The 288,358-nt window shown below is 46.6% G+C and overlaps 1 protein-coding gene across 1 annotated transcript; it reads right to left on the bottom strand.

Annotated features, from left to right (window-relative positions):
- Positions 1-70,493: 70,493 nt before the first annotated feature.
- On the bottom strand, positions 70,494-217,904 carry BCL3 (BCL3 transcription coactivator). Its single transcript, XM_069640993.1, has 9 exons — positions 216,086-217,904; positions 195,413-195,590; positions 127,222-127,330; positions 86,988-87,189; positions 86,235-86,323; positions 84,652-84,729; positions 81,851-82,018; positions 80,583-80,727; positions 70,494-73,806 (listed from the first exon to the last, which is right to left on the bottom strand). Exons 1-9 carry the CDS (start codon positions 217,071-217,073, stop codon positions 73,070-73,072), a joined length of 2,694 nt encoding a protein of 897 aa, XP_069497094.1. The 5' UTR covers positions 217,074-217,904; the 3' UTR covers positions 70,494-73,069.
- Positions 217,905-288,358: the final 70,454 nt, after the last annotated feature.

Below are 288,358 nucleotides of genomic sequence, written 5' to 3'. Positions count from 1 at the left end.
AGATACTGAGCAAGGTCACAACCCCACCAATGATACCAATCACCACCTCCACAGGGGACAGTGCCTACCCTCTCAGCCCCCACATGATGATGCCAATTCGGAACCCCACCACGCCACCCCAGGTAAGATATAACGCAGCCCACATTACAACCCGGGGCATAGTGGAGCGCACATTCGGAGTGCTGAAGTCATGCTTTCGCTCCCTTGACCGTTCTGGTGGGCAGCTGTTGTACGCTCCCCAGTAGTGTGCAGGATCATAGTGGCAGCATGTGTCCTGCACAACGTTGCAACACGCCGGGGCCTGGCCGTGGACATGGTGGTGCCCCCACATCCCCAACCACATGCACAGCCGCTGCGCATGGGAGGGGAAAGGGCACGGGGGGATGCAGCCCGTACACAGCTAGTGGCTAATTACTTCACATAGAAATCACACCCCTGTGGAGTGCACACTGCCCTGGCACATTCCATCTGACAATCAATGATGACTCAACCTGACACTGATCCTGAATGTCTGGAGAAAGAACCGTGAAAACCATATCAGCCTGAGATTGTTCACCTGGAAGTGTCACAATGTGTGCATCCCTACCCACACAGACACCACCAATGCAGTTTTGTGAAGTTACACATTCAAGCAGCTAAAATGAATACCCACTTGCAAAATGCAACAAGAGGACAGTGCCATGTCAGCCAACCCAACCCCAGCACCGCCACACCACACACCGTGCCATGTCATGCTATTTGCAGGTAAACAAAGTAATCCCCACAACATGACACTAGTGTCACAATGTACAGTGTCCCTATTAGAAACTTGCAACACCTGAAATGCTCACAGTAATGCCGGACCAACAACAAACTTGAGCACGTACTACCATTAACATGACATCACTAATGTTAAATATTAGTAGTCTCACCACCTGGAAATGCCTGCACTCCCACCACTACCAACTGTGCAGTGTTGGCGCCATGTAGAGTTGTAGGTGCACTGCTGCCAACATGGACCACATCTCCAGACTAGAGGCCCTTGTGTAGACATGAGGAAGGGACCTGCAAATTGGGAGGTAGACACAGAAGATGAGTTACACATCAATGCAACATGCAGTGTACAACACAACAGCAATATGCACTAGGAATGTATACACAGTATTGACTACAGACTGCCCACACAGCTCATGGGAGTCCAACGTCACTGTGTAATTCACTGTCACTTGGGCACACCCTTTGCAAGCCCATGGAAACGGGAAGCAGGAAGGGTGTTTGTGACTCAAACCCAAGCATCTGAACCAAATACATTACAAGCCTGCATGTGCCCAGCCACAATGCAGCGTATGCCCACAGGAACCACGGAAGCCAACAAATCGTCCCAAAAAAATTGGGAATAAAATAAATAAAAATAAAAAAAAATAAAAAATGGCCATTGAAGGGCCCGGGGGGGTTGGGGAGGCCACCCAGGAGGTCTGAGGACAGGATGCACACCAGAACCCACCTGCGTGGATCCTGGGGAAAAAAAACACCTCCATGGGCTCATGGCCCACACGGCTACCCTATTGTGGGAGTATCACTGCTGTCGCTATTATCACCCTGTGCAGCTGCATCCGGAGGTGGTTGCACTATGGGAGGCAGCCCACGCAAGGCCCTAGTCTGCTCCTCCATGGCTGCAAGCATGCGGGTGTGGTAGGTCTGGTTCTGGAGGATGAGTGTGCAGAGGTCCCCATGCAACAACTCACGGGATGCCCGGACCTCCGCCCTCGTTGCCTGCATCTCAGCTGAGAGCGTACGGGTGAGACGCTCCAGCTGCTGTTCTGTCCTTTGGTGTGTTGAAGCCTCAAGCTCAACAAGAGTCGTCCTGAGGTGAAGGAGCTCCTGCCTCAGGGCTTCCCTGTGGCCCTGGGACTCAATGGAGATGGCCTCCTGCAGAGTCGCCAGTGCCGCCCGCCTGTCCCTGTTGGACCCCAACATGTCCTCCCTGTGTGACTGGCAGATGGAGTCGGTTGCCTGCTCTAGTCGCTCCATCAGCCTTTCAGGGGGGACAATGGAAGTGGCCACCCTATCCATGGCCTGAGCCATCATCTCGGATGATGCTGCCTGTTGGGTTGCCATACCGTAAATGGATTGCTCCCATGCGGTATTGCCAGGTGGCGTACGGCCACCACGTCGGCGGGCACCACACCTGTCTGGGGCAAGGTGAACTGCGCCTTGCTGTGCCGGCACTGCCTGAGGCTGCAGGACTGCATTCCCCCTCTGATCTGCTGGCCCAGGAACAGGATCAGATGTCGCGGAGTGTGACCCTGCATCCGTAACCACCAAAGGCGTAGCTGCCAACACTGACATCCCCATTGAGGGTTCTGACCCTGGTGCAGGTGGGTGAGACAGAACAGAATCCCTCCCTGGAACACTCACCTGCGACGGCACGTAGGTCTCATCCGAATCAACACCTGAGTACAGCTCGGGGGAGGTGCAGCCAGAGACACCCCTTGAGAGCAGGACCTGCAGCACTTGTGGGTTCTCACCCACCACCACACCACGTCCCTCACTGGTGGTTGGTCGGCCCTCGGACCCCTCCTGGGTCTGCACCATCTCCACAACCCCAGCAGTATCAGGTGCGTCTTCCCCTGCAAAGACATAAAAACAAAGAAATGGAAACAGGAATTAGCACCATGGCACACAATGAGGGCTGAGAAGCAAGAGAACCAGTACTTGTTTGACACATGTCCCACATGACTAAAACCCTCCCATGCATGCACCCTCACTGCGTATGAAGGGCAGGCAAATGGCACACACTGATGACACCAAGATGGAAGATGAACACATTTTCTGCATGCTGCCTGGCAGTGGCATCACACATTGGCCTGTGATTGGCAGGTGAAACACACATGCCATCACACAGATGGCATGTACCATTGCTATTGAGTGAAGATGGAGAGGAGGGCAGCACCTATTCATTCAGTCCAGTTCCCGCATGTAATAGCTTTTCTGATTCAAACAGGTCAGATTCTTCACCTGGAGCTGCCAGTCCGAAATGGTGCAATTGCACAGGGACATGCTTGAACAAATGATATCCAGGTAACAAAGTCACTCCACTTTACCATAGCCATGTCAGACATGTGACTAGAGGACTGCGACATGCCTAGTAAAAGTGGTGGAATGCAAACAATCTGACTAAATGAACAGTGAAAAATCAAGCAACAATGTTGTGGCAAGGTGACACTTCAAGGGCAACTGGCGTGCAGTTGGGCTAGATGTCTACTGTTGGCAGAAGGGATACTGCTATGGCCAAATGCAGCTGTGCAGGACGTATTGCATGAAGCACATGGCTGACCCATACGACTCAGGTGCACACACTCTCACCTGTCACACAAACAGAAGCCCTCACACACACCATGCACATGGATGACACACACATGCATGTGCACTCACCGGACAATGCCTCGTAATCAGCCAAATCTCCCACGCCTTGGATCTGTTCCTCCGTGACGTAGGTCCCAGCGACTGACTCATGTGGAGTGAGTTCCATGTCTACTACTGGAGACCCACCTCCAGTCACTAGAGTTGCGGCATGACTTGAGGCCAGCTTACTCTTTGCCCTGCGCTTTAGGTCATTCCAGCGCTTATAGCAATCATTCGCTGTGCGCGTCACGATTCCAAGGGCACTTACGATGTCCGCAACGGTCTGCCAGTGTGCCTGGCGTTGTGCAGGTGTGGTCTTGGATCCTGCAACAATGACCATCTCGTTGTCATGTGCGGACACATACTCGACAAGTGCATTCAGTTCGTCATCCGTGAAGCTGGGCTTCCTGGATGGGCCGGACTGTGTAGCCGTGTCTGGGGCATCAGCCTGTGCCGGACGAGCACTCTTCCTCTTCCGCTTGGAAGGTGGTGGTGATCCTGAGTGTCCTGCGCCGCTCTGGACACTAGGGGCAGGAGCCCTGGTGGACTCTGTATCAGGAGTGTGGGGTTGCACACTCAGCATGGGAGTTGGTGCAGGCATTGGCTCTAGTGCGATGGTGTCAGGGGGAATGTCAGCAGCATGGACTAGGACCGACACTGTCCGGGCTGGGTGTGTGAGGGCTGGGGTTGATGGAGCCGCAGCTGCCCCTGCAGCCTCTCCGCCCTGCCTACTTGGTGCAGCAGATGACCTTGCTGCCCCAGATGCACGTGGCATGGTGACATCAACGTGCACCAGCGCACGTGTCATAGGCCTGCTGACCTGGAAGTCAGCCATGGAGTCAGCCAGGTCTGGTGCCACAATGGGCTGGTCCAACAAGGGCTGAGCATGGATGGTGTCAGCCACATCAGCCTCAACGGGAGGGGGGGGGGGGATTATGGGTGCCCTTGACTGGTCCTCCACACATGGGGGGACAGGCTCACCCTGCAAGTAACGACCACGTCCCCTACCGGATCCACCACGGCCACCACTTGTGGCTCTTCCACCTTTGCCACCCTTCGGAATCCTCGCCTCCCAGCCATGGCACTGATGTTAATGTGCGTATGGGAGTGGGTGTAAAATATTGTCCTGGGCAATTGGGGGTCAAAGGGGTTGGGTACCAGATGGTAATTGTACCCTAGTGCTCTTGCAAGGCTGATTGTAACCCCTGGGGAAAGATGACGGGTCACGCTACGCACAGGAGCCCCAAAAAAGGGAGATGACGTGCACGCAACCCCTCCTAGACCACGTGTGCAGAAAAAAAAACCTGCACTACGCTGTGGCACCCAGTAACACAAGAATGAACGTATGCGTGTCACACGCAGCCTAGAATGACCTCTGAAGGGGTAGGCTACACACGGGGCAAGCACAGATGTTAGATACGTGCGTGACTCACCGTCTGCCAGGTAAAAGAGCGTGAAAAAGGAGCGCGTTTGGTTGGCAGCACCCCCGCCAAAAGAAGATTTGTACGCTGTCTGAGGAGACAGGACAACAGTAGTAGGGAACACTGTTTGAGGGAACAGGCCCAGGTAAACCAGTAAAAGTGAAAAAAGAGAAAAAGCTGTCAGAGGTAACAGGGAATACGAACTTGAAACGCCGTGAAGTAAATCGCGTGTGAAACGACAAGAAGTACAGAATTCACCCACTCGCTCTCCACGAAAAGCACGTACAAGGAAATGGTGTTCTACGCGTACCTTTTATACAGGCCCACACGTCCAGCGTCACTTACGTGGCGTGTACGCGCTAGGGCCATTTCCACCAATTACACGCTTTGTCACTTCTGCGTGTAGGGCCATTTCCACCAATCACACGCGATGACACACTGACGTGCAGTCTTCCCACGTGTGCTCTGTCATCACGTGCTGTGTGGGAAAATCCCGTGCGTGTCACGTCACAGGCGCGCTTACGCGCTGAGGGCCTTTGGTCCAATAGAATCGCGTATGCGTGCTGACGCGCTTACGCGCTAAGGGCCTTTCCTCGGTTTTCACGCTGACGTGCAGGATTTTCACGTGCCAAATCACTCCGTACCAAGCTGGCCACGCGTAAGCACACAGAAGACCACGCTCCTGCCCAGAAGGCCGAACTACTGCCCCCCAGAGCCCCGAGCACGCTCCCACCTGCCATCTGCTGCTGCCTGACTGCCTGCTGCCCACGTGCACTGCCATTTGCTGCCTGCACATCAGCCAGGGGTGCTGTTGCTGTGACCACCCCTGCTGGAACCGAAGACTCCCGACTGGAATTCCATCGCTCCACAGCCCAGCCCCAGGACCCAGTTGCCCACCCACTCCTGCCTCTGGGGTTGTCATGTCGGGGCAAACACCATCTGTGACCACTGGCAACCCCCGGCCAGAGAGGCAGAGGGGCACCAGCTTCAGTGCCACCGAAGTTGGTGTCCTGGTGGAGCAAGTCCTGGGGCAGTATGATGCCCTCTTCGGAAGTTCCCGCGCCGACAGGGAAGGACGGACTCGGATCTGGACTGACATCGTGACTGCCATCAACGCGGAGGGGGTGGCAGTCCGGGACTTACAACATGTCAGGAAGCGCTGGGAGGACTTCAGGTCCAGGACCCTGAACAAGGCCCGGCGCCTCTTGAAGGCAGCGGATGCCAAGGGGCGCCGGGGCCACTTGTCGGAAGAACAGATGGGGGTCCTGGAACGCATATCCCCAGCGCTCCGCGTCCAGGTCCTAGAGAAGCAGACCCGTCTGGAGTCGAGCGGTGAGTGTACATGCATCCTGATTGTGAGCAGTGCGTGTGGTGATTATTCGGCATTGTGCCGGTTGCACATCTGTTTGTATGGGGTCGAGTATGGGTGGGGGTGTACAGGGCCGTGGGTCTGACACATGCGAGGGCTGTAATGTGTGAGACATGGATGGTGCTTGTGTGTGTGGGCTTGCATGGCAAATGCAGTTGTGCGTGCACACATGTTTGGATGAATGTGTATGTAAGTAGACATGTCCGTGATGTCAGGCATGTATGTTGTTTTCGGCTGCATGTATGAGCACTGTGTACATGTGCATGTGTGTGTATTTGTCAAGGGTGCAACAGTGATGCAACATGGATGCATGTGACAGCGGTATGTGGAAGCCTGATTGGCAGATGTGACATGGATGCCCGTCTGAACAGTGCGACACTTGGCAGAGGTGTAGACATGCATGCAAGTGTGGTGGTGTGTGTACATGTGTGGTGCACTTCCTGTGTTGCATGTGATGTCTGGCTCCCCTTTGGCTGCTGATGCTGTTGTATGTGTAGGGATGGTGGTGGCAGTTGCGATATGGCTGTGGTATGGCTCATGTGTGCGAGTTGCAATGACATGTGTGTTGGGGATTGTGATGACATGTCTGAGGTTTGCCAATGCCACTCATGTGCAACTGTCATGCGTGTATGTGTCCATTGTACAGTGCCCTGATGCCTGTGTTTTGTTTCTCCCTGTCTGCAGCGTCAACTGATGAAGAGGGCGGAGAAGGTGCTGTGGAGCACAGCGGCGGGGATCCGACCGCCAGCCGGAGACGCAAGGCCCGGCTCCCCTCCCGTGTTGTCATCTCGTCGGGGAGTGAGGAGTCCGGTGCCGCGACCCAGGCCGCAGCTGCCGGGGGGAGGTCCAAGAGGCGGAGGTTGCAGTTGGACTCCTCGGCAGCAGAAGGGGCAGCTGGGACCCCACAGGGCCCAACAGGGGAAGATGGCACGGAGTAATCCAGGTTGGTGGGGGGTTTGGTGGAGGAGGAGGCCGTGCAAGCACCAGAGACGGGGTCTGGAGGTGGGGATCCCACTGGTGCTAGTGGTGCAGTCCAGGACCAGGGACAGGAGGCAGCACAGGCGGCCGCAGAGGTGCCCGTGTGCAATCCTGTCCCCGATCCTGTCCCTGCATCATCTTGCACCAGCAGGGATGCCTACGTCCAGACCCGTTTTCAGGCAGGGGATGAGCTGACGTCAACTGGCCTTCCTCTGCCTGCGGACGTGGCCATCCAGGTCCGGGTTGAGCCTCTCCTGGCTGGTGTGGCGTTGCGTCAACGGGCCATGCGAGGTGACCTGCAGTCTTTTCATGGAGAGACTGCACGTCATCTCGAATGGCTCGTTGACCACGTCAGCCTGCTGGGACAGGTCACCCAGGCCGGATTCCGCTGTCTGATGGGGCTTGCTTCGACCCCCTCCTCAACTGGACCCCCTACGCGCCAGTCGTCCTCTGTGCCATCTTCCCACCCATCAGTCACCTGGGTGCCCTGTGGAGCTGCCTCTGACGGTGCGGCCAGGCTGGTGGAGGAGGCATCCCTGCCACAGTCGGGAGTCGGAGGTCCAGCAGGGGTGGCCACATCAACAAGTGCACCCCAGCCGGCGGAGGATGTGCAGGCAGCAGGAGGCAGTGCACGGGCAGAGGCAGAGCAGCAGCAGCAGCAACATGGTGGGAGACATGAAGGCTCGGGGCTTTCGACATCGGAGGGGCAGGCATCGGCCGGAGGGCAGGGGGACCCAGGACAGAGAGTGTCTTCCGTGTGGCAGCGGTTGGGCCACGCCATAGGTGCGGAGCGGCGGCGGGCGGAAGAGGCGCAGCTCACAATGGTCAGGGCGGAGAACTCCATGCGGAGGGCCCTGAGGCGGGCCGAGTGCCTCGAGGCAATCCGCAGGGGGTTGGAGGAGGACACGGCGTCGTCCCTGCGGACCCTCGGGGCCATGGAACTGGACCGCCTCCGGGACATCGAACAGGAGTTCGATGATGCCCTGGCCCGGGACACCACGGAGTGAGCCGCTGGACTTGCCCGCCGCCTTTGTATATAGTTCTTTAGTTTTAGGTTTCCTTTCTTTCTTATTATGATTTGGAGTCGACGGACACTGCTCCACTTTTTGTATATAGTTGATTTTTAGGTAGGTTTTTTAGTAGGTTTCCTTTGTTCAGTTGGGCTCATGGACCCTTGTTAGTTTTGTACATAGTTCTTTTTTGCATGGAGATTTTTTTACATTTGACTTTGGACATAATTTTTTTGGATTCTGATTTGCAGTTTTGTGTTTTTATACGGACATGCAGCTTTTTTTCTCACATTCACATTATAGTTTGTTTTCTTTCTTTAGCATTCTTTATTTTTTTCAATACAATTTTGTTAGCATACTTCACTGTGTGGTATCATCTCATTGGTTTCATGCATGTCATGTTGTGTGTTTTCCCATTCAATTGCAACCATTGTGTGTGACGGACATGGGTTCATTAGCTTAATGAACATTGGGGGTGTAACATGTGATTTCCATTTCCATGTGGGTGAATGGGTTACTTGGTAGGGCTTTTTGGCTGTGGAGGCTGACCATTACGCACATGATTGGGGATTGTGAGGACCTGGTGGGGGCTGCCCATGGTGGCAGGGGGGTGGGGGTGGTGGGAGACATGAGTGGGGGCCTGGTGGAGTCTGCCCATGGTGGCAGGGGGGTGGGGGTGGTGGGAGACATGAGTGGGGGCCTGGTGGAGTCTGCCCATGGTGGCAGGGGGGTGGGGGTGGTGGGAGACATGAGTGGGGGCCTGGTGGAGGCTGCCCCTGGTGGCTGGGGGGTGGGGGTGGTGGGATACATGAGTGGGTGCCTGGTGGAGGGTGACCCTGGATGCTGGGGGGTGGGGGTGGTGGGAACATGAGTGGGGGCCTGGTGGAGGCTGCCCCTGCACTGCTGGGGGGTGGGGGTGGTGGGAGACATGAGTGGGGGCCTGGTGGAGGGTGACCCTGGATGCTGGGGGGTGGGGGTGCAGGGGGACATGAGTGGGGGCCTCGTGGAGGCTGCCCCTGCACTGCTGGGGGGTGGGGGGGTGGGAGACATGAGTGGGTGCCTGGTGGAGGCTGCCCATGGTGGCAGGTGGGTGGGGGTGGTGGGAGACATGAGTGGGGGCCTGGTGGAGGGTGACCCTGGATGCTGGGGGGTGGGGGTGGTGGTAGACATGAGTGGGGGCCTGGTGGAGGCTGCCCCTGCACTGCTGGTGGGTGGGGGTGGTGGGAGACATGAGTGGGGGCTTGGTGGAGGATGCCCATGGTGGCAGGGGGGTGGGGGTGCAGGGGGACATGAGTGGGGGCCTGCTGGAGGCTGCCCCTGCACTGCTGGGGTGTGGGGGTGGTGGGAGACATGAGTGGGGGCCTGGTGGAGTCTGCCCATGGTGGCAGGGGGGTGGGGGTGGTGGGAGACATGAGTGGGGGCCTGGTGGAGGCTGCCCCTGGTGGCTGGGGGGTGGGGGTGGTGGGAGACATGGGTGGTGGCCTGGTGGAGGGTGACCCTGGATGCTGGAGGGTGGGGGTGCTGGGAGACATGAGTGGGGGCCTGGTGGAGGATGCCCATGGTGGCAGGGGGGTGGGGGTGCAGGGGGACATGAGTGGGGGCCTGCTGGAGGCTGCCCCTGCACTGCTGGGGTGTGGGGGTGGTGGGAGACATGAGTGGGGGCCTGGTGGAGTCTGCCCATGGTGGCAGGGGGGTGGGGGTGGTGGGAGACATGAGTGGGGGCCTGGTGGAGGCTGCCCCTGGTGGCTGGGGGGTGGGGGTGGTGGGAGACATGGGTGGGGGCCTGGTGGAGGGTGACCCTGGATGCTGGGGGGTGGGGGTGGTGGGAGACATGAGTGGGGGCCTGGTGGAGGATGCCCATGGTGGCAGGGGGTTGGGGGTGCAGGGGGACATGAGTGGGGGCCTGCTGGAGGCTGCCCCTGCACTGCTGGGGTGTGGGGGTGGTGGGAGACATGAGTGGGGGCCTGGTGGAGTCTGCCCATGGTGGCAGGGGGGTGGGGGTGGTGGTGGTGGGAGACATGAGTGGGGGCCTGGTGGAGGCTGCCCCTGGTGGCTGGGGGGTGGGGGTGGTGGGAGACATGGGTGGGGGCCTGGTGGAGGGTGACCCTGGATGCTGGGGGGTGGGGGTGGTGGGAGACATGAGTGGGGGCCTGGTGGAGGATGCCCATGGTGGCAGGGGGGTGGGGGTGGTGGTAGACATGCATTGTTGATCAGTAGTGCAAGGTGACATGTGGGTTGGCTGGGGGCATGCCCATGGTGGATGGGCTGCCTGCGGGACATGAGCATGGGTGCAGGGTAGTCCCCCGTGGTGTGGGCTGCCTGCAGGGTCCGTGGAGGTTGTGGAGCGTACACCTGGGAGGGCCCACACGGCCAATTCACGTGTGGTACTCCCCAGAACCCCTGAAATACACGTACCCTGCTGAAATCGCGTGTGGAACTTCCCGCGCACCCCTGAAATACACATACCTTGCTCGCACTGGGCCAATCGCGTGTGGAACTTCCCGCGCACCCCTGAAATACACATACCTTGCTCGCACTGGGCCAATCGCGTGTGGAACTTCCCGCGCACCCCTGAAATACACGTACCCTGCTGTAATCGCGTGTGGAACTTCCCACGCACCCCTGAAATACACGTACCCTGCTCGCACTGGGCCAATCGCGTGTGGAACTTCCCGCGCACCCCTGAAATACACATACCTTGCTGAAATCGCGTGTGGAACTTCCCGCGCACCCCTGAAATACACGTACCCTGCTCGCACTGGGCCAATCGCATGTGGAACTTCCCGCTCACCCCTGAAATACACGTACCCTGCTGAAATCGCGTGTGGAACTTCCCGCGCACCCCTGAAATACACGTAACCTGCTGAAATCACGTGTGGAACTTCCCGAGCACCCCTGAAATACACGTACCATGCTCGCACTGGGCCAATCGCGTGTGGAACTTCCCGCGCACCCCTGAAATACACGTACCCTGCTCGCACTGGGCCAATCGCGTGTGGAACTTCCCGCGCACCCCTGAAATACACGTACCCTGCTCGCACTGGGCCAATCGCGTGTGGAACTTCCCGCGCACCCCTGAAATACACGTACCCTGCTGAAATCGCATGAGGAACTTCCCGCGCACCACTGAAATACACGTAACCTGCTGAAATCGCGTGTGGAACTTCCCGCGCACCCCTGAAATACACGTACCCTGCTCGCACTGGGCCAATCGCGTGTGGAACTTCCCGCGCACCCCTGAAATACACGTACCCTGCTGAAATCGCGTGTGGAACTTCCCGCGCACCCCTGAAATACACATACCCTGCTCGCACTGGGCCAATCGCGTGTGGAACTTCCCGCGCACCCCTGAAATACACGTACCCTGCTCGCACTGGGCCAATCGCGTGTGGAACTTCCCGCGCACCCCTGAAATACACGTACCCTGCTGAAATCACGTGTGGAAATTCCCGCGCACCCCTGAAATACACGTACCCTGCTCGCACTGGGCCAATCGCGTGTGGAACTTCCCGCGCACCCCTGAAATACATGTACCCTGCTCGCACTGGGCCAATCACGTGTGGAACTTCCCACGCACCCCTGAAATACACGTACCCTGCTGAAATCGCGTGTGGAAATTCCCGCGCACCCCTGAAATACACGTACCCTGCTGAAATCGCATGTGGAACTTCCCGCGCACCCTTGAAATACACGTGCCATGCTGAAATCGCGTGTGGAACTTCCCGCGCACCCCTGAAATACACGTACCATGCTGAAATCGCGTGTGGAAATTCCCGCGCACCCCGGTATACACGCACACGTATTTTTTGTCAGCGGGTGTCCGTGTTTGTGGGTACCCCTTTGCACGTCATTTGTCCTGGAGGGCCACAGTACAGGACATTCATCATGGCAGTATATAGGTGCTATTTGTTGGCGGACCTTTTGGCGCACATTTCTTACAGCCGCAGAGACGCTACCGCCTGCTTTCTTTTGGCGGTCGTGTTTGTACCTGTGCGCTGGTTTGAGCGTGCGCTTTTTTGCCCTATTCTATTCCATGAATACGTGTTGTAGGTGAGCGTGTGGGCGTTCCGCGCACTTGTGCCCTGTACTTCCCCCGTGATGCCCACGTTTTGGCAAGTTGTTCCCCATTCCGAGTGTTACGCCCGTGTTCCGCCTACTTTTGTTGCGTGCGCCGCGCTATGTGCGAATTTCGCTGTGGCCTGTGCGATTTTTTGCTGTGACCTGGCGCACGCTGTTAGATGGCCTGTGCGCCAACGTGCGCCGCGCTCTTTTTTATCGCACATCCGCTGGTTTTCTCGCGCACGGACTCCCATGAATCGATGTGCGCTGCTTTTCGTGCGATTTTCGCACTTGCACTGCGATTTTCGCTATTCCACTGCGATTCGCACGTTTTTGCCCACTTGCGCCGCGCTAATTATTCCATGAATCGGCCTCTAAGTGTGTGACGAATCAACCTCTGGAGTACCAATCGTCCAGCGATAAAAATCTGTTTCAAAACCATCAATCATCTCCACACTTCTAATGCACTTCAAGAGGTCCGAACAGATTGTAATAACAAGCAAACGTCACCTTCATTGGTTAGCCATCTGCGATGATCTCCTTTTTTTCGACAGAATGCCCTTTGGACTTCAGGTCAAATTACATCTTTTTGTGCAGTACGCAAGTGATCTAAATCTTCACTCTAATTCTCGCAATAATATGAAAATGAAAATCTCATCTTTTAACTGGTCTATAGATAGACTGCCGATTGAACGTGCAGCTTCTATTCGATATCTGGGTTATAACTTATGCAACATAAAATCAGTCTCAATGTGGAGACACACGCTCAACCGCAAAGCTAATTCTTTAATCTCCCAGATGAAACTAATCTACAGAAAATACTGTACATTTTCTATGAACCCAGTGGTTGATTTTTATATTTTAAAAGAAGAAGATATTATCCTGTATGAACTAGATATGTGCCTTGCTACTATAGAATCCTTTTGTGACCAACTTCAAGGGTGCATATGGTAGCAGACATTAAGATTAGCTAGTCACTCACCAACTCAATATTGCGTCATGAATTGGGGATGCTGTGTCTTTCAGCAAGATATAAGTGAAGTTTGAACAACTTTGCATAAATAATTCCCCCCCCAATTCTCTATACGAGGACCTGTCCAGTATGCTTAAAGAAGCCCATCCAGTGTCCATTACTATATATGATGAGAAAATCAAAACTCTGCTGAAAGCAATTGCCTCTAATATTGATGATCGTCTCTTAAAACCAGCGTATGTGAAAAAGAAATGGTTTGAATTTGATTCGTGTTGTACTACGGAGACCCTAAGCACATATTCCAGCTTCAAAGAAAGTGCCGTTTTCGTAACTGAAAGAGTACCTCGGCAGTCATACCTTATTTGCTTTCCTAGTGAGAATGCACAAGATATATACTTAAGATTTAAACTTAACCAATTCCTGACTAATGAAAAAATCAAATATTGGTGCTCTAACAAAGAAGGCACCGTAGTGGGTGCTTGTTGTTTTTGCACATGCACGAATCAAATAGAAACCTTAAAACATTTGGTCATTTTCTGCGAGTACTTTGAAGCAGCTAGAATTTTGAATCTTGGTATAGATAAAATTGGGAGCACTGTACTCTCAAGGGAATGGCTCTGGATTAGATATATGTGGGGAACTAACAATGCTCTTGTTCGCTCTCTAACTCGACTAGTGGCTATCATTAATGAGGGACTCTCAGATAAACTGAATTTACTACAGATGACAAAGGCGTAAGACTTTTAGCGTGTGTTCCTAGCTAGTTTATTTGCATGATGTTTTTAATGTTCCCCCAAATTTTGTAATTGTGCAGTGTATTTTGTTGATGCTGGGGAAATAGATCTAATTAGTGCTTATGCATTTATTTGCAGTATCCTCGTATACTGTAATGGTGCAGTATAATATGTTCATACTGGGTTAGCAGACCTAATCAGTGTTATGCTGTCATGTTTAGTAGCTTCTTTCGATGCAACCTATACAATTGTCATATATTTTTTTTTTTATTTACTTGCTTTTAATCGAAAAATGTTAACGATTTTTACAAGAACCTTTCTTCTTCTTCAGATGCGCCAAGGCGCTTTTCATGGTCGTATTTGCGATGACAATTCTCAGGTCAAAGAAATGTGTGTGGTGAACGCTCACAACCTTCCTTTGTTAGATAACTCTCATGGTTAAAACACTACTAATTTGGAATGTAAAGAAGGGTGCAAACCCGCTGGAAAAGGTGCCTCCGTGGAACGGCACACAACGAAAACAGGGGGTAAGGACCAAGGCCGTTAAGCCAGCGGTGCGGGCTGCACTCCCAAACACCACTCGTGGTGTATAGATTCAATGTGGTTCAAAGCACAAAATAATTAACTTCTGTCAGCTTACTGCAAAAAATGATAGTTTAATACTTGATTTTCGTCATCAATTTAAGTAATTGTACATCTTAGAAAAAGCAGATGTGCAGGGCGAGCTCAAACAATTGGCCAATGCATTTCGGAACACTGTTCCTTCGTCAGGGCCAGCTCATTCACAAACTAATCAGATTCGAGTGCTAAAAATTGAGCAAACGAATCTGTTGGATAACCCACAATATGTCAGCAACATTAATTAATTGAACATACAGTAATTATAAAGCAAATCCACAGGGATCATAACATAGCAAGAAAATAAAGTCATCAATGTATACATCAACATCATCATGATTTAGGAGTTTTTCAAGCATGCCGGGTGTGGATACATTATGCCCAAAGTGGCCATATGGATGCACATGTTCAATGACAATAACCGCAATGAACAACACGATTTCAACACATACCAGGAGAAAGGTTACATGTAATAAAGAGTCCATACATGTCATGAACGATAAGATTACCAACGGATACCAATAGTAAAAAAGTAAAAATAATGTAAAAAATACATACGTGAAATCCCATTTTATGTGTGTGATGATAAACCGTGGAATTACAGCAAAGAAGGAAGAAAAGAAAAAGGTAGAAAAATGACCACCAAAATGCCATATATCGTTTTATCTAATAGGCATCAAGTAATGACATGACTATTTCAACACTGACCTTGTCAAAGATACAGCATGGACTTGAATTTCACACCAACACTTCCAAAGTAAACGTGCTTGACTGGCGTTTCTATGTGTGTGTCGGTGTGCAGACTCTTGCCTGGAAGAGACATGCAACGCGATTAGCAGTGTGTCAGAGTTACCATTTAACTAAAGACGCACGGACGCCTACGAGCATAGTCGCTCATAAGAGAGCCATGCAGCGCGGCACCCGGCGTGTCATTATTTCATCTTATAACAAAGGCTCTAAAGTTGACATGTAGCGTGAGACGCGCCGTGTCAGAGTTCCATTCCATTAGAAGGGTTCAGATGCCTACGAGCACCATAACGCTCAATCTTGCTTCTTACCTGACAGTAGAAAGAAGGCGAGCCATGCAAAGACGCCACTAGGACACGTTCGCGGTAGCCATAGTGCAGAATGTTGTGTTCGTGTCACGTTGCCAAGCAACACATGGAGCCGCAAGTACTGAGAAACGCCAGCGACCATGTTGGAAAGTCTGCTGGTGTGTATCCCGAGTATTACATGTCTGATAAGGTGTACACTCTACGTGAGCTCGTAGTAATAATGGTTGAGTTCACATTGCGAAATAAAATAGGAGCGTAATTACATAACATTTCTACATGGATGAAAATAATGACAAAATAATAATATAGAATCATAAAAAAATCAAACTGGGAAATGTGAAACCAAGCATAATGAGGGAGAGAAAAATTAAAGAATAAAAAATAAATGAAATCAACACCATTTCTATAGTTAAAAATACGCCTACCTTGTCTTGAAACCTATCGCCACAGTGTGCACTGGCACAGGCGAGAGTAGTTTAAGCTGTAAGCTCCCCTGTAAATATCCTTAGTTAGAGGTAAAAGAGGTAAAAAGAGAGTAAAGAGCAGATCAACGTTGCAAATGCCCCGGGTACTATATCTAAGATTATCATCAGGTGAAATAATCCTATGAAAGTAAGAAGGAAGAAAAGAAGAAACTTAAGACAAAATTCTCCGACAGTATGGAGATGGTAGCCTGGATGTATCCAAAGCGAGTATACAGTACCTTATTGGTCATAAAGGCCATGTTGTATATCTTTAGAAATACGTACATTCTTGACCACACCCCTGTTGGAATATCCTAAGTGAGCCTAGGATTGGCTCAATGTCATGGTAAATTCTGACATATCATACATTATCAACTCCACAGTATATCATAATACAGTTACTCAAGCATCAAAGGAAACAACTGAGATCCAGTTCCTCGTTCATTCCATTCGGTGACAGCGAGTCGAGTTTGTTGATCCAAAAAGCCTCCTTCTGTGCTCGCCACTGTTTGATGTCTCGAGATTGTCCTTTGGGAAACATAACTTCTAGCACGAGAAATCTCAATTGGCTCACCGTGTGCCCATTGTCATTGAAGTGTCTGGCTACAGCTGACATCCTGTTGTTATTCCTGATGTTTGATTTATGCTCGTTTATCCTGATTTTGCGTGAGGTCTCTCCCACGTAATACTTTCCACAGGGACACTTTATCGCGTAAATGACATTCTCAGAAAGGCATGTAGCATGTTGTCTTAGTGCGAACCTTTTGCCAGTTTTTGGATGTGTAACTGTGCTACCTTTGATGATGCTGTTACAATTCCCACAGCTCATGCAAGGATGAGTCCCAGGGAATTTGTCTGGTCTCTTGGCGGGTATTTTCTCTTTGGTTTGTACTAATAAGTTCCGCAGGTTACTGCTCTTCTGATAAGCAAATGTTGGTGGAGTAGGAAACAGGTCAGCAGTCCGTTTGTCGCTTGTGAGAACATTCCATCTGTTGTGTATTATTGCCTTAATTTGCTTACTTTGTATTGAATATTTGGTAACGAAAACTAATTCAGGACTGTCTTTCACCGGTTTCTTCACTAACAGTTGCTGCCGTTCTTGTGCATCGGTTTTGTCACGGGCAATAGCTAAATCAGTCTCTGGATATCCTCTTGCTTGCAATTTCTCTTGTAGTTTCTGTAATTGCAAGCAGCAGTCCTCAGGGTCACTTACAATCCTTTTAACCCTTAACATCTGCCCATAAGGCAGATTCTGAAGAGTTTTGGGCGGGTGAAAGCTGAGCCGTTGGAGCAGATTATTACGGTCTGTAGGCTTTGTGTACAGCGTAGTGGTAATTCTATTGGCTTGGATGACTGTTTGTACGTCAAGATAATGTACATTAGGATTACCTATCTCAATAGTAAACTGGATACGTTGATCGATTCCATTAAGGAATATCAGAAACTCTTGAAGATCTTGTCTACTACATGACCAAATGCCAAAAATGTCATCTATGAATCTGAACCATGTCTTCAACTGGTGTTGCCATCTTGGATTGGATAGCACATGCGTGGTTTCAAAATGGTGCATAAAGCTGTTAGCATAGACTGGTGCCATAGTTGCTCCCATTGCTGTCCCCGATATTTGATTGTAAAACTTCCCATCATACCTAAAGCAGGAATTCTTGGAAATGAAGTCAAGCAAAATCATTAAGAATTCTTTGTTAGCTCCAATTTCTGTTGTACTAAGCAATAGAGATTCTACTGCTTGTTGTCCAAGATCATGCGGAATGCTCGTATAGAGGCTGACTACGTCAATCGTAAATAGGATGTCTTCCGGGGCCAAAGAGATGGTGTCTAGTATTTGGAGAAAGTGTGTTGTATCTTTCACATATGTACTTGTGGCTTGAACGATTGGCTGCAAAAAGAAGTCTATATATGTTCCAAGCGGTTGTAGCAAGCTCTTTGTGGCCGCTACTATGGGCCTTCCAGGTGGGTTAATCAAGCTCTTGTGGATCTTAGGCAAGGTATACAGATGAGGCATTACTGGAAATGTGGTTGATAAGTACGCCCTAGTTTTCATACTGATCCATTCTTCTTCTACAGCGTTGTCAAGAATTTCATCTAGTTTCTTCTTGATCTCTACAGTAGGATCTTGCGGTAGCAATTTATAGGTGTTGGTGTCTGAGAGCTGCCGTAGACATTCTGAATGATATTGTGATACATCTTGGATCACCATTGCTCTGCCCTTGTCGGCGGGACGGATAGCTATAGTGTCATCGCTAAACAAGGCCCGTATCTGTGAAAGTTCTCCTCTGTTGAGGTTAGTTCTTTTTGGTGCTTGGAACTGAACCTTCTTGAGGTCACTCAGTACCATTTTTTGAAAAATGTCTATCGCCGGTACTTGTGTTGGTGGACAAAAAGTACTGTTCGGTTTGAACTCAACATACTCTGACTCCATTGTTGCAGCAGATGGTGCACTTTCAGCAAAAAATGCTTTCAACTTGAGCTTCCGATTCAGTTTGAATAGTTCAATATCCGTCTGAAATTTATTGGTACTATTAGTGGGTACAAACTTCAGCCCTTTCTCTAGGGTTTGTATCTCTCGAGAGGAAAGTGCTTGCTTAGATAGGTTAACCACTAATTGCGATTCGCTTGAAACCTTGTTTGCATCCTTTGATTTCCTCTTTCTCCCCCTCCTTGTCCTCTTCCTCTTTCTAACAAACCAGTGTTAGTAGTACGTTTGGGTTGCGCTGGCCTCGTTTCTTGGGCTGATGTACTGGCTGGTTGAGGATCTGTCGCTGCTCTGTCTTCCTGCTCAGGGATATCCGAATCGGAGCTGCTATTGCCACTTGTGGTCTTGTTCGGGCGTGTGCTTTGCTGCTGATACTTGTCAGCCCACGTATAAACCTCGTTATTGAGGTAATCGAAGGTATCTCGACGAAATTTACGTATTTTCCGAGCCTCCAGTCAAAGTCATTTTACGCCTTCTCTTTCAGGATTACCCTGTTATTTAATTGTTCCTCGTATTTAGATTACAATAGGCGATTTTACTGGCCCGGCCACCTCTGCTGTTTTCATATGGGCCTGTGTGTTGGAAATCATTTCGAAAGCTAGATCTATCAATTTTACTGCCGCTATGGTCCATCTCGTTGTTTCTCCTGAGATTAGCCTATTCCAGACCGCCTCTTCATCTAGCGTTGTCGACCCTTGCAGACATGATTGTAAATATCTGTCTCTGTTTGTACTGGTTTTTGGGCATCTTAGGACTAGATGTTGCAATGTTTCCACTTCTTCTTTATTTTTACATAGGTGGCAGCTGTTATCCATTTTCGATGATCTAATGGCTAGAATTTGGTGGGTCATTAGCAGGTTTAATCTTGCCTTCAAAAATGTGCTCCTCATCATTCGGAAAATGTTTGCAGTAATTCAGTGGCTTTTTCACCCTATTAAATGTCGGTGGAAGGTGGGTGAGTAGCTTATTTACTCTCGCTGTGTCTACAGTATGGATCCAATCCATGAGTTCAATTTTTATCTTTACTCGGTCTGGAGTTGTTTTGAGATCTTCTTCTGTGCATGATATTTCATTTAGCGTTTCTTGTATTGTTGCTGCCCAATTGTTGAGCGCTTTACAGGTGCCCATTTTCGATTCTTCTGATATCACTGCAAATATTGGTAAGGAATAGGCCATTATGATTTTTCTATATAGTCTCAGCTTGCTTTGTTTCACTGATGAGGCCAAAGAGACCAGGCCCAATTCCCTTCTAATTGCGGGCATGGAGGTTGATTTGGGTAGGCCTAATACTGCCTTCCACACGTGACCTTCCAGTTTTTGCCATATTGAGTTCGGTAAGTTGAAGGCGGCTTCCATACCATAGATGATAGAGGGCAAAACCTTTGCCTTGTAAAATTTTATCGCTGGGACAATGGAAAATTTCCCAAATTTTTTGTCAACCAGTCTAGTTTGTGCTGTAAGTCTTTTAACTTTGTCCCATAACTGATCTTGTATTGCTTTGTCGCCTGATGATCCATCTAAGGTTACCCCTAGGTATTTAAACTTGTCGACTACTTCCAATTTGGCGTTCTACAAATGCCAATTCAGCTGCTTCGTATTTTTGTTTGCGTTTTTTTCGAAGACCATCACTTTAGTTTTTGTTGTGTTGATTTCCAAATTATTTGTTGACATATAGTTTGCCAGATTGTTCAATTTTCGTTGCAGCCCAATTGGAGTTGGTCGATAATGATGGCATCGTCTGCGTACAATAGTCGTGGGATGATTTCATTTCCAATTTTTGGTGGGAAAGCTTGTATTTTTTCCTCTTCGATCTGATAGTCACCCAAAAAAGCAATGAACAGGGCTGGAGCTAGTGGGCAGCCCTGTTTTACACCTCGCTGGATTGCAATCTCTTCCGACAAGAAGCCTTGTTTGCTCAATTTTACTCTAATTTTTGTATTTTCATGAAGCGCTTTTATTGGGGCCATGATGGACGTTGGGCATTTCCACTTGCTCAGTTTTAGCCATAGTTTTTCTCGGTCGATTTTATCAAAAGCTTTTGATAGATCTACGAACGCTAGGTAGATTCTTGGGGCTCCTTCTTTTACTTTCGCTTTCAGGATCTGTAGGATCAGTATATTTATTGTCGTGCCTCCCTTCTTCTGAAATCCTGTCTGAAAAATGTCGAAGCAGGGTGCAGTATTTGCCCATGTTCTGAAATGGATCAACAGCTGGGTTGCATAGATTTTGCCCACAATGTCTAACCGCGCTATGGGCCTGTAGCTTTCCGGGTCTTCTCTTTCGCCTTTTTTATACACTGGCACAATTATGGCCTTTAGCCATGTTTCCGGGACCATTTTTGTCTGGGCACAATGTGAGAAGATTTTGCTTATTATCACTGCCCAAGCGTTCGCCGATTGCTTTAGGTCGACATTTGACAACCCGTCGGGTCCGGGGGCCCTTGATGTTTTTAAGTTTTTGATAGTCCTTTCAATGTCTGTAGCGTTTGCCACGTTCACCCAAGTGGCTGTCGGGTCCGATAATCCTTTAGTTGTTTGTGTTTTCGGTCGCTCAAATTGTGCCGTTAGATATGCTTTCCAACTTGACTCAGGGACTTGATTTGTCAGTTCCGGTGGCTTCGAGGGATTTGTTGCTTTGATTATTCTCCAGAAATCGACAAATTGACATATGTTTTAAGTGGTTGCAGTACTGTCAACATGCTTATTTTTATATTACTGTGAATTGGATTTGCACTTTTGCTATTTGCACAAGAAGCAAGATGATAGTGTGGTGTATCTTTTAAGTTCAAGGTGAAAATAGATATGTAATGTATGTATGTATGCATATATGTAATCTTTTGTTTGCTTTGATGATTTTATACATGCTGTATAACTTGGTGGAATTTAAGGTTGTAAAAGTGTGTTTACAAACTAAACACAGTTTTAAAAAAAAGAAGAAAAAAAAAGAAAAATAACAAGCAAATTATTAACCTCCTTGTCCAATTTTGGTAATGTGGACCGAACGACAGCCTTATTTCAGAAAGGTTGTGGATCGTTGGCTAGTTGCAACACAGCAAAACTAAAATTATTACTCAATGATAAAAGGGACTGTCCAGTCAAGGTTGTATCAAAAATATCTACTTCATTTATATCACAACCTACAGTTCCAGCAGCACTAGGAAATACAACCCACCCTGTAAAGGAATGCGAAGGACAGACAATTTACAAAGAAGAAAAAACGATGCACTCTGGATACTGACAGGAGGGTTGTCAGTATGGTTAATAACCACAACAGTTTAAGGTTTCTTGGCTTCAGCCTAAAGGAAGCAACGGGTCTCTATATGTCTCTGGGGGCCTTCTGGGAAGGACCAGTGGGACAAAACCACAATGTACCGTGTGCTATAGGTGTCCTTGGTGCTCAACAGGGTCGAGTTGGCTTCAGGGTGCTTTGCAGGCTTCTGTGACAGAGTTCAAGATAGGAGTCATCTGCGGGTATCAGTCGGGTAGACGGTTTGTGAGCGAAGCTGGACGAACGGCTGCAGGCTGGCCTACATGGGGGATCGGGGTTAGGAATCATTGTCTCAGTGCTGTTCGGCAGTTTTGAAGCACTGGTCGAGACGTCTTGGATGTCTTAAAGGAACTGCTGCTGAACAACGGTCAGTGTTGCAGTCGGTTGCAGCTCAAGGAACCTGACTGGTTTAAAATATATTCTTTAAAGCGGACGTCGGTAGATGCTAGTCGAGGCACTTCTCCCAGCTTCTTCAATGGGCTTGTGTAGTCCTTTAAGGTGGATGGCACACAGCTGAGGAGTGTTTGTTTGTTTGTTTGTTTGTTTGTTTATTGATTTGTATAGCGCACCAAACCCAAGGGTAACTGGGAGCAACAGAGAACAGAATACATGGATACTTAAGCTTAGTTACAAAAGAAAGACACAAGGTACATGAGGAAGAAGAAAACATTTGCAAATAAATAGAAGAGCAAATCTGGTGAGGCAATATACATAAGTACAATCATAAATGTTAGTGTCAGGGCAAGGTTCAGGGCTAAAGGTAGGTCGCAGTGAATCTTAGGAGTCATTTGAGTGTAGCCATCTGAGAATATTCCATCTGAAGCTGCAATAGGATTGGTCTATTCTGATGTCAAGTGGGAGAGAGTTCCCATGCTGAGCTGCCTTAACCGGGAAGCTACCGCCACCTGTTTTTTGTAGCCTGAATCTTGGTGTCAGTAGGCACTAGGAATTGGAAGCTCTGGTAGGACGGGCAGACGTTCTTCTCACTATCCTCTCTGCAAGGTAGGGAGGAGCTGCATTATTAAGGCATTTATATGTTAGTGAGGCTATTTTTAGAGAAATCCTGTCGCTAATTTTTAGCCACTGTTGTTCTCTTCTTACCTTAGAGGTGTGTTCTCTAGTAGGTAGATTGAGGGCAGTTCTCAGGGTGTTATTTTGCAAAGTTTGCAGTTTGTCAATGATGTATTTGTTGGCTTCTGAATACAATGCATTGCAGTAGTCAAGTTTAGAGAGTATTAAGGCATTAGCAAGGATAATGCAGCTTGCTTGAGTAAGGAAAGCTCGGCATACCCTGATGAGCTTGCAGGTGTAGGAGGTAGAGGATGCTAGGGAATTTACCCATTCTTTCAGCGTAAGGGTAGAGTCGAGGTGAAAACCTAATGTTTTCACTACTTTAGCAACTGGGATTATGTTGCCGTCAATGTTGAATGCAGAGTAGTTGGGTCCGAGTTTCTTAAGGTTAGTAGCAGAACCGAGGAGTAAGATTTCAGTTTTGTCATCGTTCAGGCAGAGGCCATGATTTGCCATCCAAGCCTGAATGATGAGGTATATTTCATTTACCAAGGCCGTATCAGAGACAAAATTGCCCGAAAGGGGAATGAGGATCTGGGTGTCAGCTGCATAGTTAGTTTAGGTGACTCCGAGTCTGTCCAATTTGTCAAATAAGTGCTTGGTAAATATATTGTACATAGTCGGCGAGACGCAAGAGTCTTGGGGTACACCACAGGCTATTTTACTGGGGTCTGCTGATGCCGATGTGGCAAAGACTCTCATAATTCGGTTGTCCAAAAAAGATTGGACCCAAGCTATAGCCTCACTTGAGAAATGGGCCGCCGATGCCAGGTGTTTGCACAATACTGTGTGGTCCACCAGGTCAGAGGCTGCCGATAGGTCAAAGAGGAGAAGCATGGCAGTGATTCCCTTGTCGTTAAGCTTGTCAATTTGGGTTTTATGGTCAATCAAGGCTGTTTCAGTGCCATGTTGTGGCCTAAACCCAGATTGGCGGACACCAAGGAGTTGGTTAGATTCAAGATAGCACTGGATTTGCAGGTAGGCTACTCTGTCTATTATCTTGAGAAGGAACGGTACTGTGGTGATGGGCCTATAGATAGTCTAGATGGAGGGGTCTAGAGTTTGTTTTTTAAGGAGAGGTAAAACCCAAGACTCTTTTAGGTTTCTTGGTATAGTGTTAGTAGAGAAGGAGGCGTTGATCAATTTAGTTATGATGGGGGCTAAGTCTCTTGCTGCATCCTTAATTAGCTGGGCTGGGCAGTTGTCATCTTTGCAATTTGAAGGCTTAAGGGATGCAATATTTTTTCTGTTTCCTGGATGGAAACTTTGCTGAATTTAAAAGGAGCTAAACTGGGGGTGTTAGTGGTTGGGCTAGTAGATGGCGTCTCATTAGTGGTGGGGCTAGTAGATGGTGTCTCGTTATGAGGCAGGTCAGCTTTTTTTGGGAAATTTTGGTATGAAGTGTTGAAATTTTATTGGCTAGTGCGTGTTGGATGCTGGTGCACCATTGTTTATCTTTAGGTGTATTGTCAGGCGGGGGTACAGGGGATTCCAGTTCCCTTAAAATAGAAAATAGCTCCTTGGTGTTGGAGCTTGCGTTAGATATTCATTCGTTGAAAAGGTTCTTTTTGGTGAGTAGGATTTCTTTTTTGTAGTTGTTAGCGAAGTGTTTGAGTAGCAATTTGTTTTCTTCAGAAGGGGTATGTCACCATTGGGATTCTAATTTCCTTTTTTGTAATCTTAGTTCTTTTAGATGAGGGGTGAACCAGGCATTAAGGTGGGCTTGATGTTTGCTTTTGCGTGACTTCATTGGTGCAATGGCATCTAGGGCTTTATTCATAGCGTTATTGTAACTCTCCACAAGGTGTTCGGGATCTAGGTTATTGGGAAGAGCATTGATGGTAGGGAGTAGGAGTGGCAGGAGGTTCTCCAGGGTGATTTTTTTTTGGATCTGGTAGGAAGTGGGGGAGCCATGGTTTTGGCTTTGGTGATTAGTTTATCAAGGGTTAAGGAAAAGTCAATAAGGTAATGATCTGTCCACTGTTGAGGGATAACTTTATTAATAGTGATATCGCAGTTCAAGGTGGTAACCCAGTCAAGGGTCCTTCCTTTGTTATGCGTTGGGGTAAGAACTTTCTGGGTTAGGCCATGTTCAGCTAGCATGGTGCTATAGATTGTGCTGGTTTGTCTTCAGGGTCATTACATTCTAGGTTAAGGTCTCCTACTAGGAGTTGGGAGGAATCGTTAGTAGTATTTCAATAAGGCTAGATAGGGCCTCTTTGAATGTGCCGGTGGGGCCAGGTGGCCTGTATATTAGGTAAATAGTTATGGTGCAACAGTTTGAAATGGTCAGTTTGGCTGAGAGTAGTTCGAATGATTGAAAGGGAGCTTGAGCAAGTGACCTTAGATCCAGGTTACTTTTAGCTATAATGGCTAGACCGCCTCCTCTACTGTTGGGTCTGTCCATTCTAATTAACTGGTAGTTTTCTGGAATGGCTAGAGATAGTGCTGGGCCTGCTGCTTCATGCAGCCAGGATTCCGTGACTGCCGGGAGGTCAAGGTTGTCTGAAGAAAGGATGTCAGCTATTTCGGTGGCATGTGCCACCAAGGATCTGGCGTTGATCAGGGCTCCACATGCTATAGTTGGATTAGGTGTATTCTGGAGTTTTATAGGAACGGGTTTAGGGCTGGGGGTAGCTCAGTGTGTGCTAAATTGGTTTAGTGAAAGGCAATGGGGACCTTGTTATTATAGGCAATGGGTTTGTAGATGTGAGGTAATCTAGCTCGGAGTCTAGCATTTCTGTCCATGGTGGGGCATGGTACCTGTTTAGAGAGGGACATGATTATGCAGATTAGAGGTAAGGTAAGGCAGAACAGATGAGTCGCTTGAGTATTTCTAAGGTACATAGTTGTAGTTTCAACTCAGAGCAGGGTGCAATAGGCGGTTTCAACTCAGAGCAGGGCAGAATAGGTAGTTTCAACTCAGAGCAGGACGCAATAGGCAGTTTCAACTCAGAGCAGGGCACAAATAGGCAGTTTCAACTCAGAGCAGGGCGCAATAGGCAGTTTCAACTCAGAGCAGGGCACAAATAGGCAGTTTCAACTCAGAGCAGGGCACAAATAGGCAGTTTCAACTCAGAGCAGGGCACAAATAAAACAGGCAATTGTAATGGTGTGAGAATTGTTATAAATTGCAATATATTCAAACAGTACATGCCAAACAGGTTGTGATGGTGCTTCCTAGATGCAATGCACAAGCATGAAATTAGTGAATGAGTAGCACGCTTAGGAGACTAAGTAATGACATCATACAGTGCAGCTAACAGGAGTGGTTATAGGCAGGTAGAGAGCATTTTGTCGGGCATGTTTAACACTGCGCAGTACTCGCTTGCATGGGTAGGCAGATGCAGGTTACTGGGGGGTCTGCTTACACGATTTTCAGGATTACCATGGGTTCATTGATAAGCACATACACTTGTTGAAGGAGCAGGGTGCAAAGTCATTGTCTAGGTTCTGGATAAAAGGTGTGGGCACGGCCCTCCCGGCTCTGACAGGCTCGGGACAGGATGAGAGCCTTTGTGTTTGTGCCTTCGTGTTGTGGGCTGGCTTAGACCCTGCCGGCTCACAATTGGTGCAGAAAAAGCAATGGTCAGCCAATCACGGAGCTGGCAGGAAGGAGTCAGGAAGGAGGTGCAGCTCGGATCACTGGAGCGGCCATCTTAGAAGTTGTTTGCCTCGTGTTGCACAATGGAAGATTAGTGAAGGCTGTGCAGACAAGTGTGAGCCCAGCTGATATGGGATTTTGGCAAGTAGATTGTGCGTCAAGGCAGTTAAATGCACTGCAATTGTAGCGCATTCCGCCGCGGTATTAAAAATAATTCTGGAGTTGGCGGCAATTCGTAAGATTAAGCCCAGAGGCTTACCTTGCAACGGGCTGTTGTATTGAGGATCTCTGGCGTCCTGGGACACTGCTCAAGCAGTGTTAGGAGCTCCAGCTCCTACAATGAGGGGCACGTTCTGCTAATCCAGGCAGTTGTAGGCAGCTGCCTTGTCCTTGGTTGGAGGTTCAGAGACTTTCTAGCATTTCCTATCCAGGAAGCGTGCTGCAGAGCCTAGCAGGGAATGCAGTGTGCTGGCTGGGTACCAGTTCTGGAGAGGCTGAAGGATCCTCTGAGTTCAGTATCTCCCTCTGTTGCCTGGGAGAGGTGTAGGGGAGGGACCTTGATTCCCTCTTTGGATATCCTGGTTTTCCTTCAATGGCAGAGGATGTAAGTCAGACTGTACCTTTAGCCAGGGTCCAAGGTTGATTTCTTCTTTCTTACGTCAAATGAAGTCTTCAGATGATCTGCCAAAAGAGGGGTGCAGCCCTCTTTCAAAGCCAAGTGGCCCACAGTGATTGGTGTAGGCTAAGTCTCCCTTGGGACCAATCCTATGACCAATCCTGGGATCCCTACCAACAATCTGCTGTATGCATGAGGGCATACCCATAGCACCTTGCAACAGGAAAAGTAAAGGGATGAAAACAGGGACAAGGTGTACCTCAGAACTAAAACTGCAGAATCCTTCTTTCAGCAGAAAGAAATCTGTGTTCCCTCTCTTGTGACACTAAGTCCCACCCATCTTCCTGTCTGTTGTTTTCAAAGAGTCTCTCTGGTTAATCGTTCTCCCTCTGTGGTCCCTGTTAAAACAGCAGGTCGCCCTTGAAGCTGCTGCGATACCAGACTCTCTTGCTCCTGCAAACCACATTCTCATACTTTATGAATGGAGTCCCCCTAGCGGGGTGGCCTACTGTAAACAACAGTCATAGACATGACAGCTCACTGTCATTGATACTGAGGGTGTGAGCTGGCTTCAGGTTGACACTGTCACAAATGAAAGGTTGTTGGGTTTCCTGTCTCCTTTATTAACCTCTTCATCCAGGCACCATGCGGGCCTGTTTGAACTACCTTCACTTGGTATGTTAATCACTGCTACCAGCTGCAGGGCCTAACAAAAGAGCAGGACGGATCCATGGAGCCTTTGTTAGTTAATCAGGGTGGCCATGGCAGGGGGAATGTTGGCCCTCCACCTTCTTGGAGATGACAAGGTGCACTTCTGGCTGTCACATTCCTACTAATTATGACAGGGCAGTTCCATTTAATACAATGTTTTAAAAAGCTCAGGAGAACGTACACACTCCCCCTGGTTTGATGTGAAACGGCTTAAAATACAGTGACTATAATTATGAAGTAGCTTGATATGACAAGTCTGCATTGAGACTGACTTTCACATTCTGTGAAATTTCAATCAATGAGCTGCCCTAGATCCACAAAGACATAGCTGCCAATTGGGCTGGGTTTCAGTGGTCTGCTTCCCAGCTGAGCAAGAAACAAATTACAGAAGCGCAAACTGCCCTACTGAAACCCACGCCGCAGAATTGCTGCTTGGTAGATTTTAGTCAGTGATCGAGAACATGTTTACTTCCAGATCTGATGGTCTCAGTGCAACTCGCAAAAGTCCTCGGTCTGAATGTGCACAAAGCAGAGGGCCAATACACAATGGGTGAAACACCCCCATCTGAAATTGGGCATGTTGTGGCAACATGTGTCTCTTCTAAGCATTTCTCCTCACCTAGGAGCTATTTTTATTTTATTTTTTTATTTTATTTAACAAGTTTTATTTATTCAGTTCAAGAACTCAACATGGTTACAACAGTTACAGTATCTTCTTGCCACTTACTGTGCACATATTTCTGACACCTCTGACCTCATCGTACTCCTGAGATTTCTTAGAGTACTTCCCCAACAGGTACCACTTTACCGTTTCACCGTTTCAACCCCCCCCAACTTGTCGAGTCTCGTCTTCCTTCTCCATGTTTAGATATTCCCATCCATTCTCCCGGGAGTAGTCCTATGCCCACTTTTCTGTAGCTCAACATGTATGTACATTTTTAAGTATCAACGGCTTCTGAAAGCATTTTTCACTGTCTTTTACGTGTTCCTTAGAGGGGTTCCATACCGCCCAAAATGTCAGATACTGTCCCGCTTTCACGACACATATTTTCTGCATGGCCATAAACCCCCAGATCTTAACCCACCACCAAGCTATTATTGGACCCATTTCAGTTTTCCACCCTTGTGCCAGAGTAATTCTCTCTGCCATCAGCAGCTGTGTGATGAGGGTGGCCTTATTCCCGGTTGCCACGTATATACCTTCTATCCCTGCTCCTAGCAGGACCACCTTTGGTGTCATTGGAAGGTTCACCCCCGTTATCGCTTTAATATGCCCCAGGATCTCATTCCAATACATTATTGCTTTTGGGCATGTCCACCACATGTGATACAGGTCCCCTCTCCCTCCACATTATCTCCAACACTCTGGGGGTATTTTGCATTTATTCTATGTAGACAGTAGGGGAATATGTACCATCTACAATAGAGTTTATAGGCTGTCTCTTTGATAGCTGCGCATTTAGATATTATATGCGCCCTCCTCCAGATCTGTCCCCATTCCTCTTCCGTGATTGGTTCTCCCAAGTCTTTCTCCCAGTTATCCTTATACGTGAGCTTGTCTCCCAATTGCGTGCTGTTCGATAGTCTATATAGCCTCGACACCCCTCTGGTAGTTGAACCTTCCTGCATAGTCAGCTCAAGCCCCACCGGGGTTCTAGTGCCTGCTACCTTCACTGTCTTTTGGGAGGTCCAGTGTCTAATTTGTATATATTTATATCTTTCTTTCTTCCCGAGGCCAAATTTTTGTTTACATTCCTCAAACAGAAGGGGGTGATAGATATGTTTTAGGGTTAATGTGTCTGCTCCCGTCCACTCCTCCCAGAATTTCTTTTGTAGGCCTGGGGTGAAGTCAACATTGTGTGCCATTGGGAGAAGAGACCTAATCCCTGCCATATTTTTTTCTTTCTGAGTGCCCTATCCCAACTCTGCAGAGACACCCGAGTGGCTTCCAACAGTTGGCCCCCTGCTAGGCAGGCTCCCGTGCCGAGGGTGGGTAATGACTTCAGTGGAATGGATGTAACCGCTTGCTCTAGCCCGCAGCAGCCATTTGATGTATTTTGCCCAGCCCATTTCAACATTGATGCTATGTGTGCCGGTAAGACGTATCTCTTCACCTCTGGGACTCCAAGCCCCTCAAGGAGGGTTGGGCGCAACAGGGTTTTCTTTTCTTTTATCCTCTGTTTCTTACCTTGCCATATAAATGTGAGTATTGCCATTTGTAATTCTTTAACCATTTGGGGGTAATTTCTACGGGCAGGAAACCCACTAGGTATAGCATACAGGGAAGGAGAGTAATTTTGACTGCCGCAATTCTTGCGAACTAGTAGAGTTCCTGGGCGTCCAATCTGTGCATGTCATCCTGTAATTGCTTCCAGAGGAGTTTTATGTTTGCTCCGTACAGGCCTCTCATTTCCCTTGTTAAGTTTGTCCCCAGATATTCTAGATTCTCACCCCGGACCACCGCCTTCCCTGCACCCCACACAATCCTCCAGTCTGTTTCCCCATTGTCATTATCTTTAAAGTAGTTGTTTATTGTTTCCTCCATATGTGCTGTAAGTGGAATGTCCCGTAGTAAAATTTCCCTCAGTCTCCAGTGGTTCTGGCTTTTCCCCTTGTCCTTACCCACTTCCTTTTTTATGATCACTGGTGTGCGGTCAGAGAGCTTTTTCACCCCGATTTCTACTTTCGTCACTAGGGAGATCAATGACGCTGACACTAGGATCATGTAAATCCTTGAGGAGCCCTTTTGTACTGGCGAGTAGCGCGTATATTCCCTATTTTGTTCCTGAAAGAATCTCAATTTTTCTATTACCTCCAGATCTCTAAAGAATTTCCCAAGTGCCTGCCTATTCTTCCCATCTGCTGAGGAGGCTGGTATTGTTTTATCTAATGCTGGGTCCATCACACAGTTAAAGTCCCCACCTATTACCACTTGTCCTTCACACCATCCTCCCAATTTCTGCAATATCTCCCTTATGTAGGTATCCTGTTTCTTGTTGGGGACATAAAGTACAATTATTGTGTAGGTTTGATCTCGTATTGTATCCTTGAGCACCAAATATCTACCTTCTTGCTTAAAACCCAGGTCTTAGGAGATAATTTTAATAGAGCTCGTAATTTTAGCACTTCAATGGAAATGACTCCCCACCGCCAAATTTTCATAATTTGCATTGAGGAGTGCAAAAGGGGAAATGCAGACAAAGTAAATACTGCCTACCATATACGCATGGCAGTTAGTATTTACAATAGATCCCTACGGGCTCCCCTGCTTTTTGCTGGTGCATAACATATGCAGTGCAAATGCTGGAGGATTTGTAAGTCGGAGAGGATGGGAGCGGCAATGTCATGCACAACAAATCAGTTACACAACTACGCACCACACTGCCTGATACCCTGGCACACACTGCTAGACTCCCCGGGTCACAGTCCGCCTCCCAAGCCATCCCTTCAGCTATGGTGCGAGGGAGTCGTCATCACTGGCGGATTCGGGCCGTGCGCAGAGGCCGGCCCGGTTTGTTGCCTCGTTTCCATTGGCAACTCCCGTGGAGACTGCATTCGGGCTTGAGCACCCGATCGCGGTTACTTCCTGGTTCCACGACGGCTTCCCGATCACGTGTTCAAGGTTCCGCTCACGTGACTGGGAGCCGGCGCACGTAAAAGCCGGGAAGTTCGAGTTGCTCACCGCTTCACAGCAGTTTCACAACTCTGTTTAGCGCTTTCAGGATTTACGTTGTTTGCTGCATCGGATTTTCGACTCAGGTTTACGAACCATGGATTGGCTTTCTTGCTCAACGAATACTGTGACTCGGAACGCTGCACGGACATTGGTACTCTGGACTCTTTTGCTACGCTCAACGGATTGCTTTCGGATTTCCCCTTCTGGCTTTTGATCTTCCGACCGTAGACTTCGTGATCAGTTTCAAGTTCCCTTCGGCTATGGAAGGGCTACAGGTATCAGCCGTTACCTACCATCTGGGACACAGCTGCCCAGATCTTTGACGCTCCCTCGCATCTGACCTCAGGCACCCTAGCTCCATCCCGCTAGAGTAGGTAAGAAAGTTTTGCACGCTCTTTCATATCAAAGTACTGTGTTTTCCTGTGCTAACCCTAACTTCCTTTTAACAGCCTCTGGGGTCCTCGGCGTCATCAGATCCGGCGAATCATCAAACCACCTGTGGCCTCAAAGCTCGCACAGGGAGTTCCTTTACTCTCTCCCTGTGGGTGATTTCTGGACAGAGGCTCATTTACTCTTCACTATGCGGCAAGTCACGACAGACTGTGAAGCCGTTGCGTTGTGATGAGTATGGAGCCTGCAGCTGAGGATCCCGTGGCTGCCTTGGTACAGGCACTCACATTGCTAAGGGCGGATATGGGTGCAGCCACGGCTGCGATACACCAGAGGCTAGATTTGATCCAAAGTACACAACACCCTCTGCCCGCCTATGCTGAGTTCGGGGAGGCCGCTGCCACGGCACAACCCCCAGCTGTCCAGCCTATTGTTCCTCAGCCTCCTATTGCCCCTACAGCACTTCAGTTGCCAGTACTCATGCCCACGTCTTTTCCCTTGGCTGCTCCAGAAAGGTTCCATGGCGACCCTAGAAAGTTTCGCACCTTTATAAACCAGTGCAAACTACACTTCCTCTGCAGACCTCAGGCTTTTCCCGACGCCACCACAAAAGCAGCGTTCACTCTGTCTCATATGGCCGGCACCGCTGCAGCATGGGCTAACCCTATGTTGGAAAATGACAACCCTGTTCTATACAACTTTGAGCTATTGATCACAGAAATGTCTCATGTGTTCGACACATGTCACAAGGCCCAGTCCCGTGACCTCGAGTTGTTAGATCTGACTCAAGGAAAGGGATCCCTCATAGAATACATTGCTCGTTTCAATCAGCTAGTCGCTGAAACGTCCTGGCCTGAACAAAAAAAGGCAGTTGTCTTCTATAGAGGGCTCAACAACACCATGAAAGACGCTATGGCTGTCGTCCCTTCCTTGCCCACGACCCACACCGATTTAGTGGACCTCGCGTTACAAATTGACGCAAGGCGTTCCGAACGTTGGTTTGAAACAGGAGTCCCAAATACCAATTTGCCTTCCTTTTCCTCTGATACAGGCGTCGAGCCCAAGCAGATAGGTGGTATTCGCAGCCCCATCACACAAGTAGAGAGGGACCGCAGAAGAACTGACCATGCTTGTTTATATTGCGGCCTGAATGGCCATTTTGTAAAGTCATGTCCTAGACGCCCTAAGCTCAAGAATCCGGTTTTTCGGAATGCTCGACCCTAGATCCGGGGGCCAGCTCGAGCAGTACTTCCATTTCCCCGGACAGGTACCCCAACTTTGGCAGGATTAGGCCAGTGTTAGTACAGGCCACGTTAAAACCAACACCCAATATTGTTCACGCTGTCTCGATTTACTTAGACTCAGGCGCCACGGGCAACTATATTGACATTAAACTGGCTGGGTCCTTAAATCTACCTCTGATTTCCAAGGAACATCCAGAGCCGGTACAGGCGGTGGATGGCACAGCACTGATTTCAGGTCCAATCAAGCAACAGACTGCCCCGGTCACCCTAACTATTCAGAACACGCATCAGGAAGTTATCTCATTCGACCTGATTACAATGCCACAGTTTGGGATCATATTGGGTCTCCCTTGGTTGCATCAACACAACCCTTTGATTGACTGGAAGTCTGGGAAGGTTCATTTCGAATCTGAAACGTGTCAGAACTATTGTCTCACCGCACCTGACGACACTGAATCACCCCCACGAGCCCTAGGGGCCATAGCGCAACTCACACTACACGAAGACGTTCCTATGGCCCTGGAGCCTCATGTGGTGGGGGCTGTTGCCACTGGTTTCCCTACAGAATACGGGGATTTCCATGAGGTCTTTGATAAGGGTTCCTCGGAGGTGCTCCCGCCACATCGTTCCTACGACTGCCCCATCGACCTGCTTCCTGACTCTGTGATTCCCTCAGGTCGCATCTATTCCTTGTCTCCCTCGGAAGAACAAGCATTAAAGGAGTACATACAGGTAGCCTTGAAGGTCGGTCATATATGTCCCTCCACTTCACCGGCGGCTAGCCCTATTTTCTTTGTCCCCAAAAAGGAGGGCGATCAGCGTCCTTGTGTGGAATACCGCCAACTAAATTCTATTACCATCAAGAATCGATACCCGATTCCTTTGATTACCCCATTATTGGACAGGTTAAGCCATGCCACCATCTTCACAAAACTTGATCTCCGCGGGGCCTATAACCTAGTCAGAATCCGCTCCGGAGATGAGTGGAAGACGGCCTTCTGTACTCGCTACGGATTGTTTGAATATGTGGTCATGCCCTTCGGGCTTTGTAACGCCCCTGCTACCTTCCAACATTTCATGAATGAGATCTTGCATGACTTGTTGGATGTGTGTAGCAGTATACCTCGATGACATCTTGATATACTCACAGAACATGAAGGACCACATATCACATTTCCGTGAGGTACTGTCCCGTCCCCGCCGACACTCACTCTATGCCAAACCTGAGAAATGTCAGTTCCACACTGAAAGCGTGGAATTTCTGGGTTTCCATATCACCCCTGGGGGTTTGGCAATGAACCAGTCCAAGGTCCGTGCGGTTTTGGACTGGCCGAAGCCCTGTAACATTTAGGCCCTGCAATCATTCCTTGGGTTCTCGAATTTCTACAGGCGCTTCATTCAGGATTTCTCGTCCCTTGTAGCCCCCCTTACTGCCCTGACCAGTCCCAAGTCACCTTTTGTCTGGTTGGATAAACACCAAGCTGCTTTTGACGCCCTGAAATTAGCCTTTACTACGGCCCCTGTCCTGAAGCACCCTGACCCATAACTCCCGTTCATCGTGGAGGCTGATGCTTCCTCCTTCGCCCTTGGTGCGGTCTTGTCCCAACGCTGTCCTTCTTCGGGTCAGTTACACCCGGTTGCGTTTCATTCTCGGAAGTTCTCTGCTACGGAGTTGCACTACACCGTCACGGAGAAGGAGCTGTTGGCCATCAAGGATGCCTTCCAGGTCTGGCGGCATCATCTGTTGGGGGCAAGGCACGCTGTCACTGTGTTCACCGACCACCGTAACCTCCAGAACTTGGCCTTGCTAAAGTGTATTAACAGTCGGCAGGTGCGGTGGCACTTGTTCTTCGCGGCCTTTGACTTCCAGATCAAACATTGGTCCGGTCTGTCCCATGGGAAGTCGGACGCGTTGTCTCGCTCTCCGGGTGGGGTATCCTTGCCTGTTTTCCCGGAAAATCTATTAGACCAACATGTTATTTGTATTTGCACCCCTCCTCTGCCTTTGTTGGATTCCATTCGCAAATGGGTCTCACTACATCCTGATCAGGTTACCGAGTGGGATCCGGTGTTTCATGACGGGCTACCATATATCCAAAACAGATTGTGGTTACCAACAACCGATGCTCGCCGCAATCTTGCTCTGGAATGGTCCCACGATAGCGCCATCAATGGCCATCCCGGACAAAAACGCACGTTGGACCTCCTCAGACGTTGGTGTTGGTGGCCCTCCATGAAACACGATGTAGAAGGATACGTTAACACCTGTGCAATATGTGCCCAGTGTAAGCACTGCAGAGGGCGTCCGGTGGGGCTCCTGCTTCCTTTACCCATACCCCCCAGGCCCTGGCACACGGTATCCATGGATTTCATAACAGACCTACCCCAAACCAAGGGATTCAATACCATTTGGGTGGTGGTCGATTCCTTTTCCAAAATGGCTCGTTTTATTCCCTGTTCTGGCACCCCTTCAGCCCTGGCCTTGGCCGATCTTTTCTTTAGATCGGTCTTTTGCCTCTTTGGGTTACCCACGGTTATCATCTCAGATAGGGGTCCCCAGTTCACTTCCCGTTTCTGGCGAGCACTCACGATCCTCCTGGGTATCGATTCCCGTTTTTCCTCTGCATATCATTCGGAGACGGATGGCCAGACTGAGAGGGTGAACCAAGCCATGGAGCAGTATTTGCGTTGTCTAGTGTTGCAACACCAGCAGTCCTGGCTGAGTTTGCTGCACCTCGCTGAGTTCTCCTACAACAACGCCACGCATTACTCCACTGGCTCTTCTCCCTTTTATGTTTTGTATGGTCAACACCCTAGCACCTTGCCTATCCCAGACCTTGCACCTTCTGATAATCCTACTGCTGCCTGTGCTCGCGACTTGTCGGCCGTTCAGGCCCAAACCCTTACTCACCTTCGGGAGGCCCAGGAGTCTACGAAGGCTGCAGCGGATCGGAGGAGGACAGTGACACCTTCCTATGTTGTGGGGGGCAGGGCTTGGCTCTCTTCTCGCCATCTCAGGCTTCCTGGTTGTCGCAAATTACTCCCTCGTTTTGTGGGCCCTTATAGGATTTCCGCTGTGATCAACCCTGTGGCCTATCGCCTCTCGGTCCCTGCCTCCTGGCGCATACACCCTGTTTTCCACACCTCTTTGTTGAAACCTTCTCCGGCCCCTACCCGTCTCCGGTCTACGCCTGGTCCTGTTTCAGTGGGTGACTTGATGGAGCATGAGGTCTCGGGTATATTGGGTTCTCGTATGGTTCGGGGTGGTCTCCAGTACCTTGTGGACTGGGCGGGTTTTGGCCCCGAGGAGCGCTGTTGGGTCCCCGCGTGTGATGTCCATGCCCCGAGGCTTGTTTCACGTTTTCACCGGGTACCCCCTTCTTGCCCACGTGGTCGTGGGCCATTGAGGGGGGGCTCTGTCATGCACAACAAATCAGTTACACAACTACGCACCACACTGCCTGATACCCCGACACACACTGCTAGACTCCCCGGGTCACAGTCTGCCTCCCAAGCCATCCCTTCACCTATGGTGCGAGGGAGTCGTCATCACCGGCGGATTCGGGCCGTGCACAGAGGCCGGCCCGGTTTGTTGCCTCGTTTCCATTGGCAACTCCCGTGGAGACTGCGTTCGGGCTTGAGCACCCGATCGCGGTTACTTCCTGGTTCCGCGACGGCTTCCCGATCACCTGTTCAAGGTTCCGCTCACGTGACTGGGAGCCGGCGCACGTAAAAGCCGGGAAGTTCGAGTTGCTCACCGCTTCACAGCTGTTTCACAACTCTGTTTGGCGCTTTCAGGATTTACGTTGTTTGCTGCATCGGATTTTGGACTCAGGCTTATGAACCACGGATTGGCTTTCTTGCTCCACGGATACTGTCACTCGGAACTCTGCACGGACATTGGTACTCTGGACTCTTTTGCTACGCTCAATGGATTGCTTTCGGATTTCCCCTTCTGGCTTTTGATCTTCCGACCATAGAATTTGTGATCAGTTTCAAGTTCCCTTCGGCTACGGAAGGGCTACAGATATCAGCCGGTACCTACCATCTGGGACACAGCTGCCCGGATCTTTGACGCTCCCTCGCATCTGACCTCAGGCACCCTAGCTCCATCCCGCTAGAGTAGGTAAGAATGTTTTGCACGCTCTTTCATATCTAAGTACTGTGTTTGCCTGTGCTAACCCTAACTTCCTTTTAACAGCCTCTGGGGTCCTCGGCGTCATCAGATCCGGCGAATCATCAAACCACCTGTGGCCTCAAAGCTCGCACAGGGAGTTCCTTTACTCTCTGCCTGTGGGTGATTTGTGGACAGAGGCTCACTTACTCTTCACTACGCGGCAAGTCACGACAGGCAAGTTGTCTTCCAGTCTTCCTCTATGCCATTCAAAATGATAAAAATGGGGCATGATGTGAATGGAAGGCATAAAAGCCTTATGCAAGACTTGTATGCCTTCCATTTATGTTACACTTCAATCTAAAATGAGCTCCTTAGTCTTTCCCAAGCTCCATCTTTGTCTCCAGATTTCCGAGCAGCAAGCCCGGCACATTGGAATGTGGGGTCGGGCCAGCGGGAAGGTATTTTGGGGTCCGGGCCCTCCATCTCCTCTGCTCCATGCCCTTTACGGGGCTTCCAGGTGATGTGGGTTACTGGATCGATGCAGCGGCAGAGTCAGGGGTGGGGCTCAGGAAAGGAGCAGAAGTTTGGCGGCTTGTGTTCTGCGATAGTGGCGGCACAGCGGCAGTAACTAGTACCATAAAAAGGTCACTTGTGGGAGAGAAGGGCATCATTTACTTCTCCCACCAAGGCGCCGCCACCTTCCCCCTCAACCGCTGACAGATTGAACCCAGCAGAGGGAATTTTGCCAGCTAGAGGGATTGACCACTGCTTTCCACCGCTTCCTCGACCAATCTTTTCTCCTGTTGCCTGCTTGTTCACTACTGTGGCTTCCTTCCTGCTCCTGCTCACCACACCTGCTGTGCTCACTCCTGCTTGCTACGCCTTTGGCCCCCAGGGTGGGTGGAAGAGTTTGGATACCTTTGTTTCCTACTCAGAAGCCCGTATTTTATGGAGCTTTCCAAAGTGGGTGCAAGGGGAGTGCTGTTGAGCAGGTGGGAATGGTGCGGTTGAGGTATATGGGCGGGGGTAGAAGGACACCCTTGATTTTACATGGAAGAGAGGTGTTGACCCCCAAAGTGAGGTCAGTGCGGAGGTGATGGTGCATGGGTGAACCACTGGCGGAATGAGGAAAGGAGAGCATGCAGATCAGGCATTTTAGCTTGGAGGTTACCAGTGTTTAGTTTGCAGGTTCATGTGCACTCAGTTATTGCAAATAATCAACAAACACACAAAAAACATCTTTTTTTGTGCGTTTGGTGCCTTGAGGGTGGGTGTTGCTGTTCGTGGGGCCCATACCGGTTCTTAGTAGTTCAGGTAATGACAGAGGCTGCACCATCTCGATGGATATCTCAATCCAAATGAATACACATTTGACCCTGGTATAGGAGAGAGGCATGGGAGGCGTTTTACCACAGCTACGGCATCCTCAAGAGGAACATGATGCGGGGGTAGTGATTTTATGTGAGCAAGTCCCTGAAGAGAGCACAGCCTCCAAACCTATATATCCCTCCAAGGAAGGCATTTCCCTTATTCGCAAAGAGAAGCAGGGTAGCTAAGAATGGGATCAGTACCCGAACAATGAGGAACATAGGAAGGCGAGGGAGTCAAGTGAATTTCAAAGGGGCCACTTGCTTTCCGTGAGATCAGGTTCTGGTCTATCGGACATGTTGGCTGGGCAAAGGCTGTAGAGTAGTCACACCAAGTCAGAGTTCTCTGGGGTCTGCACAGGGCCATACACAGGTTTAAACCACGACCCTGGTGGTGCACGGGCAGATAGAGGTAACCCACGAATGGCCTGTTGGCTTCATCCAAAATGCAGCGAGGGGCATGCTGCAATCTGGCGGGCCTAAACAGCCTGGGTGTGGACGAGGGGCAGGCTATCTGTGGGGGCCACAAGAAAGGCCCCCCATGGTAGCCGGGTGCGTTCAGAATGGTGGATGCACAGTGGATTTGGGTAAGGTTACTAGCCCGCACTACCATGGGTTTCCCCTTGGGGGCAGTGGATGTTGCTCGCTGGGCAGTCGCCAGCAGGCAGAGATATACCATCAGGAATGCCGAGCAATTCCAGTCAAGTGGTGTCGCCTTCATTGGCAAGCCAAGCATGGACAGCATACAGGGGGCCTACTGTCCGTTACCAGGGGTTTCAACAGTAGGCGCTGATTGAAAGGCACTACAGGCAAAAGTAGGGTACACTGCCAAGGCTCCCGCTCCAGCAAGGGGTGCCGTCCCAGCCGGGGCTGGCATAGTTGAGGTAATCGAAGAGATCTTGGAAAGTGGTGAAACCAATGGGCCTCTCGCTTTGGCTCAGGGGGGGGGGGGCTGCTTCTGTTCCTATCCCCAGCAAGACTGGTGTGTTAGCTCGTTATATTTCGCAAGAAGTCAAAGACAACATTTTAAAGGAGAATATTGTGGATTTGTTTTCATTACTGGAAAGGTGTTACTAGTGAGGACAACGATGTCAAAAGGGGCCGAGGGGGGGAAGGAAAAGAAAGCCCCTGTTGCGAAAGCCCCTTTTGCGAAGTCACCTGTGAATTGGAACTTGGGACGTTCTGTTTACATGGCTGCCATGCTGGAAATGTTAGCTGATTTCGGTCCAAATTTTGTCACGTAGCAGAAGCTGATACTTTTGACATACCTGTAGTGCCTTCATGGAGCTTGGATTGCTTATAACTAAAGGTTTAGAGGGGTCAACGCAGGTGTTAGGAAAGATTTCGTAATTGTAGGGAATTTTCCTTCCATGTGGCAACCCCTAAACTTTTTGCTATTGTTTTTAACCTTGTTCTTGACTTTGCCAGAGAAGTACAGCCTTCTGCCGCACTTCTCTGGGCTTTCGCTCCTTTCTTACAGGGAAACTGACATGCCCTTAAGACAGTCAGTACCGGGGAACGTGGTTTCCCGTAGTTTCTTCTATCGTGTCGCAGCTTTAGTGCAACACGACACAAGAGGGCACGGTAAGCTAAGTTACAGCTCTCTTGGGTCTCTAGCCTTCTACAGGCCCTAGATACTCTTTTAGGAATGTATTTGATCGGTGCAAGTCATTCAGGGACTCGAATGGTGGCAGCGATCGTATTGTTTATTTTGAGCTCCTTTTGGCGTTCTGAGCACGTTTTTGCACTGAACCCAAAATGGTGGCCTGGCTCCCAAAATGGCCAGGCCGCGAGGCTCCTTTGTCTTGTCCACTGACCGTCTTGCTCCCTTCACCTTCCCCAGGTCCGGTGACCCGGGGCCTTCCTTATTTGGGCATGTACTTTCCCGCGAAACGTGGTTGCTTTCGCGGGCTTCTACATGTCGTTTGTGTGCCTCCAGGGTGTGGGCTGGGATGTCTGGTCCCAATACACATCCTGGGTGCCAGAGAGTCTAGGGTGGTGTGAATGCCTGGGACCACCGTGGTCCGTGATTGGTCCACGTATGGTATGTGTTTTGATGAGCGGATCTCCCATTGGCTCCCCTCCGTTTTGGCGCGAAGGGAACCGTGGATAAGAGGGGGCTGGAAACACCACTACCATGTCGATCTCCTGAGTTCTCACGAACGAAGGAATACAGGAGCCAAGTATCCTGCAACTACGAGGCTGGACCGAGGAATCGCTGGTGACCCGCTGAAGGAATCCTCCTTTGCACTGCTGTCGTCCGGAGAGCCCCTGTCCTCCTTTGATCGAACCAGAAGGCCTGTACTGGTGCTTCGACCTTTGGAATAGCAGGAACAGCTATTCCCGGCATCTTCAACCATCTCCCGCCAAGTAAGCCTTCGGAAGCGTCTCTGGGCCATCCAGTTGACTGACCAGCTTACAAAGGAGTTTGGCTCTGCAACCGCCGCCAGGTTGTGTTGTATTGCGAGTCCTTGACCCTCTCCCACGCTTCGTACGCTTGGCGTTCCCAGGTCTGAAGGGAGGAGGGTTCCTTTGGCTCGAATACACACGGCCGCTCCGTTGTCCTGTGCGGCAACAAAACTGTGCTGGTTTCGTCGATTGGGACGTCTTTTTGCTCTACACGACTACAAAGCGTCTCCTGCTCTTCTGAACCTGCCAGCTGCTGAAACTATCGTGGAGAAGCCTGGGTCTGCTTGCTTCGGGGACCGGTGAGTAGTATATCTAGGATCTGGTCGCCCTCCTGCAGTATCCCATTGCTTTTCCCTGCTGTGTAAAAACAGCACCCTTTTGCCGCGCTCGCGCTCTGCTTCTGCCCGCTGTGGAGGCTGCGCTTGAGTTGCGGAACCTGTTCTTCTTCTGCTGTGCACTAACGTGAACCGCCTGACTTCCTCCGAAGAGCTTCCCCTTGTGTCCGTCGGCACCGGCGTGGCAGGTACTTTGAGCACAAGGCTCCACTCTTCGCAGGGCTCGGACTTCCATCTAGTTAGGTGCCTATGAAGGCGAACTGAGTCGAAAGCATTATCGCACTGCCTGTTTTCCTTCCCTGGCAGGTGGACTACATATTTCGTGCTTTAAACGCTTGCGACTGTGTATTTGTATATATATTGTGTTGATATGGTATATGTTGGTTTAATATTGTGATATTGTGATTTTCTCGCTACGGTCATTATTTTAAAGGCCTTAAAATAAATGTGTATCTATTTTTGATATAACAACTGTTTGGAGTAGTTTGTTAGCGCTCTTGCTTTGTGTGCTCATTGCGGGCTTTCAGTCACCCTCACCCCTCTTGAGACCTAGTCTTGACCGCCGCGATCGCTACCTTGATTGGTCTGGCTTGTCCAGAGGTTACCCTGTTCCAAGTAATTAGGTTGGCCTTCTGAACTTCTGCGCCACCAGGACAGAGTTCAGAAATCCGTCTTAACAAATTGGTGTACAGCGGTGGGATACGACTGAAGGTATCCAGTGTTGCGCTCGAACTAAGGCATTTCAGGTTATTCCAAACAGTACACGTAGTGAATTGTTATAGTATAACTTTAAAAAGGCCATAGTCCTATCAAACAGTATGGAAACAAGTACGTTGTTAACTTTAAATGCTTCCAAATCAGAAACGCTGAAAAAGATGTGTGCGGAGAGAGGTGTTTCCTCTCAAGGCACGAAATTGGAAATGATCCAAAGAATCGTGGCGTGGCAAGAAGCGCAGCTTGACGCTATTACTTCTGAGGACAGTGCGGAAGGTGGTGGGGCTGCTCTCACTGGTAGAACCGACGGTTCTGCCGCCGCACTGTTCCACCGCGACCACGAGGACAGGGAGGACGAGCTGTCTAATGTTTCCTCTGCCAGTGCTGATGGGGAGGCTATGCTTGAATTCAAGAAGCAAGAGCTGCGGTTTAGGCAGCAGGAGCTTGAATTCAGCATAGCCAAACTAAAAATCGAACAGGCAGAAAAACAAAAAGACAGGGATCACCAGTTGGAACTGGCCAAGCTTCAGGTTGCAAATGGATCCAAGGGTCCTGGACATGGGTCTGGGGCCTCCTCTCATCCACGGTTTCCAAAAGATCTGCTCAGTGTGTATGAGGAGAGGAATGACATAATGGACTGGCTGAATGCGTTTGAGTATGCATGCGAGGTCCAGGAAGTTGACAATGCTGATAAGATTGCGTGGTTGCTCAGTAGACTGCCCCATTCTGGCTGTAGTGCCATTATGGAAATGTCGAAGGCTGAGCGGGCTGATTTCGCAAGGTTAAAGCAGACTCTCATTTTAAAGTTTGGGAAGACTCCGGCCCAATATTTAAAGCGTTTTCGAGAGTATAAGAAAAAGGAAGGTGGTACTTGGGTATCTTATGTCGCTGAATCTTTGAAAAACTTAACTGGCTGGGTCGAAGGCTATAAGGTTTCTACCTTCGACGGCATGATAAATCTTGTCATGCTGGAACACATTTTTGCTTCTTCTTCCCCGGAGCTTAAGCAGCATTTGGCCGATTCGAAGGAGATAGATCCTAAGAAGCTGGCCATTGCAGCAGACTTATGGGTGTCACATCGAGTGTCCCATAAGGACAAAACTCATCCTGGTAAGCAGGAGGAGGGGAAAAAGTCCAAAGATATGGAGGGTGGGGAATCTGCCAAATCTTCTTCCCAAAAGGGCCACAAACAGAAAAACAAGGGTAAGACACAAGAGAACTCACAGGGTAGTGGAGGTGCGCCTCCGAAACAGAACTCTGGTTACCATAAGCCTCCCTACGTAAACAAACCCACTGGGGCTTGTTTTTCTTGTGGAGCAACTGACCATGTGAAGGGGGATCCCCGTTGTAAGGTTAGACCTTTGGGGGTCCACTCCGCTAATCTGGCCTTCTCCTCCTACGAGGAAGAAGAGATCACAGGAGCATCCTTCTCCTCGGACTCATTTCCCAGCGGAATAGAGGCCGAGGTAGTTTTAGTGTCCCTGGGTTCCTGGGAGCCTAAAGTCGCAGAGGCGTATGCTAGGATTCCGGATAATACCAAGCACTACTTTAAAGACAGTGTGCTGATCAATGGAGTGGATACTCCAGCTCTTAGGGATAGTGGGTGCAGTCGAACTGTAGTGGATTCTACCTTGGTAGACTCAGAGGAAGTTGCCAGAGCTACTCTGATGCCCACTAAGTTGGCTGACGGCCCCCTCCGTATGTTTCCCGTGATCCCTGTTAATCTAACTTTAAATGGTACAGCAGTCAGGATTCCAGTGAGCATTCAGAGAAACGTCCCGGGAAAGGTCTTATTAGGTAATGATCTCAGAGCTTTAGGGCTCGTAGGAGACACTGCCGAACGACCCTACACACGGTCTCAAGCACGGGCAGCATTGGCCAAGTCCAATACGCCGCCCCAGCCAAAGGGGAAACCCAAGGCGAAAGGAGTCTACAAGTCAAGACGGGGGAAAGAGAATATTCCCCCGAGCTCGCCTACCACTGCGGTGGAGGAAGTTGGTCAATCGCCCGAGCCTGACGAGGAGGTGGCGATGCCTGAAGTATTCGACCCCAACGACCATCCGGAACTAAAAGACTTGTTAGTTGAAGGAGGTCCTGATAAGGACGAATTCAGTAAAGGCCAACGTGAGTGCCCATCTCTGGAAGGCCTAAGGAGACAGGCCTGCTCCCAGCTTGAGGGTGAACCTCCTGGGAAGCATAGGATTTATTGGGAAGGTGGACTCCTGTATAGTGAGCCCACAGAGTCTACAGAAGGAGACCATAGGAGGTTGGTGGTTCCCCTTGCTGTTAGACCCTTCCTCCTGCAGTTGGCGCATGAAGTTCCCCTTGCTGGTCACCTTGGTATGAAGAGGACCAAGCAAAGGTTATCCATGCACTTCTACTGGCCCAAGATGGGGGTGCAAGTAGAAAGTCACTGCAGGAGTTGCGCCTCCTGCCAGTTGTCTGGTAAGGTTGGCGCGACAATCCAAGCTCCGTTGGTACCGCTCCCAGTTGTGGGGGTACCATTTGAAAGGGTAGGGATCGACATCGTTGGTCCCCTTGACCCGCAAACATCCTCAGGCAATAGGTTTATCCTGGTGCTGGTCGACCATGCAACCAGGTATCCTGAGGCCATCCCATTGAAAACTGTAACTGCCAAGTCAGTTGCAAAAGCTTTACTCGGCATATTTACTAGGGTTGGCTTCCCTAAAGAAGGTGTGTCAGATCGTGGCAGCAACTTTATGTCGAAGTATATGCAGGCTATGTGGAAAGAATGTGGGGTCACCTACAAGTTCTCTTCTGCATACCACCCCCAGACCAATGGTCTGGTGGAACGTTTCAACAGGACGTTAAAGAGCATGATTGGGGCTCTGGAGGAGCCCCAGAGAAGAAAATGGGATCTTCTTTTACCATGCTTGCTGTTTGCCTACCGAGAGGTACCACAGGAGGGTGTTGGCTTCAGCCCCTTCGAACTTCTGTTCGGTCATCCCGTACGGGGACCCTTAGCCATTGTCAAGGAGGGATGGGAGATGCCCACTCCCCCTGTTACTACCAATGTAGTTGACTATGTGCTAGGGCTCAGAAAACGGATGGTACTTCTGTTGGGCTTGGCTAGTGATAAATTGAAGGCAGGGCAAGCGCTGGTGAAACATTGGTACGACCAGAAAGCTTCCCTCATCAACTTTACACCTGGTCAGCAAGTCCTGATCATGAATCCAATAAGGCCTCGCGCTTTACAGGACAAATGGTCAGGCCCTTACACAGTGGTGGAGCCCCTGGGTGAGGTGAACTATTTAGTGGACCTTGGAAGGCCTGGACAGGCTCCAAAAGTGTTCCACGTAAATAGGCTGAAGGCTTTCGTCCCAAGAGTCGAAATCGCAGCACTGCTACTGGCATCAGACGTTGAGGAAGAGGAGTCTGAACCTCTCCCCGACCTGTTCCAAAGCGGTCCTTCAGATAGCTCCGTTGAGGGTGTCCGAGTGGCCCCTCACCTGACTTCTGATCAGCAGGCTGAGGTGAAAAGTTTGCTTCGGCAGTTTTCCCCCCTGTTTTCACAGTCCTCTGGTTTGACACCTTGGTGCAAACATAACATTGACACAGGAGACAGTGTACCTACCAAAAGTAGGGGATACAGGATGTCGGATAAAGTACGGTCTTATATTAAGACCGAGGTCAACAAAATGTTAGACCTTGGGGTGATTGAACCCTCTAGTAGTCCTTGGTCCAGTCCTGTGGTTCTGGTTCCAAAGGCAGGCACTTCTGAATTGAGGTTCTGCGTGGATTACAGGGCTCTGAATGCTGTCACCAAGACAGATGCCCACCCCTTGCCTCGAACAGATGAGCTGGTGGATACTTTGGGTGCCTCCAAGTACCTCAGCACGTTTGACCTTACTGCTGGCTATTGGCAAATAGCTTTAGCAGAACATGCCAGGGAGAAGACAGCATTTTCGACGCCAGACGGCCTTTACCAATTCCGGGTAATGCCGTTCGGGTTGAAGAATGCACCTGCCACTTTCCAGAGGCTTGTGAATCATGTGTTGAATGGGTTGGACGAATTCTGCCTTGCATATCTGGACGATATAGCAGTTTTCAGTGCCACCTGGGAAGACCATGTGAAACACCTCGGGATTGTGCTCCAGGCTCTTCAGAAAGCCCACTTGACCATAAAGGCTAGTAAATGCCAGATTGGACAAGGCTCAGTGGTTTACCTTGGACATGAAGTAGGTGGAGGGAGGATACAGCCTCTACCCAGTAAAGTACAAGCAGTACAAGACTGGCCTACCCCCACTACGCAAACCCAAGTGAGAGCCTTCTTAGGACTCACGGGGTATTATCGCAATTTTGTGGCAGACTATGGCTTCTCCTTAGCTGCTCCTCTGACTGCCCTCACAACTCCGAAGAAACCCAAGAAGGTAACTTGGACCGACGAGTGTGAGAAGGCCTTCAATGGCTTAAAAGACTCCTTGTGCCAGGCCCCTGTGCTCAGGGCCCCTGATTATCAAAGACCTTTTATCGTGCAGACGGATGCCTCTGACACTGGGATAGGAGCTGTACTATCACAAGTAGATGAGAAGGGTAAGGAACACCCTATCGGTTTTATTAGTCGCCAGCTTAAGGACAGAGAGCTCAGGTGGTCCACGGTAGAGAAAGAATGTTTCTCTGTTGTGTGGGCCCTAAGGAAGCTGAGGCCCTACCTCTATGGGACCCACTTCACTGTGCAGACTGACCATAAGCCGTTAAAGTGGCTAATGAACATGAAGGGGGAGAATCCAAAGTTGCTTAGGTGGTCCATAAGTCTTCAAGGCTTCGACTTCACTATTGAGCATAGGCCAGGTGTCCAACATAGCAATGCTGATGGGTTGTCCAGAATGTTTAACCGACCTGAACAAGAGACTCATCCAGGGGTGGATTAGTTCCCCCTGTCCATAGTCTGGGAGGGGCGAGTGTTAGGAAAGATTTCGTAATTGTAGGGAATTTTCCTTCCATGTGGCAACCCCTAAACTTTTTGCTATTGTTTTTAACCTTGTTCTTGACTTTGCCAGAGAAGTACAGCCTTCTGCCGCACTTCTCTGGGCTTTCGCTCCTTTCTTACGGGGAAACTGACATGCCCTTAAGACAGTCAGTACCGGGGAACGTGGTTTCCCGTAGTTTCTTCTATCGTGTCGCAGCTTTAGTGCAACACGACACAAGAGGGCACGGTAAGCTAAGTTACAGCTCTCTTGGGTCTCTAGCCTTCTACAGGCCCTAGATACTCTTTTAGGAATGTATTTGATCGGTGCAAGTCATTCAGGGACTCGAATGGTGGCAGCGATCGTATTGTTTATTTTGAGCTCCTTTTGGCGTTCTGAGCACGTTTTTGCACTGAACCCAAAATGGTGGCCTGGCTCCCAAAATGGCCAGGCCGCGAGGCTCCTTTGTCTTGTCCACTGACCGTCTTGCTCCCTTCACCTTCCCCAGGTCCGGCGACCCGGGGCCTTCCTTATTTGGGCATGTACTTTCCCGCGAAACGTGGTTGCTTTCGCGGGCTTCTACATGTCGTTTGTGTGCCTCCAGGGTGTGGGCTGGGATGTCTGGTCCCAATACACATCCTGGGTGCCAGAGAGTCTAGGGTGGTGTGAATGCCTGGGACCACCGTGGTCCGTGATTGGTCCACGTATGGTATGTGTTTTGATGAGCGGATCTCCCATTGGCTCCCCTCCGTTTTGGCGCGAAGGGAACCGTGGATAAGAGGGGGCTGGAAACACCACTACCATGTCGATCTCCTGAGTTCTCACGAACGAAGGAATACAGGAGCCAAGTATCCTGCAACTACGAGGCTGGACCGAGGAATCGCTGGTGACCCGCTGAAGGAATCCTCCTTTGCACTGCTGTCGTCCGGAGAGCCCCTGTCCTCCTTTGATCGAACCAGAAGGCCTGTACTGGTGCTTCGACCTTTGGAATAGCAGGAACAGCTATTCCCGGCATCTTCAACCATCTCCCGCCAAGTAAGCCTTCGGAAGCGTCTCTGGGCCATCCAGTTGACTGACCAGCTTACAAAGGAGTTTGGCTCTGCAACCGCCGCCAGGTTGTGTTGTATTGCGAGTCCTTGACCCTCTCCCACGCTTCGTACGCTTGGCGTTCCCAGGTCTGAAGGGAGGAGGGTTCCTTTGGCTCGAATACACACGGCCGCTCCGTTGTCCTGTGCGGCAACAAAACTGTGCTGGTTTCGTCGATTGGGACGTCTTTTTGCTCTACACGACTACAAAGCGTCTCCTGCTCTTCTGAACCTGCCAGCTGCTGAAACTATCATGGAGAAGCCTGGGTCTGCTTGCTTCGGGGACCGGTGAGTAGTATATCTAGGATCTGGTCGCCCTCCTGCAGTATCCCATTGCTTTTCCCTGCTGTGTAAAAACAGCACCCTTTTGCCGCGCTCGCGCTCTGCTTCTGCCCGCTGTGGAGGCTGCGCTTGAGTTGCGGAACCTGTTCTTCTTCTGCTGTGCACTAACGTGAACCGCCTGACTTCCTCCGAAGAGCTTCCCCTTGTGTCCGTCGGCACCGGCGTGGCAGGTACTTTGAGCACAAGGCTCCACTCTTCGCAGGGCTCGGACTTCCATCTAGTTAGGTGCCTATGAAGGCGAACTGAGTCGAAAGCATTATCGCACTGCCTGTTTTCCTTCCCTGGCAGGTGGACTACATATTTCGTGCTTTAAACGCTTGCGACTGTGTATTTGTATATATATTGTGTTGATATGGTATGTGTTGGTTTAATATTGTGATATTGTGATTTTCTCGCTACGGTCATTATTTTAAAGGCCTTAAAATAAATGTGTATCTATTTTTGATATAACAACTGTTTGGAGTAGTTTGTTAGCGCTCTTGCTTTGTGTGCTCATTGCGGGCTTTCAGTCACCCTCACCCCTCTTGAGACCTAGTCTTGACCGCCGCGATCGCTACCCTGATTGGTCTGGCTTGTCCAGAGGTTACCCTGTTCCAAGTAATTAGGTTGGCCTTCTGAACTTCTGCGCCACCAGGACAGAGTTCAGAAATCCATCTTAACAGCAGGGAGTGCGGATCTGGGCTGGGGGAAAAATACATTTGGTTAAACTATGTGGCCATTAGGCAAGCTATGGAGTGCACTTCGGGACAAGGACTGTCCAGGCCAGGGCAGTCCTTTCTGAGTGGCAACCAATCCATCGATAAAATGGGGGCATGTTCGGCGTTCAATAAGAAGGCCGCTCCAAGGTTGGTGCTTGTCGATGCACTCCTCCTAGCTTCTTCACTGGGCTTGTGTCATCCTTTAAGGTGGATGGCCCAAAGCTGAGGAGAGTGTTGCACGCAACAGCCTTGTCCTTGTTTTGGTTCAGAGACTATCTGGCACATCCCACCTAGGAAGCTTGCTTGCAGGGTACGCTGTGTGCTGGCTGGGTACCAGTTCTGGAGCTGCTGGAGGGTCCTCTGGATTCAGTATCTCACTCTGCTCCCTGGGAGATGTTTAGGGACGGGGTTGTGCTTCCCTCTTGGAGTTCCTGACCTTCCTTCACTGGTGGAATATGTAAGGCAGACTGTACCTTCAGCCAGCATCCCAATGAGTTGTTCTTGCTACCCCTTGCAAAGTCTTCAGATGATCTGCTAAAAGAGGGGCTCAGCCCTCTTTTAAAGCCGAATGGGCCCCAGTGATTGCTGTAGGCTAAGCTTACCTTAATAAACCAATTCTGGGTCCCCACCAACAATCTTCTGTTATGCGTGAGGTCATAACCAGACTGCTTTCCAACACGAAAGTTAAAGAGGTGAAAACATGTACTACTAAGTTACACTCATCTTTCTGTCTGTTGTGGATCAAAGGGTCTCTCTGGTTAATTGAGCTCTCTGTGGTTCCTGATTAAAGGCAGGTCTCCCTTGAAGTTGTGGTGAGAACAGACTTTCAGTCTCCATCAAATCACATGCTCCTAGCCTCGGAATGGAGTCCCCCCCCCGGGGGTTGCATACTGTAAACACATATACCAGACATGACAGGTCACTTCCCTTGATACCAAGGGGGGGGGCTGGCTTTAGGTTGATACAGTGCTTATCAAAGGTGTTGGGGGCTTCCATGTCTTTTGTTAGCCTCTGTACTAGGCTCCATGTTAGACTGTTTGATGTATATTCTATTAGTATGCTAATTATGTGATTTGCTGCCAACAGTATGCCGAGCCAAAAAAGGATAGGGCAGATGCATGGAGCCTTTGTTATTTAAATAGGCTGGCCATGGCAGCAGAAAGGTTTTGCCCTCCCTCTTTTGAGATGCCTTGATGTACTCCCAGGTGTCCCATTCCAACTAAATGTGACATGGAGGACTGTGCCTGTAGGTACACAGGTCTATGTGTATGTCATGCGGTGAGCATAGCAAAATGTGTGCATATTAGCCCTACGCATTTTCCGGAGGTTGACCTACCCTCATTCCATTTCATATAAAATTTCAAATAAAGCCCAGGCGAGGGCACACCACCGTGTGGATGGTCGAATTCCTCACAAAAGTAACTTGTAAATTTGAACATGTGTCTTGATTTTGTGGGTTCGGGCACACCTAGTAATTCAGTGCATCAAATGAGCTAGGGAAAAGACCAGAAATAATATGGTTTGGGTAAGGGATGGTGCCCTGACAGGAGCCTGCAGTGTGGTGCCAGAGACAGGTTTGGGGGAGGATTGCCCATGCCAGTGAAAGTGGCTGTGTTGTTACAATGGCTGAACGTGTATGCAAGGATAGATGAATGGTTAATACTAATAGAGGGCTTTGAGTGTCGTTTTTGCATACCTGCGGTGGGGGTGTCCCTACCAGGAGTGGACTGGGAAACAAATGAGGCCATGGATTTGTTGTTTTGCATTGTGACCGCATTTTGCAATGTGCACTCTAAAATAGCATCTATTATGGGCGTGCTGCATGAACTTGAAGCAATACAAAATAATCCTGCGTGCTCTCAGAAAGGAGGCCCATTAAGCAGAGGCTCGCTGGGAAATCTCCAGACTTCCCTGTAGGCCGGTCCGGCCCTGGTCATCTCGATTGCCAGGAGTCAGGGCTCAGCTCTGAGTAACCGGTAAGTGGTTCACAACAAGATGGCAAGATGGTGATTAGGGAGGGTGCCTGGTCCATTTCTGGGCCCACATCTCCAGGAATGTGTCTGTTCACCATTGGTGTAGGAAAAGGGGCAACCTCAGCTCATTTACAATGTATCATTTCCCAGAGGAGCATCAGTCAATGGCACTATTGATGAAAGGCTGTGCACAGTACATTATGCATCTTTTGATAAGGCCTTGGGGCAGTTACAGGAGTTGGACCGGGGGAGGGGGGGCTTTGATGACAAAGGCTCACATAAAGTCCACATTTGACCTGGTGCCTGTGCAACCCGACGATTTCCGATTCTTGGTCTTACAGGTGGATTGCCAGTACTACTCTCTCAGATGCATGCCAATGGGGTGTTCAGTGGCCTGCAATTATTTTGAGAAATGTAACACGTACCTGGAGTGGCTAACAAGAGATTGGTACGCTTCTGCATTGGTCTTGTGTTATTTGGATGAATTTTTGTTTCTGGGTCCAGCAAAAGTGTTCGTTCTCAGAATTCCTTCCAGCAGGTCGCAAACAATCTGGGGTTACCCTTAGCGAAGGACAAAACCAAGGGACCTGCGACCAGGTTAATTTTTGTAGGTATAGAGATCGACTCGCAGGAGGGGTGTGCTGGCTACTGGGCAACAGGGTGTTGGCATTTCAGGCCTCTGTGCAGCAGTGCCTTGTGGCCCGGAAGGTAATGCAGGGTTGGTTGCAGTTGATGTGTGAATGTGTGGCAGGAGAACTTGGGAAGCGAAGCACAGGTGGGGTCTAAGGTCAAGGCAGTCTATTACTCACTGCGGATGCTACGGAATGTGCTGCCATTCATACCTGTCAAAGATCACGTGGCGGTAGTGGGAGCCATGACAAATACCCACCTGGACTACTGCAATAGTCTGCTGATGGGCATTCCAGCTAAGCAACTGTACAGGCTTCAGAAGACTCGGAACTCTGCGGTTAAGCTGTTAGGCCGGCTTGGGAGAAGGGATCAGGCCCACCCCTGCGCATAACCTTGCATTGGTTGGTGGTGGAGGATCGGATCAACTTTAAAGTGGCCTGCCTAATTTTGAAGTGTTTAAACGGGCTGTTCCTGGAATATCTCAGATCTAAAATGTGCTGCTAAAGGTAAGGTTGCTGCACAGAAGGGACCAGCTATTGCTGAGCGTTCTGCACACAATGTGTGTCGCCAGAGCTGATAGGAGCTTTGGGGTCTACAGGTCCAGACTGTGGAACGGACTACCCTTGGACATTGTTTCAGTTCCGGAAGGTGCTTAAAACCTTCCTGTTAAAGTAAAATGTGGCCTGCTTAGGGAGGCTCTATCTACTTTGGGTGTCTGCACTTCTTCCTTGTAGTTCTTTATCATCTGCACCTTTATACAGTTAAGTCTGTCCAGAGTGCAATATAAATGTTCAAAATGAAATCTCTGGTAGGATACTTGAATTTCACCTTATGGGCCATTCACTTGGCAATGCTGTTCTTTAGGTCTATTGCAGGGGAAATGAAGGGGTTGAGGGAAAAGCACTACAGTATATGGTTGTCAGGAGACGTGAGGAGGACGTGAAGTTGTGGGCCTTTTTTTCACTGGCTTTAATGGATCACTGGTGTGGCCACCATCTGAAGAATCAAAAAGTGTGATTGATTTATTCACGGATGTGACCGAGAGTGTGGTCCTTGGGGCTATTCTTGGGGCAAAATGGTGCTGGCAGTAGGGCCGGAGAAGAGTGGTCCTGATCGGGCCTGGTGCAGAATGTCACTTAACTCAAACTTTTTCCCATCGTGGTGGCTATGGCAGTATGGCAGACAGAGATTCAGGATACAAAAGAGGATGACAGCCTTCCGGGAGACAATGTGGAAGCTTGGTGCCCATCAGTCTCAAACCTGACTGTCAGGTCCCTGTTGACAAGAACAAAATTGGCACGTGAGGGGGCCTTCAGAGATTTTCTTTTTCGTCCAGGTGTGATCTCACTCTACTGTCTAGGGAAGAATTGTTGATTTACCCCAGACACTTCTATTACAAATAGATTTCCATGGATTATGCTAAAAGACAAGTCTCAGCAGTGCGATTGGTGCCAGGAGTTTTTCAGTTCAGAAGGCATTGGCAGTTTGGCGTAGGTTGCAAGGCATTAGGCATGATGTTAGAAGACCCCTGGATCAAGGAACACTGGCAAGAACAGTAAGGGCATTGAGAGGCATTCACCCGGATAAATATGAATTTGGACTTTCGAGGCAGCCTTCTATGGGGCATTCCACATTAGCAAACTTTTCCTGGGCAGCAAGTGCGACATAACAGACAGAATTTCAAGAGGGCATATAGAAATAGCGTGTGGCATAATGGGGCATGTGTGTGTGAGGAGATCTAAAAACCACCAAGGCATGGAAAGGAACCCGTATATCGTTTGGGTTAGCAGGGGACCCAGAGGTTTGCCCAGTTAGAGTGATGAGGAGATGTACTAGCCTCTGTCAGTTTCAGTTCAAGAGAGTGTTTCATCTCGCTTTGCCTAGGGCGGGGTTGGATGGCACCGGTTACTCTTCCCACTCATTCATGATCGGTTCTGCCACAATGGCAGCTGGCCTCGGCTTGATTGATTGCCAGATGATGAGGTTGGGGAGGTGGAAATCCACTGCATCTGGTGGAGTTGGAGTCATCCAAAGCAAAAAGGGGTAGAGGGGACTAGGGTTAGGAACTCCAATGTTTGATGCTTGATCAACAAGGGTGGTTGGTATTAGGGCTCAGTGACAATTCTGTTTCTCTCGCCACACACAGCATGTCGATTCAAAGGGTGGTTTGTATTTTGGGACATTCTATCATCAGGAGGGCGTCATGGCTGGTTCAGGAACAAGGCCTCAGAGACTTCTGTTTTAAGGAGGAAGTGTCTCTAAGGTGGTTTGCAATCAGGGGCCCTCAGATGCATCATCTGAGAGCAGCTGTGTCTGTGGAAAGAGGCAGGCAGTGCTTGCCGCCTCCAGACTTGATGATCCTGCATATCGGGGGCATCTGAAACACCAGGAAATGTTCACTCCTTTTCTCACCAGGTTTGTAAACGCCTACTTTAGGGAAGGAAGGGTACTCAAGTTCATTAAAACAGTTGAAGTGACACCATTTCCAAAAAAAACTACCTTGACCCCAATGATCCGAATAACCTTAGGCCAATTACTAACTGCAACGTACTTTTCAAAGTCCTGGATAAAGCAGCTTACATGCAGTTCCAGTGTTTCGTTAAAGCGAATAACATTCTTCACCCCAAGCAGTCAGGCTTTCAGCCTAATCACAGTACTGAGACTGCTCTAGTAGATCTCCAGTCACACATGCTGCAAATCACAGAAGAGGACAAAGTGGGAATACTGACCTTATTGGATTTATCCGCGGCCTTTGATCTAGTGGACCAGGGTATTCTTAAACAAACACTGGTCTATCTGGGACACTTCTCAGACAAAGCGTTGGACTGGTTCCTTTCCTTTCTATCTGATAGGGAGGCAAGAATCCATTGGGGGCAGGCTCACTCACCTACAGCTCCCATTTGGTGTGGTGTCCCATGGGGGGCAAGTCTGTCGCCATTACTTTTCATATTAGACCTCTTTGTTCCCTCATGGACGATATGGATGTGTTCTTTATTAACTGCACTGATGACACCCAGTTAGTCATTGAAATAACAGGAGTGTATGCCACTGATGCCACAGCACTATCAACCATATGTCATCTAATCGAAGACTGGATGTCAACCAATTGGTTATGAATAAATGGCGATAAAACAGAGCTGATGATCTTCGGCTCAACAGCCAGACGGGCTAAGCTTAGCACCAATTACATCAGCTTCAAAATAGGCACAAGTTGCATCTCTGTCCTTGACAAGGTGAAGACTCCTTGCATTCAACTGGAGGCCTCTCTTAACTCCAATGCATATTTCAATCAGATGACAAAAAGCTGCAACTACTCCCTCCACCTTTTGAAAAATATCCGACCATATATCACCAAAGACAATTCAGCAACTATTGCCCGAGCCACCGTCTTGTCTAAATTGGATTATTGCAACTCTTTACTGATTGGTGCCTCAATCAACAATGTAAAGAAGTGTCAGTTACTAAAATATAACACGGTTTGCATTGTCAACAAACTCAGAAGACGAGAGCACATCACACATCACAGGAGGAACTTACACTGGTCACCCATAAAAGAACAAATCAACTTTAAAGTAGGGTGCATTGTTCACAAATACGTGTATGGGGCAGTGCCAACCTACCGGAAAACTAGAGCATTGCGGTCGCAGACAAAAAGCAGATCAAATGCCCTAAATACAAGCGTGACAATGGCCTGGGAAGATCGTTCCCTGTCAAGGCGGCAACATTCTGGAACTCTCTTCCCGTTGCAGTTACAAGGGATGATAATATGAGAACCTTCAAGAAAGTCCTAAAACTTTGCTTCTTTCTCCCGTATTAGTCCTTCTGGCCCCCGTCCCATCTTTGATGGATTCCTCTTATGTGTATTTGTTTCGCATCCTGATGCTTGTGAGCTTTCTGCGCAGTACAAATAAAAAATAAAATGAATAAATAACTTGAATACCACTAGAATGGCAAGGACCTGGCGGTGTGTTGTCATGGGTCGGCCAGACTTGTCCTGGGGCTATTGTTTCTTGGTCACAGATCTTACTGCGGAAGGTATGGGGAAAAGGTGTATGGTTCCACCCGCTCAAAATTGCAGCCAAAAAACAGAACATTGTACTGGTCCGTTTGGAATCCAGCCAAAGGCACTTTAGAGTGGTGGCCCAGGGACTTTTGAGGGACCCGGACATATTTCGAAGGACAGGGTCCACTTATCACAGCAAGGAAAGAGATTGTTCTTGTAGGATTTGATGGAGTTCATAATCATGGCTTGCGTCGGAGGGAGTGTCCCAGACCGGCAGCACCGTGTCCCAGTGGCAGCTGGGGGCAGACTGTTGAGAAACAGCTTTGTCCCGGTGGTGTGGTCAAACTGGCACTGAACCGGATCACTCTGGGCCGGTAGGGGCTGGGGGAGTGGGATCAGGAGGCAGTGGGTACAGGGTATCCGGCCTCCTAGTATCACTCCCGTAGGTGTGGTGAGGGTGCAGACCAGTGCCCCTGCCACCCGTGTTTAGGGACAGTTATGCATTTGCCTTCTGAAAGAAATGTTGAATTGTTAACAAATGTGGAATGTTTTTACTCTTGTTGCACTTTGGTTGATTAAATGCGATCTAATATGACCAAAGAATCTGTGTTATGTGTCTTTCTTGTGGTTCCTGGCCCATTTGCAACTCATGTATTTTTTCCGACAGACAGCTAAAGCCAACGTGTGTTTTCAGTTTTGGGATGAAAAGCACTTTTAGAATTGATAAATAGAGGATGTTTACTCTGCCCAAGAATTCCCGCTCATCGTATTTGCCGCCCCATGTTTTGCAGGGCTGTATAGGTTGTGTCCTGTGTCCTGCACATACGCTGTCTGCGACGGGAAAAAAGTCCCAACTTTGCTTCCTTTGCTTCGCATCAGAGCGCTTCTCAAAGGGGTCTTTGAAACACTTTATCGCGTTGCACTGTGTCAACAGAGCGTTATAATGGTTGGAATTAGGCAATGATGGCTGGCACAGCAGGGAGAGGGCCTTTGGCAGTGACTGTTCTCCCTTAAGAAGTGCCAATCGTGGGTGATGAGAAACGGGAAGGGTGCATAATGCTACATGATATGTAAAACATAAAACTGTCTCTGTCTACTGTCCAATCTTGGATGTCATCTCATTTTCTCCATCTTAATCCCTCAAAAACAGAGGTTGTTTTCTTGCCCGCTCCCACCATTGCCCTCTCCTCGCTCCTACCATTGCCCTCTCCTCGCTCCCACCATTGCCCTCTCCTCCCTCTCACCATTGCCCTCTCCTCGCTCCCACCATTGCCCTCTCCTCCCTCTCACCATTGCCCTCTCCTCCCTCTCACAATTGCCCTCTCCTCGCTCCCACCATTGCCCTCTCCTCGCTCCCACCATTGCCCTCTCCTCGATCCCACCATTGCCCTCTCCTCGCTCCCTTTCTCCCCATCTGCCCGGATTCCCTCTCGTTCTCCTCCACATTTCTTCTATTGTTCACTCCTGCCGTCATGCACTCTTCAACATCCGAAGCGCCCGTCCTTACCTCTCTTTTCACTCTGCTAAGCTTCTTCTTTCCGTCTGGCCTTTTCTCACACTGACCATTGTTCTGCTCTTTATCTTGGCCTTCCTGCTTCTCGCCATACCCCTTTCTTCGATCTGTGTATAATTCATCCGTTCATCTTCTCCTACCCCTCCTGATGGTTCGTCTATCTCTTCCTCTCTACGTTCCTCATCTCTTCTTCCCTTTGAATCTCATCTTATTTTCCATTTACTTTCCATTGTTTTCATGAGCATCCATGGTCTCGCCCCTCTCTAACCCTCTTCATTAATCTCCCTCTACCTCTACTCCTCTGCCCATGCATTACGCTCCCAAAACCAATTCCTCTTCTGTATCCCCAACCTCCTCTGTGCGTCTTTGCGTTTTCGCTCTTTGGCTTGCTTGCTCGCAAGCATGGGAGCCCCCTTCCGCCATTAGTTCTTTTACCTCTCTCTGCATCTTTCACACTAATCTGAGCACCCCCTAGCTCCGCTCCCCGTTTAACTGTTTTCACCTGGAATGTATTCCCCGTTTTAATGTACCCCTTTTCTCCTTTTTATTTCTGTTCTGCGCTTTGGCGTAAAGCGCTATACAAATAAATAAATACAATATGATACAATATAATAGGCGATGTTGGTATAGGCTGCAGCACTTTGCATGGTGCCACAATACCTTTCTATTCCGGATGGGGAACACAATAAAGCTAAAGTCATAGGGCCTCATTACGACCCTGGCGGTACGGGGTTAACGGCGCCGTAAAAGGTGCCGGTGCCATTTACCCTGTACCGCCTCATTACGAGGTCCCCTCGCGGGACCCAGGAAGTAACGCCTGGTCAAACCAGGTGTGCTTACCGGGTCCCGCGAGGGGAAGAGGGAGCAAACAACGGGCCAACTCGTAGTGGCCCGTTGTTTGCACCCTCTCCCATTCCCATTCAGCCCTATGGGGGCTGAAATGGGAATGGGGAAGGACCGGGTCCGGGTCCTTGGAGGGAGGAATTACCGGGCCTTCCGAATTCGGAATGGGCCGGTAATTCCTCATTCTGTGGACCAGGACCCGGACGCGATTTCGGCGGCAGCCATGCCGGCAATAGTGGCATGGCTACCGCCGAGGTCGTAATGAGGCCCATAGTGTTTCTGTTCAACATGACGACTAATAGTTAGTCCCATAGTTTGGGTGGCGGGCAGTTACCGGCTGGGTTGGCCCACCCTTGAGGGTTATATTGCCTGATTCGTAAATGTCATACTGCAAAGTTACTTATCTCAACTTAGTCATGGCCACTTCTTGTAATGTCACTCCCCATGCGGAATTAAGTATCAAAGTCAGATGAAGTTCCGTTGAGTGCCCTTTTATGTGGTGTTACTTCTGGTGGTGTCAATACATAGACTTATTAGGTGGTTTGAATGTCTTGTAAAATGCCATCTGCTACTAATATTACCAAAAATGTTAAAGGGGGGATTTGGGGGGGATGGTTGTGAATGACACTGTACGGAAAAAAGCACATGGCACACTGCTTCTGATGCATTGCTAAACCTTCTGTAAAAATGGCCAACCTACAAATCTGTTCTGCCTATCTGCTTTCCCTGAGCCCTTTCCCATAGTCATTTTCCCAGATTCGCCTGCTCCCCCAAGTCCCCTCTCTCTGCCACTTGTCCCTTAATGGGTGCTCTGCCCAATGCCCTCTTTCCTCCACCACCGTCACACCCACCCTCCACACCGTCTTACCATCGTCGCCACCATACCCCCTTCCTGTGGCATAACCGGGCCCCTGCAGCTTCCTGTTGCTCTCTCCCTCTTAACCCCCTGCATTGCCGTACACTTGCCAAACATCCACCAACTGCCCCACCATGCTGCTGTTCTGTCTACCGGTCTGTCCCTCACCCATTGGCCCACCCCTCATCCCACCCGGAAATGCTACTGTTAGTGTACTTCCTTCCATGGAAAAACAAGGCGATTGGTGTTCAGAATCTTCGGACGCATAGCTTCTTTGTCAAAATGGATTCGGCGAGTTAGAAATCGAGTAAGATGGATACCTTGGAAAGAAACCTGAGATGGCCTTCTAAATGAATGTGTAATGTCCATGTAATCCATCTGTCCCTCTGCCATTTCTGAGGTAGGTATTGGAGGTATACAGATGGATTTTCGGTGGTTTTACATCCTTCACGTACATCATGGTGTCCAAGGGCTGGTGCCATTGTCATTGTGGATGAGCTGGTGCATTCAGCATCACAGAGGACCAGAGGAAATCCCTTTACTTGTGTATGAGAAAGCAAACAGCCTGACAGGCAGGCAGTTGCAGAGGAAGGAATAGGCTGGATACACCTTACTCGGCCTGAAGAGTAGATTGCGGCCAAGTGGGTTGTTGTGTGCTTGAGAGGACATTTGCATAGATCTAGTACATGAGTGCATGTGCCCTGATGAGTGCACCTCAGTGGGAGTTTGCGGTCCGGAGAAGTGACCTTTGGCGTGGTACCCCTTCTGACAATGTGTGCCCTATGCATGCTTGTGTTCACATGGATGTCTCCACTGTGAAGCCTAGGTCTCTGAGACAGAGGCTAGCCTGCATGCCGCAAGTTCAATTCCTGAGGATTCAGCCCTTTGACCTTCCGAGGTTAGTAGAATTGAGTACCATTACATTGGTTACAAAAGCTATTATCATGTAACTTATAAGAAGGAGCATTGTGGCATGAGGCACTACATAAAATATGATGTTATTTGTGACTATGTCTGAGGGCCCTCATGTTTGCGTGCAAGTCGTTTAAATTATGAGCAAGTGCACTGCTGCACTGTTGTGAGTAGCCAAAACCCCCATCTTGACATGTGTGGGAAGAGATCCACCAGGGACTGGGGTGGTCCGGCCGCTACCCGATGTAGCTCTCAGACGGTGTTTGAGAAGGGATGCTACGGCTTATTGTCCCTGCAAAGACTCAGTAACTTACTCTCAGACCTCACAAGTAGCCCTGTGCAAGCTTTCACTCGGGATCTACATCTACCAGAATACATGAAAAGGGAGCAGACAAATCCATGGACAGAGATACAGTGCATGGGACAGTCAGATAAAGTCTGTCACAGACCATTGGAATTCGCAAACCGCATTGGGTTGAGACACCCAAACAAAAGCATGAAACATAATGCTCAACGGCCACGCAGTCCAGTGCTGCACCAAATGGAGGAGGCCACATAACACTGTAATGCTGCTAAACATGATTAAATGAATTCCACGATGACACTGCATGAACCTATAAACCCAATAGGAGCCATTACACAACACACCACTCCCTGAATGTGTCACTAAGGATCACAGAAATGGGAAATTAACACCCCTGAGAGGAATAACCATTCCCAGGACACAATAAAACAACATATAAGGAATAATCAATCAGTCAGTCAGTCTTAGAAAGTACTCCATAGCCTCATGTGCATATAAGGGGCTGGGAAAGTTCATTCAGGATCTCCCTTCTGGAGGAAGGAAATTAACCTTCTGTGGCTCCCTTGATACAAGGAAAGATTGCTGAAGAGATCAGCACTGGATGTATTGCTGCCTGGACAGGCTGGGCAGAGATAGGGGGTTATGTGGATACCTAGAAGCCCTGGGAAGAAAGGCTGACCAGAGGGCTAAAAGACCACCTCTCCAAACATCAAGGAAAATATCAAGCAAGAGCCTGAAGCCTTTCCCAAGCGATGCCTGGGTAAGGAGTGTAGAGGAGCCAGGCCAGTGGCAGGAGCACAAGAGAATATCAGCTGTCTGAAAAAAGACCCTGAATGGAGTGAGGAGAAATATCCATTAAACTCTGAAAGCCCAAAGTCTAGGAGATGGACCTCTGGCAAATCAGCCAAGGGGGAACCCATTATGCATAATTAGAAACCCAAGGTCCACGAGTGACATATTGCACATTGAGGGAAATGCAAGGACACAGATGGAACTGTTGTGAATCCTAAGACACCTAAGGTCTATGAGGGACATACTGCTAAACCCTATGTTTAGGGTTGCTAGGCTGATGGACATAAGGCCAGATAATGGTAAAGCCTGAAACTTGGGCTAGGCATGAGATAACAGGTGAAAGACAAGAAGTCACAAAAAGAAACCAGACTTAGTAACAAATGCACAAACATCTCCAGAGGAACACTTGTTTTCTTAGAATAGGGTTGGACTTCTGAAGAGTAGGTTTGTGGACCTTTGCTTTGAGACAAATCCCTGGAACTTCTCTTATATTGATTTGTGTCAGGCAAAAGGCTAAAAAACCTGTTAAGATTAGGTATTGGATCTTTTCGTTCGCCATCGATTTTGAGACCTTACTTTGGGCCTCATTACGACCCAGGCGGTAAGTTACCGCCTGGGCCGTGACTTTACCACCATGGCGTAAACTACGTTTACGCCATGGTGGTTGGCGGATTTACCGCCCCATTCCAACCTTGGCGGGGCGGTAAATCCCCATTTTCCCATTTACCCTTCCCCATTCCCATTTTGCCCCATAGGGCTTAATGGGAGTGGGGAAGGCGTTAATTACGCCACCGTAACTCCATGGTCCCTTAGCGCCATGGATTTTAACACCTGCTAAAAGCAGGTGTTAAGACCTCCATGGCGCTAAGGGACCTCGTACTCAGGCGGTAAGGGTCGGCGCTGTTTACGCCGCCGTAAAACCCTTACTGCCTGAGTTGTAATGAGGCCCTTTGTATAGTATAGTGCCACATGGAGAGACCAGGTCTTGTAAGAGTAGGTAACACATGTGCAAACTGAGCCAATTAAGGTGCCAGTCCTCTATGGGAAAGGTCACTTTGTGTTGCTATGTCACCCGCACTGTTTCCTTGAAGACTAACTTTATTATGTACTGTTCTTCCTATACAACCCATGGGTGTCATCCAATCTCACTAATCTCCAAGGTACTAATAAAACCATTGCTGTTCAACCACCAAATGTCTGTGTCACGCGTGCCATTGCTCGGCCTCACCAAAAGCACACAACTTCATTATTTAATTTCTGACAGATTTGAAATGCAAAAAAATAACTAGTCCAGCAGAAGGTTTCTTGCAAGATTACAGAATGCCAGGTTTGAAGGCCCAGCACCAATCAGACGTCCCAGCATGAATGTCACGTTGGATACGTTTCCCACAGATTGCGAGCTGTGCCCTTTAGATGAGCTGCAAAGAAAGGGGTATAAACAGCAGAAGAAGAGGCTGAAACCTTAGCAGAAGTGCATTATTGGACCTGTGTGTTCATATAATTGGTGCGGGTCGCACTTCGGGTAAGGTCTAAACTAAGTAGCAATGACTCCGCGACTGGAATATTTTGTCCAGTCACAATGAGCTCTCATGATACATGGTGAGACGTGTGGCCTCATCTGGAGTATTTTATCTGTTCACTGATGATCCATTACTGGACTTTTGGTGTTCCATCATATCTGATCTCTCATAATGAGGCAACCTAGAAGGTATTGTGATCACGCCATCATGAGGTCTCACCTAGAGTATTATAGTTATTCATTAACGAAGCATCACATGAGGCAATAGTCCAGCTGAGGCACAACATCGAATGCCCGTGTAGTCAAAAGTCTTTGACCGACAAACTGTTGAGAAAAGGTGAGAAGTGAATCCCACATCAAGAGAAAGCATAACAAAATACAAAGTGGCAAGAGGGAACCCGAAGGAGGGATGTCAATAAAGAGGGGCGATGTCTTAAGTCCCAAGAAACCGTGAGTTGACAAATGTGAACCCGGCAGAGGGAGGTCCATGAGAAACTGTTTAAAAAGACATTAAGATTTTGTGAATGCCAAGGAGATTTTTTTGTGCAAATGCTGGATGGTACCCAACAGAGGGAAGCAAGCAGTTGAGAGGAGACCTGACATAGGGGGACCCAGGGGTGAAGGCATCACCCAGTGTACATTTAAAAAGGCATTGAGGGTGTTTGAGAAATATCATCATGAAGCCGATAAAGGGAGGCCAACAGTCGAGACGTATCTGAGCCCGAAAGAGGGAGATCATGGGGTGAAAAGCCATCAGCCAAAGACTGATGAATATATCTATTTATTTATATATTTATTAGCATTTATAAAGCTCGCATCAGCACTGAGGCATCGTGGCGCTGTTATAAGGATGATGGCTGGTTACACAAAAAACATACTTAGTTACAGGAAACACATTTACTGGAAACACAATGGCAAGCAGATAGGAGGAAACAAGTTTAGAGGAGGTAGGGGGGTATGGGAGGAAGGAAGGAAAAGAGTTAGTTGAACAGTGTAGTTTTGAGGGTTTTGCGGAAGGCTGTAAGGGAGGTTTCAGCTCTGAGAGCATTGGGTAGGGCATTCCATAGTTTAGGTGCTATATGAAGCAGATACTTCGTACATTTGCTCTTTTAATGGCTGGTGTGCGTAGTTGGTTGGCGTAATGGCTTCTTCTTGGACACAGGGAGGTGTCCCTAGTGATAGTTTCAGATAGGTGGGTGGGCAGTGAGGCTGAGGCTCTTGTGTGTCAGGGTGAGGGTCTTAAAGCTTATCCTCTCTTTAACTGGGAGCACTTGGGTGGCCCACCTAGCCTGTGTGACGTGGTCTCTCTTAGGGATACTAAGGGCTGCTCGGAGCTTGTTTTTCTGGGCAGCTTGGAGCCTGTTAAGATTTTTGGCTGAGGTACCTGCAAGAGGAGCATTGCAATAGTCCAGTTTAAATCCAATGGTGACTCGTGCGATGGAAAGGCAGTTTTGGCTAGTTAGAAAAGGTTTTATTACATTTATAAGTTTAGTGGTGTGTGCGGATGAGGAAGCAATGGCACTGACCTGCGGCGTCATTGAGAGGGTGGAGTCAGGGTAGACCCAAAGAGTCTTAACGGAGGAGGAGACAGAGATGATGGTGTTGTCCATGGTAAAGTTGCCATATTTTTGGTCGAGTTTGGGTAGTATTTCTTTGGGGCCTAGGAGGACGATCTCTGTTTTGTCTCAGTTTAAGCAGAGTCCATTAGCTGCCACCCAGGCTTGGTGGTGGCGTAAATTTGAAGGAGGGCTGCTGCTATATAAGAAAGCGCATGGTGAACCCGGCAGAGGGAGGCTGATATTCTAGAGGGGTCTGCGCCCGGAAGAGGAGGACCCAGGAGTGAAGAATCATCACCACAAATGCAGTGCAAAAGGAACTTTTTTTTGTAACCTTTGAGTCTATCAGGCCCTCGGATGCAAGAAAGGTAACCACCGAAGGTCCTGATAGCGATAAGAACTTGTCCAGGATCTAAGATCCAGAAGAGGGTGATCCAAGGGGTGAAAAGCAATCGCCAACCACCCATTTAGAAGGAACTTTTTGTTTGTTTATTATTTTGCATCAGGTCCTCAAAGGCAAGGGACTTATAGGAGAAAGAGACTTGACCATCAAAGATCCTGGCACTTGATGCTAGAACTGTCGTCTCGTGCTGGGAAAGCTAGGGAGAGTGCTGTGCTGAGGTGTTCCACCTTTTCCCGTGCTCAAAACATGGGTATGGGAGACCTCGACTAACACATTCTGACTTATTATTTGTGAACACTTCTTTCTTTCTTGTGAATCTTATCCCACACTCTTTTTGGTATTTAGTTGTAAGGACTGGCAATATATTTTTTTAGTATAGACCCTTTTTATTTTGACAACACGCCACTGGGACTGCCTTATTTTGATTTGATGGTCATAGATTGATCTTAGATTTAAGTTTAGATTAGGTGTTTTTCCACCCTACCTATACAGTTTAATGAACATCCTTGAACTGTGATCACTTGTGTCTGTCTATTCTTGATACTGTGCCTTCCTTCCACATGGAATTGAATATTTTTCCAAACACACAAATATTTTTATAAATTAGAGCAGTGTTGATTAGATACACGACGAAATGCCTAAATTGCAAACTGCTCTTACATCCAAAGTCCAACTATGAACCAAAGTGTGTGAACATGGACAAATCATTTAATTTCACTGTCTTCTCCACCAACATTTGGAATACCTATGAGTGAATCATTATGAAACGTATGCAATTAATATTTTACAAAAAGAACACATATGGTTTACTAGACTGAAGTGTTACTCCACCCATATATAGTAGAGGCCATTATTATATTACCCTCCACAAAGTTACTTGCCTCTTATCTTACTCAGATGGGATTATTTTATTAACATGTATGTTTTTTGGGGGGTTTTCTGGACCTGCAATGAGAGAGTCATTTTAATTCTAATGGTTATTTTATAACGCGAGTCCGGGATTTGAACCTGTGTTGCTATGCATTGTCTTGCTTCCAAGACAAACGTGTTGCCCCTGAGCTATCCTCCCGGCTACAAGGATGGAGCTCACTGCTCTTGAAAATATGGCGGGGGGATGCTGAAGTTTGCAGAGCGCTCTGGATGTTGGAGTTGGGCTAGGGAAAGGAGATGCATGGAAAAGGGGATGGAGCTGCATACGGGCGGGGTCAGTATTTTTATTGGGTGGGAGTGGAGCGTGAGGTGTCTCAGGGAGAATTTAGGGGATGTCTGCTCTTAAACTAGGGTCCAGTGCCAGATTTATGTAAAGGTGATAGGTGGAACACTGTTGTCTTTGGCACTTCCCTGGGTAGCTACATTTTCCAAAGACACCACCAGTTCACTCACCACTCCTCTACTAGATGCCAATGAAAGCAGGAAGTGATTATACTTCCTTTTCTGCCCCAGCCAATCAATGAATCATCCAGGGGTAGGACAGGACCCCGGGCAGCAGTGCTCCTGTAGGTACGTTGGTCACAGTAGCCAGTTATAATATTGAGAAAAAAAAGTCGAATGTAAAAATATCAAAAAAAATTAGAATGTGTTTTTTTTTTATTTGTATGTTTTTTTGGGGTTTAGGTAGTAAAAATAAAGAGGGGGTTAGAGGTGGAACCCCCCCATTTAAAAAAAAAATGAATTCACATTTTTTCGACATTTTTTTTTGTTGACATTTTTGCAGTCGACTTTTTCATTATAAACCGTTGATCACATCTGGAAACAGCAAAGAACTAATAAAAAAAAAATGTTGGGCATCAAACCTCTTTTCAGAGGGAGGCTGGTAGCAGGTCGCTCTTGTGGTCGGCTCCCGATTTGGTCAGGCACTGATCCCAAATTAGAGTTGGCCTAGAGCTCCTGTTTTGACATTGCAGGCCCAAGCCTGTCTGGCTCGTCCAGCTCTCGTAGAGGGTACAGGCTAAAAAGAGTGTGTGTTACCAGGGGCGAGGCAACCTCTATCTGAAGTGCAAAACATATGGGGGTTAGGAGGACGACAAGAACAATGGTTTGTGAAATAGGAGTCGAGGCTGACTCATGGATCTGGGTAATTTGCATACTCATTGTCAGCGAGGATCCATGAATGCACTTTTGTCACCAGCGAGACCAGCATTTTTTGCATGCATGCCACGAATTAACCTCATTCTTGAGTCGGGGTGTGTACGGTTCATGCTCTGCATTACTAACTCCTAAGGCTCTTTTAGGTAACTGTAGCAATCATGATCCTTTTGCTACATTCATTATTTACAGACAGCATGTTAGAGTTCTTCAATTTTTTTCTTCCTAAGTCCTTTCGCTATCTCCTTTTTTTTAATTCCACATTTTAGTCCGTTTATATTTGTAACTCCTAATAATTCACTTTCTTCTCTGTGTAGCAACACAAAGTGACACCATACCTTCTGGACAACCTCGAAACCCTACATCTGACACAACTAGTATCAGGACCTACACAGTCCACAGGCCATACCCTAGATGCAATTTTCAGCTCTCCTGAACTCATCACCCCTTTTCCACCTCCCCCACTAGTCTGGACGGACCACACAGCCATCTTCACTCGTTCGACCGTTGACCAGCCACCCCCGCGACCGCCGCAGAGCCAAGCACCCGCTCCCCTCTATGGAAGAATGTCAAAGTAAATCCATACCTGGCAGATTCCCTACTTGCTTCCCTGTCCTCCCTACCAGTGCAATCGGGTCAGCTCTGCATCCGCCACTTTAACTGATGACTCGCAGAAGCTCTTAGCCCACTCATCCCTATCATACCCTTCTCTAACAGACAGGGACTTTCCCCCAGATGTTTCACCCCAGCTCTCCAATCCCAGAAACACATAGTAGAGTGCAGATGTCGGGAAGACCCTTCGCCGCAGAATTGAATAAATTACGCACAGTAGCTCAAAGCCTACATAAGCAGAAATATGTAAAGCCTAAAAATCATATTACTGTAATAGAATCTCCCCAAAAACCTGTAGGGAACTCCACAAGATTATCTCAGAATGCCAGGCCCCTTATGCACCGCCTCCTGCCCCACCCACACCCACTCACGCTGTGACTCCCTCTGCCACTTCCACAATATAGCCCGATCACGACCAGGTTTTCAGACCTGCACTCCACTCGTTTACTCTTCTCTTCCTTCTCTGCCAGGTACCACTCTGATCTTCTAAAGCTACTATCTTACATCCGCCCTTCAGGATCCCCTGGAGTCTCCTGTCCTCCTATTCTTTTAAAAGAAATCCTGTCCTCAACCTATGCCGGCAACATCGCAAGATCCATTATTAACTAATCTCTCACCTCATGCACCTTCCCAGCAAAATTCAAGACGTTGTACATCAAACCCCTGCTAAAAGAAAACACCCTCAACACCCTTCTACTGACAAACTACAGACCTATTTCAAACAACCTATTCATAGCCAAACTAAGCAACTGAACAGCCTACACCCAGCTATGACTTTTCACAGAAACCAACCTCCTCCTCAACTCCGACCAATCCGGCTTCAAACCCCTACAAGGAACTGAATCATGCCTAGTCTCCATCTCGGATGCTTTGAAAAGAACCTCAAACTCAGTAGGTTGTGCCACACTAATTCTTCTAAACCTATTGGCAGCCTTCAACACCATTGACTACCACACACTCATGGACAGATCCCACTCTCTCTGCATCAGGGACGCAGCTCTTAAGTGGATTTCCCCCTTCCTCTCCAACTGATCCCAAATAACACAGACCTCCCTTCTCCTCGCTCCTCTCTGCTCTTTAACCTCTACCTGGGCCCCCTCCTGCTCTTGTCCGCTCACACGGCCTACCTTGCTACAACTATGCATATGACACCTAAATCGTCTTCAAGATCCCAAAGGGCCCTTCCTCCACCTCCCCTGACCTTGCATCATGCCTCACAAAAATCAACCACTGAATGATTGCTAACCACCTCCTTCTCCACCCTGGTAAAACTGAGATCATGATCTGTGGGAAGACTGCACTCTTCCCCCAACCTACTCCATGGCCACACTCACTAGGCCCACCCCGCTCCACCTCCAATACAGTAACAAACGTTGGATGCACCATGGACTCAGACCTGACGCTATTACACCAGATTAACTCAGTGACAATCCTCCTACCTACACATATGCATTCTCCAATGCATCTTCCCCTACCTGAGCTTCCCACATAGTCGCCTCAATAGTGGCTATCGTCCTCTCACACTTAGATTATGCTAACACCCTACACCTGGGAGCCCCTGCATTACAACTTAGAAAACTCCAATGGATACAAAACACTGCAGCAAGGCTCCTTCTTGTGCTAGGCTCTAGACAAAACATCACAGCCACCCTTGTTGTCCTTCATTGGCTGCAGATCGAGCAACTATCCACCTTCAAAGCAATGGGCATCACCCACGGAGCACTCCACAACACAGGACCAGAATATCTGCAACACAAACTCACACCCTACAGACCCACCAGAAGCATGAGATCTGACACAGCTCTCCGGCTTGTCATCCGATTCACAGAATCAGCCAGAATAGGGGGATCTTCTTTCTCAGTCCAAGCTCCCAGTATCTGGAACTAAATTCCATTTAGCATCCACCACGTTGCTTTCCAGAAGGCGCTCAAGACCTGGCTCTTTCCTTCTTCATCCTGACTGCCCTATTCCACCTCTTGGGTGAACTACACCCCCGCCCCCAGGCAGGAAGGCAGGGGCACCCAATGTGTCACCTGAGGGGACAACTAGACGGTACCTAGCCCACACAAAAGGATTTCAGTCAAACCTTATGATATGATCTGCACAACCTGGTGGTAACCAGACATCAGCCTTGATTCACTGGTACATATATAACTCCATCACAATGGAACATAGCTGTATCCCTCCCGGCACAGCCACCAACCTGCATACATCTGCAATAATCACTACTCAACTTCACAACACACATCACCACTGCCAATAGAATGCAGCTGAGTCTCACGAACAGATTTGGTCCAGCTGTGCACATACACAGTCTCATTGATTCTCCTGCTCACCTGCCAGCCTATAACAGCACCCACCCACTATCCAGTTCTATACTGGTCACTATCAGGTACTTAGCCATCCCTTATTTGGATTCATGCTGGCTAAACATTCACACATGCAGTTTAGAATCTTCCTTCAAATCTCACATCTCGGTCCTCCAAGTGTGTTCACCTCACAATGCTTTGAGGCCATAGCAATGGCAGTAGGCACTATACAAATGTCATATCACATAACTACTAGTGTGTATCGATGACTGTAGCTACAAGTGCTTGTTTTTCTTGCAGTGTGGCAAGTAAAGCGATAGCTCATGTTACAGGGATGTAAAAAGTGTACATATACCCATGGTATTTTTGGAACTTGTGTTTCAGAAAAGTACGGTTTACAAGAACTATTTTACTGAGGGTTTTGCCTAATTGCAAGTATTTGCATTCTGTGTGAACACTGCCAGACCGCCAGTTCTAAAGTGGAGCTGCCGGGACCAAGAATGGCCTGCCACCCATGCAGTTCATTGTGAAACGTGGACACACCCATTTTAACTTGGTCGATGGTTAGAGGGTATGCACTGGTGTGCAAGACAAACGAGGGACGTCTGCCGTGATTTGCCTGCAGAATAGTACGCAATATCTGGGCTGTTTCACTCAGGGCCTGCTGAAGGTGATTAGCCAACCCAAGTGGACGACACAGATAATCGCATCTTCTGGGGTCTAGTCTTGTCAGGATGCAGGCAGAACGTCAGTGATCTTGTGCACACATCACTCCTAGTGTAGGATTCTATTCTCCTGTTCGTGCCAGTGCACGCTCATGACTTGCCACTTTGAGTAACATGACCAGAGCGACCTCTGCATTTGCGAGTTTTGCTTGTCCTGGTGAGTTTGGACACTTTTACTGCGCCAATGGAAGCCTACTAACCTAAAGGCTCTGGCGTACACAGTACAGCCGCGCAAATCCCTGTATTCCAGATACTTGCACGCCATTCCCACACAGGCAAACCCACCCACACACACACACACACCAACTTTCAAGTAAAACACAGATTAAAATACAAAAATATTTTATTAAATGTTTATAAAAGCAATAATAATTTACATTGTATAAAAAGAACTGACGTCTACCTGAGCAGCCCAAGGCAGGTAGGGAGTCATGATAGGAGAAGGTGTGTAGAGGGGCCTGCAAGGGCCTGAAGGTCAGGTGCCACACCTCCTAAGTGCTCCTATTCATGCATGAGGCACAAGAAGGTTGTGTTCAAGTATTAGAGGATGTGCACAGGGCATCACTCACAGCACATTCACCAGTAATCATAAACGTATCGTGGGATATTCCACATATACTCAAAGGGGCCAGAGTCTCAAAAATGAGCGCAACTGAAAAAAGCGCAGATGCAGCGCCTTCTTCATTTGCATGCGCTGCTAGAATGTGCAGAGCTCCATATTCTCAAAGGCGACCCAAGCATGTGGGAAAGATGTGCTGTCCAGCCCCATTGCATACATTAGTGTCGAGAGCGCACTCCAGACACTAACGTACGACACGCTCCAGGCATCCATTTGGCAGTGCATTTCATGGAGATGGGCCGTTAAAGGGCACGTCTCGTTGAAATGCTTGAGAAAAAGAAAAACACATTTCCATCACTGTTTGGGGGATGGAAATGCAAGTGTGACATTTACATTTAAAAGAAAATCCGGTCATGATTTACACCTAATTTCTGGGCCACCTGTGAATTCGGGATGGGCTTTTAAAGGCCCTGAAATGCCCCTTTATTTGTGCTGCTTCAGATGGCCTTTCAGAATGGGCCTACTATTTATTTTGCGCAAGCACATCTCATCACTTGCACCAAACAAATGTTGAAAACTGTCATCTCACATGATCAGGATGTGTGATATCACACCATAATGCTACCATAATGCTGTGTTTCAGGTGCCCCAATACCCATGATTTAAACTTGAAGTGATTGCAACACAGAGTTTTGTCATTCCGCAATGAGAATCTCACATTTCAACATCAGCTCTTGAAATGTCACCCTGGAGATACTAATTTGAATTTTAGGGCGACTCAGCTGATTTTTTAAGCAATTCTTTTATGCATCAGTGGGAATTCTCATTATATTATGGTATGGAATCTTGCTTTATTGCAGTGGAGGAACCCATCTACGGGCAAGATAGCTACTGGTTTCCAGGGAAGAAAGTCTCACTAATTCAATAATCCATTGGATTGGTTCTCAGTTAGTAATCTCACCAAATTTTAATGGATTCTGCATCTTGTCCAAAGTCAGTTGTGGGTCACTGTTCTCTGTCAAAGGACAATTCCTTTCTATGAGCTACTAACTGCATACTATCTAACTTTGGAAGCGACCATCACTCAATTATGCATTCTAACCAGACTTTAGCTGAAATCTGCCGACCGACCCCCCTCGACTCCCCAGCAGGCCACCTTCACCCTGTGTCCACCCGCAGGTCAGAGAGCAGGGTGCACTGCTCAATGCCAGAGGACAAAACCCTCATATGTCGTAGGGTGGGATTCTCTGTCAACGTTGGACGTGACCCTTCTCCGACTTCAGAAGCAATGAGATTCCCATCAGTAGTCAGATCAGACCCTTGCCCAGTATGAGTTGCATTTAATATCAGTGCAGATTTTTGGAAAAGACCATCCATATGCTCCTTTGGTCATAACTCACAAGTGCTCAGATTTGTCTCAGTAGACCCTACTGCGACGACCCCAGAAAAACCTCCATATGATTTCCTGGATTACCACTCTTAAACCACACAGCAAAGTGTCGGGAATGTTAAAAGTGCAAGTCTCTACACATTAGAACCTCTGCGCTGACGTAAATGTGAAGGAGAACCGGCTGGGTTTTCCTGTTGCAGAAGGTGGGTGTGTTGCTCGGCTGGATGCAGTGAGCGAGGCGCCATGCTGTCACGCCACCACACAAACCCTGCAAAGAGCAGCTTTCTCCTGGAATGCTTTTGTCGCAGGCTGAGGTTACTTGAGGTATATCAAGGGGGGGTCCCTTACAGTGTCTGCTGCAAGGGATAGGCCTCTTTCTGCAGTGGAATGGATGGGAAGGGATGCTGCTCTTCAGAACTCTATGTACACGCAAGAGGTTGGTCCTACAGCAGTCAGTATTATCATCAATGAGCAGGCAGACGCAGACAGCAGAAGCGCGTCTATCTAGAGCTGCCACAGGGAGGCCAGCACACCTGGAAAGTCACAGAGGTGAACCTTAGGGCAATCAGGCAGCAGCCGGGCGGCTTGGTGTTTGGCAGAGCGAGCCAAAATGCAGGCCATCAGAGCAGAAATAAACAGTCTTACGCCGTTGCCGACCATTCCGCAGTCATATTGCTGCCACTCTCACAGAATGTCAGCATGAGGACAGAAAATAGCCACCTCAAGGCGTTTGCGTTCAACAAACATGCAGCCATGGCTGTGACACGCATATCGGGGCGCCCTAAACTCAACCACACTGGGGTCCTCAAAACCGACCTACTTTTTCTTGAGGCTCTGCCCTCAACCCCACAGAGAGTCCCACATTTGCAGTCCACTGCCCTTGGAAGAGTAAGAAGTGCACAGCAATGTGTGCAGACATCAAGCGCTTGCGATCCCCACGCCTCGCCACTGGTCACCTTAGAACTTTCTGTGCAGAGTGGGCGGCCTGATCGTTGTCTTTTGTCCTGTGCAGTCCCAGGGTTGTAGGTGACTGGCAGCTCACTACAGCACTGTGCACCTTCGTCTTTAACATATCCACTTCTAAGGTCCTGATGGCAGCAGCCTGTCCAACGCTGTTCTCGTTGATGGCACTGATGGGTGAATCTGGCATGTGTGTAATGATTGCGGGTGACGAGAAGGGCACAGGAGCGAGTGGCAGTCCACGAGTGGTTACATGTTCTGAGCTGGGGAACACGGCAGAGGTAGTGAGTGGGGAGTAGCGAGCAGGAGGTTTGACGTCCATGACACCATTTCCTAAAGGAAGTAGGAGGTAAGGGGTTTCAGTGAATCTCACAGGATGTCCCAGACCTGGGAGGCTCGTGTCACTGGACCTAGAGCTCACGGCGAGCAGACCCCCCTCCACTTTCATAGATCGGAGGTAGGGTGAAGTGTAAGTCACTGTCGGATAGATGTCACTCTGGCCATTCGTAAACTGGGTGCACACCAGTCCCAGAGACCCCACGCCACCGAACTTCTCTTCTGGCCCATGCCTGGCCTGTGACGTAGGCATATGAGAATCCTGAGTGGGCGTAGACTCACAGGATTGGCTGGATGTTGATCGTGGTGTCTTGCAAGGACTAGCCGGTGGCATGAGCTGAGGGTTCACAGGACAGGAGGGAGAAGCAGTGATGGGCAGTTGACCATTGCAATCTGAGGAAATTGAAAGAAAGACAAGTGTCAGAATTGAAGAATAACAGAGACAGCGCACGCACAATATCTAAGGGGGAACAGTAAAGAAACCAGTAACCAACAGCAGATGACCAGAACAGCAGATGACCAGAACAGCAGATGGGAAGGAAACCCGAGCAAGGGATGCATATAGGGTGCTGGGTCATCAAATCATATCATTCGTTTCCTCGGATTATTATTTACTGCAAGATTTTTTAAGAGTCGATACAGGGGTCTTCCACATGAAGAGAAACAAAAAAGAGCCAGTGAAGTCGACACATAAGGGACAAAGGGCAGTAGGCATAGTCGGCAGAGAGGCGACGAGGAAAAGAGGAAAACCAAAAAAACACAATCTCTAAGAAAATCACTCAATAATAGCGTGACACCATGTAAAAGCACCTTCTGAAAATCCCAGTGACCCCAGGCCAATCTCAGCAACGTGAGGATATAGAGTTCAAATCATGCCGTTACTCCTGGGCATGCGGGATTCCAGCAAAAAGCAAACCTATGGCGTGATCTCAAGAGTAAAACACCAGGTCATAGTGAGATACAAGTGATGGTACGCCAAGTTATAGAGTGATACCATCAGTACTGAGCCACAACCGGAAAAGGGGAGGGCAGGGGGGAACGCGAAACGTTTTCTCTCGGGGTTGTTTAGGGCGCTGCACAGGCCGGCAAGCTGGCCTGCGCATAGGGCGTCCCCAGGGGTAGTTAAGGGGGCAGGGAAGTTTCGGGAGCAGGCAACGGTTGAGGAGGAGCTTTTGTCCTGTTGCCTGCTCCCGAGCCTTCCCTGCGTGGGCCGTAGTTGGTAGCTAGTAGCCGGAGGTGAGGCAGATACTTTGTTCTAGTGGGTTCAGTTGTAGTGCGGGGGAATGGTAGGTATAGCTAAGGTTTATTTTTTATAAAAAATAAAAAAAAAATATATATCCAAGATTTGTTTTCTTATTTTGGGTCTACCGTAAATAAAGTACACCCCCTTCTTACCTTACGAGTTGCGGGGCGCTTCTCTGGGTTTTCGGCGTTGTTACGTGGAGTGTAGCGGGTGGTTCTGCAGCATGCTGCCGGGCTGCAGTGCGGAGCTGTTTAGACTTAGGGCGTGCTATCACTATATCGGCGTTAGTGGGCGGGGGGCCCAGCACGTCTTCCAGTGGCTGCCCGTGGGTTTTGGGGCCTGGTGTGGGCTTCGCTTTGACGAGCGTTCCCATGGGGCGTGCCAGTTTTCTCCCGTGGGGGTTGCAGGCTGGGTGGGCATAGCCTTTTTGCCCATTAATACAGGCTAAGGGGACGTTTGGCTTTGGAAGCTGTGGACTCCTTGGGCTGCAACGTGTTACCAGGCGGCTGAGCACGCAGTGACACGCTGAGGCTGCCAGGGGGCATTACAGATCCCTTAAAGGGGACACGCCCCTTTTAGTTGGGTATAGAGATTCGTGCACGCCAATAGGAGTTTACCTGTGGGTGTGGGGCTCAGTCAAAAAAAATAATAAATACATAAAAAATAATAATAAGGAAATTGTTATGCAAAGTGGATATAGCAGATTGTAGGATTCAGCGGTATCATTGGGCTAATCAGCCTTTTCATCTGCTTCCACCTTGGGGCTGGTTCTGGGTTTACGGGCATTTGCCTAATTTACCACCCCTTCCTTATTTAGGGCAGGCCATGCAAGGAAACATTTATTTGGCTCGAGGGTCCCTGTGGGAAGAAGTACGTTAAGTATAAGCGTGGTAGCATTTGCTGCTGTATCAGGGTGGTGGGACAAGGCACAAAGAAAGAGGGGTGTGGTAGATGCACAGGCCCTAAGGGAAGCGCTGGAAATTATGAGCAGGGCATTGTGGGCCCAGTTTGAAGGGGATGTGGGGGAGGTTACGGGTGATGGGGTAAACAGTGGTGAAAGGCCACAGCGGAGAGCGGCAGCCGATGGGGCTCTCGCTGCAGTGGTGGCATGTAGCCCTGCGGCCGGCAAAGGGGAGGCCTGGGAGACAAGGGGCAGGAGGAGCAGTAGGGAGACTCCCAGGAGCGTGTCAAGGGGGCAGGGGAAGCGGGAGAAAGGTCAGGGAGGGTTTTGGGGGTGATGGTACGGGGGAGGAAGCATGTGAGGGCAATTCGCAAATGGGTGCTGGTCAGGTAGGAGAGAAGGGTAGGGGTGCTGGGGTGCAGAAAGGGTTGGCAGTGCAGAGAGGTAAGGGGGGTAAATATCTACAGAAGAGTGCGAGGGGTAGAAGGAGGGAGCGGTCACCAGAGAGTAGTGAGGAGAGGGAGAGGTGCGGAATGGCCTCCCTGGATAGGAGAGCGTCAGATGGAGGACACAGGGCAGCCCCCGTGGTTCTGGCGGAGCGGTCAGGGGAGGGCTTAAGAATGGCCCCTCTTCAGGAGTTTCGTGTGCAGCCTAGAGGGCGCAGCACGGCCACTAGCGTGGAGGTCCAAAAGGTGGAGGTGAGGACCCCTCGCCCGAGAAGAGAGGAGCAGGCAGGTGTTTCCATGGCCCTGCCAAGAAGACGCCGATGGAGCGGCGGGGCGGACTCCCTGAGTTCACCGGAAGAGGAGCTGCTCGGCCCGAGCATATGCTCACAACAGCCATGGTATTGCATCGGGAATGATGAAGGGGTGGAAGAGTATGTGGGGCAGTGGGAGGACGAGGGGTACAGTGTGGCGAGGAGGAGGGATAGGGTGAGAAGGGAGTTAAGGTGGGTGGGAAGGCAAAAGTCAGGAGCAAAGGGTACGGGGTGCAGCAGGTCAGGGGGAAAACTGGTTGGGTGAGACTGACATGTTTTATACCCGCAGCAGGAGCCCATTGACGAAGGAATTAACGAGCGTTGGAGTGGAGGCCATACTGCAGACAGGCGACGGCAGGGCAGAAAGAGGTGAGCAGGAAGGGGAATGGTCAGCGGCATGGCATAGGGTAGACACAACGTCGGGGGCAAGAAAGGAAGGGGTAGGGGTGCAAGGGGCGAGGAGAGAAATTGGCCTGAAGGCTGTAGGCACATTGGAGGTCGAGAAGGTTTCTTCGGTGGACGTGCAGACAGACAGGGGGATTGAGCCCAGGGCAACTGAGGTACAGGTGCCAAAGGAGAAGGATGCAGAGGGTAAGGGAAAGGAGAAGAAGTTGCCATGTATGGGCATCACAAAACCATTGGGAGCGCACTTGAGGACATCAACAAAGGATAAGATTGTGGATGTGTTTAAGCTATTACATAGGGAGGTCAGAGCCAAGGAGGGTTCTAAGGAGGAGGAGAGGAAGTTGGCTTCGCGTCCAAAGGTACCGGTGATGATCGAGAATTGGATGTTGGCTTTTATCATCTATGCAAGTGTTTATTGCGAAAAATTCCCAGAGAGCAGTCTGGCTCTTTTGAAGTATATGGACGTGATTAGAAAGGCTTTCACGAGTTTTGGTGGTTTCGCGTGGGTACATTACGATGAGGAGTTTAGAGCAAGGTTGGCGGAGGACAGCCAGGCGGTTTGGTGGGAGATAGACATGGATCTCTGGTTGCAATGGATGGCGCCGACGAGGCCTGCTTCGACGGTACACACAGCGAGTGGCTTACCTGTGCCTTACCGGCCCTTTCTTGGTCGCCCCGCTCCCGAGGGGTTGGGGGAGGAGGCAGGGGTCAGCAATCTGCAGCGTGTTGGCCTTTCAATAAGGAAGGCTACACGAGGACAATGTGCAAATTTAAACATGAGTGCAGCAGATGAGCAGGGCGGCATCCAGTTACGCATTGTTTTCAGGCAGGGGACAGAGGAAAAGGGAGAGGAACGGGGCAATGAGGCGGGAGGCCGTATGCCAGCTAAAGTGGGGGTTTCTGGAGGTGGGCCTCAGTTTATCGGAGCAGGTGTGTGGGTGCAAAGGTTGGGGAAAGGTTTGCGGGAGTTCTAAGCAAGTCATTAAGGGATGGGGGAACAGGATTAGGAGGAGGTGACGGGGCAGATGTTAAGGTAGGGCGGGGAGGACCACGGGGGTATAGCTGGAAAACCAATAGGGGGTAGCGCCATCATAGGGAAGATTGTAGAAGACCGTGGCAGGGCCCTCACACTTGCCGCACGACGAGGTGAGTAGGATTGGGGGGCTGGAGAGGGTGATGGTGGCACAGAGTGAATGCAGAGAGACTAACAGAGGTTAAGTGGTTATCGCATTTTCAAGTGTACGGCTGTAGCCCCGGTTCGCTAAGGGGCTGATGACAGGGTGCGAGCTAGGGCGGGGTTTTTGGTACGCACATCAAAGGTTGAAATTGGCAGAGGAGGTCAAAGGAGTTGCAAGTTCAGCTTGAGTAGTGGAAGTATTTGCAGGGCAGCAAATAAGGGATTATATTAGAGTTGGTGCTCGAGTTGGAGATGAAGGTGAGAGGCACTCAAGAGGATTAAGGGTGCTGGGAAGCTACATGAGGGGCAGGTTACGGACTGCATGGACGGGGGTGCTTGTTTCGCCCTTGGTGCAGTTGGGGAAAGGGATGAGAGATGACTGCATGGACAGTGGTGCGAGAGGGCCCCTGGTGCAGTGGGAGGAAGTGATGAGAGCTGACTGCATGGACGGGGGTGCCGGAGGGCCCCTGGTGCAGTTGGGAAACATGGTGTAATGGAGGCAAGGTGCTGCAGGGGCAGTTTAAGTGGATTGGACTGCATGGACGGGGGCACAGGTTTGGCCCCTGGTGCAGAAGCGGGGGGAGAAATGAGGAGATGGGCCTGCATGGACGGGGTACACGTGGGCCCCCGGTGCAGTGTGGGAAGCATGGTGCAATAGTAGTAAAGTGATGGAGCGGGGAGGGGAAGTGAGGCAGGAGGGTAATAGGATAGCGGAGGCAGGAGGTCTGAGGGGGGTAGGTGCATTTAGTGGAAGAAGGGGGTTAAAGGCACAAATTAAAGGTGGGCCTGCAGGGTAAGGGCCGGGGGTGTTTCTGTGATGGGTGTAAGGATTTGGCAAGGTGAGGATGTGTTGCCTGGGGAAGATGGATGGGGAAAAAGAGGGATGGTTTTAAAGAGATAGGATGGGGTGGCAGAGCGGGCAGCACATGTATTGGGGGGCAGGAGGACAGTGGAGGCAGTGGGGGAGTGAGTCGAGGTGGGGTATGTTGCCTGGAGGATGTTTGGCGGGAGGAATCTGGAAAGTAGTTGGAGGGGGACTAGCAGAGAAGGGGGAGAATGGGGGGTTGCGGGGTTAAAGGAAGTACAAAGGTTTATAAGTAGATATTTCCTGGATTTGGGCCAGATTGGGAATGAGGGCAGGAGCAAGAGAGAGTTGGTTTGGGGGGGGGGGTTTGGGCAGTGATGAAGAGAGACTCATTACTATTTACTTTTGCAGATGGCGGCATGGAGGAGAGGCGAGTTCCTGCAGATATGGAATTGCGGCCAGCAAATTGTTATTGGGCAGGGAATGTGGGGAGAGATCAGATTGTTTGGACAGAACTGAGGATGCAGTCATAACTGTCATAACTATCATAACTGTGTTTTATTTGAGTTAATGGGCTTAGGTGGGTTATGTGCTGCCCATGTTAGCTGGAGGAAGGGGCCGTTTTGGGGTTTTGGAGGCATTAATAGTACACGCAGGGGTTATGGCTTAGTAAATTAATGAGGAGTAGTTTTGCTACATGAAATAACTGGTGATCTAGCTGGTTTTCTGGAGATGGGGCTCAGGGTAAGGTGGTGGGACAAAGTTGCCATGAGGAGGGTTTGCAGGCGGATAGTGATTGAAGTAGCAGTGTGTAGGTCTAGGAAGAAGTTTAACGGGTGGTTGGGGATGTTGTTAGGGCAGTGGGGGCACAAGTGCCGGTGCTCAGGGACACAGCTATTAGGATTTTTGTTTCAAGAGGAGGGAGTGCATCTATCGGTTCATGGGGAATAGTTAGTGAGTTAGGGAGTGACGTGGGCTGTCTTGGACATAATACAAATTTGTGGTAGAGGTAATTTTAGGTTAGGTGGGGCAGAAAGAACACCTCAGTGAAGGGTTTTTATGTTGCCGGGGGCATGGCCCCTTTAGATGAGGGGGGAGTGAAACACAATGGGGGAATAGCACGGGAAATGAGGGGGGTGGTGGTGTTTGCACAAACGGGCTACCCCAGGGGAACAGGTATTGAAGATGGGGGGGCATGGCCCCAGGGAGAAAGCGGGAAGCCTTGAGAAGATCGTAAGGAGACGGTAGGGAGCAAGGGATAGGTAGGGAGGAAGTTGAACGATATAATTATTTAATTGTTGGGGGAATTGAAAGTGTTTAATTATTACATTTGTTTGGCAGGTTGTTAAAACAGTTGTGTTAGTCACTAAGCTCAGGGAGCCAGGTAGCGGTTATTTGTGAGCTTTGGCCTGTCACATTAAAGCAACCTATTCCACTACAAGCGCGTCTGGGTGTTTTTGTGCAGTAAGCCCAAAGGTCAGGCATTAGAAATATCCCAGAAGGACCAAGCCATTCCATGGGGAGTAAGATAAGCAGCAGTGAACGCTCATCTGCACACAAGCCATGGCAAGGTCAGGGTGGTCCTAAGGCAAGCTATGTACACATCACAGCAGGATGGAGAGATGCAACTGGAGCAATCCACCAGTAAGGAACCAAGTCATGGAGAGGTGCCAGCACTCCAAAACCTACATTTGGAAAGGCCAGCAGAACTAAGCGAGCTCCTGCAGGCATCAGACCTAATGGGCAAGGTCATGGAGCGACTCTAAGGCAGGCCATGCGTTTATCAGAGGAAGTTAAGCTATAGAACCCGTCAGCAGTGCTAAGCCGAACTTATCAGGATTCCAACGAGAAAAGCCAAGGGGGTGTGTTAAAATGTCTCACCAGTAGAGCTCATCTGGCAGCTGGGGGAGCTGTTGCAGCTACTCCCGGGAGGCGACATCTCCTTGACTCTCTCTGCAGTTGATTTTGGCGTGCCGCCCTGATGAGGCAAGGACCGCGATGCCTTTCCACGTAGGATATCCGTCACCTAGGTATAAAGAGGATGGATGAGAGAGTGAGCCACGAGAAAATAATGGAAAAAGCAGAGGAAGGGAAGATGACAAGTGTGAGTGATAAATGGGTAGAGAAAGAGACGAAATGGGAATTAGACCCACAAAGGGGAGTTTTTACGGGGATCAGATCTGAAAATGGAAAGCAAAAAAAGACACTTTAAGGCAGTGAGAGAATAGGAAGCAGGAAAGGAAACACGCAGGACAAGAATGGAAACATGATTGAGTGGAAGCAAGGGAGAGGGAATGAATGAGACCAGCAGAGAAATACAATGGAGTACAAGGAGAGAGAGAGAGTGGGGACGGGTGTATAAAGATACATGGAGAGTGGATGAACACCATGGAGACTGGAAATTGAAAGGGGGAAGTGTGGCAAAGGAGTATGGGAGAGTTACACTTTAAATGAGATGGGGTGGGGAAGACGGGGACAGAAATGGAGAAAACAGAACAGAGAATGAGAATAATGGAGGTATGGAAAGGAGACTAGTGCGCAGGATACTCGCTAATGTGGGAAAAGTGATGCATTGGCAGAAGAGGTGTCCCTCATGGGTCTCCATAGCCAAGATTGCATTTTCTGTTGACCATCAAGAGAATACCCATCACTGATCCTGCATCTGCCTATCCCGACTCTTGTTCCTGAATCCAACTAGCCCAACCTGGCCTCAATGCCTTCACGGATTCCCCGCTCAACTCTCCGCAAACCGTAGGTGATCAGCGTTGTATACCTCCTACTCTCTCCCCACCAAGCTCTACCTCCGTTCCTGCATCCAGAATGCTACTCACAGCTCTTTGCCTCATGCAACCCACCTCCTACCCTGCCACTGCATCCACCCCTATCGCCACTCTCTTCTTGCAGTATCCTCCCCTTTCCTATTGCAATGTCCCCCAGGTAGCTGCCTTCACTTGCTTGTTACTGGCTACCACCTGAGGTGTACTGCTCCTATGTTTCCTGATGCTACTGCCCTTAAATTAGCCTCCCCCGTCCGCGACTACTAGATCCTCGCTCTAGGTCCATTGGTTTCATTTGTTTCCCAGGGATCGAAAGGCATCTCCTCTCTCGTTCACTGACCCTTTTCAGTACCTCGGGACTCTTGGACATACCTTCTTATTGCTGGCCACCATCAGCGAGGTGTCATTGTGGTAATTCTTGATGCTGCTGTCGGCTCCGTGCTTCACCAGGATGCGCACTATGTCTAGCAGTCCACGTCCACTGGCAGAGTGGAGGGCCGTATTCCCTGAGTAGGTCTGCGAGTTCACATTTGCTCCATTCTACGAGAGAGGCAAAGCTGGGAATTAGGACTCCCTGCCATGTGCACTTCTACAATCAGTTTTAACCTTCAGTCTCAAGAGTTAGTGACCTTACACAGTGAGGGTTAACATGGCTGTTGCGGGTAGAAAATTGCACACAAAATCAGCAGGATATCAGAGACCATGCTCTCATCAGGCTTACAATATACTTACTGAGTTACTCCATGCATATCCATCAACCCACCAGCGGCATGATAATCCAAGACCATTTTCCTTTCTATAGCGTCTATGCGGCAGGACATTCCTTTCGGAACCTCCATGCAGGCCACCGGGGATAAGATCATGGGAACCGTCATATTCTATAAATCGGCCCTTGCCGCCAGAGGCACCAGGGTTGGACGGGCCTATTGGGAACTCTGGAGATTTCCCGTTAGTCCTCTGCACTCTGGGCCTCTTTTGTGTGGTATTTCCAAATGTTATCGTAGGAAAAAGGTTGGGCTTGCTGGAAATGTGTAATATGGGGCCTCTTTTGGTTCCCAGTCCACCCCTGAGAGGTACAGCAGGCATGGATGGATTTCAAGAGAGAGAACATTTGTATCCAGACTGCAGAGCACGACCCCTCTGGAGTTGGACTTTTTCTGGTGTCCAGCACCATTGGCTAGCTTATCACGGGCAACGACCACTGGCAGTAAGAGGTGGGGATTGATTCAGATGGAGGTAGAGTCCAGCACTTAAGGCATGCTCTAAAGGCGGCTGAAGATTACTATTTTGTGGTGAGTCTGGGATGGATCTAGGTTTCGATGATGCACAAAAACTAGATAAGAGCAGTCATGATCATCCTGTCCGAAAAACAATAAATTCATCACGAAAAGGTGCCAGCCACGGAGTTTAGCGAAGTAATGGGTCCATGTTATAGAGAAAGAAAAAACTGTTTTCGACTCACGCTCAATAGCATTCAAAACGTACTATCCTGTCATAATAGTATATATTTGTCAAATTATGTTCCAGGTAACACAAACAAATATTATGTTACCACACAACCTATTCTTTATCAGAAAGGGAAGACTGTATGGCACTCGGCCGGCACGTGATTCCCGCCAACAAGTGCGTTTTCAAGGCTGTCAATATTAAGAGTCATACGTTTCAATAGAAAACCCGCAGAAAGAGAACCAAGAAATGCGTGTTCGACATCTATGCCAAAAATCAAATATAAATCAGAACACATTTCCCAAAAATCATAGCAACCAAAAAACTAGCTGTTCCCTCAGATTACTAATTACACTCTTCAATGTGTTTGTGTTAGTGGCAACTTAATTTGAAAAAAAGATACTAATACAGCGTTGTATTAAGTTTTTTACATGTTATAAAACACGAGTGCAAGGGATGCTCAGTTAATTATTCCATGAAATTGGAGGCGTGTTGGCTAATGGTGGCCTTGCAGCATTCACCCATCAATTCATCCGCTCGAGAAGAGACTCTTGCCACAGATGCCAATGGCTCCATTGATCCACATGGGTGTGCGGTGGTTGGACCACAATTAAAAAAGAAAAAAATGTTCAGCCTCGGTGACTAAAATATAGTGGAAGGGATTGACGATCTGGAGCCAAGAACGAGTCCTGAAACAATCCGGTCAAAGGTTTGGTAAGCAGTGATGGAAGAAAGACAACACGCAATGTCCTTAGTCCTCGTCTGGGGAATGGGAATGACACCAAGCGCTTTCTTTTAGGCGAAGAATCAATCGTTTAAAACTAGAAGAAGGGTCGGTTTGTATAGGGGAGACAAGTTTTCCATCCATCGGAGCAGTCCCTTCCTGAAATGACCTTCCTTGTGTAGCAGCTGTAAGGTAATTACCAAAACAAATAGTTGTGAAGCATTAGCCATGTTCATGCAGCAATGTTTCCTGCAGAGCTGCAGGTGGTCGGGCAGAGGAGGCTGCTGCTCTAGGAGGCTGAAGCCACCATGCTAGCATGATGGTACCTCCTTGCGCACTCATCCACACAGGTGCGGCTCCGCAGCACTGGGGATGTCTTGGGGTGCAGGCTTCCACTGATCTGCGAACTCCAGACGACTGTGGCGCGAAATGGCACGACAACTGACATTGCCTACATATAACAAGAGGGCTTTGGTACACCTGCGCAGTACTGTGGTAGCGAGGCCATACATGTGTGTGGGCTGACTGCTCAGGTAGCTAGTTTTGGATCCATGTGCCCCAGTGCCGTTGGCCAGCTCTGTGGCAGGCTGCATGGTGCCGAGGCTAACATGGCAATGTGATTGGTAAATTGAGGCAGCGAGGCCCAAGGAGAACTCATGTACGCTAGCCATACACACCAGGGATGGACTGCCCAACCAGGAAACAGCAAATTATTCAGGGGGATTGCTTATTTTGAGGGCCTGTGCACTGCTGACCAAATGATGACAAAGAGAACCAGACGACTCTGTTTTGCTATAGTGTTGTGCGCCCTCCACAATCACCTCTTGAATTGCGATAGTCCTCAGAACCCTGCCAGTATTCAGGACAGCAGGGATGTGATGTGGGCCCTCTCAGCAGCAGGCCATGCAAGGGGTTACTCTGTATGCGCTTATAAAATATAAACACGTCAACATCACCAAAAGGCCCGAATTCGGGTCTCTGCACCTGGAATTTAATTATTCACCTTAATAAGCAAGGATACCATTTCCACAGAGTTATTCTCCACTGCGTGGATTAATGGAGAACGCCCACTCTTAATGTCCTGTAGAAGAAAGAAGAGAAGAGGCTTCATTTAGGGAGTGTGCCTTCCCTGCTGCTGCATTTGTAAACAGAGGAACAGGGTTACAAACAATGCATATTAAAGCAGGGGAAAAACTGTATACCCGCCACTCTGTTTCAGCCCAGAGACTAACCTACCAAACTCCTGGTCTACTGTAACACAGGCATTACTATGGCGTTAATCCCCCGTTCCAAGGTCAGAAACAGGAGGTAACGGCTCAGCAACCCAAGTTATCGCTCTGAGAGAAGTGAGGGCCTATAAGGAGGGCACCGGGCCGTTACGCCCGTTCCAGGCCTTGGAGTGATGGATTAAAGCCATTAGCACCCCGGGTTACCAAAGCAGTAAACTGTGGTGCTAAAAATTGACGATGCATGTGTCCCATTAAATGAAGGAAAATAGTTCACCAAAATTGCTGCTATGGTTATAGAAGGCAGGGCTCAGTACGGAGCCCAAATTCTATGACCATGGTGACCAGAAAAGGGAAGCTGCTGCTGCAGCGGCAATGGGCAGCGCTGCTGCTTCAACAGACAGGCAAGTGGGGAGGGGGTTTGGGATTTAAAAAAATTATAATAAGTTATGGGAGGTTGGGGAGAAAGATGGCGGCCGGTGGTGTGGGAGGCAGACTGCAGGTTCCGTGGAACGTGGGCTGAGATTACAGGTTTCAGCCCGCGATCTGTAGAACCTGCTTGGCTGTGCCCCCGCCCTGGGAGCTAATGAATGTTACAGCACACAAGCATGGCTGCACTATTATAGCACAGATATGCCTGGAAAGGTGTATAGTATGTAACAGCACAGAGCCAACCCTGCACACCTCAGCTATTCTACAGCAAAGAGATAGGAATACGTCCCCCTCTTCCTTGTACCCCAGCAGCATACCTGCCCTGTTACAGCACCACTCAGAAATGACAAGGCCCCCACTCCGGTGTTCAACCCTACAGCTATGTGGTGTACCAATCACCCTGACTCCCTAAAAACAGGCAAGTATTCACACAAAAAAGAAGAAAACAATAAGTACAAATATTCCCAATGACACATTGGAGCCAACTGGCACAAAGGATCCCCCCACAACCCTGCCGGCGCCCCACAGGAAGCTTCACATAAATGTCCTGCTCAGTGCTACCAGCAGAGCAGTGCCACAGCAAGGAGCTATGATGCTGTCACTCTCGGATCTGAAAAGGAACTTTGAGGTGAAAAGGCTTCTTTGAGTTTGCAGGAACAGATAGGTGCATAAACTCGCAAAAAAGCGTGTGAATAGGTATTAGTGCATGCCCTAATTAATCATTTTACACCCATCGTGAAAAATAGGGAGTACAAACTGCCAATTCACATTTGTATTCGGTGTCAGTGTGAGGTTCCAGGCCAGACACATTGGGCACCAGCTCTTCATATTACCGGTTCACATGCTGTGCATTAGGGGGTGGCCCGGACCCCGCGCCCACACAAAGTTTCAATCTATAAAGCTCCCCAAGTCCCGGTGGTGCACTTACCACGGCGTCGATGTCGGACCCGTGGTTCAGCAGGAATGACACAATGTCAGGGTCCGAGGTAGACACAGCCACATGGAGAGGCGTAAAACCTGAGGAAGATAACCGGGGCGAGAAGGGTTTCATCAGGCCAGAGAAGCACAGAATCGAACTAAGATGGCCGCGTGACGAAGTGACAGGTGTGTGCTGTTCAAGTGTTCGAGCTGTTTATTCTGTGTTTAGCTTCTTCTTACCTTTGTAAAATGTTGTTCGTGCCAGAAAACTCGATTATACAGATGTACGTGCAGGTAGATGTGTTGCTTTCCCTATGTGAGAATTCAGGGTGCGTGTGTGGAGTTTGTGTGGGGGTGGAGTAACTAATGTATGGCTTGTGGTGGCCACTACTTGTAGATGCCAGAAGGGGGGAGTGTGTGTCTGTCTGGACAAATGTGGAGCAGGTGTTTGTAAGGAACCAAGGTGGGGTATAGACATTGGAGTTGCCCCTCAACACCTCTGGAGAGTTGTGAGCAGTGGTGGAGGCGGCTAAAGGGTCCGTGGGAGTGGTGTTTGTGTGTGAGGGTGGAGATTCCTGTCTCCCTTTACTGAGAAGGAAATTGACATGGTTGAATTATAGGGGGTGCCATTACAAGAATATGCCGGTGTTTGTAGAGTGTGGGGGGCTGTTTGGGGATGCATTCGAGAGGGGGGGCAAGCATAATAGAACCAATATGGATGGGTGGGAGTGTGTGCTGGGCCCCTCTTTTAGGCCACCCTTACCTTCGTAATTCCTGGTTTCGAGATCGATGGCCTCCTGTGATTGGTCCAGGAGTTCTTGGAGACAGGGGATGCTGCTGTGTTCACAGGCCAGGTGGATGGACGTCTGCCCGTTACGGTCCAGAGCCATTGCGGATGCCTGGTTCTTGACAAGCATTCGGACCACTTCAGGCTGCTTTGTGATCACAGCAAGGTGCAGAGGAGTCTGGGAAATGTACAATAACGACATTGAGATAAGACAACAGTGAAGGGAGGAAGTCCGCACAGCCAGGCACTATAAAACAGTGACAGGATACTCAGTAAGGGCACTGCTCAAGGAACAGCAGCCTCCTGCTACCCACATCTCCCTGCGCTCACACAAATCCACCGGACCACATCATCTCATTGATATGGATTTTGGGGGGTAACCCTTGAAATTCACAGTGTTCCATAACTTGTTTTTAAAATATGATAACATGAAATATTGCACAAATAGAAGCAAAAACAGGAAAGAAAGGAGTAGCACAGGTTACACCAAATGAAAGCACCTTAACGTGACATTGCTCTTTCCAAGCGGGTTTCCTTACAGGCATGTGATGGGTTGGGGTTGTGCATGTCTGGAGTGCCTCTATGTCACAGCATCTGTGTGTGTGTTAGATGGGATCTGTGTGCCTGCAATGTCTACATACAAGGATGGTCTGCGTGCCCGGTGTGGCTGTGCATGTGGTCTATGTCTGTTAGGCGGGGGAAAGGGACACCAAAAGATGCCCTACAAATGTTTTCCAAAGTGGCCTCATATTGCATTGTGCCAGCGAATGCAGTGAGCACGCCTAACCCCTCCAAGCAGGATTTCGGCCAGTATTCACGTTATTGTTTTTTAAATGTATGCCAGTGGTCAATTTGCAGTACATCTGTTGCTTCATAAGGAATAGAAACTAGTTACGCATTAACACACACACAAAAACGGACATATAAGATTGTTTGAGAATGTGGAATAATAAGCATGGTTGCTAAAAACATTATATTGAGCTCCTGGAAGTCAAGCCTTTCTTTTAATATTGATGAATGGGTGGAGGAGCTTCTAACTGTCTCGACGTATGAGAAAGCCATTTACAAGTACAAGGATGAAATTGAACACTTTTGGGACATTTGGAGCTGTTTTCTTGACGTCTATGGATGAACTTGAACTTTCATTCAGAGTCGATGTGCCCCTGGCTTTGTAGATTACTGTCCTATGTCAGTACTTATGGTTTTATACAATGTTTTTGTGATATTCTTGTATCTGCTGCATGAATTTTTGCTTTTGTGATTTGTATTCTTTGGCTTTTATGTTCTCTTACTTTTTCCTTTCTTCCTTTTCTTCTTCTTTTCTTTTCTTTATGTACCTCTATTCTTTTTCTTATACAGGATATTTAGTGATAGTTTATGATGAACTGATTAATATGCTTTGACTTTGATTGACGAGAAGTGTGATTTAAGATTAATGCCATATTTTGTTGTTATTTTCTGTTGTGAAAATATATATATTTTTTTAACCGAAGACAACAAGCATACACACAGATTTGCTTGTGCAGTGTAAATGCAATGCACCACATTGCTGTGATGGTGTAACCACAATACAGATTTGTGGTCTAAGTGCATGTACCACATTTTTGGCTCCTCCTAAAATATATCATTTTGTGCCTGTCAATCTTGAATCAATAAAATTATAAACAGGGAGAATGAGGAACAACATACGTGAAGCTTTGTAACAAACACCTTACTTCAAATGGATGTGGGGGAGGAGGGCCGCTGGAAGGGGGAGGGTGGTGTGGATGGGTGACAGGGTAAGAGGAGCAGACAACATGGCCCGCCACTGCAAAGTGTCCCATGGGAATCTCCCGCGTTCCATGTGTAGGCCAGTGCACCCGATGAGTTCAGGCAGTGCACCCGTCTTTGTGTGTCTGGGCTTCTGTGCGCGAGTATGGGTGCGTTTCAGTGGGCGTTTTTCGGGGGTTCGTCAGGCAACGCAGTGGACCACTCTTAGGCATACTTGCTGATGCTGCACCTGCAGGGTTTGACCCACCTCTTCTATGCTGCACTCCATATTCATATTGCCACAGGGCAGTGCACCCCACAAACACACTGGCCTTCTGGCTCTGCCTGTACCGGGCCCATTTCTGGGAAGCAGGCAAATGAGATTGTGTTTTGACTGAAATTCAACGCACCCCAGCACCCCTCGCCTCCCCCAGCACCCCTGCTGCCGCATTCCCAAACACAGGCAGAGAGAGTGCAGGGTTCAAACCATGTCCTATATGAATGCTTCTGTGTTGGGGCACCCTTGGATTTCGGTCCTACAGATCTCCTGAAAATGCACTGTAATTAAGTTACTAATGATTAGCTTGACCGGGCCAGTTGTGGTCATGGGGCAGGGAGGTAGGAAGAAGACTCAAAAAGATACAGTGAGGGGAAGAAAAAAGGAGAGACGGAAAGAAGAAAAGAAAGAGACGGATTAAAAAGATAGGGAGAAAGTGAGAAAGGTTAGAGAAAGGACGACAGAGGTCGCAGGTAACAGACAGTGGAAAAGGATACAATGAAGGGGAAGAAGAGGAAGAAAGAAGCACGAGAATGAAAGAAAGCCAAGGACAGAACATGAACAAGAATGTGTGCGAAGAAAACGGGGAAACAACGAGAGATGGAAATTAAAAGAAAAGCAGATGGAAAGGGAAGAATAGATAAGGGAAAAGAGAAAGAAAATGAAACAAAGCGAGGTGAGAGCAGACCATGGGCAGGGGTGTAGCAACGAATGGGAGAGACCGAAGGGAGTTTGAAGCAGATGAAGCAATGAAAGCAGATATAGAGAGAGATGTACATGTGATGAAGCCAGAGGTTATGGTTTGAGGGAGAAATGACACACATGACGGTGAGATAGCTCGGCAAGTACTGTGTCTGCTTTGGCAAAGGATGAGCAACCTGCAGTCACATGTTGGAATCCCATCCAGGCCAAATGGGAAATTACCAACTTCGTGAGAGAGAAGGCAAGATACTAAGAACACTGGGCGGAGGTAGAGAGAGGGGATAATATGGAGTGCTGCACGGCACCTTTTTGTGAGCAAAGCTTGCATTGTTGCTGCCTGGGCTGTACCTTTTTAGTTTTGGCTATTAGGTGACGCCAGTCTCCACCTGTTCACACCCCATTCCTCGCACACTTAAGTTCTGAGCCTCTCCTCCCTGCGCAAGTGCTTTGCATTTAATACACCCAGGAAGATCCATCATGCACTTGACCTTTAAAGGGGCAGTGCGGGCATTTACAGGGAGGTTTGCACTGCTGCTGTGCCAGGTGGTATCTGAAGCGGATAAAGCCTGTGGCACGCCTGCCCATGCTGGATCTGCTAAACCCAAGAGAAGCGTGCCCTTCTGCTGCCCAGGCTGCACCTGTTGTGTGTGTCCGAGGGTTTGGTCAATGAAATGGGCCCTGCTCCTGCCTCTGCTATCATTGTTGTACTACAGGAAGCGTGTACTTCCCACACTGAGTGTGTGGAGTGTTTGGTTGGAAGCTTGCCTGGCTGATGTTTGTGTTGCACCTGCACACCTGGTGTGAATGCATCGCTACATGCCTGTGGTGCCCTGTTGTACGTCTATCAGCTGGTCCTCGTGCCACCTATAATGCTCCTGTTCTGTTTGTGTGGAGGGTTTGGTTGGAACGGTTCCATGTCATTTCGTCTACCCCCTTTTTTCCGACGGGTGTTTTTCCGTGGGAGTTTTGCCGAAAAAGTTAGTTGAAGTGGTTGTTAAACTATTTTTGGGGGGCTCCCCTCCAAAAGATCCTTAATTTCATTATGATTTTATTTCCCTTTCCCCCAACCCTTTATTTACCCTTTCCCACCCCTCCACCATAAAAGATTTCAATGGAAATGTTCAGCAAAACTCTCCATGCCGGGAGACATCTATACAGGGCCCCAGTACTCAAATAGCAGGCATGCTCTATGTCAGGATAAAAATGCAGGAACAGATGTCTGTGCAGATGTGTAGCATGGTGCAGCATGGGCAGCGCTCCGCGCGGTTCCCTTTACTAGTCTAGCAGCATTGATGCCATATCTGATAGAGGTAAATTGGCACAGCCTTTGGTGGGTTCCAATAGCAGCAGTAGAGGTTCCTGTGCGCTAGGCGTGTTCACTGGCAGAGCTAAGGGTCGTGAAGCGCTGACATAATGGGGTGCTGACTGTCAAGCATGAGGTACTGTGATTTCTCATTGGCTCCCCTAGGCTGTTGATCTGTGGTGGCTAGCATGTCCATGGGAAGGTCTAACCTCGGCCAAGGTGCAGGTTGCAGCAAGCAGTGGGTGCATGCTGACTGTAGGTACTGAGCCACGGACGTAAGGTGGAAGTGTGGGCCATGGCCAACCTCCCAACCACGAGAGAGGGATTCAAGAAAGCAGAAAGGAAGTGTCAGGCAGGGAAAGAAGGGATGAGTGAATAGTGAGAGTTTAATTTGTACAAAGTATGTCGAACTGTCCGTACTCTAGTTAGTCATTTATAAAAGAATGGTCTTATTACAGTCAGAAGCATTTAAAATCCGGAAAAATCAACACTTGTCCTCTTGCCGTAAACCCTGATGCGAGATTCCCGGCCTCCACACGGCTGCATGAAGGCCAAGCACACTAACCATGTGGTGCCGGGCAAGTCCTGAAAGCATAGGAGTGTGGGGGATGGATGGTTACTAATTATCATACAGAATGTGCAACAGCATCGGAAGTGATGTTCGAGGATGTGAAGTCACAGCAAGATAAATGTGGGTGTACCTGACCTCGTGGGCTAAATTCACTTGATTGCCGGTATATGGTATGATATGATATGGCATTTATAATGCGCCTATACACAAGTGATTCAAGGCGCAACAAGGCCAGGGAGGGGAACAAAGGGAAGACAGACAACGATCTTACTAGGCCAGGTGACATTGAGATCGCGCAAGTGCAGAGGAGGGGGGAAGGGGACAAAGTGCATGGGGAAAGGGGCAGTGAAGTACATGGGAACGACAATAAATAGATAAATAAAGCAAAAGTAAAAGGGCGGCCAGCTGGTGGCAAGTGCTGGTAGGGGGCTGTAGGGATACAGAAACAGTCCCCAAGTGCGGGGGGAAACCAGGGAGGCAGTGCAGGGGTTCAACTGGCGGGAGTAGGGACCTGTGCCCAGATCAGAGGGAAGCCAGGTGACCAGTGCAGTTTCAGTTTCAACCAGGAATTCAGCAGGGGAAAGGAGGAGAGAAAGCAGAAGCAAAGAGCAAGGTTTTGAGGTGCTTCCAGAACCGGAGAGGGTTCTTCTCAAGTTTCAGGGAGGCTGGGATGCTGTTCCAGAGGGAAGCCTCTAGAAGGAAGAATGTTGAAGGTATTGAGGCGCCAGAAGGCCTTGTGGACAATGCAGAGAGTTTTGAACTTAATCCTCGCAGCCACTTGGAGCCAGTGCGGAGATCTCAGTCCTGCAGAGATGCGATCCCTGAGCTTGAGGCAAAGGACACGTGTATAACGTCTATTCTTTTCAGCCACATAGTAGTAATCAGCATGGGATGTGACAGCTGAGGAGGAAATGCCAAATTCCAATGCGTCTAATTAATGTTAACACACGACTGCCAACTTTTCCAACAGAAGTCACTCCTTGATCATTTGCACTCAGTAATGTCTATGTTGAGCCGGAATGACACCAAAAGACCACAGCCCATCACTGCAAAGCCCAAAACACTGATTTTCTAGAGCCCCCATTTCACCATACATATTTGTAGCGGTGTGGGTTAAGTTAATAAAATAGGTGGAGGGCAATGGGGGGGGTGCTCTCGGGAGGGTCTCTCCCCACTTAGATATGTAGTGAAATGGGGCACAGAAAGGACATCAGTAATTTGGGCTTCGAGATGTTATGCTTGAAGTGGTCACCTAGGCCCTGTTGAGCCTATGCGTGACGTTCTGGAGTTCTTGGCGTTCAGCTGGTTGTCTCCAGTCTCGCCTGCTACTCTTTAGGCGAATGGACCCATGAGTGCTCACATGGAATCTTCCCTGTGTGTTCTTTCCCCTCTCCTCCCTGTCATGTCAATTATCTCCACGTGGTATGTGGATCGTTACATGTGTTCTTACTGAACATGTATTCACTGCATTTATTTTACCGCCATTTTTTATGTGTTTTCCCCCACACAAAATGCTGGGGTATTTGAGGGAAAAAAACATCCCCACCATGCCACCATATCCTCCTCCACTACCCACTCACTCCCCATCCCATAGTGCCTCGCCGAAAAATATACCCCCTCCATATTGCAGGGGAAAATACAGTAAAAAATACGTGGTACGAAAATAGCAGCTGAACATTCTGCAGTGCAAACACTGGACAGCAGTGTGGATGCACGGTGTCTTTGTCCTGTTTCTGTCTTCTCCCTGCCTCTGCCTGACTTCCTGGTGACTACTTACCGTAACCTGCAGCAGAATAAAGTCACCTACCATGGACTCCTGCCATCGTTAGCACCCCCACTTCGGTTATTACACGTGTGTCAGTTTGAATTGTACTAATGCACTTGTTTTGTTATTGTTCCTTTATGCAAGTAGGACTTCAAGTACCACAATGCAAAGTAATGTGGGTTTTATTGAGCGGACTTGCTGAACACATCTGACCAGCGGCAACTTCAGATTGCCAAAGGAGCCTGGGCAATAGCCCCTGCTTTTAGCCATTTTTGACACAGGTATGCAGTTTGCGTTAATGCATGATGAGATCAATGCACGGGAGCACATACGTTGTTAACATGGCAAACACAGAATCGTCATTGAATGCAAGTGACAGCTATGGAAATCTTAATAGTAGTTGTTCATTTTTTGAATTCATGTGAATATCGAGCAATCAACTGTCGGTAGTGTACTAGGTTTTGCATTTGAGATACAGCTGTGCAAACAAATACAACCGAAACACACGCATACACAGGATAATAGCAAGTATTTGCAGCCCAGCATGGCACACTGCTGGGTTGCACTGCTCTCGCAGGGCCGCGCTTAAATGGGACAACGCGCACCCTCAGGTAGCCTACGGGGCAGCGCCCACCTCTCGACATAGTGTGTGTGTGTGGGGGGGGGGTGTCTCTGCCCACCCACGTTCCTTCTCAACGTGTCCCCCGCTTTCTGTTGGTCTGGAAAGGTGTAGGGGGGTTCTCTTCTTGGGGTTCCCGTCAGTGGCGTCTCTCTCAGAGGCTGGGGATCGGCTGGAAAGTGCTGCCTGTCTTTCTGCGCGCATGCTGATTTCGGTTGGGTGCCCTGCTCTCGCTCGCTGTGCGCTTCGCCTCGGTCTCGGGAGGCGCAGTGGTCTTAACCACATCTGCCACCATCTCCTGCTGACGCAGAGCGCAGCCGCTCTCAGCTCACACCCGGGGTTATCAGGTGCTCGGCTGACGGGAAGCCAGGGCGCCACCTTCAGCGCGGGAACCGCCGAAAACATCCGAATGGGTCCCGCGCCCAGGAACAGGCGAAACTCGACAGCAAACATTCTGCAATGCCGGTAAACACAAGCAGGGAGAGGAGCGGAGGAGGGGCCTGGGGGCGGGCAGGGTGTTTCACACGCACACACCTGTGCGTCTATCACTGATCAGCGAACCAACAGTCTACCTGTACAACACTGCACTGTGGCCCTCATTCCGAGGTTGGTGCTAGCCATGGCGCCATGACTAGCACCAACACCGGTACCGCCACCGACTTGGTGGTATGGGGATTTACCGGTCTATTCCGACCATTGCGGGACCGCTGAGTCCCCATTTGAAAAGCCATTCCCCATTCCCATTTGAGCCCCCAAAGGGCTCAATGGGAAGGGGGAAGGCGTCAATAACGGTACCACAAATTGCAGTACCGTTATTGACTCGGTATCCCTTTGCGGGTCCCGTCCATAATGCCTGGTAAAAGGGAGGTACCCGCAAAGGGACCTCGGAATAGGGCGCAAAGAGATTACTGGCATCGGTGTCATTACCGGTGCCCGGTATCCCTTTGTGCCCAGGTCGTAATAACCCCCTATATGTCTAATCCAGGTGCTTCTCTATGTCCCTATGCATATCGCATACACAAAGACGCCTGTGTGATCCAGTCAGTGCAGCATAACATGCCCCCCTACAAAGCTGTCTGTGCAGATCACCTCTATTGGCCAGACCCTTGTGCACACTCTGCATGTGTCAGGCTGATTACAGTGATTCCTCACCCACCTGGGGCCAGTGAAAGAATGGGAAGGCCTCTATCAGGCCACACCCTTGGTCTATCTGGTACTACTGGGACCTGTGCCGTGTTGTACTCCCTAAGCCGGTGAGGTATTAAGAAAATATTGGTCCTTTCCCCACCCCAAGCCTGCATCGTGCTGGGCCGCACCCAAAGCCTCCCCAGCTTTGTCTTGTGAGGTCATGATTATCCCTCCCCCCAACCCTCCGCCCTGGGATGGCCTAGGCAGGCCGTATCCGCTCACTTGCCATAGCTACTTGGAGTATATTGCTTAGCAGGCACTAGTCTCTAGCACTAAATTAAACTCAGGGATCCGTTGTACACGCTGCCTGACAGGCTGGGGTGGCAGGCAGCATGTATAATTACAATTAAATGCTGCCCAACATGCACAAGTGTCAGAAAGAGTTTTCTTTTAATTGTGAGTGCTGCTTATAAGGCTCACATGGCAAGCAGTGCTTACAATTACAATTAAACGAGCGAGAATGACACAACTAAAAGTAAATTCTGCCCAACATGCATTCATGCCAGGAAGCTTTTACTCACTTTGCATGGCAGAGTGCAGAGGTGCAGGGCAAAAGGCAGCATACGCATGTGTACGCCGTGCAAATGACGAAAATTTGGCACCGGAAAACCACCTACGTGCATGTCAACCCATAATGGCTCCCTGCTACCAGATTACACTTTTGGAGAAAATGAGCTCCATGGTGGGGTGATGTGCTGAGCAGGGTGTGTCCCACTCTCACCCGGGGCTAGTTCTTCTCACGCTTGCCCCCCTCGCTGCTGGGCAGGTCTGACTTCACAGCACTACTGTTGCCAGGACTTGAGCTTTGATCCCAACAGCAACTCACACTAACAGCTGATGCCACCCAAGCATGACTCAGTGCTTGTCAAATCCGTCTCCAGCAGTGATTCACTCTTCTGAGCGCTCTAACCGGGCGACATTGGGAGTCGTTGTGCAGAGACCACCTCTGGCATGACAGTGACTCACCCAATGTCTGTCACACTAGATCTCGACTCTTGGTGAAAGGCCTCGGTGGGTGTGCGTTGGGTGCGCACGTACATGTGCTGTTTGCAGAGTGGTGTACAGGGTCAGACTGGGGCCTAAAATTGTTTTATTAGCCCTACTGCCGGATCACGAGTTCGGCGGTCATGTAATTCCCCATTCCCCATTGAGCCCATTCAGGAATGCCCCATTCCCCAATGGGCTCAATGGGGAAAATTCGCGTTCTTATCGCCGGCGGATTTCTCGCTGGCGGTAATAGCGCAAATTTTCCGCAGATTTCCCCCAGCTAAAAGCTGGAGCCAAATCCGCCAAAGTCCTGATTTGGCGGACCCTTAAATCCGGCGGTATTAGCGATACCACCGGATTTAAGGGATACCGCCAGAGTCGTGATCAGGCCCTAAGTGTCCTTTCTACATGTACTTATGCCAAGCCGGTCCCAAATTCAGTGATTAGTGTAGATGCATGTTAAAGTAGGCCGGCAGGCCAGAAGTCCAGGAGCCGCAAGTACAAAACTAGGAAAGTTCTTTATTCTCTTAGTTGCAGGTAACAGGTAAATCGGGCCCCCGCAGTTAGGCAAGAAACCTGAAACTAAGAGAACAAAGACATTTCCATTTTGCACACGCGGCTCTGGGACATCTTGCCTGATGGCCTACCCTAACAATGTTTCGCACACCTTTCCAAAATATATTTGTATAACCTGGGGTGTTGCTAGGTCTGAAAAAGATTGGGGGCTATGCTTATGTTGGGACTGTTGGGACTCAGACATAGCTAGCCTTTTGGTTGTAGCGGCTGAGCTTCTATCTGGGGCTACAACCAAAATACCCGGGCTACAGCACCTTCAGCCCCCTCCTAGCAACGCCTCTGTGCATAACAAGTGTGCTGTTTCTGCAAAGCAGTGGTTTGTAACTAGGCGGCCCGCTCCTCGTTTGTTGCCGCTGAGATAATGCCAGCCTTCATGGTGAGCTGCACTCATTCTCTGGTGGGTTCCCCTCATGTAACGCTCGCTGTGATCCTCTTGTCTTTGGTGGGCTCATTTTTAATGGATGACAATGGGTGCCAGACTACCCGTCTCAGCCCAAACCACCCTCCCAGCAGCGGCTCAGAGAAAATGCATCCTCATCCTAGGCTTGTACTCTCTCTTCACAGCTGGAGGCTTGGATTGGCCTACAGATGGGGGCGGAGGCATTGGACGCAGGGATTAAAGTATAGGTCAGTTTAGTTATGTCATGTTAATGACATGTTTACCGCGCACTGCTGCCAGTTGCATGGTCTACAAGGACTCAGAGGGATCTGAAAAGGAAGGCGTGGGTTTGTTCCCGAGAGGCGAGGGAGAGGGCCCACATGCTTTTGCTCTTGTGTTGGTACTTTCACTTCTGAAAAACCTTCACTATGAATGGGTTTCATTCTGGGTGGTAAGGGCTGGTGGCAGTATGGGAGCTTAAGCCTTTGTCTGCCCGTGGCATAGAGGTGCAATGACCGTGCTGCGATTGTGTGCATTATTGAAGGTGGTGTGGAGTGTTGCTGTTTGGTGTCAGTGTGGGAGCAGGGGGTTGTGGTTGCTCTGTGTGCCATAGTTTGTCGGTGTGTGGTTTATGTGTGAAAGAGTATGGAGAGTTTTAGTAGGGTTAGTGAGGATGAAGAAGGTAATCCTTGTATAGCGTTGAGTCATTGTTGTACAGGTTGTTTGTTGATTAAACTAAAGCTCACTGTGCAGTGGTTAACAATGTTAGGTTCCTCTTTCACTGGTAGGCCAATATACCTGGATCATGTGACCCAGGAAGCCTGAGCCAACACGTGATATTTTGTTCTGTGCCACTTTGCATTAAAGCTGCATTCTTCTCTTTGAACCTGGGCAATGGTTTGGCTAGTTAGGTCGGCAAATGAGAGCCATGTTTTTAGTGTTTTCCGGAAGGTCAGGTGCTCCTCTATTGTGCATGTTCCCTTGGACAGGGAATCGCAGAGTTGTGTTGAAATATTTGAAAAGGCTGATCTGGCATATTCAATTTACAGATATTGTTTTGGTTTTGGTGGGTGGAGGCACCACATTTTTCCTTTTGGTGGTGGGAGAAGGCATGCTTTTATGCTTTTGAAATTAAATGTGCTCACAGGAGCAGGTGCATTTAACAACAATAGTGTGCTGCACGACCCTATTGAGATGATTACTTCCAGACTCCCGCGGGATCTTTAGTTTTAGTTTTCTGGGTAGGGAATTCTCCTAAAGTTAGGGATAGAAAAGTTCATTCAACCTTTTTGTTTTAATACAAGACGACTGATAATGAAAATATCACAACTTTGTGTCCTCCTGTCATTTCTGACCCCTCACAAAGTAAAAGAATGGGTACTGTATTTACATAGGTTATACAAAGATGTCCTGATCCAGTTATGCCATTCCTATCCTCCTCATTCCCCTTATTTACAAGCTTTCATCATCCCTGCTTCCTGTCATGTCATCTCTTTCGGCAGTGCTTCCTAATTGTGCAGCCACTCTACGTCTTCCCAACCACTTAAAGTAATCTAGCTCACCCCACCCACAAATTCGAGAATCCCAATCCAGAGGGAAAACAGAAGCTCCAAGGTCTCAATCCTCCCACCATTACCCCTGCCATAATGCTCCATGCAGCATATGATATGGTCGGGGCAGGGAGTTAGTTACTGCAATAGGCCTCTGCATCAGCGTCCTATTCTAATGAAAACTTCCCCGCTCCTGCGTTGGAGTGGGGAGGTAATTAACTCATTAGGGTGCCGGAGCACCCTATTGTTGTTAAATGCTCCCGCGAGCACATTTAATTTAAAAAGGGCGCCTTCTACTCCCAAAGCAGCTTGCGGTATCCATTGAAAGGCTCCCCGAGCTGGCGCTCTGGGGGGGCTAATGGTGCCACAGCGGTCGCCCCGGCGGACCACCCCTAAGGCCAGCCCTGACCCCAGGGTTTTTTTTGGTCTGTAGATGGAGATTGTTTCTTGCAGGAATTATGTTTCTTGGACATGAATTGCTCTGACACAATGCAAAGTGTTTTGAAATAGAGCCTTTTCCTGACTGGGATATTAGTGCTGATGTGATGTGTTCTACATTGCTGAGTCTTAGGAGGAGTCCTGCTGAGTTCTGGATGTGTTGCAGTTTTTGTCAGGCATCCCAAGGTAAATACTGTTGGTGTTGTCTATTCTTGACATAAGAGAAATGAAGGAAAGTGTTCATGTGGGAAGGTTCGAAAGGTAATTGACCAACCTGGTTTGGACTACAGGGCAATGGAGTTAGTGCACTGGGTAGCTTGTAGTTTTGAGCAATTTTACTGGCCCAAAGTGCTTTAAAATACATACTTAGCTCTAAACACTACCAAGTGTCTTCCTTTGCATACTGCTTAAACGGTCATAATAAGTAGCAAAGTGTTACTCGAGATTAGGGGTTCCCTTTTTATCTGTATTTGGCAAATTTTCTTGTCTCAGTCTGTCCCTGATACTTCTCCCAATGGCATCTGACTTTTGCCAGAATGAAGCAGCTGCTGGTTCTAAAACTAAATAACTGTTGCCTACACTGACTCCCAAAGACTTCTTCCCCTTTGTGTACAGTCTTATCTTCCATTATATCTACATTCACCACAAGGGGCAAACACTTTCTGCCAGGTTTTTAAACATACAGCCTTGACCTCACTTCTGCTATCTGTCTCCTTTTACTAGACTTGCAGTCTCTCATGCACTTCTCTCTACCCTTCATATATACAGTGCTTTAAGTGAGGGGGGGCTCTAACATGGAGGTGTGGCCTAAGTGTGGAGTGGGGGGTAAAGCGATAGAAGAGATAGCGGGAGCCATGTAGGAAGGGTGGGCACATTGGTTTACCCTCTCCTTTTGTTTCTTAATCATCGGCTCTGACCAACACAGGTAGGTAAAGGTGGGGGTCGGAGCCCATGATTAAGAAACAAAAGGAGAGGGCACACCAATAGTATTGATAGCAGTTGTGGGGTGCATTTAAAGGGCCTAAACAGAAGTCCCTTTCACATGAATAGCAAGATTTTAAACACTGAAACAAAAACGGCCTGGCCTTTGTTGTTATTTTTCAAGTAAAATTAAAGAGCCATGTGGAAAGGGGCCTACCTGTCATTACCAATGGACAAGCCGCATTTTAATGTTCAAAAGAAGGAGGAATCAAAGATCCCCGTCTCATGGAAAACAGGATTTTTACACATTGAAAACAAAAAACATCCTGCACTGGTGTATGCAATTAAAAACGGTTTTAAAAAGTAAAAGTTAAAAGAATATCACTGCTCACAGAAAAATGTCAGGAAACAAAACATGATGTGTGGGTAGACCAAAAGCAATGTATATTATGTTTCACCTACAAACTTTTAGTCACAATTGAAGAGCCACTTTGTCTTCATGGATAATGTCAGCCCCAGGCAGACCCTTTTGTTGGCTGTGGGCAAAAACTTCACAAGGAAATATCACACTCCCAGCCTGGATGTCATATCTCCCATCTAATGAGAAACCACAATAAAATGTCCTGCTAAAGCTGTCAAAATGCAGTGTTCTGCAGACCTACTGGCTCTGACAGCATTGACTTCAAGAAAAGTTACCCCTTGGCTGGGGCATGAATAATATGTGTGAAAATGGGGCACCCTCTTCAAAGAGCAAGCTACCGACACAAAGGAGATTGATTAAAAAAAATGGTGGGCAGAGGGTGACACAGTCAAAACAAATGCCCGGAAGCAGGATCAGGATCATTTGTCTGACGTGAAGATTCACAATTCATGTAAAAGGGCTATTATCATTTTAGGCCTTTTTTTGCAGAAATCATAAGGCGGATTGATTTCATTTTTGTACCAATTTTATGTAATTTCTATTTGATTTTGAGGATATAAAATCCATCTACCTGTGACTCTGGGAACAGTAATAGCCAGGTTTCCGGCTGATCTGAACATGTTACAAATGTGAGAGTTGGTGAGCGGGTGGAAAATGAAATTGGGATATGCTTAATAACCTACATATTCATAAGTGTTGTGCTTTTTATGTAGACACCAGAAAAGGTGCCACATAGCCATGCTGCATGGTCCAGTGATTTCCTCATTGGCTTATCGAATTCTCCATGATTAGATGAATCAGAAAATATGTTTAACATGACAGTTGCTAGTAAAATATGAAGTTGTGATACATAACTAGTTTTTGCTAGTGGAGTGGACGAAGAGTGGCAGTCTTGCAGGAGAGTCTGTTGCCCAGTTCTACTCTTTTCAGCGTGGGGGAGGACCCTCACATATAAACCCTTTCTATCCGCGGAGCGGACGCGGAGTGGACGAAGAGTGGCAGTCTTGCAGGAGAGTCTGTTGCCCAGTTCTACTCTTTTCAGCGTGGGGGAGGACCCTCACATATAAACCCTTTCTATCCGCGGAGCGGACGCGGAGTGGACGAAGAGTGGCAGTCTTGCAGGAGAGTCTGTTGCCCAGTTCTACTCTTTTCAGCGTGGGGGAGGACCCTCACATATAAACCCTTTCTATCCGCGGAGCGGACGCGGAGTGGACGAAGAGTGGCAGTCTTGCAGGAGAGTCTGTTGCCCAGTTCTACTCTTTTCAGCGTGGGGGAGGACCCTCACATATAAACCCTTTCTATCCGCGGAGCGGACGCGGAGTGGACGAAGAGTGGCAGTCTTGCAGGAGAGTCTGTTGCCCAGTTCTACTCTTTTCAGCGTGGGGGAGGACCCTCACATATAAACCCTTTCTATCCGCGGAGCGGACGCGGAGTGGACGAAGAGTGGCAGTCTTGCAGGAGAGTCTGTTGCCCAGTTCTACTCTTTTCAGCGTGGGGGAGGACCCTCACATATAAACCCTTTCTATCCGCGGAGCGGACGCGGAGTGGACGAAGAGTGGCAGTCTTGCAGTCATGTCAGCCAGGGCTGCAAGGGCAAACAGAGAAATGCGGGAAACTGCCATGAACCCAGAGCAAAATGAGCCTCCAAGAGAGCCTCCAAGAGAGGAAGAAATGGAAGAAGAGGGCAGACGCCTGAGGAGCGCCAAACTAAACCAGAAACAGCTGAGTCATAAACAACAACAACAAACACCAACATTCATGGATTCCCCAGAGACATTACCTCAAATGGGCTCCCCAAAACCGACGCCCCAGCAAGCGCCAGCGTACACCATAAAGGTATATCCAACCAAAAGCAAAGTCTTCCGGCCTCCAGTCTCAGAAGATCCCAAAGCAGCCCAGCATGACCCCCAGGAACGATCAGCCTTAACTGGAGGAGCAACTGATGACAAATGGGCAAAGAGCCTGGAAATCAAGACAGCTGAGGCCATGGCTGGCCGGAAAGACACCCGGCCGCCACTCCTAGCCGCCGCGGTTGAGCGGGACCCCGCGGAAGCGGCCCTCGAAGGAGGACCGCGGTCCGCGTGGGACGGCGGGGAGGGGCGGACGGGGCAGGAAGACACGGCCAAGGCGGACAGAGCCGCCGGGAGAGCGAGCCTCGGAGTGGGAACTAGGCCTGCCGGTCCGGCGCAGCACCCAATACCTCCCTCCCCCGGAGCCCAGCTGAGCGCTCCTCGCCCCACGGCGGGAGCCCTCGGAGGAGGGCTGCCAGACGTGGAAGCTGCTGAAGGAGGGGGGGGAAAAGAGACAGATGGCACGACGGCCCCAGGAGAGGCAGAACCGGAGGAGGTGGCGGGCACCCCACCCGAAGAGAACGGGCAGGGGAAGCCCGACGGAGAGCTGCACATCAACGGAGTACCGTCGACGTGTTCACTGGCGGAAAGGAAAGTGAAAGTGGTGGCTCTCATTCACAAAGAGGCGGAGGAAAGTGCAGAGACCAGTTGGGTCCCAGAAAAAATCAATGTACAAGGGCCATCAAACCCCAATAAAAAGAAAAGACAGAGAACAAGTTCCCTGCCTCTCAAGAAACTCAAGAACCGTATAACAACGAAAAACAAGTTTAGCAGCAGAACGAAAAAAGGGCCCCAGAAGCCCGAACAGCAACAAAAAACACCTGACCAATTGTTGATCAATACAAACGAAAACGACCCACCGCGAGGAGAAGGAGGGGTACTTAAAAACTCAATAAAAGATTATTTCTACGCAAACAGCAGACATAAAGCAACAAAAGAGTACCCGCAGAGGGAACTTACAGATCTTGAAATACTCGAAGCTTTAAACGACTGCCTGCCGGTAGCAAAACTACGCAGAGTTGAGCAATACGTTAGCGACAACCGGCCGCACAGTAAAAGACGGCCCTCAGGAGAAAGCAACAAGCCACAAGGGCAGTGGATTGACAAAGTGGGGCCTGAGGGGGAACCACCGTGCCCGACACTAGACCAAAAGATTTCCACGAACTCACCAAGAGGCCAGCAAAATTTGAAACCGACAAAAGTCACAGAGAAGGGGGAATTGAAGAGAAACTCGGGCAAAGACCTAGAAATGGGGACTGTCACGTCTGAGTACATAGAAAACCCCCACACCATCCAAGAGGAGAGCCTCATTACAGTTGACCCAAATGACCCAATGGACTTAACAACAGAAACAAAGGAAGGCTCCTGCAACTTCAATCAGGCAACACCCTCACTCCCCGAGGGTATCACCTTGAACGTTGATAACTTCACAGGAACATACAGAGATAAAGTAAATAAGACACCAAATAAAATGCTGGGTCCAGAAAACCTCAACCAAGCGGGGCTCTGCAAAGTCCAAAACGAAAACACGACAAAAGGTAGGCCACCCATAGCAGACCCAGACGAATCTAATCAAGAAAACCTTACGAGACCCCATATCAACCAAAACTTGAATATGGGGGGAAATGACATTCGAAGTCCCCACATCGACAAAAACCGAAAAGGAAGAGCCTCACTAGAAACAACAAGGCCAAGTCGAGGCAGCTGGTCAAATCAGACAACAATCTTAACTGAATCCCCCTTAAGAAGAACTCCGTTACAGCACTCGACCAGCCCGACGGATTCCTCAAATAAAAAAAAAATGGACTTACTGTCAATTATGTCATCAGTGAACATTGCACTGGCACCATTTATGAAACTTTACGAAACTATCGCTGACTCCTTGAAAGACCACACAAGCATCCAAGCGATGATCCACAGTAAAGTTATCTTCTTGGAAGCTTACGTTATGGCCTTGGAAGCCAGAAAATCAAGCACAGCTACAATAAACGACGAGGGTTCGCCTCCACGACAAAAAGAGCAGTACGAAGACAAAGAACAAAGGCCGGTGAACAAAACGAGGGGGACTCAAACCACAGCTACTATAGGCCATACAACAAATAATCCACCAACAAAGGGAGTAAATAAAGAGGTGAATCTAAAACAAACTGAGACCCAACCAACAAAGAGACCACCATCTAGACAACCCCCAACTGGAAACCAAACTGCAGAAGGTATTTTTCAACTTTTCACACGACCAGTAAAACACAAGGAAAAACCACAAATGAAGGACAAAGAAATAGAGTCGAGGCAAACAAAAAATCCTGAAATTTCAGAAAAAAGAATCACCAGTTTATCACCGCCAATAACTGAAACGCCAAAAAAAAGAACCTTTACCCTATCCCCATCAACAATTGAATGCATCGAAGATGAAGAATTGATGAATCTGAGCCAACATCTGGCAGAGAATTCGCCCATGAGTCCAGTTGCACATTGCTCCAGTGAAGCACCAACATCACAATCACACAAAGGAAAGGAAAATACAGAATTCATAAGAAGAAACGAAGAAGCGACTAGAGGAAAAGCAGCAAAAAATTATAGGGAAAACGTGAAGAATGCAATAAACAAGGGCGCCAGTCCGATTGACGCAGAAAGACAGACAACGCCAAAAAGGATGCAGAAAGAAACAAAAAAAGAAAACGGAAGGTCGAAATCGAGACCCAGAGACAATCTGACCTCAGGAAACTGGAAAAAAGAACAAAGATACAACTCCTCAAGACAGAAAGGGGGTGAACGCGGTAAATCAAGAAGGAGATCGGCAGGTAGACGGACCGATCACAAACACATAAGAAAGCCGTCTAGAAACATAACACCGGGTAGACCGCGTTCCCAATCCACGAACGCCCATAACAAACCCAATACTGAAAAACGACTCAGCTCGTCACGAGACAAAGAAGAAACGATCTTTCGGTACAGATCCAGAACACAGAAATACAACCTAAAACCGAAAAAAGTGGACAAAGCTAAATGGCGTATAAAGATCACACAAGTGAAAGAAAACAGAGACGAAATAATCTTGAACCGAAACTCAGTGTTAACACTGTTTAAATACATTCGAAAGCTGAATAAAATAAAATCAGAAGATCTGCTTGTAGTAGAGCCAAGCCACGAAAATACAAAAGCAAAAACGGTACTCTATGTAACATCATCAACGTTGAAAAACCTGATCCTCGACTGTAGTGAAGAGCTGGACGAAATGGGCTACGAAGTTAAAGTGCAATCAAACAAAAGTGAAGAAGACAATAAAAGGGAGGCTGAAAACACAAGGCGTACTAATCCCAGTAAAAAGGAAGCAGACAGACACCCAATAAGTGCCTTAGGAAGAATGGGTCGCAATAAGTCGTCTGAAAAAAACAAGGACAGAGCAAGAGTCCGGGGAGCTGAAGAGAAACTGAGGGAAAAGCGACAAGCCTCGAAAGAAAACAAAAATCACGAAAGTCTTATAAAAACCAAAGACACAAAAAAACTTAATAAGGCCAAGGAAATTTCAGAAATAACAGCCAAACTCCCAACAGAAAAACCTCCCCAAAAAAGATGTGAACCCACGAAAGACATATGGTCCTGGTTGCCCAAAACTCTGAGGGGAAAAAAGCAAACATAGCAACCAGCGAGAGACGAGCACAGTCTACATGACAGACGTCGCGCGACCCCCTCAAAGTGCGAACTAAAAATGTGCTCGTGGAACACGAGAGGACATACCCACTTATTGTCTCCAAAAGACATGGACCTGGGATTATACGATCTTCTATGCCTCCAAGAAACCTGGCTGACTGAACCCCCTGCAATAGGGGGGTTCGAAGTCATCCTTGCACCAGCCAAACAAGGAAGTCGAGGAAGACCTTCGTCGGGATTACTGATCGCAACCAAAAAAGACTCAGGGATCAAACTAGAAGAAACATTGATCAGCAACCAAATGATCCTGATGGTTAAGGCGGCATGGAGACGGTGGAGCACCGTTAAAAACGCCTACGAGAAAGTCACCTTAATCGTAGTAAATACCTACTGGAACCCCGCAAGTATAGAGCCTACCGCCTACATAGAAAAAATGGAGGACGCGATAGATGAGGCACTATCGGAACATCTGGTAACATACTTCCTCATATGCGGTGACCTGAACGCTACGTGTATGAGCTCGGAAGAAAGAGTGGCGCACCTAGGCCACAACTCAACAGGCAAACAACGCGGCAACCTATGGGTCAAATTGATGAATTCAAGAAACCTTCACAATTTGCACGAAGCATTCCCAGACCCAAATCGCCCGCCATCATGGGAAATGAAGGAACTGGCAGGTACAATAGACTACATCTACGTCACTGAACCATTACTGGCAATAACGAAAGATTTTGAAATTACAAGAGTCACAGCCAGCGACCACAACCCCCTGTCAACAACCTGGATGTCAATAAGGCCACAGAACGAGTATGTTGAGCACCAAGTCATAGCCAACTCGAAGGGAAATCGTCTATACCTTACAACTGAGGCCATCAAGGAAATAGAAAAAGGATTCAGCTCAATGCTAAATCACTTGGGCAAAAATACTACAGATTATACGCCATTCCTGACGAAGTTTAAGAAGACTCGTAAAACAAAAACAAACAGTGAAAATCCCCCAAGACATGTGTACGACCTAACACTGGTGGAGAAACGTCGGGCACTGCGAAAAATACAGCGCAAAGCAAAATCTTCAGGATCTCCAGGGGCTGTGAGAGCGGCAGAAGCGGAAACCAAACTATACAAAGCATGGGTTAAAGGCCACAGACTGTCTCTCTACCAACAAGATGCTGAAATCATTCTAAAAGCGATAAGTGGCAAGAACACAAAAGAATTCTGGAAAATCTTGAGAGCGGCTAACGAAACCCAAGAAAATACAATCATAAACGAGATTGGGGAAACTACTTGGACAAAACATTTCACTACTATGTACCAGGCACCAAGTTCCAACTTAAAATTACAGGTCGGAATGTCTACGGAGCCATGGATAATCATTGACGACCCACAGGAAATCCAAATGAAAATCAGAGGCTTAAAAAACTCTCACGCCCCAGGACCCGACGGGATCACAAACTCCGATCTAAAAACACTTGAAAATGAGTGGCCAAGCCTGCTAAGCAAAATCTTTGGCAGAAGTTGCAACTTAAAAACGATACCACCCTCATGGAAACAAGCAACAATCGTTCCAATATTCAAGAAAGGAGACAAAAAAGACCCGAAAAATTACAGACCGATTGCGCTCCTGGACGTCATCGGCAAAGTGTTTGGTTCAATGCTTCTCGATCGCTTCAAGATCTGGATGGAGGAATCACCCTGTAACGACCCACTCCAAACAGGATTCAAAAGAAACCTGGGCACGACAGCCAACATTCTAATGCTAAACGTGCTGAAAAACAGAGTACTGGAAGGTGGAACGAGAATTTTTGTGGCATTCATCGATCTGACACAAGCATTCGATCGGATAGACAGGGCCCGCCTATGGTCCAAACTGGAGACCTGGGAATGTCCACCGTCTATACTAAACCCGATCAAAGCACTATACACCGACACCTCAATACGCATCCGACTTGACCAAAACGGCCTGCTATCAGCACCCATCCCAACAGCGAGAGGAGTGAAGCAGGGGTGCCCGCTGGCCCCGGCCCTGTTTTTGGCATTCATTGGAGACATCCAAAACGAGGACCCAACAATTAGAGCATTTCCCCCAAAAATATGCAAAACCCCGATAACACGTTTGCTTTATGCAGACGACCTGGTCCTAATGGATCATACACCGATTGGTCTGCAGCGTCAACTGACAAAGCTCCAAGGGTATATGCAAGAAAACAAACTGGAAATAAACGTAAAGAAAACAAAATTCTTAGTACTGGAAAAAGCGACCAGGAAAACAGAAAAATTGAAACTAACTTTGGAAGGATCACTGATCGAGCGAGTGTTTAACTTCAAATACCTAGGAGTAACCCTAGACTCCTCTTCGCAAGACAAAGCCATGCAATCGGTCCTGATGTCCAAAGCCAACAAATTGGCAGCCCAAGCCAGGGCCATAGACAAAAAGTTTGGAAGATTCTCACTTATCCCAGTGCTAGAATACTACAAGAAAAAGGTGATGCCGACACTAACATATGGGGGAGATGCTATGATGAACTTACCACGATCCATTTGGACAAAAATTGAGGCAAAGTTCTGGCGAAAAGTCCTCAGTCTCCCAAACTCGACCCCAATAGCCTCAATTCGACGAGAGCTCAGTTTACCCTCTCTCAGAAGTTCAGTCTCACAATCGTCTCTAAGACTGTTCAGGAAATGCCGGATGGCTGAACCACCATCAATATACTTTCTCATCAACCTCGAAATAGAAAGGAATACAAGCAAAACCCTCAAAAAATGGAAAGAAGAAAACTTCAGCTTGCTAGAACAGGTCAATGCAGACGAAGAACAACTAATAAAGTACCCAAAGAGAACCTTCACCAAAATCAAAGAACTCGACTGGATAAGCACCCTGGAGACAGCAGGAAAAAACAAACTAACCTTACACCTGCCGTCAACCACGAAAAAACTCAATGAACTCCAGGAATATATAAAGAAGTTCCCATCCAGGAAAGGGAGAGACATGCTGATGAGAGCCCGTCTAAATGTCTTGCAGACAAATGAGATCCTGACAATTAGAGGCCAGTCGGAGAACAATAATTGTCGATTTTGTGAGACACAAGAAAAGGAAACAATCCGCCACTTGCTCCTAAAATGTGCCTCAAACCAACATATAAGAAGAAGATACTTAAAAGCAACCTTCTCAGATTTCATCATAGAGGACGAAGAAACATGTTGGTCTCGTTTGATTGGAGGCGACAAAACATCATGGCAAATAGCATCCTACAAAATCTTGGAAGCCATAAACTGGCCGATAAAGGCACATTTTTAGAGAGCTGTTCTCATTTTATCATCTTCTTTCCTTTTTATCTTCGCCACGCTTACAGACACAGACAGAAACCTCAAACCTTGTAAAAATCTTTTGATTAAATACAAATAAAAAAAAAAAAAAAAAAAAAAACTAGTTTTTGCTAAACAAAGTTGAAAGGAGAACAAAGGAGCGATTACAAATAGGAATTGCCATATGTTGCTCCAGACCCCTAAACCATTTCTGACTTGGGGATTGGGAGGAGAGAGAAGAGTAACTGTCCAATCCTAGTGGCAGGGATTATTGCAGGGCAGTTGCCCAAAATTGTAAAATTGGTGGTGTCATTGCTGCTATATAAGGGGAACTGCACTAGGACAGGGGACACACAAAAAGAAAAAAATGGACGCACAGAAAAGGAGATACCCTGGGACAGACAGAGAGAAGAGACAGACCATCAAGAAGGATGCTGAAACTTACCATCTGACAGCTTTAGGGAGACACCGGAGGACATTGCTGAGAGCGCATCTGGGTGGTGCCGACTATTTCTAGCAAGGCCTCAAAGCTGACAGGGTCCTATGGTGGAGAGCGGAGTGACCAGACCCCTGCCCTATCTTTCCAGAGCGCACTGAGATGCAGCTTGCTTTCCTGAACCTTAAACAGAGGCTTGCCATGTAAGTAGAACTGGGCCCTGGGAAACCCAAAGGTGGAGGAGTCTGCTTGCCTTGAATCCCTTCCGTTTATAGTGGGCAAACCTGTGAAGATTCTTATCCTATTTAACCAAAACTATTTATTTATATAATTCCCCATGTGGCAGAACACCACAGGTGAATTTTGATAAAATTCGAAATTAACAAACCTCCCTTGCCAGTGTGTGCTGAATACGATAGCCTATACATTAATTGTGTAGTCCTTGTTGTCCAGCTGACCCCGAATTCTTTAAGGAAGAGGGGTGTCTTTGTTCTTAAATCAGTCCAACCTTTTTTATCCAACTTCCCCAACACCTTCCAATTTTTCTGTCTGACTTTGCACCATAGACCAAAGCAAGGGGGGGGGGTCAGAAAAACAAACCGATAAATCACCTTGTGTTTATTTTAAACCAAAGGTGTGGGCAAAATATTCATTAACAATCTTGAAATCCTACTTCTAGCCTTTTAAGCCTGCAGGAAAATAAAAATCACACAAAATTACATAAGTGCCTTCGTTATTGATCACTGTATATCTTTGGTGAAGTGAAATTTACAGAAATTGAAGAATTGTGATTGTGTTCTTTTTAACTCACTTTTGTGATTTGCTTATGCTGAGAGAAGTTGATTGTGTTGTGCCTCGGATAAAGTGGTGTTTAACATTTTCATGCTAATTTCTATTTCTTTTAATTTAAATAGATACCAATATAGTTTGATGATATGTGTCTGAGATGGGGCTAAACAAAGAATCTGTTAAACAGATGGTTGCATAACCACGTGAGTGGGAGGGAAGGAACTCCCTGTGTTGAGGGTGCCTTCTCAATAAACCGTTACAAAGTGCACCTCAACTCCTTTTGTTTCTTTATTCGGGGTACTAAATCCCTCAGGCATCCCTTTAACTTAGCAGTCGTGTGTTTAAAGGGCTGCCTGCCAGATTGGAACCTCTTCATTTTCTCTAATGAGAGCCAATCAGAAGCTCTAACCGCACAGGGAGCCCTTTAACCATATGGATCTGTTGAGCTAAAGGGCTGCCTGAGGTGTTTGGCGCCTCTAGGGTTAGTCGGGCAGAGCCCGGTTGAGCACTGAATCAGGAGCACTTTTTGAAGGCTGCTATGACTCCTCCCCAACCCACTTAAAACCCTGCATATATGCCTATACGACTTATGCCAGCCAGGTGATGCACATCTAGTCCAGTTTTTTCCCTTGCATTCTGGGACTTTTGGTCCTGGATTTACAATGGGGAGGGGGTGTTAGTCTATTTTTCTTTGCGTTCTGGTTTTATATGGTGAAAAAAGGACTACAAGTCCCAGGATGCACAGAAAAAAACAGTGCAGGACTGTAATGTCGTAAATGGAATGGTGTATGTTGCATCTCCGTGTGTGAAGGAGGGCCGTGGAGTTTTAACCTGGTCTCAGGGCAGGGAACTAGCCGAAACAAGACAGAGCGCCACTCCATCCCCCAGACTGAGGAATGGACCATTCTGTTTTGATTGCTCACAACATTCACCCGAATAAAGAGATGTCAGCCAATTATACTAGTTTGGACAGCTGCAATACTGAATGTGAGGATTTGGCAGTTTCTGCCTGGAGTGCTGAGTCTTCTGTAAACTCAGTTGAAATACGGGTTACTTGTGCGTGCAATGTAGCGCGCAAACAGCTTTCAGAATATTATGCAACCTCTAGTGCCGTGTCTTCTGAAAGTGGGCTGCTCGTTGAGGAAGCAGGAGCTCGGCTGTGCTGGTTATTCACTTAGGAGAGCTTCTTAGTGAATCACTATAAGACATGTTTTAACATTTAAAATTGTGGACATTATGGGGTTCCGATAATGCTGTTTGCTTTTATGCAAATCGCAAGGATTGGGTTCTATGAAGGGATACTGCGTTGAGCAACCTGGGGGCCGCGCCCCTTGGCCCCACCCCCTCGTTCCCACAGCCCCCTCAATACATGTTTTCCATTTCCAGCAATGCCTGGCCTTTGATTGTTTCCTCTGAGGTTGTTTTGTTGTCCGGTGTCCGATAGTATCCCCTTTGTTGGAGTTGTAAATAATTCCTAGCGCCAAATGGTCGCCTATTGTCACAGTTCAGGAGCGTAGCTTTGAGTCAGTCATGTGTCTGGCTCTCAGCTCTCGCTTACAGCTGATTCGGTAAGCATTGCAGAGGGGGGGGGGGCAGGGACAGAGTTTAGGGCGAGGCAGGGCTGGCGGGAGGAAGTCTGTTGGTCTGTGTACTCGCAACAGCAGGGAAAGTCCCCGTCTTCCCCACAGCTCTGCGGCGGGCACTATGAATTCTGGGTAAAGTCGAAGCAACGCTTGGGTTGAGGTCATGTGATTTATTTTAAAGAAGTATAGAGCATTCCACTCCTCCGGGTCCGGCACCCCGCCCCCCTCGTTTTGCGGCATCTCATCCTCAGACTGTGGAGGTGGTCAGTAACCACTCGTTTGGTGTTAAGTAAAGAGGCTGGCGCCATCCCATTTTTTTTTTTTTACTTCTCACGCTCTGGGGACCTTCCTGCAATCGTGCAGGCGTGCCCCTTTCTCTTGTCCGCTTCAGTGGGACCAGTTCTTCCTAGGCCAGCAAAGGGATGAAGGTACCTGGTCTCATTAAGTGCACGTTTGTGGGCGTTACTCCCTAGCAGGCAGCGTCTTAATTCACGATGTAGTGCTGCCATTTTTTGCACACACGTTTATCTGCATCATAATGCCCACCCCCACCACCAAGGATACCCTAGTTGGCTGCTCTGTTGTAGACACCATTCAAGGAAGCAAAAACTGAATGCAAATAATTTACTTTTCAAAGCGTCCTTTTCAATTTCTATGAAGTCCTTTGTCCGGAAGGTACAGTACGTATAGTTTATTTATTTATTTATTGGGTATTTTTATAATGTGCAAATGGTGTTTCAAGGCGCAACAAGACAAAAGAGGTGGGGTGGCAGGGAAGAAAAAACAAAAACGGTCCTACTAGGCCTTGTGGCATTCGCATCGCGCAAGTGCAAGTTCTGGATGCGCCAGTGAAAGAATGACTAAAAGCAGGTGAAGTTATTCCAGGGCTCTTTTGGAGCGTTTCATTGAGTAAGAGGGTTTACAGAGATGTTCACTTCTCGTTTGTCACCTATTAACTGTTTAGCTAGCCATGACTTTTAAACTCACATCACTTTGCATTCTGGCACTTGATCAAGAGTTACAAAGGATAAGTAACACCACAAGTACATTACATGAATTTAATATTAAAGTAAAATTATCAAAACTCCAGGATGCACAGGAGATCACTTATAGGCAAAGTACACTTCTTTTTAACAGTGTGAATGAGTATGGTGTTAGATGAGAAAAGTGAGCAATAGTGTGTCCACATTTCCTGTGACATTGCATATTCTGTAAGCAAATGACTGCACATCACTTCTCTTTTAGGGCTCTTGAATCAAGCGAATCAGACCCACACAGTGGGGCACGCTAAGTCTCCAAGACGAGGGAAATCAGATGCTTGTTCTGCTGGGTCAGAGAACAATTAAGTCAATGGAGGTGACTTCCCTTGAGGGTGGACAGATTCCAGGCCGGGCGATTCCTCAAAATGAGGACGGTTGACAGTTATGCAGACTACCCTGTTTTAAATGTGCTCCCTGACTCTTAACACCCAGCACATAAAAAAAATCAGACTAAAAGTTGATACCACACGATGCCCATGTCCTTGCCCACTGACACGGAAGGCTTTTTTTTCAGTTGCCGCGCCTAACCCGTGGCATAGGGTTGAACTGATTGTGCACTTGTGCTCCTTCCTGCCATTTTGACCTTTTGGCACCCAACGAAGAAGGACCAGTGAATGGCCTTGTCATGCGATGAAGGGTGCAGCAAATCGGGGTTCGTCTGGGTTTCCGCACCCTTGAATGCAGTCATCTGGTTACTACGGGGTAACCGCGTGGTCAAGTTCAGCAACGATGGCCATCAATAAAAGAATGTGCCATTCGCCCAAGTTCATTTGCCTGTATTGACAGACCACTCTGCAATAATCCCCCTGATCTCATGGTATGCCTTGCCCCTGGAAATCCAGAATCATTACTAATTTGATGACGGTTTATTTATTTAAATAGTTTGAATTGTTGTCCTGTGCTGGCGCTACCCAGAGGGTCTCGGAGCACCTTACAAAGTTCAAAAGAGATGAAGTGAAAAGTTAATTACACAATTGTTCGGACAGGATGAGAAGGTCGGTATAGACAGGGGGTGGCGGGGAAGGAGGTCTGAAGAAGGCGAGGAAGAGGTATGTTTTGGGCCTCTCAGGTGGGTCATGAGGCTTCTACTATTGTCTAAAAGGTCATTCCTTCCTGACCTTGATGTCCTCCTCTCGGAGCACCTAGAAGGAATTTGGTTAGCAGAGTTTTGCTCTATACATTTGCCAAACCCATAATATCAAACTCACATTTACTAAAGAGTTCTGCAATTGAATGTCATAAAATGTATTGCTCACTTCCTAATTCTCTCATGCGCGGCCCCCATTTCTGTGCGTCATGGTATGTCTCTCAAACATGAGTGCTCGAAAGTCCTCGCCAAACATGAGTGCTCGAAAGTCCCTGCAATCCTCCTCCCTCATGCAAGGGTGAGTGGTGAATTTTGCAAATAGTGGGTGTTCTCCGAATAGGTCCCATGAAGGGAGTGCAGGCAATGAGCCCACACCAATTCGTGGGGGTGAGGGAGGGGGTTGGAGGCTTCTGCCTGCCCTGAGAATGTTACTTTTAAATAACGTGCCAAAATGGAGCCTATACGGCAAACATTTCTGAAAAAAGAGTTAAGAAGCCATAGAAGTGCATTACGTAGGAAAGGAAAGGCCTTAAACACATTGTCATGCTGCGTCTACTGAAAGAAAATGGAGGCCTGTCTAATCAATCTAAAACTGCGCTACCCGCACCAAAATAAAACCAGGAGCTTTGTCTCAACAATAAACAGCAGCATCTATTTCAAAAATAAACATTACACAGCAATGCCATACAACTATGCATATACCGTGAGTATGTGTAATAAAACAACACATAATTACGAAAACAAACATGAAAATCTAGGCTGCAAGTACAGAGAACGAAATAAAATTGACTCTGACTTCATATAGAAACATTTTTAAGGAATCAGACACATTGTGACTATAAAATATATTTTCTTGCAGCATGTGCCCTGGCTCAACAATATATGACAACATTGACACTGTAAAACAATTTTCATTTTGCTCTCTGTGCCTTGTTCCGCCCTAATGTAAATTGCAGTGGGCACATCGCCCCTAGCGGCTTTGTTGCCTTGTGGTTCTGCTCCCAAGTGCCCCAGTGTAGCTCTCTGTGACCAGATTTGCCTCAATGTCAGTTGCTGGCATTGTTGGCGCAGTGTCTACTCCCTGTCGCTTTTAATGCAAACATTTTCTCCCATGTTTCTCTCAGTTCTCAAGTTATGCGACATATTGCTTTGATCACTCCATTCCAGTCCATGTTTGACTCTCTGTGCCTAAGTTCTGCCTCCAAGGGCCCACATTGGGCCCTCACGTGGCTCTACATGCCCAGTCCTGGCATGATGTGGCTCAATTTTGCCAAATGTCACTTTCAGTGCCCAGGTTCTACCCCATGTGGATTTCAGTGCCCAGTTTAGCTCCCATGTCACTCTAAGCACCCACTTACACCCACATACCGCCCTCAGGGGTACCCAAGCCCGGAATCCAAGGGTCCAACTCTATGTGGCTCTAAGAGACATGTTTTGCTATCATGTGACCTTGAGTACCCAATTCTCCCCTTCTTTGGCTGTCCTGGACAGTTCTGCCTAATGTCTCTCTCTGTGCCCAATCTCTGCCCCCATGTGGCCCTGAGTGCCTAAGTTCTGCCCCAATGTTGTTCTCAGTACCCAAGTTCTGCCTTCTGCTGGTGCTTAGTGACCAGGTGAGCCGCACATGGCAACGTATGCCCCCACGTGGCTCTAACTATCCAGATTTTCCACCATATGGCACTCGATATCCATGTTCTGACCCAGATGGTTCTCAATGCCCTAAATTAGCCCCACTGCTGACAGCACTATCCTCTTTCACTGTGACATCTCCTCTGTGGGCACACACACATTTTTAGACACTTTATTGTTGCTGAAACGGGGATGCTCTGTGGTAACCACAATCATAACTTGTGGCACAAGGTTGTGGGCATTCGTGTCCTGAGAAGGGCTGGGCGAAATTGTTAGATTTCATTCTGCCATCTGCAGAAGCAAAATCTGTTCGATTTTGATCCGCTTCACCCCAATCCACCATTGTGCCACCCCAGCATATACTAAATAGCGTCACAAAGTATTGCGTGACGCTGCGCGAACCCAGCACAAATTTAAAAGAGCCACCAAAGTGTTATCATGCTGCTGTGCAAACTCAGGGACGTCATTTCACTAAAATGCCAGGGGTAGCGGAAGTGATGTCATACGACCCTTGACCCCTGATGACATCACAGGAAGTGATGCCATTTGACCCCACCCCGGAGTGATATCGCGGGAAGCGATAGAACACAACCTGTCACCCGTTGACAAAACAGGAAGTGGCATCACATAGCATTGTGCACTACGAAAAATATGGTTATGATATCGCTATAATGTGATGTACATTTCATACAAGAATGGATCGCCATATGTATCGTTAAGATCAGTGTGTATAGGCCCATATTACCAAATTACTGTGAATGCAAGCAGACGTCCATGACCAAATGTGTTATTATATAGCACTTACGCTTGAGTGCTTTATATAGAAAAAATATACACCCAATATCACCCAACCTGTGTTGGTACTCATTTATCGACTTCAGAAGGATGAAAGGCTGAGTTAAAGCGTTTAACAAAATACTAAATCAGTGACTTACCTCCTGAAGTGTGCCTGAAAAAACCTGTAATGAGTCTAGCAATTATTGTATAGAATTCCAGAAAGACAAGTTATTTGGTATTCCTATTCTTTCTTATTAAGGGTCAGTGCTGAAAGTGTTAGACTTGTGGCTCCTGTTCTTATTTTTCTTAAGGGGCCTGAACAAGAAAGCCAGCCACTCCAGAACTGGAGAGCCACATGGTGCTGGTCACAACCCAGGAGATTGCATTACAAAAAAGTTCCGAAAAAGTTCGGGAAAAAAATGCACAAAGTTGCTCGTTTCACTCGGATTGGAAAACAAAAGACCTGTGCGAAGTTTCTCATCTCGCTATACAAAACCGGGCGAAATGTCAGCGGCATCGTAACCATAACCCTATTCGAGCATCAGATGGTTCAGCTGTCCAGCCCCATACATGTAAACATCGGTGGCGCTCGAGCGAGCCCCATTGACTCGTATGCCTCGCGCAATCTCTCTCATTCCTAGCCGGTCTCTTCTTGCAATTGTGTCTCTCGCTCTTGGTTTCCTTTTCGCTAGTCTCCTAAATAGTATCATAGAAGTTATGACTCTGTTTTTATACGTATTTGTATCAACTCGAGATCTCGACATGCTTATCTCGTTACCAGAGCGATGATCGGAAGATTAGGGGGTGCGGCCGTAGGGAGGTGCAGTCGGGGAAATGAGCAAGGCTGGGCGGGGAGTGGCAGGAGGGGTTTCCCAGCGCCATAGTTGCGCCACCCAACCCTGGAGTGCAACGTACGGGGCTTTCATACCGGATGCGAGGCCCGGGATTCCAGTAACCGCAGCAGGGTTTTCATCACTGTTGTTGGGAAGGGAGGGAGCCGCCATACGAGCCATGGGAAAGCGCGCACCGCACCCGCCTGTCCTGAATCGCTCCCAGCTGCGAGCCACGCAGTGTGCTCCTCGGCCTCCTTCCTCGAAAGCAGACGGTGAACGCACCCCACCCTACCACAGGCAAAGGAAACCACCTCTCTTCGTTACCTTTAAAAAATACCACCCCTCGAACCATATCAGTTACCAGATGTTTGGAAAAATCGCAAGCCACATTCAAGTGCTGAGAAAATAAAGGCTTAACGCTCCCTCGCCCACCTCCCACAGCCCCCTGGCTCCCATATTCACGGAGGGGGTCCGACAAGGGCCTCCTTAAGCGCCACCCTCGGCTCTCCTTTAAGTAGTGAAGCCAAGCTCCGGATTTAACCCCACCAGTGGTGACAGGGGGGTGTTCGTATCAACACGTGCATAGCAAAAGGGTATAAACTGAAAAGCACACATATACCAGACACAGCTGCATAAGAAAGCAAGCACGAGGGAGCGGCGATGCAAAGCGAGCAGGCACCGGATTGAAATGGTCTGTTTCAAGTTAGGATTCAGGGTCAGGGTACACGCACAAGAGGACATACTCTGGATATCTTAAAGTCAATAGTAATTAAACAAAAGAGGTTAAAAACAGAGATATCTTCTGGGTGAAGTAGGTGTCAAAAACGGGCAGAAAACACTGTTTCTGCCATTTTTTTTAACGTTCTGCCTCATTTTCCTGCATTTTCTAAGGCCGAATTGGGGAGTGTGGCCTTCATACTGTGCCCGCTTCATCCCACTCTGCTGGACACGTGTGGCTGCCTTGGTGAAGGTGTGCTTCATTTCCTGCTCTGCTGGACACATGCGTTTCCCGCTCTGCTGGACAGATGCGGCTGCCTTGGTGAAGGCATGCTTCGTTTCCCGCTCTGCTGGACAGATGTGGCTGCTGCCTTGGTGAAGGCGTGCTTCGTTTCCCGCTCTGCTGGACACATGCGGCTGCCTTGGTGAAGGCGTGCTTCGGTTCCCGCTCTGCTGGACAGATGCGGCTGCCTTGGTGAATGCATGCTTCGTTTCCCGCTCTGCTGGACACATGCGGCTGCCTTGGTGAAGGCGTGCTTCGTTTCCCGCTCTGCTGGACAGATGCGGCTGCCTTGGTGAAGGCGTGCTTCGTTTCCTGCTCTGCTGGACAGATGTCGCTGCCTTGGTGAAGGTGTGCTTCGTTTCCCACTCTGCTGGACAGATGTGGCTGCTGCCTTGGTGAAGGCGTGCTTCGTTTCCCGCTCTGCTGGACACATGCGGCTGCCTTGGTGAAGGCGTGCTTCGTTTCCCGCTCTGCTGGATAGATGTGGCTGCCTTGGTGAAGGTGTGCTTTGTTTCCCGCTCTGCTGGACACATGCGGCTGCCTTGGTGAAGGCATGCTTCTTTTCCCGCTCTGCTGGACACATGCGGCTGCCTTGGTGAAGGCGTGCTTCCTTTCCCGCTCTGCTGGACAGATGTGGCTGCCTTGGTGAAGGTGTGCTTCCTTTCCCGCTCTGCTGGGCAGATGTGGCTGCCTTGGTGAAGGCGTTCTTCATTTCCCGCTCTGCTGGGCAGATGTGGCTGCTGCCTTGGTGAAGGCGTGCTTCGTTTCCCGCTCTGCTGGACAGATGTGGCTGCTGCCTTGGTGAAGGCGTGCCTTGTATCCCCCTCTGCTGGACAGATGTGGCTGCTGCCTTGGTGAAGGCGTGCCTTGTATCCCGCTCTGCTGGACACATGCGGCTGCCTTGGTGGAGGCAGGCTTCCTTTCCCGCTCTGCTGGACAGATGTGGCTGCCTTGGTGAAGGCGTGCTTCGTTTCCCGCTCTGCTGGACAGATGTGGCTGCTGCCTTGGTGAAGGCGTGCCTTGTATCCCGCTCTGCTGGACACATGCGGCTGCCTTGGTGAAGGCGTGCTTCCTTTCCGGCTCTGCTGGACAGATGTGGCTGCCTTGGTGAAGGTGTGCTTCCTTTCCCGCTCTGCTGGACAGATCTGGCTGCCTTGGTGAAGGCGTGCTTCCTTTCCTGCTCTGCTGGACAGATGTGGCTGCGTTGGTGAAGGCGTGCTTCGTTCGTTTCCCGCTCTGCTGGACACACGCGACTGCCTTGGTGAGGGCACGGCTTTTCATGTTGGCAGTAGTGCAATGGATTCCTATGGGATACATGAAAGGACTAGATGGTAAACGAAAGCGGATTACAGTGAAATCCGTTGCAAAGCCTCCCACAAGCATTGTTTGCAGGAGGCATTTACACATGTCCATAAACACAGTGGAGGAAAACGTGATTGTGCCTATGTTTTCCTCTTCACTTTTACACATTGTGGTGGAACAGTTGAATATTCCATTGAGGGGACTTTTTGCACATAAGATCAAACCGAGGTGGTACCCACCATATCCCTAAGGTCTTTTCAGATGGAATGGGGGTACACTTTAGGAGGGGCACAGATGGGACCACGCTGGCGTGGTGATGGGTCGATACAGAAAGTGAGTGACCTTCCATTTTGGGGTACCCACATCACCTAAGTGGAAGCAGGTATTACCCAAGATGTGAGGCCCCATGGCCCTGGGTCAAGCTGTGATTAGCCAGTGCTGTTGCAATGATTTCTGATCCCTCAGCAATGGGGGTCTAGTTTGATATTGCTATGCCCAGTCTGGTGTCTGTGGTTCTCCCCACGCTTGTGGCATCCTATCAAGTCATTTAAAACTGGCCTGGCATAGAACAACATCCAATATTATCTTGGCACCAAATGAGAACATATTCTCACATGCAAAACATGTTCTTGTGCCAGTTTGATTCTTCCACAGCGCCTTTGAAAGACTCCCCCGAGCTGGCGTAGTGGGAGCTAATAGCGCCTGAGGGGCGTGGCACCCAAGCGGTCGCCCGGCTCACCCCCCCCCCCCCCCCCAAGGCCAGCTCTGCCACCCCATCCATGACCTCCTTTTTGGAGGAACCCAGCATACAACGAGTTCCTTTTTTCCACTTACACCACTGCTTAGAACAGTCATCAGTGGAAGAGCTGTACTCATAACAGCCGCCCAAACCTGTGAGGGGGCAGTGCTCCAGTAGGGAAGTCCCCTTATCCCAGAACGTGTATGGCAAAATGCAGAGCAACATTAGGCTAACTAGCGATGTACTGCCCACGCCAGAGTCTCATTCTCGGCAGTGCTTACCTCGACTCAAACAGTTGGAGAAGGCAGTGCCTCTTGTGCGTCGCAGGAAATTCGCAATTCCAAGCGAAGACCCCGTCCTGCCCATGCCAAACGGCACTGCCTTCCCACACAGGACTAAATATAGCCGGAGGCTCGGCCTGCGTCCTGTAAAGCTGAGTCACGGTGTAATAGCTCCAGGCTCTGTGAAGGGAACCCCCGGGAAATATGCAGTCATGGCAGTCTCGGTAATTGTAAGAGCACCACAAACAACTGACCCCGGGGAAGGGGGGGGAGTTGTTGGGAGGGTGGACTGTCCTCTCCCGCACCTCAAAGAGAAGCAGATGAGCCCGCCTCCACACACATGGACCTACAAGGCGCTGAGGGAAGTCTGCAGTGTCCCACGCATCCCAAGAGTAGAGTGGTACCTAACCCATCCTCCTACTCATGCTGGTACCTAACCCATCCTCCTACTCATGCTGAGACTTCAGAGGGCAGCAGAGTGTATGTGCCTTACCCCATCACACACACACACGCCCACCCACCCCTCCCCACAGGGGGCAGCAGACTGACCTCCGCGAGCAGCCACTGGTTCCACACTTTCATTCACAGACATCAAGGGCCAGCAAAAGAGTGCCACCTCCCCACAGAAAGACATCAGAACAGAAATAAGGCTGACAAGCCCCCCTCAACCCGCCCCCCCCCTCACACACATAGAAATGTGTGGGCAACAGAAGGGTTCTTTTCACACACGGGCTTCAAAAGGTAGTCGAAGAGCGGGTAGAAGAGACTGCTTCTTCCTCATACACCACCCGCAGGTGGCAGAAGAGGCCCGGGCCACCACCGCCCCACACAGTCGCATCTGAGGGCATGTGGAAGGACGCAGTATCTTCATACAGGTCTCTGTGGTTTCCAGTTGTCAATCTCCTGTATAGGTTACATAGTTTTCCCCACACATGCACAACATGCTGGAAATTGGCATTTTTTACTGTGGGTCGGGGAGGGTAAGGGCAGAGGGTTTGTTCCCACCCCGTCCCCACATAAACATTTGCTGTTCAGAAGATTATTAATGAAAACATGGAACATAACCCAAAGGAGGAGCGTTTCCTATAATGATACAAGCAACGTTAAAAAGGAGCACACCTTTTAAAACTAAAAAGCTGTACTTAAATATTAACATATTTCCTGCAGTGTACATTCTTTACAAGTGAGTTAACAATCCTCCAGTTTAGCTGCACAAGTGGTCTTGTGGAGAAGTATCTGACCATGATTTTTTAAATGGGTGGGTTGAATCCTGGCTTCAGTAGCATGGCACCATTCAAAGCAGCCGGAAAAAACTATAAATAAATGCAAATGGATTTATAAGATCTGGGGAGAAACCTTTTGGTGGGTCCGGGAAGATCTGGCCCAATTGCTACCACTGTGGGGCGTAATCAAAGGCCCGCTAACCAACGGAACTGAAGGGCCATGTGAAAAGGACCTACCTGTTATTACCAAAGGAAAAGCAACATTTTAATTCACAAAGGCAGAAGAAATTCAAAGGTCCCTTTCGCATGAAAAACAGGATTTTTAAACACAGCCACCTAAATGACTTTGCCATGTGTGTTTACAGTTTAAATGTGAAAAATGTACCCCTGCTGACATAAAAATGTCAGTTAAAATACATGGCACGTGCTGACAAAAAGTAAGGACTAGTATATTTTGCATGTAAAAAACCAACAAACATTTGAAAAGAAAAGCCCACTTTATTTCCATGAATATATTTCTGTAGGCCCGAGGCAAACCCTTTGCTTGCTGTGGGACAAATGTCACAAATAACTCCCCCATGGAAAGCCTGGCTTGCATCCCAGTGGTTTACAACAACAATAAAATGTTGCTTGCCTGAAAGGTGTGGAAACCGTGTCCTTTAAAATTTACTATCTCTAAAGGCCATTATGTGCAGGCCAACTGTTTTGGCCCATGCATGACCAGAATGTAAGAAGGAGGTGTGAAAACAGGGACTACAATTGATGGAGGATGGAATTCCAACTTCAACACATAACTAACTTCAAAGGCACTGCTGGGGGTAAGGACCTTGGACATTTTATTGACTTTGTTTGTGGCAACTAGCTAGGACCTACATTTTGGGTGCAATTTGGCACAATCCAATCATGTTTTTGTTATCTGTGCTGCTATTTCCATGAAGCTGCACTCCGTGCCTTTTGTACTGACTGCATTATTTGAACAAGTATTGCCCTGCCTATTACCATGTTGTTGTAAGGCCTTCCAAGATGGCTGTTTCCTTGTTTTTAAGGCAATGTAAATGAAATGTCTTCATGGTTTCTGGCCACACCACCTAAGGCCCACAACGAAGGCCCTGTCTACCCCTGTCCACCACAGTATGCCGAAAATGCCACCTGCCCTGCCCCTGTGTGACCGAGAAGGCCCCCTCTCACCTCCCCTTCCCCGTATGACCAAGAATGCCTCCTCTCACCTCGCCTGCCCGGGTGTGACCGAGAATGCCCCCTCTCACCTCCCCTGCCCCCGTATGACCGAGAATGCCCCCTCCCACCTCTCCTGCTCCGTGTGACCGAGAATGCTCCCTCTCACCTCCCCCGCCCCCGTGTGACAGAGAATACCCCTTCTCACCTCCCCTGCCCCTGTGTAACCGAGAATGCTCCCTCTCACCTCTCATGCCCCTGTGTGGTAGAGCGTGCCCTCTCTCACCTCCCCTGCCCTGTGTGCCCGAGAATACCCCTCTCACCTGCCCTGCGCCCGTGTGACCAAGAATGCCCCCTTCCCTGCCCCCATGTGACTGAGAATGACCCCTCTCACCTTCCTAGCCCCCGTGTGACAGAGAATCCCTCCTCTCACCACCCCAGCCCCCCCCATGTGACTGAGAATGCCCCCTCTCACCTCACCTGGCCCCTTGTGACCGAGAATGCCCCCCTCACCTCCCCTGCCCCCATGGGACTGAGAATGCCCCCTCTCACCTTCCCTGCCCCCGTGTGACTGAGAATACCCCCCTGCACCTCCCCTGCCGCCTGTGTGACTGAGAATGCCCCCTCACGCCTCTCCTGCCCCCTGTGTGACTGTGAATGCCTCCTCTCACCTCCCCTACCCCCTGTGTGACTGAGAATGCCCCCTCTCACCTCCCCAGCCCCCGTGTGACCGAGAATGCCCCCTCTTACCTCCCCTGCCCCCATGTGACTGGGCATGCCCCCTACCACCTGTGTGACTGAGAGTGCCACTGAGTCCTTCTGTGTGCCCCCACCTGCCCTTGAGTCTCTATATGTGCCCCCTAGCCCAGAGTCTGTCTATTTGCCCCTCCACCCCTTAGTTTGGCACTACCTCAGTTGCCATTAGGAATAGTAATTGTAGCTGACTGCCTTTGTGCAGCTATCATGCCCTCCCCTTTCCCCCTTCACCTTTCAATTATCTTAGCACTTACTCTTATCATTGCCCCTTGACCTCTGAACTCTGATAACAACTCGTCTGCCCCCCTTTCCTCCTTGTCTATTCCTCCCACGCCCTCCCCAGCACTACTTTCATCAGTTGTCGACCCTTTAAGATAGTCACTTGTTTTGTTCCTCTCCTCTTCCCTTCTCTCCCACCCCTACCCCCCTCCTGCTCCTCTCTTCACTCTTGCACTGCAACAATTGTCATCAGGCATAGTAATGCTACTGCTAGTATTGTCTCCTTTTTTCCTTCCTCGCCTCTCCCTTCTTGTTCCATGCACTTGTACTATCCGTTATGATATGATAGTTATTCTCACATTCTGATTTGTTTCAAGGACCTGTAAGAATGTAACTGTATTCTCCCATGCTCCCTGCCTCCTTGAAGCACTTTGAAACACATTGTGTATAGGCGCTATACAAATAAACAATCAATCAGACTAATAAAAACACTGGCCCAGAAATGGCAAATGGTGCTGGAGGAAGGGAAGCTCATACTTGCACATATGAAGATTCCCTTTGATTAAAAGGACTATTATCATTTAGGCATTTTTCTGAGCAACCATAAGTCGGATTTTCTTTATTTATGTGTATTTTGTTTAGATAATTTCCAGGTGAATTTGTTGATATAAGGCGGAGGGCTGCTGAAAATTACCAGCGAGAGAGAGCTGCTGAAATATTACCACAGAGAAAGAGCTGCTAAAATTATCATCAAGAGAGCTGCTGAAACTTACCATCTGCAAGCTGCCAAACACCAAAGGAGAAAATCAAAATTGCATCTGGGTGGAGCGGTCCATTGTTGGGGAGGCCTAACTAAATGGACTGAGTCCTATGGTGGAGAGCGGGAGGCCATCCTGGAGAGGGGAGTGACCAGACCGCTGCCCTATCCTTCGAGAGGGTCCTGACATGAAGCTGCCTTTTCTGATCTTTAAACAGAGGCTTTCTATATAAGTAGAACTGAGCAATGGGAAACCAAAAGGGGGGGGAATCTGCTTGCCTTAAATCATTTGCCTTTCTAGTGGGAAGGGGGCAAAACTGTGTAGATCCTTAGTGTATTTAACAAAAAATATGAATTTAATTAATGAAACCGGGATAGATTCGGAAATACCTGGACTGGGGAAAAAGTAAGAAAAACCAACAGAGACCAAAAAGAGAAGCCCGTTGCAACTGAAACCGCGGGAGAAGAAGAGGGGGAGAAAACCTCCAACAGCATTCCCTATTGGTAGTAAGTTTGCTGGTCCCCAGACCACCAGCGAAAGCAAGTAGAAAAACTCTTCCCACGTCCCCATTATACAGGAACAACTTTTGGTGACTCCCAAGGAGACGCAAGGGTTCACTAACATTCAGACGGACCTCATGAGAGCAGGGATATGAAAAAAACAAACCTCAGCGGAGGACAGTCATGCAGCAGGCAATTGAGAAACACAGAGGCAGCCATGCACCAGCACGGAGGGAAAACGTACATGGAAAAAAAGTGCACAGCTGGACAGAGAACAAGCAGTGGCACTGGAAATGGTTTTCAAAGTAGCCCCACAGTGCACCATGTAAGCCCCTCTTGGTAGGGTTTAGGAGACCTCCGCCAAAGCAAATATGAAAAGATGGGTCCAAACAGAGTATCTTAAAGCATAAATCTACCTATGCAGAGATTGAAAAGCAGTTACATTTAACAAACTAATATAAGGCATGTTTTAACATTGACTAATCTTCATAACAAATGCGTTGCTTCAAAGGGATGCGATTACTGGGGTGGTGAGTAAGAGGATCAGAACACCAGGGTACCCACACTAAAGCGACCCAGGGTGTAGATGGCAAACCATGAGAGACAATGAGCTTACTTGTGAAGCAATTCTCGAACAGATCACTCCTTACTGCACCACTGCTCTTCCTAAGATTCCAGCCAGTTGGCATGGGAAGGGATAAACAGTAAGGCGGTCATTAACGAGGCAGGATTATCACCCAAACTTTTTAGGCCTGCTCCAACCCATCCTCATCCGCAAAATAGCATTTCAAGGAACTCATTTTTGAAAAGGGGTGATCCCTCTGCCTAAGGCAGCAAAACCCCTGGCTGCAACTCGATGCGCTAGAATGATTAAGTGCAGCACTCCAAGTCAAGTTGCCTCGAAGTGCATTCTTGCCTGACGTCTAACAAACCTTCGACAGGTAGGTTCTTATATCGTGACATCTCTCAGACAGGGTGGGTCTGCCTTCGGGCTCCTAAACTCCCTGGTAGTTCCTTCCCGGCACATCCTGTGAGTCACACTTGTCTTTGTATGCAGCCCCAGGGCACAGGCCCCTGAACTTGTTAAGTTGCCTTTCAGAGATGAGAGGGAGGTGCAATCATTGGATCGAAGATGGTTCCGGCTGGTCTACACTAAGGCCAGGAAAAGAGCAGGAAGCCAATGAGTAAACAGCTTATAACGTTACCAGCACAGGGCTGTTGAACCGCAACTGTGCAACGTCCCAGTGCCTTCTAGAAAGGAGCAGCCCGGATATGGAATTCAGGCGGTCCAATGTATACATGTTATATTCGTCCCACAATGCATCTGTATAGTCATACATCAAACAGAAAACAAACATTGTCTCATGTGAAAAGTGTGTATGTATTGAATGGAGGTTCCAGATAACAACCCACGTCAGGGGCATTAAGTCAATGGGATCCTCAGTTTCAGGGGCTCTTGCCACCTCTGCTCCTTCCCAATCCCTAAAATACTTAATCTGAGTTTAGGAAGCCACTCTCAATTCTCTGTTCCACAGAACACATTTTCCCACTCCAACTCTCTTTTCAATTCCCTCCCCCTCATCATATCTCTCAGCCCAGTCCATGGCCTATCGCCGGCACTCTCTTTGGGAAGTCAGTCTGGGTAGTAAAATGCAGATGAGAACACTTACTTCCCTGCTTTGGTCTAGCGTCTTACATGGGGACTGCAGTCAAAAGCCCCACGCCCCTCCACAGGGACTGATTGGGAGGACTCTTGAAGAGTTGCTCTGATGGAATCCATTTTGCTTTCGCAGTAACTGTGCCATCAAAGTAAATCAAAGCAGCCCATTACTGACCTGCCGGAGATTGTTGAAGGTGTCCAGGTCTTTCTGGCCTTGCAGGAAAAGGCAGATGAGTCGTTGGATCGCAGGAAAGTTTCCGTGGGCCACAGCTATATGCAGAGCTCTGCAAGGAAGGACACAGAGGTTAACAGGTGAGACTCGAAGGCATGAACATCAGAGCTCGCGTAGGCCCTTGACAATGGAGCCGGCAGAAACTGAGCAAATGGCCATGCTAGGTGAGTTGAAGGACCTGCATGTGGTCAGTGGCGGCATTAGCTGCGGCAGCGACCCAGGAAGTGAAAGAAAAATGTGACACACCCGCGCCCCCCCTGCACCCCTGGGCACTGCCGGGGGGTGGGGGGAGGGGGACATCACATTTTTCTTAACTCCCCACTTCTGTACCGGTGCACAGACTTCATCACTGGAATAGGGTGCCGATGTGAAAGCATCAGCACCCTAGTCTTATCAAATGCGCTTCACTCCCGTGCTGGAAAGCTTGGCGGCAGCACAAGCGCAAGGCCATTTAATTTCAATAAGGCACCTGCTGCGCCTTCTTTCACCACACCAGCTTGGAGGAGTCCTTGAAAGGCCTAAGGCCGGCCCTGCTTGTGGTGCTGCTGTGAATGACGTCATGGGTGTAATAAAGGCCTGTATCTGGGTGTGGAGGAACTGACAGTGTTAATGTGAGGAACATGAAGGGGTGAGGTCAAGAATTGTCATTGTTGTGGACGCTGCATTCCAGGACTAAGGCAGTGGGGAACATACTATTATACAATTCTCCACAATCGCCCAGGTGAATGTATTCACTAATAGCTTCTATATAGTTATTCATACTATATACATGGCCACTGTGGGGTATAATGGCTTTGCAGGCTACACTCTCAGGCTGTATCAGGTGCTATGGTGCCCTCAGGCCATAACACTAGTTATGGCCCTAGCTCTGAGTCTGTCAGGTCTAATTAGAACATTGGAATGTTGAGGGGCCATTGTAAACAATGGGTCAGCAGAGGGCCTTAACCACTGTTACAGGGCCTGTGGTTTCTCTCCCAACATTCTGCATCAATGCTCCTCCTGGGCAAGAGCAGTGTTGCTGATGTGCCCAAAGAGTAACACTGAAGGCCCCTTCAGCCTCAAATAGCCAGTTCTAAGGCCAGTTCTAAGGTAGGGATACCGGTGTGAAGTGGGAGAATGGAAGACCAGGCTCCCGTCCTTCACCTCTCGCGCTTGGCCTAGAGGGTCACGGCCCAGACACCCGCCGCGAGAAGAGTTCGTCCAGTTACCAGACGACCAAGTACCATGGTACAGGAACATACGGATGTGTCCACCTGCCTGCCCAGCAGCCCGCACTGGCCGTGCCGACACCTGCGGCCCGGATCAGCTAGACTAAAAACCACACGTCGTTAGAGATGCCATGACGACCTAGACAACGGGAAGCACATCTGTATAAATATACACACTTAACATTCCCACACCAATCTACACGAAGAATATACTCAGTGCTCTGACGTAGGCGACAGGCATATTCACGGACGTGCATCTTTATTATTTTTACATAGGCTTTCAGAGTACAGAAACGCAAGACGCATCATGAACTCATCTATAACGCTTGCTCATGCTTCCCTTGAAACCCGTTACCACCGTGAGAGGTATAATGGAAACACGATATTGGTCATGGAAATATATGCCACTATAATCTAAAGCACCCATGCACGAAATGGATCACTTATGCACCAGGCCCAAGTAGGCCTCAAGCAAGAGTTCCGTGGACATTAACAAAGCAAAAGTCAGGTTGCTGATCCTGCAGAATGAGCCTGGTGGAGCACCCAGCCAAGGTCGCAATGTTGCAAACCCACATCCAAGACCAAATCATCAAAGGCACGATGTTGCAACCCCGCACTCCGCGTACCAACGTTAGAATCATATCTACAAATTAAACCAGACACACAGTGGAAAAACAATATTAATTGTGCAGAATTCTGCCTCAAACACGGTCCCGCCTCACGTGACCAAGCCGAACCTGACGAGATGCCAAAACCCAGGAGAGACAGGGCGTCTGGGTCCCGCACTACGAGACACAGGCCGGGACACTTGAAAGGCTCAATGGACACCTGCTACAGTGGGAACGGTCAGCTCCCACCTATGAATAAATCCTCACATTGTCTGCATGTACCCATATTGAAACATTGTTGCAAACACGGGTACACCGAGAGCTGGGAACAACGGTGGTCCCAGGCTGGGGAGCTCACGGATGCACCAATCAGAACATGGGGCTCTTATCTCAGACGTCAGTAACATTAGCCAATCCTCAGGGGTCTTCATGTAACAATTCTTATGTATCTAATTGAAGGGACAACCCAGATATACCACCTGACTACACCTTGACCACTAATATCATTCTCTATATGTGTACTATACTAACCCTACCACTCGAGCAACCAATTAAGAGTGGCGGTAGGTTTTTGTTAACTTTTTGAAGTGACGCAAGTAGCGCGTCATATTACAGTAAAAAGGGCCTGCGAGCCCCACGATCGTGTGTGTGTCAGGACGAACGCGTACGCTCCTTGACCCATCCCTGCCGTTTGCATAATAAACAGCAGAAGTTGCCTTGCTCCTTGTGTGTGCCTCATACTCTGTCTCGATCCGAGATATACACGGGAGGAGTTGGGGCCTCCCTGCCCGGAGGTCTGCGGGCGGCCCGGCCGACCCCGGCAGAATTTCCCCCCGACAAGTTGGAGGCACTGCTGAGATCTGTTTAAGATCGACTTTTATTTTTAATTTTTCCAGGCACTCCCGTTGCGAGGAGGCCCGGCGGCGCGGCCCCCTCTGCCGTTGCCCCCTTCTGAGGACTACAGGACCATCGCGGAGCTGCGAGAGGACCGGACAGCGCAATCCGGATATTGGCCCTCGGGAGCCGGTTGAGAAGTATCCCGCCCGCGGTCGGCGAGTGTCCAGACGTGGTCCAGACGAGGGGAGGTGGCGAGCCGCTTGGAGGGGTGCACGCAGTCGAGCGGCCCTGCATCGAGAGAACTTGGTGAGCATGACACGCACAACAAGCAATGCGAAATTGTGAGGGAGGGGGAGGAAGTAAATAAGGGAGGAGGGAGGAATTGTAAAGTGGCGAGGGTTTAATTGAGTGTTGCTAAATGGAATGAATGGTAGCGAAACGAGTGCGAAAGCAGGCGGCTAACGTTACACGAAAGAGGGGGGCGGGGCACGAAAACATCACGTGCAGCCGCTCGTAACAGTGAGCTAACGTTACGCGAAAGAGGGGGGCGGGGTACGAAAACATCACGTGCAGCCGCTCGTAAGACACTGATTGGCCTGAATAGCGGATACGTGTGAGGGTGGGTGTGTGGTTTCCTACGATTTGATATTTATTATTGAATGAGTAGATGAGGTTCCCTATTGTTCGAGCAAGAAACTCGATAGGTAGATGACGTTTCCCTGTGGGCGGTGGCTAGTTACATAGTTGCCCAAAACGGAAGATAATTGGCTGGTTAAGCCCTCCTGTTGAGGGGCGTATCACACGCGAGGCGACGCAGCGTGCGCAGTCCGGTTATAGTATTGATGAGATTACCTTGTTCCAGGAGAGACAGGAAGACAGCTGTAGGGTTAGCGGGGTAGATTACAAGTGTATTTTGAATTTAAAGAACATAACACGAATATACCAGTAGCTCGAAGAAATAGGTGACGTCACCAGTAGGGATTTAATAGGATATCGTGAGCACAAGGAACCTTGGGTTCGAGAGTGGTGGGGAGGAGAAGCATGATAAAGGAGCTGATACGGAGATAAACTATAAACCAGTGGATCGAAAGAAGAAGGGGAAAGGGGCGTGGCTGCGCACGGAGAACGCCGGCCACGGCAAGTGTAAAAGGGGGAGGAGAACGGAGAAACAGGACAACTGTATAAGATCGTCGTAAGGGGTACGCAGCCGCAGGGGGCTGCGTGCGCTTCGGCCGCAGGGGGCCGTAGGGGAAGGAATATAATATAACATCACATTTATTACTATTGCATAATTTGTCAAAGGATTGTCGTAAGTCCCCACACTTGCGGGGCGAGGTAAGCAATACAAGGTTGTATATTGTAAATTGGTAGTAAGGGGAAGGGTAACAAGGGGAGTACAACCATGTCATACGGGAGAGGGTCGGGAGGGTGGGGGAACACCCTCACTACCCCACTACAGCACATATGCACCACACTGCCACCACACAGGGAGAAGTTAATTAAGTACAGCATAGAGTGGACCCAGGGGACCGACAATAAAATGTTAACACCATGGCCGCCTAATGGTAGTTTCGATCCATATGCCCAACACTCACTACTGAACCATCTGCACAATACATACAAGGGGAAGAAGTTGGCAAACCACGTGGAGGTGTTTAACTTATGGAGGATGTTCCAGGGGTCTCGACCAGGGCCAAATGGAATGTTCACTATGGGGGAAACACCGGAAGAAAAGGAGATTAAGAAAGAAGGAACGGGTGGGGAAAAGGAGTGCGAAAGCACAAAGAATACGGGGATCGAAAGACAGGGAGGAGAAAATGTTGATAAATCAGACGACATAAAAAAGGAACCGAGCAATGAGATACCCATAACACCGGGAGTGAAAACAGAGGGAGGAGGGTTGTACCCGTTAAGAGAATTAGGAGAAATAGAAGGACGGTTAAGGGCGGCTGAAGGATACTCAAACCCGGCATACAGCCCTCCACCATATGTAGCTCATGGGAAGATACCAATGGGGGAAGGGAGGATTAGAGAAGAGCAGACTGTAGAGATAGGAGACGATGAGTGGGTAGCTGCACAGATATTGTTGAAATTACGAGGCTCACTAACTGGAGAAGAAAGGGAGGCGGTAAGGAGAACAAACGAGGATAGTGCCAGAGAGAGTGAAATGAGGGGAGAGGAGCTACTACGGCAGAAGGAAGAGATTTTGGAGGAAAGATTAGCAAAACTAAGGGAAGAGCAGAATGAACTGATCAAACAACTTGAGAGGGAGGAAAGAGAGAGAGTGAGGAAAAGGAAAGAAGGTAAGGACGAATTGGAAAGATTAAGGGAACGAAGCGAGGAACAAAAGAGAGAAGCTGAAAGGGTAAAAGCAGCAGCAGATAGGGTATCAAGAGTAGTGCTGAGAGAGAAGAAGAAGGAAGAAGAAGAAAAGGAAAAAGAAATGGAAATATGGAGGAGGAGGATAATATCTGAGACAGCTAAAAAATATGAAGAGGGGAAGGTAATAGAGAGTATAGTAGAAAGAGAAAGGGTGAAATGGGAAAGGAAGAGGGAGGATGAAAGGATATTGGAACAGATGAGCAACGAAGTAATGGAGGAATTAAAAAGGAAAAGAGAGGAAAATAGTAGGGAAATGGAGGAGAGAAGTGAAGAAGGAAGAGAAGGGAGGGGTAGGGAGAGTGAAAGATGGGGAGATGTATACAAAAGTAGGGAGGTAGCAACGACATCAGCACTAGGGGGGACAGTTGGTAACAACGAAAGGGGAGAAAGAGACTTAATAGATTTAAAAACAGTAACAATAAAAGGAAAAAAGGCAGAGTGGGGGGTGGAATTTATAAATAATTTTTGCAGTGAGGAGGAAGAAGGAGTGGAGAAGGATGGAAGAGAGAGTGAAAGGGAAAGCTTAGATAAACTGTACCTCACTAGAACAAACATAGATTCGCCCTGGATAAGTAGAAGAGGGGAGGAGCTGGAGAGAAGTAAGGAGGAAACGAAAAGAATAGGGGAAACACAAACCAATGAAACCACGCCACCCACATCTCCATCACGCCGCCCTCCCACGTCACTACCTACGTGTTCAACCACCGCACGCTCTCTGCACAGAATAAAGCTCGCGCCCTTCATGAACGAACTTACACCGTATGCATGTCGGCTTAGGGACCTCCCTAGTCGCAGGCAAGACAGACAAATAAACATACCCATATTGAACACAGGAAATGATGAAAGAAGGGGAAAGGAAGAAGAGGGAGGTAGGGGAAGAGGTAGTAAGGAAGAATTTGAAGTAGTAAAAGAAATGGGGGAAGAGGAGGGGTGTGAAGACTCAATATCATGGAGCGTAAAGGGTGAAAAAAGACAGAATTTAATGCCACTGCTGGAGAGAGGAGGGGTTAGACCACAGTATGTACCTTGGAAACATACGGATAAGGAAAATATAAAATGTAGGCTCCCATCACTAAGTGGAGGTGCGGGTAAGTGGATATATGAAATGGAAAAACACACCGCAGGACAGAAACTAGCAGTAGGAGATGTGAAGGGCCTGTTAATATCAATATTAGGGGATAGAGCGGATGACATTTGGAAAAGAGCGGGATTCCATGGAGTAACAATAACAAACACATCGCATGATGGGGCACCATTTGCAAACTGCAGACATGCGCTATGGCAGGCACTGAGAGTGCAGTACCCAGACACCTCAGACATAGGAGCCATTACTTCCCGTAAGATGGGTGAAAATGAGGATCCTGTTGATTATATCCAGGACATTCAAGAGAAGTGGCGCATGGAGACTAGAGAACAATGGGACAAGACACCAGCCATATTTTATCATATACTAGTACAAGGGCTCCCAGAAGGAGTTCAGAAACAGCTAAAGAAAGTAGTAGGAATGGAAGCAAAACCATGGCCAGAAATACAACTGACTATAGTACATCACTGCAGGACATGGCAAGGAAAGATGAAACAAAAGGAGGAGGACAGGAAAACAGAAGAGGCCAAATTAGTACAGAAAAAACTTACTAAATACACAATGGAAGGGGCACTAATAACTACGCCCACACCAATGACCCAAAGCCCAACGCAAGTAGTGGCTGCACAAGATCAAGCTCAAATAGCGCCCCCACAAGGTGTAATACAGCAAGTGCCGCCTCTGCAATTACACACACCGAACATGGGAGGAGGGTACCCAATGCAAGGAACTGGGTATTATAGTTATAACAGAGGGAGAGGAGGGTTTATGAGAGGGAGAGGATATGGATATAATACCCAACAACAGGCTGGGGGACTCAGAAATAACTACTCCACAGGGCAACCCGTATACCAAGACAACGCAGGGAGCTTCCCATGGCAAAACAGGGAACCACCCGTGTGTTGGAGCTGCGGAATATTAGGACACATGTCACGTACATGTAGGGTCAGGCCAGGAACACCAGCATGGAATGAACAAGCACAACTTAGGACATCACAAGAACAGCAGGGCATACAACAGCAGCAGATGTCACAACAAGGGAGTGGCCAACCACAACAACCACAACAGCAACAAACCTATTCACTGCCACAACAACAAATAACACAGTATCTGCCACCGCCACAACAACAAGTAGCGTTAATACAACCACCACCACAAAATGAACGAACACAATTGGGTGGGGTGACGGTGTTGGGACACAACCCTTACACAGGGAATGGCCAATCATTGTACCCCCAATAGGCCAGCCCACAGACGGCCTTGGTGTGTCCCATCCTGTCAGTAACACCTAATAGTGCGGAGGAACCACGCATAGAGGTAAAGATAGGTGACAAAAAATTATCATTTCTTGTTGACACCGGGGCAACCCGGTCTTGCATAAGGGAAGGTAAATTTAAGATGTCAGGCGAAGCCATGAACACCCAAGGATTTTCTGGGGCTAAAGGGTTGGTTCCATTTACTGATAACGTTCCGTTATCTATTGGAGATTATGATCTGTCAGTTCCACTTTTGTATTATAGCGCCTCACCAGTAAATATACTGGGGAGGGACATAATGAACAGGTTGAACATGACGATCTCGTTTACAGAGGATGGCATAATTTGTTCTACTCCAGGGATTAACATGCTCGCAGCACGACAGATTTTGCAAGCATACTGTGGACAGACAGCGATTAGGGCGGAGCCAGTAGATGGCGAGATATTTCAATATGGCACTGACATGGCATTTGCATGGATGCCAGGGATAGAAGGGAAAATATGGAGGAGACCAGCAGCCTATCTATTCCGACCAGAAACACCAGCTAATGAACTGGAAGGGAAGGTGTTTGCAGTGGACATTGAGAGCATTATTGCAACAGCTGATTATGTTGCTGTGCACGCCCAAGATAAAGAAGGGAGAGCTTGGAGGGCGGTGATAGCACTAGCAGAAGGGTGTAGGCTGACCCAGGTGTCAGATGAAGAGCTGTTCTCAGAAGAAAAGGAAGAAAATGAAATGGTGTTCATGATGAGCGTAGAAATATGGCTAAGAGTGGCTCACAAACAAGTAGCACAGAAAATTGCAATGGCACTTGAGGCACCCGCAGGCACCCCAGTCCCATTTTTTAAGGAGGATATGTCAAAGGTGCCCAAATCATTATGGACTATTAGCCCTTATGACGTAGGATGCATAAAAAGCATAGGGGGTGTAAGGATAAAGTTGAAAAAGGGTGCCATATTACCAAGAGTGAAACAGTACCCATTGTCAAAAGAGGCAGATGAGGGCATATATGAAACCATAACGGCCCTTATAAACAATGGCATATTGGTCCCCTCAGAATCACCATGTAACACAGCTGTGTACCCGGTGCGCAAGGCTAAAGGGGGGTCTTGGCGCTTCATACAGGACCTCAGACCCTTGAACAACATAGTAGAAGCAGAGTATCCAGTAACAGCAAACCCGGCCACAATATTGTGTGGCATTCCGGCAGAAGCATCACGTTTTACAGTGATTGACCTTAAAAATGCTTTTTTCTCAATACCATTACACCCAGACTCACAAGATTTGACAAGCTTTACTTACCGAAATACAAAGTGGAAACATACCAGATTACCACAGGGGTATTGTGAATCACCCTCAATTTTCAATAGAGTAATACAGATGGATTTGGGTAACGTTGAGGTGGAAAGCACAGTGTTACAGTATGTGGATGACATAATAATTTGTAGTACAAACGAAAGCAAATGTAGAGAGGACTCATTAAAAATGTTGACGATACTGGCAGAAAAGGGGTACAAGGTAGACATGGAAAAGATACAATACTGTCAGGAACAGGTACTTTACATTGGCCAACTGATATCCCAACATGGAAGAAGGATTGCACCACAAAGAGCACAGGCCATCTCAAGCACTCCCGTGCCACAGACTGTGAGAGAACTACAGCAATTTCTGGGGCTGTGCAACTACTGTAGAGCATGGGTATTTGATTACAGCTCATACATAGGACCCCTGCTTGAGGGGTTGAAGGAAGCAAATAAAGGGGAGAAAAAGTTGGGATGGACTATGGAAATGAGGGAGGCATTTGACGAATTAAAAGACGCAATATCAACTGCTCCAGTACTGGCATCCCCAGACTATGAGCGGCGCTTCTTTATATTTTCACATTGCGACTCAGCAGTGATGAAAGCAGTATTGGCCCAAAAAACTAGCATGGGCTATAAACCAGTAGCATTTTACAGCGGTCACTTAGACCCTATAATGTTAGGCCAATTCTCTTGTGAACAAGGTCTCGCTGCAGCTGCTTTTGCAGTAGAAAAAGCATCAGCAATAACTATGGGGTGTCCAACTACACTATTTGTGGAACATGCACTATTTGCGATATTGAATAAACCTAAGTCCACACTAACAACACAGAGGGCATCAGGTTATGAGATTATTTTGTCTAAAGCTGAACTAGCAATTGTTAGATGTAGCACGGTTAACCCTGCAAGGTTCCTAGCAGAAGTAATTGAAGAAGGAGATTACGCCCACGACTGCACCCAAGTAACTGAACTATACTCATGTACTAGGAAAGTTGAAGAAAACGCACTAGAGGGAGGTGAGCTTTTGTTTATTGATGGGTCATCTACTATTGATCAAGGAGATGGGATACGAAGGACTGGGGCAGCTGTAGTAAAAATGATGGAGGCGCCGGTGTGTGTGGCTATGAAGTGTGTACAATTACCACAGCATTACTCTGCTCAAGCGGCGGAACTCGTTGCACTCATATTGGCATTAAAGGAAAGTTTTAATAAAAGAGTAACCATATATTCCGACAGTGCATATGTTACATCCACTGTCCACTCAGGGCTATCAAAATGGAGAAGAAGAGGGTTTAGGAGAGCTGATGGCACTCCAGTACAACATGCCCTCTTGTTGGCTGAACTAATTGAAGTAATAAACGATCCCCAAGAACTAGCCCTAGTAAAATGCACCGCACACACCAATGGAGAAGACTATGTATCAAAAGGAAATGCAGCAGCAGACGCACATGCGAAATATGCTGCATATTTTGGTGAGATATGGAACCCCACCGACTCACAGAGAGGGAGAGGGAGGGGAATAGCGAGGGAGATGTTAATAAGAGAAGGGTACACCCATCTCCCAGCCACACAGATTATGGAGCTACAAGCGGCTGCACCAATGGCCGAAAAAGAAGTATGGGTGAAAAGAGGATGCACAATGTCACCAACTGACGCACTATGGCGCCAGGGTGGCACTGGGAAAGTTGTAATACCGTTGGCACTGTTAAATACCGCCCTGAGCCAATTACATCACCCTGCCCATACAGGCAAGGAAATAATTGCAGCACGAATTAGAGAAGATTGGTTTTGTCCCGAGCTAACCTCTCATGTGTCAAATTTTATCAGCAATTGCCTCACATGTCAACAGTTTACGGCCGGCCATACTTTAAAAGTGATAAGAGGTACAATACCCCGGCCAGAAGGACCTTTTCGGCACCTTCACATTGACTATGTTGATATGATCAACATCTGTCAAGGCAATAGGTATATGATTGTAGTAGTATGCCCATTTTCTAGGTGGATTGAAGCAGGGCCCTGTTCACACCCTGATGCGTTTAGAGCAGCCAAATTCATAGTAAGGGAGGTCTTCCCCAGATGGGGAGTGTGTGAGGTGTTAAGATCAGACAACGGGCCCCATTTCGCAAACGAAATGTTCCAGCATATCACATCCCTGCTGAACATTAAACACAAATTTGCATGTGCATACCACCCACAGGCTAATGGTGTATGTGAACGCCTGAATGGCTTATTGAAGGAGGCAATTGCTAAAATACAACAAACAACAAAGAAAAGTTGGTTGTATTGCCTCCCGTTAGCATTGTTTGAACTTAGAAACAGGCCAGGGTCCGACCACCACCTCACCCCACACGAAGTGGTTACTGGACGCCAAATGCGCCTTCCCCTAACACCAACGTCAAGGGCATTCACCGACCACGAAAGTTCAGCGAATGTGTTAGGTGATGAAATGTATCAATATGTGTCTTCTTTGATTACTAGTGTCGTGTTTGTGTCTCAACAGCTCGAGCGCACACGGGGCGGGTCCACCAGCAATCAAGAAAAAGACGAAAGTACGGAATTGGGAAAGGAGAACTCCTGCAAACTTGCCAAAGGTGACCACGTACTACTTCGCAATTTCAATAGAAGGTGGCATGAGAAGAGGTTCACTGGCCCCCATCTGGTAGAGGACGTATCAACAAGAGCAGTAAAACTAAAGGATAAGCGTGCCTGGAACCACCTACATGACGTAAAGATCTACAAACTGCAGACCCGCCCCAGCGCCAACGACAGAGCAATTGGAAGAACAGCAACCACATCCCCTACAGCGGAAGAAAGTTCAACCACAGACAACGACCCAATTGTTCCCTCGGAGACAATAACTGACCAAGAAGGAAGTGATCCCCATACTGCCCACCCCATGATCACTCGCTCAAAGAGTAAAAATACTTCCGCCATTTGAGCACAAACCCCCCCATTGACTGCTAAGTACAGTTGTAACTAAAACTGAAGGACATGCTTGCACTAATACACATGTAAACACGTGAATGTTCTCTTTTTCTCTCGCACATACAGGAACTGCGTAATATTGTATTGTTAAGAAAAGTTAATTAACAAGTTCAGTGTACAGGCGTAGATGGTGCTGCCAGACGATAACTACCCAGAAGAATTGTCACACCAATTTGTATACGAAATAAAGAGGCCAACATACTTAAAAAGGAGAAGGGTACGTGTATACTACACAGCCTTCCTCCTGGCCATAGAATATCACATGCCCCACCTCCACCCATACTTGCCAGTCCTAAGAGACCCATCACTTAGAGTAGCGTGGGAGCAGCTCTTCGCCTGGGCACTGAATGACTACTTGATAGGGAGAGCTTAAAGGTAACAAAACTAACATCTAATAACCAGCACTTTTGAGAATTTTCAGGCGGGCAACTATAACGTCGCAAGAATAAGCTGCCAGGACAGCAGCAAGGTAAGAGCAAAATGCCGGTGAAATTAGCATATGTAATAAAAATAATAGGGATTTTTATGATCACCGGGTTCTTGGCTGCTTCTGTCTGGCAGTACAGCTATGCTATTGATTTTATTGCTGCACCCAACCTTAATATACCCCCGTCCCCTGCTGCAACAGGTGTTACGTCAGGTGGTAATAGTAATTTTGCACCCAAGCAAAATAGAGTTAAACGCAGCACATACTCAGACAATAAAGGTATTGATAATTATGTACAAGATTCAGCACACGTCACAAACAACATATGGTACCAACACATGACCCGCATTGGTAAGCAGACAACTGAGGATAGCTGTTACGTTTGCTCATTAATACCATACGCCATGAGCGCTTCACGAACATTTGTTGCCACAGAAATAGATGAAAAAACAGCACAGTGCGTAATATATTTGGCCCTGTTCCAAACAAAAGGAAGATTTCAAGGAACAGTAGTGCACATGACATGGAAAACACGAGACTCATACCCATATGAAAACAACTTCCTCAAGACCTATCTAAGTTATCACAAGACCAGTTTACATGCTGAAGCATTCAGGTACATAACAAGTGGCCCTGCAAAAGGAGAAACAAAGAAGGTAACACTGCAGTACCTACCATGTGATTGGTACGCCACTGAAGTTCCGGGTAAACAAGGATGCTGGGAAAGGCCGCTACTGACGATAACAGGAAAGGTGTTCCTGGGCAGCAGCTGGGAGATAGGAGTGATTGGCAGCAACATGGTAACAAAAGAAACTATCTCAACTATCGAGACACACAATCATCGATGTTGGACGACGTGGATCAAGTATGTACCAATGCTCACATGGGTAGAAGAAGATGAAGACCCGATAACTATACTACCATTGACTGCACCCAAAGTATGCTACCAGCATAAAGGAGAGGTGGACGTAGGATATAACACCAATTGTGCAAACGTGATGGAGTTACCTGAGGGGGGAGCGGGAACAGCAGTAATAATGGACCATTATTGGGCCTGTGGGGAAAAGGCATATCATACATTGCCTCCCCTGTGGAATGGTGTGTGCACAATGGTACACGTCAATGTACCATCACTAGTGGTACCTAAGAAGCATGTCGATGTGGCGAAATTTCCTAAAATGGATGAAGGGGATAAGAGAAGAAAGAGATCTGCACCACTCCAGAAGGAGCAAGGAAACAGGACCAACAGCAATGATACTGTCCTAAACAGGAGAAAAAGACAAGGAGAGCCATTGACAGGAAATTACCTGTGGGGAAGATCGGAAACGGAACTAACATCAATACCGCCAGAACATAGACTATTCAGCAGAGCAGCAATGTTCTTCTCCTCAATAATACATCCGGGACTGCAGGCATACGCAAACGCAAAATGGCTCCAAATAACAAGGTGGGAACTAATGATGACCATCAATTCAACAGTAAATGGGTTCAACGCAATTAAAGAGGAGCTGCGAGCTGTAAGGATGGTTGCACTCCAGAACAGATATGTATTGGACCTCCTCACAGCAATGGAAGGAGGAGTTTGTGCAAAGATAGGACAATCTTGCTGCACGTTCATACCTGCCAACGATGCTGACAATGGTACGCTGACAGAAGCAGTTTCACAATTGGCCCAGATGCACTCCAAAATGATGGACGAAAGTAACGGTGTGAACAAGGATAAGAGCTGGTTTTCACTATTATGGTCATGGATGCCATCTTGGCTGTCAGATGGACTGAAAATAATAGTGGGATGTGCTATTTTGGCTGGAGCTGCCCTGATAATAATTAGGTTTTGGAAGGCCCGGAAGGCACGCACGACTGACGAGTTGCTGGAAATGGTGGGAATGCACCCCTTGATGCCAGCAGATGATGGTCAGCATACAGGGGTGATAATACAAGAGAGGGAGAAGCTGCGCACACAAATCATCGCCAACCATCTAGATCCACCATCAGTGAAGATCGAGAACCCAAGGAACCCCAGGAGCTACATAGGAAGATGGGTATACTGTACTCCTGGAAGAACATGTGAATACATGTATTGGTCGTTTGAAGATCATGTAAACCATTATGGACATCTCGGAGGGATAACTAAGATATGGAGGGTAAGAGGAGATAACGAGAAGGATATGTTTGTGGTCGACAAGTCGACCAGAGGGGGGACTGAAGTGGGAGAATGGAAGACCAGGCTCCCGTCCTTCACCTCTCGCGCTTGGCCTAGAGGGTCACGGCCCAGACACCCGCCGCGAGAAGAGTTCGTCCAGTTACCAGACGACCAAGTACCATGGTACAGGAACATACGGATGTGTCCACCTGCCTGCCCAGCAGCCCGCACTGGCCGTGCCGACACCTGCGGCCCGGATCAGCTAGACTAAAAACCACACGTCGTTAGAGATGCCATGACGACCTAGACAACGGGAAGCACATCTGTATAAATATACACACTTAACATTCCCACACCAATCTACACGAAGAATATACTCAGTGCTCTGACGTAGGCGACAGGCATATTCACGGACGTGCATCTTTATTATTTTTACATAGGCTTTCAGAGTACAGAAACGCAAGACGCATCATGAACTCATCTATAACGCTTGCTCATGCTTCCCTTGAAACCCGTTACCACCGTGAGAGGTATAATGGAAACACGATATTGGTCATGGAAATATATGCCACTATAATCTAAAGCACCCATGCACGAAATGGATCACTTATGCACCAGGCCCAAGTAGGCCTCAAGCAAGAGTTCCGTGGACATTAACAAAGCAAAAGTCAGGTTGCTGATCCTGCAGAATGAGCCTGGTGGAGCACCCAGCCAAGGTCGCAATGTTGCAAACCCACATCCAAGACCAAATCATCAAAGGCACGATGTTGCAACCCCGCACTCCGCGTACCAACGTTAGAATCATATCTACAAATTAAACCAGACACACAGTGGAAAAACAATATTAATTGTGCAGAATTCTGCCTCAAACACGGTCCCGCCTCACGTGACCAAGCCGAACCTGACGAGATGCCAAAACCCAGGAGAGACAGGGCGTCTGGGTCCCGCACTACGAGACACAGGCCGGGACACTTGAAAGGCTCAATGGACACCTGCTACAGTGGGAACGGTCAGCTCCCACCTATGAATAAATCCTCACATTGTCTGCATGTACCCATATTGAAACATTGTTGCAAACACGGGTACACCGAGAGCTGGGAACAACGGTGGTCCCAGGCTGGGGAGCTCACGGATGCACCAATCAGAACATGGGGCTCTTATCTCAGACGTCAGTAACATTAGCCAATCCTCAGGGGTCTTCATGTAACAATTCTTATGTATCTAATTGAAGGGACAACCCAGATATACCACCTGACTACACCTTGACCACTAATATCATTCTCTATATGTGTACTATACTAACCCTACCACTCGAGCAACCAATTAAGAGTGGCGGTAGGTTTTTGTTAACTTTTTGAAGTGACGCAAGTAGCGCGTCATATTACAGTAAAAAGGGCCTGCGAGCCCCACGATCGTGTGTGTGTCAGGACGAACGCGTACGCTCCTTGACCCATCCCTGCCGTTTGCATAATAAACAGCAGAAGTTGCCTTGCTCCTTGTGTGTGCCTCATACTCTGTCTCGATCCGAGATATACACGGGAGGAGTTGGGGCCTCCCTGCCCGGAGGTCTGCGGGCGGCCCGGCCGACCCCGGCAGAATTTCCCCCCGACAGGTGGCCCGGAAAACACATCCATGTTAGGGTGGCTTCCACTAGGCTGGTTCCCTGCTTTGGACACAACCCCAAGGCTGTTGCCTAAGCAGCCATCGTGCCATGCTAGCAAAAATGTTAAGGATTCCAGGATTGTTGTGGAGACTTGGCCCCTCTTTGGGGGCGCCGGGGTCTCTGGGTATAATCTACATATACACCACCTCTTTCCACCCCCAATACCTGAGCTGCAGTAACCTTTTTCGGTCTACAGGTGGCACTGCAGAGTTCCAAAACAGTCTTCAGGCCCAGAATGGAGAAAACACCCTTGGAAACACACACAAATTTGCTCCAAAAACGGAGCCAAGTGCAAGAGAAATCATCATTTGGGGAGATTGTGCGATTGGAAACTCTTTAAAGACAACAGGTGGGTTTGCTTTAAAACCTGTCACAACAGAAACGATTTTTACTGCAAAGATGATAACCGGATATAGGAGCTCAGCCAGCTGCAGGATAAATGGGGGTTGGCCAGTGGGTGAGCTAGGAAATCCTACAATAAACAGTTCCAAACCTAGGTGAAACACACCTTAGGTTTTCTCCAGCACTGAGCAACCCCATGAGAACTGCAGAAGTGTATTTGCGTTCACACATTCCCATTTCTTTTCTAAACACCCCTTTCCTTTGAGGGGTTTTCAGAGATCCAGGACGAGTATGCAGTCTGCTGTCCATTGGTTTGGTGTATTGTGCACGCATTTCGCAATCCTTCGTTTCGTTAGAACCCCTTCCTTATCCTCTAGGTTGTCCTCCCGAAACCCCACACCCAGGTTTTTTTTCTGAGAATCCCTCCTAACAGATAACAACAACGAAGAGTTAACCCTGCGTTAACCTAGAGAGTTAATCTAGGCTTCAGATTTTAAATTCCTCCATGCAAGGCATACTTCTCTTCAAGTTCAGCCAGGTTCAGCCGGCGTTTGAAACAGATAACCGGAAATATAGATGACAACTGCACATCAACTGCCAAACTCCCTCTTATGTCTAAAGCGACTTGAAAAGTGCTGGGTGCGGCCCATGGTCTGCATCATTTTCTGACCCCATGGTGAGCGACGAGCTAGGCTGGATAAAACCGAGAAGACCCTAGCTTCATTTCGGAGAGTCCCACTACTGTCCCTCATTTATATGCATCGCTTTGGGTCCAACCGACGAAATGCTGCAGGATCATTGCACTCCCTTTCCCAGGCCACACACTGTGTAAGCGAGGAGCTGGATTTCCTATTGACCGTCTCATTGTCAAGGCCCTCAGAGCCTCACTAAGAGCGTGGCGGTAACAGTAAGACATGCAGTGTTTGGAAATAACTCATCTTTTACCACTCAGTTAAATCCTGAGTTTCCCCTCAGAAACTCTTCAGTCCAGCTGGTTTTCTATGGAGGAAATTTCCTTCACACGTAAGCATTACTGCATGTGATACTCTGCATGTCTCTGAATCATGGGCATCCTTTCTGTTACCACATGCGGTAAGGTTAATTCCATGTTGCCGCTATTAACAGAGTGGATACTGCCAAACTGTTCATGATGCCCTAAGACTCTCTAGTGCGATTTATTTTCCAGTTTCTGTAACTATACTACAGTGTCTCACTGTGGAAGTACTCGCAACTGATCCTGGACTGACATAAGGATGTTTAGTCTCCAAGCAGTTTGGGCTGGACTGCCCCCTTTGGGGTGGGGCCAAGCCTGATTTGCATATGGTCTTTCCCTTGCTCTAATGGCTTGGCAGGCAAAGAGAAATTGTCTGGAGGGTTGCCCAGAGAGGTTGAGATGAATTCTGAACCTCCCAGCCATCACCTCTTTTGTTTTGCTGTAGTCACCCTGAGTGGGACGAGTATGCCCAGATGTGGGTCCCGTGCCTGCTGGGCCTAGAGGCCCAATCTACTCCTAACTGATGGGGCCCAACAAGGCTGAAACATGTTGAGGGATGCTTGTGGTCTCATGCAGAAGGGATGTGACCAAGCAGTTTGGGCAGGACTACCACTTTTGGGGTGGATCCAAGCCTGATTTGCCTATGGTGGTTCCCCTTTTGTAATGGATTGGCAGGCAAAGAACGGTGGTCTGGAGGGTTGCCGAGAGAGGTTAAGATGAATTCTGAACCTCCCAGCCATCACCTCTTTTGTTTTGCTGTAGTCACCCTGAGTGGGACGGGTATGCCCAGATGTGGGTCCCGTGCCTGCTGGGCCTAGAGACCCAAGCTACTCCTCACTGATGGGGCCCAACAAGGCTGAAACATGGTGAGGGATGCTTGTGGTCTCGTGCAGAAGGGATGTGACCAAGCAGTTTGGGCAGGACTACCACTTTTGGGGTGGAACCAAGCCTGATTTGCATACAGTGTTTCCCCTTTTGTAATGGCTTGGCAGGAGAAGAACTATGGTCTGGAGGGTTGCCCAGTGCAATGCCAGAGATTAAGATGAATTCTAAACCTCCCATCCACCCCCTCTTTTGTTTTGCTGAAGTCTCCAGGTTCACCTTTTGCCTAAAGTGGCCACTGGAAAATGATCAACCTCTTTTGTTAAAGCAAATGCAGGAGTGAAATGTTCCTGTGTTTTGTACTATAAAGACATTTACGATATTGTTTGAGTTGTTTTAATATCTGTAAATTGGATTTGGGATAATTGTGTTGGATAATCCTATTACTAAATTGCAATATTTTCAATTATAACCTGCTAAGAACGGATTTTGATATTTATGGAGTCTGCGCCTATGTGCTTCGTTGTAATATCAGCATACCTATCTGCTTTCTACAGAGAACGGTCTTAGAGTTCGGCGACAACACCAAAGAAGTAAGAGAGGTGTTGCTGAAAACCCTGGTTTCACTCTAGATGAAGGGAATCATTGTGGGCTGGGCGGCAGTGGTAAACACGGTGATATTTGCCAGATAAACCAAGTGAACTGTTCACCAAATTTAGAGTTGGCACATATACCACGCCGGAATGCCATGTGAATACCACCAGTGGTATTCCAGGCAGGTTTTCAGCTTAAAGTCCAGCTATTTCTACCTTCACCTCACAGGTAAAATGGCAAAACGGGCCCCAATATATTTTTTTTTAGTTTCTGTACAGAAGAGATTATCAGTTGTTGCAACTCAATGCATTAAGAAAAATGATTTACTATGGGACATGCTATGCTGGTGAAAAGATTGGCATCTCTGATGCCCCCTCTCACCACTTTACCATGCAACGAACCCGTACTGTGCATTATCCATTTCCCCCTCCTCATGGAAAGTGGAATGGGTAGGGCAGAAAAAAAGGTATACAACACATTTTAATGGTTACTACTGCCCGAGGCGGCATTTCCAGAAGATGGAGGTGAGAACTGACAACCGTGGTATTTCACTTAGAAAATCTTCCCCACTCCAGATGAAGCCATAAGAGTTCTGTATGCCGGGGCAGCACAATGATGGGGAACAGCATTTAGACTTCCTGGCCTCTGCAGACTCACCCCTAGATTGAGAAACATTGCCTTGCCTGGTCTATGAGGCTGAGCTAGGACCACAACCTGCATTCCAGACAGTCAGGCTGCTAGTTCCATGGCATCTCTTATTTTTTTTAATTTATTTGCATTTATAAAGCACACAGACAGCCCAGAGGCAACTCTCCTCTACTCAAGGCAGGGATGGAGCTCTTTTGCAGACCTCAAAGCCAAAAAGGAAGTCCAGTTGTTGCGTGCATTCCCTGACCTTGGCCTCAATCTAAATGATGTTATTGCATATATGAGGTGTCCGAAGTGCTGCAAAGGAGGTAGAGGTAAACAACCTCATCCCTGTTGTGTTTTAGTGGTGCTCAGAGGTGAAGAGGGTCTCTTTAGGGTAATATCTTGCTTGGTTGTTAAAGTGATGGACATTCAGGCAGCACAGAGGGGTATGGCCTGCAGGTATGGGGTGTGGAAGAGATCAGCCTGTCAATTTGCAGTCATGTTGAAGGGCCATTGATTGGGATAATAGCGGCTTTTTTTCCCCCAGCCCTGAAAATCATGAAAATGGGTGGTATTACACGATATGTAATACAAAAGTTACTATTGTTTTACTAAACTGCTGGTAATGTGTAAGCGAAGGACCGGAAGCAGGTATTGGGGTAAAGGGATAGTGAGTGCCGAGATGAGGTTTCTAGTATAATTTTGAGGTGATGTACTTGCAACAAGACATCTAAAAGTGAACCTGCATGTATGTAAATGCAATTATGTGAAAGGGTGTTCTGAGTTGAGCGCTATACCGTCATGTTGCGTTGTAGACTGCACTGTCAGGCTCGGACTGGCCTATAGGGCAATAGTTCAAGGCCCAACCTGCTTGCGTGTTCCAGTTTTCTGGTCACAATGGGCCACTTTTCAGGCAAAGTGGACCAGTTTGATGAGTTGCTTCACTTTGTAGTTAGAAAATGTAACCAGTGTTACTGAACACATTTTCTTTAAAATGCACAATTTGCAACATATTTTTCCCCAAAAAACTCATTCTTGAGTACTACTCAGGTAGTCTGTCAGAAAAGGAATGAATGGCCATTTCGACTCTGGGCCACTTTTCCATCGATGTCCGAGCCAGTTTTTTGCTCCAGTCCGACCGTGTGTACTGTGGTTGCTCAGGTGAAAGGCCTTGCTTGGGATGTTGACATTTGCCTGGGCGGAGAGCATTTGCGGGCACAATGTCCTTACTGCGGGCGGAATAAAGTGGAAACAAAAATATGTATGTGCCTCACTGCTGCTCCAAGGAGTTTTGTCCACATTGCTGTATATTTTTTGGAGGCCGGGTGCAAAAGCAGCTTGCCTGACTAAGGTCGTATATTGAATCTTTCATTGACAGAATTGGCTCTATTGAATCTTGCATTTATTAATTGATTTGTCATAATGAATACATTCATTTCTGTACTATTTACTGGCTGATGTTCAGCACAAAGGTGTGCAGGGGACGGGAGTGCCCTAGTCTTCTTCGGACGCCATCTTGTATTTTTTTAAGGTGGCAAACACTGCAGTGCTTTGGGGGCTGTTGTTTCCAGGCGACCGAGGACGCTACACTCTGGGCAAGGTAGCAGAAGTGACTAAGTAGGCAATAACTCATTGGCTACTTACACTCGGTGGAGGAGGATCTTTAATTCTGGAATACAGTTTACATTGAAAGAAGGTTTCTCCATTGGTGACCGATCTATAGCATCATGGGAGGGGAAGCCCCCACCTGGACGATGGCGTGCTTCTGCCCGCCAGCATGTGACACCGGAAGAGCGAAAATTAAGGGAGCTGAACAAGAAACATATAGCCCCAAGTGCGGAAAGCCTCGGAGAAGATAAGTTGGTAACACATCCGGGGTCATTTTAACGAGCGTTTGCAATAGGGCTGAAAAAGTGGGCAAAAATCCTTAGTAGATGAGTTTCTGCTAGTGGAACCAGCAGAATCGTGAAGCCGATTGGCAAAATGGGTGTTGGCAACTAAACCAAAGAAAAGAAAGAAAAGAAACGTAATCAATTGTAGGGCCGCATAGAGATGCAGGTGTATGAACCAATAGCCGCTGTCCATAGAGAACACGCTCTCCAGAACTAGATAAAGGGGGCCTTTATTTATTTATTTATTTAGCGCACAAAATGGCCCTTCGGCATCGTGGCGCTGTTACAGTATGCTTACTTAGTTGCTGGAGGAATACATGGTAGTGATGACAGACAATCATGGTTAATACTTACAGTGAGAGTTACAAAGTTACACATGAACAGAGGGCTCGTGAAAGGGTACATGGGCAACACGTTTTTCAATGGGGATTTCCCGATTGAAAAACGCCCTGTGAATCAGGCCCAGAGTATGTGAAGCCAAGCCTTGCCCAAGGATTTTGCGACTTGTTCATTTCCCTTCCTCCCACCCCCCGCCCTCCTCTCGTATGATTCCCGCCTCCACGCACCTCTCACACACCCCATCACTACTGGCCACTCCTTGCCCTTGTTTTCAGCTCACACTCTTTGATGGGGAAATAAGAATGCCAATGAGATTGTTCGTATTTTGTTAAGGCAATGAGGTGTGTCTTTCTTTTCTGCTTCTTTCATCTGTTCAGCGTGTGTATGTTTTTTGTTTCTTTTTTCTGACAAGATTTCTTTTAAAACTCCTGCACCCCAAATCTGCTTGCCAGGCGTAACCAAATATGGCCTCTGACATCTTGAGAAGGCCAGTAAAGTAACCCACCCCCACCTCCGTGCGATGCTTAATAATGAACTTCCTGTGAAGTCGGTGTGGGAGGAAGGGGGCGAGTTCCTGCAACATTTTCCCTAGAAAAGCCATGCATCGTTTATTCGTGAGAAATGCAAATATTGCGTAAGCGACTAAAGTCAGTTGCTCCCTGTGAAAGGGAAGCACTCGATTCAGCGCTTAGCTGCTGGCCTTCCAAATAGCTGTCCCACCCCCGTCCCTCACAAGGACTCACTGACAGGAGAGCACAGCTGCAAGCGCAGCAAGGCGATGAGTGCTCACTCACCACTCACGTCTGCTCCTAGAGGCCCTAGTCCTGCAGACCCTATGCCCTGTGTAGGTGGACAGTGAAAGCTCGCCAAGGGGTCACGCAATGGTGTAATTCAGGGAAACACAACCACCGTCCCAGAATGGTGCAAGCAGGACAGCGTTTCAGGATATTCAAGATGAACATCCATCCGATAAATTAAGGGAAATCATGCAGATAGTGACTGGTTGCCCTGGAAACTGGATAGCTTGCTAGGATGGAGAGCTATAGTTGGGCACAGCTGGTCTCACTCCACCAAGTGGCGGACAAGGAGTCACGGGCGTAATTTTAGAGGGGGACGGGGGTGTTTGTCCCCCCCAACTTTCATGGCACACTATTTTGTCCCCATTCATTTGAATGGGACACCTTTTCTTCAGAGGTCATGTCCCCCCCAACATTTTCAGCAAAGTTTCTCCACTGCAAGGAGTGCTCACTAAACACCACCTCAAGAGGGAAAAAGCAACCCAAGACATGGAGTGCTTACTATGGGGTCACTCCATTGGGCAATAGTGAAGCACTGCTTGCAGTCTAGCAGCAGGGCAATCAGTACTCACGTAGGGCATCACCGAGGGCGTAAGTACACTGATCGGTTTATAAGCACAGCAATGAACGCTCATAACAGCATCACCCCATCTGTCTACAGCAGGTAGTAGTACTCCAAGTAGTCTTACTCTAAAACATGGAGCACCTAACACAGGATCCCTCCACTGGCCAATAGACAGTATAACTGCAAGGCAATTGGTACTCACATAACACATTATCCTGTAGAGGAGGTCCCAGACATGGCCTGCACCCCTGCCCCTCATTTCGAGGTACCAGGAGAGTACTCACCAAGGTATGTGACGTATGAGGAACAAATGAACCAACAAAGAGCTGCACTGGGACTCTGCCCAGTGTACATCAGAAGAGCCATACCTGTTGAAGCGCCCATAACCAGACAGCCCTGGGCAGCACGGTACCCCATCAGACGGCCGTACCAGCCGCTGAGACGAAACGAAGAGTACCTACAGACGGTCCATGAAGAGATCCAAAGAGCCTTACTGGAAGGCCAGTGGAAATGACACAAGGGCCTGGACAGACTTGCACATGAGCGAAAACAGCCATCGAAGATAGCACGCCAATGCGAGTCGCTACGAAAATAAATGTAATGGACACAGAGAAGAGACAATGTTAAAAAGTGAGGAAACGTTGCTACGAGACAAGATGGAAGCAACCGACCAGTTAAACGTGTGTAAATAGGCTTGGAACGCAAGAAGCTAAAAAAATACCGATACTGCATGCAAAGCTTAGTTGAAGATTAGAGCGGCAAGCGCTAACCATATATCTACCTCAATAAGGCACATTATACAAGTGCAACTCCATTTTGTAAAAGCAGAAATGTACCCAGGTTGCCAGAGGCCTGACAGGCCAGGTTTCGTAACCCAGCCAGAGGCAAGAGAAGGAGCAGAATCGAAACTCAACAAGGAGCGGCTCATGCCTAGGAAATCGAGGTCAACCAGAGAAAGGGAGAAGAGCGTCAGCTAACAAGACTCAAACTTCAAGGCATACCAACCTGCCCCATGAAGGTCAAGATAAGGGGGGCCTCATGCAGGTGGCGAGGCTGAAACAGAATTAAATGCACTAAAAGCTGGAAACTGAAGCAGATTCATGGTGAACTAACACGTGACCAGCCAGGCGCGAAGAGGTACCACCGCCTGATGTCATCCAGGACCTGAGGATGCCATAAATTTTCCTAATAAGAGGCTACAGTTTCGAGGGTATACCGTCCTTTCTTCGCGGGACTTTTCATCGCTGGTTTTGTTACCGCGATTTTTTTTTTCGAAAAAAAAACTCATCGATTTTTTTGGCGGATGTTAAAAAATGATGTAAATGGGTGTGGGTGTAAGGGATTAAAAAAATAAATAAAGGGAACAGGGGGTTTGTGGGGTAACCCCCCCAAAAAAAAATCGATGAGTTTTGTATAGAAAAACAATCTACGGTAAAAATCCCTGCGATGAAAAATTCCATGATGAAATAACGTAGAACCGTTTCGAGGCCATACACAGCCAACTAATTGACACATAGCCCTAAGATACTGATTGATGGAAGGAAGGCAGGGTGAAACTTGGGACTCCAGGCACCTGGGTGTCCATTCTGCATGCTGCTAATTAAAATGGGGATTTATGTCTAGGTGTGTAAACCTGCCCAATCACAATGGACCAAGTTATCTAGAGTCCTATATATCGTAGAACCAATGAGACGTCATACTTGCAATGATGTCTATCATGTGTGTAGTGGGATGGGGCGTAGATGCCCACCCGATAAGAATTATCCAATCCGCATGCTCTATTATCATAGACAGATATAGCACCTATACTTAAGCTACCTTTCCTAACCAATTATATTGCATGTCGAGTTTTGTAGAATTAGACGTCAATGATGACGAATATTGCCTATAAGAATTGCTGTTCAACTGAAGTACGAGGAAGTCGGAGCGAGACGGGGGTGTTCGTAACAATGCTGATTCCTAACTGCTTCCCTGTTTGATGTACTTGTCATTAAACAGACTTCCCTTTGCCAAACTACTGAGTCCTCATTATTGAGTTGTGTTGGAGTAAGTAAATCCTGCACCCGCATCTCTCACGTGGTGCAGCTATCTTGTCTTACAGGTTCTAGAGGGTGAGCGCTGACCTATGGGCCCGTCAGTGGATTTCTCTCCTCCTAAACAACCCCATTTGCGCATAGAGGTTTTAAGCACTGTAAGCATTCTTAAAGTAAGAGATATTGCATGCTGAGTAATGCATCACTCAATCGAGCTGTAGAGAGTCCAAGTACTCATAGCACAGAGTACAATTGCCCCAAACTATCACTTATTCCTTCACCCATTCCCTGTGTGCCATCCCCAAACAACCCTGTCTGCCTTACCACCATCTGGTGTACCCTACCCATCTGTCACCCACCCACCCCGTCAGCCATTCCCAAACACAAGGGCCCCATATCCATAGTACCCTGAATCCTTCTCCCCAATCCCCATCTATTTTCCCTCACACACTCATCCTTTCAGTCATCTAGCACACCCTCATATCTCTTCACAGTCCACCCCGCACACATACCACAAAATAACACACATTATATGACATACAATGCACCTGTTGAATGACACCACACAATCACACATATCACACACACACCACAGCGCACACATACAGTCACAATTGCTCACACCAGTCAACACAAACATCCCACAACAAAACGTATATACCACAGCACACTGTGCCGCAACACATAGCACACAATATATATACTTCTACACACACTGCACATACTGCTCATTCAGCACACGCTATAATAACCCATGGCAGCACTCCTCACCTAATGCACACAATGAAAACCTGCAGCCCTACAGAGACCAAACATGCCACATTATGTGCCCCACACAAACACAAATACTGTGACACTGAAACAAAGCATACCCCACAATACACACACGAATCACATGGCCTATACTCCACAACAGAAATCCCAATTAGGATTTCACTCATGGTAAAGTATGCAGGATGTAGGAAAAACCACTAGCCAAATGCTGGGAGTTTGCCCTCCACATTAAAAGCAGACTTGCAATTTGGTGGTGTGATCTAAGGGATGGTAACTCCATCACTGCCAATTTTATGGCACTGCCAAACTTGCAATGAGGCCAAAAGAAAACAAATTGAGGCTTCCCTTAATGCAGGGTTGTCGCCAGTGAGGCAGATGGTGCACTCACCCTCAGCACTACCAGTGCCAAATAACATAAGGCTTTACCCTACGGGTTACTAAGACTCCAAACCACAACCAAAACATCACATCGCCCAATACCCAATCACTGGAACCGAGAGAAAAGGAGCAAAGACCGGCAGCAAAAGTGAGGGTGTATTTTCTCTTAGTTCTTAAAGCTCTCTCTCTCTCACGCAAACACAAACATACACGTACGTACACACGCACGTGCACCCTCGCTTCTCAGCTCCTTCGTGTGTTTGTTTTTCAAAGGAATAAGTGGTGACTGTCTCCCTTACAGGCTTCCCAGAGTAGGTGCACAACAGAGCAAGGATTGGAATTCTACGGGATTAGTTTCATAATGAACCTGTAAATTGTATACACTTAGTTCAAAAATCAAGAATCTAAAATATAATCAAATGCAATGCAGACTAGAATAATCCTTTCTTTAGATCAGAAATCAGCATTGACACGAAGCAGTGAGCTTCTTATTATGGAGTGAGTCCGAGTGGCATTCTGATCAGGTTGTGCAGGAAAGTAAAGGGGAGATGGCGTGTCTTGCTGAACAAATAGTATTGTACTATTGCAGTGCTATATCTTTAATGCAAAGAAAAGCCTTCTTTTGTTTCTCTGCTTCACTAATCAAAATGTTCAGAATGCAGTCCATAACACTATTCATTGAAGACATTCAGAATATTCTGATTGGCTGAGAGGAGTTGAATAGATACCTTCATATGCTAATAGGGGTTAGTGCCTATACCCACAACCCTTGACACTTCAATCCTAGGCATTTCCTGCAGCTGTGCCAGATTATGCTATATTGTTGGGTGTTGTACTGTGCACTCCCGTCATTTGAATGCTCTTGTGTCGCTGGATGGCCTGCAAGACAAGTGGGTTACTATTCCCAGAGGGAAAATCCAATTACACTTGTGTTGAAACCTGAGCTCAGTGTACAGGTGTGTCTTCAGCTGATGACTGATCCAATCCCACTTGCTCCCTGTACCCCGAACCTTAGCGGGTGTGGGTAGATACCATATCCCATTAATTGAGCCAAGCGCAGCTAACGAGCAGGCAGACGCCTATTACCATCTTGGATATGCTCAAAGGACTAGGTACTCCACAAAGGTTTTGTAACAAGGTGCTTTGGGGGTTCACATTAAAAGAAAATATATATATAGACCCTGGAATCATAAAAATCAAGTGGCACAAAAGATTCGCTTTGGAGAGGATTTAAAGCTGACACTGGCTGAAAAATTTGTTTTTTGAACTACCAATTAGAGGCTTCCACTCGAGCTGAATCAGTGCAAAATCTAGAAATGATGGACGTATTTGACAAAAGGGATGCAGAAGCGGAAGAGCTTTGTTTGAGACAAAGACAAACAATAGGGGAAGCAATATCATCTCAAACATCAACTTCATTAAGGAATCTGTTTGAAAAATTGGAAGCAGCTTCCAAGAAAGAATTGTCTAAATGGTGGGAGATAAAAACAATGAAGATGTATATGGAGGTAGGGAGAGTACCCCGCGGATTACGAATATGTATCTTCCCATCATTCGAAGAAGAGGACACAGAAGCACTACAAGATTGGGAGTCACTACTAACACAGACCGCCAAAGAAATGATGATTAGGATCATTAATCAGGCAGCACTAGTTCATGAAAAAACAATGAAGGAAATAAATGAACTTAAAGAAATAATTGAAAAACTAAACCTTCCAGAGCTGACATTCAAAAATTATCAGATTTTAGATGATTATCTCAACAAATTTACTAACTACAACATCAAATTTACAGAAAAAAATCAGCTCTGAAGCAATAGAATTTCTAGACTTACAACTATACACAGATGGAGAAAAGATACTCATGGATCTTTATATTAAACCAACAGCAGTCAATAATACATTACATGCACAGAGCAATCATGTGAAACATACTATAAAGAATATCCCATACAGAGAGATACTTAGAGTCAAACGAAATTGCAGCCTGGACACAAAGAATCAAAGACATCTAATCAAGCTAAAATACATTTTTTTCAGAGACGATACAAAGAGGACTCCTTAAATCATGCAATAAGGAAAGCAGAAAAGGTGTCAAGAACCAGCCTCCTAACTGAAAAACAAAAAACTATGAAGAAAGATGTTAAAACACATTTCATTACAACATTTAGTAGTGAATCCAACAATATGAAGAAAATACTAAACAAACATTGGAACATCCTACAAACAGATGATACACTAAACACCATTATTGAAGAGAAACCCACAATGGTATTTAGAAAAGCACCAACTTTAAAGAAAAAATGAAGTCCCAATCACCTAAGGAATCCAATTAAAAATAACCTCAATGATTTTTTGAAAGTGCCGGCACCAACAGGATCATATAAATGCAGTAAGTGCACTATCTAATCTCAAATGCTCAATGGTACCAAACAAATTAAGCTACCAACCGGGAAAATGCAAGATATTAAACAATTCATCAATTGCAGAAGCAAATACGTGATCTATGTAATACAATGCATTTGTGAAAAGAAATATATTGGCAGCACAATAAGGGAGCTCAAGACACGTATACTGGAACATTTTAGAGCAATCAAAAATGGAGATACCAGGTACCCAATGGCTACTCATTTTACCAAAGAACACAGTCAATCAGAAATAAGGGACATTAACTTCTTTGGCATTGAAAAAATTGATCAACCAGAAAGAGGAGGTGATAGAGAACTTTTACTACGGAGAATGGAATCAAAATGGATCTGTATTCTGGACACATGCCACGCTGGACTCATCATGGAAACTGAGATGGCATAATGGCTCTGAGAATGCTAAAACTATGTGGTGCCGAAAAACCTAGCACTTAAACCCGATTTTAACACACCAACCAAAAAGGAGTTTTATGTTAATCTTGTTATTACATCCTAAATGTTATTTTCATTTCCTTACCACAGTTGAAGTAAATACATAGCCTGGTAAAGAATTTGCCATTTAAAAATGGCCGCCACACGATTTGACGCGCATGACATCATTGCGGCACGCATACGTGATGAGGTCATCGCGCGCCGCGCATCGCGGCGTATAAATAAGAAGAAACAACATGGCCAGATTCATCCTGGATCGTGGATAAATCAAGGCAATCGTACCTTGCTGAAGGAAATGCCCAAAACCCAAACATAAAGTAACATTATATCTATATCTTTACCTTTTCTAATTCGGATTCAGAATCCTCTATTTCGTTTTCAATGGTCAATGTAGCCATGCATATGAGCAATATGTTAAACTGTATATTTATCAAAATCAAAAAGTTACCCATACAGGTAGTTTTTCTCCCAGTCATGCCCATGTGCAGAATGTCAAACTGTATGTGCATTCAATTAAAAACTATCTGCACAGAATAGAATGTACTTTCCCATACATATAGGGATTTACATTTAGAACAGAACCCAGTAAATCAATCTCAAAAAGCTCTGTGCACCTATTTGTGTGATTCTAGAAGAAAAATTGGAGTATACCTGTAAAAGTGAATGAAAGAAAAAAATAATTATCAATATTAATCAAGATTAAGAAAACAAATATAACAACAAGGGTGAGTGTATGTCCTCTTCTATACAGATATGATCACTGTGGTTTTCTTTTTTGTGCTAATGTTAACAAAAATAGAGAATATTCCATAAATATTTTTATAGGAAAAACACCTTTTTATTTTTCTGTTTATTTTAGAATCTCTCCTGAGGAACCATATCTAAAGCTATGGGGAGGGAGATAAACTAAAGTTATAAGGATGGAATTAAAGATTTGAATGTATGGACCAAATATATGGAGCAATGATAAAAAATATTAAATAAATACATCTAATTACTATGAAAAACTGACTGTAATTCTTATCTGAGGATCGCACAACTCAGGAGTATCAACTATACTATCTACATATATCTATATCTATTCAATGAAAAAACTTTGCTAAGGGGACGTTATGGTTAAGTTGCACTAATAAAATTCACAGAAAAAACTTTGTTAAAGGGATGTTATGGGATGTTATGGTTATGTTGGACTAATAAAAACCTATGAAATGCAAAGAAAAAACGTTGTTAAAGGGACGTTATTGTTTCAAGTAAAATAAAAATAAAACAGAAATTCGCCAGTTACAACCATAACTCGCGCCACCACCGTGCACTGCTAAGACTAACACCCAGGACATCAAAGATGACATCACAAATGTCATTAGACTCCATCTACTTTATATTTCTCAGTAAAGTACATAGACTCAATAAGATCTTCCAACATTTCCATTTGCATTTTGTGTTATGCTAATGGGAATATTGTGGAGTTCATTCTCCGCTCCAGGGACTGGAACGGTGGATACCAGCCCAGCAGCCCAAGTTATCAGCCCAAGCGAAGCAAGAGTGGATAACGAGTTCTCTGGACATTATCCCCCCATTCCAGCCCTTGCAATGTGGGATCAAGGCCATTCGCACCCTAGGTTCCCAAAGCGGGAACCCGGGGTGCTAAGAAAGAGGATTTTTCTTCCTACACCGGGACGCCTAAGATGGCCACCATGGAAGGGAAGGAGAGGGATCCATACAGGGCCCATCTTTGCTTTCCATGGCAGCCTGCAGAAGGCAAAAAGCAAACCCTATGACCATATTACCACAAGCATATTTTTCTTCCCTTTCAGATCTATCCTAATTTCGAATAACTTTACCACAAAGCCAGTCCCAGGTGGACATGGCCACTTTAATCCTATGTTTTGTCCCTTGTGGTCATGGCCAGTAGCCAGATTGTCCGGATCATGACCTTATTCCATGACCCGGACAATCTGTCGACTGCCCATGGCCACAGGCTACCCCTCAGTCACTAAAGGTATACCGCTATTTTTTGTAGCTACATTATGACACTTGTCAAATAACAAAACACTGCACATTTGCAAAACCATGCTTGTAGGTCGTTGCCAATGCTCCTTACGCAAGTTTGCTGGAAATCCACCCATGTTTTATTTTTTCAAAAGTGTCAAATGTATGCACATACAATCGTCATATAACCTAGCCCCCACTTGACAAAATCCATTCAGACTTTACGAAAACATCTATATCTAGATCTATAATCTTTTTGCAAACCTTTGTGTAGATTTGTCAAATGGCACCACATTTATAAGCCTTTACAATATTTTGGGTCCCCTCTTCTAATTTTGCTACCTCTTGACAAAATCCCACCAAACTTCGCAAAAACATTCATATCTAAATGTATTATCGGTTTCCCAAATGAAGTGTAGATTCCTCAAATGGTACCTCATTTATAAGCCTTTACATTATTTTGCGAACCCCACTCTAATTTTGCCCCCTCATGACAGACACCCACCAGACGTAGCATACTCACTCAGAATCAGGTCAGAAATATACATGCAAACTTTCATGCAGTTTCATTAAGCGGTGCCAAAGTTATAAGCCATCCAAGAACTGCATTTCACCAACTCTGTAATGCTGAGATGTCCGTGAACTTTTCAAGACTGTGCGATAACATCCAAACTGTTTGCGGACTTTTGCGGCAAAAAACAAGTGCAATGTTGTGTTTTTTAATATGTTTTTACCGTGATGACCATCGGCCGCTGTCCGCGAATCCAAGATGGCGGGCGTTTCCAAAAATCTGATGCACTTCATGCTCTTCACCATCCAATCAGCGAACACGTTGCATGTCCGCAGACATGACACAAGCCGATTAACCAATCGGTGTCCTGTCCACGGAGCGAACAGGGAAGTGTGTCGGCAGAGCGGACATGGATATCACAAATTTTTTGTGACCTACTTTTTGGTTGTTTTAAAAAAAGACTAGTGGATGGATTTTCACCAAATTTACAAAAGCAAGCTTTCGGGACCAAGCCGCTGCTTCTGCCGCAAATTTGGTGAAAATCCATCCCGTGGTTTGGGCTGTAGGCGTGAACAAAGTTTTTTCCCCATTCAGTCTATGGGAAAAAAAGAAATTTTGGGACCCCCTATACCTTTGCCCCCCCTGGACCAAACCTCACCAAACTTTGCAAAGAAAATTCAGAGTGGGCCATATACTTTTTTTGCAAGTTTGGTCCAGGAGGAGCAAAGTTATAAGCCGCTCAAAAAGTGCTCTTCCTATGGGTTTAGCAACTTAACCATAACTACACGCCCACTACCGTGGCTGTGTAATATATATACTTGAATTGCCATTTTGCACTTTCCGAATGTTACAACTATCATGGTATTTATGACATAGGAATTGTAATTTGCACATAATCTGTCTCCACTATGGGACAGGGACTAACCGGACATTTCCTATTTCCTATTTCCTATTTTCACTTTGCCAACTATGTTTGACATCATCTGTGAATTAAATCTAGATTGCCTATTTGCACTTTTTTGTAAGATGCTTGCGTTGCATTATCAGTGATTGCTGACCAAAGATTGTATTTTAGATCATTAGATATTAATTTGAAACATATGGAGATGTCGAAATTATCAGAACATGTAGACATGCTGAATCCTGTGATATCATTAAATTAAGGCACTTGCCCTTTTAAAGGATGGTTAATGACCGCTGCGAGTGCTCCGAGGCTTGTAAGCACTTGCCCCAGTGGGGGCTTATGCCTGACTGCGGCTATTTTAGTTGCTTTCAGAAATATAACGACAAATAAGCACACTAGTGCATTAAATACACCAATTCTTTTGAACATATCTTATTTTAAATATGGGCAGTTTCTAACGCTACAATTTATCTGTTCACTTCATATTAATTACAGATACTGACCTGTTGAACGTAGAGAATAACTCTTTGTACGTCAACATTACATCTAATATTATCTATATAGTTAACTAACCATTCCAAGATGGAGGTTATGTTAACGGGCATGTCATAGAATTCTAACTATGTGGTCACATGACTTCCAAACACTTGACTGAACAGGAAATGAAGCATTTTGTAACTGCCTTTCTTTTTAAACTCTATGGTGTTACCGGCACAATTGGATTGCATTAGTCTGAAGAAGCCTGAGCATTCAGGCGGAACGCGTGACTTTTTCCACCTTTGGGTGCGATTGACTTTTCTACAACCTTATGGCTGTCACAGAGGTGATTTCTTGCGCCTCTTTCTTTTATGATGTGCTGTGAAATGTTATAATAAAGATGTTATTTTAAAGTAGCAAGGTTTTGTGTGCTGGGATGTTTTTGTACTTGCCCGATATGTGGTTTTTTGTAGTGCTACAACTGCGTAGTAGGGGCTTGTGTGTTTTTGATATATATATTTTTTTTTTTTTGAGTGTTGATGCCACATTCAGAGCAGTTGAGCGGCCTTTGACTAGCAGAACCTGGGTGATGTAAAATGTCACTGCACAGCGGAGACTGGCGAGGAATGTGGTAGGTCTAAGCGGCTGCAAGATGCATTGTCAGCCCGATAGAGCCCACTTCTAATGAATGCCTGAATAAATAAACTGTATCTAAAGACTGGCAAAAAAAGTTAGGAGCCCACCCTATCTGTGACCATTTAAGAATCCTTATACCACCCTGATTTTCCCCCAGGAGGGTGAAATGTGTATGTGATTGGCAGCATCCTTGATAGCGATCTGTCTTGGATTGATGAATCTATGTATAAAATAGTGCAGTCCCATTAGACCAAGACAATTTTCTGGAGCAAAAAACATATTTTGGAGCTTATTTGCACAGCCACAATACATTGCTCAGTGGTTCAGTATTGGAGGCGAAATTCCAGTGATTACTAATTGTCGTTGCTGTGACATGCGTGGCTCAGGTGAAGTTGCCTAGTCTGCCTAGCCGATAGCACATCAACGCTAACCGAGCCACGACTAAGCTCTCCTCTTTAACCATGTACCACACTCTCCCACATCAGCGGCTAACTAGGCCCAAAGCGCTGCCATCTATCAGATCTTGGGCTCTTCTCTATGGATAACATACTCCCAAATCTCTTCTGCCAAGCCCATACTAAAGCCTATTGGCACTCAGGAACCAGGTCCTTCCGGCCTGCACCCGGCAACACCGCAGGTTTGAACCCCACCCTCCTTTTCCCTTACAGAGCCAAGCACAGCAGGGCCGCGACCAGGGGCAGACAGGCGCTATTTAAGACCACTTGCACTACATTACTCTCACAATTCAGGCAGAAGGGGGTTCAAGCTATTTCTTACCACCGTCCCAACCCGTTCCACCAACATTTAGGGAGTTTGTTAGGACCCTCCAGAGAGGGATCAATAAAGCAAATTACACCCACCAGAATCCTAAACGTGTAGATGAATTGTAAACTCAATGATAACTTAGCACTGCCTCTTTCAATTTCTACAGCCATCTGCACACCTTGTAGTGTGAGCCAGAACAGTGCAGGGACTTGAACCATCCCTTTCAGTTTAAGGGGGCAAAGTCTTTGGAATTCGGGACCCAGATATATGGCACACCCTCTGTTCCCACATGCACCTGCTCACTGCCAAGAAACGGCTAACAACAGAACTCTTCAAGGAAGTGTTAAACGGGATGACAATCTCAACATGTAGGGTATAAAAACTGTCCAGGCCTGGCTACAACTTGAAACACCACCGTCAATTATTAACAGACTGTTCGCCCTACCTACCATAGGTTCTTTATGGTCCCCCCATCCCCCGCCTCTGATCATACACTTCCACACCTTCCCTTGCTTTCCATTATTGCTACCTCTGTGGGATGCATATGCCACAAATAATCAAATGACCCCCAAAATACTTAGGAAGCGTCCTCAAGTGGCCCCCAGCCCCACTAAACATCTGCTCTGTACTCGCTATAATAAAGTGCTCAGAAGTCTCAGAGCTAGCTATGTGGCGCTATAGAAAACGTCCAGATAAAGAACATACGAGTAAGAGAGTCACAAGGTCACACATGTTTAGACCTAAATATTTGTATTTCTAAACTTGACAGCAAGCTTGCTTGTTCAGTTGTGCAGACACCAGAGCCTCTGCCAGAGTACAACCCTTGAGATCAGCACATGCTACTATTGGCGAGACAGGGGGATTGAAACAAGACTTGCCAGAGGTTTAGGCAAAAGAGAAGAGTGATGGCTGGAAGGCTTTACATGAATCAATCTCTGCCACAGCTCTGGGCAAACCTCAAAACCATTGTTTTTCAGCCTGCCATTACTGAAGGGAAAGACATATGCAAATCAGACCTGGTCCTGCCCAAAAAGGGCAGTCCAGGTTGAAATGCTGGGCCACGCCCCTTTATGCAGGAGACCACAAACAACCCCAGACTTTTTTCAGCCTATTGGGGGTCAGCAGAGAAGTGTAGCTTGGGTCTTTAGCCATGGCAAGCCCATGACGCATGTCTGGGCATACCCGTTTCACCCGGAGTGACTTTGGTAAAAACAGAAAAGTGTTGGCTGAAAGGTTTTGACTGAATGATATAAAGTGGCTTAGGGCATTCAGGGGTTTTGGTCAAAGTATGTCAAGTCTCTAAACACTCTCATAAGCCTGCGCTGCAGGTGATCTCTCACAACCATCGATTTCAACAAAAATTCCCTCTGCTGTATAAAAGCACTGGGGATGCTCCCCAGCACCTGCAACCCTTGCGTTTGCCCCTTGAATCACGGTGGCCTCACTATCTTGCCCTCCTGCTCTTTTTACTGCACCAGCACCGAGAACGCCTTCTACTGCCACATCCGATGCCTCAACATTGGAGCCCACTTTTATCCCCTCTCCGGTGTCCAAGCACAGGAACTACTCTTTATAAACTGCCCAACCCTCCAGTATTCTACCCTTCTCTCCTATTCCTCCTATCTAAGGTCCCACGCCCTCAGAGGTCTAACCCCAGCCTAATGCCATAAAAGCAGCGCTTAGCTTTTAGAAGAAATGTGTGCCAGGGCCCAAATATATCCTAGCACATCTGGGACACAACGGGCGGGCAACTCCTGGTCCACTGGTGCCACTATCCACGGCAGTGCCCAAAGTGTGAGCATATTTAGGGTATAACCAGCAACTCCTACCGGCTATTGCGGGTGATGGATGCACCACCCGGGGCAGATGTGCAATTTATAGATACCAATCGACATAACATAACACACTAGTTTACGGTCAATGTTTGAGTGATTAAACACATCTTCATTGTTAACATTTTGCTCGGATTCAATAGGCGGCAAGTGGAACATGTTGAGCATCTATCCACAGAAAACAAAGTAAACATAATTTCCTCCTATGGTAAATTAATTGACAAATACAGGAGAAATCACTCCTGAATTGATGAACTAGCCCATGAAACACAGCAGCAAATCATTGTGTATATTTTGGCGCTCATGGCAGACACTCCTCTTAGGCAGTGACCAGTTTCCTGGCTTTGCCCCGGTGTTGGTGCTGCTGGCTGGTGACTGTCCTCTTATTGGCAACCCACACTGCAGTAGCAGAGCTGCACGATTGTCATGCAGGATGAATGGAGCCCCCAGCATTGTCAGCTTCCAACTCATTGTTATCCATGAAAACTGGCACTGTCCTGCCCACCCGGGTCATTAGGTTCAGGAATAACAAGGAACCGGCCTAGAATGAAGAGACTGCACCCTCTGCTCACTGCTGTTCCTTGTTGTGTGATAACTACTGAATTAGAGTTAAAATGATAAAGTTTCCAAAAAACCTCATCATAATCAGACTCAGCCTGAGAAAATAAGGGGCCGGGGGTCAGAAATAAGTGCCCTGGCAATAACCCCCACAAAGTAAGCACTGTATAAAAGAAACACACGCATCAAACATGGGACGACCCAGCCCACAGTGAGAGAGCAAAAGTACACTTTGCTCCCAGCTGCGCAGGCTACAGACGAATGATTTCAAGGAAACAACACGGCCTCCAGTGCGTTTACAATAAAGTGAAACTTATCAGAGCAGCAGCGCTGGGAGCCGAGGTCTGCCGCAGAACCTTCGAGGTGGGGGCTGTCTGTAGCTGATTATATGCTGCGAGGGGTTTGCGGGACGGTACACGGGCCGGGGTTGGGGTGTCTGCCACGGGATGCCTGGGGCAGAGAGTGCAGGGGACTGCCACAGGATACAGGGTTCCAGTAAGAGTCGCGCGCTGTGACCGCACTTCCTTCCAGAAGAACCGCTCAGGTTTCATTATAGGACTGTTTTGGGGAACCGACGGGACTCGCCCTGTGCGTGTCTTGAGTTTAGTTCCCAGCTCTCTGACGGACACAACGTGTGAACTGCAGCCCGTCACGCTGCATCATTGTTCCCCAGAAAGGCTGCGGTCATTTTTTTATTTTCGTGGAAATGTTCCCTCCCAAATACACAGCCAAGGTGTATACCTTGTCTCGGGGCGAACCGATGCCTTTTCTTTGGTGAAACACAAATGTTTTACCAAAACCAAACTACGACTTTCACAGAAATGCATGTCAGCTGCGTCCATTTAAAGTCGGCGGGGGAGAGGGCAACCTTATGGCACAAGTTTTGACCAAGGTGGCATGATGGGCAGCTACATCAAAGGCACATGGTTGCATGCAACACACTCTGGCTGACAATTTATTTTTTAATGACACCTCACTTTTACCAAAAATAAAAAGTGATGGATGCAAGGTTTTGAATTATTCATCACCACATGCAGCTCTGGCAATCTTGTACACCATTTTTTCTTAGCCCATCAATGGCAGGCCAGAAGGCGCCCAGCCCAACGCATATCAGTCTTGGTCATGCCGCCGTTAGGAGCAGTCCAATCCCAGCTGTTTCACCCTGTTCCTTCTGCAGAGGAACACAAGCAGCTGCAGGCATAAATTGGCGTTATTTGGCTTCATCCCTGAGGTACAACCTGATTCCATATGCAAAGCCAACAAGTAACCAATTTCTGGGCATACCATCACTCCATTCAAAAGACAAATACAACCTCGTCAGGGGTGGGTGTAAGGCTTTGGTTTAAACATAACCACATGCATTAAAGTTGCCTTCCATATCATAGGCTACGAATCAGTCTTCTAATTCTACCAATGGCAGGAGTCCTGCCTGAGCTGCTTGGCCACAAGGTCAAAACATGTCTGTGGTTGCTTGGATATCTGTGAGTATGCCATGGTTCATCCCCTCCTGTGATGGTGCAGTCAGCTAAAATAAAGTATGTCTGGATGCCCAAAGCAACACCAATGACAGTTGTTTATAATGAATTCAAAGCCTCTAATGAATCACTTTTTGTTTTAATCCACTTTGCCCTTCAGAGTCATATTTCTTATGCACTAACCATACTTTTAATCTTGAGAAACCCACCAAATAGATATTTCATCACCCTTTGAGCCAGAAGGACAGCTCAGAGGCAATCTGTTTGTCTTGGATGCAAGATAAAGCAGAGCAACACAGGTTTGAATCCAGTGTCCAGTGAAAAGGTTGTGTCAGGGTGGTCAAGGAGGGTCCCCATTATTACGGGGGTTTCATGTTGTGCGCACCATATTGATGAGGGGGGGTGGCAGCTGATTGGGACAGTGTTGCAAATCCATATGGATCGAATTGAGTTAATTATGTATGGGATATGTTACTTTTAGTGTTACAATTGGGGAGCCCGAGAGCCCCAAATGGGAAAGCAGATTCAGGCAGAAACAACGCGGTTGTTTTCCGCAATGCCGCGTTGTTTCTGCCTGAATCTGCTTTACCATTTGGGGCTCTCGGGCTCCCGAGAGGGAGCCCGAGAGCCCCAAATGGGAAAGCAGCTTCAGGCAGAAACAATGCGGTTGTTTTCCGCAATGCCGCATTTTCTGCCTGAATCTGCTTTACCATTTGGGGCTCTCGTGCTCCCCGGGGAGCCCGAGAGCCCCAAATGATAAAGCAGATTCAGGCAGAAACAACGCAGTTGTTTTGGAAAACGCTGCGGTTTTTCTCTCCGAGTTTCTCAGGCTCCTCCGAGCCGGAGGAGCCTGAGAAACTTGGAAAGAAAAACCGCAGCATTTTCCAACACAATAACATTGTATTTATGTTTGCGGTCGCTTCAAAAGCGACCGCAAACATAAATACAACGTTTTTAAAGCTGCGGTTTTATTTCTAAGTTTTCCGGGCTCCTCCAGCCCGGAAAACTTAGAAAAAAAAACGCAGCTAGTGCTTATTTTTAAAAAAATAAATAAATAGCACTTACCGAGATTCAGCTGCAGCTTTCCTGCTTTGGTCTCCGGTCCCGTCCTCCGCCTACAGCACTAATGAAGGGAAAGCCACCCAGCGGTATCCTTTCTTTACTACAGCTGACTGGATTTTCCTTCATTAGTGCCGCAAAAGCAAAAGCCAGCACAGGAGGGCCTCCATTTCACAAAATGGATGCGCCCATGTGCTTGCTTTTGCGAATTTTGAGCTTGAATAGCTCAACATTTTACATAGGAAGTTTTAAAATGGAGAATGCTAGTATTTTTTTTTTATGTTGCCTATCTATTTTTTAAATAAAAATGTTTACTAGACCATCCCTTTAAGTGTTTTCCAGATCATCAGGGGCTGTAAGTGGCTGCATACATTAGAAGGTCTTTTAGAGGCCACAGGAGTCTGAGGAATTGACATCACAATCAGTAGTTCAGAGAAGATCCTGTTTATGCAGACCTTCCTCTATTTGCTAAAATACTTAAATGGACTATGTGCAATCACACTTAAAGTTAAAGGCCTTATACCAGTTATTGCTAGCAATTAATTATGTTTTCAATACCAATGTTTAACCATGTACTGACATCATGACCTACTATGGACGAATCCCAAGAAGAGGTGTGTTTTGAATATGATCTGAAGATGATAATCAAGATAAGACTAGCCAATGAAAATGGAAGAATTGGGAAAAATTTGGATTTCTCTGAAGAGGGTTTGTCCAATCATATTTGGGGGTGGATTGTAATAAATTATGTGGGAGTGTTTTAAAGCCTCATGTATAAATGAGCATCCCTCATGTCCATTGTGCATTACCCCCTGCCCCAGGCACAAACAGTTTAGTCGGCACACTCCTTATGCTGTCAAGGCCCAGGCAAGCCCCCTCATCCACCCAATATATAGCATACTTCACTGTTCTGTTATAAGAGTACCATGGCTCACAGTGAGCTAAGGCAAAATTCACTTTAGGGTGTGCAGCACTATACACATTAACAATATTTGTATGTAGAATAATGCAGTTGGGTCCTGCATAATGTGCCATCTGCCAATTGGATTACAATGTGGCGCTAGGTCCTGTAAAACAGAGGGGAGGGATTGAGTTAATGGGGTTTGTGGGAGGAGGCGTGGAGGGAAGAATCAAAACCTGATAAGTTGCGGAGAACAAAAGTACACATTTACTGTCTGTTGGTACGATTCAAAGTCAGTTGGGTTAGAGCAGGTGGGTATGAGTTGCCAGAGTGCTGTACCAGATGGTGTTATCTTGCACAGTTACTTGCTAACAAAGCCATCCACGTGAGAGATGATGGGATGGGGGACTTTAATATATGGTGCAATATTGCAGTCTAGGGTTTTACGATATGGCCCAAAAGTCATATTTCATTATTTTTGGGATGAATGGTGATATAGTTAATGTGCAGTAAATACTCAGTTATATGCCAACTGCATGTGAGATGCCAACAGTACTTATACTGAACAGTAAATGTAAAACACAACTCTAACCTTATCAGTTAACCTCATCCTAAAATTGCAATCGATTCAAACATCCTCTCAGCAATAATGGCAATACTAACAAAACAACGCAAGTAGGATGCACATCCCTATATAGACTGTAGTAGGCATGAAGTGACTTTTTGTCATTTGTATTTGTCATCATCTTAATGTAATGGGTGACAGATATATATATATATATATATATACACACACACATACATATCTCGATGTTAACGATATTGTCTAATCCTATATTGCTTTTGAAAATGTATCGATATATCTACAAAACTCGATATATGGCCCAGCCCTACTTTAGTCTACCACATATGGGTTAAACTGTCAGTGTGGTGCACTTCTAAATGAATCCTCTCTAGAGAATACTATTATTGGCAGCTATAAAATAGAGACTCATTTAGGTAGAGTGATTTGCCCAGGACCACGCAGATTGGTCAAGTGGAGTGCAGGGCTCTAAACCAATGCGTTCTGGTTGCAAGATTCATAATGTTTTGGGCTTTACAGTGCTCATCCTCCCATTGCATCTCAAGTTTTGCATGAACATAGAGGCCCTCATTACAACTCAGGCGTTAAGGGTTAACGCCACCGTTAACCCTTAACGCCTGATTCCCACCTTAACGCCTGCTTTTTGCAGGCGTTAAGTTCCATGGTGCTAAGGCACCTTGGTGCTAATTACGGCACCGTAATTTACGGTGCCGTAATTAGCGCCTTCCCCACTCCCATTATGCCCTATGGGGCAAAAATGGGAATGGGGAAGGGAAAATGGGAAATGGGGATTTACCGCCCCACTCACCTTGTAATGGGGCGGTAAATCCGCCATCCACCATGGTGTAAACGTAGTTTACATGGTGTAAACGTAGTTTACACCATGGTGGTAAAGTTGGTGCACTTAGCACCTCAGTTGTAATGAGGGCCAGAATGTTGTTGGGGAGGGCCAAATGAGTCCTATTTTCATGGGTGCCAATTTGTAGATTTCCATTTTAGGGAGGCGGGGTAATCTTTAGTCACAACCTTTAACCAAGAAATAATTAATATTATGGCAAGAGGACAATCACCCCCAAGAAAACAAGTGAGGGGAAGAAGGGAAGCAGGAGGTGTGCATGAGTTTGAAAATCCTCCCACTGAAGATTCAACATACAAATGTATTCATGTCTTCAATCCAGTCGGTTACAAATATCTTAATACATCTGTAACGCTCACCTGACTCCCACGGGGGCGCTGGCCTGGTTCGCGCTGCTGTGATCTCGTCTAAGGCGATGCGCAGGGTTCGGAAGACGGACTGGACCGGGCCCCAGATCTAGCTTGTCTGACTCGCAGAAGTATCCTTCTGTAGGTGAGAATAGGGGGTTAACTGTCTGCGGGGTAATGCAATCGGCCTCCCACTTCCCCCTCTCACCCTCCTCAAACCCTTCTGTGCTTCCCCGTAGCGTCTCACCTTAGGGTCTGGAAGGACGAGCTCTCCATCCTGCTTCTGATGCAGGGGCGCGTTGGTATCCAGTTACGTCACTGGATTTTCGGATGGGTGAGAACCAAACTTGCTTGGCTTCCAGGTAAGTTTTTCTATAAGTGGTTCCCCTTGTGTCCATGCATTAATGTTCTAATGCTAGTGTCTTTTTCCCCATAGGGGCCGGGGTACGGAATGCCGGGGAACAGGCACCGACCCGAGGTGAGCGGTGAAATCCTTGAGGAAATCAGGTAAGTCTTTAATGAGTGTTTTGGTAATGTCTTTTCATTCACTCATTAACGCTGATGTCTTTTTCCCCTTAGGGGCCGGGGTCCGAAAATACCTGGATGCGGCGCGGACCCGAAATGAAAAGGGAATGACCCAACAGGTAAGTCTTGACATGGAGTTTTAGCTTCCCTTTTCCCTTCTTTCTCTCACCTTTGTTCTTGTCTTTTTCACCCTAGGCGCGGGGGCGCGACTGCGAATCCGGATGGTCGCTGCTGAACATGGAGGCGCCCTGTAAAGGTGAGTAGAATGCGGCGCTGCAGCGATCGATGCGATGTGCTTTTAAAAATAAATGTCTTCCTTTTCAGGATTGTCGGCAAAATGTCTCTGGGATGCAGATTTAGCAGGTGAGGCCTTTTCCTTCTTCTGTTCTCTTGTTCCCTTCCTTTGCAGGTGATTCAGGATGCTGGCAGTTGTGGTAGAAGTCAAGATGCAGGAGCAGACACGGTGAGCGTCCAGCTGCTAGATGCAGAACAACGCGAAGCACGTGTGGCTGATCGGGTGTGGTTTAAATAGCCTTGGAAGAAGTTCCTAGAATGTGTCCTTCCTCCAATCAGGTATGTATCCTTCCCCGACCACGCCCGGGTGGTAAATGAGTCCCACAGGTAAAGTAGTTCCTTTCAGGCCTCAAGGAGGCCGGGGTTCTGCAGCATGGTCTGCATCAGGTAAGTGCACCCAAACACTTTCATAATGAGCCTGGCGCCATAGGCGCCAGGACGCTGTCCAAAGGGCCCCTATAAGGGGTTGCTGGGACCTTCCCCGGGGACTTGATGTCCGCTTTCGGGGACGCAGGGCCTGAGCCGGCTCCCCGGGAGCGGGCATCGTGACAGCACTCCCCCCCAAGGCCCCTCCCAAGGTTGTTCCTTCCGGGGGTTTTGGTTTGTTTGGGAAGAGTCGGTGGAATTTCCTGACTAATCGAGGTGCATGCACATGGTCACTGGGTTCCCACGACCTCTCCTGAGGTCCGTACCCCTTCCAATCAATTAGGTAGAAAAGCTTTGACCTAAACATTTTTTAATCTAAAATGTTCTCCACTTCGAATTCGGGTTCCCCATCTATTTGAATAGGTTCTGGAGGTTTGAGTAGTCGGGTTCCGGGGACCACTGGTTTCAGAAGTGACACATGAAAAACAGGGTGAATTCGCATATTAGCTGGTAAATCAAGTTTAACCGCTACTGGGTTAATTATTGCCGTAATAGAATAAGGTCCCAGATATTTTGGGTTAAAAGTTCGAGGCCCTTTGAGCGGTAAATGTCTGGTAGCTAACCACACTTGATCCCCAATCTGATACGGAGGTGCTTCACTCCGATGTAGGTCAGCATTCTCCTTGTATTTTCTCTTGGCTTGTTGTAAATGCGTGGTTGCCTCTTTGAAGGCTCGGGTAATGGTAGAATGCAGATGTTCTACTGCGGGCACTCCGAGGTTCTGAGGTGAGTCGAGGTTTGAGGTTCGAGGGTGATGTCCAAACAAGGTATAAAAAGGACTATGGCCAGTTCCAGAGTGTACCGAATTATTATATGCGTATTCGGCTATCCAAAGAATGTCTTTCCAGTTGCTTTCAGATTGCTGTAACATACACCGTAAGTACTGCTCAAGGGTCTGATTTGTCCTCTCGGTCTGACCATCGGTCTGAGGGTGGTGACTGGTCGATAATTTTACGTCGATTTGTGCCATTTGACAACATTTGCGCCAGAAGTGGGAAATGAATTGGCTTCCCCGGTCAGAGATTAGTATAGATGGGAATCCATGTAGCCGAACAATATTTTCGAGGAATTCTTTGGCTAGGACAGAAGCTGAAGGTAAACCTTTCAAAGGAATGAAGTGGGCCATTTTGGAAAACAAATCCACAATTACCAGAATGGTATTGTATCCCGAACAAGGAGGCAAGTCAGTAATAAAATCCATTGATAGGGTGTGCCAGGGTGCTGGCGGTATGTCTAGAGGTTGAAGGAGACCGGCTGGTCTTTTCTTTTGACCTTTATTTTGGGCGCAAACACCACAGGACATCACAAAAGATTTAACATCTTTTCGCCAAGAGGGCCACCAGAATTGTCGTTTCACCTTTTCCATTGTCTTGGCAATACCGGGGTGTCCCTCTATTAATGTATCATGATAACCTGAAATAACTAGTTTGTGTAAATCCTTGTGCGGCAGGAATAAGCGTCCTTGGTAATAAGGTAAACCATTATCTATGGTAAAGTCTGATCCCTTTTGTATCCAATCCTGTAGGACTGTAGGGTCCAGGAGTTGTTTCACTCTGACTTGAATGTCTTCAAGCGTCTGTAACGAAGTCATGCCTAGAATTCTCTGTTCGGGAATTATTGGTACTGGTTCTGAGTTTGTATCAGATTTTCCCATTCCAATTCGGGATAAGGCGTCTGCTTTGCCGTTCTTGCAGCCAGGTCGATAGGTAATCACAAAATCAAATTCAGCGAAAAACAAAGCCCATCGGAGCTGCCGTGATGACTGAGCCTTGGCGGTTTTCAAATACTGTAAATTCCGGTGATCAGTGATCACCGTGATGTTATGTCGAGCGCCAAGCAGGTAATGCCGCCAGGCTTTAAAAGCAGACTTTATGGCTAACAGTTCTTTGTCAGTGATTGCGTAATTAATCTCTGATGCCGAGAATTTTCTGGACCAACATGCTACGGGATGCAGTTGGTTGGTTTCAGGATCTCTTTGAGACAGAACTGCTCCCATGGCTAGGCTGGATGCGTCAGTTTCGACGACATACGGGAGATCTGGACGTGGGTGTTTCAATATAGGTGCAGAGGTAAACTTAGCTTTTAAATCCTGGAAGGCCTGCTCAGCTTCTTCAGACAATTCAAAATGTTTATTTTTCCTCAAGAGTGCAGTAATGGGTTGTACTATGCGTGAAAATCCCGGGATAAACCTGCGATAGAAATTGACAAAGCCGAGCATGCTTTGAACCCCTTTTACAGAGCTAGGTGATGGCCATTTGAGGATGGCATCCACTTTTCTTGAGTCCATTCGGACTCCTTTGGGTGTCAGGATGAAACCGAGAAACTCAACTTCTGTGGTATGGAAAACACATTTCTCCAGTTTAGCAAATACTTTGTGTTGGCGCAGTTTTTCCAGAACTGCCCTAACGTGTTTTCTGTGATCAGATTCCGAAGAGGAGTACACTAGAATGTCATCGATATAGACGACAACACAAACATCAATGAGTTCCCGAAGGACATCATTCATGAAGAATTGGAAAGCAGCAGGCGCATTGCACAACCCGAAAGGCATTACCTGGTATTCGAATAATCCATATTTTGTACGGAAGGCTGTTTTCCATTCGTCGCCTTCTTTTACTCGCACCAGATGATATGCCCCCCGGAGATCTAACTTGGTGTATATGCAAGCGTCCTTCACCTGGTCAAGGAGTTCAGGAATCAGAGGCAGAGGATAACGTTTTTTAACCGTTATCTGGTTCAATGCGCGGTAATCGATACAAGTTCTAAGGTCGCCTTCTTTTTTAGGCACGAAGAACAAAGCCGAGGATGCCGGGGACTTTGACGGGCGAATAAAACCATTGGCGAGGTATTGATCCAAATATTGTCTCAAATGCAGGTTCTCAGGTTCGGTAAGGGCATAAATCCTGCTACAAGGGGGTTGTGCACCGGGCACCAGATCGATTTGGCAATTGTACGATCGGTGAGGAGGTAACGTGTTGGCCTGTTCCTTTTGGAAGACGTCCTGAAAGTCCTGGTATTCCGGAGGTAATTGCATGGAGGCAGAGGTTACAGATGCTAGATTAATCTTCAGGTTTTCTGGGTAGCATGTTTGTGCACAATCCGGGAAGGTTATTCTCTTAGCTCGCCAATCAATTCGAGGATTATGTGTCTCTAACCAAGGAATTCCAAGAATAAGCTGAAACTGTGGAGCCTTGATTACATCAAACACAACTGCCTCCCGATGGCCATCAGGACCAATAAGAGTCACCCCAGTAGTGGAATGTGTTACCGGTCCAGAGGCAATTTCAGTTCCATCGACTGTGGTGATGACATCTTTGCTGGTTTTAGGACGGAGAGGGAGGTTAATCCTAGAGGCCAATTCACGATCCACATAGTTTCCAATAGCCCCACTATCGATGTATGCCTTTATTGCATGCAACCGCTTAGGCTTTTCTGGATCTACGAGAACCATTGGCACAATGAAATGCGAGGTCTGAGAGTTCGTTTTCAAGCTCGGCAAGCGGACCCCTACGCTTGTCGGGCTGAGTCGTTTCCCGAAACAGAGTCTTCATGGTTTTTATCAGCGGCTCCTACCGCTTTTCGGGGCGGTTTTGCCGGGCAATCTCGTAGAAAGTGTCCAAAGTTCCCACAATAAAGACATAATTTTAACTGCCGCCTCCTTTCACGTTCCTTTTGAGTTAAGGGTTCTTTAACCCCTCCAATTTGCATAGGCTCAGAGACATCAACTCCCATGGGGTTAGCGTGGGTCTTCACCAACACCCGGGTCTCAAACCTGGACGGATCTGTTTTTCTGTTTTGAAGTCTGTGATCCAATTGGACCACTAAGTCTATATATTCTGTGCATTCTTGGGGCGGATTTACAACTTGGGCCAAGACATCTTTAAGTTCTCCGCGTAGACCTCGATAAAATAACGTGACTCTTTTATCCTCTGGCCATCCCGTTTCCACAATTAGTCTATTAAAGGTTGCAATATAGGATAGGAGGTCCTGATTGCCCTGTCGCAGGGATAGAAGTTCGTCATCCAGAGCCTGCCCCTGAGAGTGTCGAGCAAATAACCTTTCCATGCTTGCTTGAAATCCTTGAAAATCACGGAAAATCGGGTCATCTTGAGTAACCAGTGGAACTGACCAATCGGCAGCGCATCGGCTGAGATATGACAATACAAAGGCTACTTTGGTCTGATCATTAGGGAATGCCTCAGGTCTGCATAGGAAGTGCAAACAACACTGATTCATGAATACGGCGAATCGTTTGGGGTCCCCAGCAAAGCGTTCAGGTGGGGCCAGCGGCATGTTTCCAGGTAGATTAATCTGCACAGGGTTACTGGGAACCACAGGAGCGGGGTTCCCTCCGGAACAGGGTAGAGGAGTTTGTCCAGCTTGACCTTGCAAAAGCTGTCTGGCCAGGTCATCAGTTCTTTCCTTTGATATTATTAATTCCCTCTTGAGGGCATTAGTCTCTTGACGAGCGGCATGTACTTCGGCCCGTAATGCCCCCAGTAATAGGGCCAACTGATCAGTCTCAGAAGTTTCCATAGCGCCTGGGTGGGAATTTGTAGGAAGGCTTCGCGTTCTGTAACGCTCACCTGACTCCCACGGGGGCGCTGGCCTGGTTCGCGCTGCTGTGACCTCGTCTAAGGCGATGTGCAGGGTTCGGAAGACGGACTGGACCGGGCCCCAGATCTGGCTTGTCTGACTCGCAGAAGTATCCTTCTGTAGGTGAGAATAGGGGGTTAACTGTCTGCGGGGTAATGCAATCGGCCTCCCACTTCCCCCTCTCACCCTCCTCAAACCCTTCTGTGCTTCCCCGTAGCGTCTCACCTTAGGGTCTGGAAGGACGAGCTCTCCATCCTGCTTCTGATGCAGGGGCGCGTTGGTATCCAGTTACGTCACTGGATTTTCGGATGGGTGAGAACCAAACTTGCTTGGCTTCCAGGTAAGTTTTTCTATAAGTGGTTCCCCTTGTGTCCATGCATTAATGTTCTAATGCTAGTGTCTTTTTCCCCATAGGGGCCGGGGTACGGAATGCCGGGGAACAGGCACCGACCCGAGGTGAGCGGTGAAATCCTTGAGGAAATCGGGTAAGTCTTTAATGAGTGTTTTGGTAATGTCTTTTCATTCACTCATTAACGCTGATGTCTTTTCCCCTTAGGGGCCGGGGTCCGAAAAATGCCTGGATTCGGCGCGGACCCGAAATGAAAAGGGAATGACCCAACAGGTAAGTCTTGACATGGAGTTTTAGCTTCCCTTTTCCCTTCTTTCTCTCACCTTTGTTCTTGTCTTTTTCTCCCTAGGCGCGGGGGCGCGACTGCGAATCCGGATGGTCGCTGCTGAACATGGAGGCGCCCTGTAAAGGTGAGTAGAATGCGGCGCTGCAGCGATCGATGCGATGTGCTTTTAAAAATAAATGTCTTCCTTTTCAGGATTGTCGGCGAAATGTCTCTGGGATGCAGATTTAGCAGGTGAGGCCTTTTCCTTCTTCTGTTCTCTTGTTCCCTTCCTTTGCAGGTGATTCAGGATGCTGGCAGGTGTGGCAGAAGTCAAGATGCAGGAGCAGACACGGTGAGCGTACAGCTGCTAGATGCAGAACAAAGCGAAGCACGTGTGGATGATCGGGTGTGGTTTAAATAGCCTTGGAAGAAGTTCCTAGAATGTGTCCTTCCTCCAATCAGGTATGTATCCTTCCCCGACCACGCCTGGGTGGTAAATGAGTCCCACAGGTAAAGTAGTTCCTTTCAGGCCTCAAGGAGGCCGGGGTTCTGCAGCATGGTCTGCATCAGGTAAGTGCACCCAAACACTTTCATAATGAGCCTGGCGCCTGTGGCGCCAGGACTGACGTTTTCTATGAGCCTGGCGCCATAGGCGCCAGGACGCTGTCCAAAGGGCCCCTATAAGGGGTTGCTGGGACCTTCCCCGGGGACTTGATGTCCGCTTTCGGGGACGCAGGGCCAGAGCCGGCTCCCCGGGAGCGGGCATCGTGACAACATCGGAGGCAGGGGAGACAAGAGATAACCCGCGGAAAGTGCTACATGATTGCTCTAACTTTCCAGAAATTGTGCATCTCCCAAGCTGTCCCAGGTAAGGATTGAACTACTCTCCAAGTTTGTTTAGCTCTTGTCATTGTGTGTCATTGTGCAGTATTGGTGATTTTATCTTTCATTCATGAACGCAGGACTACAAGTACCAAAGTGCAAACTGTGGAGACCATACAAACCAAGATTGTCATCGCTCCTTGACATAAGGATAGCCATCTCAAGATGTTTTGATTTCTCCTCTGTGTTAGGTATGTGTTGTAAAAACACCTGCTATTAGTCATTGTTTGAAACAGTCATACATGTTGCTGGAATGCATGATGACAATCAAAATATAATGTACATATAAATTAAGAACAACAATTAAATACACTTTAGAAAATGGTTATACTTTGCAATTGAGTCTATTTGTGTAAACTTGAATGTGGTTGGATTGAATCAACAGTGTGCCACAGAATGCTAGAATCCCTCTTTGAGATTTGAAAGGACTTTTATTTCATCCCTTTTGACCTACTGTGACCGGTCCCTGCTTTGACTGCTGCAGTCTCAATAGAAGACCGCCCAGATCCAGCCCGTTATGACATTGATACCTGTGCGGTGGTCACAACAGGGGTGCCTTTGAAACCTACATTTTCCATGGCATGGGGGAGATTAACTCCTCTGACCACAATGGAATCGGTGCCACCTTTGGCTGGCAAAGCTGGTGCTGAGTGACATGATTAATGATGTATTTCTTTATGCATCACATACAGGCTGGCAAATTTACAAGTCTCGTTCTGGGTGACTGAAATCCAATAATGTGTAATTAGGCTCTGGACAGTGGTTCCTTGGTATCCAATGAGTGTCAATTTCCACACACGTTAGGGGTTTGCAACACTTGTTGATTTATTGTTTCTCTAGTAATTTAAACATGGGTTGTCACTCTTGTGACAAACATATTCTTTGCTCAATCTTTACATGTGGTACAGAGTATGTGATATACTTCTATTACATTAGTGCCGACACATGTTTCAACCTTTGAGGTCCTTCTCAAGGCTGAATATTTGTGACATGAGTGAAAAGGTGCAAAGTGAGTGGTGATAATGGAACGTTCATTGATATTTAATTATAGCCAATAGTTGGTTGTTAATGTTAGACATTGAGACCATAGTTGACATGTTCATATACAGTGTTCATAGTCCGATGACATTTGTTTGGTGTGTGAAATATTCACATATTAACAGTACATTTATGTGCATGGTAATTGGCCACATGGGTTAAATAACAATTGTATTTTAAAGTCACCAGTTAATTTAATCACATTTGTGCATATGGTATTGTTCCATAATGTTAATTGCAAAATGCAAGGGGAAAAATTGTGAGGGAAAAGAGAGAAATTGTTCTTTAGTTAGCTTGTCTGTGGTCTGTATTAAGATGTAAGTAATCTTATGACATGGGTCGTGTAACGCTTACCAATTGTAGGGTGAGCCTGTTCCCGGATGGTTGAAAGTGATTCTTATATAGTCAGCAATGGTAGAGGGTGGTACCTACGGGTAAATATTGATGTGCTAAGGGTAACTCCTATGTTGGGCTGATTGCCATCAGTTCTAGGGTTAGCTTTGGTTTCTTATTGTTTCCATTTAGTGTAAATCACCAGACATTGACAAAAGGGGAGTTGCCACCAATCCGTTTTCATTTACTTAATTATTGGGTCTATTGCTTACAGAGCTTGTGTGCCAAGCGAGTGCAGTGATTAATATATATCAAGTGATTAATATATACAATGTGAGGAAAGACCTCGAGGGTGTTCAGCATGGTTCCATTGCCCGTGAACATATTGCTCCATGCAGAGGCATGTGTGTTGACCAATCCTGTGAATTCGTTTTTGCTCCAGTATTCAGTTGACCTGTTCTTGGTGCCTTTTGCAGCAAGAATGGGCCAGTTTTTAGTGCCCAATTGATTGTGTGTTGCCTTAGTAATTATAGCAAGTGTGACGTGTTGGCTTTAGCTTGTTAGAGAGGTGTAGGATTCACGAGTGATTGGGTACTATTCCGTGCTTGGGCGGATAGTTTTAATTTAAGCGTGCATTTAAGTGCAGTAATCCCATGGAGGTTAATTGTGGGTCTCACTGCCACGTGTAGCTGATTTCTGGATCATATGATACTGCAAGCTGATTGTTGCATCTTAATAGCATATTTCTGTTCAACATATACGTGCGTGCACCCCGCTTATTCCTTTTGCATACCGTGCCCGTTCTGTAATGCAAGTTCCCCGTATAATGGAATCCTCAATTTCGTACATGACATGGTGCCTGATTTGGTTCGTCTTCCGAAATACCAAAGGCTTACGATCCCCCATGATAGGTTGTTTCCAAGAGATCAGTGCTTGCAGCTTAGATTAACGTGGATTCTCGCATTTGTGCCCGTTCCCCTGTAAGTGGGGCCGTGGGTGCGTGGTGAACTGATTTTATGTAGGTGCACAAAGACACCGAAATTCATTTTGTACTATTGGGTTAGTGCATATATCATAGTAAGGGTTACTAAAGTGTTAGGATGTAATAGTTACAATACAATAGTTGTGGGGCCCAGGAATCCTACCTCCAGCCCTCGGTTGAGGGTCTGTGTAGTCTCTGGTCTCGCGGAGATCTGCTTCAGTAAGCGACACCGCAAGACTGCAAGAGGGCTACAGTTAAAGTGTAAAGTGTCTTCCGATTGGTCCTGACCATAAACCATTCTGATGAGTCTGTGGTCAGCTGTTTATTCTGAGCCAGTAATGTGACCCCATTACTCTCCCCTCTGCACTGGGTGTGGTTCATGGCAAAATAGGACAGTGATGTTTTAGTCTTGACATAAACCTCTTGGGAGTTAAGAGATATACTATGTTTTGGTTGCGAATACTTGAGTAGTTCCCCAAAAGGCACTCAGGGTGCCCTGTTGCCAGATAGATGGTGTATATACACCATTAAAATGTGAAAGAGATGTGTGTCATAATACGGGTGTTTCAGCATTAAAAAGCCCACAGAGCAAAAATTCACTCAGTTTTGCTTGGATCAGTTAGTCAGGTGTGTGGCAACACTCGCTGGTGGGTCAACATCCCTGATTAATATTGGTAGTAAGGTGGTCTTTTGAGGTAGAATGATGTGCTAGTAAAAGCATGTAGGGAAGTCTCGCCATAATGGTGGACATTATCAGAGAAAGCTTAGAGCGTTCCTAAAGATGTTAAATTAATCGTTTATCCGTTTTTAAAGACACATCCATCATTCTAATAGCAATCTACCAGGTCTTTGTAATCATTTTTGTAACAATCAACCCGGTCTACAGTATTCATAATGTATTACAGAAACATATTTAGTTCATGTTCTGTATTTAGGCCAAGCAGTACATTTCTATATTTACAGATGAGTTTTGCCTCTCTTTGGCATAGTCTTATTTCACAGTCTCCTCCTCTGGGTTCTGGCCTGATGATTTCCAGACCCACAAATCTGACGTCCTCCTTTCTTTCCAGTTGGCGTTGCTCCTGCCAATGTTGCGCCAGGGGGAATTTGGCATCCTGTGACTTTAGTGATCCCAGATGTTCACGTATCCTCACTCGCAGTTCCCTGATGCTACTGCCTATATACATTAGTTTGCATACACATATTATTACATATATAACATGCTTGGTTTTACAATTCACAAAATTGTCTATGAAGATTAGTGTTTTGGTGTCTTGTGCAAAATTGCACACAGAACACGTGCCACATTTGTAAAAACATTTAGGTTTTGCTGCTGTTAGCCAGTTATGCCTTCTGGTTCTCATATATGATGGGCTCAGTATTGTCCTTAGTGTTGGCGATTTGCTGTAAGCCATGAGTGGCTTGTCCATTATCCATGTTCTTAAGTCCTCATCGATTTGAAGTAGGTGCCAGTGTTTAGCCAGCATTGTCTTGATCTTGTGGCTCTCTTGTTGATATTGCGTGGCATTGCTTAGTTTGTTGTCAATGTTCTTTGTCCGAGCTTTTGGCTTCAGTATATTCTTCCTTGATGTGTGTTCCGCTTTCTTGATGGCTGTTGTTATAGGCTCTTGCCTGTATCCTCTTTGTGTAAAGCGCTCTCTGAGTAATTCACACTCTGCTGCAAATGCTGTCTCATTGTTACAATTCCTTCTGTTGATTTCCGATGGTAACTTGTTGCATGTGACACATAGTTTACTTCAGTTGGTTTCCTAAAAGTCCTTGTGAAGATTGTACCTTGGTTGACTGAAATGTTCAGATCCAAGAATTCTATTTGCTCAGTACTATGTGTTCCTGTGAACTCTATTCCAAACTGTTTGTTGTTCAGATATTCCTTGAAGTCTGCTAATTTTAGCTCGGTTCCTGACCAAATCATTAGTACATCGTCTATAAATCTGTGCCATCTATGTACATGTGCCATAAAATCCTTGTTGGAGAAAACATGCACCTGCTCAGAGTGATTCATAAATAAGTTTGCAAGTGTGAGCGCATAGGTTGCCCCCATTGCTATCCCCTTTGTTTGGCGGTAGAAAGTTCCATTGAATAGAAAGATTGTGTTGTTAAGTGTGAATTCCAAAAACTCCTTGGTCATTTCTTTTTTTGGGTCAATATCGTTTTTTTGAAACATTGATCAAACATTTCTATGTGGGAGTAGTAGGATGACGATGTTTTGCGAAATGTGTAGTCCACCGCCTTTAGTGCCAGATGGTGTTTGATTGATGTGTATAGCGCTTTGACATCCAATGTCACAAGTAGGTATTCTTCCTTCCAAACTATTTCTTCCAAAATCTGAAGGGTGTGCATGCTGTCCCTGAGATATGCAGGTATCTTGCTGAACTCGAGTCCTAGTACATTGTTTATGTACTTGGCAAATGCCTCCGTTATCCAACCTATAGCGCTTAGTATTGGCCTGCCTTCTAGGATGGTGTCAAATGCTTGTGTACCTGAGGCAGGAAGTAAATCGTAGGTATACGCGGGTGCTTAGGGGTCAGATAATCATGCACATCATCCGTTATTTGTCCTCTTCTGTGACATTTTGGTATCGGTTCCATGGCTTGGTGCTCGATTGTCTGAGTCAGATTGCTTGGTATCTTGCTGTAGCATCCTGGTGTTTGTGGTTGTTGCGTTGCAATTTTGATATAGTCTTCCTTATCAAGTATCACAATGTTTCCACCTTTGTCGGCCTCTTTGATAATTATTATTTTGTTCTCCTTCAAGGTTCTGAGGACGTTTACTTCCTCTGGTTTTAAATTGCCTGGAGTATAGTGTTTCATGGTTTTGGACTTGTCCTCCAACCTGTGCAGGTCTTTGGTTACTGCCATTTGGAAAAAATCAAGGCCATTGTCACCATACAGGACTGGAGTACATTTTGATTTTTTCCTCAGTTCTGGTACGTCCAAACTTGATTCTTGTGTGTTTGGTTCCTTCATTACAGATGGTTTAGCTATAATATCTTCCGTAGTTTCTGTCTCTAAGTTCATCAATAGATGTTTGTGGTCCAGCAGTCAGAGAAGAGAAGAGGGTGGGAAAGCAGGAAATAAATGCTACAAACAAATGTATGGAGGGAGAACACGGGTGCATTGCAGTCTTGTTAGGGGGGCAATAGTTCTGCAAAGGATGGAGGTGGGTGTGTCCTGAAGTGTTGTGGTACGTGGGGTTGTGTTTCCAAAGTAATTTAGGAGAATTGCTTGTTACTGCACAGAGTAATGCTGGGTGCATGAGGGCACTCGAGCGTGTGCTCGAGCAATCCTGGACATTTAGTAATTATGTGCCCTGGAATTACTGAACGTTGTACGCCCGGTCAAACTCCAGAATGCTAATTCTGTGACTAAGACGAAGCTGCATAGCCAAGAATAGGTGAATGCTGGTGGTAACAGAAGGTAAGGGAATGGAGTAATCAAACTAATGCAATACAATCAAAGAAACCTGGCACCTTGATGTAAAACATTATTATCAAGAGTTTGATCTGTGTCATGCCATGCTTTATTTTACTTTAGTTCATGGTGAAACAGTGCGGTGCCTTACTTGAGAGTAGGTTACCAAGGTATAGTAATACGTACCCATATGTAATGAGAACATATAATATAAGCTCACCATGCAGGCTGTATTCTTTAGACTTAATGATATGATAGTATCATTAGTATTACAAATGGAGACCAACCATCTGCAGACAAAGCCAAGCCAGATTAAAATGAGCAGTCTGGCCGAATGTCAAGGAGAAACAAGATTCTGCATTGACTGTGGCCAGGACCTGGACCAAATAGTGCGAGGTGTGCGCAAGTGTTCTACGTGTCAACTCGCTGCTGCTGTGTGGATGTTTTTGGACCCATTTTCTGCTTTACATGTTGTCAGTCAATGTACTTTTAAATCAGCGAATACAAAAACACTCTGCCCTCGTAAAGCGAAGCAGATTGTGCGCCAATGTTCTACGTAATGTGCAGTAGGCTGGAGTGAAAGGAGAGGGACTGTTCTCTTGCACACAGAGTTTGCTGTCGAGGACCTCTGTGCGTGGTGCCCACCCCCATTTTTCTTACTACCGGAGCAAGGAGTAATCTCTGCTCGCTGCAGGGGGTGAGTTCAATCTATGTTTCTCTAAGAACTGTGAATATGAAAAATATGAATATAACCGGAGCCCTGTGGTGTTTAATGGCAATGCTAAGGGAGCCCTTAGTCCTAAACGAGATAAACAGGACCCCACTACCGAAGCGCAAATTAAAAGATTACTGTTTGTTCCAGTCTAAAAGTGTGACATTAATGGGGGGAGGTGCCATGGCCGAACTGTCTCCCCCTTGTGGCAGTCAAGGAGATCAACAAGAGAAAACCAGTTTGTTATCCCCTCATATTGACAATAACAATTAATTTATGTCTAGGGATACAACGCAACTCACTTGGAAGAGCAGACGCAAAGTTAAATCTATCTGCAGGATTTGATAACATCATCGGAACAAACCTGTCAGCTAGCCCTGATTTGTAGCAATTGGTGTCCTCGAGTGAATCTTCAGATACCTGTAGCGACTCTGATGATATATTTGATTGTGAAGATCCGACTCTGATGATATATTTGATTGTGAAGATCCGACTTTCATTGAATCTAAAAAGGGCACCTCCACACCAACGTTGAATGCAATGGCTGCCACTCTCGATGCGCTATTTATTTTATGCACTAGAATGGCAGAAGAGCAGAGAGAGTCCAAATCTATTTTAGCAAAAGTTGTAGATATAATAGTTGGCTGTCATGATGAAAGTCTTCACAATACCACAAATCCTGTGATACCCTCACAGGAGACAGAAATCATTCAAAAGGGTACAAATTCTATAATGCAACATCTGCCATCAAATGATCTGCAGCAAGAGACCATCCATAATTTCTTAGAGACACAGGTTTTGGAGGCCGCTGTCCCATCGCAGCCTCCCTTAAAACCACAAAGGAGAAGGCATCCTAGGTATTTAATTAATAGGACCAAACTATTTGAAAATAGACAGGTGACATTTTACGATGAGACCAGCAATGCGAAGGCGGCTAACCACACTGATTGCACCCCGGCTCTGACCTCTGGTAGAACACCTCAAGGCCTGCATAATAATAACTGTTCTAACCAATATGAAACAAGTGGTACAGTAGAGCTTGGCAAGTGGTTTAAAATTGAAGAGATTAACCCAAAATATGAGAGTTCTTTTCTAAATCGGTCACTGCTTCTAGAATTATTTAGTAATATCCCTCGTACAAGTGCAGTCAGTACTGAGGATATATTATATGTAGAGCTGCCTAAAGTTGACAGTCCTACAAAATGGGTACTGGTGGAATTTGTATGACCTGTAGATGCTGCACTTTTGAGTACTTTTGTGATAGAATTAAAATCTTTGGGTTTCCAATTAACTGTCTGTAGAAAACAAGTCACCAGAATGCCAACTAACACTGACTGCCACTACACTGAGGTAAATACAAATTCACCAGCCTCAAAAGCAGTTACGGCCATGGAAATATCCACTCTCCTGTTCTCTATATATCGCAAGGAGAGAGTGTAGCCAGGTTGCAAAAAGGAAGTAATACACTGGGTTCCTGATATTCTGAACGATAATGTTAATTGGCACCTTCAAACTAAAAATAATTTCTGGTGCCTGTAATTGAATACTAGGGGTACAGGTTCTTTTATATTGCTGATGTGTGTATATCACATATAGTGACCATTTTCTTATTGCAAGAGACATGGGCAATCAAACCATTTAATATAGACGATTTCCATGTATTATGTATACCTGCTACTCGGAAAACCAAAGAACAACCCAGTGGGAGCTTAGCCATCAGAGATTGTGTTGAATTTTAAATCAGACCAATGATGTTATCTGTACACTCTCCATATGTGATGGCAGCTGTAGTGTATGATCCAAAGAAAGCAGCAGCTTCACGTACATTAATTGTTAATATCTATGATCCTAGATGGCTTAGAAACAAAGGGTATCTAGCTTAATATCAATAAATTATTAACCTATTGGTACAATATTAGCAATGAAAATAATGTAGAGCAGGAGATCTGAATGATTCATTTGTATGTATCATACTCTCATCCCATAATTATGATAACACACTTGATATGGCCCCGGAAACTAGTGACCTATCTACAAAAAGTGACTCTGTATGGTGGCAGTTCATAAGCTCATTTGATATGTCTAAAAAAGAAGGGACAAGCAAATAAACCACTCTGTACTACCTGGACTAACAGTAAATTCTTTTCATGTTTTGACTATGTCTTTATCGATACAAAATTGTGGCCCCAGTGTAGCCACTTGGATATAATCGAGTCTGGGGTGAGTGATCATGCCACATTTATCTGCTGCAAACACTAGACTACTCTCGAGAGATCAAATATACTGATCCTGAGATTGCTATTATTAATACAGGCAATCAATGTAATTGCTCGTCTCTTCAGAGTTGGTTAGGAAATAATAGTTGGCGCATCAAAGGTATGATGGCCATTCTGGGGAAATAATTTTGCTCAATCTCCATGAAGAATAGTCATAATTCTACGAATGGTGGTCTATTTAATGTGCTTATTCATAAGGAGAAAAAATCACTGTGCGAGAAATTATATTTTAAAGAATCAAATAATCAACATTAGAGAAAAGAATAGGAAACTCTCACATCTACCTACAAGTTTGGATCAGGGTGTATAAATATTCTACTACCAATGCTCGTTGGAAATTTGTGTACAGACTTCTGCGTGGTCATGATAGTAAATCATTCTGGACACAAATCAGATATAACATGGCTGGACAAACCTTGCATGACTTAAATCCTAAATGTGAGGGTGCTTAGTCTAAGGCAAATACCAGACTTTACTTTGATGTAGATATTCAGACTCTTGACAATCATTTCCAATCTATTATAACAAAGGATACTTTGGAGCATAGCTTTGATGATATATTGACAGTTATTACAACTCTCAAGAGCTCTCATGTCCCTGGCCCTGGCGACATTCCTAACAATGTAATGAAGGATAAACTAGTCTGTTCGCTTCTATATTGAAGCAGCTTTTTAAATATGTATTGACTTCTGGTATGATTCTTGCCAGCTGGCGTGAATCTTCTATAATTCCCGTCTTTAAGAAGGGGAACCATAATGATCCCAATAACTGTCGGCTTTTAGCCATGTTAGATAGAAGTCAAAAAAATATGTGTGCCATTTTATTAAAAAAGCTCAATGAATGGGATGAGAGTAAAGGACGTATTCATAAACTGCAGAATGGCTTTCACAGATGGCGTGGCACGATTCACAATTTAACAGCTCTTTACTATGCCATGGCTGAGACCAAGGGCCCTAGGCATGAAAAGTTATATCTCTTCTTTATTGACTTTGCTAAAGCTTTTGACTCAGCCTCTCGACCACTTGTCTGGAATAAACTAAGTTGGTGGATTATAGACCCTTTTTTGTTGTACTTATTAAAGCCTTATACACTGATACGTCAGCCATAGTCCGTATTAATCAAGAAGGTGCTGTGACTAACCAACTTTCTACTAACAGTGGACTTAAGCAAGGCTGCGTCCTTGCGCCTATGCTTTTGAATCTCTATCTTCTTTCAGACATGGACGTGGAGTTAGGACAAGTTTGGAACTATCCTCCCTCTTTTGGTGGCATCACTGTTCCATGGCTTGGTTACGTGGATGATATTGTCCTTCTTGACTATACAATGGTTGGTTTACAGCACTCTCTTGCCTCTCTGGCCACCTATGCAGAAGCGAATCATCTGAAGATGAGCATCTCAAAAACAAAAATTGTTGTCATAGGTGGCAGAATAAATACAATTTCTTTTAACTGGATCATCACTGATAAACCTCTGGAAATAGTTAAGAAGTACATATATCTTGGAAATCTTATCAGCTCTCATGTAGATCGGAACAGGTATTACAACTTTATTGGCCCCAAAGTAATGAGAAATTTGAAAAGTTTATAAACAAAGAGGAGGCTATAACATCAAGGGACATCTCACAATTTGTAAAACCAGTATACTACCTGGAATTGTACATGGATTAGCTGTTGTTAACTAAAGTTCAGTGGTTTGAAAAATTAGAATTGAAATGGTTGTGCTCCATTCTTGGTGCCCCATCCTCTGTCCCTGTGGAGGCACTAAGATGTGAGCTTGGCCTCATGTCTCTGCTCTCGCTATGGTCATTGCAGCGCTCCAAGCTTTTTCTCTCCATGCTATCACCTCATCTTCACTCGAATAGTTTGTTAGGATTATTTGCAAAACAACTTTCTTTTATTCAGAATAATCCTTTCCTATATGAATTAAGCACAACAGTAGAAATGCACTTGAATGACTTGGGACTTTCTGTAGAGCACCTTATTAAGTTGCCTAATGCTGATATGGTTCTGAAAATGAAAATCATAGTGTGGGACATGGATAATAGCTTGTCCAAACTTTCTACCAAAAACAATTATCGCACATACAGCACTCAGCATTTTAAACTACTATGCACTTATTTAACCAAGTTGTTCTCTGCACAGCTAAAAAGATTAATCACATACTTACGATTTAATATTCTGCCAACACAAGGACACACAGGGAGATGGACTAAAACACTGCATAGTGATAGACTATCAGATATGTGATACATTGGTTGAAACCACTTGGCACATCTTGACTGGCTGCCCGGAATTAAAGAGTGTATATTTGAAGGTATATTCTGATCCTACCTCCACCTCAGATTGTATAGAGACTGATCAGTTCTGGAGCCGTATGTATGGAGCGGAATCCATTGTGATTACCGCTGCAGCTTTTTATGTCTGGAACGGTGCTCAACAGCTCACTAATTAACATGTATTTTAGTTCATACTCTCCAGACATCTTGGGCTGAGTACAGCTAGCTGGGCCTTTCATTAATTGTCCATGAAGTCTATTGAATATTAGAGAGGTCTATTATTTAGTTCTCTCATTATGTCTCTTTAATGTGTATTTCGACTGAAAAAGAGTGATTGGATGCTAATAATACAGTCCAACTAATGATGGTATTTACTCTTCTTTGTAATGATTATAATACTCACTGTTTTAGTGTGATTTGATCTCATTTGAACATATTGGCATTTTTGTTTTACCATTCGAACATTGCTGCTGAGTTTATTATGAAATCTTAACATGTTTTAGATATACTATTAACATATTGGCAGTTGTATTGTGATCTGAACTTTACTGCATTGTTTTATCATGACATTTTGATATGTATTTTAGATTAATAATAATTCAGATCGCATGTTTTTTATATGTATATGTAATATTACATTGTGTGCTAAAAGGTTTTTCTTTAACCAAATGCACAACAAACATTTTTTTTAAAATGTAAAAAATGGAACTGGACCAAATAATAGTGCTGTTTCTTCCAGCAGTGGCTGTAAGATTCCAAAGAGAAGGAGAGACAGTGTTTGAACTAGTGCTGGAAATTGAGGGACAAAAGATTCCAAAGAGAAGGAGGCACAGTGTTTGAACCAGTGCTGGAAATTGTTCAAGACCAGGAGTCGCTCGACATACAGTAAACAGAGGAAAAGTGAAGTGGTGATGTGGACTCCATTTTATATATAGCAGGGAAAGCCGGGGTAATCCAGCTCATGCCCCTAATTTTACATCTAGTTCGCAGAAATAAGTGGCCATAGACTTGTTTATCTATGAATATGAGTATTTCCCTATTGTCCCCCACTCTGGCAGCATCAGACAACCCCTGTAACAAGGTTAACCTAAATTGGGTCCATCATATATATTTTATGAAAGGGGGCTATTACTCGATTTTGAAGAACTTTCAGTGATTTAATCTAAAAATACATATATACAAAATATTGGTTAACTGTTAAATTGCCGATTTCTCAGTTAAACCTGATGATTTTCTGTAATATTATCCAAACCGAGATCATGGGCAGATCACTGCAAAAATATTCCAAGAGTGGCCAATGGGCTAGACGTTGTTGCACCGTCACCATTATCACAGGTAAAGCATGGCAGTTCGTGGTTGATAGCCTTACAGGCGAACCAGGCTGTGTTTTCTGTTTCCAGTCAAGGCTTGACTTACAGAATAGGGAGAGAGGGGGAAAATGGGTGGGGGGGCAAGAAGGAGAGTGGGCGTTTAAGGGAAAAGGAGAGCGGAGAAAGAGGGAAGAAAGAAGGAGACAGGGAAAGAGTTAGGAGAGAGAGAACGGTAACAAATAAGTATCATTCACAAAGATTGAGGAAGAGAGGATAGACGGAGGATGCAATGTCAGAGCTGGAACTCACTGCAAGTGTGAGGTGGAGGCAGATGAATATGTGGGTGGGGTCTGTGGCAAGTCTGGTCACATATGGAGGTCACAGCAGGGGAAGAGCAGTGACACCGCAGGTAACTAGGGAAAGTGGGGTTTGTGAGAGGGGATGAGCGGGACACAGCAGGGGAAGAGCAGTGACACCGCAGGTAACTAGGGAAAGTGGGGTTTGTGAGAGGGGATGAGCGGGACACAGCAGGGGAAGAGCAGTGACACCGCAGGTAACTAGGGAAAGTGGGGTTTGTGAGAGGGGATGAGCGGGACACAGCAGGGGAAGAGCAGTGACACCGCAGGTAACTAGGGAAAGTGGGGTTTGTGAGAGGGGATGAGCGGGACACAGCAGGGGAAGAGCAGTGACACCGCAGGTAACTAGGGAAAGTGGGGTTTGTGAGAGGGGATGAGCGGGACACAGCAGGGGAAGAGCAGTGACACCGCAGGTAACTAGGGAAAGTGGGGTTTGTGAGAGGGGATGAGCGGGACACAGCAGGGGAAGAGCAGTGACACCGCAGGTAACTAGGGAAAGTGGGGTTTGTGAGAGGGGATGAGCGGGACACAGCAGGGGAAGAGCAGTGACACCGCAGGTAACTAGGGAAAGTGGGGTTTGTGAGAGGGGATGAGCGGGACACAGCAGGGGAAGAGCAGTGACACCGCAGGTAACTAGGGAAAGTGGGGTTTGTGAGAGGGGATGAGCGGGACACAGCAGGGGAAGAGCAGTGACACCGCAGGTAACTAGGGAAAGTGGGGTTTGTGAGAGGGGATGAGCGGGACACAGCAGGGGAAGAGCAGTGACACCGCAGGTAACTAGGGAAAGTGGGGTTTGTGAGAGGGGATGAGCGGGACACAGCAGGGGAAGAGCAGTGACACCACAGGTAACTAGGGAAAGTGGGGTTTGTGAGAGGGGATGAGCGGGACACAGCAGGGGAAGAGCAGTGACACCGCAGGTAACTAGGGAAAGTGGGGTTTGTGAGAGGGGATGAGCGGGACACAGCAGGGGAAGAGCAGTGACACCGCAGGTAACTAGGGAAAGTGGGGTTTGTGAGAGGGGATGAGCGGGACACAGCAGGGGAAGAGCAGTGACACCGCAGGTAACTAGGGAAAGTGGGGTTTGTGAGAGGGGATGAGCGGGACACAGCAGGGGAAGAGCAGTGACACCACAGGTAACTAGGGAAAGTGGGGTTTGTGAGAGGGGATGAGCGGGACACAGCAGGGGAAGAGCAGTGACACCGCAGGTAACTAGGGAAAGTGGGGTTTGTGAGAGGGGATGAGCGGGACACAGCAGGGGAAGAGCAGTGACACCGCAGGTAACTAGGGAAAGTGGGGTTTGTGAGAGGGGATGAGCGGGACACAGCAGGGGAAGAGCAGTGACACCGCAGGTAACTAGGGAAAGTGGGGTTTGTGAGAGGGGATGAGCGGGACACAGCAGGGGAAGAGCAGTGACACCGCAGGTAACTAGGGAAAGTGGGGTTTGTGAGAGGGGATGAGCGGGACACAGCAGGGGAAGAGCAGTGACACCGCAGGTAACTAGGGAAAGTGGGGTTTGTGAGAGGGGATGAGCGGGACACAGCAGGGGAAGAGCAGTGACACCGCAGGTAACTAGGGAAAGTGGGGTTTGTGAGAGGGGATGAGCGGGACACAGCAGGGGAAGAGCAGTGACACCACAGGTAACTAGGGAAAGTGGGGTTTGTGAGAGGGGATGAGCGGGACACAGCAGGGGAAGAGCAGTGACACCGCAGGTAACTAGGGAAAGTGGGGTTTGTGAGAGGGGATGAGCGGGACACAGCAGGGGAAGAGCAGTGACACCGCAGGTAACTAGGGAAAGTGGGGTTTGTGAGAGGGGATGAGCGGGACACAGCAGGGGAAGAGCAGTGACACCGCAGGTAACTAGGGAAAGTGGGGTTTGTGAGAGGGGATGAGCGGGACACAGCAGGGGAAGAGCAGTGACACCGCAGGTAACTAGGGAAAGTGGGGTTTGTGAGAGGGGATGAGCGGGACACAGCAGGGGAAGAGCAGTGACACCACAGGTAACTAGGGAAAGTGGGGTTTGTGAGAGGGGATGAGCGGGACACAGCAGGGGAAGAGCAGTGACACCGCAGGTAACTAGGGAAAGTGGGGTTTGTGAGAGGGGATGAGCGGGACACAGCAGGGGAAGAGCAGTGACACCGCAGGTAACTAGGGAAAGTGGGGTTTGTGAGAGGGGATGAGCGGGACACAGCAGGGGAAGAGCAGTGACACCGCAGGTAACTAGGGAAAGTGGGGTTTGTGAGAGGGGATGAGCGGGACACAGCAGGGGAAGAGCAGTGACACCGCAGGTAACTAGGGAAAGAGGGGTTTGTGGCAGAGCAGTGACACCGCAGGTAACTAGGGAAAGAGGGGTTTGTGGCAGGGGATGGAGGTTCAGGTAACTAAATGGGGATTTGAGGAATAAGAAAGTCAGGTTAGCAGGCGGGCACTATTCACACAGACACATACCCTACAGCTGTACATACAAAAGGATGCACACATCTCAAAAACGTATAAGAGCGTTGACACTCATGTTGCCCAGCACTTATTCTGCACACAGCCAATTCATGCCTCGGAAACCTCCATCAGCAGGCTTGGATTTACCAGAACCCCATTGGGCTATCAGCAGGAGGGAAACCAATATATGTATCTGGTTAGTAGCCGCCACAACTACAAGGCACTCCTGAGAAAACCTCAAGGATATTGTGCACCGACAACATGACTTAACGAAATGCCACCACCACAGCGATCACTCATCCGTATGTTGACATGTGGCTACATGTGTGAGTTGTCTAACAGACCATGGTCTGCCTGGGGTGTCAAACGTTGTCATTACACTGACATGGTTTGATGCTTTAAGACGATTATGGTGCTGATGTGCACTGATAAGACAAATAACATAACATGCAACAAACATATGCATCCAAAAAATGGCATATCCCAGGACAATCTGGCCAACAGAGAGGATAGAAAATCAGTTGGGTACACACAGACACAGACACACACCACTCACCTGGAAATGACTGCGGTGCCCAGAACAAATCCCAGTAACAAGATATAACATATGCACACAGAGCATGCATCTCCTTGCAGCCGCAACACACACACCCCAAAATGCATGGCTTCCAATTGCTCTTCACATAGAACACCCACATATGATATGATATGATAGGTTATTTATAACGCGCTTAATAACCAGAGGTTTCTAAGCGCAGACCCGGGGATCGAACCCGTGTTGCTCCGTGTTGTCTTGCTTTCAAGACAAGCACGTTGCCGCTGAGCTATCCTCCCGAGACTATGAATTAAATGACATAAATTAGTAACTTTTCCAATGACACGTAGACTCATTTCATTCTACTGTACAGAAATCTACAAAAAACATTTTTAAATGAGAGTCAAAGTTACTGTAACAAAACGTTAAGTCTAAAAAGAATTGCAATAACACGTTTAAGGTACAAACACTCACTGTATTCCATTACAAATTCACCCTGAAACTCGAAATACAAACACTCGCTCCATACCACTACAAATAAAACCTTAACACTCACTTCAACTATGGTATTGATGTAAACAGCCTAATGCTTGCACTTCAAATTTCATGGTTCAGTTTGTAGTGGTATACATTAAGAGTTTGCACCTTATAGTGGTTATTCACACTCTTTGTAGACTTCAGTTTTATAAACAGTAATTCTTTATTTAAAAAAGTTTTGTCTAATTTCAGTGTTTTTGTGTGGGAAGTATGTCGTATAGTGTACAAATAAATGTTATATAAGATTGTACAGATTTGAGGGCCTCATTACGGGGTTGTTGTAAACCCCGGCAGTATGCTGTGGGTTACTGTCAACCCTGTAACACTGTTTCTGTCGCCTGACTTCCCGGTGCCACCGGGATATTACGGCTGGCAGTTGAAACGGTAAATCCCCATTCCCGTGGATGCCCATAGGACTCCGCGGGAATGGGGACACTGACGGTGCTAATGGTGCCCGTTCTTCAGTGATGACCATGCTGGTAGGGGCCTGAAAACTCGGCAGGTCAGGCCTGCCGGGAGATCCGTGGCCCCTACTGGCATTGTTGTAGTATGGCGTTCCGGAATGGGTGCCGGTACGTTGCTACCAGCACCCTTATTTCCAGACTGCCATACTTATAATGAGGGCGCCATATATATTTACAAGCATTTGGCGGTATGGCGTATGAGCCACATGCTTTACATTTAGTACATGTATGCTATTTACGCCTCATATACATCTTATCTACACATGAACATTCACATCAAAGTAACTCCAGAGTATGTGTAGTAACGTACATAATTGTACATTTCATGCATGTACATGTCCAGTTTATTTACAAGATGTCCATTTATTTAGTTCACATCTTCTAATACTTCTATATATACACTGCTGGCTGACATACGTGTGTGTCATATGTATGTATGTCGCAAGTGTGTCATAAGAGTATGTGGGTATGTTGTAGGAATGTTTGGTGTGTAAATGTCTAATGTGTGTATGCTGCATAAGTAGCGTCTACATGTTTCCAGTGAAGTTATATGAAATGCACATGACCTATATGCTTCATATACATATGAAACCGCACATAAAAGGTTGATTGCACTTTGATGTGAGATTGTATATATTTAGGATGAGTTTAAAAGTTTTACAGTCTGTGCATGTATGCATTTTAAATCTCCTAAACGTGTTTTTATATATGGAAAAAGTCAAAGTCACTGCCTACATGTATCTGTGTAGTTATATATAAGATGTACATTGATTCTGACCATGTCTGAACATGTGTGTTGTAATTAACATGTGTTGTACATTTGTGTGGAATAATAGCACATGGTTTAAGATCAGTTGTAATAGTGGGTGGTGTAAGTGTGCATGATGTGTGTTGTAAGTGTGTGTGTGTCATAGGTGTGTATGTGCTGTAAGTATTTGTGTATGTCATAAGTGCATGCTTCGTAGTGTGTGATGGTGTAAGGTGTGTGAGTGTTTGGTGTATATGTGGCTGCCATCTGAATGTATGGTGTATAAATAGCACGTGAGAGTTTGGTGTTTGTTTTGGTGGAAAACACATGTCCCATACGCCTCCTATAGATATGAAATCTCACATTAAGGAGAGGTTTGACTTTGATGTGAGTTTTCAATATTCATAGGCGGCGTAAATGAGTATGACATTTTGCACATGTATGCAAAATACATTGCCTATACTTCTTATATACATATGAAAAGTGGCATCAAAATCAGTCCTGACTTTGATGTACGTTTTCATATTTGTGTACATCTTCTACACGTGCATGTAGAGTTTGTATGAAAGATGCAAGTTCATTCTGCCCTTGTGTGATCTATAGACACATTTTAAAACGTGAATAACTTGAAATTGGCCAACTAAATTTTCAAAAATGTTTTTAAATCCATCATTTCATGATAGGATCTAGATGCATGCCGAAAAGTAAAGTGGTCAATTTTGAGAGATTTGGGCTTAAAACTGTGTTTTCCCCCAGGAGAAACATCCATGCGAAAAACTTTTAAAAATGTGATCAAAAGACTTGTCTTAAACTATGAAGCCATCCATGAAATATTGTACCATTTTCTGTGCAAGGGCGGCTGCCTCGAAACTTTGCAGTGCAATGTTTTCATGAAAATTTTCAAGAATTAGTAGGAAAGGAATTTTCTAAATTCACACATAACCTTAAATATTTCTTGTGCTAGTGGGATGGCGTTTTATACACATACATATACATCATAAATGTTCATCTTCTTATCCTGCAAATTATGTAACTCTTGTGCATAGAAGTGACTAGTGTTTTGTCTGGCATATTTTGCTGGCTAATCTGTGTCTGCAGTTTAGTTTCCCACATGGTGTCATCTTCAGCTTTATGCTTTTCAGTCAGCGTATCATGTTCACAGAAGAGGATTTAAATCTGGGCCCATAATCAAAGGGCCTTTTAAACATGAGCTAGGATCTTAATCCAGAGGGAAATAAGCCCTTTCCCCAGAGACCTTTCAACATTTTACACAAATGTGGTGTGTCCTAGAGTGTGCCCCCAAATACTGGGTGGTGTAGTTACTTTGGGGGTCCCCTTTTTGCCCTCTCGGAGCTCCGTTAGCCACATTGCTCATGCCTTAACATGTAATGCTTTAAGAGGTGAGGCCCTACCCACCCTGTTTAGTCCTCCAGCATGGAAGGCCCATGGAATGGCCCAGTTACCCCAGTGAGTCTCTGTCTATGCATTCATTCTATGCCCTTTTTTCTGTCTTCCCCACTCCCACCCATCTGCCACCAAACAGCTTTAAGAAGTTCTCTTACGTGTCCCCGTCTTCATCTTGCTTTGACGCAATTGCAATGTCACTGGTTAGCTGACTTTCCAGAGGGCAAATTAGTTGGTATGGGGTGGCGTGGATACCCAGCATCGTCCCTTGCGCCATTACATGAGGATTAAAGGGGTAGACTGGAAGGTGGCGCGGCAGGTAAGAGCTGTGGGCACCTGAAAGATTAAAGAAAAGAAACAATGAAAAACAGACCAGAGAGAGAGAGACAAGGAAAATAGGTGAGCGGGCACAGCTATGTCACCATCCCCGTCCCGTGTGGCATTCCACCCCCTTGTGTTTGTCTCTAATCTAGACCACTTTTTAGAACCCCACTTTCCAAAAGATAGTCTGTAGAGGACGACCTCCTAAAGTGTGTCTTGTAATACGTGTAATGCCCCCAACCACAACCAGAGTTTGTATATTTTAATTAATTTTGATGAAAGGATGACCATGTGAATGGCAGCTTCTACTTGCTCTGGGGGGAGCACATGTACCCCTTTTCCAAGCTGGTTGAGGATGTGTGGAGAGCCCATTTTGAATTGATATCTGGGCCTCCTCTGCCTTAAGCTTATAAACCCCATCTGCATGTGTCAGCAACAATTATATATTAATGTGGTGCGGGCTAAGGGTTACAAAAACAAAAGGACATTGAAAAATCAGTATATGTATAATTTTTTTTTAGAAGTGTGTAATTTTGTATCCCAGTTGCACATATCTCACCACACAATCAATACATTATAAGGAATGAAAATCATGTTTGCAAAATGATTTAGTTTGTTTCTCAAATTTCACAATATTTTATTGTTTAAATCTTTCTTGTTGGATTACAGGTCTCCTTCTCCTCAATCAACGTAATGCTAAGAATGTGGCTTCCTTAACGAATAAAAGCAATAGCAGAATTCTAAATAAGGCAATACAGGGGGTGTGAAGATTTCTGAGGGAGTGTTTACTGGCCACTGCTCAGCAGAAGTAAGGAAGGCGGCATGCAGAATACCTGAACACCTAAATGAATACTCAAGAAAAGCTTGTAAGGCTTATGTGGCACAGAACCAAAAAAGGGTACTTACACTGTGGACAGTCCTACATTCTGTCAATTATTTAGGTTAAATCTCCATAATAATGCAAGGATAGTTCTTTCAAAAGAAGTCACTGAGGGTAAACCAAAGAAGAAGTCTAGAGAGTACTGGCAAAAGATTTATTATTGAGGGCACAAGTTTTAGTTATTCAAAAATGTTTACAAAAGTTAAATGAAGCAATTGTAAAAAAATGAAAAAAAGACATAAATCATAACATTCATCATATCTACATAAATTACAAAAGAACAACATATTCATCAAATAGCAAATTGGATTGTTTAGGAAAACTTAGAAATCTAAAGCAATCCTTGCAGGATACCAATTGTTCCTACAACATAGAGACTACCAGGGTGTTTTAAAAATTACCCTGGTAGGTATAGAGAGTGAGTATTCACTCCGCTAAATTTGCGTGGTTATCTGCCACAGGGTATGGGGTCCTAATAAAGGTAGGTGCACATTTCATTTGAAAAGATTAAAATGCCCTAAAGCCGGTACTGCCATTCTCTACCCTACCCTCTGAATCCTCCATTGCCCCTGTTACTTCAAATGAAATGTATAACCCCCTTCTTTTCACTTGCTCTTTGAAAAGAAAATAGAATTAACATCGTTTTCCACTCTTTCCTTAATTGCAGGATGATTTTGAAGATTCCTTTTCCTTTTTTTGTTGAGAGGCTGTAACTCATCTCCAATAAGGCAAACAACCTTCTGGTTAATGGTACCAAATCAAAGATAACAATATTCTCTAACGGCATACACCTAAGCTTATGACCTGGCTTGTGGGTGATCAAACATTGGATGGAGTTAAATTCCTTAAATATTAGGGATTCAGTATTCAACAACCCCTTTACAGTAAATAACATTCGCGAGAATTTGAGATCAGGGATGGCATCTTTGGCAGCTCAGCTGAAACGTATAAACTGCACATACTGCACATTTTCCATCATGCCAGCACTTAAGAACTATAATACTAAAATCGTCCCGGCACTCATGTAAGGGCTAGAGGTGGTCCTAAAAGACATGGGCTCCTTCCTAAACACCCTAAATGGACTAAAGTGGAAGAAGGTACTCAGATTGGCGAATTCAGTCCCGAACTGTATTATGCGACACAAGTTAAGACTGGTTTCTTTGATCTCGAGCGTGCACTGGAAAAGAAATTGTATTTACGCCACAAAACTTGATCCTCATCTGCAAGTTAATTCCAAGAGTTGAATTTAAATCAAAAAATTAAACAAGTTAGATTCATTAAACAACTTTGCAGGTCCATTAGATAAAATCTTGGAAGAAATGGGCACTGAGCTTCAAGAATGCATTGGAAATCCTATTAAGATTATAATAAAACTCTATAATAGAGATTGCTGTCAAATTGTCGACAACTTAAAATTGTGCCATCTGTTTAGGGAATGTGCATTATTTAATCGAGCACATAGTGTTCATCTAAATATATATCCATATTCTCCTGTCATAAAAAGACAAACAGTTCTGTGAGATTCAAATTCAACCAACTGCCCACATTAGAGTGCTTGGGGCCCAGAATGGGTATTCAGAAAGAAGACATAATCTGTTGATGGTGCAACGACAGCTCCAAAATCAAACATATAAACTTCTTGCTGTCTTTTGTTCGAAGACGGCTGCATTAACATATACATATTTTGCTGGCCTTGCCTATACCCTTTTTGTGGACTCGGGAGAGGCCCTATGGATCAAAATAATAGGTGATAATGTTTCTGTGATTTTAGCTCTTTGTAGGTTTCTCCAAAGTATTGTTTTGGATAGTATTATTTAATGTGTATCCTAATCATTGGGTCGTGGGTAACCTCATTATCAACTGTATAGTATTTTCAACCATCGATAATTTGTAAAAACGGATTTATTTTTATTTTTATGGCTATCCATGCACAAGATGTGACGTTACAAAACTCATACAGAATAAATGGATCGAACAACCAAACACTCACACAATGGATTGGGTGGTTTTGATGAATTTTTATTTTATATATACAGGTTTTTTTATGTATTTGGATATAAATGAGTAATTTTCTATAGTTTGCATATAGAAACATGATTGTAAACTTTATTTCTTTTTTGCTTCTTTTGTGGTAATGTTGCTGTAAGCATTGTGAAAGGTGCACCACAATAAAATTTAAAAAATAAGACAAACAACTGGTTTCAAACAAATGTATTGAAAGACGGTGCATGCTATTTTTAGGGCATCGTCAGTCTTTGAGGTAACAACATTGCACAAGGAGCTTTTTCCCAAAATGACCTTCAGGGGTTGATTTGTTTCTTAGGTGGATGACTGAGAAACAAGGTTTAGTGTGGTTACGACCACGCAATTATGTGCACTATTCTCACACTCTATCAATGGGGTTCCACCTTCTGTGAAAAATATCCCTTCCCACATAAGATGCCATCTTACCACATCTATGTGTCACTCCAGGCACAAAGTGATAACCTTCGCATGATCAGGCGTCTCTGCAAAATGGGCCAGACCTGCATCCTAGGTTCCTCACCAGCCATGATTTGGCCCCTTTCACAACACGCCACCCGCTACATACTGCTGCACGCCATCATATGCAACGTTCCCCCACACAATGTGCCAAACTCCCATAAAGTGTCACCTTCTATGTGGGGTGTGCCAGCTTTCACATGGGGAGTCAGCTGCCGCATAATGTGCAGTATTTTAGCAAGACCTGCTATCCTTTGCGAAATTTGCCATGACCTGAATGCTTTCTTCCCTCTAACAACACAAAGATCTAACCATCCCACATTAAGCTGCTCCTGTATTTCTATGCCACCCTCCCACATGATGTGCCACCCTTCACGTGAGGCACTAAGCGCCTAATGAGGTGCCAATGTGATGTGCAATCATCTGCGCCTGTTCAACCACCAATGCATGTGACACTGTTGGAATGTATTTACACTACCTGCATGTGATGCCACTATTCGACTGTGATACGGGTTCCTGACCTTCCACTGCATCCCCATATGGTCAGTCTCCCACCACTCTTCACTAAGACTGTGAACCTGTGCAAAGCTGAAGAAGGTATCATGGATGCACAGTCCCCCACAGTTTGAGATCCGTCAATCGTCTTGGATGCAAGGCACACTCTCAAGCACATCACCAGCTGGGTCTTCTGCTAAATCCAGCTCATGGTTGCCTGCATAGGGACAGTAACAGGTAGGAGAACCGCGTCACCAATCAGAATTATACCATCACTACCTCAGCTCATGTGGTCTTTGCAATACTGCCAGCTAAATAGTCCAGGGAGTCCAGAGGCATTTTGCCTATCCATAGGTTTCCCCTTGACCCGAGCCCCTTTGATGCTGACTGAGGATACAAGTAGCTGTTGATTGTTCAAGGGAGACTACACCTGCCTACAGTGTTGGCACTGCTACAATGCAACTATGAACGTGAAAACTGGAAAAGGACGTAACAAGGCACGCCATTCCCATAATGGCGTATTGTAAACTTCACAAAGCATATGAGGGCTGCAAAGCAATTTTGGCAAGAGTATGACGTTGTAATCCAGCACATACGAGCAGAAGGCAATGCCAGCAGGCTCCTGGCCACTTGGGCACTTCATGTTCTACTGTTAGGAAAGGATGTCAGTGCCAGGTATCAAATGTGATATGCGAGTGTAAAATGTGCAATCTGGATGTCCATGGAACCAGCAAAAGCTAATTATCCAAAGAGCAAGTGTGGCAACTATATTTGCACTCTCTGGAAAAAGTTCACCTGGTGTTCTGGGGAATCACAGAGCTCCATCCTCCTAAAGCACAAATGAGGGATTGGTAATCCCATAGCAACAGGTGAAGGGGGCGGACCACTGTGGGGTCGGAAGGCATTTAGGCTGAAAAGCATCCGCAGGCTGTTAAGAAAGGCAGTGTAGCGCTGTTATCTCGCAGAACAGCTCACCCTATAAGCGATTATGACCATTAACACCTGAGCTATTTGCAAGGGGGTTAATACTGATGCTTGAGTTGTTAAATAATGACAAAACATCCAAGAGTAAGAGGAGGCCAGAGAAAGGAATGTGCGCCTGGAGAAAATCATTCAAAGATGTCTGACATGAAAAAAAGGAAAGGAAGCCCAAAAAGCAGAGCACAGCAAAGGTAAGGGACGCCTATCCATTTTTTTTTAAAGTGGGAAGCAGGATGTGAGTGGGAGCAGTGGGTGTAGATACAGCCCATATTGCAAGCATTGTTGCGGGCTAGCACACGCGCCCTGGTTGCTTAAGGTGGGTCATCACTAAAAGTCCAAGAGAACATGGCACACCTTTGTCATAGTGGGCGATGTCTTCAAACCGGAAGCTGACCAGTGGGAATGTGGTAGGTTCAGGAAGCCTCCCAGACACATTTTTGACCTGGCAAAATGAGGGATATGACATTTGAAGTGACATCCCCCTTTCCATTTTACAATTGACAGTGAAAACTTTTCCTTGAAAGGTAGGTAGCCAACAGGAAAAAGGATTTAGATAATTAGATACTGAGGTATACGTTTATGGTAATAAAGCAGGAAGATCAGATAGATCATTGTACGGGGTCTCTATCAGAGGATGCAAGCTAGCACCGTATTGCCTGGTGTCGGGGACTCGAAGCACTATACTCAAAATACATTGGCATCATCGTAAGAGTGTTGATCCCAAACTCTGTCACCTGGGATTAGATTCCAATAGAATTCTCACTGCCGATCACCCTTCAGCTAGTACCAAGAAGCTGTAGGAGTCAGTGTCTGCACACATCCGATTAGTGGGCAAAGGAATCCACAGGAGCTGGGATCCTCCCTTTGTGTGTTCTTTAAACATAACGATAGGGTGATCAGACGTCCCGGTTTTGCCGGGACCGTCCTAGTAATTTACCCTTGGTCCCAGCGTCCCAAGACTTTTTTAACTGTTAAAACCATGTCCTGGGATTTGAGGATTTGAGGAATGGCAGGCTAATGTCCCAGGTTTTGCCGGTAATCCTTGAATAAATACCACAATCGGGCTGGGCGCAATCATGATTGCGTTTGATTGTTTTTCACACTCTCCCTCTTCCTCCGTGGCTTCCAACCTCCAATGTGCTTTAAATAAGCTTGTACTTTGCATGGAAAAGGCCACAGACATAGACGTAGCACTACAGTTTCTTTGGAGTCCAATGTGCATTTTAGTCCTTTGTCTTTATGTCCGCTGAAACGGTAGTTCTGCTTCTATGTTGGTGGCCCGTCCCGGCTTTTTATTTTTTAAATGTGGTCACCCTACATAAAGAGCATTTGCTAGTGCGGCTTTGCAGGCTCTGAAAGAAAGACATCCTCGTAGCCCCGAGCTGCCAGCAACTCTAAGCATCTCTTTAGTTAGGAGTCAGACTGTGGCTGGATTCAAACCACCCCTTACTATCTGCGTGAGGACCTTGGCTCCTTGAGTTACTCTGGTGAACGTTTAAACATGCTAGTGACTTTTTGAAGCAATTTTTCTCGTTTTGATCTTTTGACTTTCTTAGTGCAAAGAAAATGCAGACGCCGTGTTAATCCAGTTGTTAAATCACTCAAATTGTAGATTTTGATACCTTTTATTGGACCGAAAAATCTATGCAGAGATGGATCAAAACATTATATTCTGGCAGTCCCACAGACCTCTTCACCAGATGTTGCAGAGTGAAATGATTTGTAAAGGAAAGCCTCAGCACATATCATTAAATACATAAATAAATAAATAAATACATTTAGAAAAGGACCACTTCATTGGCTAGAGGAACAGAATGAATGGAGTGTGGGCCTGGAATTGCTTTCTTGTCTAAAAGGCCACGAATAGTCCTTGAAGTAGGGGACACAAGGAGTACAGATTCTGAGAGTTAGTAAAAACTCTGTGCAACTACTTTAACTAATATAACACCTAGAAGGTGTCAAAAATAGTCTATTCATGTTTTATAAAATGTATGATTTCCCACATGTTCCCGCCTGATGTTTGCGTTGTAACTAGCAATACAATTTCTTGTTTTTAATCCCTTTTATTGAAGATTAGTTTATTTATGTTTAACTGAATTTCACTGTGCCGTTTGTTGCCCGCATCTGCAGCACTTCTGGTGGAGTAAAGCGTGGATCTCAGACAAGCTCCCCAAAATGGCATAGGGGTACATCGCGGGAGGTTTCTCCCTGCCTCTCCCTCTCTCTCTCTCTCTCTCTGATAAGGTGCACATGGAGTAGCTGGAATGCAGTTCAATGGTCTACAAACTGTCTCACTGCATCACTAACTTAGCTGCGAGAGTAAAATCAGCACTGCCAGACTATGATTAAAGCACAGCCCAAGACAATAACACCACTAACCAGGCACACAAACAAGACAATGCAAATTGGTGGCAAAAAAAGGTGAAAATCTGCACAAATATTTTTCCGACTGCTGTGGGACAAAAAAGAAATGTCAAAACTGTGGGGGGAAATGGTACATTGCAGAATTGACAGTGCACCTGTACATGATCGCTTCTCAGTCTCATGCTAAAACCAACAACACCAACTGTCTGAAGCAGCACTTCATAGATTGAATTGCCACATTCTTTAATGTTCAGACAACAATGCCTGCTCTCCCGTTTCCGTCATGATTCTGTGAGCTTTCGGAGCAGCACATTCCAAAGGCAGTACGCGAATATCTGCAGGAAATGTCCAAAATGTTTAACACTTACAGGTGATTTAGAAAATGTGCAGGGAATTTGAAGATCTACACCCATGAAATCGGCGCCACACCTTTGGGCAGTCACCAACCCGTGGGTCAGTGCAAAACCTTTAGCGTCTGAAAACAGTCCCAGCCAAGGCTATGCTATCACAGGTCCAATCATGTGGTTTGAACAACATTGCCTAGTAAGGAACATGGGTCCACATGCGCCCTTGTGCTGTGATCTGTGATTGCATCAACCACAGTTACTTCTAGCACCTTTTGTTCGACTCTTGTTGGACAACTGACCAGAGTCAAGCAACAAGCGGAGTAACCATGACATCACATAGAACCAAACTTTGCCTATTGACAGATGTTTCTGCTTGACTGCATCCCTGTTAGACATTGACCAATGAAACAAGTAGCTGACTTTTTGGTCCAGGGGTACTCTTCCCCCAATGTCACAAAATAATCCTTCAAGTAGAATGTAGTAGGCAAAGGTTAAGATTCATGGTGCCCTTCTCTAATGTAACTCACAAAAGGGACAATAAGAGTTGTGTAACCCATTCCGATTTAACAGTGTCTGATGATGTAAGGATCTCACAGGCACAAAATATGACATCAGACAACCAGGTTTACCACATCTCCCGAGCTGAAACCACACCCCTTATCCATCTGAAAGGATCAGGGCAAAAGTTTGATACTAGGGGAACATCATTAACTAGGACTATCCAGTCCCTAGCCCAGCTCATGCGAAGGTCAGACTCAGAGATCTAGAGCAAGCCCTGTAAAGACAATCCATCACCCACTGGGAAGGCCAACAAGAGAAGAACATCTAGTGCAATTGGAATAGATCCATTCAATGGCATTGCAGGCCAGGGGCCAGATTACAGAAACATTTCACCGTTGCAAGTGCAAAGTTGCACGGTATCAGCACTAGGGCAAATTTTGCGCTATTTTTAAAAACAGTGCCACACACTAGAAAACGACTGCACCATGACAAGGGCAGTTTGACTTATTAAAAGCGCCAGGGCAGAAATTGCCCTAGTGCAAAAAAGATGCATTTTCACTACTTTATTGCACCAGGGCGAAGTTTGCCCTAGTGCTAATATGGAATGGTATTAGCACTAGGGCAAACTTTGCCCTGATACAAAAATGCATCAAAAATGTATCTTTTTTGCACTAGGGCAATTTTTGCCCTGGTGCTTTTAATAAGTCAAACTGCCCTTGTCATGGTGCAATCGTTTTCTAGTGTGTGCCACTGATTTAAAAAATAGGGCAAATTTTGCCCTAGGGCTAATACCGGGCACGTGTACCGGTGCAAAGTTTCTGTAATCTGGCCCCAGGAGGATGCTTCCACTCTGTCACTGATTGACATCACAGACATAGGGCCTCATTACAACTCCGGTGGTAGCCGTGCCGGCAAAAGTGGCACGTCTGCCGCTGGAGTTGCATTTTTACTGGCACCCACGAATGGGCAAGAACCGGTTCATGCCGAGTTCGGGGGACCCGGTTATTGCCCATTCATGGGTGCCGCCAATGAGGGACTCCCCATCCCCATTCGGCCCCATAGGGCTGAATGGGAATGGGACGTCGGATGCACCGGCACCATTCAGAATAGTGCCGGTGCATCCGACGTGCTGTGCTTGCGGGTGCCACTCTGCCCTCCAGGTCAGACCTGGCGGGCTGACAGGCACCCACGAGCACAGCTCGTAGTATGGCGGTCCAGGAACTACGGTACTGGCATGCGTACCTGTACCGTAGTTCCCGGACTGCCATGCTTGTAATGAGGCCCACAGACTCTCCACAAAATTGGAAGTCTTCGACAGGCCAGACTCTGCAGCCACGTTATCAGTGCATAGCTCATAAAGGCTGCCTCTGTTGCTGGCCGATTGATGGTGGCAAGGCAATGTAGCAGACTCTTAAAGACGGTGACCCGCTACAGATGATGCCGAGTCCAGCTCTTGCAACATGTACCAAAGGGAGGGACTCATAGAGGCCAGTGTCAGGACATAAAAGAAAAAGAAGAAATTGAAGAGTGGCCATGTTGTGCAAAATGGTTACATGGACGATACCCAAGGAGGACCGAATCTACGTGCATGGTTACAGGGACGTGGGCCACAGATGACTGGCACGGCAGTATGTGCATGGGGAAGGCAACACAAGATGCCAGGCTCTGCAGCATGCTCACAGGAACGGTGACCAAGTGTGCCAGGTTCTGCAGCCTGCTCACGGGAAGGTGACCAATGATGCCAGTCTGTGCAGCATGCTCATGGGGGAAGATGACCAAGGATGACAGGCTCTGTAACATGTTCATAGGGAAGGTGGCCAAGGATGCCAGGCTCTGCAGCATGCTCATGGGGAAGGCGGAAAAGGATGCCAGGCTCTGCAGTATACTCACGAGGAAGGTGACCAAAGAGGCCAGACTCTGCAGTATGCTCATGGGGAAGTTGGCCATGGGTGCCAGGCTCTGCAACATGGGGCAGGGATGGATCACAAGGAGACCAAGCTCTGCAACATGCTCACAGGGAAGGTGACCAAGGATGCCAGGCTCTGCAGCATGCTCACGGGTAAGGTGACCAAGTATACCATGCTCTGGAGCATTCTCATGGGGAAGTTGACCAAGGGTGCCAGGCTCTGTGACATGGGACAGGGGCAAATCACAAGGAGACCAGGCTCTGCAACATGCTCATGGGCAAGGTGACCAAGGAGACCATGCTCTACAACATGCTCATGGGTAAGGTGGCCAAGGAGACCATGCTCTACAACATGCCCACGGGGAAGGTGAACAAGAATGCCAGACTCTGCAACTTGGGGCAGGGCTGAATCCCAAGAATGCCAGGCTCTGCAACATCATCATGGGGGAGGTGACCAAGAATGCCAGACTCTGCAACATGCTCATGGGAAAAGTGGGCAAGGGTGCCAGGCTCTGTAATAGGGGGCAGGGACGAATCCCAAGGATGCTATGCTCTGCAACATGCTCATGGGGAAGGTGACCAAGGATGCCAGGCTCTGCCACATGGGGCAGGGATGAATCCCAAGGAGACCAAGCTCTGCAACATGCTCACAGGGAAGGTGACCAAGGATACCAGGCTCTGTAGCATGCTCACGGGTAAGGTGACCAAGTATGCCAGGCTCTGCAGCATTCTCAAGGGGAAGGTGACCAAGGGTGCCAGGCTCTGCAACATGGGACAGGGGCAAATCTCAAGGAGAACAGGCTCTGCAACATGCTCATGGGGAAGGGGGCCAAGGATGCCAGGCTCTGCAGTATGCTCATGGGGAAGGTGACCAAGGATGCCAAGCTCTGCAGCATGATAATCTGGAAGGTGACCAAGGAGACCAGACTCTACAACATGCTCATTGGGAAGGTGAACAAGAATGCCAGGCTCTGCAAAATGGGGCACTGCTGAATCCCAAGAATGCCAGGCTCTGCAACATCATCATGGGGGAGGTGACCAAGGATGCCAGACTCTGCAACATGCTCTTGGGAAAGGTGGCCAAGGGTGCCAGACTCTGCAATATGGGGCAGGGACGAATCCCAAGGATGCTAGGCTCTGCAACATCCTCATGGGGGAGGGGACAAAGGATGCTAGTCTCTGCAACATGATAATGGGGAAGGTGACCAAGGATGCCAGGCTCTGCCACATGGGGCAGGGATGAATTCCAAGGAGACCAAGCTCTGCAACATGCTCACAGGGAAGGTGACCAAGGATGCCAGGCTCTGCAGCATGCTCATGGGTAAGATGACCAAGTATTCCAGGCTCTGCAGCATTCTCATGGGGAAGTTGACTAAGGGTGCCAGGCTCTGCAACATGGGACAGGGGCGAATCGCAAGTAGACCAGGCTCTGAGTTAAGTGTAACATGGAAATGACCACGCGTGGCCCAACTCTGAACCCAGGGTGGCATGGTAGAGGCATGGAAAAGCCAGGTTCTGCAGTCATTGTGACTAGGCAGAGGACAGCAGAGGCCTCAATCTGCATTTAATTTGACAGTGAAAATATGCTCTAGCACCTTGAAGCGTATTAGTGCTAGATGGAATTACCAATAAAATGTCTCAGGCCAAATAACTGGACCGACTCAAAGAAGATGGTAAAATACTGCTTTTATCTCAATGAAGGAAATCAGGGTTAATCATCATTCATCAAATTGATTCATGCATGATTACACTGTCTTTGTTTATATAATGCTAGATGCATCATCTATGACGTCATTCCTCATGGCATATTACAAAAACCTATTGGGGGGTTGTATTGGATTAGGGGAACATGTCTACATATAGAATACATGAGTGTTAGTCTCTCATTGGCAGTCCCTTGTCTGTAAAACACACCCTGAGCTACTTCTACATACGTAGCACACTTATTACAGAAAAAAATATGCCAGCAGGATAATACTTGCAACATTGTATGTAAAAGTGCACAGCCGGCTTTTCTGATTGGTTGGCAACCGAAATCCAACCTTGGACATTCGGCTCGCTAGCAGCACGCATATAGAAACGAAACCCAAGTGCTTTTAAGATACGTCAGCTCTTCCCTTGTTTTCCCAATTGCTCTACCCTTCTACCCTTTTTCATTAGTAGGCCTCATGCCAGTGTCCTCTGTTTGAAGATTGACCTTGCCAGTCTGCACTGTCCTGGAACATTCAAGGGAGTGTAGGCACACCATTATCTTTGTTTCAGGCCCAGTGAATAGCCCTTGTTTGTGAGCTATTCACATGTTTAAGAGACCACAAATTTGTCAATTTCGACAGTGTATTTAACACTATTTGATTTCATTAAACTGGGTGCAGTTTCTCCTTTTGGCTTTTAGAGACTTGCTCACTCTATTCCATAGAAACTTTATACACTTTTAATTGTCCAGTACTTGGCATCTGTAAATGGTCTTGTTCCTCCTAATCTTGAGAAATAGGTCCTTCGCACATGGTATGCCAGTTAGACTCCCTTTTTACTTTGCCTTCAAATCTTGAAATAGCATCCTTGGTCCTAGGCCAATGTACTCTTTTATTTTCCATGGAAAAAAAGCCTCTTCATCGTCTTTTCACTTGTGATGCTGGGGTCGTGTTTTGAGGTAGCTGGGTTGATTGACATAAGCCGTTGTCCATCTTATTCTAACGGTCGTCCAAAATGTTGAATGTTTCTATGTGTTCTTTCTACCTTGTGTTACGGCGTATTTACAGTTATTGATCAGTGAGTCACTTCATACTTTTTTGTGTTTATGATTATTGTATCATTGAGCAAATGTATCTCTTAGTGCTCCAATTACATCATCATCCTTAAGTATTTTCATATTGTTTCAACATAGGTTCTCATATCTTCTTTATAACATTCTTTTACTGTTGTCACACTTTGTTTTAACGTACATCCATTCTGTTCATGGCTGCATTTCAACAGTTCAGCAAAGGGCTTCCTTCTTGGTAGCTTTCCTCCACTATGACAGATTGTGGGTACACTCTAAATGGTTGCCTGGGTGCATATTGCCTCTCATATACTCTACGTGGTACAGGAATGTTGCAAGGATTCGTGCACAGGTTCCCAATTGTGACTCATTGTCTGTCATTCCAATGAGACAGTGCTAAGGGGGTGGAGACAAGGGAGAAGGTGTCCACCTGCTCCTCTACAAAAAGATAAAGAAAGTCCAGGAAGAATAAAGGGGGAGGGGTAGATCCAGTAAATCTAGCCTCTGCAGTCAGTGTGACAGGAAGGAGACCTGGTAAGGCCCTCCAGCCAGTATGAGAAGGGATTCAGCAAGGTTCGACTCTTCAGCCAGTGCGAAAGGGGGAAGATCTGGCGAATACAGCCTCTGCAGCCAGTGTGACTGGGAAGAGACCTGGCAAGGCCCTCCAGCCAGTGTTACTGGGAAGAGACTTTGGGCTGGGTGATGCAACTCTTTAGGCAGTGTAACAGGGAAGAGACATGGGAAGGATCTCCAGCTAGTGTCATAGGGAAGAGACCTGGAAAGGGCTCCCAGCTAATGTGATAGGGAAGATACCTGGAAAGGGCCTCCAGCTAGCATGACAAGGAACAGACATGAGAAGGCCTTCCAGCCAGTGTGACAGGGTAGATACCCAGAGAGGCAAGTGTACACAGCCAATGTGGAAGGGGTGATCCAGAGAATCCAGCCTCTGCAGTCAGTCGGACAGGGAAGAGACCTGGCATGGCCCTCCAGCCATTATGAGACTGAAGGGACTCAGGGAGGTCCGACTCTTTAGCCAGTGTGGCAGGGAAGAGAACTGGGAAGAAACTCTAGCCAGTGTGACAGGGAAGAAAGAGAACGCAAGATGCATTTCTCCCTGCACTCTACAAAATACTGAGATATGAGCAAATCAGGGTTCTGAAAATGTGTCAAGACCGAAAGATCAATACTGTACGATATTGATGCAGTTTGTATGTGCGATACATTTGATTTTAACTTTGTTAACAGTTGTTAAACGTATCATCCTAATAAAGTTGCTTTGAATTTGATTGGCTGACCTCACCTCAACCTTCTTCCTGCTATAAATGGAAGATCTTTGATCCTATTAAATGAGGCTTGGATTTTTTGAGTGGAGAGGAAGTGCTGACACCATGTACAGTAGTGCAGAAATAGGCTTGCAAAGTGCCTTATTTGGACCTTACTTCATACACACCTATCGATAGTTTGGAGATGGAATAAGGATACTTGGAGTGTACACACAGCGGTGTCGCTAGCTCTGGAAAAGATCTGGGGTTACGCCAATGTCGGGACTGTTGTGACTCGGGGCTAGCTAACCTTTTAATTTTACCCCTGAGCTTCTATCATGGCTACAACCAAAACACCAGGGGCTACTGCCCCCTCAGCGCCACCCCCCTTAGCAACACAGACGATTGTGTGATATAATGGGAACACTGTAAGAACCCCATAAATACACATGCACAAACCCATTGACGATGGTGACAATTGGGTAGAGGCTACAGCAGAGACACGCCATTTTGAGAACAAGACACTAACAACTAGATCAAGCAAATACAAGCAAACATGAGGAAATGGGTTTTAAAAAAAATGTATGAGCATTATCAAACACCCCTCTCTCTCGTTCTACCTCTTTCTCTCTCTCTCTCTCTCACACACACACACACACACACACACACACACACACACACACACACACACGACAGTGGGACACATGACACTTCTTGCACTTTCTCACACACGTACACATGTTCATACGGCACTTAGAACCCTAATCACTGCATATATGTGAAACAGTGAACTTTAAACTGTGGGGCTGCCCTGAAGGATGTCCAGAGGGGGGAGGGCGTGAGGCTCTTTCAAAAGGTAGTACGTTTATGGCTGTTAATTAAACATGTAAACAGCTATGGCATATGATGGGGGGCACAGCAACAATATTTGTGCTTAACGGGGGGGGGGGCTCGGTACCAACATTTCTACTCAAGGGATGCTCGGCATAAAAAAGTTTGAATACCACTGATGTAAAAGGGGATTGGGGTACTAAGTGCCTTATGAACACACAGAGACATACAAACACACACACAAATTGAAGTGGCGATGGAGAACACCCATGCACACCACTCGTCAAGGTGGCAGCCATCTTCTACGTGTGTTCTCCCACAGAAGCTCTGAGTGAGATGGAGACAATAATCATAATAGAAGCACACTCGCAAGAAACTACAATACCCTCTCCACACTCACTAGAGAAAATGGGGTAGCTCTGGGCGTATTAGGAATTCCCTCAAACCAGCCCCCACTGGAGGAGATGGGGGTTTCATGGTGATACTAGGAGCACTGTCGCGCATATCCACTCCAGGAGATGGGGGCGCCAATCATACTAGATGTGCCCACACACACACACACACACACACACACACACTGTATTTGTCTACCTCAAATAAGTATGTATTTAAGAGTTTGAGTTGTTTACCATGAACTCAGCTTATTAAAGGGCACCAATGCCAGGCTTGCTCCAGACTCCTTCACAGAAAGGTGCATGCAGCAGTGGCAATGCCAGGAATGAAATTTAGGAGGGGCACAGAGGGAGCCACAGACACAAGTGGGGGGCCCACAGACAAAAGTATGGGGTGCGCCTATAAAAGGACAATGTGTGACATCAGAAGCACTCCTACAGAGAATCGTTTGTGCACACCAACTGCTACACCCCACTGCACCTCCCCTCCCATCAGAATATCAGACTATGGAATATAGGCACTAAACCATTAAGTTACTAATTACCCATGTTGTGTTCTACATTCTGATTGGAGGGGCTTCTCTTGGCTGAAGGGGGAACTTAACAGCTCTTCATTGTTGTGCGGCAGTATTGATTGTGAGCCTGTGTTTGTGCTGTGCAGGCAGACACAGCACTGCAGACAGAACAGAGAAAGAAGCCAGGCTGAGGTAGGGGGGACTAGAGGGGGGGCAGGATTTCAGAGGAGGAGCACGCCACTCCCCCCAACACCTCCCTAGCGACACCCCCCTAGCGACACCACTGCGCGCAGAGAGGAAGTATTAAGCTGGAAATAGAGTATTTTCTGTATCTGGACTGAATCCACAAAAGACAGGTTCTCCCATGTGCTCAGGCCAAACAAGCAGGCTACTGCGCAATTTGCCACAACTTCTGTTAATTAAAAAAAAAGCTTTTCCAGGCAAGGGCCCAGGATACATCCTTGTATGGCAGGCGTTGGAGTGAAATCACGACACAGCTGCCAAAAACCAGAGTAGGTCAAACCAGGACAGGTGGCCGCCATAGACACATTGTGTTATGCGAAGTGGCACAAACGACAGGCATAGGCACTTCACACGTCCAAACCAGAAAAGGTGGCAGCCATACACAACTGGTCTCGTACAAATCACAGGTGGTTGTGCTAGACAGGTGGTCTCGTACCGAGTGGCACTGGCCCAAATAGCAGGTAAAGAAATTGCAACCACCAAAAACAGAGACAGATGAAGCCCTGGACAAGTGGCCTCACATAAAATGACAGAAATAGCAGCTATAAACTGCAACCATCGAAACCAGGACAGGTGAGAGCAATAGACAAGTGGCTTCATACAAAGTGGCACAAATAGCAGGTATAGAAACTAAAACCAATCAAACAAGGACAGGCGAGAGTGCTACACAATTGGTGCCTTGCAAAGCAAGAGACAGAGGTCAGACATAGATCCTTAAACCACGCAAACCAGGAGGGGTGACAGCCCTAGACAACTGGTGTCGTACAATGTTGCGGAAATAGGTTCATGTTGTATGGCTTTATTTTGTGCCAGAACCCTACGCTAGTAGTTGAAGAGCACCTAGAGCAGCAATAGACTGCAACCATCCAAACCAGGTCATGCAAGAGCCCTGAACAATTGGCGTCTTTCAAAATGTTGAAAATGTGAAGCACAGACACTGCAACCATCCAAACCCAGACCAGTAGTGGTCACCATTAACACCGACATTAACCAAACCATGGCAGGTGCTATCCCTAATGATTGCACAGATGCGGGCAGGGATTTCACTAGCCCTAGGCATTGGCACTATGGTGGAACCCCATCAAACCGGGAAGTGGGTGTCGGTCCTAGAGAGAAATGTCATCCAAAGCTGTATCAGTGACCTTCCTAATCATGGGAAGCATTGTACATTGTGAGAATACCTAATCAGGCCAGGGTGAAGACAAGCCTGTGATTGTTGCCCATCTTTGAGGAATATCTTGTACCCCTGCCGTGCTCCCTGACCTGGTTAGCAAATGAAAATTGCCAACAAATTTGACAATGTTTGCTCTCACGATCGAAATGACGATCACGTGGGAACTAGCTATGTATGTGTGTATGCCTTTATATCTTAGGTGTATTCAATGTCTGTTAAAGCCAAGCTACCTCTTCTTCTCCCACCATACAGAGCGTTTTCCACACCTCCAATTACTTGTGCCAGGCTTTACAACTCTCACTATGTGTCTCTCACCTGGCACAGACAGTGTTTACTCTTCTTGCACGCATATCCTCCATATGCACTGACCGTTCTGAAACAGGACCAAAGGCCACTCGTCAATGAAACCTCTATGGTGTAGTCTCCCAGGCGGCATAGAGTCAGGCCACTGAATCGGGGGCCTAGGCCGGACGGTCCTGAGATAGGAGAATACCACTGTGCTTCCTTAGCACCTCAGAAAGTTCATCCTCCCATGGACCCCGATATCCTTTCCCTTCCCGAAAGTGGTGGGCACTTGGTACTACTGTTCTCAGCCCACCCACCCCCCGCAACCCCACCCCCTCATGCACTATAGCTTTTGGCGCCCAGAAGGAGAGAGCCAGACAACAGGAAGAGCCTGTCCACATACAGAGACAACATTGGGGAAAAGAGAGAGCTGAATATCTTGGACTTCTCTGTCCTGGTGCCCTTCTCACTGTGTTGAAGCGCTAAGTTCCAACCAGCTGTCAGACTCCGATTCTTTTCACTCTCCACCTAATTTATCTCCACAAATCACCACCTCTCTATTCACTCGTTTCTTTTTGTCTTTTCCCACCTCTCCCCCTTCACTTTCTCTAATTTCCCTTACACACGTTTAAGTGGCCTGACGGCGATGCAACAAACACTTTGCAGAATAACCACACACTGGATCCATCAAGAATGGACAGAAGCCAGTCCTAGACTGGAAACCTACACATTAGCACTGCTTCTTTAACTAAAGATGGAGAAAAGTGTAGATGTTTGTATTTAGAGACTAGATGACCTCCTGCCCTGCACATGCCTTTGCTCTTTACCAATTTTCTCCCCCCAAAACCCCGTGATCAGGATATTAGTGTTTCTCATCAAGAGAAACATTGCTCGTCCATGACAACATTATGCTGCCCCCTCTGCTAAGTTCTGGTTACTTCAGCCATTGCTGCACCCACCCTCAATTATGAGGGCAGACTTCACTTGGGCACTGTCATCTGCCCGACCAGTATCTTTTGGTGTGCACACCTCTGAAAATACTAGCTCAAGCATTAAAAAGCATGAGTGCATACCTGCCCTTTGAGTGATCTTGGGATCAGCTCAGAGCCAAGAAGACACTTTGGTGATAATTGCGAGATCCTTCAACCCTATCACAGAAAAACTGGTCCAGTAGAGATACTTAAGGCCACACAGATCCGGACAGTCTGCAACCATAGTCTAGCGACCCCCACCCAATCCCCTCCAATCATTACTGATGATGCGCTAGAGACTGCAAGAGCCATGCATGCTCTAGAATACTGGGCCCATACAAATCATGGGATGAGAAGCTCTAGAGACCATCAGAGTGATCCCATCTAGGAGAGGTGCAAGCTCTAGGCTCCAACAGAGCAGTTCCATCCAGGGGAGGTGGAAGCTCTAGTCTCCAACAGAGCAGTCTCCTCTAAGGGAGGTGGACGGTCTAGGCTTCAACAGAGAGGTCTCGTCCAGGGGAGGTGGAAGCTCTAAACTCCAATGGAGCCGTTGTGTCCAGGGGAGGTGGAAGCTCTAGTCTCCAACAAGGCAGGTTCATCCAGGGGAGGTGGAAGGTCTAGGCTTCAACAGAGCGGTCTCATCCAGGGGAGGTACAAGGTCTAGGCTCCAACATAGAAGTCTCATCCAGGGGAGGTGGAAGCTCTAGAACGCTAGACCCACTGAAACCATGGGAGATGGAAGATCTAGAGATCACAATTGCCATACAATCCAGGATTGGGGGAGCTCTAACTTACAGGGATCACATGAAAAACCAGCTATGGGATCCAGGGTCCCCAACAGAACCATTCAATCCAGGAGAGGCGGGAGATCTGGACAAATTGACTCACAAAAACCATGGGATTTGAAAATCTAGAGACTGCAAGAGGCAGACAATCCAGAAGAGGGGGACTCTAGAACATAGGGCACCCACACAATATGTGATTGGTCCACTAGACACTGTAGAGGGTATGCAGTGCAGGAGATGTGGACGCTGCAGAACACTTGGCCCAAACAAGCCATGGTAGATGGAAGATCTAGACATAACAGCAAGCCAATCCAGGATGTAGAAGCTCTATACCCCACAAGTGTCAAACCCGGGATGTGGCAGCTATGGTAAGTTGGGGCCATGCACATCAGGAGAGGCAACAGTGCTCAACTGCCTGAGCCATATAATCAAAGACAAGTGGCGTCATTGGTATCAAACAAACCCTCACACATATCATCAGTCCCGGACCGCTGGAACGATCCATATCAATGGGGGCAAGAGCGATCAGTCATAGGCAATTGACCCATTCAAAGTAACATAGGTGACAGCCATATACAGGATCAAAGCAGCACATGTGTCATCCCTATTTTGCACCAGCCTGTGCCAAACCAGGGCACGTACGCACTCTAGACTGCACTGATCTGGGTCAAACCAGGACAGTCTTTGACTGCTCTTGTCTTGGCCAATCCAGAACAAGCAGCAAGGCTATACTGCCATCATCGGAGTCATCCCAGGACAGGCGGAAGTCCTCGATTGACTCCCATTGCAGCAGGATACATTCCCCAAGAGCTCCCATGCCTCAGGTAGGTGCCATTGCATGCAATAGGCCTACTTAACAGAGCAGCATGCACATCACGTTTGGAAAAATCATTGACCTTAATAATTTGATTGTTTTGAAAGATAATTTTACCAATCAATTGTTACCATTCAAAACCCCTAAAAAAAGTATACTTTTGATGTGATGAACTATTTCACCATCCTTATATTTAATATAACACATTTCCTTCCCAGAACCAAAAAACGCTTTCTTTGCAATATGCAAAACAAATGTGTATGTTATTTGGAACTGATTTGGTTTTGTAACTCTACAGCAACAAAGGCTTACTCATTCTGTACTTCAGTCAATAATTTGCGAAACATGCTTTTCAAATGTATTTGGCAATTCTGCACTACTTGGCAGACAGCCAGAGCTCCAGGGACTCATAAGCTGTAACACGGAGGTAGGTGCTTCCCCCTCCTGTCTGAGTTGTAACCCCTTGTGATATGAGTTGCCCGGCTCGTTTAAGAAGGAAAATGAAAATGCCTAGCTAATCCTCACCTGTGTAGAATGCTTGAGGACGCGTGTACTCATCTGGGTAAGAAGAGTATTTGCCCAAGTGGGTGCAGCCATTGGTGGGGAGTTCAGGCTGGGCGCATGCTTCTCCTCTAGGTTCTTCCTTTACTCCTAGGGTCCCATTTCCCTTCTGGCCATCCTCCACCTTGGGCACTTTGTCAGTAGGTTGTAGGGTCTCCTCACTGGCCTGGACGGCATAACGCCGCTTGCGAAGAGGCAGAGAGTTTTGAGACTTCTCAACGCCTTTTGGACCCTGTGAGCCCTCCATCTCTGAACTTCCGAAGGCCCGATGAGTGACCGCTGGCTCCTGAACAGGGGACAAGCTGTCGTGAGGTTGCCCCAGGGGACTGACAGTTTTGGGGCTCTGGAAGCCAGGGCGGTCGCCGCAGTGTGGTGACAATGTGCCATTGATGGTGGGCACTGGGCACACCGATCTTTCCTGGCTTCTCCAGATTTCTGGTTTCTCATCTGGGATTCCCATGGGATGGAGGGCACTTCCTTGTCCAACTGAAAAGGCTGTAGAGGGCTTTCTGTCCATGACACCATCATGCTGGGGGCCCATTGAGGAAGAGGGATTGAAAGCAGACATCCCTATTCCGCTGTATGGTGCAAAGGGATCCCCATGAGGACGCGGCAGCACGCAAGGTCCTGCCAAGGATCTAAAGTAGTTGGACTCGGGTGACCTGACCCTAGGTCGACTTTCTTCAATACCTTTCCCATCTTGGACTTGGCTGATCAGTTTCTGCGCACCCCTCTGCCAATGACCAGCCTCCGCCCTATTGGATGGCTCCATGTTCCTCTTTGTCCGGAGATCCAGAGGAGATGCATCATCCCATTCGTGGTCCCCTTCCATCTTCAGAGGTCCAATGGCTCTGCGTTCCCACCAGCCCGTGGGAACGTCCGAGTGGAAGGCGTCCAGTATCATCAACGGAACAGAGTAGCCAGGCAGGGGCAAAAGAACGGATGAGACCATGCGGAAACTCAGCGGCAGCAGAGCGTTTGCTTCTTCTCTTCCCTGTGAATCACCTCAGGTACAAGGGTAATCCGAGACTAAGGTCATACTTGGAAGAACACCCAGCTGCAAACAACACCCCTTCAATATGTCCATGTGCTATGCCCTGCCTGTCTGCACCGTCCAAGAGGTCCGAGTGACTCTTTATATTGAATCAGGGATCACCTGAGTCCTGGGGGGTCTTTGATAATCAAGTTTGTCTGATCTCAGGGGGTCACTGTGGTCCTACAAAGCCCTGGGGTCAACGTTCCACTTCAGTCGTGGTGCTGAACCCTTAGGTGCAATTTAGTTGCTGAATGCCTGTGCAGTCAGAGGTCTCCCCAGTAGTGGTGGTTTCAGGGCCCCGAAGTGTCTCGGTGTTTCAGGTGGTCGCCGCCCCTGCTCCTCTGAAGTCAGTCCCCTGCAGCGTACTCTCGAGACCTGGGGACGTTGTATTGCGCGCGCTGCCAGTTGAACAGTCTGTGCAGCAGCAGCAGCAGCTGTGTCTGAGGGACTTCCCCTGGCCTTCTGGTGAAAGACATGGGAGGTACTTCTGCGGCAGTACTTCCCTGAAGGGGAGTTCCTTCTGTTGGCTCAAGTCACGCATGGGAAGGAAGGGCGGCTGCGGGCCTGGAAGGACAGCTTCCCTCCTGATCCCCGAGAGGCTGCCGGTCGCCCCTCCCATGGGGCAAGGCCAGGTCAGGAGCCGCCGTCTGAGTCAGCGTCTCCTCATCCCCCCCTCCTCCTCTCTCGGAGTCCCCGACTCCAGACCGGGTAGGAAAGGCCCCCCCACCCCAAGCTTCGCAGAAGAGTAGGGGGCAAAGACCAGCATAGTGCAGCTCACCAGTGACGCCAATCTCCACCCAGGATCTCACCTGGGGCAGGGTTCGCCTTCAAGTTGCATGTGTGTACAGCGCACTACCAAGCACGTACGCAGGCGCTCACATGTACAGTACGCGGTTCACACGGGTTCACATACGGGACTGTGCGCGTAGGTATGCAGGTACGCACCCACTGACAAACATGAACATGCGCGTACACAAAAGAAACGTTCACAGTCACACACACGGATGTGCAAATACACGGGCGCGCACAGAGTTCTGCAAAACAAAGGCGCGTATACAGTCAGTCAAAACGCGGGCATGAGCATGGCGCGCGGCAATCACACGGGTATATTTACACAGCCTTGCTTGCATTACCCAGGCACGTACTTAGACAGGAGTTCCGAATACACACATTTGCGCATAAACAAATATCTATTTTTACGCCCTCTATCGCCACATGACCGCCGACTCATAGCGCCATGGCATGAACTGGGCGTGCAGGCAGATGCAGACGCATCCGTATTGATCGTATTGCTAGCCAAATAAGTGCATAATTGTTCAATTCTATATGTACGTGCATTCCGGCTGCGCGTCACATCTGCATAGTCGCCTGTGCGAATCGGTAAAGTGGATGCCCAGGGGCTGTGAAGCGATTGTCGTGTGGCGAGCAACGTCTTAGCAACTCCAACAGATATCTGCATACGCCACATACACCCACACTTCGCTGATTCAACGTGCACGTGTGATTCCCGGACTCCTGTACACCTGGCTGCCCTCATGACCACCTGACGCTTTTTTGAAATAATAGTAATATTAATATAATAATAACAATTTACACGGCCTCTTTGCAGAGCCATGTGATTGCCGGGACGTGATTTGGGGGTCGCCAGGCAGTTGCAACCTCTGGGACTCCCTTGCGACCCCAAGTAAAAAATAAAATAAAAAACATCTTTAACAGAAATAAAAACATTTTTTTGGGCAAAAAATAACAGGTGCTTTAGGTGTAGCTTGCTCTCCTGCAGCGCGGGGGAATCCGCCACACAAGGTCTGGTGGATCCCCGGCCCAGTCCTCACCCATCAGGCACTGTACCACACCATAGCATCCCCGCCCTTTACCACACCCGAAGTTCCAGCAGACAAATTCACATAGATAGTAGGGTAAGAAGACACCACAACTCATGCTCCGACACCCAAGGAGGAGAATAGACATACCAATCTCACTATACATAGGTCATTAGAATACAACAGGGTGTCCACAGCGCTAAGACCCTCTACAGCCAGACGGTCAAAAAAGGATAGTAGCAACTAATCCCACCGGTAGTAATGTAATTTAAACAGAACAAGATGTGCCACAACCAGGGTTCTCACCCCACAAACCCTACCTTCAAAGATCTACATACCTAACTCACCCATAAATTCACACAACCTACTATCGCCCAGCAAACCGCACGCACTTCACCACACCACATCAACAACAGCACACATGGTCGTGCCCCGGTCCAAAACTAACACCAAAACGCAGCGCACAGTGTATACCAAGCTGAAGCCACCAACAGCACACCACCTCTCTCACTCTCCTACTCCCTCTTCTCCCGACTAACCAAACACACGCCCCCTTCTTGTTTACAGATCCGCCAGAGCGCATGGCGACCAACTCCGTTGGTGACGATGCACAATATAAATACATTTAACATTTAACATTTAATATCAGGGTTAAGGTTGGGCCAGGGAGACACTCAGTAGGGGTTGGAGCTCACCGTGACATGTGACACATGTCACATGCCACGTTCAGCTCCAACCCCTTCTCCCTCGGCTTCCTTGCAGCTCACATACAGGAACCAGGAAGCTCTTACAGCTTCCTGGTTCCTGTCTGTGAGCAGCACAGCGGAGCGGAGCCGAGGGGTCTGTAAGGATGGACCAAAGCTGCAAGAAAAAGGTAAGGCTTTATTTTTTGCAATATGATGTGTGTTTTGCATGTGTGAAGTGTGTGTCAGGTGTATGTATGTGAATGGGGGGTGAATGAGAAGTGATGTGTGTTTTTATCAATGTTCTGGGTGTGTGTGTGTGTGTCTCTCTGTAGAGAATGCAATGAGTGGATGTAAGAGAAGGTGTGAGTGACTGGTCGGTGAATGATAAGGGATGTGATGTGTGTTGTTGAATGTTCTGGGTGGGTGGGTGTGTGTGTGTGCCTTTGAGAAGATTGCAATGAGTGGATGTAAGAGAAGGTGTGAGTGACTGGTGGGTGAATGAGAAGTGATGTGACGTGTGTTTTTGAATGTTCTGATTGGGTGTGTATGTGTGCCTTTGTAGAGAATTAATTTAGTGGATGTAAGAGAAGGTGTGAGTGACTGGTGGGTGAATGAGAAGTGATGTGTGTTTTTGAATGTTCTGGGTGGGAGGGTGGATGTGTGCCTGTGTAGAGAATGCAATGAGTGGATTTAAGAGAATGGGCCTCATTACAAGTTTTCCAGTAGCCTTGCTGGTAAAACTGGCAGGCTTCCGCCAAACTTGCACATTTTTTCGGCGCCCAGGAATGGTCAATTTCTGCATTATTACAACCCCGGCAGACCCGGTAATTGCTCATTCCTGGGCGCCGGAAAATATTCATACTCATACCCATGTCAGCCCCATGGGGCTCAATGGGAATGGGGAAGCCGGATGCACCGGCACCATTCGTGAATGGTGCCGGTGCATCCGCAGGCTCTGCTCACAGAGGTACGCCTGCCAGGTCAAACCTGGCAGGCAGGAGGGCACCCACCCACAGAACTCGGAGTATGACGGTCTGGTAACAACGGAACTGGCAAGCTTACCGGTACCGTAGTTACCGGACCAGCATATTCATTATGACCCCCCAATGTGTGTGTGAGTGACTGGTGGGTGAATGAGTATGAATGTGATGGTGTGTTTTTGAATGTTCTGGGTGGGTGGGTGTGTGTGGCGCCTGTGTAGAACACGCAATGGTTGGAGGTAAGAAAAGGTGTATGATTGAGTGACTGGTGCTGAATGAGTATGAATGGGATGGCATATTTTTGAATGTTCTGGGTGGGTGTGTGCTTGTGTAGAGAATGCAATGAGTGCATGTAAGAGAAGGTTTGAGTGAGTGACTGGTGGGTGAATGAGCATACATGTGGTATTGTGTGTTTGAATGTTCTGGGTGGGGTTCAGTGTGTGCCTGTGTGGTGAATCCTGTGTGAGCGAGTGTGAGAGGAGATGTATGGGTGTGTGACCGGTGGGTGAAAGAGGATGCATGTGTGTATAAGGCCCTGGGAGACTGGGGATCACTGAAACATTTTTGCCACATTCTTTATTGACTTTGCATGTTTTACTGGTATTTCTGGGCAAAGGCAAGTTCATGTGTGCCATTCCCTGGCTAGACTGGTATTTTGGTGCAGTCCGTCTAGCCATTGCTTACTGTGGCATGACATTTATTACTCGGCATCTTTGATAAAGCAAGCATGATAAGTAGTATTACCTCACTAGACTGATGGTTTGGTGTTTCAGCCTGTATATTCTTCACTGTTGCATGATTATTATTAACTGAGCATCTGCGATGAATCAAGAAAGAAAAGTGTTCCTATGGGTCTAGACTGGCTTACATTGGAACCAGTTTGGACTGGTTTTCCTATTGTGACATGTCACTTTTAATGGCCAAACCAACGGGAGTATGTACTTACATAGGAGTACTGGCATATATTGGCAGAGCCAGTGTTGTGCCCAGTGCCAGTAATGATGCTATAGAAACATTTCTTAATGCAAACATAACTAGGGTCTTATATGAGAATACTAGCATATGTTGGTGGAGCCAGCATGGAAATGTATGGGCACAGCCAACATACAAATGTTTTTTTTTTATACTAGCATATATTGCAGGGATCGGCATGATATTGCATTGGGAAATGCCCTGTGCACCTTCGGTGACTTGCATCTATTGTACTTTTCTTCATGGTTTGCCATACACCCTACAAAACCCATTGTTGGCCTTTTACCCACATTATTGTTCTTTTACCCACAATTTCCCAGAAAGTGTGCTTTGTAATGTACCATTTTAACCCATTATTCAAAACATTTAATCAGAAGAACCCCACCCCCCGGATCCCTGCAACCCATTTCCGTTAGTTCGGGCTCCCTCGCTATGCTGAGTTGCAATCACATACTTTTGGCAAATATTTACACCCTCCAAATAAACAACTCACCAGCCACCAATGGTGGCTGGTATATTTGTGGACCAGGCACCGTCCCGTTCTCTCTATGTTACGTTAAAGACTAAAGCTTTGATTGAAAAGCATATTTACTTCTTTCACTTGCAGTAGTGCATGCCCCAACAGCGGCATAATCATCACGGACATTTCGCACACGTGGTGGTCCGGACCGGCCCGGGTGTGGCATGCCCTGTGCTTTGTTATGGAGCTTGGGGGGGGGCACAAATTGGCTCGCAGGGGAGCTGCCAGGTTTTGTGCTATCCCATTGGGCACCACTAGGTCTGACAAAGAGGTAGCATGCAGTGCACGCCTTCAAGTCTACCACTGAGTCCCCGGGTGAGAAGCAACTCGTGGGTGTTTTCAATTTTAAATAAATAAATGTGCGGTGCTTTGAATGTATGTGTGCAGCAATGATATTACATTAAATGGTGTCTTTTTTAAAGTCCTCTGGCACCCAGTATTATGCTTAGATAATAAAAACTATGGGGGTATATTGAAAGAAATTTTCCCAGGTATTATACTGCAGCAAAATAACATTATCAGGTGCAATCCCCTCTGTGCACGCAGACCAGTATGATAGGCTTCTTCTATCATAGTAGCTGAATCAAATATAGTATATCTTTCGAGGAACTCTTTCGGTGGGGTTATCCTGTTGCTGGACCTCAGCGCTCTTGGTTATATTGCGGGTATGACTTTTCAGGGTTGCATGGAAAAGTAACAATGGAGTACTTGGATCCTCTCCTCCGTTTTGAAAAATGAAACTCTTTGGGGTGTTACATTAGCTTGTTCCCAAGCGCCCACAGATAACTGAAAAGGATGACAAATGACTCCCTTTACAGTGTTCAAAACCCCACATCTTGTGGTCTATTATGAGATATTCTGGTGCCCTTTGTGGTTACACGTGTTTCGATGACTAAATCATCGTTTTCAAATCAGGGCTATTAGTATTACATAGAAATTTTAAATTTTATAATCTACACATGTTAAGCACATACCATGATATTCCCATATTAACATCATATGAGAGTCATTGATCTATCAAGTAAGAACATTCAAGTCAACACATTTTTGAAATAAAAAATACACAAATTAAAGGAGAGTTCCGGGACTTTTTTTTTATTGTCCCTACGGTTCGGCCATGTGTTTTTAAGCATAACTCGGTAGATCGTAGAAAACTTTCCTATGGACCTTAGCCGACTTTTCGTCCATTAACGCACTCGAAATCAGCCGCCATTTTCTGATAATCCTATCACTTGCCGCATCGCCCTGGCTCACCTGCTTTTGCGGCACTAAATCAAATCCCCCGCCCCTGAAACAGACTTTATCAAAACATTCATATTCCCCGCCTCTATCCGTGACGTGACTGTGCTGCGTAGGCAAACGCGCCCAGGCGTCTTCTACGCGACTCCACACAGAACCCGGAAATCAACACAGATCAGCTCACACAACACAGCGCGCCACAATTCGCAATATGAAACTGTACTTTTAAATCAAACCGCAAGATTGTAAATTTGGTAAAGTACATTTATTTGACATCAAATGTTTAGAGAATATTCAGCGATTTTCTTTTTTATTTGCTCACGTTCCAAAAAGTTCGTTTTGAGGCACGCGATGTTCCTTTGCTGTACACAGGGTCTTAGATCATCTCACAATACAGCGCCACAATTCGGAATATGAAACTGTGGTTTAAAAGCAAACTGCAAGATTGTACATTTGGCAAAGTACATTTATTGGACATCAAATGTTTAGAGAATATTCAGCGATTTTCATTTTTATTTGCTCTCGATCCAAAATAGTTCGTCTTGAGGCAAGCGATGTTCGTGTGCAGTAAACAGGGTGTTGGTTTACGATAAAATAAGCTCTTCGGTCGCACTGATAATCGCATGGCTGTTCCAACAACGAGGCACTAGGCCACCACAACGGTCTGTATGTTGCATCTAGCCGTTAGTACCGCGTAAGGGCATACTTGTACTTGGCGATCGTCCCATAAAATGGTCAGGGTGGTAACGTTGTTCACGCGGAGAAGCAACTGGCGGTTAAAAAAGCCGTCCGCCGGTGTCTGGTACTCGTGACACATGCAGTAATGCATGATGTACCTGTTTGAAAAACATAAACAATGAAATTACTCTCACCATCAGATCTTTATTAAAATTATTCATTTTATATATTCGGTCGGGAAATTATTTCATAGCTAGGACAGTGCAACTGGGTTTTAAACGTCAAGGGGGGGCTGTAGGATACTGAGACAGTCCCTCAGTGCAGGGGTTGACAGGGAGTGCAGGTGGAGAGTGGAAGGGCCCAGGACCGAGATCGCAGACAGTGGACCAGTTGTAGCAGGGGAGAGGGAGAGAGAAAGCAGAAGCAAAGGTTTTGAGGTGCTTCCGTAAAAGTAGACGGTTCTCCCCAAGATAGTGCGCGGTACAAAACAATATGCCACATAGAACGAACAAGTACAACTTAACCCGTCTACTGTATAGTAATTAAATTGCGGTAAAAACTCATCTAAAGAGTTACTTACATTATATTTGCATTTTCCATTGTGTCTGTGCGTAGGGCAGCCCCGAAATACCACTCCTTCTATGCCGACGTTATTTCTTCTAATGAACGAACATGAAATGGCTTTCGTTTCTGAAATTATATTCATTATCGTTTCTTACGTGGTCCCGGCCTGTCAAGGTCAAAATACAATAGAACCTTATACTGAGTCGTGGGCCATTCTGGCACCCGAGAAAAAATCAAAGCAGCTGACCTTCACTTTGAACGAGCACACATTGCTAGTTAGCTACATTCAGTGTAAGGCATTCTCACAGGACTTGAAATTTACACTCCATCTTTGCATTTTGTCTGCGTGCTTTGCAGCCCCACAGAACCATAAATACGGAGACATTCTATATTTTTTGAAAAATGATTTATATTACTGTTTGGTTTAATTTAATGTGCAAATAAACAAGGTTGGATAGATACACATATTCAATGGGCCTGCGACATGAGGAGACTCGAGAGAACAGACAATCAAATTACAATCATTTAAACCGTGATGTGTATTTCTCAATGAGTTCTTCTTTAGGTGGACATGGAACAGAGGCAATGTTGGGTGGCAATGCAGTTGTCCCCTGCACAGGTTCGTTCACAACTCCATTTATGTGCCTATCTAGGACGTCAACAATAAGTTTCTCAATAAACTCATATTGCATATCTCAAACACTGGTTTGATCACCCATTGTTTACTTCTTTTAGTGAAGGCCTTATTGTAGCGAAGCGTCCCTAAAGTTCCGGTCGTCCTACTTTGTTGACGGCCAACATTATGGTTATGTGCCAAGACCGCTAAAAGAGTCCGATTTATCATGCCCTCCATGCCAAAATGCAATCGTTTTGGCCTGTACTTGAGGCACATATTGTGGAACACCTCCAAATCTCCTGTGTGGCAGAATTCCGTGAGTCCCCTCAAAGCTTTTGTTATAGTTTTATCAAATACAATCTTTTCAATGGCTTTGTGAGTGGGTGATGAAGGAATCAACCACTTCTTCTTCCGTGCCTCCTCTGTGGACAAATGGCCATGTTCACAATTGTGGAAATGTTGGTTCGTGTTCCATCGGTGAACGTTTGTACAGTGTGGCATTACTGACCGCCATTTTTCCAGTAGAATTTCCAACGACCCTCCACATGTTTTTGAGCTCCACCAAAGATGGTTGCTGATTGACTTGGACCACTGTGAAATACCTTGCAATTCTTTTTTTTTACCTGCAGCCGACAATTTTTTATTGATTGATTTTGCAAGATGCCAAACGTCAAATTGGTGATTTATATTTTTGTACTGTTCTCTCATTGTCTTGGCAATTGAAACGTGTCTGTCCGTGGCTATCAGGTCGATCACCATTCCCCGCGATTGTAGTTCTTGCAATGATGCTACAAAGCCAACTTTCTCCATGGCCACTGAGGATGTACTTTGTGACACCTGCACGACCACCGAACTCACAATTTTCTTACTTTCCATGTCCTGAAAGTGGTAGGTGCAGTACTTGGCTGAAAATCCTGGGCTGTCGCACTGTCCATCACCGGCTAGCCTGAACCGTTTGCCCGCGAATGTACTATCAATAGACATTTTTTCCATTCTCCAAGCTTCGCTAATGGCTGGAAATAGATAATCGGTTTGGTATTTGTAGAACTGAGTTTTCGCAATGAAATGGATTCCCACAAACTGAAAGAAAGACTCTAATTTTTTAAAACTTGAACCACTAAAAAGTGCAGCCGCTGCACAAAGTAGATTGCCTGCTGGCAGTTGTCCCAGCATAGGTTGTGCAGACCATGTGAAAGGATGATATTTTGTACAGGTGGCATGTATTTTAAGGTTAGTGCCTCGAATTGCACGAGTCACATTAATCAATGGCTCCCCACATACTTCCCCACCTACCAAATGCCCACATTTAATCCGAATAATAATATCAATCAAACAACTATCGAATACAATGAATTTGGCCTCTTTCCTTATACTGTCACTCTGCATCCCAGCTGGTTCGGCCTGTAACGTTGAGGACATGTCACTCACATGAAAGGTAGAATCTCTGATATCGTCTTCCGCTATGTTCAGTGATATTGATGGTGTTTCATTGTCGTCTACTTCATTCTCTTCCATTGCAACATCTGTTCCTTCTCCGGCGATGGGTGAATAAAACAATTTCTTCAACTTTCTCGCGGTCTTAGTTTTTGCGGGTGTGGATTCTGTGAATTGATCTCCGACTGCATCCGAACTACCAGGAGGACATTCACTATCAATGGCTGGTGGTGGTATAGCTCCGTTGTCAATCACTTCATATTCTTCCCATTGGCACGATGCTTCTCCAGTCTCAAGTCCCTGCCAAAAGGTTTGACAAGCAACATCTCTCGTTCGCTTCACTGTCTGTGTAGATCTAGTTCGTACACCCACTCGCAACTAGAGGACAGATTGGAAAAGGGGTGTTCAGTTTAAACACAACTTACAGTATTGAACTATTAACAGTGAAAAACAACATAATATAGTGACCAGGACACTAACCTTCTTTTGCTTTCTTTTCTTTGAAACTTTCTTGCCTCGAACTTCAACATCAGGACGCTGTTGCTCCGACTCGTGTGTGCATGTCTCCACTTCCTCTTGCGCTGCAACGACTATGTTTTCCTGATAAGCACATCCATCACGCACTGACGCTCCATGGACTCCCTGAAACATAGAACTTTCATTAGTATGTATAATAATATCGAAAACACAAAATGTACTTGGGGACCAATACCCACGTACATCTCAATAGCAAAACACGAATGAACGCTTTGTGTAGAACATTCAAACAACAATTATTCACGCATTGTTGATCTAGTTAGATGGAACTGTCAAGATCCATACCTCGTGCTCCTCATAGACTTCCATTGATGATATTATTGAAGATGATGCTTCAGTGACTCCCTGAAACACAGTAATTGCATTAGTATGGTTTTCTATTTTGATAAAAAGAACAGAAAGTTTGTGCAGGCATGAACGGCTCATCTAAATAGACCTGCACAAATGATCAGTTGTCTAAAATAAATAATGGATATTTAAATATGATTCGATTTGCTCGATCGTTGGAAGTGTCACCACCCAGAAATCTGCATCAACTACTAGGGGTGATGTTCTTGTAGAAGAAGCTCCGTCATCTCCCTGAAACATAGTACTTGCGTTAATAAAGAAGGAAGTATAGCGGATGTAATCACGTCATATGATTTCGCTTCATCGAACTGTCAGTATCCATACCTCGAAATGCATAAGAACATCAAGGGACGATGTAACTGCGGTGCACACTTCTGCAAGCTGTTGCGCCGACCCGTAACTGCACGCTCCCCCTTCTTCTTGGACTAATGCTCCATCGACTCCCTGAAACATAGGACTTTCATTAGTAATGAACACAATATTGAAAAAAGAAGACACATAGGAGGGCGACGACAGAAGGACATATCAATGGCTAAAAACGAAAGAAACATTGTGTGTAACAATCACGCTACAAGAATGCAAGATCTGATGATCTCCATCGATGGAACTGTCCTGAAACGTACCTCGAGCATCTGAGTGACATCAACGGTAGTCGTCAATACGTTGGACTCCTCAGCATCTCCCTGAAAGACAGTACTTGAATTATTTTGGATAACAATAATTATAACTGAAAACAAAGACTAGAGGACGAGTACAAGGGTGTACCATTAGGTAAAATAATTACACGATAAATTAAAACTATTGATTTACATGCCTAAAACAAGTCAGTGGCAGAATAGCCAAGTAAGATTACCCGATAGGCGCTTGAAGTGGCTGATGACTGCAATAACGACACAGATGGAGAATCTTCCGCCTTCATATTGAGTGGATACATAAATGGGGAAATTATTGTTAGCTAATGCTACACACTACCGCAAGGCCGAGAGATAAATACGTAAACTTGACTCACCAGTGGAGGGATGTGGACGAATAGAGTGGGAATAGCGGTTGAGAGCAATTTTCGCCTCGCTCGCGGTGTGTTCTTCTTTATTAGCAATGATGTGGAGTACATGTCAGAGGTAAAGTGCCTGCTGCAGATGCGGTATCGATCACCCCTCTTGTCCGCAAAGACTTCTAGGACTCTACTTTCAAGCTCAGAGGGTGGATATCCGCAATATCGGACCCATTCTCTTATCTGATCTATTGTTTTAGGGAAAACATGCATTATAGTACCTTCAGATTTATTATGGGTCTTCGAAGGGCAACCGCCAATGGAACAGGCAGGCATTGTGGAAAGTTCTGAAAAGTAAAGATCAACAATTCTCTATGAATACCAATGTGTTAAAAAATTAAATGACACATAAAAGGTTCAATGCAAGGTATGTTTTGGTTCTTGGAACTATACACGTTATTCACATGCGGATAAGTATTTGAATAACTTTAAAAAAATAGAAAAATAATTTGACTAAACTCAGAACATGTGACTAGTTCCTTGCATGTACTGTCTTGAACGAAAAGAAATTGGACGCAAAATGAGTATGGTACATGGCCTTACCTTGACGAGCAAACAGTTAGATGCAGGGATCAGAGTAGTTTCTTGTCGTTCACAGGTTGCAAACTGACGAGTTTCCTCGAAGTGGTCACGGAAGTTCACAGAGACGAAGAGCAGATAACCAGCACCTTCACGGGTTGACTAGCAAAGTGCAAAGAAGTTCTCATTAGAAATATGAAGTGGGTTATAAAGAATTTGAAACAGGGGTGTGTTTGTGAATGAATGACGTGTATATGTCGTGGCATTATGCGGTTTGCAGGGGGCTGTCCAGCGTGAGGGGGGATGCTTGGCAGGAGACACGGGGTCTGGCGGTAGACATGGGAACAACAACCCATGCTCTATAGACCACTTTGAAGTGTACATGGTCTTTGGCACCTCTTGGCCTTTATCGCTCCCTGACAGCTCCACTTGCCAGCACAAGTACCCCGGTGCGAACTGCCTTTGATAGGGCGGGGGGTGGATTGGGGGCGGTGGTCGTGCAGACAAGACACAGGAAGACTCGTGAATGGAGACACACTTATGTGGATTGCAGGGGGCCGTCCAGCGTGAGGGGGGATGCTTGGCAGGAGACACGGGGTCTGGCGGTAGACATGGAAACAACAACCCATGCTCTATAGACCACTTTGAAGTGTACATGGTCTTTGGCACCTCTTGGCCTTTATCGCTCCCTGACAGCTCCACTTGCCAGCACAAGTACCCCGGTGCGAACTGCCTTTGATAGGGCGGGGGGTGGATTGGGGCGGTGGTCGTGAAGACAAGACTCGTTTGCCGCAGGGCCTCACCAAGGAGAGGACATCTAACTGCATGTAAGAGGCAGGCTGCAGGATCTAGTACATGGAAGGCAGGGGGGTGAGTTTATAAATACCTCACCCTCCCAGGAGAATATATGGGTGCAGTTCACCCTGGAGACCCTGGATGCCTAGGCAGTTAGTCAGCAGCAGGCTGGCCTGTGGTGGCAAGGCGGCACGGGCCAGAGGGGGTCATCTCTGTACCCGGTGCCCAAAAGGATGATTTATTATGATCAACCATATTGATTATTTACCTATAACCATGTTTTGTATCAATAAAATCCAACGGCCTTCCTTTTATTGCCAACGCTTGAACAAAGTGGTGTGGTAAGTATTTTTGGGGGAGGAGGCAAGGCCGGGAGGCTTGATGCCAACCCGCAAAATAACATATGTATGTCTGCTGCATATGGGTTCAACGGTTATGTGGATTGAAGGTGGGCGGCCAGCGTGAGGGAGGATGCTGGCCGGAGACATGTGGTGTGACAAGACAAGGCACAGGAAGACTATTCAATGGAGACACACTAGATTCATTTAAAAAATCAAAACAACCATTGTTAAAATATATGTTGGGTTTTATTTTAGATCTTAATTTCAATTGAACATAAATAATAAACATTACACATTGTAAAGTTGCGGTTGCAGCACATCCAGGGAAAATCCGCGGTATTGTCCACTGTCGCTGGGGAAATGTTGTCTAATGGCAAGTACCGCACAGGCAGGTATTACTCTCCGAACGCGGTGTCCGAGCCTCCCGTGAAGCCACCAAGTGAAGCAACGATAGGCCACCAGCCTGTACCACCTGTGAAAATGAAAGATGCAAACTGTATTAAAATGACAACTTTCTTATCACTGTCGATTCAGGTAAAAAATGTCATTCTGCTTTGAAAAAAATTCTATCTAGAAAATGCACAACATGGAACCAATTTACATGCATTCGAATGATGAGACGACCATGAAATAGTAGTGGCATCACTGACATCACAACCAGAGTATACTTACTCGTTACTCGGATTACGCGGACGAACAGTGCCGCAAAGTTCGTGCATAAGCACCATCATCATCCTCAACACGGTCCGTGAGAGGCAGGCTTCCCTGAACTCTGGCAGCTCGGTGATGCATTGCGGACTTGGCTCGCCTTCCGAAATGTAGGCCAAGCACCCGGAATTTTCACGGCAGCAGCAGTTCTCCTCCTCAGTTGGCATTAGCTCGCACCGATTGCACGTGCACCAGGTGGAGACGCCGTCCATGCGACATGGTCCAGGCTCTTCATCCATTGACTGGTCCTCCCAACTGCCGTCCGAATCCCCATCGTTTTCGCGTGCTTGCCTTTCCAGTAGTTCTTCCTCGGTGTACTCGGGCTCGTACATATACAGCATTATTGTAGCCATTGTGTGGTAAAGAAAGTAAAATAATTTATAGCGGTGGTACTGGTATCTGTTCACACGGGCTACAATCAACGAAGGTAGCTGACCAGAGCACAGAAACGAGTCACAGAATACTCAAAGTAACACACAGAGAGTAATGGAATCGAAAATCTGCTGCTGTGTGTTGTGAAACGGTGTGTTTATACTTATTGAGGAAAGAGGCGTCCTGCCATTTCCATGGCGACAGTTCATTAGCTGAGGCGCAGCGATTGTTGACACGAAACGTGCTTTGGCGTTGGGAAATGGGCGGTACGCGTCTGCTGATGTCAGGCTCAGGGGCGGGGGATTTGATTTAGTGCCGCAAAAGCAGGTGAGCAAGGGCGATGGGGGGAAATGATAGGATTATCAGAAAATGGCGGCTGATTTCGAGTGCGTTAATGGACGAAAAGTCGGGTAAGGTCCATAGGAAAGTTTTCTACGATCTACCGAGTTATGCTTAAAAACACATGGCCGAACCGTAGGGACAATAAAAAAAAAGTCCCGGAACTCTCCTTTAAATAAGATAAAATAAAATTAAAGAATGGCCATTTTAGGGCGGTGTGAAGGGTAGGAGTGTTAAGGATTGAAGAAAAACAATTAGATGAGAAAAAAGAGAAAATGGTAAATTAAACCACAAAATACCATAAGGTTAAATTTCACTAATACTTTTCAATGGTGAAAGGACAGGTATTTATGTAATAGTCCATGTGCTTCTTGATTTGTATTTTTTATTTTTTTCATTATTATTCTTGATTTACTTTTAATTATTATGGTATCAGGTAATGCGCACACAGCCTTACCTAGTTGCACTGTTTCCCACTAGTATTCTTATTGTCTTGTGAATAATTTCATGGGTTAAATCCCAGATCCATCTACAAGAAACAAAAGGAATTGTTGTTGGGAAGAATGTTCGTCCTGTTAAATATCTTTTAGGTTTTGATGATAATCGTATCCCATCTGCTATTGACATGTATATCACCCTTGTGTTTACATTAACCAAATTTGTGCTGGCTCATGTTTCTTAATTCTCATAGTTCCCATAAAGAAAGAGTAGAAATCCTAAAATGGTTGAAAAAGTGTTCTATGAGCATTTTTTCAATTGTTGTTGTTGACTGGCCTTAACGGTAAGCACAGCAAATAGAGAGCGTTAGATTTAAAGGCTTCAGTTCTTTTGTGTTTTAAGCACACATTTTAGTAATTGTTCAGAAATGTTCCACGTGTTCCCGCGTGTGCGAGATAAACCAGACCCCTTCGTCTTTCTAGCCCCCCCGTGAGCGGGCTTACCTTTCCTTCAATGCGTCCCGTGCCAAACTGTCCTTGTGTTTACGGCGTCCCCGCCAGACTATTGTATGCTACGCTGTGGTTTCCTGGCAACCCAGTCTCGTTTCAACGTAGTTGCCCGTGGCCATACTGGAATGGGAAAACTCACTGAGTTCACATACTTACCCATAGTTCCGATCCTGAATTAACCTCTTTAGTTGCAAAGAGTGATCCGATGTACAGTGTACAGTTACTGATTCAGCCTTTGGATATCTCATGATACTCGAAATTGGAAAATCGTAACAGTTTTCTAAAACAGTTAAATATCATAAAGACTTCACCCCGTATTATTTATTGAAAAAATATTAACTAGATAGTTGCCTGTTACTTTTCTTTTTTATTTTAATAGGTTACTAATGCTAGTTTATACTGCATAATCTATAGTCCTTTCTCAATTACTGGTACCACGGCCATGTTCCTGGGCTGCTCAATATTACGGTCTTGTTTAATACAGTATGTCAGTTCTAGTCCCTGCGATATGTTATGAATGGATTTTATGTCAACACTTTTCTGTCAATGTGCGAAAACTTGTCTTATAGCACGTTTGGCTTCCCTGATATCATATATCCCTTACTATATCTGTTCCAGTTAAAGGTAGTTCTTTGTTATTCAATACAAATGGATAAATATATACTCTAAATCTGTATTCATGGTTAACACAAAGCAATTTCTACATTTGCACATTTTCTAATTATTAAAACATGCTTGTTCTCAATCCGCAAGTTCAGCAATTAAATTTTCAGCCAATGCTCATCTCAGTGCGTAAAAACACACATTATTCATAAAAAGGAGGCCATCTCATTGTCTGTGTTGAGTCCTTTCACTACAGCTTGAGATTTGCAAATTAGTTCAGCTTCGTGTTGTCTGAGCTTTAGTTCTTGGTCCCCGCCTCTTGGGCCTAAGGTAACTTTTTGTAGACCAACAAATCTCAGCGCTTTTTTATCATCCATCTAATGTTTCTTCTGCCAGTGTTGGGCTAGTGCTAAGTTTGTTGCTTCACTTCCAATGGTTGTTAGGTGTTCCCGTATTCTAATTCTAAGTTCCCTAATGGTACTACCAATGTATATCTCTTCACATTGGCAAATGATGGCATACACCACATATTTCGTCTTACAATTTATATAATCTTCAATTCTTTGTGTAACAACATATTTGTCTTTGAAGGTTGTTGAGTTGTCCAATGCATACTTGCACATTGTGCAGGTGCCACACTTATAGAAGCCTTTAGGAAGTGCTGGAAGCCATGTTATTAGATTGTCCTTTTTCAATTCTGGAAGAAGTGAAGGACTCAAAAAGTTTTTTAATCGTTCTTGCCCGTTTGTAAATTATAGTTGGGTTGTCATCAATGTATTTCTTCACATTCGGATCCAAATGAAGTAAATACCAATTTTTCTTTAGAATTTTCTTCAAAACTATGTTATCAGCACAGTAGGTAGTAATGAAGCTTATTTTTTTTTTCTTTAACCAGTTTTGTGTTAGTGGCTAAGGTACTTTCTCTGTCTTATTTCATAGCTTCCTCTTGTGCTTTCGCTATCGTTTTCTTGCCATATCCCCTCCTTTTAAATCTTTGCGTTAGTAATTTGCATTCTTCTTTAAAGGTTGTTTGTTCAGTACAAATCTTGCGGGCCCTGATGAATTCTCCCTTTGGTATGTTTCTGATTACTGCGTTGTGATGGCAGCTGGTAGCATATAGGGTTGAGTTGGCCTCTGTGCTTTTCCTAAAGGTTTTAGTTTTAACTGAGTTGTCTGAAACATAAATGTTCAAGTCTAAGAAATCAATTTCTTTTCCACTTGCAATGCCAGTAAATTCAATCCCCATCTCATTGGCATTAGCTCTTTTCCTGAAATTCTCTAGTTCTTCTTCTTCCCCTCTCCAAATCAATAAAACATTGTCTATGTAACGTGTCCATAATATCACATTGGATTCATACCACAGGGCGCACAAGTCTGATAACTATTGCTTGCAACAAGATGTGAAAATTGTGCTGTACCACATCTCAGAGCTAGTTTATTGGCTGTATGCATACACCAACATTCACGTAAAAATGTTAGCTATATTCAATCTAAGGTACATCCAATATCATGAAGGCCGCAATCCCATTTCTGGAAGGGAAACTTTTGCACAGCGTCCATGGCTTACAATTTATGTCTGGGACAACCTAAGCAGTTACTCTGCTTGGTCGTTGCCTGCAGGGTTTACTCTTATAAACAGAGCTACATTTCATAGACTATATGCGGGCTTAGAGGTTTTGTAGTGGAGTGGTGGGAAATCCCCCATCGTAAAAGCAAGAGGTCTGGTTCAGGGGAAATTCCCGCGCCCAAGAAATGGAAAAGTCCACAAATGTGACAAAACCACTGTTTATTAAGGTGGACAGACATGGACATCTCAGGATTTCTGATGCTCTCTTAGCTGCTTACAGGCTTGCCAACAGGTTTTAAAAGGTGATGATGTCACAAATGACAAGTTATTCCACAAAACTTAAGGCAGAACTGTGGTTAGTTAGTGGGCTAAACTACAGTTAGTGTTCTAATTGTTTAAACATTATCTGGTGGCTTCACCTGCGACCATCTCCAGAATTTTGCAAGTGAAATTATGTCCTACTAGGATGTTGTGAGTGGCTGCTGCAACAAAGTGTGAGCGAGCGTTAAAGGCACGCTATGCATAAGTAAATTAATTAATTAATTAACAAATTATCCTGCTCAGTAATTTGTGAGGATTTTAGCTGGTTTTGCTATAGATGCTAATACCTCCCTCGGCTTCTTGAGTCTTGTTCAGGCTGTTTTCTCCTCTGTGTCAGGGGTACACTGATGAGAACCTGACATTTCTTCAACATTTGTTTCTATGTTTATTCACAAAAAGTTATATCTCTTGCCTAGGATTTACTTATGTCTGTATTTTTCTAATCCTGGCTCAAACCTGCCTTCCCATAATGACCTTGGCAACTGTGCATTTGCTGTCTGAGCTGTCCGGATTGGCTCTTCTCGCTGGCTCAGCAAGGCTGAATCTTTCTCCCCACAGTGTTAAGGCTTCTCATGGCTCCCATTCACTTAACATGCTTGTGTCTTCCATATTGGTTTACATGGCCTCTCAGTTTAGTTGCATTCTGCATCAAGCAAGCAGTTCTGTGTATTCTTGTGCGATTTGCATTTCAGTATAAGAGAGTTAGGGTGTATGTGATCTCTATCTTAGTGATTGTAAGTGTGTTTGTCATTTCTAAGAACAGTTTGACCTAGTGTCTGTGGAGCTTCATGCAGGGATGCATGTGTGATTCATGTCTAATGAATCTGCGTGTGTGTATTCTCAGCCATGATGTCACTCGCCTCTTTATGATTACAACTCATTTAGTTGCCCCATCGGCTGCAGGTTCATTGCTTCGGTGATCTCATCCGGTTATGGTCTGTAGGGCTGCTTCAGTGAGTGGCGTCTGTCACCTTGGGTGCCTTTTATCTGAATAAGAACCATGTTGGTGATCTTGATAGTCTGCCCTTTATCCCATGCTGGCCATATGTGTATTTCATGAGGGACTACTTCCAATGGTGACATGAATGGTGCAAAAATATCATACTCTCATAAAAGGGGTCCCCTCTCACTACTGTCACACCTCCTATCATGTGTGTGTGTGTGTCCACATTTTCATCGGTTCCTGTAGTGGTTGCATTTGTCTGTTATGCCGGTTTTACTCACAGCACAGCATCTGACACTGTGTGTGATCTTGGGCATAATATGCAGGTGCTTATGCACTGTGTTGTGAAGGGTGTGCCATCCCTCCCTTTTGGTTCCTGCCAATTTTGTTACATCCGTCCCCTGCTCTACATGCTCGTGAAATGTGTCCTAATCATATGGGCTCATGCTCTCTCTCCCTCCTGCATGCTCCTCGCCTTTCCTGTGGTGATATTATGCACAAATAAACTATGTGCATCTATATCCAGGCTTCTTACTTTTCCTAATAATGTCTGTATGTGTCAGCGTGGCCCTGTCTTGTTACATTATTTGTTTGCACACCCAGGGACCCTGGACGTCATAACTGTGCCACTGTGTGTATGGGAGGAAAACGTTGGTAAAGGCATCTCCCCTTTCCAAATTATCGTCCCGCAATGCACCCAAACTGCAAAAGTGGTTTCCCTTCATTGATCAAAGTGTCTCTCTCTCTCTCCATCTGTGTGACTGCCAAATTCACACTGTAGTTTACCCTTCAAAGTGTCCCGCTCATTGCTGTTGAAGCTCATCACAATGGTGAAATGCGATAAAGAAAATTGGGGGGCTTGAATGTATCCAAATGAAATGCTTGAGAGCAAGGCTCAAAACATGTCTGGCACAGTCCCAAATCCCAAACAGCAAATCTATTGTGGGCTTTAAATACAGAGAAGCGACCTGTGTGATTGAATGAGTCGTCTGATGGGGCCAATCCAAATTGTGTATGTGTGTGTGCAATAAAAGGGAATGAACCCTACTTTGAAGAAATGTGTTTACAGTGTCATAAATGTGTACATAACATTTTAACCCACCTAAACATTTAAATGTGAAGCAATCGCCATAACAGAAGGGGTCTGTACCCCATAAAATCGTAAACACAAATCCATGATTCTTACATACCAATTAAAGATGCTCTAATGACACCACCTTAATACACTGCGTGACAAAATCAACTAATATACTCTCTTGTCATTGCGCTTCCTTGATTGGAAACCACTCGATCTTAAATTCCTTTTACTGATGTTGTCAATTCAACCATCCCCAAAGTGACCTTCAGTGTCAAAAACAACATTATTACTAATATATTTGGTAAAAACATTAATAAGGATAGTCAGTCCAATGAGTCCTGGCTCTGGGGCAGTATTTAGATACGGATGGGGCTGGGCCCCGGCCCACTTAAGGTCATTCATTAATAATGTATTTTTCAAAGCATGTCATCACAGCCATTCTAATACTCTCTCCACTGGCAATGCCAGTCCAAAACCACTTTGCTTACCACACACAATATTTTCCTTCAACCTGATATATATAAAAAATGCAAATCCTAAAAACCTGTCTTCTAAAACAATCTGCACTACTCATAGATATATATACACACATATTTCATCTCTAGCCTTACTCATTCCTATATTTCTAGTCCAAATCTCATTCTTTTCCAAGCTATCTTTCACGTGCGCTCACTTTATGCACCTGAGATCACACCACTGAGAAGGGATGTGTCCTTTTTAATTAACCTATTTCACAGCCCTCTTCTCTTCTGATCCCAAAAATCACATCTTATAAGCATGCTACACTTTATGCCAGCTGTTCCCTATTTAGAAAATGCACATTGTGAATGACAAAATGAACAGCCACGTTTCACTTTCAGTTTGACCCATTAAAAACAATGCTGGGCCCAAATAAATGTAAGCTTCAGAAATATAAGTGTCTGTTTCTAGAGACATTACTGTCCGTTTATGTTTCCAGAAAGATGACTTTAAGTTGATTTGATTTGATTTTGATTTTGAGAGTTTTAAAAAGCGCACCAGACAGAATGAACCGTATTCGGGCACAGATGTTAACTATTACTGAAATGTTGGAATACAGAGTAAGGGCAGACGTAGAACTCTAGTTCTACCACTTTCCTCCTTATTTAAATAGGAAGGTTTTCAGTTTCTTCCTAAATATATCCAGTGTTTCGCACATTCTAATTTCAAGTGGGAGTTAATTCCAAACCTTTGGGTCAAAGGCTCCAAAGCTTCTGTCTCCTCTTGATACACATAGTTTGAGGAGCACAGATCCGGAGTTTCTCCTTTGAACGTAGGTTCCTTTTAGGATGATATAATGTGATCTTGTCAGCCAAATACGCGGGTGCAAGCCCTTTCAAACATTTAAAAACTAGGCATGCCGTCTTAAACTTAATTCTGTCCTCCACCATCAACCAGTGGATGGATCTCCACATTGCTGATACATGATCTCGTTTTCTAAGGTTCCCGATTACTCTAACTGCTGCATTCTGCGCTTTTTGCAGTCTGTCCATCTGTTTTTGTGGGATTCCCGCTAGCAGGCTGTTACAGTAATCTAGGTGGGGGTTAGTCACTGCCCCTACCACAGCTGCCCTGTCTTCTATTGGGATATAAGGCAGTATACTCCGCAGAGATCACAATGCAAAGTTACTGCTTTTACCTTTGCTCCTACCTGACTCTCACTTCCCAAATTTTCCTGCCACCAACAGCCTAAGTTTTAAACTTTTTTAGCATACTGCAGTTGTTCCCCTAAAATCAATGGAGGAAAATGTAGTCTTTCTTGTGATATTTTTTGGACCAAATAGTATTATTTCTGTTTTTGCTGTATTTAGCTGTAGGTGGTTATCAGTCATCCAATCCTTAAGTTCTTCCATACATTGATTAATTCTTTCAAAGGTGTCCATATAAAGTTGTGTGTCATCTGCATATGAATGAAACAACAAACAATATTTTTTAAATATTTGAAAGACTGGACGGAAGTACAGATTAAAAATGAGAGGGGATAAAGAGGAACCCTGGGGAACCCCACATTCCAGCTCAACCATTTGGAAAATAAATCCATCCAATATAACTCTGCGATCTATCTTGAAGAAATGATTCAAACCATCTCACCACTTCTTTGGATGCTTTTCCCACTTGCCCTATTCGTTGTGCCATTATCTTATGATTCACAGTGTCGAAGGCCGCGGATAAATCCAACATTAATAATACTGTTGCGTTTGCCCTATCCGCAGCCTTTAACATATCGTCATGTACGGCCAGCAATGCTGACGCTGTACCATGATTTGGACGAAAACCCAACTAAAGGTTATCCAACAGTTCTTCCTGGTCTACAAATGCTTGGAATTGGGAACAAGCCACTTTTTCCAATATTTTTGTTGGCCACATCAAATTTGCCACCGGACGATAATTCTTCAATCTTTCCGGGTTTAAATTGGATTTTTTTAAGAGTGGCTTTATTAATGCTTTTTATAAAGCTTTAGGAACTTGGGAGTCTTGTAAAGACTTATTCACAAAAGTCCTAATAAATGGTGCCAATTCATTTGCTAAATTGTTTGCCACGTATGCTGGTATCCTACATGACGAATCATTAGTGGGTTTTAATTGGCTCAAGAGCGTACAGATCGTCTTTTCGCTCACCATTTCGAACTGGAAGACTGTTTCTTCTTGTTTAGCTTCCTCTTGTTCTCTATCTTTCTCAACTTTTTTCTCACATCTGGTGGTCCCTCCTTGTTCTATATTCTCTAATATGGTAATTATCTTTTCTTTAAAATAAGGATTTAATTCATCTGCCTGCTCCTGAGAGGCAGCTATATTAATATCCATACAGGTTGGTTTACTAAATCTTGAAACCACCTCAAAAATAGCCTTTGATTGGTTACCAGCTTGCTTAATCTCTTTATGCAAGTGGTCCCGTTTTACCTGAAATAAGGTGGTTTTGTATATTTTTTAGGACTGCCTTTGCTCTATCAGCATCCTTATTTGTCTTGGTGTGTCTCCAGATATCGTTAGCCTTACGGAGTTGTTTTTGCAGCAAGGCAAGTTCTGGATTGAACCAGGGTCTGGATTTCTTCTTATTTTTTTTTGGTTTTTGTTTCAGAGGTGCATATTTGTGGCAGATTTCCTCTAAGATCTCCATACCTTTATCAAAATACGCATCACATGTTAGTGAATATGTCAATTACATTCAGTTTATCCTGCACTTCTCCCCCTGAGATTTTATCCAGGTCGGTAGCAGCGCGTTTCCAGATTAATGGCATTTCTTTCCTTACACCTTTTTGTAACTCTGAGCTGGAGAACGTGAACAGCTGGACATAATGATCTGACCATAATATTGGGCACATTTCTTTAAAGGTTACAACTTGTCCCCTAGTGGCCAGCATATCCAGACAATGGGCCTCATTATAACTCAGGCGGTCCGGAAATAACGGTGGCGGTAAACCCGCCGCCACCGTTGTTTCCGGACCGCCTGATCCCGACTCCTGCAGGCGGGAGGTGATGTTCCCGCCAGGTCTGACCTGGTGGGTTTAACACCGCCCGCCTGCAGGCGGACGAGGAAACACCGGCAGCATTACGAGATGCTGCCGGTGTTTCCATGATCCCCATTCCCATCGAGTCCCATAGGACTCGATGGGAATGGGGATTAACACCATTCCGCCTCCGTGATTCCCGGAAAACCGGGGTTGTAATGCCCCGGTAATTCCGGGAATCACGGAGGCGGAATGGTAATACGAGTCCGGCGGTAACCAGGCGGTTTTACCGCCACGGTTACCACTGGACTCGTAATGAGGCCCAATGTCCTTTATTATGAGATGGTGCAGTAGTCAACATTGCCAGTCCATGATTACCCAGAATTTCTTTCAAAGCCATTGCATCTGGATTGGTCAGACTGTCCAACCAAATATTCCAATCTCCAAGGCAGAGCAATTCCTTATATTTACTCCCAGTTAGCGTCTAGTATAGATCCAGTGATTCCAAAAAGTTTCCTAATGGGCCTGGAGGTCTATAACCAAACAGCACTTTTATAGAAGTAAAGTTAGACATTGTAATGGTAAAATCTCCTATTTGTGTCTCCTCTCCCCAATCTAGTTTCACCATATCGGAGAGTATCATAGTTAATTTATAAATAATCACAATACCCCCCTCCCCTTTTTTGTTTCCGGTCAATTTTCTAAATACAGTAATTAACCGGGACCAATGTGTGGAACATTGATTGGCTCCCCTCCCAGAACCATGTATCTGTCAATAGCATAATATCCAGATCATGCTCCAAAATAAATTCCCTCACTTCTGTGGCGTGGGCCACCGCTGATCGTGCATTAACTGATGCGGCCTTATAGGTTATATATATTCCTCATTTTTACTCTGAATATCTCCGCTTTTTAATGTATTATTATCAATCCCAGGAGCTCTGATTTTATTCAGGGATCGTTAGTCAATTTTCCCCTTCCCATTGTTCAAGTCTTGCAAATGTTCCTTGGTATACATTGCGATACTTTAATAGGGGAGGAAATGTAAAATCTTACCTTTAAAGGGTATAATAAATCTGAATTTCTAAATAAAAAATGGCAGCATTTTCTGCCGACTGCCGACAACCAGGCCGCAAACAGGCCGAAACAGGCTTCGCGTCAGCTCAAAGCGCTGACGCGAGTCAATTAAGGCCTGTGTCGGGCCGGAATGACGGAATCTGCGCCGCGACAAGGCCAGTGATTATGGGTAATGTCGTCTTGCACTTGTAGCACACACGGACTGTGTGGCTAGAATCAGAAACGCTTTCCAAATTACAGCATTTGTTCTCTGGTAGTGTGTGGTTCGAGCCACACATGCAGTAGGAACAAAACAATTCAATACAATTCCAGTTATTACTACAATTAAAATTAAACGAAATATTAAAAATTATTACAAATTATTAAAAACTCTAAAATGTCCCTGCAGCTCCACAATATCTCCACAAATCCTAGCTGGGATATATCGATTCGTATAAGGCCCTACAATTCCTTATTTTAAGCTCGAAGCAAGTCTGTCACGCCGTCCGAGACTGGCGCATTAACCCACGCAGTTCAGTGGCAAGAGGCATGACTGTACGTTTCTATTCAGAACACTCAAGTGATCTTCCCGCATTACAGACCTGCTTGGCTCTCTATCTGAAAGTTAAATCTCTTTGAGGCCACAGCAAAAGGAATTTGTGGTGAAGTTGCTTTGCGACTAGAAAGAAAGGGTCATGTTTACCTCATTGCATGGTGGTCGATGTACTTGTGTTGTTAGTGTAAGCTAGGATGATCCTTGTTTTACCATGAGGTATGATTAGGCAGTCATTGCTGGGAGGTGATGGCATGAGGTCCAGAGTGATCTCTGCTATTGTAGGCCCTGTTTGGGCTCAATACCAGTTATATGTTTCCTGGTTGGGCTAGTTGGAGGTTAGTCGAATGGGTGGCTCAAGGTTGTGCGCCACCCAGTTTATCGGTTTGTTAGCAATTGCTGTGGAGAATGAGAATTCGTTGTGAGGAGTCGTTAGACTCCTTGGAGCCCAGGCTCAAAATTAGCTTGCTGTGCGTCTCAGGTAATTGATTAAAGTCGAGAGAGGGTAATTGAACCGTCTTATTGCCAGCATAGTGTGGGGGTATCCCGTACTGATTGATATTCATGGAGATTGTGCTTATGTCCCACAAGAGTGCTAAGTACTTCCATTTAGTAAGGTGTTTGAAGTCAGTGGCCCTTTGGGTAACGCTTAAGTTAATCCTCAGCAGCGTATTGCTTTGCAGGGCATTATTGCCCGTGGGGGAAATAAAAAGTCTGTGTCAGGGAGAACATTGATTTCTGCATACTGTGAGTAATGGCACTCGATATTGAGTGTCCGCCTCATTAAGTTGCGTGGCAGCCATATGTCGGGTGTCTTGACCCACGTTTGAATTATTAGGCTACAACATTTGGTGCTGTGGGCTTAGAAAATCCAAGATGGCCGAAAAGCCCACATTGCGCCAGAATCCAGGAAAACCGTGCAGTTTTGTACACACCAAAATGGTCGCCTAACCTGCTACCCACCAGTGCGAGCGTGATGGGCCAAAAGCGCCATGAGTAAAACGTGGTGCCAAAGGAAAAAACAGCAGTGCCTGTTAGCTCAAAAAGCACTTTGAAATCACCTTTGTTTCTCTGAAATGCAAGCTAAAAATGCCTATTTTAAACATTGCAAGATATTCAAAAATCTCACTGAACACCAGCAGACATTTGGCAGAATGTAGTCTTGTGTGCATGCAAAATCTGGAAAGATGAAGAGCCCAAAACAATGTTTATCACAAAACTGGCTGAGCTGTGGATGTCAGCAGCTTAACTGAAATTGGGTTTAAAACCACTAAAATCGAAATGTTTAAAATAAATGAGTGACCTACTTTTGAGTGTCAACTGTTGCAACTGTTTAAAGGTCATAGTTTTGAACTTAGAATCAGAGTTCTAGCTGCATGTGTAAAAATTGTAAGTTTGATTTGAATGAAGAAAACTGGAACAAAAGTGACATTTAGCTGAAGCCTGGCTTGAAGAGATTGAATTCTGCCCGGCAACTACCCCCGACAGGGGTTGAAACTTGCCCAGCAACTGCATTTGCAGGCCTGGCTGCCTTCTGCTGTTCCCACCAAAAGGAGATTACACCTCTCTGATTGAATCAGGGGAGGAGCACCTGGGAGCAGGGAAACAGAACAATGAGCTTTCCTTGGCACAGGCAAATGTTAAATTAGGGGGGGTCGTAAATGGCTTCCTCTTGGAAGAAACTGGGAGGAGCAGTGCCTCTGTGAGCAACCTGAGTTGGAGGAAGTGGACAAACCAGAAATTCCACCATGTGCTCTGGGAAACCACACCCCTCTGGGCCAGAGCATAATTTTAAAAAGATGGATAATTCATAGTACGGACTTGTCAAAATTATATAATTAATATCATTATTCTTGTGATTTTTCTGTGCACATTTGAAGAGGTGTTAGGACTCTGTGGTATGTTCTGGGGGTAGTAGCGGAAAATAAGGTATTACTCCGAATGTCTGCATGTTAAAAATCTGACACTTTATCATCTGATGCCCATATTCCTTGTGCATGTTTGTATGAATTCTGGAAAAGTTTAGAGGTTATGTTCTTGAAGAAAAGGGCAGAATTCTGTCACAAGTGGACACAACATCTTACAAAGACAGGGATCGGATGGTTTGGTGCTACAGAAAATATGTTAACTGGACATATAATATTAGAAAAATGGTACATAGATAAATATGTATTTGGATCAAAAATAGATTTGTGTGCAAATTGACAAGGGGAGTGTTCTTTCTGTATGCCATAAAATTGATGCCTGATGACACTCCATTCCTTCCCCCAATCAAGGGAGAAAGGAGAGCTTAGCCAATGATAAGTTGTGAGGGGCAGGCAGGCTTAGTTATGCCCACGCACACACCCATTTTCAAAAGACATAAAAGGAACACTGAAACCCAGGTAGAGACTTCACTTTCCACTTTCTTGCTAAGCATTTTGCCGGACCAGACAATATCCAGAAGGACCATCTCCAAAACTTAGAATCCAGACTTCAGAACTTTTAGCAGAGAGGCCTGAACCACCAGCGGAATCCTTTTTCAGCAGGCCTCAAAATATTGTGCAAATAATTCAAACAGCCGGGCTGAGCTGTTTGATTCTGGCTAGAACCCTGTGCCAGTACCCCGAAAGCAGTGCTGTATCCAGAATCCACTTGATCCAGACCAGCAGAACCAGAGATCCAGACCGCCGTGCAGTGCCGAGTGCCAGACCAGCAGAGCAGAGCTGACCCCGAGAGCTGTGACTTCAGAACCACCCGCCAGGAGTCCAGTCCAAACCTGACCAGACCTTGACGGCCTATTTCAAATTTATAGTGTGAGTACTCAGCTAGAACTGTGCCAGAACCAATCTCTTAGTCTAAAATAATCTGATTCAAACCATTTTAACCTGTCCAGAACTGCATCAAAGGAATTGTGTGTTCATTCTGTCATTTCAAAGCTGTAAAAGTGTCATTTTGTCATTCTGAAGTTTACTTTAATTTCGAGAAACTACCTCCACAAAATCGTCCGTATCTTCTGATCCGTACGTGCTAGGAACGAGATTTAACTTTCATTTTAAAGCTAAGATTCTAAGTTTTCTAACAGGCCTAAACAGAAGAAATCGAAAAATTAGCTCCTGTCAAAAATAGCCATCTTTTGCTCACAACTGCTGAAATCCGTTTTCCCTCTGATAATCCCTCATGAATCACTGATAGGGTTGACCTGAACCAATTTTAAGTAGCTATTACCTACCCTAAATCTCCTATGGGAATTAAAATCATTTTTGCATATTTTTCCATTCTTTGCAAATCACATTTAAAGTATTATGCCTGTGTTTTAAAATCATCGGTGAAAAGTGATTACATTGTCTTTTGTTGAAATCATATCAAGGTATTCTCTGCTACCTTACCCTTTCTATACTCATTCCTAAGTAATTGAAAAGAGTGTTCAATTGTAACATTACCCATTGTTGATCAACATTACATTCATAAGTGTACTATCAAATATTAATTTATTTATAAAAGTGTGATATATATATTGTTTAATTTTTCCAATAAACCTGTTAAATTGCAAAACAAACCTACTTCTTGGCTCAGTGAGGACAGGGGGATTCCAAGAGAGAGGCGTTATATAAGAGTTTATCATCCAGATTATAACTTGTCATAAAAATATATAAATAAGGGCTTCCCTTGTGCATCCTAGACCAGGCATTGACTTAGTTGGACTGCTTGATTGAAGTCATTAACTGAGTGGGGGCTCGAGCTGGGGATTCTGGATTAGATCTATCACTTGTGCAGCTTGATACAGTGTGCTAACTGATAGGATACATAAATCCTGTTGGATCACCACACTGTGTTATGCTGTAAAACACCCCTCAAAGGAACGCTCTAAGGAAACGGTCTGTTTTGCAAAATAAAATGTAAGTCAGGAAGGAAATCAATTTCCAGAATGATGACACTGGTAGACATCAAGATAGCTAGAGAGCACCTCTTACATAAACTATTTGTGAGAGTTGAATGGTCTGAATATGACCAGGCGGCGTGGTTGCAGGCAATCGCACCCCAGATCACTGCAACAGGGTCAGACATATGGAGAGGTCAGGGTCCATTACATGTGGCCCTGAGTGAACTATCTATGGCCCCTAAAGCCAAAGATGAGCACAACAAGATTGCCAGGATAGCGGCATATTTGTATTTATATATGGGAGCCATACAGGACAAATGTGCTGAAGGCCAAGATCTGGCAAATAGGCAACAGATGGCATTAGAGAAGGCCCAATCCGACCTGGTCTCTTCTGAGCAGAGGCTGCACAGGAGTAAGAAAATGATAGTAGGCAGTATATAATTAAAATAAAAGAGGATATGGGTATCCTGCAACAGGAAAAGTCTGACCAGGATACCAGATTTCTGGCCTTGCAGAAGGAGTACCAAGAAGGTTTGGACTCCCTAATGCAGAGCCAGAAAAAGCTGGAGCAACAACTAGACTTTAACAGGGCATGCACAGAGCAGGTAGCCACCCTGCAAAGTCATCTAGATAGGGAGAAGGCAGAGAGCAACAAACTGATTCTGAAAGACCTGGATACCCAGACAGAATTTGAAGAAGAGCGCCAGAAAGCTGGGGCCCTTAAAAGGCAGAGGGACGACCTGGCGGCACAGATGCAGGCTCTTAGTCGGAATGGGACACCTTAGGCCAGGAAGTCTGCCAATTAAAAGAAAAAATTGAAGAAAATCACCTGGCCCTCCAGGGACTGGGTGACCTCCAAAAAGAGCATCAGAACTTGTTAGAGCACATCAGGAGGGTGGAAGATGCTCTGGCAAGAAAGGAACAGGCCAGTAGGGATGGGACTCAGGAGGTAACCCTCCTGCAGCAAAGACTGGCCCAGTATTCCAGGACCAACCAGGAGGCACAGAGAGAGAATGAGGCTCTCTGTCAGCACAATGATGGGCTCCAGCAACAGGTAGCCATTCAGGAGAGGCTGATAGTCTAGTAAGGCCTTAACTGAGGAACTGAAAGCACAGGCTCTTGCATGGCAACAGGGAGCCGGGGCTGATAGAGATGAGGTTCGCTGGGAAAGGGAAACACCTGAGCATAACCTCAGAAGCCCTAGTACCAGAGGCCTTCATCTCTCCCAGTCCTTGGACTCTGCCACACCCATGTCCCATGGCGCACATGAGCCCAGGGCCACGGGGATGGCAGATTACCATCCATTCAAAAGTATGGGGCTTATAGGCCAGTACCACCCAGGAATGGATGGGCGGGCATCCGGGTATGGGCACCTAAGTACAGTGCAATTTAGTGGGGAACCCAAGGAATGTAGGCCCACTAAGGGCATCCTAAAAACCTCTGCCCAGTTAGGTCAGTGGGGGGGTACCCATCAAATCCTGGCAGCAAGAAGGGATCTGAAGATCCTCTGAGCGTAACGGGACACAGGGAACCAGGCCGCCACATTCTGCCAACCATTCCCAGGCTCACAGAATCCGGGAAAACCTGGAAGATCAGACGGGCACCTCTGGGAGCAGTGCTTCTGAGTCAGAGGATGAATGGACCAGGGTTACCCGAACCAAAAAGGCCAATAAGGCGAAAGGGCCTTGCTTAAGGACCCCTTAAAACAGATTAAGGCAATAAGGAGTGTCATCACCCCTTATCACAAGAACGCCAAGTATTCTGTTTGGGAACACTTGGAGGTTTATGAGCAAATGATGGAGACTTTCCATTTGAAAGACAGCAGTAGCTGCATTCAATATGTAAAGTGGACATTCTCCCCAGAATACTCCAGTTTCTTTGCGGGGCTGGAGGACCAAAACCATTCAAGATGGTCCACATATAGGGCGGCCATCTTGAAAAGAATTTCTGTTCACCGGAATCCCCAAGAGGCCCGCAAGGCAGCCTACAATTTGCAATGTGGGGAGGATCAGGCCCCACAAGAATTTGTGCAGGAATTGAAGCGTACCTTTGCGCAGACTACCAAAAGGGTGCACACGGACAGCAAAGAATTTGTAAATACGTTTTTTCATGCCTTTCCCAAATACATCATGACCCAGCTAGTGAGAGATTTTCATGAGAAAAGGTCACTAGACTGGGTCATTGAACAGGCTACCCGGATCTATGAGGTGCAGAAGCCCATAGAAAATAAAATAATGCCCAGAAAAGCCCCAAATCAACCAGCACCCCTGCTGCTGCCAAGGTGGCAGAGGTAAAGGTTGCCCCAATTTTAGATTTGGAGATGGGGGGGCCTAAAACCCTGCCTGCACCGAATAATTCTCAGCCCAGAAGGCCCTTGGGCCAGTCACAGACAGGGAGTCAAGGAGGTAGTCCCACAAATGGGGTCCCTCGCTCCCCTGACTATGTAAGTCCCCGCTACAAGGGAAACCGACCCATCCTGGGGTATGTGTGGACCCCTCCAGCCCAAGTGGGGGGATCAAACCAGGCACCCAACCCAAGGAACTTCCCTCCTAACTTCCCACAGGAGGGCAGAAATTCACCAAACCCTGGGCAGAACTTTTTCCCCAGGTATCCACCCAACTTCCAGCCCCAAAATCATCCATCCTTCTTTCCCCAATTCCCTGAGCCCAGACCACCTAATCCAGGAGAGGGGAGGCCTAGGGTGGAGGGGTACCCAAATCTTCCCAACCCGGGGTACTACCAGAGAAGGGATAGCTACCCTTCCCGGGATCAGCCCAGGGGAGAAAACAGAACCCCGTATCAGCCTGAGCGGGTTTCCCAACTTGAGCGCCAGATCCAAAATATGGCACAGGCGCTGGGTCACGTGCTAAGGGCTCAGCAGAACCCTCAGATGGGCATGCCGGCACAGAATGCACCAAACTCTGGGCCTGGTGCTCCAGAACAATGATGGCGGCAGCACCCCGATAACCCACCGGTTCCCAGGGAGGAGGCACAAGGGGAAGGGGGGTGTAAAGCCTTTGAGGAAGCTTCCTTCCCCACTTGTAAACAGCCCCTGGAAACCCAGGAACCAGAAACAAAATCTCCTACCCCTGAAAGTCTGCCACCCAAGGAGCAGACAGGAGGTAGGAGAAACAAATGACCCACACAGACCCATTCTGTGGAGGAGGTACAGATCTTCCAATTTGAGGGAGAGGGATCCTCAGAGGATCCTGGGAAAAGGATCTTCTCCTTCAGAGATGGAGGAACTCCTCCCAAGGAAAAATGGGTTCCAAGGGATTCCAATCCAGACTAGGTAGATGTGGGGATTGAGCTGTCGCCGCCCATCATTCTATCCCAGAACCAACAATACCGAAAACCCCTGGTTCAAACCCATCCTGGTAACTGCCTCCAAAAAGGGGGGGGGCGGCCCAGAACCGGAACCAGGGGAACCCAAAACCGCATCCATAGACTGTGTAGATGTGGGGATTGAGCTGTCGCCGCCCATCATTCTACCCCAGAACCAACAATACCGAAAACCCCTGGTTCAAACCCATCCTGGTGACTGCCTCCAAAAAAGGGGGGGCGGCCCAGAACCGGAACCAGGGGAACCAAAAACCGCATCAATATCCGATTGCCAACTTTTTCTTTCAGATTCCCAAAACTCCCTGCCGAACTCTGCCCAAATCTCTTCTCTCTCAATGTCCAAAACCAAAAAATTAGCCCACCACTTGTCCATAAATGTGCATTATCTGTGCCCCCTTCAGGAGAAGGAGGGAAGATACTATGCCCCGGTACAAGTACAGGGGCAGGGTACAATTTTGGCACCGGTGGACACTGGATCCCAAGCTACCCTTTTGGTCAAAAGGGCCTTTGATGAACTAAATGCAGGAAGGGCGGATAATTACCGTATTCCTCTCACCTTTCTTCCTGGACAACTTCAGAACTTTGACGGGAAGGAAATTCCCGTCAAGGGGACTGCAGATTTGGACATCAAAATTGGGCGACACAAGGTGAAACACCCGGTCATAGTAGTGACTCCAGAGGGCACCCCTTGTTTACTAGGGAATGACCTCCTGAGAAGGTTGTCACCCCTAATAGATTGCGTAAACAAGGTCCTCTGGACCCAGACTAGCCGACCAATAAAATGAAAGCAGAGTGTCAACCATGTTAGTTTAAACGGCACCTCCCACATGATTGAACAAAAATCTGATCAAGTGGAATTTCACTTCCAGAACAACCAAATTCCAGACGTGACAGTAATAGCAGTAGGACAACAAACTGGTGATGGGGGGTCCTCTCTATTTCTGAAAATCAACCTTCCTTCCAGTTTAAGGTGGTATTCCACACTGGAAGGAAACACTCTGGAGTTCTTTACTAATCCACAATCGGACACTCCCACTCCGATAGTCCAGAAAGATGTGAAATCAGCTCATAGCCTGGCTGATATTCAGCAAATTGGAGAGCAGTTGCTCATCCCCGTTCAGTTAAATGAAGGGAAGGACTCTGTTCTCGCCCGAGTGTGTGTGAACAACGGTAAGAGCTTCATCAGCGAGGCCATGTTCCGCCAACTCCCAAAAGATCCAGCCATTCCCACATTCAAACTGATAGACAAATGGGAAATGGATCTGGAAACACCCAATTACAAACATCTGCCAAGCAGGTGTATGCTCAAAATCTCCATTGGCAACAAGAGCATAGTCCATAATTGTTGGGTCGTGCGAGATGTCACTGCCGTCTTTTACTTAGGCAGTGACATTCTCAATCGCTTTGCCATTAGTTTGGACCTAATAAACTTCAAAGCTTGGTCCCGATTAGCGGATAATCCCATGGGCTTTGATGATCCAGAAAAAGCATTTAGGTCAGCTCAATTGTTACCTTATGCAGTTGAAATTCAGGTTAAAGAGGAAGTCACCATCCCAGAAAGGACCCAAAAATTCTCCCTGGAAGTGAAATTTAAAAGAGGACAACCATTGAAAAACCCTGATGCTTATATTCATCTAAATGCTGCTCTCCAACAGCAAGGGTTGGGGGTAAACCCAACACCATTAGTCAACATAGAACATGACACCATTCCAATAGAGGTGGATAACAGTGACTTAAACAGTATCACTCTAGCCGCAGGCACCATTATTGGAATGGCGGTTGATGACTGACATTTCTCCATTGATTTAGGAAATGAACTGTAAGGACCAATCCCCAAGGACTGTTTTGATAGTGACAGTGATGACAATACAACACCAGACAGGATCTTTACCCGGCATGGGGGGAACTTCCTGGTGTACACTTCCTGCCCTTATGGTAAGGAAGATGTGACTTGTGACTTCAGGAGGGATGAGGTGATTTTCCAGGTCCATGAGGGCTGCCTTTCCCACCTGGAGCCTCCAGTCCAAATCAGTACTCTGACCAGGGACTTCTCCACCCAGCTGGAGGAGGCCGCTGAGATAGCAAAACCAGACGTCTTTCCAGGCTTCAGGCAGATGGTGGAAGAGAGAGTCAACCTAGCTGATGCCTGTGTGACTCTGGAACAGAAGCAAAAGTTGAAACAAGTTTTCTTGGATTTCCAAGATCTCTTTGCGGTAGACACATATGACTGTGGTCGCACCGACATCCACACAACAACAATTCCCACGGACCCTGGCATGACTCCAGTGTTGTGAAGCAATATCGCTTGCCTCTCGCATCAATGGAGTCCCTTACTGAAATAATTAAGAACCTTGAGTCCCGGGGAATAATCCGTCCAGTACACAGCACCTTCAATAATCCGTTGCTGGGAATATTGAAGCCAAACGGCCAGTGGAGACTCTGCGCCGACCTTAGGGAGCTCAACAAACGGGTCCATACTTCCCGATGGCCTCTTCCCTACATTGACCAAGGGCTAGCCCAGATCCAGGGGTCACAGGTATTCAATGCAATAGACCTGACCAATGGATACTGGACCGTGCCTGTCAGTAGTTAGGACCAATACAAACTGGCTTTTACCTTCGGGGGCCAGCAGTACACATGGACCCGGACTCCCTTCGGATACCTCAACTCCGGCAATGAGTTCAACATTTTCCTACACAAGGCCATGCCCGACCTGGGTGCGAGGGGTAACCTGGCTTATGTAGATGATGTCCTCATCAAAAGTTCAACTGTGGAGGAACATATAGCGGAGATCCGTTATGTTCTGACCCAGTTGAGGGCCGCCAGAGCAAAACTTTCCTTTCAGAAAGCACAGTGGTGTAGAACCCGTGTTAATTTCTTGGGGCATGAGATTACTCCTCAGGGTCTCTGTCCCCAGGTAAAGAAAGTGGAAGCACTCCAGAAACTGAAAGACCCCACAACTCTGCGGGAACTAAGGAGCCTCCTTAGACTGACTAATTACAGCAGAAAGTTCATTGAGGGCTTCCCAGAGATCACCAGACCCCTGATTCATCTCTTGAAGGGGGGGGTCAAGTGGGAATGGGGTCCAGAACAATCCGAGGCAGTAAGACAGCTCAAATGAAGCCTCTCACAAGCGCCCTGCCTAGCTTACCCTGTCAGAAACAAGGAGTTTTTCATGGAGACAGGGTTCTCTAATACATGCTTGACTGCAGTATTATATCAAAAGCATGACATGGTCAATAAAGTAATCTCCTATGCGAGTAAAACTTTATCCTCTGTGGAGGAAAAATTCAACGATTGTGAGAAGGCACTCCTGGCAACGGTGTGGGCACTGAAGAATTACCGCCCATTTATCCAGGGGGAACACATCATAGTGGAGACTCCACACCAGCCTCTGCAATATCTTCAAAGTGACCGAATCCGGGCCGGAAATGTGAGTAATTCCCGAATTACTTCCCGGATTCTGTCAATGCAAGGCTTTCCTGTGGAGGTCAGATATGGCCAAAACAAGAAGAGTCCCCTCGCGCAAAGTCTGGCTGACTTGCATGATTGTGCCAGAGAAAACTGTCTTGAGGACGAAAGTCTAAAAATCAAGGACAACATGGAGGCATACCTTAATTCCCCACACAAAGTCTTTGAAAAAGACACGTGTGAGGGAATGCCCAGTGTCTATGTGGATGGATGCTCTTACCATGTTGACAACAACGGGGAAAAAGAACTTGTGGCCGGCGTAGGGAATGCATGGGTGAATGAGTCCCCAGAACCCTCCGCTGCATACAAAATTGGTCCCCGAAGTAGTCAGGTGGCAGAATTGATGGCTGTGTATCAAGCCATCCTCACTGCTGTCCAACATCAACTCCACGAACTGGTCATAATCACAGATTCAGATTATGTACGGAACGGGTTCGTGGAGCACCTGGTTAATTGGAAAACCAGAGGCATGTTATGTACTAATAACAAACCCTTGAAACATGGGAAGTTAATTCAAAACATTGATGATCTGGTCAACGTGAATGGGATGACCATCTACTGGAAAAAGATCAAGGGTCATTTCAAAGTAGAGGGACCAGACAAAACTGGAAATGACTTAGCTGATCAGCTGGCCAAAACCGGGGCCATCCAAGGGGATCTAATAGAGATTGAGTCCCTGTTGGGGGAGATCCACGTCACTGCTATCACTAGGTCCCAGACGAATGCTCACAATGATCTTTCAACTTCACAATGGAGTAAGGAGACCCCAGATGCTGATTTAATTACAGCTCAGAAGGGGGATCCAATAATTGGTAAGTTTTACCAACACATTGAGGACCCTGAGAACTTTCCCCTGACGGATACCGATTACATTGGGAAAGAGGATCTTAGAGTGTGGATGAAATGTCCAAAAATGTTCCGAATCCAAGACGGTTTGTTGGTAAGGAAATCCCAAGCTGGCCATGATCAGTGGGTGGTCCCTACCTCATTCCGAAGCCTGATGTTAAGTCACACCCATGATGCGGCCACCGCCGGTCATAGGGGGTTTCACACAACACTTGAGATCTTAAGAGAGGTTGCATACTGGCCACACATGGGGCAGGACCTCAACCAATACTTGAAGGGGTGTCTTGTGTGTGCACAATTTCAGCCAACATCCCTCACACACTGTGCGCCTCTCCAAAAGAGGGGGATGACACTGCCATGGTCAGATTTGCAAGTCGACTTCATAGGCCCCGTGATTCGCTTCTCTAGGGGGAATAAGTACATGTTGACGGTGACATGCTTATTTACCAAATCGGTGGAATGTCTCCCGGCCCCAAACTGCAAGACAGAAACAGCAGCTGCCCTGATGATCAACCACATCTTTTCGCGTTTTGGTCTACCCCAAAGGATTGAGTCAGACAGAGGTAGCCACTTCACCAGCGAAGTAGTGACTAAGATGTGGGAGATACTGGGGGTTAAAAGGAAGCTACATATTGCTTACCGGCCAGCCTTTTCTGGTGCAGTGGAGAGATACAACAGAACCATTGTGAGCATCTTAAAAAAGTTTGTGGCAGATTCTGGGCCAAGTTGGGATATCCGATTACCTCTGGTCCTAATGGCCATCAGACCTACCCCTTCATCTGCAACTAAAATGTCACCATTTGAGCTGATGACTGGACGCAAGATGGTGCTTCCCTAGCATTTGCTCTACAGGACCCAAGACCAGACATTGATAAATGCCTCCACAACTCATGAGTATGTGGAGAATTTAAGGAATCACCTTCAACATGCTTTTACCTATGCTCATCGGAATCTAGAAAGATCAGCTGATAGCATGAAGACCCATTACGATTTGAAAACTACCAGGAAAGAATACAATGTGGGAGACCGGGTCTAGCTATACAATTTCCAAAGGAAACAGGCCAAACAGCGAACATTTTTGCCTACATGGAAGGCACCTTTTGAAATTGTAGACAAGATCTCCCCAGTCGCTTACAAGATCCGAATCCCCAAAGTTAGTTTGGCGGAAGGGGAAGACAAGTGGGTCCATATAAATCAGTTAAAGTGTTGCCATCCCAGGCACACTCTGCAGCAACTGGAGGAGTTCCCTGCAATACCAGAGGGGGCCGCTCCAGAGTAATTCAGTTCCAACCCTAAAATATCCCACATATAGTCTCTAAAATATTATGATTCTTGAATGCAAATGTCTCCTGATTATATCTTGTTTTTTTAAAATGAGAATGCAAATGTCTCTTGATTTATAAAATGTATATGCCGCCCCACTATATCGATAGTGGGGCAGAAATGTCTACGAATAGGTATTGCCGCTTTGCTTTGTCATCCTAGGAGAGATAAACCATGGAGACTGACCAAGGAGGACGACCCAGGGACGGGGGCAAAGATCCGAGGAGCCCGGGGTACCACCCAATACTCCCATCAGGACCGGCGAGGAGAACCAATCGATCCACCGTGATGGAGGAAAAGATGCTGGACTTTGCCATCTACAGAATCAGAAGAAGATGATGCGGACATCCCAGCGCGTGGATCAAAACATCCTTTGCACCCGACTCCCCCTCGACTCGAAATCAAAGTGCAGTCGGGCGGGGGGGCTTGTCTGGTGTCTTGACCCACGTTTGAATTATTAGGCTACAACATTTGGTGCTGTGGGCTTAGAAAATCCAAGATGGCCGAAAAGCCCACATTGCGCAAGAATCCAGGAAAACCGTGCAGTTTTGCGCACACCAAACTGGTCGCCTAACCTGCCACCCATCAGTGCGAGCGTGATGGGCCAAAAGCGCCATGAGTGAAACGTGGTGCCAAAGGAAAAACAGCAGTGCCTGTTAGCTCAAAAAGCGCTTTGAAATCACCTTTGTTTCTCTAAAATGCAAGCTAAAAATGCCTATTTTAAACATTGCAAGATGTTCAACAATCTCACTGAACACCAGCAGACATTTGGCAGAATGTAGTCTTGTGTGCATACAAAATCTGGAAAGATGAAGAGCCCAAAACAATGTTTATAACAAAACTGGCTGAGCTGTGGATGTCAGCAGCTTAACTGAAATTGGATTTAAAACCACTAAAATTCGAAATGTTTAAAATAAATGAGTGACCTACTTTTGAGTGTCACATAGGTTGCAACTGTTTAAAGGTCACAGTCTTGAACTTAGAATCAGCGTTCTAGCTGCATGTGTAAAAATTGTAAGTTTGATTTGAATGAAGAAAACTGGAACAAAAGTGACATTTAGCTGAAGCCTGGCTTGAAGAGATTGAATTCTGCCCGGCAACTACCCCCGACAGGAGTTGAAACCTGCCCAGCAACTGCATTTGCAGGCCTGGCTGCCTTCTGCTGTTCCCACCAAAAGGAGATTACACCTCTCTGATTGAATCAGGGGAGGAGCACCTGGGAGCAGGGAAACAGAACAATAAGCTTTCCTTGGCTAAGGCAAATGTTAAATTAGGGGGGGGGTCATAAATGGCTTCCTCTTGGAAGAAACTGGGAGGAGCAGTGCCTCTGTGAGCAACCCGAGTTGGAGAAAGTGGACAAACCAGAAATTCCACCATGTGCTTTGGGAAACCACACCCCTCTGGGCCAGAGCATAATTTTAAAAAGATGGATAATTCATAGTACAGACTTGTCAAAATTATATAATTAATATCATTATTCTTGTGATTTTTCTGTGCACATTTTAAGAGGTGTTAGGACTCTATGGTATGTTCTGGGTGGTAGCATTTTGCCGGACCAGACAATATCCAGAAGGACGATCTCCAGAACTTAGAATCCAGACTTCAGAACTTGTAGCAGAGAGGCCTGAACCACCAGCTGAATCCTTTTTCAGCAGGCCTCAACATCTTTTGCAAATTATTCAAACAGCCGGGCTGAGCTGTTTGATTCTGGCTAGAACCCTGTGCCTGTGCCAGTACCCAGAAAGCAGTGCTGTATCCAGAATCCACTTGATCCAGACCAGCAGAACCAGAGATCCAGACCGCCGTGCAGTGCCGAGTGCCAGACCAGCAGAGCAGAGCTGACCCAGAGAGATGTGACTTCAGAACCACCCGCCAGGAGTCCAGTCCAAACCTGACCAGACCGTGACGGCCTATTTCAAATTTATAGTGTGAGTACTCAGCTAGAACTGTGCCAGAACTAATCTCTTAGTCTAAAATAATCTGATTAAACCATTTTAACCTGTCCAGAACTGCAACATAGGAATTGTGTGTTCATTCTGTCATTTCAAAGCTGTAAATGTGTCATTTTGTCATTCTGAAGTTTACTTTAATTTAGAGAAACTACCTCCACAAACTCGTCCGTATCTTTTGATCCGTACATGCTAGGAACAAGATTTAACTTTCATTTTAAAGCTAACTTTCTATTCCTTATAGTTATTCCGTAATCGCTCTCGACGCACGTGACTAAATTGCCATGAATTGAAAAATTAGCTCCTGTCAAAATAGCCATCTTTTGCTCACAACTGCTGAAATCCGTTTTCCCTCATGAATCACTGATAGGGTTGACCTGATCCAATTTTAAGTAGCTATCACGTACCCTGAATCTCCTATCGGGAATTAAAATAATTTTTGCATATTTTTACATTCTTTGCAAATCACATTTAAAGTATTATGCGTTTGTTTTAAAATCATCGGGGAAAAGTGATTACATTGTCTTTTGTTGAAATCATATCAAGGTTATTCCTGTGTTGCATTCTTTTCCATCATTGCATTTCCTTGAAACCATAAAAGTATTCCCTGCTACCTTACCCTTTCCATACTCATTCCTAAGTAATTGAAAAGAGTGTGCAATTGTAACAATAATAATAATAATAATAATAATTTTGCATTTATATAGCGCTGTGAGCCCTCAGGTATCTGAGCCCTGCTTGTTATTACCCATGGTGTGTGGTGCTCATTTATCAACCTCGGAAGGATGAAAGGCTGAGTTTGGTCCTGCCGGGATTCGAACCTGCATCAGCAGGCTCTACATGGATGTCAAAGAGTGCCCTACTTGCTGTGCTATCGGACCGGCTATACCTATGGTGCCTAGTGGCATACATACATGATCACCCCTACAAGACTTCTAAAATTCCCCCATCAACCAGCTTTGGCACACACCAATTAGATAACACCATTAGCCACAATGCGCCAACCATTGTCTTCCACTTCACCAAATACCTCCCAAAATAGAGAGATTGGGCAAATATTAGTAGCCAATTCCTAGAATAATGCATTCATGACATATACTGCTATACAACACGGCGGCCTGACAACAAGCAGGCTCTGAAAATGTTGAGGGAATCTGCTGACCGCAAGCACACATCAGAGAATCACACAAAAGCATTGACAAACCAACTCTCACATTAGTTAGTGAAATACCTGAAAACATACAGGCTTAATTCAATACCAGCACGCTGATGTATCCAATCAGCTGGCCCGCTAATCAGAACCAGCTGGCATTCACTGCCACATCATCATGCAAATGGGGTATTATAAAACTCGAGAGCAAACATGGTGGTGGGCATCGAAAGATCGCCATGACAGCATCCGCTGCTCCACAATCCCGACTGTGCTAACGGGTAAGCATTCCACCAAAGAAGTGCTCTCGTATTGAGCCAATAATATTTTATTATGAGTAGTAATGGCAATTTATATGCTCCTAGAATTTACATTTTCTTGGCCATGTTACTAATTTACAACAACAAAACCTGGTCATGCATCACAGTGCCATGGCGTCTGCCACTACATTTTTTATAGAAGCACAGCAATCACAGAACCCAATCCCTCACCTAATACATAGAGGCATGATCACGCTGACAATAATTGGATTCATCAATCAAGGAATATTATATCTCACCAAGAAAAATGAAGAATGAAATTATGTAAACTAAATGTGTAATATGATTTAGCACGGCCACCGGTCACATGCCGCGCATGAGAGTGGATCAGGTAATTCTAACTAGATCCATTTAAGGCCGCCATGCAACTAAACAAGGAGGACACTCAATATTGAGTGCCATTACTCACTGCATGCAGAAATCAATTTTCTCCACGCCACAGACATTGTATATCCCCCACGGGCAATAATGCCCTGCACAGCAATTTACTGCAGAGGATTCACTTAAGCCTTACCCAAAGGAGCCACTGATTTTAAATGCCTTTAAATGCCTTACTGAATGAAAGAACTTAGCACTCCTGTAAACATAAGCACAACCAACATTTATACAAATCTGCGCAGGACACCACCACACTCCACTGGCAATTAGACTGGTCAAATACACTCACTTGAATTTAATCAATTACCTGGGATGCACGCAAAGCTAATTTTGTTATCCTGGGTTCCAAGAGGTCTAACAACTCCTCACAACAAATTCTCATTCTCCAATACAATTGCTAACAAACCAATCAACCGACTGGCATGCAACCTTGAGTCACCCATTGGAGACAGCTCCAACCAGCCCAACCAGGACACATAAAACTAGTATCCAGCCCAAACAGGGCCTAAAAAAGCAGAGATCCCTCTGGACCTCATGTAATCCCCTCCCAGCAATGAGTGCCTAATCATACCTCACGGTAAGACAAGGATCACCCTAGCATACACTAACAACACCACAAGTACATCAACCTCCATGCATTGAGTTAAACATGATCCTTTGTTTCTCCCCTTTCCTTCCCTGGCACACTCCCTCGCTCATAACTAACCATTGTTTGCTCATGAATTTTAAATATGTGGAATAATTGTGATCTGATGATTGCACACCTATGCAGGTACAATACTTATGTGTATCTACATAAAAACTGTAAATATCAAATGAATATTTTTATGGAAATTGTGTACTGTGCTCACCTGACACCTCATATGATGCACCTCACATTCTTACAACAATCTGGGACTCACTAATTTGGGTGTTAAATCTATGTTCATACACATGGTACTTGTCACAATGTAATTCACAGCCTTGAGAAAGACCCAGGAGGGGTTAAACCCATGTTGGCTGACATCTCTCAATAAATACAGCACCAATAAGTTGAATTATTTGGGTTAAATCCATTATTCCTTCAATCTCTTCACATTGAATGAATCAGTAGCCCAGTGCACAGGTGAGCAGGGCTTAAATTCTGCTTCTGAACATACTATGTGGAGGTGGAAGGGCACCATTCCATTTTAACCACATCACAAGCAGCAGGGTATCACATTTAGCTTTAAGATCAGCACAGTGAGCTACCCTTTCTAGTGCCCTATACCTACTTCTCAGTTTATTACATTAGATAGGTAGGTAGAAAATCTCACATTCATGACTATTAACATAACTATTATAATCTGTGTGTAAATGGTGAAAAACCACAGTTCTCACATGCAGTATCCTGCCGAAACAGAAATATGTGTAATAAGTCTGCCATTATTAGGGGGACACAAATATTTATATATTATAATGTTTATTTGTGAGAGAAATCTGAAAAGTGTAACTGGTAACTTTGGTGGGGGTACTCATCCTTCGCATCATTTCAACCATAGAACTCCAAGGGCCTATCGGCAGAGAGGGGTTGAACCTTGGGGAGTAGTGGACCGTAAGTGGTCCAATGAAAATTGAAGGCTAATAAGTTAACACCTCCTGATCTTAATAGTTTGGGAATGGGGATAAGAGGCAAAACAGTGGCTGCACAAGCCAGAAAAGGAGGGTTGCATAAAAATCTTCAGGGACCTGCTTTCCTAAAAACCATTTGTGTGAATCCTGAGACAGCTGCCTAAACCTTATCTCGGTGCCACTGTGGGAAATTGCTGCAGGATTAACTTTGCCTGGGAAGACAGCAATTGGGAAATACTGGAGATGACTGAGTCCCATGATTAAAGGGGTAGTTCAGTGAGAAATTCATTGGCCCAATCGATTGGCCATGTATTTTAGATCATACATCGATTGTTATTGAAAAACATTCCAATGCAACTTACCCAAGTTTTTCTCACTTTAACACTTATGAAAACGACGGGTCTTGGACCACCATTTTATGCTAATCGTGTCAGCTGATCCATTGCCCTAAGTTCAAGTGCCCTTGCGGCACTAATTCAGATCACCTGCTCGTAATGCTGACATCACTAGATGCTCACGCCCCATTTCACAAGGCCAATGCACGTCTCATGTCAACGTCCTCTGTGCACAATCTATTTACATGTCTCCTTAGAAATGCCAAGACACCTCGTTCCTCGACAAGTGTAAAGAAACTCTTTCTGATCACACAACGTTGGAATTTCTTTTTCCTGCATGTCAGTGTATTTCATTTTGAGCTTCCCTGACTTGTTACTGCTCTGTTCAGCTATCTGCCAAGTATGACACACTGAGAACCGGTACTTATACTGCCAAAAATGAATGAACTCAGTAATCGCTTTTCATTTCTCATATCATGAACAAATGTCTTTACCAAACCATATTTAAACATTTGTCCTTGCAAACCTTTAACGTTTGAGCCTATTAATCTTATCTTTTCACAATGTCTTTTTGTAACATGGCTGTTTATTCGTTTTTCATTCTTTAAGATTCAATGTTAATAGAAACCCTCTTTTCTTTACTGTACAAACAAAAACATTATTTATTTACCTCACTGTTGATTCTGTGCTTCTTCAGTATTCAGGATCCATGGCAACAACTCAGCCCTACCTGTATGAGCCTGAATATTCACAGGCGGAAATCCTTGAAAGAGAAAAAAGTCGAGACGATGTGGAATCAGATAAAGGTCATGAGGATCAATCACCTGAGCCTGAACCCAGTCAAAAGGGAAAACGTTTTCACCTGGTGTACCTGCCATTGTTGTGAGTTTATGCCTACTCTGGTAGAGAACTGCGGTTGCAAAGAAAACCCTGGCTGCTTGGCCTACATTGCCGAATAAGACACACCATTGCTATGCATTATCAAGCTGCATGACTTCATGGCCGCCTGCCTTACTAGATCCATTTTACGAACAATGATGGCCCTTATGCACAAACCTTGAGCTACAGTTCTCCCTCGTAATGCAAGTAACAAGTAAGTTCACTCTATATATTGTAGGGGAGGCATGGTATCACAAGTATGACACTGACACAAAAGGTGCAATTTGTAAAACCTTTATTAAAGTTTCTGGATTTGGAAAAACTCCTATTTTGCCCTAAAACTAGGATGGGAGTAGTCTCGACCATCAAATAATAAATGGAAAAGTCCTTGTTGCGTCCATCAAATCAGAATGGCCTATGCTAACAAAACCCAATGCCTGCCCTATCTCTTGTAAAAAAGTCTATGAAGGAGCTATGTATGTAAAGGAAAAGCAGTGTTGAAATATAAAGAATAAATGTGGCTGAATCAGCTCTCAACCCCACATTAGACAGCACAGAGTAAGGTGGTCCCCGTAAGCAGGATGACACACTCTGGCTCTGGTTTTCAATACAAATACAGATCAAAACATGTATTGAGGCCCGCCTGGCATTCCACGTTAAAGTTTCTCTTTCCAGTCTTCCAAACAACATTCACCAAAATGTTCACACCGGTCCCCCTCTGTCAGGCTCAGACCTCTTCAAAATAAAGTTCACATTGGCCCACTCTGTCAGGCTCAGACCTTTCAAAACAATAATTCACAATGGTCCCCTTCTGTCGTGCTCAGACCTTTCGCAACAAATGTTCAACAGTATTTGCAGGGGGCTCCATTCCCCAAACCTATTACACTTCACGTCTCCCTCAGTCGGGCTCAGACCGTTTCCAGAGGTCGAAGATTTTCTAATGTGCGTGGCTTTCTCTACAGACCTCTGCAGGACCACTTCGACTCATAGTTCAATGTTCAGCTTTTTACTCTGCCCTTCTGTCTAGATTAATTTTGATCACTTTGCTTTTACACTTCATTCACGTTATCGCTACAAACAATGTACCTTTGAGACAGACTTTCGAGTGGGCTACTTCCTTTCGCCAGACCACTCCGTTATTCAGTTTTGCTGATTTGACAGCTGTCCATACTTTAAAGTTCATTCACAGGTCTCCCTTTCTTTGCATCTCATCCACATGTGTGCAGCCTTCACTTGCAACTTCGATCTTTCCTTAGAACGCACCGGGCTCTGTCAAGGTCAAGGTTAGTACCAGAGGTTTGGCCTCGCCTCCTGAACTCTGCTGTTCACCCGGGAGGGTCACTGGCATTGTTGAAACACAATGTAGCTTTCTACTTTGGGATCAGCCTTCTCCATGTATCTTTTGTGGCCTTTTGGAGGCAGCAACCTCCTGTAGGGAACTCCTGGGGTTCTCAACCAGCTACTCTCGTCCCTTGGTCAGTCGTTCTGCTCCAATAGGTTTGGCTTTGCCCCGTAGATTCTGCTCTTACTTGTGTTCCACCTTGCTCAGAGTGTGTCTCTAGGTTCCGCCGTTTACCGTGTGAGGAGAGTTAATTGTTATCAGATGTATGCACTTAAAATCAAGTGCCTGACTTTGCGTGACCCAATTAACAGGACATGTCCTGTGTGATGTATAAGAGTTAGTCTTGTTACTCTCAGTTGCTCTCTTCCTCGCCCAGTGTTTGTGTAGAAAGGGGGGGTTGGGACATCAGAGAATCCTAAAAGATATGATGGATTAGGTGTACAAAAAAGGGGGAAATACTGCGTATCACCATCGCCGGCCTCACCGCCACCCCCTGAAAACACCTCACACAGGTGATCCTCCCACACTGGTCCACCCCCAGGGTCTAGAACCAAAGGTGATGGCCTTGCCCTGACCACCTGAGAGAGAGATCCCCGGGGACTAGTAGGTGAGACACAATTTGGTTTCTCACAATGCTTTGTGTGTTTGAGGAATGAGACGGCTATATTCCCCTACATCAATATAACTTCGACAGATCACTGACGAAAGAATTCTTCTGTAAATTGAATAAATTACTTGGACGTATCTCCCAAACTGTTGTTGCTAGAATGTGTGTTCACATTTCCAATTGATCCCTACTTGAAATCACAAGTACTGTCAGTACTTTGCACAAAAAGGTACTTTTTAAGCATAGGAATGCCCTATATTTTACAAGGTAGTGCAAAGAAAAAAAATGCAATCATTTGGTTAATTCAAGTAAACTATTTCTGTATCTCTTACACAGGTAGTACAGACTTGTGGCATATCATGACTTTACATGGTGGATTCATGGAAGACTGGGATTTCGCGTTCGACGAGTAATACCTGTCTGTGTGGTTCGAGCTATTCATGATGAATTCCCCAGTGACCACGGACAATTCTGTGGATTTATCCAGACAGTACCTCGACCGCAGCAGTATAATTTGTAGTGTCATTCGCATCCACTTTTCTGAACTAAGTAAAAAAATTCAAAATGAGTTAATATGAAAAGTTGTTAGACATTTTTTGTAAGTCCACAACACGTCCAAACATCTAAGAGTATAGGAAAAGATTGGTGGGCTTTAACAAATTTACTGGCCTATCGTACTCCCCTAATGCACATCCATCGCCCCTGCGCTATCAATGGCTGTTCGCACCTGTGGGCTGGGAGGATGGGAACGGTCAAGGTGCCGAATTCCATGTAGACCACAAATTGTTCTTTTGCATTGGGGACCCTTATCCAAATGGTCAACCCAGAACCAGTGTCTTCAGACTCTCCTTTGAAGACCCCGTCCCTGCAATCAACATATGTCTGTGTCCTTTGACTGTGTTCTGGGCCTATTGTGCTCGCCTCATCCACATCCATCCCCCTGTGCTATCACTGACAGTTTGCACCGGTGGGTGTGCGCTTGCAAGGGGCTGGGAGGATGGGAACGCTCAAGGTGCTGAATACCACGTATACCACAAAGGGCTCTTTAGCATGGGGACCCTTATCCACATGGCCACCCCAGACCTGGTGTCTCTGGACTCCCCTTTGAAGACCCATCTCTGCAATCAACAAATGTCTGCGACCTTTGACTATGTTCCGGCCCTATTGCACTCGCCTCATTCACATCCATCCCCCTCTGCTATCACTGACAGTTCACACCTGTGGGAGTGCGCTCGCAAGTGGGCTGGGAGGATGGGAATGCTCAAGGCACTGAATAACATGAACACTACAAAGGGTTCTTTTGCATGGGGACCTTTATCCACGTGGCCACCCGAGCCCCGGTGCTTACAGACTCCCCTTTGAAGACCCCGTCCCTGCAATCAACATATGTCTGTGTCCTTTGACTGTGTTCCGGGCTTATTGCACTCACCTCATCCACATCCATCCCCCTCCTCTATCAATGAGAGTTTGGACCTGTGGGCATGCGCTCGCAAGGGGAATGGGAGGCTGGGAGCGCTCATGGTGCCAAATACCATGTACACCACAAAGGGTTCTTTCACATGGGGACCCTTATCCACATGGCCACCCCAGACCTAGTGTCTCCAGACTCCCCTTTGAAGACCCAATCCCTGCAATCAACATATGTCTGTGACCTTTGACTCTGTTCTGGGCCAATTGCACTTGCCTCATTCACATCCATCCCCCTCTGCTATCACTGACAGTTCGCACCTGTAGGTGTGTGCTCGCAAGGGGGCTGGGAGGATGGGAGCGATCAAGGTGCCGAATAACATGTACACCACAAAGGGTTCTTTTGCATGGGGACCTTTATCCACATGGCCACCCCAGACCCGGTGTCTCCAGACTCCCCTTTGAAGACCTGCATCCCTGCAATCAACATATGTCTATGCCCTTTGACTGTTCCGGGCCCTTTGGCTCTCCGGTTTTCAGCAGCACTCTACTGAAAATTCGACCGGAATAGGACGGTGTACAGGTGGCTTACAGGTTGGTTGTTCCCACCAAACTCAAGGGAAGAAGTTAACCTTGAAGGACTTCTCTGTCGATTGGAGTTTCAGGCTATTCAGACCTGCAGCAGGGCTTCATTGTTCGTCCAGGAGTTGCAGCAGTCCTCTTCCTTGAGCTCGTCTTCGGTTCTTTCGTTCCATTGGTCGACTCTGCTTTCCAAGTACCAGAGACCCGCTTTTAAACAGTTTTCCCCCATTCATTCAGCCTGGCTGTCTATCACTCAGCAGGGTGGTTGTCCTTGCCGGACAGTCAGCCAGCAAATCACACCAGAGTGCATTTGGGTCCCCTAGGAGACTAAGCGCAGGGAGTTTTGGGCACCTCCCTCACATCCTGTCCACCCAAGACACTCTGGCACTAGAGGAGGGCTTCAGCACAGAAGCCCGCCAAAGGGCACAAACAAAGGGACCAGACCTGGTTTGGCGCGTAGTTAAATACAAGAAGGACTTTTCCTAAAAGAAATGGCGAAAAAAGATGACCAGAGTGTTTTTACAGATTGGTCTGGGGCGCCATATTGAAAAACATGGCTACCCCTGATTTTGAGCTACCGTTGTTAGTGGTTGCAAAAAATCACGGTAGTTAATCTAAACCACTGCCACCAGCCATTTAAAGTAGGAAAAGGTAAAATGTTACTGTTAGATGAGTGTTTAGACTCAGAGGAAGCTAAGCAACCCCTCCAGCACTCTATAGTAAGATAGGGTGTGCTGGGTCAGTACATTTAAAGAGACTAGTAAAGTTAATTTAACTTTACCTGTCCTGAGAGACAGTAGCCATTCTCAGAGAATGTATTTAAACCTTTGGGGAGTCTGAAAAGACACCCCTGTGCCACTGCACTGAAGGCGCTGTGTGACACACAGAAAAAGATGATGCCACTGGAGTTGTTTTAACACTCCATAACCAAAGAACACAAAAGTAAAACACGCACAAAAAAGGCTCACACTCTTCCCAGGTAAAAAATCAAATCCTAGAAATCCAGCAAAGTTGTTGGGGGTCTCAAAAGATAAGGGAAATTAGAACATTTGGAGAATTCTCCCTAGCACTCGTCGCCCCCAGACTAAGGGTCAGGAGGATTTAATCCACTCCTGGATTAATCTCTGTACTCCAGTCGGTCAAACATCCTGGAGAGACCATCAGAATTTTGGTGGTGACACCCTGTCCTGTGTTCAATGATAAAATCAAACCCTTGCAGGCTGATCTCAGTAGTTTTGGGTTTTCCCCTTTCATTTGCATCAGCCATCTCAAGGGTTGGTGGTCAGTTTGAATCACAAAAGTAGATCCATACAAGTATGGTCTAAACTTATTCAATGGCCACACAATAGCAAAGCATTCACGCTCAATGGTTTCCCACCTTTTTTATGGTTCCTTTAGCTTCCTGCTGATGAAGCAAATAGGGTGCCCCCTACCTTTCTCATCCAGTTGACTAAGGACTGCACCTATACCTGTATTTGAAGCATCTGTCTGCACAATGAAGGTTTGGTTATAGTCAGGAGCTCTTAGGACAGGAGCTTGACAAAGGGCTTTCTTTAGGCCTTCACAGGCTTGAGTGCACTCCTCATTCCACCTGACCTTTTTAGGGAATTTGGGAGAGGAGATCAAATTCAAGGGAGAAGCTATGGTCCCATAGTTCTCAATGAAGTTCCTATAGTAACCAGAGAGGCCTAGGAAGGCTCTCACTTAGTTTTGAGTAGTAGGGGTGGCACAGTGTTGTACAGCTTGTACTTTGCTAGGCAATGGCCTGATTTCACCTCCTCCTACCTCATGTCCAAGGTAGATCACTTTTCCCTGACCAATTTGACATTTACTAGCCTTTATGGTCAGATGGCAAGTGGATGGGGTGTAGAGATGCACACCATTAGATTTAAGAAATTTAAGATTTAAGTTTTAAGGTCAATTTGATTGGTAAATTAATTACAAACAACTTTAGGTGCTCCCAGAGAGTAAAGTGCTACCTTTACTTGAAAATACTGAAACTGGGAAGATTCACTGCAAAAACACGGTGAATGAACTGAGGCACAGCAATAGGCAATCGGTATTGCAAAAATTTAGTTTTATGTAAGGAAACCTTAATGAGCATATTTAAATCAAAAATAATTCAAATAATAAGCAGTTGTGTAAAGTACACAGTACATTATTTCTTTTTATATCTTTTTATATAGATAACATGTATTGGTATTTCAGCATACACTAATTCTTTAGTTAGTACAAATTCTGGTAAACTGTAAACAAAAAAACTTAAAGTGCTTTGTATTTCAACAGCAACTTCATAAACATAGTAACCATCTCATGACAAAATTCAAAAGAAATATCCAAAAATCAAATCAAGTCCCAATATATGAGTAGACTTCAATTGTATGTTATTGGTATTACAAATGTCTTCTCTTCTTAACTACGCGTTTCGGGCGGTAAACGCCCTTCTTCAGGTTATCTATATTGGGTGAAGGCTCTCTAACTTCCTCCTGCAAATAATTACAAACATATTTCAATGGGATATACAATTATTACATACTTAAGTAATGAGTACTAAATTCCTTAACAGCATAAAAGGGCACTAACCTGAATGGTGGACCTGGAGTTAAGTCCAAATATTTACATTCATGTAAGCTGTAAATTAGCTGAAAGACATATGTACATATGTATTATTCAGAAACGAAGGGGAGTAAAATGTGGCTCAGGGGGAGCAGGCGCCATGGTTATAGCGCTGGGTCCCCCTGTAGCCACAGACAATTAAGTCAAACAGTGTAAATGTACCTACTGAAAACAGTCTAAATCTTACCTAAAAGTTAATTACAGCCAGAGTCAATCTGCTTAAGTCGGAAGTGAAAATTTGGAGGATTCTCGGAGTGCCGGATCAAGTTCGGATACCGGACCTGTAACATATATTATATGCTAAGTTTCGGGCTTCACTAACATATTTCGATATATGTAAAATTAAGGAGAGACAGCCTACCTGTCTCGAGGGCAGCATTCAGTATATCATCTATCCTGATGCGAGTCACCACACAATCGCTCAATTTACTCGTGTATATAGGTAACGGGAAAATTCTCTGCTGCAAAACCAAAACAGAGTATGCACTATGTAAATACTGGATATATGAGCATTAACTCAAAGAGATTATTTACAGACTCATTAACAGGAGGATACCTTAAACGTATGAGTCCACTCAGAATCCTATTCTCTGCACAATCCAATATCAATTTGCCACCGCCGTCTCAAGTAAGGAAACGCGGGTTCTATAGTGATATTTCTGCTTAAATGTCCTTTTACTATTTCTATGACTGCTCAAGCACGAGCGCCATCTTAGAATGGGTCAGGACGCTGGTTCGATAGTAATGTATCTACCTTGAAAGTCCCTCTATTGTTTTTATGACTATTAAACGCGAGCGCCATCTCAGAATGGAACAAGATGCTAGATGCTATGTGTGTATTCTATCTGGTCTATTTGTGCTCTTAATAAAACATTGTAATGATAAAAGTAGTTCTAAGTGTAACTTATGTTTTGTTGTAAGAGTTCGACATCAATACAACAGAGGAACACACATAGTATTGCAAATGATAACAAAGGTGACTGTTTAGCAATGCCCCATATCTCAACTCAAAATCACTTAACAAATGCATAGTGTATATAATTCACTAAATATGAGTCCATCGTTCCAAGAAGGCACAACGATGTACTGTACCTGTTATGTTAGCTTCAAAAATCAAGAATCTAAATCACTTATACCACTACTCTAAACAGAATAGTATTTTCACTTCAATTCCCACTTAAAATATCACAAAAAACAGTTCAAATCCCAATCAATATTCATTCCACGGGGATACATAGTGTCCAGTTTCTCGATCCAAAAGATCTCTCTTTGTTGTAATAGTTTCATCAAATTACCACCCCTCCTGGGGAGTTTAACTGACTCCAAAATCACAAATTTCATCTAGGTACGTATCTTGATCTTCCAATTGACATATTACTTCCATCTTGTATTTCTCTGTATCCATAATGACAAGAGCTCCTCCTTTGTCCCTACCCCGCCACTTTTTGCTTACAGCAAGAGTAAATCGTTGAAAGACCACTTAATCAAATCGGATTTTTCGCAAAAAATCAAAGTGGAACAAACATACAGGGGTACACTAACATGCAACAAGTGCAATTGCTGCAATAATGTACTGAGGGGAAATTCTATCTGTCATCCTCACAATGGAAAAAACATCTCATTATTTCACACATCTACCTGTGATACGAAAAATGTAATATATGGAATTAAATGCCCTTGTGGCATATATTACGTTGGACTCACCAGTAGAAAAGCTAAAGTGAGATGGGGAGAACACAAGTCAAACATAAGGAATTGTTCTACTAAATCACCGGTAGCACAACACTTTATGACAGAAAGACATACCATTGCCCAGATGAAATTTGTGATTTTGGAGTCAGTTAAACTCCCCAGGAGGGGTGGTAATTTGATGAAACTATTACAACAAAGAGAGATCTTTTGGATCGAGAAACTGGACACTATGTATCCCCGTGGAATGAATATTGATTGGGATTTGAACTGTTTTTTGTGATATTTTAAGTGGGAATTGAAGTGAAAATACTATTCTGTTTAGAGTAGTGGTATAAGTGATTTAGATTCTTGATTTTTGAAGCTAACATAACAGGTACAGTACATCGTTGTGCCTTCTTGGAACGATGGACTCATATTTAGTGAATTATATACACTATGCATTTGTTAAGTGATTTTGAGTTGAGATATGGGGCATTGCTAAACAGTCACCTTTGTTATCATTTGCAATACTATGTGTGTTCCTCTGTTGTATTGATGTCGAACTCTTACAACAAAACATAAGTTACACTTAGAACTACTTTTATCATTACAATGTTTTATTAAGAGCACAAATAGACCAGATAGAATACACACATAGCATCTAGCATCTTGTTCCATTCTGAGATGGCGCTCGCGTTTAATAGTCATAAAAACAATAGAGGGACTTTCAAGGTAGATACATTACTATCGAACCAGCGTCCTGACCCATTCTAAGATGGCGCTCGTGCTTGAGCAGTCATAGAAATAGTAAAAGGACATTTAAGCAGAAATATCACTATAGAACCCGCGTTTCCTTACTTGAGACGGCGGTGGCAAATTGATATTGGATTGTGCAGAGAATAGGATTCTGAGTGGACTCATACGTTTAAGGTATCCTCCTGTTAATGAGTCTGTAAATAATCTCTTTGAGTTAATGCTCATATATCCAGTATTTACATAGTGCATACTCTGTTTTGGTTTTGCAGCAGAGAATTTTCCCGTTACCTATATACACGAGTAAATTGAGCGATTGTGTGGTGACTCGCATCAGGATAGATGATATACTGAATGCTGCCCTCGAGACAGGTAGGCTGTCTCTCCTTAATTTTACATATATCGAAATATGTTAGTGAAGCCCGAAACTTAGCATATAATATATGTTACAGGTCCGGTATCCGAACTTGATCCGGCACTCCGAGAATCCTCCAAATTTTCACTTCCGACTTAAGCAGATTGACTCTGGCTGTAATTAACTTTTAGGTAAGATTTAGACTGTTTTCAGTAGGTACATTTACACTGTTTGACTTAATTGTCTGTGGCTACAGGGGGACCCAGCGCTATAACCATGGCGCCTGCTCCCCCTGAGCCACATTTTACTCCCCTTCGTTTCTGAATAATACATATGTACATATGTCTTTCAGCTAATTTACAGCTTACATGAATGTAAATATTTGGACTTAACTCCAGGTCCACCATTCAGGTTAGTGCCCTTTTATGCTGTTAAGGAATTTAGTACTCATTACTTAAGTATGTAATAATTGTATATCCCATTGAAATATTTTTGTAATTATTTGCAGGAGGAAGTTAGAGAGCCTTCACCCAATATAGATAACCTGAAGAAGGGCGTTTACCGCCCGAAACGCGTAGTTAAGAAGAGAAGACATTTGTAATACCAATAACATACAATTGAAGTCTACTCATATATTGGGACTTGATTTGATTTTTGGATATTTCTTTTGAATTTTGTCATGAGATGGTTACTATGTTTATGAAGTTGCTGTTGAAATACAAAGCACTTTAAGTTTTTTTGTTTACAGTTTACCAGAATTTGTACTAACTAAAGAATTAGTGTATGCTGAAATACCAATACATGTTATCTATATAAAAAGATATAAAAAGAAATAATGTACTGTGTACTTTACACAACTGCTTATTATTTGAATTATTTTTGATTTAAATATGCTCATTAAGGTTTCCTTACATAAAACTAAATTTTTGCAATACCGATTGCCTATTGCTGTGCCTCAGTTCATTCACCGTGTTTTTGCAGTGAATCTTCCCAGTTTCTTTATGGTCAGATGGGCCTGTTCAAGAGCCTGCAAAACATATCCATATCCTAAGTGGTCAACATGTTCTTTCCAAGTAGGGCTGAACACTGAAATGTCATCCAAGAATGACATGCAAAAGTCATCCATCCCATTCAGAATCTGATTAACCATCATTTGGAATGTAGCAGGTGCATTCTTTAATCCAAAAGGCCTTACCTTAAACTGGTAGAGGCCTGCTGGGGTTGTGAATGCAGTTTTCTCCTTGGCATTGTCTGTCAGTGTTATTTGCCAATAGCCTGAAGTTAGATCAAATGTACTGAGGTGCTTGTCTGAAACAAGATTATCCACCAGTTCATCTGTCCTTGGTAAAGGGTGGGCATCCATCTTGGTGCCTGCATTAAGAGCTTTATAGTCCACACAGAATCTCAACTCCTTGGATCCTGCCTTTGGTACTAGAACAACTGGACTAGACCATGGACTGGTAGAGGGCTCTTTTACCCTAAGATCAAGCATCTTGTTGACCTCCTCCTTTATGTGGGATCTTACATGATCTGATATCCTGTAACCTCTGTTTTTGACACGTAGACAGTTACCCGTTTGATATCATGCTGGCCCCAAGGGGTCAAGCCTGGCGATAGTGAAAACAGGGAGGCAAACTGATTTAACAGAAACTTGCACTCCTCCTGGTGTTCAGGTGTCAAGTTAACTCCTTCTATTTTCTCATCTAAAGGCTGGCCTCTGAGTAGGTCAGGTAGAGGTTCACTCTGCTCCTCCTCTTGGGCTGAAGCTAGAAGCAAAGCTCCCACTTCTGGTCTTGAGACATAAGCCTTCAAACGGTTGGTGTGAAAGACTATGGGAGCCTCCTTAGGCTTGCCTGAATCCACCAGATAGTTGACCTCTCTAAGTTTACCCACACCCTTGAAGGGTCCTATCCACTTGTCCTGTAAGGCCCTCTGCCTTGTAGGTACCATAACCAAAACTTTCTGGTCTTGAGTAAAATCAACCATGTTGGCCTTCTGGTCATGCCAATGTTTGACCAGAGCCTGACCTGCTTTTAAGTTATCTGATGCGTCTGCGATCATGTGTGACATTCTCCTTTGGAGTCCTATCACATAGTCAGTGACTCTCACTGGCATGGGGGAAGGAACACTCTCCAACCCCTCCTTAATTAGGGCCGATGGGCCTCTAAATGGATGGCCATAAAGAAGTTCAAAGGGACTAAATCCAACTCCCTCCTGAGGGACTTCTCTATATGCAAAGAGAAGGCATGGCAGCAGAAGGTGCCACTTTCTTCTAAGGGGTTCCTCCACAGCACCTATCATGCTCTTCATTGTATGGTTGAACCTCTCTACCAATCCATTTGTCTGAGGGTGGTAGGCAGTTGAGAACTTGTAAGTTACTCTACAGTTTTTCCACATGGCCTGCTTGTAGTGGGACATCAAATTGGACCCCCTGTCAGAGATAACCTCCTTAGGAAAACCTACTCTGGTAAAAATGGCAAGTAGGGCCTTAGCAATAGCCTGAGCTGTAACAGTCCTCATAGGTATGGCTTCAGGATATCTAGTAGCATGGTCTACTACAAACAGGATAAACCTGTTTCCTGAAAATGTGGGAGGGTCTAAGGGACCAACAATGTCGATTCCTACCCTCTCAAAAGGAACTCCCACCACTGGGAGAGGCACCAAGGGTGCCACAATCTTAACTCCACTCTTGCCAGAGGTTTGGCAGGTGTGACAGCTGCTACAGAATTTATCTACATCAGACCCCAATTTAGGCCAGTGGAAATATAAAGAGAGCCTTTCCTTGGTCTTCTTAAAACTTAAGTTACCAGCCAAAGGTATCTCATGAGCTAACTGTAGGAAATGGAGTCTGCTTTCAAGAGGCACTACAAGTCTTCTGTAGTACCCTGAAATACACTCAGTCGGTTCACTGCAAAAGATGCAATCTTCCCAGTAAAACCTATGCTTCCCTGGCTCTTGCCCGTCCAGCTAGGAATCTGCCTGTTGGCGAAGACCTTAAAGAGTAGGACACTTTCTTTGATCTCTGCTGAAGTCTGCCCTACAGGGTCCACCTTCTGCCAGTAAAGTCTGGAACTCAGGATGGTCTGCAGGATCTAGATCTCCACAGGAGCAAGTCCTCTTCTAGCTCTGATTCCTCAGCAGCTGATTCAACCACACAAGGTTGTTCCACACACTTAGCCTCAGCTGGCGGAGGGATCACAGGTGTGATCTTGGACAGTCCTCTCAGGGATGTCCTTGTTGGTAGCACAGGAGTGCTCGCTGGTTTCTTCCTGGAGGTTTTAGGTGGGCCCTTTTCCTCCTTCTTCCTAGAAATTGCAGTCAGTAAGTCCTGTGGACTGGGAGCTATAGTTTCCTCTATAATCTCCACTGGAGAGCCCCTTAAGGCACTCTCTCTGGCCTTCCTAGTCTTCTCCTGTTTCCTTTTGCTGTTAGGCCTGGGGGTACTTGATACAACTCCAAGAGTTTTTAAGTCATTTCCCAACAGTACTCTCCCAGGTACCTCACTCTGCACACTTACAGGTATTTTGACAGTCATATCATTACACTGGATGAGAGCTGGTAACTGTGGACGGATTTGGACAGGGCCTCCAGCAAGCTCAGTTAAGATTGTGGGTGCCTTAGCAGCATCCTCAACCTTGAAAAAGTATTCATCAACTGCAGTTATGCTGGCCCCAGTGTCTCGAATGGCAGGGGTCTCCTGACCATTGACAAGAACACTGTCTTTGTAATACTCTTTAGTTTTATCTTGGGATAGAGTTGTACATTTCTAAATGTTGTTGTTCCCACAGACCCAGGGACACTAAATAGTCACTGGCTGAGATGTTCATGAGTTCCTCAGCCAGTAAGTGAAAGTTTCCACTTGCCATTGGTACTTCATCCACTTGGGAGAAGGCTAAAGAGACAGTGTGGACTCTTGAAGGTTTACCCTTGCGTATAGGATCCCCTTTCACATGGTCAGTTGATCCACAAGCATAACATTTACCAAATGTTTTGATGAAGGGGGTTTGTTCTGACCTCCTTCTGGTTTGTCCCCAGGAGGGACACTAGCCTGATTTGGTTTTCCCTGTAGCTTACCCTTGTTATGTTTGGGGACTTTTTTTGGATGGGAGGTATTATTGTCTTTCTTCTGCTGCTTCCCCTCATCCTTCTTCTGAGTTGTCCCAGAATCCTTGTGAGTAGCCCTGTTGGCAATCCACAAGTCAGCAGCCCTTGCTAACTTCTTTGGATCAATTTCCTTAGAGTCAGCCAAGTGCTGTCTCAGCTCAGGAGAGCAGGAATCATAAATAGACTCCAACATGAACAGATTTCTCATACCTTCATAAGTGTTCACTCTGCAACCCTTAACCCATTCAAACATTCAGTCACCCAGGTTGCCCAAGGGGTACCATCATGCTTTTTGAGGGTTATAAACCTCTTAAGATACTGAGAAGGGGTCTTCCCAAATCTAGCTATCAAAGCTAACTTCACAGTTTCATGTCCTTTCTGTCTATATCCCCCAACTCCATTACCACATCAGTTGCTATAGGGGGTAGCTTAGAAAAAGGCAAGGAATCAACTGATTCTCTGTACTGTCTTGAATCCCATGGTTACATTCAAAAGCAGCCAACCAATCAAAAAGATTAACCTCATACATACTTACTGCATCTTGGTCATGTGAGGCCTCTTAGGACTGTAAGACCTAGAAGACTCTGGGAGAGAACCAGTTTCAACAGATAACTTTTTCATCTCTAGTGCATGGTTCAATTCCATCCAGTTGTGTTGGCTCATTAGTTTTATCGTTAAGGGGGAACAGTTCCGATTTCGTAGTGTTCATTTTATAACCAGAGTATAGGATAAACTTGTCGACCTCCAAGAGGATTGGCACTGTGTTTTACTTGGGGTGCCTCAGATATATTAGGGTATCGTCAGCATATAGTGAAATAATCTGCGGGGGCCCTTGTATGTGTATTCCCCTATGACTGTGGAATTCAAAGATCCTACTTGCAAAGGGTTCTTTTGTTAATGCGAACAGCATTGGGGAGAATGGGCAGCCTTGTCTGGTCCCTCTGGCAAGTTTAATAGTCTTGCATTAGTTCCTATTGTTGCGTATCTTGGCTCTAGGGTCAGTATACAGCAATCTTACACATTTACTAAATTCCTCAACCAGCCCCATGCATCTCAGGATCCCAAATAGAAATTTCCATGATACTGAGTGGAAAACCTTTTCGGCGTCTAGTATCATTGCTGCTGCAGGTATCGCAGGGTTTATTTGTGATATGGTTACAAATAGCCGTCTCAGATTTAGGGCCGTTGATCTTCCAGGTATAAATCCTGCCAGGTCCATGTGGACCAGGTCAGACATGTAAGAAAGTAATCTGTTGTCTAGTTTTTTTTTGCGAGAATTTGTGCATCCAAATTTATCAGAGAGAGTGGACGGTATGAAGCCATTTAGTTTGGGGGCTTTCCTGGTTTTGCAAGAAATGTTATTACCGCCGCAGTGAGGGAGAGTGGCAATGCTCCTGTGGTGCACGCCTCCTCCCAGACTTTAAGTAGTTTAGGAGCAAGGATGTCATTGTAGACTTTGTACCGCTTTACACCGATGCCGTCTGGGCCTGGAGATTTACTTGATGTAAAGGAAGATATGGCTTTGATTTTTTTTTCCACTGTTATTGGACTGTTTAGTTTAGTGCTGGACATATTATTCAGTGTGGGTAATTTAGTTTGTGGCAGGTATTGGTCCACCTCCTCTAATGTAACCTTGTTGTTGTTAGAGTACAGTGTTTTATAATAATCCTTAAAGATGTAGTTTATTTCTTCATGTTTAATGGTTGTCTGCCCATCGGCTTTAGTGATCCCACTTATGTGCTGTGCCTCGCGTTCCCCTTTAATTATTCCGGCTAACAGCATACCAGGACGGTCCACCTCACCATATTGTCTTGCTTGCACTCTCTTGCTCATAAACCGTGTTTCTCGGTCAGCTAAGTCACAGAACTTTTGTCTGTTACCTTTAATTAGACCTAGTAATGCCCTGTTGTGTGTTCTACTATAGCTATTTTCGAGTTTTCTCAGGTTCTCTTCATTCTCCATGAGTTATTTCCTATTGGTTTTCAAAATATCAGATGTGGCGGCTATCATCGATCCGTGAAGCCATACTTTGAATGTCTCGCAGACCATGGAAATTCTGGACACAGAGTTCTCGTTTTCTGTGAAGAATGTTTCACTGTCCATCCTTAGTGTCTCCACTAAGGAGTCGTCAAGTAGAGCTGACAGGGGCATTATCCATGTACATTTTGGTATAGTTGTACTGTCCTGTCGTGTTTCAAGTATTGTGGGTGATGATCATACCATGTGCGTGGTAAGATTGTGGTCCCACACACTTCGTCTGCCAAAGATTCAGAGACAAACCAGAGGTCTATCCGAGAGTGGGCATCATGCACTTTGCAATAGTATGTGTATTTCTTGGAGGTAGGGTGTTCTGCTAGCCATATGTCTATTAGTCCATATTGGAACATAATCTGATTTATCATTAGGGAGGCTTTGGTCATGGTCCTATGTTTGATGCTTGATCTGTCCATTAAAGGGACCACTATTGTATTAATGGTCCCTCCCCATAGTATGGGGACATCAGGGGTGTGGCCTATCAGTGTCACTACTTTTTTTAAAAACTTTTATTTTTGACGGCAGAGGTTCACAAGGCAACAGGCGTATATAACAGTTACAGCATGGAGCAACACAATGATCAAAGTATAGCAATCACAACATTTGCAACAGTGCATCACATGAGAAGAGAGGGTACAGGGCTTCATGAAGTAGGGTTAGGTCCTGAAGGGGCAGGGGACAATCCAGACTCAGGTGTACCCTCGATTTGTCTGTTAAGGTAAGTGTTGAATTTAACCCAGATGTTCTTGGGGCGAGAGTGAGCGGGAAGTGTGGTCAGGTATTCCTCCTCACAATTTCATGACCAAGTGAGTAGGCGCAGCCATTTTTGTATGGCCGGTGGGGAGGAGCTTTTCCAGCACTGGAGTATGCACTTTTTGGCAATCATACAGCTTATGTTTAGAAATTTAGCCAGGCGTCTAGTTTCATCCGTTTTCCAAACCCCAAACAGAACTGCTAAGGGATCAGGGTCAACCACAGTTTCAATTATTCCAGTGAGTGTTTTCAAAATGCTTTCCCAGAAGTCAGACAGTCTATCACAGGTCCAGAACATATGTAGGTGGATCAGCATCTTCTGCACCACAACAAGGGCATAGGTGCACCGTGGTGCAGGTAAACCTCGAGGTCCTGTGTGGGGTGTAATAGAGCCTATTTAGAAGTTTGAACTGCATGGCGCGGTGGCGGAAAGTAAGGGAGACTTTTGGGGTGTGTAGGCACATTTCCCCCCAGGTCTCGTCGGATATATCTAGGCCTAGTTCATTTGCCCATTCATCGCGTGCCCTGAGAGCTGGGGCCGTGGAAGTGTCCTGCAGGATCTTATACAGTGAGGAGACAACGCCACGGGCACCGCCAGAGTTAGCAATATATGCGATTGCCGGGTGATCTGGGGGGTTCATCTGGAAATGAGGGCCATTTAGCGTGGAATGCGGCCCGGAGTCTGTAATATTGGAGTGTCTCTAAGGGGGATCTGGTGTGCCCTGGTTTCCAAGTTTGAGGATCAATGAACCTGCCTTCGGGGTAGAAGTCGGATAACGCCTGGTATCTCAGTGCCCCCCAATGTCGGGCCAGGGGCGTGTCATGCGTAGGTTCCAGGCCAGGGAAGGCCCATACAGGGAGCCATTTATAGTATGGGAAGGACTCGGTTGTTGGATACAGCACGCGTGTCTAGGCATGAATGGTTGCGCTGGTTGGGTCGATAGGATAGTCAGGTGCATAATGACGATGCAGTATAAGAGACATGACGTTGGTGCCAGCGGCTGCAAGTCGCTCCAGTTTGACGTGCAGTTGCGCTGGGGAACCAGGGTACTAGTGAGTGGCGTGTTGGGCCTGTGCCGCAGAACAGTAGAGTGTCAGATCTGGAGCTGTGAATCCCCCCTCTTTGTATGGGAACACCATGTCCGTCCACTTCTTGCGCACTGCACCAGAATGCCATAGGAACTGCGCGCAAAGTGAGTGTAGTTTAGCGAAGTATTCCTTCCCAGGCCATATAGGTATGTTGCTAAAAGTGTAAAGGAGCTTGGGGAGCAGGATCATTTTAATGAGGGAAAGCCGACCAGCCATGGACAGCAGGAGAGAACGCCATTGTGATATCTTAGCCTCTACTGTTTGTGCCACCGCCGAGTAATTATCGGCAAGTCGGGTGGATTTAATTAGGGATATCTGCACTCCCAGATATCTGACACCATCCGGGGACCAGCGTAGGGGGTACTCGGTGGTGGGTTGTTGCGTAGATTTAGTAAGCAGGAAGATTTCAGACTTTGAATAGTTGATTGTGAATCCGGAGTAGGTGCCGATAAGAGTGATATCTCTTAATATGGGATCAAGGTGGGTTGTTGGCTCTCTGATGTATAATAGAACGTTGTCCACGTATAGAGATATAATTTCGGGGTTGTCTTTCAATCTTATACCTTTGCAGGCATGGCGTGCATGGACATAGTCCACCATCGGTTCTATCTCTAGCGCAAAGAGAATCGGGGAGAAGGGACATCCCTGTCGGGTACCCCTGGATAGTATGAAAGGGTCAAATGTCAATGAGTTAGCTCTTACACGCGCCATAGGGGAGGTGTATAATAGTTTGATGAACCAATCATGTTTGGGCCAATCCCCATTGTCTCCAGCACCAGCCACATGTATCTCCAAGAGACCATATCAAAGGCCTTCTGAGCATCCAGGGTGATCGCTACAGCCTGGACCTCCTGGGCTATACGGGACATAACATTGAACAATCTCCTAATATTGTGGGAAGTGGGCCTACCAGGGACAAAGCCTGCCTGGTCTTCATGGACCAGATTTGGCATAATGGGCAGAAAGCGGTTCGCAATGATCTTTGCAAAGATTTTGGTGTCGAGGTTCATGAGGGAGAGAGGCCTGTAGGACCCGCATTCATCATCAGGTTTACCAGTCTTGAGCAGAACTGTAATGACAGCTTCACGCATGGAGGGGGGGAGAATAGAGACTCAGAGTGCTTCGTCCCAGACCTCGAGCAGTATGGGGGCTCGTATGGCGACGTGCTCTTGGTAAAATTCGGTGGTGAGTCTATCCGGGCCTGGCACCTTACCTTTAAGCAAGTCTGAGATGGCCGTCACCACCTCGTCTAATGTAATTGGGGAGTCAAGCTGGTCCCGGGTAGCAGGGGAGATCTCAGTGGTGGGGATCTGGTCAAGCAGCTCGCAGATGTGTTGTTCAGTGTGTTCAGCAGGTTGGGAGTAGAGGGACTTGTAAAACTCAGTGAATATATCTAAAACCTGCTGGTCCGCCCACCGCGTATTGCCAAATTGATCTTTAATGGAGGTGATCTGGTTCCAGCCAGATTCCCCTCTCACCAGTATCGCTAGTGTTTTCCCCGGTCTGTCCGCCTCACCATATTTCCTGGCAGCCTGTGGGCGGCTAAAGTACTGGACTTCGTTGGCAGCCAGCGCGTTGTATGCCTGGAGTTCATCACTGATTTGGGCAAGCATAGCGGGGTCAGCACCTGGGGGGCATTGCAGCTCCACCTGCTTCAGTTTGGCTTCAGAGCGGCCAAGGGCGGCTCTGATCGCTTTGAGTACCCCAGCCTCCTGTGAGATAGACATTCCCCTAATGTACACTTTGAAGGCATCCCACCTAACCGCAGCTGATGTGCCCTGGAGAGAGTTATGCTCAAAGAAGGATTCAATGTCTGCCAGAATTTCAGCCTTGAACACTATATCTTTGAGGGCCTCGGATTTGAAGCGCCAGGTGCTGAATGTCGAGGCGGGTATACCTAGCCTCACAGAGAGTGCAATTGGAGCATGGTCTGAGAATGTGTGAGGTAGGATAGAGGACCCCTCCACCCTGCCCATAGTTTCATTTGACACAAGGAACAGGTCTATCCTGGATGAACTGTCATGCACGGATGAATAATAAGTGTACTCTCGATGCTGGGGGTGCAGTGTCCGCCAGACATCACAAATGTTAAGTGTCCGCATGTGGCCGAGTAGCCTGCGTGCAGCACTGGACATGGCTCGATTGGCAGTGCCAGTTCTGTCCAGGACGGTATCCAGAATGAGGTTCAGGTCTCCCCCCCATATAGTCTGGATTCCCACATAGCCTAGCAGTATGGCGGATACAGCATCAAAGAACTCAGGGCAGTCCACGTTGGGGCATATGTATTGACAAGTAGGTATTCTTCATTAACTAGTGTGCAGTGCATTATAACGTAGCGCCCTTCAGGGTCTATGTAGCTTTTATGTAGTATAAATTTAATCGACTTATGGATCATTGTGAGGACACCCCTGGATTGGGAGGAGTAGGAAGTGAAGACTCTATCCGGGTCCCATGTCGAGGCCATGGTGGTTGGAATATGGCCATTGGAGTGTGTTTCCTGCAAAAATAGTACCTTACAGCTATGCCTATTAGCAAAGGCCATTATCTTACGAGCCTTGGTGTGATTGCTTAACCCCCGGATGTTCCAGGACATTATGACGGTGGACATTTCAGTAGCAGATATCTAGTCCCATAGTGCACATGTTAGTGAACATCCCAGGTCCAGCAATGGCGTGAGCTCCCAAAGGTAAAGTCGAACGTGTGCTCATGGCCTTTCAAGGCGAAACCTTGAGTGTTTTTTTTTGTAAAGCCCCATTCCCTCCCACCGCCCTGACCACTAACCCTAGATCAGCAGTGTGAACATCAACCCCCTCAACTGTACACAGCTGAGCCATCCCAAATTTGGCCCAGTCTGCTCAAAAGCCCAACAGGGGCTGACCCACAACAGAAGTAAATACAAGAACATTGCAATCGCAGTGGGGTGCGCCATTGCCGTGCACAAACACGCTTGGAGCCAACCGGCTCAGTTACAAAACAAGCAGTGTAGGCGGTCATGTAATACATGCCCCTGCTTTCCCAAGTGAGAGACGGAGATCTGCATGTGAACCATAATGGTCCCAATGTCCAGCAGTTATGTAATGCCAGTCCCTGTAGTCGTAGATGAGAGATATAGGCCTGCTGACAGAACATTAGAGACGTACATCTTAGACAACCACAACTAGTGAAAGTGGATGGATAAGTGGGCTGGTATTGCATGAGCTCCTTGGTGCATACATATATAGTATGCCAGGTGAAATGCATATAGTAGAGCTATGTACCAGTGTGAGTACAAGAACATGGTTGACCATAGATGCGAACGATGATTGGTGAGATTCGATCAGCAATAAACTTAACATTTAGATGGTACAGGCCAAGTGTAGAGTTCAATCATTGCCCATAAGGTCGACAGCAGGAGGTTGCAGGGGTATGTGTGCTTCTATGAATTTCACAGCTTCAGACGGTACCGTGAAAAAATAGAATTTGTTGTTGAACGTGAACTTCAAGCGTACACAGAACAGTATTGCATAAGGGATATTCCTTTCTCTGAGGAGTTTCTTCACTCCGAGAAATTGGCGGCACTCCTGCTGCACTCCGGTTGAGAAGTTATGGAAAATTCTGATCACCTGCGAGTCCATTCTTGGCTCTCCCCTCTCCCGTGCAAGGCGGAGAATGTGATCGCGATCTTTGAAACTCAAAATCTTTGCAATGATGGGCCTCGGAAAGTCTCCAGGTAAGGGACGCGGTGACAGCGCCCTGTGGGCCCTTTCGATGTTGAAGAAGGGAGACATGTCGGGATTGCCCAGCAAATCTTTCAAGAGGTTCTCCACCGCTAGTTCGAGTCAACCCTTCAGAGCATTCTCCCGGACTCGAATAATGCGTATATTATTTCTGCGTGATCTGGATTCGAGATCATCACATTTGGCCCTGACCGCCTTCATGTCTGTGACTAAAGTGGATACAGTACCCTGGATTGTGGCTATCTTCGTTGGTTCCAATCCTGTTTTCAGCCTCCGTGATTCTTGTTCCTTGCTGGTCTAGTTTGGCTCTGAGTGACGCCACATTGGCGTTAATGTCATAGAGCTTTTCGTGGAAGGCCGCAAAGTCTCTAGCCATTGATTCCATCATCACCGTCAGGTCTGTGGCAGTTGCCTCGGCGGGAGGTGTGTCGTCAGCTTGATCGCCTGATGTGTGGGCCGAGTCGGACATCCGAGTGACCTTAGCGAATTTATCCATGGCCCTGGTTCTATTGGCACTCTTGGATCTGTTGGGCATCGTAGAGAATGGTATTTGAGTGCTCAGTGCTCAAGGCAGGGACTCGTACGAGCGCTTTACTCCAGGAGGTCGGGTGGTGAAGGGGTAAGGGTGGGGACACCCCTCGAGCACCACAGTTGAGAAGGCACAGGTCAGTGAAGCAGATCACCAATCCACGGTAGCGTAGACAGTTCCTAGGCAGAGGCGGCAGGGCCACCGGTAGAAGGAGGGTGAGGGTATGGTGCTGGGGTAGTGTCGCTCTGGTGAGTGTGACCAGTTTATGGGCAGGTCTCAGCAACAAGAAGGTTAGGCAACAGGAGCGCGAGCGCAGATAGGTTTATGCAGGGAACCACAGCGTTTAACCACTGTACGGAGTGGTATGGGCAATGTCCGATAGTGTCCCAGTGTCACTCCGGTGCTGAGATGCAGGTTGGAGGGCGCACTCAGCGACAAAAGGCAGGCATCGCAATTGGGTTCCCCCTGTTCAAGGCGGCACCCCTGTCTGCTGGCCAGCCGTGGGACCAGCTCCGTTGGATGAGGGCTTACTACCTGGAGTGAGGGACCACTGGCGGCAGTGCAAGAGGGGCAAACAGAGGCCCGCCGGGATGTGCCTAAGCAATGGTGCGTATGGATATGGCACAACAATTGGAGCAGAGTTATTGAGCCTTGTGAGTGCCTCTGGGCTGCAGGGCATGAGGATCCGCCCCAGCCAGGGGACAGCCGGTATCCGTTAGAGGCAAGGGGGGGCAGCAGAGTCTAGTATGCAGTATCCCAGCAGCTCCTCACCTGTGTCACGGCTGGCAGCCCAGGCTGCGGTAAACTGGGTCCTTGGGAAGTCCTCGTGGGGCCCTCAGGCACGGGCCACGGGAGAAGAACAGATCACGCAGCACCTCCGAAGGAAGCCGCACCGCCCGGAGGGCCAGAGGATGTGCCGCACAGGTGACAGTGAGGAGGTGAGGGCGTGGGATGGGTGGGGGGCTCCCACGGCTCCAGGCGCCACAAGCCGCAGGTCCGTGTGCAACGCCGTGAGCAGCAATGTAGGGGCCCCCGCCAGTGGAAGCTGAGGCAGCACGCAGCACAGGACACTGTCGCCAGCTCGGTGCGGAGGCGGCCCGGTCCTCGGCGACTCCAAGCCGGAGCATGGGCCGCACGCAGCACACGTGGCACAAGCCTCCAGGCAGCCATGTCCAGCTATCACAGCAGGGAGATTAGGCCGGCGGAAAGTCCAGGCCCCAGCAGTGGGGGGTGCAGGCAGAGGCGAGTGTCTCACTGGGCCGCAGCGTGGCCGGCAGGTCCGGGGGAGTGCCTCCCAGCATCGCGAGCCAGGCGAACCATTCGGCAGCCCAGGGGTCCGATTCGTGCCCAGAATTTGCCGGCATGCAGACCCACTAATTGGCAAGGCAGGGGGTCAGGAATGCTGGCACCAAGGAAAGGCTGAGCGTAGATGTTCTCGGATATACAGTGGCAGTACTCATAGCTCGAGAGCTCGGCAGCCATCTTTACGGCTGCTCAACAGCGCCCCTCAGTGTCACTACTTTAATGTAGAATGCTGGGTCTTCAGTATTAGGACCGTACGTGTTCACTAGGATCAGCGGTCTGCAACTGATGGTGCCGGATACCACAATGTATGTACCCTCTAGGTTTATATTTGTTGTTACTACCCTGAAGTCAATGTTCTTGTGTATTAGCATTATTACTCCTCTCGCCTGTGATGAGTAGTTAATATAAAATCTGTTCTTACCCCACTTACACGCCATCTGTCTGTGAGTTGTCTCTAGAGCATGAGTTTCTTGGAGCATTACTATATTAGGTGCGTGGCGGTCTAGCTATGCCTAGATCTTTCTTGCTTTAATTGGGTTGTTTAGGCTTATCACAGTCCATGAGATCAACTTCAGCTGGTAAATCATACTGTATTGCCGGTTTCATTATCCCTTCCCTCCTCATTGTATCACCACATTCTGTTCATCAGTGAATGTGATCGAGCTTGTATAACCTCTGTCACAGGGTTTCTCAACTTTTCCCCCCATAACAATCGGGCTGTTGTCGGCCCAGGCTATTTGCACTCTGAACAAACATATTCTCCTTCTTCTCACCCCTTCCAACCCCCCACCCTCACCATCTACCCCAACTCGATGATGTGACCATTTTGAACTTTTGGATAAACCCACCAGCCTTCGCCGTCTGACTAGCTTAACATTCCTCAGATCTTCTTAGTTTTCATCCGTTGCCGCTGCTGTAGGGTGCTGAAGTGTTTTGAACTAGTTGTGTTGGCATTTATCATTTCCACTCTTTTTCCTCTTGACATTCTTCCTCATTGTTGCGCAGTGCATTGGCCTCTGAGTGTGGTTGCCATGGGGCATAGGGATATATGACTCCAAATAGGACCTTGCTTGTGCGGGATCCGCGAAGAAATAGGTCTTGCCCCCTTGTTGAATTCTCAGCTTGCCTGGGAATATTAGAGAATATGGGACCTTTCAGCTCGAAGGAGACGTTTCATGGCATCACAGGATCTTCTTCGCGTTTGTACACCAGTTGCGAAGTCTGGGTATTTGTGTACTTTACTGGATTCGAACTGTAGTGTGCCTTTTTCCCTGGCGAGCTGGAGTATTGAGTCTCTGTCTGGATAATTTAACAATCTGGCAATTATTGTCCTCGGGGGCCCGCTGGACGTGGGGGGGGGCAAGTGTCGGTGAACTCTCTCAATGAGCAATTGCAGTGAGAATTTAGAGGAGTCAAAGAGTGCTTTCAGGAGGATCTCCATGAAAGGTTTCATTCCATGGGGCCCCTAGCTGTGCTCTTGTGAATCCCAACCACGCGGATATTGTTGCAACGAGATCTTGACTCCAAGTCGTCACATTTGTTCATCACTTTCTTTCTCTGTTTGGATGGTATTCAGTGTGTGGTTGTGGCGCGATATAATGTCTTTGTTTGTACTAATACGCGCTTCAGCCTCTGAGGTACGACCGCTTTCTTTTTCAATCTTTGCTTTCAGAGACCCTATTGTGCCAACAATATCATCTAGCTTAACATTAAAGGCCATAAAACAATTTTGCATAGTTTGCAATTGCTGATTGTCCCTTGATTTCTCTTCCCCTTCTTGTATTAATGAAATGCTGGGAGAAGGGGGATTTTGGAGGGAGAGGGTCTCGGGCCTGTTAATGAGTCCATTGGGCCTTTTGTCTTAGTGGCCCCTTTGGTCATGGCGTTAGCTTAGTGGCTCAGGTGAGAAAAGCTCAAGTAAGTTTCTTTTCGGGTTTATGTTGTCCCTTCAACGTTATCGGAATAATGATGTCTATCTAGCACCATGATTTGTTCTGTGGATAGGGCGTTTAGCACCCGTTTTGCCAATAGCAGCAAGTTGTTCTGTAGTTTGAGGTTGAAGCAGTGATTTCTTGGTTGCGCCTAGTCTGCCAACATCTATTTCTTATTCCCTTGACCGTTGTCTATTACGGCATTGCTCCCTGTTGGGCCGATTACCCAGATTGTGTTAAGTATGACGTGCAGTGGAATTGTACTGCAATTGCTTCGTGGAGTGTGCTGTGGCCCGCTAGTAGCTTGGGGTTTGTAGCGCAAGCTACAAGTTAGTGTTATGGCGCACTTTGTTTTGTGACTAGTGCCGTTTGAACAGCATAGTTTGCTTAAGTGTTAGGGTTTTGGGGCAAAGTTGCAGCCGTGACTTCTACCTTTAACTTATCCCCAAAGCTGACGGTTGAGGTCTGCTCACCGGGCTTTGCCCAGGATGCCGACTATCGGTGGGAGTACGTGGCAAACTTAATTCTAATTCCCATTAGGTTGTTGTGCCACTAGCCGACAATGTCAATATGGCGTGTCTAAATGCCGGGCTCTCTAATATACTGGGGGACAGGGTAAGGTTGCTTGTCCTACCTTATCTTTATCAGAGATATCCACCTAGCTGTGGTGTCTGCCGCCGAGGTGCGTGGTCCGTGTTGTTCTCTCCCTGAACCATGCCCGCGGCTCTCCGTCTGGTCCTGTGGGGCCCGGGAGCCCGTGATGGCGTGCAGGAAGGACACGCGGCCGAAGGCCAGTGGAACGGCGTGCTCCTCTCACCCTTTGTTTGCACGAACGTAGTCCCTTCAGCGCTCTGCCCCTACAAGGCCACCAGAGCAGGGAGTCCAATCACCAGTAGTCTGGGCCATTCAGCAAGCCGGTGTTGGTTCTTCAGTCCATCAGGACACCTGTCACGTGCGATCACGGGGGGGCAATAGCCCACCCATGCTATGCAGAGAGAGCAAGGAGGATCATGATCTCTTGCAATGCGGTCCAATTACAGTTTCCACAAAGGCACAGGGTACTGGGAAGGCAGGGGCACCTCCCCCAGTGGCGTGCATGCATTTCACTGGCACCAGATCAGATTGGTCTTTGGATCGAGATATCTTGCGTTACGGTTGGAGATTCCTCTCCATTTTTGGTGGAGATATGCACCTCAACTTTATGCACCTTGTAGTTTGTTTTAATCCACGTGGGTGAATGTGGTAACGGATATAGTTATCAGGATGTATAGTTGAGGAACGGAGCATCGCGTTCAGGCAACCATCTTGCTGGCTGCTCATCAGCGCCCCCGACAGGCTTTGCATTCTGATGTAACTGAATTGAGGTGAATAGAAGGTTATTTTTGTGTTGTTAATCTACCACTGTGACTTGACCCCTGAGAGCCAGGGAGGTGCATAGAGAAATAAGATTGTTCAGAGTACCAGTGCAATAGTAATCTGACTTGAGTTGACACTGGATTTGGTAATGATTGTGGAAATCAAGCAGGAATAGAGAGAGATGTTGCCCCTGTGCAGAGAAAGTTTTACAAAGTTGCAAAAAGACATTTTTAAAATGAGCAAAATAGAAGTTAGTGATCAAGAAAGCAACTCCTAGCTACTTGTTTCATTCGGGGAGAATGGGCAGAAAATAAAGCTAGGAGCTGGCAGATTAAAATGGTACAAGAAATCACATCAGTAGGAAGTAATATTTGGCAGAATAATGGGATTTTACATCAGGCTTTAACAGAATTCTGCATGACCAAATGTATTTGTGACAAATAGATTGAAATGGCTCAACTCGCAGCTCATTTATATTTCCATTTGCAATTAGTGGAACAGCGATTGCAAAATAAAGAGGCTTGCCTGCTGAATCAGATAGCGGTCCTGAAA

Source organism: Ambystoma mexicanum, chromosome 1q (assembly GCF_040938575.1).
Source record: "Ambystoma mexicanum isolate Mex_15411 chromosome 1q, UKY_AmexF1_1, whole genome shotgun sequence".
NCBI lineage: Eukaryota > Metazoa > Chordata > Amphibia > Caudata > Ambystomatidae > Ambystoma > Ambystoma mexicanum.
The sequence above is the reverse complement of the archived record's forward strand: the minus strand, read 5'-3'. Positions and strand labels throughout refer to the sequence as shown.

Coding starts and splice junctions, on each gene's coding strand:
- BCL3 (XM_069640993.1), bottom strand. CDS start 217,073: ATGGTCTCATCCGTTCTTTTGCCCCTGCCTGGCTACTCTGTTCCGTTG. Junction 87,190..127,221: donor CCTTCAACAATCTCCGGCAG/GTCAGTAATGGG, acceptor TACATTTCCCAG/ACTCCTCTGCACCTTGCTGT. Junction 80,728..81,850: donor TGGTGGCCAGCAATAAGAAG/GTATGTCCAAGA, acceptor CTTTATACCTAG/GTGACGGATATCCTACGTGG.